This window comes from Mus caroli, unplaced genomic scaffold, assembly GCF_978045245.1.
Source record: "Mus caroli unplaced genomic scaffold, Mus_caroli_1 scaffold_2, whole genome shotgun sequence".
Classification (NCBI taxonomy): Eukaryota; Metazoa; Chordata; class Mammalia; order Rodentia; family Muridae; genus Mus; species Mus caroli.
In genome coordinates this window covers 59,818,944-60,077,108 of record NW_028227257.1, presented here as the reverse complement: position 1 = coordinate 60,077,108, position 258,165 = coordinate 59,818,944, and the positions used below count along the sequence as shown (strand labels likewise).

Genomic DNA, 258,165 nt, shown 5'->3' with positions numbered 1-258,165 from the left:
AATCCACCTGCCTCTGCCTCCCAAGTGCTGGGATTAAAGACGTGTGCCACCACGGCCCGGCTTATTATTATTATTATTATTATTATTATTATTATTATTTATTATTATAGATAGTTAATTTGGTGTGTTATGCTTCTGCATGGGCCACGGTATACATCTAGAAGTTAAAGACAACTCTTCAGGAGTCTGGCTTTCCTGCTTTCCTCCCGCCTTGCTTTGAGGCAGGGTCTCTTTCTGGTTCTGCTCCTGCCCGGCTTTGCAAGCTCCCAGCCTGTTCTCCTATTTTAGCTTCCAATTTCCCCCAGGGATCTGAGGTTGCACATGCCCAGAATCACACCCAAATGCTGACATGAGTTCTGGAGACAGGCCTCGGGTTATTGGGCTTGAACACAGGCACTTTTACCCCCAAGGCCTCACCTTAACTTCTGAGTCCTAAGGTCTCCTGGCCTCTACATACACCCCCACCCCCAAGTGTCCAAAGTATGCCATCATGTCTAGCTTTTAGGTAGGTGCTGCGTATCTTAACTCAGGTCTTCATGTTTTCATAGTAGGCACTTTATCCACTAACTCATCTCCACAGCCTCATCTACCATAAAAATTTACCCATGATAGCTTTATAGTTTTATTCTCTCTCTCTCCCTCTCCCTCTTCTCCTTCTCCCCCTCTCCCTCTCTCCCTCTCCTTTTTTCATGGCATAATTTAAAAGGCAGGATTTTCTGTTAGATTAAAAATAATCAGCTGGCAGAGGTGGTGCATGCTTTTAATTCCAGCACTCAGGAGGCACGTGCGCTCACATGCACAGACCTACATATAGACACAATAAGACAAAATAAATCTTAGAAAATAATCATTTAGGGTGCGGGGGACATTCCTGGGGAGAAAGGCATATTCTCTCTGCAGGAACAGGATTCAGAAAGAAGAGCCATAGTTAGAAAGCTCTTTAGAGTGAGCATGCTAGCTTACTCCTGTTATTTCAATACTCCAGAGGCTGAGGCAGGAGGATCATCGAGAGTTTGCAATCATTTTGAGCTACATACAGAGGTGCTGTCACAAAACAAACAAAAGAATGTCCCTAACCAAGAAACAGAGGACAACCACATAGAGAAACTTGTTGCCGATGCACAGTATCACACCATTCCTAAACAATTGTTCCGATGGAGCTTGTATTAGTAACGGTGTGATAAAATAACTGAAGCCGTCACGTTAGGAGGAGGAAGGGCTCCTTTGGGTTACAGCTTCAGAGCCTTTCTGGTTCCTCTTCATGATCTTGGGGACTGTGCTAGCACAGCACCTCATGAAAGAAGCAAGTGCTGGAAGAGGCCATGCAGCTCAGTGGTCAGGAAGCAGAGTGAGGTGTGCAGAAGCCAGGATCTCCTTCAAGATCTACCTGCAAAGGCCTAACTTCCTCCACTGGGCTTTACCCACTACAGGCACCATCACCTCCCAAGAGTGTGGTGGCCTTTAGCACAAGGGCCTTGGGGAACACTCACCATCCAACTATGGCCAGGCATAGTGGCACACTCCTGTGATCCCAACATTTGGGAATCTGAGGCAGGAGGATTAGGATGTCAATGTCAACATAGCAGTCTAGACTACATAGCAGACCCTAACTCAAAAAACAAAAACAAAAACAAAAAACAAAAAACAAAAAATAAACAGCGAGCAGTGGTGGCACACACCTGTAATCCCAGCACTTGGGAGGCAGAGGCAGGTGGATTTCTGAGTTCGAGGCCAGCCTGGTCTACAGAGTGAATTCCAGGACAGCCAGGGCTACACAGAGAAACCCTGTCTCGAAAAACCAAAAACAAAAACAAAAACAAAAAACAAAAACAAAAACAAAAAACAACCAACCAGCCAAACAAACAAAAACTTAAAGGAGATCCATCCTATCAGAATGCTTAAGCATTTCTGGACTTACCTCGTGGCCCACTGAATCGCTTAGCTGCATAGGTAGTGGTATCTTTAGATTTTGGAGGCTGAGGACTCACTATACAAGTGTTTCTTCCAGGGGTAGATGCTCCATTTTAAAACTCACAGGTATGAAAATATCTCCACAAGAGTATTGTAGTTGTTAAAATGGGCTACTGATAATAGTGTCATCCAAGAAGAGCCTCTTGTCTGGAGTCTTTGTAAGCAGCAAGACTGGGTTTGAGAAAGTACACTTGGTGAGTTATAGGGGAAAACAAAGTTTCAGGCATCTCTCAGAAGGAGCTGAGTGAGACTCTCTGAAACCGGTTTGGTTTGAAAAGGGCTGAAAGTAGCTCCCCAGGGGACAGTCGATGCTGCTGTGGTGCTGAGTACAGGCAAGCTCTGCCCAGTGCTCCAGTAGCAGGGAACAAAACTCCTTTCACTTTGTTCCTGAAAACAAGGTGGGGCTGTGTAAAGGGGCAGACCGCCTACAGTCCTCGCCGCAGTAAATGATAACAATCATTTAGTGCTCTTTCCAGGTGTATGCAAACTCTAGGGTGATGTTAGGACAGACAGAAAGCCCATCAGGACAGACCCTGTGCTTCCTGTGTGCTTCCTTAATTCCACAGGGAATGTTGACCTATCTAGCCATCCAGGAGATGGTGGGTTTGTGGGGACGAGGGCATCACAGATACCCAAATCTTTCTAAGCCTTATTTTCTGCTTCTTTTTATTTGAAAAATTATGTCTTTTGCCTGCGTGTATGCTTGTGCAGCACACATGATCTGATGCCCACAGAGGACAGAAGAGAGTGCTGGAGCCCTTGAAACTAGAGTGACAGACCATTGTGAGCCTCTGTGGGGGCTGGGTACTGGACTTGGGCTGTTGGAAGAGCAGGCAGTGCCCTTAACCACTGAGCCATCATCTTTCCAGCCCCAACATTAGTTTCCTAACTGCCCTTCTTGTGAAATGGTAATAATGCTGAGAGGAAGCAAACGCCTAGGCAATGTAGGGCATAATCGATGCCAGTTCCTTTGCTGTTCAACCTCATTGCCAAAAGCCCAGCCAGACACCACAGCTGATTCTACTGACAGCATATATGTTACCGTTCATAAAATGAGACCCTTATAGTGTCATTTGTTTTGCTGCGGTATGGTTTCACTGCTGTATCTCACGGAAGGAGAGTGTGGCACTTGTTAAAACCTATATCCTCAATTCCATGTGGGAAGTCAGGACGTTCTTGGCCTGAAATAGAATTTCTCTCATTCTAGGGAAAGAATACTGGAGGGAAGAGAAACCCAGGTGCACAGTGGCTGAAACTGTCTTATATAGAGGCCTTTGAATCAGGCACTGCAGGACACGGCTGTGATTGTGGTGTCCCCTCCCTCTAAGGACATGATGAAGTCTGTGACGCTCTCCTGGCCTCATTCTCCAAGAAGATGTTAGGAGATCATGGTTCCAACATGGCTCCCCAGACCTCCCTGCTGTGAGCATAGTGGGCAACCCCAGGGTAGCTGCCCAGAAGTGGGTCATCAGTGTCGCATAGAAAGGGTAGGTGACAGCAGGGGCCATATTTTATCTGTATTTGAACAGTGACATCATGTGATCCAGAGAACAAAACCAGACCAAGAACTAGCTACAAGTTGTGGCTGAGCGCTGTCCAGTTGCCTCTTTAATGGTCATGCTGTTAAGCCAGGCAAACATCTTGGGTAGGGGTCGGGTGTTAGAGTTATCACCTGGGGGAAAACCCAGGAAAGAAAGGATCTTTCCAAGTTAAATTGGTTGGAGACTCAGAGTGAAGGAATTTGAGAACTTAAGAGAATATCATCTCAGTTTGAACTTCATGAAAGGAAGAGTGGTACCTGGGGGGCTGGCTATCACCAAGGTCACACTGTGGAGGTGTCCTGATGGAGGAAAGCAGCCACCTTTTCCTCATCACCTTCCCATCAGAAGAGAACACTTTTCATCGTATGGTCAATGCCAGCCAGCGGCCCCACTGACTTCATGGATTAGTCAAGATTAATCTCCACTAATTGTAGGTACCAAGAGACAAACCGCAGGAGCTCAAGCACATGCAGCAATGTCTAGCTTGGGAAAGCTACATGGTGACCCAACAGAACAGAGTGAAATAGAGATTTAGTGTTGAGGAAGGCCAGAACCTGGGATGAGAGCAACAGGACTCTGTTCTGTTTACATCTGCAATTCCAGCATCAAAGAGACATTTATTAACAAGCTGTGATCATCTCCCTTGAGCAAGGTGTCTGCCCTGGGCCAATCCTAGTGCCAAGGAGATGACATACTGAGATAAGCTAGTCCTGATCACACCCTTGCCACCCAAGGCCACAGGGCAGAAGTTGTCAACAGAGGAGTATGGGAAGGAACACTTCCATGGGAGATACAAATGCTATATTATTTCAGCTCACCCTCGCAGGTCAATGCACCCAATATACCCTTCCTCCAGTCTTGAGAATTGAATGTAGGTCCTCCAAAATAGCTAGTTACATACTCTTTAGTTAACTCATTTTTCTTGTTATTTTACTTGTGTATAGGTCTGTACACAGGAGTAGGTGCTCACAGAGGCCATTAGATCCTCTAGAACTAGAATTTAACGTGGTTGTAAGGTACTCTATATGGGTGCTGGGAACCAAACTCAAATCTTCCATGTTAGAGATGGGTCTGGGGTCCCAAGAAAATGGCAATGTAATCCAAAGTATTATTGGCAAGTCAGGAAATACTACCGCTACAGATCAAGCAAGCATCTGTAGCTAGAATCCCACCGGGCTTTTATCCCTCATACAAAGGGGTCCTGTGCCTCACTTTGAGTGGTCTGAGCTGGCCTCTCAGTCTTATGCAGCTGGCTAATTGAAAGCACGGTAAGCAAAGTGCAGCTTCTGAGAGAGGACAGGATGCAGCCCGGGTGCTTACTCTCTTATTGTAGAAGAGAGCTGAGAGGGAGAGACTTTTGCCTGGTGGTCCCTTTACAGATCTCTTTAAAGATGGAACTTCCTTTGTCTCATTTAGTCCTCTGCTAGAACAGACAACCTACTTCATTTACATTTCTCACATTTTGCAAGAATAGACAACTCATGCTCTTAACCACTGACTCGTCTCTGCAACCCCTCAGTGAGCTCTTAGGCAAAGCTTGCCACAGAGAAGTGTGTAGATTCTAGGTGTGCGGCCAGATGAATGCTGATGTTTGCCATGGCTTGAGTGTTGGTTTCCCAAAGTTGAAACACTGGTACTTAATCCTCAAAGTTATAGGTAGATGGTATTAAGGGTGATGGGAATTTAAGAGGTGATTAGGTAATGAATTCTGTCCTCATGAATAGATTAACCCACCCATAGATTAGTGCGTTAATGAGTTATCTCCAGAGTGGGTCTGTTATAGAAACTAGTTTGGTTGGTTTGGATCCCTCTCACCATGCCATACCACCTTATTACAACACAATCCTCATGAGCCAAGAAGGCCCTACCAAATTCAACCCCTTAACCTTGGCTTTTCCAGCCCCCAGAAGTATAAGAAATAAATCTCTTCCCTTTAAATTACTTGATTGTGGATATTAAGTTCAAGCAACAGAAAACAGACTCAGTTAAACAGGCTTGTATAACCAGTACACTGACCAAAATATAGAATACTTACCCCAAACCAGAAACATCCCTGGGCTTCCTTCTATCCTGGCTCCTCTGGGACCCTAAGGCACAACATGCTGAGTTCCTATATCATAGTGAGTTTGATCACTTTGAGAAGTTAACCTTAAATGTAGTTTGTCGGTATTATTCTTGTAAGCCTGGTTGCTTACAATCAACATTGTGTTCATGCAATCCATCCGCATTCTGAGTGAGAGATACAGGGTTTATTTCCAGAGCTACTTAGTATCTCTTTGCACACCTACCCCTAACTCTGTTTATCTATGTTACAGTTGATGGACTTCCCAGCTGAGGAGAGCCCAATTCCAAGCACCACTTTGGTGATGTGCGGTTTCATCTAAGTATTTTATGACTTTGAATTAAGTCCTCCTTTGAATATGTATGTAAATACTGGTTACAAACTAATATATAACATTGCTCCATGAGTCTAAGGACACATTGTAGGACAGGAGAGATGGCTCAGTGATTTAAGAGTACTTGTTCTTGCACAGTACCCAAGTTCAGTTTCCAGTGCCCACATGGTGTCTTGCAACAATCTGTAACTCTGGTCCCAGGCCCCGGATAACTTTTCAGACTTCCTCAGTCACCAGGCATGCATATGGTGCACAGACATATGCAGGTGAAATACTGTTACACATAAAATAAAATAAAATATTAAAGGGGCATATTAAATGGGAAAGCTCAGAGAGTGATGGATATGTTCTGTTCTCTTGAAGCCCACTATTACCAAGGGTCTGTCAGGCAGATTCTCTAGAGTCACTTTGAAAGGACAACACAAACCCCATTTGTCTCCATTTAAGGACCAGGCCTGATTAAAAAAAAAAAAAAAAAAAAAAAGCCATAAGGTACCAGCTCCAGGAACAGACAGTAAGTCCCAGAAACTAGGCCAAAGAACAGCCTAGGGACAACCATAAAAATAGGGAAATATGTTATCCCCATCTGTGCTGGACAGCCCTATCTCATCCTATGGTTAACTGTTCATGACATAGGAATACAGAGCACTCACCTCACCAGCTGTAACCTCCAAGCACCCACCAGTGAAATTTTAGATCACCTTATCCTTCTAGAGAGTTCTCCTGGTTCCCTATAAGACCTGAGCACCTTTGTGTGGGTCTCCATTTTGGAGAGTGGTTGACTCCTGCGTGCTGGATGTTTCTGCAGAATAAATGTTCTTTGTTTTTGCATACTATCTGGATCTATACTATCTGGGGTCCTCCTTCAGGATTGTCCGACCCTTACAATTTCACAGCATAGCACACTTCACAATGTTGTAGGCCAGCTGAACTGCAATTTTTATTGCTAGCTGGGTTGAAAGTGCCCAGGTGTTGTTAACATTCCTTCCCAGGGGGAGACATAGCCAACACCTACCCCTTCTCCTAAAACTAAAACTCCCGGGGCAAACGGAGGCATGGTTCTGTCAAGATTTGCTCGGGGCTGGGGGTGGGGGTGGGGGCGGGGCTGGGGCGGGGCTGGGGGCGGGGCTGGGGGCGGGGCTGGGGTGGGGGTGGGGAATGTCGCTGTTCTGGATTACTGGGACAATCGATGGAAAAAAGAGACACTGCAGGGTGAGTTTACTGGTGAGCAGGTGGCAGGGGGTGTTCCTCTCAAGATCTGAACCTTGAACAGCCACCCAAAAGGATATTTACTAATTGTTACACAAAAGTTGTTGGGGGAGGGGTGTGTAAAACAAGTTTCTCATCCCAAAGGCCCGAATCCAATCTATATCTCCTGAAGGAAGACATCACAACCCTGCAACTCTAGTCCTCGTGCGCGTGCGTGGCCCGCAACACTCACTAATGCAAGACATTCCAGGTGTGCCCGGACTGTCTCGTGACCAAAGTCATGCAAAAGGTGTAGAGCACCTTCAGAAAAACAGCTCTACAGAAAATGAAACAAACAAACAAAAAGAAAAAAAAAATCACTATTTTCAACAGTAATTTCCTCAAGGTCAAAAGCACTTTTAGAAAACAACCATTTCATTCTAATATTCGCCCTAGATTATAATGATTCTCCTAGATTTCCTGCTACCAGGGAACCAATAGTTTGTTGGGCTTCCTCAGAGAGCACAGGTGAGGGGTTATTTACATGGGTGTGAGGCGCTCCCCTCAGAAAGCAGCGCCTGGAGAGCTGAACCCAGCAGGGCTGAGGGCTTCCTCTTAGCCACACACAGAAAGTGCTTTCTGCCCTCATTCTTCCTGGGTTTACATAACTCCAGCTGCTCCAGGAAGCCTCCTGCAAGTAAGCCTCTTCCTATTACAGCGAACAGAGGGATCCTCAGGAGAGGCTCTTGTGACTCCTCCCTCCATGAGGGGGCTTAAACAGTCAAAAGGCCCAGCTGTGATCAGCCTTTTGCAAGGGACACAGCTGATGGTGACTACTTGGCTCTGAGGACAGTTACACACAATTCCAGGATATAATCTACACCTGAAAAAATAAGCCTTTAGTTAAAAAAATGTATTTATTTATTTATTTATAGAGTTATTTATGTAGCTCTACCTAGCCTGGAGCTCACTGTGTACACCAGGCTGGCCTCAAACTCAGAGAACAGTTTGCCTCTGCCTCTCTAATGCTGGGATTAATTTAGGCGCTACCACACCTGACTATTATGTTCATGTTATGTGTATGCATGTCTGACTTGCCTGTATTGTGTGTGCCTGGTTCCTGTGGAGGCCAGAAAAATGCACCAACCCCCTAAAACTGGGGTAAAACTGTGAGCTGCCATGTGAGTGCTAGGAATTGAACACAGGTCCTCTGGAGGAATACCAAGTGGTCTAAACTCCTGGCCCTTTGCTCCAGCTTGTCAATGGGCTTATAATTCATGTGCACGAAGTTTTCCGTTTCCATAAAGCTGTATCAAAGCACTATACAAGTACTTATTTAGAATTTTAAAATAACAACTATTGGGTACAGCTCAGCATCAGATGTTTGCCTAGCATGTGTGAGGGACTGGGTTCCGTCCTCAGCCTGAAAAAAAAATTACCAAGAATCTCCTGTTGAGAGAAAGGAATTGTGCCTGATTCTTCACCTATAGTAGTCTCTGTGAGAGACCGTTGTCTCCTTTGAGAGGTCAGTAAAGTCTTAAATGTTCAATAATTCAGTCTGCGGAGATAGCTCAGCAGTTAAGAGCACTGACTGGTTTTCAAGGGGACCTGGATTTGATTCCCAGAGCACCCATATGGTGGCTCACAACCATCTTTAACTCCAGTTCCAGTGGAATCTGATGCCCTCTTCTGGCTTTCTCTGGCATTACACACACACACACACACACACACACACACACACACACACACACGGAACACAGATATACATGCAAGCAAAATACCCATACACATTTTTTAAAAGTCAATAATCATCTCAAGGTACACTCCAGGATCTTATCTCCAACCCCAGAGTTTCATCTGCTTTCTTCTCTAGTTATGGCGTTCTTGGGGTTCATCCTCATACGGCTGCCCCTTCCCCATGAAGGCTAGATTCAGTGGTGGGCTTTCATCTCCTGAGTTCTTCTGGGAGGTGAATACCTGTAGATCCCTCTTCCCCTGTCCATCCCACAGGGGCCCATGGCCTTTTTCCGGCTGATATACAGTTAATAACCTGAACACAGCAGCCATGTGTGGGTTTTCTTCACCTTTATCTGGGTAGCAGCAGGTCACCCAGTCCTCTCTCTGTCCATCAGCTCTTGCCTCAATGCTCACTACTGGGTATGAGGTAGGATGACCAACTTGTCTCTCTGTTCAGGACCTTCTCCAGACAAATTCTCTAAAATGCACATAGATTCTTTCATATTAACAACCCATTCTGTGCTGAGCAAGCTCACTCTCCCTTAACCTCAAGCAAATCGGGACCAGGTTGCACCACAGACCCAGCTGTCCTAGATTTATGAGATAATGAGAAATGTTTGAACCCTGACTCCTGGAAGATTGGCCAATCCAGTGATTGCCAGTGTTTATATCTGGGATTTAGGATTACCAGGAACTTGTCATAACTGTGGAAATGGGTTTTGGTAGCACATGGGATGACCACATATGAACTGGCAAGCAGCCTAGATTTAGATCCTGGTTCCTCCCTTGATGGCCCTGGGGCCTGGAGCCACCTGTCACCTCTGAAGATAATTCTTACCTTCCTAGGCTGTTGTGAAAACTAAATGAGAAAATGAAATTTTGTAGCATCTCACTGATTATGCTCAGTAGACGGCAACCATCACTTCAGTTGTTGCTGGTGTATGGAGCTGACAAATCGTTATTCCCAAAGACCCATGCCTCCAGCTGTTGTTATGAAGTGCTTCATAAATACAATGAAAGGTAAACTAAGGAGGAACAAAATAGTCAACTCCCGCCTGGCTTGGCTGAAAGTATTGCCCACATTTCTGAAGTTCCTCTGAGCCTCTCTCACTACAGCCTTCCCTATCAGGATAACACCTCTGGGCTGGCAAGATGGCTCAGCGGGTGAGAGCACTGACTGTTCTTCTGAAGATCCTGAGTTCAAATCCCACAACCACATGGTGGCTCTCAACCACCCGTAATGAGATCTGATGCCCTCTTCTGGTGTCTAAAGATAGCTACAGTGTACTTATAAATAAATCTTTGGGGTGAAAGAAAAATGATAACACCTCTGAAATGTATGCTTAACATTTTTTTTCACTTAAAAAATTTTACATGTATTTCTTTTGTGAGCGTGTGTAACAGGACACATGTGTAGAGGTCAGAAGACAACTTGCAGAAGTCAGTTCTCTCCTTCCATGAAGTGGGTCTGAGGCTTGTGGCAAGCACCTTCATCCACTGAGCCATCTTGCTGGCCCACTTAGGTTTTTCATATGATTCCAGGCCCTGCTCGCTCCAGCTCAAAGATTTATCAACAGGATGTGTATGTGTTGGAGTTGATCCCAGGGTGTGGCAGTCATTCTACCAACTGGGTTACACCCCCAGCCCCAGGTGTCTGCTTCTTTGTCTGTGGATGAGAGTGGTACTCTGAGGGTCAGGCTTCGGTTCCTTGCCCCACAGAAGTTAAATGAGATCCAGGAGCTGTCATATTCTGAGGCTGTCTCTTAGCAATTTTGGGGATTAGTCCCAAGTCCTCCCAAGATCCACAGATGTTCCAACCTCTTAAACAAAAGGACACAGTGTTTGTATAAAACCTACACAATCTTCCCATATAGTTTAAAGGATCTCTGGGTGATTTGTAATTCCTAATACAAGGAATATGGCATATACAGTTGCTATGCTGTGTATTTTAGCAATAATGAAGCAATAATGACAAGAAAAAATCTGTTATGTACAGATGCAATTGTTTTTCGGCACAGTTTCAGTGGGCTATGGATATACTGTGGGAGGTGGGTGAAGAGAAAGAGAGAGAGAGAGAGAGAGGAAGAGAGAGAGAGACAGAGGTAGAGTAAGAGAGAAACTGAGAAATAATTGAAATAAATAGTTTCACACCATTGAGGAGGCTCAATAAGTCCAAAATTTGGTGGAGGAGGCCAGCAGGAATTCCCAGGGAAGACTTGCTGTCTGAATCCAAAAGTGGCGTCATCAGAATTCCTGCCTGTTCAAGCCAGCCTATCAAGACCTTCGAGTGACTGGATGAGGCCCACCCACATGATGGAGAGGATTCTGTTGCATTCATATAGTAATTTCTATGTAAATCTCATTTAAAAGAGAAAGTCAGAGAAACCTCTAGAATACTGTTTGAATCCATTTCTAGGTGTGAGAGGGGCATAGAGTGAGCAAAGGCTCCATTCATTCAGAGACATTGAAAAAGTCAGAGAGAGCTGGGGTGAGGTCACAGAATACTGCACAGTTTCAATGGGCTATGGATATACTGTAGGAGGTGGGTGAAGAGAAAGAGAGAGAGAGAGAGAAAGAGGAAGAGAGAGAGAGAGACAGAGGTAGAGTAACTGAGAGAAACTGAGAAATAATTGAAATAAATAGTGAAGCAATAATGACAAGAAAAAAATCTGTTATGTACAGATGCAATTGTTTTTCTGCACAGTTTCAATGGGCTATGGATATACTGTGGGAGGCCCCACTGTGGGAGCACTGGGGCCCAACACTGACAATGTTAACCACCACAAACACCGTGTCCTATATCAGGGTATATAAATTTCCAAGTTAAGGGCTTGAGATGGTTTGAATTTGGTTGGCCCAGGGAGTGGCACTATTAGGAGGTGTGGCATTGTTAGAGGAAGTGTGTCATTGTGGGTGTGGGCAATGAGACCCTCCTCCTAACCACATGGGAGCCTGTCTTCTCCTAGCAGCCTTCAGATGAAGATGTAGAACTCCCATCTCTTCCTGCACCATGCCTGCTTGGATGCTGCCATGCTCCTGCCTTGATGATAATGGACTGAACCTCTGAACCTGTAAGCCAGCCCCAATTAAATGTTGTCCTTGCCTTGGTCATGGTGTCTGTTCACAGCAGTAAAACCCTAGCTAAGACAGGGCTTTTGATAAATTCTGAGATTGTGTGAAATTTTATCAAGAATTACTTTCTTGTTATTTTTGTTTGGTCTCTTAGTTGATACTTTTTAAAAAGTTTTCTGACACAATGCTATTCCTGATATATATATATATATATATATATATTGCTCAGGAAAAAAAAGATAATCAGTCAAGTTATTTTCGTTTGCCATTCCCATGACCACCACCTGTGCTGAACAGAAGGCAGAGCTGGGATATGCTGGGTCTTCCTGCTGGGCTTCATGTCTCTGCCTGTCTACTCTGGGCCTCCTGAGGAGCCCATGGGCTGCAAGATGAGCAATATACCTCGACATTTGTGGGTAGGGCTGACACCTGCTGCTGTCAGTCCTCACCAGATTGGGAAGGGTAACAGCAGGGGAGACAAAGGCACATGCACACTCATGTGCCAGATATGGCAGTGGTCTCAGTCTGCCTCAGGCCGAGCATTCTGTGACCTCACCCCAGCTCTCTCTGACTTTTTCAATGTCTCTGAATGGATGGAGCCTTTGCTCACTCTATGCCCCTCTCACACTCAAGAGCCTGGAAGCCTGGAGGTACCCGAACCCCAGAGCAAAGACAGCTTGCATCCTGGGACTTGAGGTCCCTGCTACAGAATGCATCTACAGCCTGAGGGAATGGCGCCCCACACTTTCCTACCTCAGTCAACTTTGGACCAGCTGGTTGCATATTTGAAGGTCCTTAGGACCACCAGATGCTGGAAGAGTCCAAACGCAGAGCTTCAGGAAAGCACTAGCTTGTCCTGGAAGTCTGAACAGTACTTCTAATCTTTAGTTCCTGCAGCCCATCAAGGCTAATGACCCCAAAACCATGGCGTTCTGGGGCTTAGAGATTCCTTCCTAGTGGTTGAAGGCAGAGACCAGACCTCACTTGGTATGAAGTTGGCTATCCACAAGTAGGATGTGTGATGCAAAACACAGGGTGTTCCCAAAGACACAGAGCTAAGTACTGCTTGAGAGTCTGAGGACCGGTGTGGAAAAGGCACGTCCTGGTTTGTCTTTCCCACTTTCAAGTTTAGTGAGTTTCTATTTGTCTGTTTCATTGGGCTTTGTTTTAGTTTAACATTCTTAAGAAGATTTTATGTGTATGAGCATTTGTCTGCGTATATATATGTGCACCATGTGAATGCCTGGTGTCTGTGGAGGCCAGAGAGAGCATTAGATCCCCTGAAACTGGAGTTAAAGATGGCTTATGAGTTACCATGTGGGTGCTGGAAATCAAACCTGGGTCCTCTGCAAGAGCAGTGCTCTGACCTGCTAAGCCCCCTCTCTGGCCCCTTAGACATTTTGTGTTCCATCCATCCATCCATCCATTCATCCATCCATCCCTCCATCCATTGTAAGTGTAAACTCATTTGCCACAGGTCAGAAGGCAACTTTAATGAAGTTGTTTCTCTCCTACCATGTGGGTCCAAGGGATTGAACTCAGGTTGTCATCTTGGCAGCAGGCACCTTTACCTGGGGAACATCTTACCAGCCTTGATTGTTTTGTTTGTTTGTTCATTTTTGGTTTGGGTTTTATTATATTGAAACAGGGCCATGCTATGTAGACTTGGCTGGCCTGGAGCTCCCTGTGTAGATCAGACGGACCTCAAACTTGGTGCTAGGATTAATGTTATGTAACACCATGCCCAGCTTCCTGGTAGTTTTTTTTGATGATGATGATGTTGTTGTTTGGTTGGTTTTTGTTTGTTTGTTTTGTTCTGTTTTTGAGGCAGGGTCTTGCTGTGTAGCCCAAGCTGGCCTGTAACTTGCAGATCTCGTGTCTCAGATTCATGAGCGCTGGGAATATAGATGTGTACCGCCATCCTTGTCTGTATTTAGTGATATTGGGAGAGTTGCTTAACCCATTGACACCTACCAGCCAGAGACCACCAGGAACCTTGCTGGTAGTTGACAAATTTCATTAGTGGTTTTACCCAAGGAGGCAGCACATGGGAAACTGGAGAGTGTCTCAATAGAGGTGAGGGTGGGGCTGAATGAAGGATTTGGGCTTGTGAGAGATGATTTTTTAAGGGGATCTTCAAGGTAGCAAAGGTTTGCCCTGGCTTGGGTGCTGTCGGGAGAGAGACAGATATACAAGTGTGTGTCTTCATAACTTTTATCTAGGAGGTAGTGAGTGAAGCAGGGATTAGAAGGCATGAGTGGTATCTTATCCACTCTTGAGCCAAGATCAGCTAACGTGAGTCAAACCTGTGACAGTCTTGACTCTTCTGTGCTCAGCCACCTTATGGAATGGTCTTCCCTTGTCTTGTTCTGTCCCTGCATGGTAACCATGGTAACTGTTGTCACTATCGCTCTGTGAGAGTGCCTAGGCCACAGGAGGGTAAGAGCCTCAGGGGCAGCTCTCTGGCACTCAGAGGCAGGAGCTGGTTTTCCTCCTCTCACTCCTGAATCTCACTACTGATAGCACAGACGTGGTGATAGCATCTGACATCACCAACCACGGTGAGAATGAAGAAGCTCAGCACGCAGCACCCACGTAAAACAAAGCACCATGCGCAGCACACTGCACGGGCACGGTGGCTGGGAAAAGCAAGTTTATGGTATTACAAGAAAGCAAATCAAAGCCAGATAGGGAAGAGGCAGCTGAGGGAGGACCCTGTGTGGGGACATCAGCTAAGGGGAAGCCCTGAGCTGAAGTCTCTCCTAAAGTTCCCACTTTGCCTCCTGCCAATGGAGCGATTGTGTGTGTGTGTAAGTGTAGGAGATAGAGAAAGATATGATAGCAATACACATGAAAAATTCTATGACATTGTCAGTGCAAGGGAGGTCAACATCCAAAAATCAGTAAATGGAGTGAGGCGCGTGGAAAGAATATAGGGAAAGACTCGCATGGTGGCTCACACTTTTAATCCCAGCACTCGCAGAGGCACAGCAGGCAGATCCTGTGAGTCTGTGGCCATTTGGGTCTATCTAACTTTGAGATCCAGGCCAGCCAGGGATGAAGAGTGAGACTATGGCCATCTATAAGGGGATGTGATGCCCTCTTCTGGCACTTGGGTGTACATGCAGACAGAGCAACTTGTATATTAAATAAATTAAAATTAAAATTAAAAAAACAAAACATAAAAATAAAAACAAGCCCACATGAGTATCCCAAGAGAGGCAAAAATTACATGACAACATTCAATACCTTTTTATGATATCAACAACAACAAAACCACTCAAAAACTAGGGACAGAACAGAATGTTTTCAATCTGACAAAACCCAAACCCACTTAAGATTGAACAGCAAAACAGTAGGAAGCCTTGATGCTGTCCTTCCATATCAGAAATAAAACCAAGGATAGATGCTCTTGCCGTGTCCGTGGATACACAATGTCCAGGATTCTAGTTAGGGCAATTCAGTCAGAACAAGAAATAAAACACATTTGAGCCAGAAAGGAGGAAGGAAGACCATTTCTTTTGTAGATCGCAAGATCCATAACTGAATACCCCCAAGAGTCCACCAAAAAGTATTCAAGCCGGTGAATTGAAGATTGCAGGATTCAGGTTCAAACTACAAAGACTAAGGAGAGTTCCATTAGCAGTGAACAGTCTGCTGCGGTCAGGTGTCTTATGTACGAGTCACAGGAGGTTTTCAACTCCTCTAGGACCAACTGGAAACACAGGGAAGGGTGAAGGGTGGGGTACAGCCCTCTGGGCAGTGAGGCCAGCTGCAGTGGCTTCCATAGGTGTGCAAGACTGTCGCTCAGCCAGGCCCTGAGGAAGCTAAGCCCCATGGAAGGGGTCCTTTTCCCTCCAGCCAGAAATACAAATGTGGATGGAGAACTGGAAGCTCCAGCCAAAGGCATGCCGCTGTGCCTAGCTGCAGGCTGAATTAAGCCCTTGGAAGTTGGAGGGTCATAGCGTGGTCTTCAGAGCCTCAGAGAGCCCCTGAGAAGCCTCACGTCTTCACTCCCAATGGCCTGGTCTCTGAAGCCCTCCGTTTCAGAACTGTCCTCAGGGCCTGCAGGATAGTGCCCTGGTTGTTCCGAACATTGTAGTCAGAGAGCTGAAGCAACCGGTCGAAATCTTCGTTCTTGTAGGTCATGTTGTACATGAAGTAGGGGGAGGCAGCCCCTGTGAGATTCACCTGTCCCGCCTTGAGCTCATCAGGGCTGCGCCTGACACCTGCCAAGGGTGAGAGGAGGGTCAGGAGCAGGGCCCAGAGGCCTCCATAGGTGTGCAAGACTGTCACTCAGCCAGGCCCTGGGGAAGCTGAGCCCCATGGAAGGGGTCCTTTTCCCTCCAGCCAGAAATACAAATGTGGATGATAAGAAACACGTTTGAGGTAAGAGGAGTTTGGTCCCCCCTACACTCCTACAACACATCCCATAGTTCAGACAGTTCGTGGGATTGCTCCACGGCTTCTTGGAGAGTCAGAAACTGAGAACCAGCAAAATTGAGATTAACGAATGGATTCTTAAAGTTCCTGGTGGGAACAAAGAGAGGACTTTCTTTGGAATTCTAAGGCCTGGCATCTGGCTACTTAGAAGACTGAGGCAGGACTGTAAATCCAAGGCCTGGTCTACAGACTGAGATCACAGACAGCCTGGACGTTTAAAACATGGGCTGGGGATGTAGCTACTGAGCTCTTGCTAATACGTGGAAGAACTTAGATTTAAGACCCAGTATAAGGAAGGAAGGAAGGAAGGAAGGAAGGAAGGAAGGAAGGGAGAAAGAAAGAAAGAAAGAAAGAAAGAAAGAAAGAAAGAAAGAAAGAAAGAAAGAAAGAAAGAAAGAAAGAAAGGAAGACATGAGACCTGGGAGGACAACTGAGCAGTAAAAGTACTGGCTCCTTTTCCTGAGGACCTGGGTCTCACTCCCAGCACCCACATGGTAGCTCACAACCATCTTTAGCTTCAGTTGCAGGGGTTCTGATACCCCTTTCTGGCCTCTTTGGGCCCCAGGGCATGCAAGTAGTGCACAGACACACATGCAGACAAAACACCCATATTTTAAAAAGAAAGAAAAGAAGAAAAAGTAGAGCCTTAATCCATGTGTGATAGTGCAGTAATCCCAGCACTCAAGAAACTGAGGCAGGAGGATTGCTACGAGGTTGAGGCCACATAGTACCATGTTGACTGGGGCTGTCCAGAAAGACCTTATATCAAAACAACCAAAAGAGAGTAAGTCTGGAAGGGCCAGAATTATGATCTCAACTAGAAAACTGAGGTGGGGGGAACGCATAAAGGCAGGCAATAGATTCCCCCACCCAAAGTAGACAAAAATCTGCCAAGCTGGTGGAAAGGGGGATGGGAAGGGATGTGAGGAGGGTTGAGATTGGGAAGTCAGGTGAGGAAAGGCTGAGTCCCTGAAAAGGGGTCCCAGGCCACATCGGGCATAAAACAGAGGGGTCACTATAAAGTTCCAGGATAGCGACAAGTCCTTGAAACCAGAGAGCTTCACAAAGGTGTGAGCATCAGCGCCCAAGGCCAGGGAGGCGTGGCCAAAGAGCCCAGAGCCCTGCCCAAAGTCTTTCCTGGAGCTGTTCCGCCCACCAGGGAACCAGAAGGGAAGATGGCCTCACCAGGGGCTGAGTGATCCCTGAAGGAGTCGTTGACCAGCGGGAAGTGCAGCACAACCGGTGCTTCCGGGCAGGTGGGGTCTGAGAAGAGGTAACATTCCTGGGGCTGGCTGTGGTCCTCTGGGCTGGGCTCCACGCGGGGGAAGGGCAGGCCCCGAGCTCTGCTGTATTTCTCAGATTGCTGCAGTCCCTAGGGGGAGCAGAGAGCGGCCCAGAGGGAGTTGTGTCATCTCAGATTCACTGTAGGTCCGTTCCAGTTCCCACTCGCTCCCTCAGCGTCAAGACAACAGCCTGGCCTTGCGCTGGCCCAGACTAAGGCCTCCAAGGGAATCCAAGGATCCCAGTAGTTAGAAGTTATAGGTGGGAATGAAGATCCAGCAGCCTCCCCCACCCCCGTACAGCATCAGTTGAATCTTAGCCCTGAAGAGCTCCAGTAGTGGACCTACATGTGATGCTGGCTGGCACTGCTGCCACCCAGCCTTCCTAGGGAAAGTTGGGAGTTGGCCATGGCAGTGCTTGGGGTCCCTTGCCAGCTCTGCTGTTGTATCCCAGAAATTCCCATTCACCTGTCTTGTGATCTCAGAGCTCAACCACCATCGCTGCCCTTCCCAATGGAAGACCCAGAAATACCCTATGGGTTACAGCTCCCTCCCTTAGTCATGGGAAGTGTGAGGCAGAGACCCTGCTGTTCATCCGTGGAGGTGAGCCTGGCCCCACAGAGGGGTTCCCGCAGAGGGGTTCCCGCAGAGTGACTAGGCACCTTAAAGGGAAGGGATTGGTTGTAGTTGAAGGAGATTATGAGGTCCACTTGGCGACCTGGGCGGAACAGGGAGGGACAGCTGCTGTTCATGAAGCAGCCAGCATCAATTAGGCAGAGCTGAGGGTCCTGTGGGGTCAGCTGATTCGGGGTGTCATCTAGGTTGCAATCTGATAGACAAGGCAATGCTGGTTAGAAGCAGCCACCCTTCCATAGGTAACGGCAACGCTCCTCTGATCCCATTCCCCTCCATGTCGCCTTATGTCCCCTCTAATGTCACTCTTTGAATTCAGACCTTCCCCTAAGCCCACAATGGGATTTCCAGACCACACCCCAGAAGAACATACATATGACCTCCTCACAAACCACTGCCAGCTATCAGCCACAGCACAACCCCAACCGGGAGTCCGGTTGTGGGGACACATGGCCATGGTCCTTACCCGCCCAGGTGGAGAAGTGTCTCTGGTTACAGTAGTCCCGGTGCAGTTGGAGGCCATGGAGGAAGTTGGGGCTACGCTGGTGGAATGGCCTGCCAGTCAGAAAGCCCTTAAGTGCCTGGGCCAGAGCTGTTCCAGACTCCAGCCATGGGGCCTCCACACCAGAGGTTCCTGCTGAGGCTGAGAACTTCTTCTCTGCAACAAGAGTTACAGACATTGCTTGTATGAGAAGCCCAAAAATACCCATTCATGACCTCTCCCACCAGCCTCCAAAGGGGAATGGTCTCAGCCTGGGCTCCCCACTTCAACACCCCTCATTTACCTGAGTTCCGGACATCCACCGGGAAATTGTTTGAGTCTTTTCCATAGGTGATGTCATACCAGATATCCATCAGGTTCACAGAGAAAAGGTTGCTCCAGATACCTGAAGGCCAAATTCCCAAGAGGGGCCAGCCCTTAGATCCCTGTACCCTGTCTTTCCCACACGGGCACCAAATGATCCCCACTCTTGGGTCCCAGTAGAACATGGGTGTGGGGAAAGAACAACTTCAGCGATACTCTTCCCACTGCCCACCTGTCCCTCACCCCGGGGTTCTGCCCAGATCTGAGCTACAGGAGTCCTGCCCAGGAAGATAGGGCTTACCTTCCAGAAAGCAAATCTGGGACTCGGGAAGCCTCTTCATCAGCCGTCCCATGAAGAACTCAGAGCCGAAGAGCTCAGAAGGGACAAAGCCTCCATATTTCAGGAACCCAACTTCATAGGGAGAGAACTCTACCCATTCTAATGGGATGGAAAAGAGAGGCAGGGATGGGAGAGCAGGGACTCACAGGTCTGTTGAGGGCCTGTGAAACTGCCCCTTGCAGGCCTTTGGCTCCCTCCTGTCTGTTACCAACCCTGCAGGTATGAGGGAAGCAGACTCCTGGGTGACCATTCACTTACCCCTGTCCACATGCACAGACAACCCCACACCCAAGGACACAGTGCTCCGAGGGAAAGCTCCCGGGCTCTGTGATACTGAATTCTCTGGGGTGTGGAGGAGTTGGAGTTTGTTAGAGGATGGGATGGGCAGGACTTTACCCTTGAAGTGGAGGGTTTCCAGATGGTTCTCTTTGACATTGAGGCTCAAGTAGAGAGGCAAAGGGTTCTGACCCCTCTCCAGTGCAGCTCTCTGTTCTGACAGTTTCTGATCTGTCACCTAGGGTCAGAAGCATGAAGACATGTCTTGGAAGCAGTAACTCCAACAGGTTTACAGCAGGGTAGGGTAGGAACATCAGAGTGTAGTGAGGAGGCTATAGCCCTGCTGAGGTCTGGGGGCTGTGAGTGGCTGTGTGCAGCCAGCTCTGAGCAGCTCCATATATAGTCTACCATATCTCCTCCCATTCTGTCTTCACAGACATCACACAGACACATACACAGAAACTCATGCACAGACACACACATGCACAGATAAACATAGACACAGAGACACATGCACACACACACACACTGAGACTCATGCACAGACACACACAGAGACACATGCACAGACACACACATGCACAGACACACACACAGAGACACATGCACAGATACACAGTCACACACAGAGACACACACAGACACATGCACAGACACACACATACACACACACAGAGATAGACTGTCACACACACACACATACACACACCTTTCCAGGAAGCACACAGCAATCTTTTTGCCCACATTCTACCAAGGGATATACTGCCCTTTTCAGGCTCACTTTAATGCAATTCAAGTCTCAGCTTCTTCCAAATGCTTTCCTGACATCCCTGATCCATCAACAAAATATTAAGGAAAAAAATGTTGAGAACTGAGGATGTAACTCAGTTGATAAAACAGTTCACTTAGCATTCACAAGACCCTGGGTTTGAGCCTTCACACTGCATAAAACAGGTATGGTGGCACATGTCTTGTAATCCAAGCACTTGAGGGATAGCAACCAGAGGATTAAGAGTTCAAGGCCAGCCTGAGCTACATGAAACTCTATTTCAAAAAAATTACTATAAATCATATATATAAACTCATGCTGATGCCATTACTAAAGGATCAAATGATAAATAATAGGTTTTTTAAATAACTGGGATCAAGCTGTAATTTTAACACCTCATAAAGTACACTGTCATAAGCTTTCCCCTCTATGTCAATTAGCTGTTGCCACCAGACAGAAACATAAAAGTAAAAGTGCAACACATCCTGAACGGAATGTGAGCTTAAACAGTATATTCAAGGGACACACAGGACACAAATACAATAAAGGCATTTCAAGCAATTACATTGGTCTGACAAATTCAATGCCGTTTTGATTAGAATCCCAATGTTAATACTGAAACGTGACTAACTGATTCTGTAATGAGGACTAGAAGGCCAAGAACTGCCAGAATAATTTGAAAGAAGAATCTGAGTAGATGCTCATTGGTCGGCAAAATTAGTACTATGAGACTAAGCCTTCTAAACACAGCAGAAACAGTGCACATAAGAACTCACAGATACTGGAGGCACGCACAGGGGATGTGCACAGGGGCTGCACCAGACAGGGCCCAGTGCCGAGAGGAGAAGTGGACAAGCTCTCTCCAAAGACAGCCTCTTGCAAGCAAAAAATTAGTTTTCTCCAACAGGATCTCACTGGAGATATAATCCATTCTTAATAAGGGCAAGCCCCACACCTAGCAGTAGATGGCTGACAAAAAAACCCTAAATCAGTGGCATCCTTGGAGGTTCATAATGCTTTGTCAGGGCATCTGTTTTAACCTTTCAGGTCACTCGTGTATATATTATAGCTGCTGGGTTTGTGTTTTTGTGGAATTCCTGTGTCTATGCACATGTGGGTCTCTGTGCCTGGTTTTCATGTGGTTTTTCTTTGGCTCTTTTCCATTTGTTCTATTCAGATTTGTCTGTTTTTCTTTTATCTTATTTTATGATCATTCTTTAGCTGCCTGTATGTTTTGTAATGAGAGAGAAGAAGGGTGTGGATCTGGATAGAAGGGGAAGATCTAGAAGCTAAGGGAGGGAAAATCAGAAGAACATCTATATTCAATAAAATAAAAATAGAAAAAAATAAAATGACTATTTTGCTGAAAGTTATCTACAGCAGATCCAATAAAATCCCCCTTTAAATTCCAATGACATTCTTCACAGAACTCAAGAGTGGGTTCCAAAATTCACATGGAAGCACACAGAAAAAAAAAAAAACAAACCCAAAAAACTCAACTAGTCAGAGATCAAAAGAGCCACACTGGAGACATAATACCTGATATCTCAAAATATGCTATAGAGCCATAGTAACAAAACAACACTAGCATGACACAGGCACAGAAAGAGAGAATAGAAGATTCAGAATAGAAGATTCAGAAATACATACATACAGCTGTAGTCTCCTGATTCCTGTAATCACACATAGAAGGACTCTAGATCCACACATAGAAGGATTCTATAGTCACACGTAGAAGCATTCTATATCCACATGTAGAAGCATTCTATATCCATATGTAGAAAGACTCTATATCCACATGTAGAAGGACTCTATATCCACATGTAGAAGGATTCTACAGTCACATGTAGAAGCATTCTATATCCACACGTAGAAGGACTCTATATCCACATGTAGAAGGATTCTATAGCCACACGTAGAAGGACTCTATATCCACACGTAGGATTCTATATCCACAAGTAGAAGCATTCTATATCCACATATAGAAGGATTCTATATCCACACGTAGAAGGACTCTATATCCACATGTAGAAGGATTCTATAGTCACATGTAGAAGGATTCTATATCCACACATAGAAGGATTCTATATCCACATGTAGAAGAATGAAACCAGTTCCCTATCTCTCATTCTGAATCCAAAATGAAGACAGTCTACAGAACAGGGGCAAAATGTCTTTGTTAGAGACTCACCTAACAGGGGAATAACATCTGGAATACATGAAGAGCTCAAAAGCCTAAGTACTCCAAACCCCAGACTCTAATCAAATTCTCAAAGAAGCACAAATGCCCAACAAATGTGATTCAGCATCCTTAGGCATAAAGGAAATGCAAGTCAAAGCTACATTGAGATGTCATCTTACTAAAGGCTCTCAGTGCATATCAAGAAAATGAACATCAATAAATTCTAACAAGGATTTGAGGGAAAAGAAACAGCGCACTGCTTCAGGGAATGTAAATTAGAGCAGCTGCTATGGAAGTGAATATTGAGGTCAAAAAACAAAAACAAACAAACAAACAAAAACCCTACCTAAAATTAGAACTTCTTTACCTGGACCACTTCTGGACATCTGCCCAAAGAACTCTAGGTCACAACATCACTGCAGCATCATATTTACTGCTACGGTGTTACTGCCAAGTTATGGAATCAGCCAAGGCTTCCATCATCAGATGAGTGGGTATAGGAAATACAAACTATACATAGTGACGTTTGCTGCAGCCATGGAGAATAAAGTGCATGCAACTGTAATTGAAGGACTTACTCAGAAAGAACGCATCCTGGCATTGAACAGATACTAACACTCACACTCTTTGTTTGTTTGTTTGTGACAGAGTCCCCTGTGTACCAGGCTCGCCTACATTTGCTATGTAGTCTCTGCTGGCCTGGAACCACTTTTCCTCAATTTCCCAGGTGCTGAGACCCAATGCAGTCTCTCAGAGCCTCTTCCACCCTCAGGAGATGCGCTTGAAGACACAGCCATGCCATGCAGCTGAGAAGGGATCCTACCTGCCCATGCAGCTTGGACTCCAGCACCAGGCCCCACAGGTCTGCTACGGTGACGGTGTAGCCCTGCTCTTCCCGAAGCTTCAGTGTCTGGCGGTAGCTTGCCAAGTGTTCGGGGAGGAATTCCTTCAGCAGGGTTTTAGCCACATGCTCCCTAGCATGACTGATGGGTTCTTCGAGGTCCCTCTGTGACCACTCTGGGTCCCTGTACAGGTGGGCCATTGTCCTGGGGGAACAAGAGGATGAACGCTGAAGCCCAATCCTGCCCTGTGTCTAATCCCTAAAGAGGGATTGTTGAGGTCCTTGATGCCAAGATAGTCTGTCTGGAGACGGATCCTGGGACTTCCTTCTAGTCCTGGTCTAGGTCTGGTATATAATATATATGTATATATATATATATATATATATATATATATATATATATATTTACACACACACATATATATACACACACACGTATACATACAGACACACATATATGTACATACATACACATATACATACATACATATATACACACATATATGTACATACATACATATATGTATATATACGCATATATGTGTGTGTATGTATATATATATTTTTTATATAGTTGTTGTGATTTAGATTTTATTCACTGGGCTGAGGCTCAACCTACAGTCTCTTACATGCTTGCAGGTGCTTCAGTGATGAGGTATTTCCGACCCATATATAATTTGGAGTTTCTCAGTAGCCACATTAGGAAATCAGCAGGAAAACAGTAAAGAAGCGTTAATAACTTATGCTGTTGAATTCAGTAACAGCAGCAGCCAACTGTGGGCCTATAAAGGACATTTTCCCATCTTCTCTCCTCTGAGGGAGCACCCACTCTGCCCCATAGACCCCTTCTCCTCAGAGCTGCCCCCGTGCTGCTGTCTGCCTGTCTATGGCATGTCTCACCCCAAAAGAACGGTCCCCCTCAGTGCTCCCCTTGAACTCCAAACCTGAAAACGTGCAGCCACGTATGGCTGATGGCTTTTATACTGGACAGCACCAGTCCCCACTCCTACCTTTACAGACCTGTCCTGAAGTTATTTAAGACTGTACTTGTCAATTGTTAAACTTCTACTCCTACTTTAGTAGGAGTCATGTGTCCATGAGGTTCGGACGAATGAATCTGTAATAGTGAATAGTCTGGTCTGTCTGTGTTCATGTTTGGAGAGGGGCTGGAAAGTGGGCATTGTTATCTTTGTATAAAGAACAGTCTCCCTCTCTCCCTCCTCCTCCCCCTCTCTTTCCCACCCCCCTTTATTGTTTAAACAAGATCTCACTTGGAACTCATAGCAATCCTCCTGCCTCAGCCTTTAACACTCTAGGATTACAGGCATGGCCTCCATGCACAGCCATGTATGAGAGAATTTTTTGTTTTGTTTTGTTTTTGTTTTTCGAGACAGGGTTTCTCTGTATAGCTCTGGCTGTCCTGGAACTCACTTTGTAGACCAGGCTGGCCTCGAACTCAGAAATCTGTCTGCCTTTGCCTCCCAAGGAGAGAATTTCTTGACCTCATTTTCCTCACCTGCACCATATAAGCAAGAAGGACAACTTCCCTCAGAACGTGGTGTAAGCATCAACTGTGGAGCCAGCTGGAAGGCCTGATGTGTGTCAACCGTAGGCCACTGCCTCCCATCAACCTATGAGTGTGTCTCTTATCACATACATTTTGGAGATAAACTGAGACTCATAGAGATTGCTCTAGGTCACCAAAGCCTACAAATGGGGTTGCCAAAAGCAAATCCAGCCCTTTCTGGGCCCTCCCTCTTCCAGCTCCTTAGCACCCAGGGAAAATCCTCTGACTTCACTGTACTCAGCAGGACTCTCGGGTTAAGTCTGTTTCTTCCTTTTGAGAAAGCTCTTTGGCCCCCATAAGATCATATTGCTCTGTCCACTACTTTGGGCTCTAATCATCTCTGCTGTTCCAGTCCCTACAACCCTTACCATGTAGAGCCTGAGATGCCACTGAAGTAGGTCACACAGTCCAGGAGGCCCAACTTCTGAAGCGCCAGTAGGTGGCCGTAGAGTGAGATCATAGCCCGCATACCTCCTCCCTCAGCGTTGATGCCCACAACAGGGACCTGGATTGCATAGAGATGCAGAGATGGGGATGAGCTGCCCTCTGCCTCACTCGAGCCTGCTCCCTGCCTCCAGGCAGGGGGCCTTGCAGTCAGGGCTGACTGAGGGTCAACCCTCAGCCCAGAACAGAACTCCCAAAGAGAACAGAAACCCTACCTCCCCAACAGTCCAATTGCATTCTTTGGAGGCTAAGAGAGCACAGACTAGTCGAGAATTTCTACACCCACATCCCTTCTGTATCCCCAAACCTCCTCTTCTTTCAAGTCTTCATCCAGTTGCAGAGCCTGCTTCAGGGCGGCAGCCACCACCTTCTTCCTCCTGCTTAGGAAGGCCTGCTCCTCGGGACAGAGCCCATAGCTCAGCCTTACAGACAGCTCTTTGGGGCTGGAATGGTGGAGGGTCCAGGAGTTAGGAGAAAACTGCATGGCTCACTCCTTGGGTGACCATAGAGCTTCTGAAAACACTCCCTGCCCAGCCCCCAAAACACGCTATGCATAGCACCCCTCCCCTACCCCATGTTCCTTTTCTTTGTTTTCACAGAGTCAATGTCTCTTACCAACAGTCTGTCTTAAGCTGCAGCTTCCCTTCTGGAGCCTGAAATTAAAGCAAGAGACTCTGAAATATCCTAGACCCTGGAGGGAGACAATGGGTATCCCTGGGGTGTGTGAGCACCTCCATTCCTTTCCTGTCTGCACTTCCCCTCCACATGAGGCCACTTACCTTCATAGCAGGAATGTCTACGGTCATCTCCTTCCCTGCGGCCAACGACATCAGGGGTACATTGAAAGGTGTCACTGAGGTATCTGAGTTCCAGCCACTGTTTCTGGGGCCCTGAAGGGAAACGTCCATTCATTCATCCATTCATTCATTCAATAAATTCTGAGTGTCTAGACTGCAAGCAGGACAGCCTGTTCTTGATAATAGTAAACTAATTATAACAATTACAGATAGCGATGGCCAAGACTGCTTGCCTTTGCAAGACACTGTTCTCACTAAATCACGTGTCAGTTTCTTAAGAAATAGGTCATGGCTGGGAGTGGTAGCATATATCTCTAGTCCCAGCACTTGGGAGGTAGAGGCAGATGGATGTCTGGGTTTGAAGCCAGCCTGATCGACAGAGCCAGTTCCAAAGCAGTCATGCTTCTAGTGAGACCCCATCTAAAAATATTACTCAAAGAAAGGAACTGATGTCAGTAATGGGGTGTTGGCGCATCATAGTGTGATTGATGGGGCAGAATGCTGGGAAGGAAGGGAGGTCTGGGGCTCTGTCTAAGAGGGGCTCCATGGAGGGCATCTCTGAAGAGGCCTTGTTTGAACTAAGATGGGGAGGGGGAGAAGCAGGAGGCAGAAGAGGACGAGGAGGTACTGGAGGCAGCCGGAAGACCTGAAAAGTACTTGACGTGTTTGAAAAGCAAAAGGAGGGAAGGATGGCCAGAGCAGCAAGAAACAGAAATGAGAGAGCAGAGGGGAGGAGGCCAGGCTGCATGGGCTGCCTGTGTGGGCATCAACAGGTTTTATTCTACCAACACTAAGTCTTCTGATGGAGGAACACGGAAAGATTGACACTGTGTGATCATCCCCAGCCCCCGCTGATGGTCCCTGAGCACAAGAGGCCTGGCCTTGGTAGGAAAAGGGCATGGAGCTAGCTAAGGGTGATGGGAGAGCAGAGACTCACCCTCAGGTACCCATTCAGTTCTGTGTCTTGGCCCCTCATGTAGTGGAAGCTGAAGGTAAAAGCTGTGTCCGGGGAAAATGTCTGTGTGTCCTCATATGACCCCTTCAGCATAAGCTCCAGCTCATGTTTGTCCTGGCCTAGGGAGGAGACCAGATGAGAAGGAAGGAACCCTGGACTCCATCTCGGATCTGGGATACTAGCAGAAGTGGCTGTTTGTAGAAGAGGAGGTGGAGGCTGGACCACAGTAAGCAGGGTTCTAAAGAGAGCCTTCCCAGCCTGCTTGCACGGCATAGCCCGGGGGGCTCCCACCTACGGCAGGGCTGTTCCCTTCTTGTGCAGGTTTCCCAGCAGCCTGTGCCCACCGTGGTCCAGGCAGAGTCCAGTTCTCACCTGCCGCCATGGCGGTGTTCCCGGCTCTGTCCAGGGAGACATCCAGGTGTGACAGTTCTCGGGCCTGGGGCAGACAACATCATAGTCAAAGAATTCCACACGGTTAGCTGAGGTCCCCTCTACCTCAATCCTGAGGCCCACTGAGCCTCAAACCACCACACACACAACACAAAGTGGGGTACAGAATGGAACTTCACCTATCTCTGACCTGCTGCAAACCGCTAAGCCTACTGTAGTCTCGTGTGGGATATCCAAGTCAGTCCACCCCTGCCTGTTCCTGTTCTTACCTTTCTCATCTTCTGGAAGCTCTAAAAGCTCCCAGCTCTCGGGCTCAGGTCTCTCTGTTATGTCTCCAGTGTTCATCTCACAGATTCTCAAGTATGTGGGACTCTCAGGCCCACAGGCGGAAGGTGACAGGAAAGCATTCAGAGCCATAGTGACCAGAACATCTCTTGATTATCCTCAGCTCCATTCAGAACTCTCCCTGTGAAGCTCGGTGGCTGAGGCTGCTCTGGCCAGCCATTCCAACAAAACTGCTTGGATCTAACTACACACTACTCATCCCCACAACTCAGGGTGTGTGTGTGGGGGGGGCAACTTCTGGAGGTGCTAACTCACTGTTTTATCTTTGACATGAGGCAGAACTGAAACTCACTATGTAGACCAGGCTGGCCTCTTGCCTCTGCCTCTCAGGTGCTGGGATTACAGACAGGTGCCGTGGTACCAGGTTACCCTACGAATTCCTTTTAAAGGTAAACTAGCCATCTGACCGGCGTGTTGCAAGCCCTGAGAGTGAGTGCCCCTGAGGTGTGTTCCAGGGGTCAGCTCCAGGTTTTATTCTGACTCCAGTTAATGAACCCCACAACCAATAGGCAGCTTTCCATGCAGCGCTCGCCACCTTGTGGCCATTACTGCCCACTGCAGTTTCATGAGATGGCCAAGAGACAGGCTTTCAAATTCTACTAGAAACACCTTCCAAACCTCAGTGACCTCGATATTAATAAATGGCCCTGGGCCTGGCATGCAGGACTCCACTGTGCTCATTACACATAACTAAACATCAGCAAAAAGCACCTACATTTTCTCAACAGTTCTCCAGCCATTCAGCTGGAAGCCAGGACGGACTCAGCATAGTCATGTGACCTCAGCTCTGGACACCCCACCCCACCCCACCCCTGCCAAGCCCTACAGGATCATCTGTTGGGAGTCTGGAGTAGTTTTACCACAAAGACATAGCCCTGTCTTGTCCCTTCCCCTCCACACCCCAGAATCCTGATCCCAACTGCCCCTCTACCCCCGAATCTCCCGAGTCCCAGGAAGGTCGTTACCACAAGAACATTGTTGGTGATGAGGTTTTCTGGAGGGTCCCACCTGAGAAAATCAAAACATCCATTCTGAACTTACGAAATCAAAAGTGTTCAAAAAAGTATTGACACCACCACCACCACCACCACCACCACCACCACCACCACCACCACATTCCTATCCACAGGGATATCCCTGGGTGATACAGGATTAGAAGAGACGCTGCTGTGTCTGGCAAGGTGAAATGAGAGCAAAGAACAGGGGAAATGCCACCCACCCTCCTCCTTGCTCCCAAGAGGAGCCCCAGACCTCCCCGGCAGATGCAGAGATGAAGGAAGGTGGCTCAGATGAACAGACCAACAAGGACCCTGGGTCAAGGCTAGTTTTCAGAGAAGAGCTAGTGTCCTCAGCCACCTTCCAGCCCTTTATTCTTACGTTCTTTCCATCAGGAGCTCCACGTCTAACTCTTCTGGTCCCTGTAATCAAAGAGGGTCGGCATGTACAGTTGACACCAATCTCTTAAAAGCATTATCCTGCTGTCTCTAGCAGTCTCCAAGGACGGTATACTATTGAGACTATTTCCAGTACAAAATTAAGGGGAAGATAAGCTAGCTATTAAAGTACCCGAAGCTAGAGGACTACAGGTTATACATCTTCCTCCTGGTTCCCCAAACCCTGATGGGACTGAAGGAGCTTGACTAAAGGTGATCTGAGGATACCCAGCTCCTATTTCTTCTTCCTGTTGAGGAGGCTTCTGGGCCCGATAATTCTACCATCCCCTCCCCCAAGTCTGTAGCAGGAAGCAGAACCAGACCTTGGTGGGGCAGGCCTGGAGTCCCTTGAGCAAGAGTGATGGGTCCACACTGCTCTCTGGTGGTTGCACTGAGCAGTGTTTTGAGGGCTATCCTTGAGGTGACTAAGGCTCTGACATGGGGAAATGCTGTCAAGAAGAGCAGCTAGACCGACCAGTCCCTTTCCTGTTCAATGAGAACCAGCTCTTGTCCTGTGGATGACTACAGCCAGCAGCATCCTGGCAGCTAGGAAATGTTGAGCAATTTCCTTAGCTTGAAGCCTTCTTACCCACCTGAGGATTCAGGCTGAAGGTTTTCTGGAGCAGCTGTCCAGGAAGGATTTCTGAGACATCATAAGAAACCTTGAAGCAGATGTCATCTTTCGTAATTACGTCTTCGTCATAGATAGTCAGTTCTAGAATGTTCTAGGGGCCAGGAACATAACATAGTATCTTTTCATTGCAACATTAGCTCATATACACAGATAAAACCAAATCCAGTGAAGTCTCTAGTTTCCCCTCCTGTGTTTTTTATAATGACTTATTTAGTATGTCTGTGTAAGGGTGTTGGATCCACTGGAACAGGAGTTGCAGACAGTTGTGAGTTACCATGTAGGTGCTGGGGATTGAACCCTGGTCTTCTGGAAGAGCACCCAGGGCTCTTAACCCCTGAGCCATCTCTCCAGCCCTCCCTTTGTGTTTTTTAATTATAGTTTTTAAAAAAGATTTGTGCATTTACTTTATGAATGTGAGTACACTGCCACTGTCTTCAGACACACCAGAAGAGGGCATCAGATCCCACCACAGATGGTTGTGGGCCACCATGTAGTTGCTGGGAACTGAACTCAGGTCCTCTGGAAGAGCAGTCAGTGCTCCCAACCGCTGAGCCATCTCTCCAACCCATAATTTTTAATTTAATAATCATACAAGAATATAAAGTCTTTGGATCTAGTCTACCCTCGCCCCCTCCACCCCTCCCTTCCAATTCCTCCTTTACCTTCTACAATTCCTTCCACCTTCATGCCTTCTCTCAGTCTCTCTGTCTCTCTCTGTCTCTCTCTCTCTGTCTCTGTCTCTCTCTCTGTCTCTGTCTCTCTCTCTCTCTCTCTCTCTCTCTCTCTCTGGCTTATTACACAGAGTCCTCTTAGTGCCGCCTGCATGTGTGTAAGTGTGGACCATCTACTTGATGGTAGCCTCTTAGAGCCCAAATCCCCGAAGAAAATGGACCAAATCCTCGAAGAAAATTGGCTCTTCTTTTCCCAGTAGCCATCAGCTGCCAATAGTTTCCCAGACAGAGGGTGGGGCTTTATGGGCCCCTCCTCCATGCGGACCAAAATCAAGGGAGACCAGGGCTTCAGGCCTGTAACCCTAGCCCTGGGGAGGTGGCTACAAGAGGACCATGTATTTGAGGCTGGTCTGAATCACACAGTAATTGACTGTCTCAAACATGTATGTATGTATGTATGTATGTATGTATGTATATATGTATCTTGAAGAATTTTCTTCCAAGGCTGGGCATAGTGGCTTATGCCTGCAATCTAGCAGTCAGGAGGCAAAGAAAGGAGGATTGCTATAAGTTCAAGGTCAAGCCTGGCTACATAGTAAGAGCCAAGCCATCTAAGCCGATGTAAAAAGAATGTACCTGAAAACAACAATACGTTACACTCCCCCAAGAAAAAGTAAGCTGGGTATGGTTGCACATCCCAAATCCAACCAATCTGAAAGCAGAGTCAGGCAGATCTCTGTGAGTTTGAGACCAGCCTGGTCTACATAGTGAGGTCTAGGACAGCCAGAACTACATAGCAAGACCTTGACTGGGAAAAAAAGAAAAGAGAGAGAAAACCAATCTTTTAAAATGTCTCCTGGGGCAGGCAAGATGGTTCAGTGTTTAAAGGCACCTGCTGGCAAGCCTGGCTAACAGACCCATTCCCCAGGACCCGCATGGTGGAGGGAGAGAACGGACTCCCCAGAGATGTCCTCTGACCTCCACATGTGTGCTGCGGTACATGCAGGCACACACACGCACACACACACACACACACACACACACACACACACACTAAATAAACATATGTAGTTTAAATATGGAAAAGGTTTTCAATTGCTCTGCTTAGCTGGTTCCCTAACACACCCAGAAGGCAAGTGCCAGGTACTTTGCGATCCCTTTCTATGTAATTTCCCCTTCAGCCCTGCAGCAGCCCCATTAAAAAGGAATGCTTTCTATCCACAGATCAGAGATGGGCTCCCCAGAAGCTTCAGCTTGCCAAATGTCAGTCCCATAGCCAGGGAGTGGCAGGGCCACATTCTTGCTCACAGCACATAGAGTCTGGAGCACAGACACCCTCCTCCCCTGAGTTCTGGGAGTACTGGAGCAATCTCACTTGACCCCAAGGTCCTCATGTGGAGGGAAGGGGGATGGACCATTCTACGAGTGAGTGGCTGGTGCGACACCCATGGGACATTTACCTTGACCTGACTCTGGATGAGGAAACTGAAGGTCTCGTTCCACACAGGATGACTGGAGTTGGTGACTGTTTGGGTCTTGAATTTCATCCCAGAAGCTGTTGGCAGCTGCACAGTCACATAGGGATCTGCCTGACTCACTGACAAAGTCAAGGGGACCAGGCATCAGAAGAGAGTAGATTCCATACATCCTTTCCAGGGATTTGGCCCAGGTTCCTTTGACAACCCCAGTATCCCCTGAGAGCAGCTAAGCCCCACCTCAAAGATCATTTGGTCCTTTCCCTTGGGATCCAGGCCCCACCCAAAGTCACTCACACAGGTCAGCCCTGGGTAGACTCCGAGCCTCCAGGATTTTCACAGTGAGCCGGCATAAGACAGAGGCCTCCTCCTGCAAAGAGACCCCAAGCCCTCAGCTGTCAGCATGCTCTCAAAACTGGAGATGCTGCGCTGCTCAGGTCCCTGACCACACACATCCACCAATCTAGTGCATGGTGATGGTGGCAGGATGCCAGGCCTTTGGGGGAACACCTTAGAGACAGATAGCCTTGGGGTTATGATTCTGGCCTTTGGCAGCCATGGGATGGCAGGTCATCTGGGGTAGTGATCTGGGGTAGTGATTGAGGGACAGAATCTCAATTACAACAGACAAGGCAAGGAGAGAACACCGTCACATCTAGACCTTCCTGAGAGGGCTGTCCTTGTTGGCACAGCCTACTCCTCGTCCCTTTGTGCCTTTCCCATGTCTCAAGGAGGGCTGAGCCAAGGTACCCAGTGGTCCATGGTATCTGCAAGTTCTAAAACGTATGTTGTGCCTGCCTATCCTGAGCCAAACCACCACCATCTTGGGGAGTTCAGCTTTGCTTACTTGCAAAAAGTATTCCAGATGGGCTTGTTTATAGCCCCTCATGGAAAGAGGGTCATGAGACCCTCACCTGAGTATCCAGAGGCTCTCTTCTTCCTGCTGCTGTATGCAGCTCTGCTTTAATGGCATGTGGCCTCGGGGAGGGGCCTGAGTATATATAGGAAGAGGAGAGACTAGGGAAGGGCATTCCTTCTGTGTGGTAATACACTGGGCATGAGTTAGGCAACTCTGGGAAGATCAGCACCAGCTCAATAAATGGTGGGTGAAAGGTCATTGTGTATTCCGATGCTCCTGAGGCACCTGAGACCTCAGATGAGCTCAGGAGAAAGCAAGCAGTGGATAGGCAGAGAACAGAGGGCAGCAGTGCCCAGCTGGCAGAGTCTTGGCAGAGCACTAGGGAAGTCGCTGATTTCACCTCAGCTGAAAACCCTAGCACTCCTGGGACCCAGGGGATCCCGTGGTTGCTCCCACCTTTGCTTCGATTTGGGTTTGGTTGCTCAGCTTGTTTAGGTAACTTACACAGACAAACCCCATGATCTGAAGTTACACACATGGGCCTGGCAGGGTTCTGGGCTGGTTCCAAAGAAGGCCATTGGCTTTGTAGCCTCTTGACAAAGTGCATGCCAAGAGGACAACATCTGCAGTGTGTGGTTCTAGCAGGAAGAGTCCACAAGGAAGGGCCCTTAGAATGGGTCTGTAGGAAGGTCATATGCATATGCATAGGCAATGTGTAGTAGTTGATCCCAATTAGAAGGGGACCATAGATGGCAGAATCCCCAAGGGACACCACTCACATGAAGGCACAGACATAATAACCCTGGAGACACATGACCCAGTAGCCCTGAGGAGAATCCACTGATGTGCCTCAAGATAAGAAAATCCCGAACTGGGGCTTCTGTCACTCAGGCACTGACACTGAATAAGAAAGAGCTTATGGGACCATCTCCTCCCAGCCCTTCTGCTCTCATCCAAGGCAGCCAGAGCTGTGTAGCGAACAGTGGGCATTACAAGCAGGGACATAGAGGCATAGTGAAACCTAAGATGGTTTCCTGTTGTGCCTCTCTTACGAGGCTCCACAGCCCGAGTGGTCAGAAAGTCCTCGAAGCCACTGAAGCTGACCTGGGTTTTTCACAGATGCTTCCTACTAGAGTCTGAGGGAACCCAGTGTTCTCTCCATAGAGAGCTGTAAAGGATGATGAACCAAAGCAGAATGGCTCAGGAGGTGGCCTGTCCTAGCATCTGCTCCTCCATGGCTCTACACTATATTATTCTGTCATTTTAGTTACACAAACACACACACACACACACACACACACACAGAGAGAGAGAGAGAGAGAGAGAGAGAGAGAGAGAGGATTAATTCTAGCAACCCCAGCCATATTTCAACCCCAAAGCCCTTAACTCCAACTCCTCCCCACCCAGGTCCTCACTGCCTGACACACAGATGCTGCCTGTGTTGATGCTGGTCTGTGAAAGGTGTGGAGTGCCAATGCTCCACTCTGAGACAGAAGACCAGCGTAAGTGGCAGGCCTGGCTAACCCACCTCTCTGGCCAGGCTAAAAGCCACAGCCTATGAAGGGACTGGGGAAATGGCTCAGATGGTAAAGTGCCTGCTGCTCAAACCTGAGTACCTGAGTTCAGGTTCCCAGTCCCCACATAAAAGTCAGGCATGGTAGTAAAGTCTCTAACCCCAGCACACAGAGGAGGAAGAAATGGGTAGATCCCAGCAGTCCATTGGCCAGCCAGTTTAGGAAAACCGATGAGCCCCAGGTTCAATGAGAGACCCTGAGATGGAAAGTGATTCAAGAAGATATCCAATGTTGACCTCTGACCTCCTTATACACATTTGTGCACACACATATAATCCTCTCACACAACAAATACATAAGTCATTAGCACTGACCCTTTCTCCCTGTATGCACTGGGACCATCTCAGCCTCAGAGAACCCCCAAAATTTGGTGAGTTATTTTGTCTAAGACCTTTGCTAAGACAGAATATTCACAGTGCTGTAACCATAACCTCAAGCGCTCTTTACCAGAGATGGAAGGCAGTCTCGAGAGCCTGGCTTTATACTTTTGGTCCTGACCGCTACTTGCTATATGACCCTGGGCCAATCACTAAAGTCCATTTTCTCATCTGGAATGAAATAACAGTAGTATTGCTCTCATACAGTATTCTCAGGAATGGGGTGGGGCTAAAATATAGAAGAATTTTTCAGAAAAAATGTAAGCATTTTCCCCCCAGAACTTCAAAAACAAACAGATTTTCTGAGGATGTAGCTTAATGGTAGACACTTGCTTAGCTCACCCAAGATCATCAGTGCCTGGGAGTCGGGGGGGGGGCGTTTCTAGATAACCACTCTCATTACTATTGATAAAGTGCCTCTGTGGGCCTAGCTACTACCTAAGCTAATCACAGTCTCATTGGTGATTCCTCACAACTTCGCCAGCAGTACTCAAATTTCTTCCATGTTTATAATGTGGGAACCGAGACTCAGAAAGATTAACGTGCCCAGGGCCAAGAGTCAGATGTCAAGGGCATATCTCAGCAACCCTATACCAATCTACCTGCCTTGCTTTTTCATATAAACACCACACATCCCCGCTGCCCTTGAGATACTTACATACTAGAATCTCTTCATTTGCTTTTGGCCAGTATGATTACTGAACCACCACAGTAGCAGCATGACTCTTTCCTAGCGCATGGGGCATCATTTTCACTGACCAAAGATGTTCACATATGAAATGGCCTCTTCATCACTGACTGGCCTCAGATGCTTCTGGCCACATTATCTGTAGTTCCGGAGACCATCTCCTGTCGAGGGTCTCAGCCACTCTCTCTCCATCCATACAGGGATGGCATACCCTCAATGATCCCCCTACCTATGGAGAGGCCCAGGGTCCACATTTTGCCAGGAAGGTTTGAGAGAGGCTCAGTGCTGGTCCCTACCCATGACAGGTGTGGACCAAGGGAGATGGGAGCCCTCCAGAGTGGGGTACACAGCATCACAATCATGGTCTCCATCTCTGTCAGATTGAGAGGATAAATCAATCCCTTCACCCTTCTGCCTGTGATAGGACCCTCGGGGAAACTTGGGAAGGCAAGGTGGATGCTATGGATAGAGATCCCTGCCCTCTGTGAGTCAGGCTGAGCTGTAAAGTCTACACAGAAGCTCTCACAGAACCAGTCTGGTACCCAACCAGCTCTGCCAATCATTCTCCTGCCACCAGGAAAAGTTCCAGTCCCCAGTCAGCAGCAAAGAGGCCCAAGAAGCAACTGCTAAAGCTCACCTGTTTTAGGAGCCACTTTACAAGTCTTAAGGGCAGGACGTTTAGTCGATCATATCAGTCAAAACCTCCCAATCCTGGAAACTCCAGTTGGGAGGACGGAGCAATAGAGCCAGGACAGGCCACCCCCCTCCACTACCTTGTCACAACAAGATATTGTCACTGATGGCTGACCTGGGTATGGGTTCTCTCAAACTCAGACTAGTACAACAAGTCTTGCCTTCCAATGGAAGTGTCCCTCTCCACTTCCCCCAGGGATCCAGCCTGGCGGTGCCCACATCCTTTCCAGCATCAGTATCCTGTAGCTGCTTGCCTCACATAGCTTAGGCTGGGTCTCAGAACCTCAGTGAGAAACCCATCAAGGTCTGCAAATGAAACACAAGGTGGTTCTTGGAGAGCCACCTTGGAAACTTAGTGTCCCTTGAGGACACTTACTGGGGCACCGGGGGCAGACAGAGGAGCTCTTCCTGTTGGCCTTGGTCTCAGTACATGATGAGAACTCTGGGCTGAGCAGTGAACAGTCTGTGGGATCCTTGGCCTGGGTACAGCCCCAGAACTCTTGGAACCAGAAAATGATTGGCATGAGGATTTGAGACACTGAGACCCACAGGGCTCCAGCTGCTTCCAGGAAGTTCGCTGGCCTATGGTGGCAGATAATGCACTATATAGGCCTGGCGGGTCTCTTCAGGGTGGAACAGCCACTGTTCTCTGGTGTGGGGCAGAGGGAGCATCCCTGAAAGAATAGCCCTTAGGATGCTCCTGTCTGCACATCATGGTGGTGAACAGAAGCCCTGCTGACTAGAATCATGGTCTCCAGGTCTCTACTTCTATGGGTGCTGCTTACCCCTGCCTACTCCATACTCCCAAACACCAACCTCCCTTCCCTCAACCACACAGAGACTCATCCCACCCCACTTGCAGCCACAGCAGACTTGTTGGGCTCAGGCTCTCCCTGATTGTTGGCCACTGGCCTGGCAGACACTGTTACCTGGTAAGGATGGCCAGGTAGTCTCTCGGGTGACAGGCTCTCCATGCCTACTCTTCTATCTCCACTCCACATCCAACTCCTGCCAAGACGCCACCTCCCTGGCTGGATGCGAAGTCCGGCTGTGACTCTGCCTATCCTGGAGGAATTGTGGTTCTATAAACAGGTAACTCCACCCCCAGGTCACTGTCACACAGCATTTCTAATCTTCCTCAGAAGGCTGGCTTAACTAGCAGCTACAGAAACCCCTGGCAAAACACCAGGCCTCCTGGGTGGAGCATCTTTCCTAGAGCTGCAGTTTCAGGAAAGAAGCACCAAGGATGACTAGGAAAGACAGACAGACAGTGGCAGAGGCAGTTCCCTGAGGCAGAGGGCAACAAAGAGTAAACCCTTGTAGGTCAACACCACCTGAGTCAGGCCAGCCCCGGGAAAGAAGCACCAGGCTCCCGAGCTAAGACAAGATGGACCCCTTAGTGCTCAGGAAGCAGGAGTTTAGGCTCTAAGGTGAAAAGCAACTGAGGTGGGGTCTGGGCACCATGCTCACAGCCCCTCACCTCCACTGCTCCTCACTCTCTGCTTAAGCAGATCCTAGGAATGTAGGGGGCATAGGGGACTGGCTTGCCTTCCTCCTCTCCTCCCTCCCTCCCTCCCTCCCTCCCTCCCTCCCTCCCTCCCTTCCTCCCTCCGCTTCCTTTCATCTTTCCTTTCTTCCTTTCACTCTTCTTTCTATCCCTCTTTCCTTCTCCCCTCTCTGTCCTTCCTTCCCTCTCTTCCTTCCTTTTTTCCTCTCTCTCCCTCCCTCCCTCCCTCCCTCCCTCCTTCCCTTCCTCCCTGCCCTTCCTTTCATCTTTCCTTTCTTCCTTTCACTCTTCTTTCTATCCCTCTTTCCTTCTCCCCTCTCTGTCCTTCCTTCCCTCTCTTCCTTCCTTTTTTCCTCTCTCTCCCTCCCTCCCTCCCTCCCTCCTTCCCTTCCTCCCTGCCCTTCCTTTCATCTTTCCTTTCTTCCTTTCACTCTTCTTTCTATCCCTCTTTCCTTCTCCCCTCTCTGTCCTTCCTTCTCTCTCTTCCTTCCTTTTTTCCTCCCTTCTCCCTCCCTCCCTCCCTCCCTCCCTCCCTCCCTCCCTCCCTCCCTTCCATCATCCTTTCTTCCTTGGTGTAGATGTGTGTGTGGTGTGCAAGCATGTGTGTATGCATGAGTGAAGGCACAGGCATGTGCACGTACATGTGGCAGCCCGAGGTTGATGTCAGGTGTTTTGATTAGTTCCACTTTATTCACTGAACACGGCATTCCTAAGATTTATTTTTATGGCCGGGCAGTGGTGGCACATGCCTTTAATCCCAGCACTTGGGAGGCAGAGGCAGGCGGATTTCTGAGTTCAAGGCCAGCCTGGTCTACAAAGTGAGTTCCAGGGAAGCCAGGGCTACACAGAGAAACCCTGTCTCAAAAAAACTGAAAAACCCTGTCTCAAAAAAACTGAAAAAAAAAAATTACTTTTAAGTGTGTGTGTGTGTGTGTGTGTTCTTGTTTGCTGTGGATATGTAGGGAACCATGTGTCTCAGAACCCCTGGTGCTAGACTTCCAGGGTAGTTGTGAGCTGTCTGATGTGAGGAGCCAGGAGCCGCATTCTGAAAGATTAGCATGCAATGTCTGAGCCATCTCTTCTGCCATGAACACAGATTTTATGTGGGTGTTGGGGACCCAAACTTTGGTACTTTGGTCATACACTTGTACCACAAATGTCTTATCCACTGGCCTATCTCTGCAAGAGGGTTTCTAGCAGAAGCAAACGGCAGACTGCATAGTCAGAAAGCTCTTTGGTCATTAACACTATAGAAGAAAGCTTCAGAAAGCCACCCGTGTGCTTAGTGTGCACGTAGCACTAAGTGCTCTCCTAAACCCGAGTGGCAGCTCATCACACACTGAAGAATAAAGGGTTAGGAGATGGCTCAGCAGGCAAAGGCTCTTGCCACCAAACCTGACGACTTGAGTTTGACAACTGGAACTCACATGGTAGAAGAATTGAATCAATATACATGAAACTTCATTAATGTTAGATCATTAAAAAAAACAGCCGGCTAGAAGGATGGCTCAGTGGTTAAGAGCACTGGCTGATCTTCATCAGGTCCTGGGTTCAATTTGCAGCACCCACACACAGGGTGGCTCACAACCATCTGTAACTGTAGTCCCGTGAGATTCAATGCCCTCCTCAGGTGTGCAAATGTACATACAATCAAATCACCCACGTACCTAAGGTACGTAAATAAATAAATCTTTGCTGGGTGGTGATGCATGCCTTTAATCCCAGCACTTGGGGAGGTAGAGGCAGACTAGCCTGGTGGTCTACAGAGTGCATTCTAGAACAGCCAAGGTTACACAGTGAGACACTGTCTTAAAAACAAACAAACAAAAAAGATCTAAAATAGATGCTTACTGAATTAGCCAAAGCAGAAAATTGAGAATGGTCTATGAACAAATGGAAGGTGATGGAGTAAGAAATATTTCTAATGTTCACAAACCATGAATAAGTCCCAGAAAGGTGAACTGGGTATGGTGGCAGCACTCAGGAAGCAGAGATAGGAGAATAGCCTTAATTTCAAGGCCAGCTTGGTCTACATAGTGAAGTCCAGACCAGCCAGGCTTACATAGTGAGACCCATCTCAAAAATCAAACAGAAAAGAAGAAAGAGAAGGAGGGAGGGAAGGAAGAGAGGGGGGCAGTCAGGCAGAAAGGGGGGAACAGAGAGACACAGAATGCATATGGCATAGAACACAACATGGGACCCAAAGCTTTCTAGCTCAAGGAACCTCCCTGACTTTAGGGTTTGGTTCACTGAACTCATGAGCCAGGCTAGTATGAGCAATTTCTGGGTGCATTCAACTTGAGGAGACACTTTGTCCTTCCTGCTGGACCAGAACTTGGGAGGAGATGAAGTTGGAGCTGTTGACCAGAGGAGGTCAAAAGAGCCAATGATAAAACCGTGTGCTTCTCCAGTGCTCACTTTACTATGCGCCTGGCTGGACAGAGGCAGCTGTTGGGGCAGTGATGTCATTTAAGCTTGTCTCCTAGCGCATCCCTCCCAAGGCCTGAGCTCTGCATTCTTGATGTCATTTGTTGTCCTAGTTTGCTCTCTGTCGCTGTGATAAAACACTGTGACCAAGCTCACAGTCTGTCATGAACAAAAGTGGGGAAGTGGGGGCAGGAACTCAGGGCAGAAACTGGAAGCAGAAACCATGGAGGAGAGCATGTGTGGCGATCAGTTTGCTTTCTTTCTTTCTTTCTTTCTTTCTTTCTTTCTTTCTTTCTTTTTTTTTTTTTTTTTTTTTTTTTTTTGGTTTTTCGAGACAGGCCTGGCTGTCCTGCAACTCACTTTGTAGACCAGGCTGGCCTCGAACTCAGAAATCCGCCTGCCTCTGCCTCCCAAGTGCTGGGATTAAAGGTGTGCGCCACCACGCCCGGTTTCAGATTGCTTTCTTATATAACTCAGGACCACCTGTGCAGGGTAGCACTCCCATGAATCATTAATCAAGAAAATGTCCCACAGAGATGTCTACTGGCCAATCTGATGGAGGCATTTTCTCAATTGAGGTTTCTTCTTCCAAGGTCAACTTGATCAAATCTAACCGGCATACATGAGTTAATAAAACTTGCCAAAGTAAGCAGTTGTATCCAGAACAGGTGGGGACCTCTGTTTTCCTACCCCTCCCCCCATCAGCTATGGGGGAGGTAGGTTTAGAACCTGGCTAAGGAGCTGTGGAACGAGCACTCCCTGATTTTGGGTTTATAGGACTATTTCATGTGGCGGGCAGTCAGCTTCACATATGCCTACCATCCACTGTGCCTGCTCATCTGGTGTCGTGACACAAGGACCCAAGGCCAGAGAGAAGTCAAAATGTGTAAATGTGTCCTTTGTTGCCAGAGACTTGGGCAGAACAAAAAACCAAAAACCTAGAAAGGTCTGAAATTCATTCAGTCAGAAAGCAGATGACTGCGAGCCTCTCCCTGGAAACAGATAATCATGTTCTGAGATTTTTTTTTTTTATTGATACCTGATTAAGACAGAAGTCCCATCCTGAAAAGGGGGTTTTTGTTTGTTTGTTTGTTTTGTTTTGTTTTGTTTTGTTTGTTTTGTTTTGTTTTGTTTATTTGTTCTGTTTTGTTGAAGGGGATGTTTTGAGACATGGCCTCAGGTATTCCTGGCTGCCCTCCAACTTGTAGCTGAAGCTGGCTTTGAACTCCGGATCCTTCGAGTGCTGACTACAAGTGTGCCCACCACACTTGGCTCTGTAGCGCTCCCTAGAAGGCAATGATTGCACCGTGTCAGTTTTTCCCCTTCTGAGATGGGAAATTCAAGAATTATAATGTAAATTGTATGTGGTGATCCACACTTGTCTGTAATTCTAGGCTAGCACTTGACAGGATGAGGCAGGAGGATAGCTGCTACTTCAAATCCTGCATGGGAAACATAGGTTCTGTCTTTTAAAAAGCTAAATACTGCTGGGCCGTGGTGGCGCACGCCTTTAATCCCAGCACTTGGGAGGCAGAGGCAGAGGCAGGTGGATTTCTGAGTTCGTAGGCCAGCCTGGTCTACAGAGTGTGTTACAGGACAGCCAGGGCTACACAGAGAAACCCTGTCTGGAAAAAACAAACAAAACAAAACAAAACAAAAGCTAAACAGTAATACCCACCATTAATAATATAATAAATAATAATGAGTTCTTTCTTTCTTTCTTTCTTTCTTTCTTTCTTTCTTTCTTTCTTTCTTTCTTTCTTTCTTTCTTTCTTTCTTTCCTGTCTGCTTTGGATAGGGGCTCACTGTACAGCTCTGGCTTTTTTGGGGGAGGGCATTTCTTATATAGATAAAGCTGGCCTTGAGCTCATTGCTGATGGCCAGAGATCCAGTGTTGGGATGAAAGGCACATACCTCCACACCCGACAGATGGTAAGTCTTACTCATCACTCGTAAACTCTTACTCAGACAGACGAGGTGAAAGATTGCTACCCATGTGGACGTGATGAACAAGGAAGGAGTCACGGTGCATATAACTAAACTGTGTGGAGAACGATGTGTGGACTCACCACGGTTAATCAGAAACTATCGTCAGGGTGTTTTAAATTAACGCTGTTTAGACGTTTTTCACCCTTAAAAGTGTTTTTATGGGGGTTTGCTGTTTCCCAAGTTCTGACTTTGAACTCATGATCTTCCTGCCTTGGTACCCTGAGTTGACAGAGGTGTGTCCCTATACCTACCTAAATCTTGCAATTTTTGTGATATTTTTTGTCATTTTAAGTGAATATTCACATTCATTCCTAACTTTGTATCAGTTTGCATGAATTTCAGGCTCTATAGAACTTACTCTTTGTGCTACACTATCAGAAGCCCTTTATATGAAAAACATTTTTATTTATCTCCCAACCTTCTAGGACAGATAACTTTATTGTCTATTTTTGGTAACTGAGAAAAACCAAGCAAAAATTGGTTGAAGAATTTCCCTCTAGGTCATCAGAATAATGTTCTTACCCACTGTCTGCAGTACAGGCGCTCCCAAAATACAGCAGGCATCGGAGTGTCCCTGCATCAAACCTTGTCTGAAGGAGACATAGTCCTAAATTTGTCATTTGAGGGATCAACTCTTCCCTGATAATTTTAATTCTAGGAAGGGACTTCCTGTACCTTTCCCCAGAAAAGCATTTAACAATAGTGTCACAGAGGCGAGGAAGCAGCTGGTGGACCGGAGAGGGCAGGTGACAGAACCATGATGTGACAGTAATTACCATGTCAAGATCACAGGAGGGTGGGTCTGTGTTCCTGCCTCATGAGGAAGTAGTTATTCATGCTGTTGACGTTTGACAGGAGAGCTTCATGTCCGGACCTTCTCAGAACAAAGCAGCAAAGACCGCACTGGTCCCTCCTGCACTCTGGGGCAACTGGAAAGGACTAGCTCCAGTCAGAGCAAAGGATGGGATTGCACACAGCCATACAGATCATTTACTTAACAAATGTCTACCATATGCTCTACCACGGGTCAGAGCAGTGGAAACAGGTCCGGTTCCCACCTCTGGGGCCTCTGCCTGGGGCACGGTCACTGTCCAGTCCCTGCTGGTGTTCAGGAATCCAGAGTGCTACCCTGCAGGCCACAGAGGGCTGGAGAGATGTTTAATCTAGATCAGAGCCTCTGGAATTTCACAGAAAAGAGCCATGGAAAAGTTCAAGCAAGCATTCCTCAGCCATTACTTTAGTTTGGACTCAGTAAAGCAGGGGTGTGAGCTTTAAGCTTATAAAGTAGGAGTGTGTCTCAGGGCCATCCCAGGTGTCTAGGCCAGTCTCCCTCCAATAGTTTGTTATGAACAAGAGCTAAAGCATTCCGGAAGAACTCAGGAACATTCTAGACTGTCACTCCACTCAAGCCCTGAAAGGAGTATCAATTTGGATGAGAAAAAAGAGAGAGAGAGAGAGAGAGAGAGAGAGAGAGAGAGAATACTCCTTTTATTTGGGGCTAATTAGGATAGGGTTGCTATCTGGGAAAACAGATTCACGCAATCCTTAGAACTGGATTCTGGGCTGGTGCGGTGGCTCAGTGGATAAAGGTGCTTGCCACTAAGCCAGAAGACCCGAGCTTACCCTGGAACCCACATGGTGAACTAAAGAAAGTCATTCTCTGATATCCACATGCGCTCAGGTGGGAAATAAAAAGCATAGAGAACAGAAGCTCATGTTTCACAACAGAGCTGTTTTTGAAATCACTCAAAAAGATGATTTGTAACTGGGTATGTAATCCCGGCACTAAGGAGGCAGAGGCAGGTGGATCTCTATGAGTTTGAGGCCAGCTTGGTCTACAAAGTGAGATCTAGAATAGCCAGGGCTACTCGGAGAAATCCTGTCTCAAAACAATCACAACACCTTGGGGAAAAAAATTATATTTGAAACCAAACAAATGAAGAAGTAGGGATGTTATTTGATGGGAAAGAATGAGGTGGGGTTTTTTGTTTGTTTTAAAAGAGTTACTTATTTTATGTATATGAATACATTGTTGCTGTCTTCAGACACACCAGAAGAGGGCATCAGATCCCAATACAGATGGCTGTGAGCCACTATGTAGTTGCTGGGAACTCAGGCCCTCTGAAGAGCAGTTAGTGCTCTTAACCACAGAGCCATCTCTCCAACCCTGAAAGAAAGCGTTTTTATGGCCCCTGAGATGCTCCCAGGAAACCCCGTGAAGTGTCTAAGGAACCAAGGAAAAGAGAGGAAAATAAAGTAGTAGAGGCTCGGGGAGGCAGAAAAAACTGATCAGATTACCCAGTGCCAGATGAAACCCAGACAAAATTGTCCCCAGCTTTATTGTGAAAGCCTTCTTAGAGTCCCAGGGGGGCACAAAGTTGGGATGTTGGGAAAAGGAACCTGGCCTGAAGCAGACCTGGCCATCTGCATTGCCTCAGCTCCCAGGGAATCCAGAGTGCAGACCCTACTTTGAGAAAAAGGAGAGTGGCCAAGGATCCTTTCTCTCAGTGCCTGCCTCAGCAGACAAAAGCCCCTCCCTTCCAACGGGAGCCGGAGTCCTGCTTGACTCCCTAAGCCTTGAAGACAATAAAGATTCTAGCTGTGCACTCTATGAGTGGTAAGTGCCAACGGTTATGAGAGTCCAATAAACACTGTCATTGACAACAGCAGGCAAGCAGTGATGACAATGGCCACAGCAGGACCTTCCAAATAAACTTCCCTTTACTGAAGCCAAGGGGTGGCCAGAGACCGGCAGCAATAGTGAGAAGAGGGGGAGGAGCCAAGCTGGTTACTGCATGTCAGTCCAAAGCAAGGTCCCTGTCTCTGCTTTACTTTCACATCCGCAGGAGGCTTGAGCCCCAGGACACACAGGACACAGGGCACAAATGGAACTTTGACTATTATACACCTCACACACACCTCACACCACCTCACAGGCGATAGAACTAGGGCCTTCTCTCCAAAGTTAAGGCAGGTGGCACTCCCAGAGAAGGGGCATCCCAACTGAAAGAGGAATTGAGCTGTAAATTTGGTCTTGGAGCACTTGTGTATACACTTGGATGTGCACATGTGTGAGCAAGGGATCCACTGAGTACAGAAACTACACAGCAACAGGTGGCTTAGCACCAGAGCACAGCTGGTCGAGGAAGATGAGGCCAAGGAGACAAATCAGAGGGAAACTACCGGGGTCCAGCCTCAACACAGCATCTGGATTCTCAACTGGAAGCAGGGATATCTGGAGGGCTCGTATGAAAACATTCAGACCACTTTTCGGTACGAGCTGACAGGCAAATTTCAAGGCCTGAGGTTGCACTCTATCTATCTATCTATCTATCTATCTATCTATCTATCTATCTATCTATCTATTTGAGGTTGCACACTTTTGCTTCCTCCTCAGGCTAGAGGGTGTGCTCTCTCTTTCACTCCCTTTCTTGCACTCCCATACTACCACACACACTTCATACCACCTCACACACACCTCACACCACCTTACACATACCTCACATGCACCTCACACCACTTCACACAGACTTCACACCACCACACATACACCTCACACCACCTTACATACACCTCACACCACCTTACATACACCTCACACCACCTCACATACACCTTATACTACTTCACACACACCTCATACCACCTCACACACACCTCACACCACTTCACACACACCTCACACCATCTCACACACATCTCACACACACCTCACACCACCTCACATACACCTCATACCACCTCACACACACCTCACATGCACCTCACACCACCTCACATACACCTCACATATACCTCACACCACCTCACATACACCTCACACCACCTCACATACACTTCACACCACCTCACATACACCTCATACCACCTCACATACACTTCACACCACCTCACATACACCTCATACCACCTCACACACACCTCACATGCACCTCACACCACCTCACATACACCTCACATATACCTCACACCACCTCACATACACCTCACACCACCTCACATACACTTCACACCACCTCACATACACCTCACACCACCTCACACACATCTCACACCACCTCACACACACCTCACACCACTTCACATACACCTCACACTACCTCACACACATCTCACACCACCTCACACACACCTCACACCACCTCACATACACTTCACACCACCTCACATACACCTCATACCACCTCACACACACCTCACATGCACCTCACACCACCTCACATACACCTCACACCACCTCACATACACTTCACACCACCTCACATACACCTCACACCACCTCACACACATCTCACACCACCTCACACACACCTCACACCACTTCACATACACCTCACACCACCTCACACACATCTCACACCACCTCACACACACCTCACACCACCTCACATACACCTCACACCACCTCACACACATTTCACACCACCTCACACACATTTCACACCACATCACATACACCTCATACCACCTTACACACACCTCACATACACCTCACACCACCTCACACACCTCACATTACCCCACACACACCTCACATGCGTTCTCTTTCACTCACTCACACACACGCACTCTCCCTCCCTTTTAACTTGTCCCAGTCTTTTATTGTTACTCCATAAAGCAGGTAGAAAAAAAGACACACACTATATAATCAATACTAAACCAAATTCAAAAGAATGACCACATCTCACAAAGAATTAAGAATTATGGTTGTTCCACAAAGTTTCAATTTTCCCCTATTCCCAGACCTGTGGACAAAATAATTGCAAACTTATCATTTAAACTTTAACTTTTGACTTATTATACTTCAGAGCTCCAAGCTCTGAGGTCAGCTACATACGGTTTCCTGTGAAGCACTAATGATAAATGACATGGGCAAAGGTGCCAGGCAGTGGCCAGAAAGAGTCAAGTTAACCCTTAACTTGGCAGTTCTGCTAGCTTCTGCTTCTGCACATTGCACACAATGACTCTCCTAAGAGTCCTAGTTTTTTAACTTAGTTCTACTAGTATAGAATTTTATGCATTCTATATCTTCTTTCAGGAGTCCAATCTTTACTTGCATATCCATGCGTATCCAAAGGAGATGAGGAACCACTCTCAAATGTATGCAAAACTCATTTCATAACTTCAATTGCTTCTCCCTTTCTGAATTAAAGTATCCTGTGTTTGTGTTTTCTTATTCCATTTATCCCATGATTGTGTCTTGTTTGTTTGTTTGTTTGTTTTCGAGACAGGGTTTCTCTGTGTAGCCCTGGCTGTCCTGGAACTCACTTTGTAGACCAGGCTGGCCTCGAACTCAGAAATCCACCTGCCTCTGCCTCCCAAGTGCTGGGATTAAAGGCGTGCGCCACCACTGCCCAGGTAGTGTGTCTCTTATACTAATGATTTTCATAGTTCCAGCAAATTCTTTCACTTTCTGGTAATGGACCCTGTATAACTCTATAGTGTGCGGCTCTACTTCATTTTCTTAATTTCTTTTTTTTTTTTTAATATATTTTCTTTTTTTTTTAAAGGTTTATTTATTATTATAAATAAGTACACTGTAGCTGTCTTCAAACACACCAGAAGAGGGAGTCAGATCTCATTATGGGTGGTTGTGAGCCACCATGTGGTTGCTGGGATTTGAACTCATGACCTTTGGAAGAGCAGTCAGTGCTCTTACCCGCTGAGCCATCTCACCAGCCCCATTTTCTTAATTTCTAAACATAATTTCTTCAAACTTTATTTGCAAATCAAGCATTAATCTGGAACCACCATTGTGCAGTTACTATATTGTTTCCAAGATGAGAGCTCACAGCATGCACCTGGGCCATTAGGACTGACTGTGCTTTGCCCCATGCCTCAGTTTTTAATTATTTAAGAATCATTACATCAAGAAACATCTAGTTTCATAGAATTCACCAGAGCAGATGGAGAAAGAAATAGGAAAGTAAAGTATAATAGAATAATTATGCACCCCAATGCCAACTACAAAGCAGTCACACAAAAGTGAAATCTATGCAGCCCTTATCCAGGGCTAAGGGTCAGAAGAAATGGGAACAACTTTTTTATAAGTAAGCTGTCACGGGCTTCTGAGATGTCTCCATCCAGGCCTGCTGTGAGCAGTTCCTTATTTCTGATGGTGGGTCCCCTGGAGGGATGTGTCTCCTGTTTCTCAGGGTCCCAGATGCCATCCATGTCATGGTATGCTGTCCCCAGCAGGAAACAGCCTGACCAGGATGGATCTCCTCTTTACAGTTTGGAATTCTACTTATTCTCAATATTTGGAAGGTCCCAAGTGGATCAGGAGAGATGGGAAAGAGAGGGATCTATGCAGATCATCAGATGCAGGAATCCAGGCTAGATCCACCCCCACTTTATTCGCTCATCCCATGTGAAGGAAAAGGTACTAACTGGCCCACCATAGATGGGAATATATATCCACGTATACAATGTATACAATTGTCCATTCACCCAGCCCCATCTAAATTACCCACTTGTCTCCTGAGAACGGGAAGACAGTGTTTGCACAGTGTGGCAGCTGTATATATGAAGCAGAAAACGTGGTTTGGGTAAAGTGATGTGCCCAGCCATCAGGATGGGTCCTCTTGGTACAAATCTCATGAGCCTTAGTAGGGAAGCCTGGTGATCTCTGAGGAGGGGCGGAGGGGCTAGGATGGAGAGAAGAACCAGTAGAACACAGGCTCAGTGACACAGGCTGGCGACCCACATAGCTGCTATTTATTCTTGACATCACTGAGTCCGGGGGATTGGAGTGGGTCAAAGCTGGCCACTCTGTGAAAGTGTGAGCAGCTGTAGTTCTGCATCAGTGTAAGGACAGCTGGTTCCTCAGCCCACAGCTCTGTGGTGAAGCTCTGAGTGCCTGGGTTCTTTCCAGAGGTCCTTCTGTGGTGGGGGTGGGGGGTGTGCCTTCTGATGAAGCTGCTGTCTGGCTCTCTCCACACCCCAATATAATATGAACTCTGTTCTCTCCTGCACAGGACCCCTAAGCACTCAGAGAGAGAGAGATACTGCCCCATCTTCTCTGGGAAGGAGAAGTGGAAAACAGAAAGTGCTTAAAGTCTTCCCTCTCCCTCAGCATACTCTGGCTTAAGGTCCTCCATCACATCTCCACCACAGTCCTCTGACTCTCATGTGATCAGCCCCCAACCCTTCCCCCAGCCTGCCACCGCCGGTCCAGAGCCAGCTGGAGGGCATGCCTGATAGTCTCCTTGTTGTTCAAGACATTGTATCGGCTCAGGGTCACCAGCCGATCAAACTCCTTGGACTCATAGGTGAAGTCCATCATGCCATAGGCAGTATCTGGCCCGTTGATGATAAAGTCCCCAAAGGCCTTCTCCTCAGCTGTTCGTCGTTCCACACCTGGGGGTGGGAAAAGCAAGACTAGGCTGTGAAACTGACTGGGGGCTAGCTGATAGCCCTGGACACTTTCCTGCACAGGTGATCTGGCTTGCTCCCTCAGAGAGGCCATCTTAACTCTCAGGCCCATTAGAAAGAGATGGCTCATTGTGGACACAGAGGTCCAAGCAGCGGAGGTTAGTCCAGGCCCTCCAGGCAATACTCTCAGACTAGTGTCCCATCTTCCCCTGGAGGCTAGAGTAGGCTTGTGACTTCCCCTTACCTGGGGCCAGGTGCGTGCGAAAGGTCCTGTTGACAAGAGGGAAATGCAGCACGATGGGCGAGCAGGGGTCCTCCGCCTCGGCAAACAGATAGCATTCACGGGGGTCTTCAAAGTCCTTGGGGTCCACCTCAATCCTTGGGAAGGGGATCCCTCGGTCCCGGCAGTACTTCTCTGTCACCTGCAGGACCTGGACAGAGAGGTAAGCTTCTGATCCCCAACTGGACTCCGGCACACTCAGGCTTCATGCTAGCTCTGTATAGCCGAGTGACTTTCTGATCCCCAACTGGACTCCGGCACACTCAGGCTTCATGCTAGCTCTGTATAGCCGAGTGACTTTCTGAGACACCTTTTAATTTGCCAAATAAAGGTGGTATGGTGGTGTGAATAAAAATGACCTTCACAGGCCCATAGGGTGTGGCACTATTAGAAGGTGTGGCCTTGTTGGAGTGGGTGTGGCCTTGTTGGAGCGGGTGTGGCCTTGTTGGAGGAAGTGTATCTCATTCTCTTCCTGCTTGTAGCCTGCAGATCTGGATATAGAATTCTCAGCTACCTCTCCAGCACTGTGTCTGCTTGCAGGCCGCTATGCTTCCTGCCATGAGGATGACAGACTAAAGCTCTAAAACTGTAAGCCAGCCCCAGTTAGATGTTTCTCTTTAGAAGAGCTGCTGTGGTCACAGTGTCTCTTCACAGCAAGACAGTTGGAAGCAAGTGTCTAGTGAGAGCACAGTGAATTAGCAATAATTAGCAAAAGCCAACCATCAAGCTAGTCTTTCATTCCTGCCCCTAATATGGCCGTCCTTTCTCCAACGCATCCTCGGTTCCCTGTTAAGGGGCTTGGTTACAAGGGCAGGGTTGGAGGAGGTTTTAATCTGTTCTCCAATCCTAGGCAGTCATCGGACAAGGGAGATGAAGAGGAAGTCAGAGAGACCACCAGACCCACATCTGATGGATGGTGTCCATCCACTGCCTACAGATTGTGAGGCACTCCCTGCAGGTGTTTCCCTTAGAGGGTTTTCAGGCTAGTGTTACCATAGCAACAAAGGACAGCAATCTCAGCCCCACCATGGAGCTGGGAATCCTACCATAATTGGACAGGCTCTAGGACAGAGTCTAGAAGACACCTGAGACCGTTTTTACACACATTTTTATAATCCCAGAATTCTCCAGCTGGGAGATCTGACTGTCAACAATGTTTTAAAAGCACCCAACCACCAGCGGTCACACTAAACCCAGCCTCTCTCTCAGCAGAGATTTCTTCTCCTCCCTCTACTTTTTTAGAAGACCCCTGCCTCCTTCCTCACCTCAAAAGGGCCTTCCAAGGAATAGTCAAAGGAAACAATGAGGTCCACAGCCCGCTGCGGCTGCAGGACCAGTGGAAATGGCGAGTTGATAGCAAAGCCTCCATCTACTAGGGACAGGAAGTCCTTCATGGGTGTGAGCTGGTTGGGACAGGCATCAGGGTATCCATCTGTAAGATATACAGGGATAAGTACAGATGTTCTTGCTGGTGACCCTCTTCTCTTTGCATTGACAGTCACAGTCTCAAGAATTTTTCTGCTTCCCAACAGCTGTGGAGTCCCTCACCCTAGCCCTCCTACCCTGCCTCTCAACTTTCAGCAGTCAGGAGGCCATGACTTCGCCTCCTCCATTACCCAGATAAAAAACAATGCTGGCCCCAGTGAGCCAGGTGTGCATATAGGAAGGATCCACTTATACCTTCCCCTTCCCAGGATGGATGGCTCAGAGGTTAAGAGCACTGACTGCTCTTCCAGAGGACCGAGGTTCAAAGCCCAAGACCCACATGGCAGCTCACAACTGTCTGTAACTCACAGTTATGTGAATGCCATGCATCTTCAGAGACCACGAAGTCCTTTCGAGCTGTGTAGTCTTTGTACATGCAGAGACCTCGGGTAAAGTTAAAGGTCTGGGCACAAGTAATACGGGAGGTGAATATGTCCAGCACAGCCTGAGAGAAGGAACTCATTGGCGTGAAGAGCCTGGTAGGCAGCCGTGTGGGGTCCTGCTTCCGTAACTTTGGCCAGTCATCTAGATGGGAGGCAATGAGAAACGGTGAGAAGAGGAACCGTCCTTTGTCCATCTCTCTCATTCTTCATCCCTCTGCCAGGGCCCTGGCAAGTTGCTGGCAAGTGGTGGTAGCCTCTGTTCTCACCTGTGACACTGACACTCCCCCTGTGCCAGTCCAGAAAGCTCAGGCTTTGGCCTCCCAGCTTCAGGAAGATCTCATACAGGCTGGCTGCAAAAGCACTTCCCCACATACCTACAGAGACAGGCAGGGTCCCAGATCAGAGCCTGGATCCAGCCCCGCCTACCTCCAAGCTTCCAAGTCTAGACTCACCCTGCAGGTAACAGATGCGGGGCTCTGGCCAGAAATGCAGCAGCCGGCCCATGAAGAACTCGGAGCCAAAGAGTTCCGTGGGAACGTAAGCCCCATACTTGGGGAAACCGACCTCGTAGGGGGTGAACTCGCACCACTCTGAGGGAGGACATAGTAACCAGGGTCCTGGTGACTGAGCAGGAATCTCGCCTTCCCCAAACCAGCAATTCCACCAATCACCAAGGTCTCTGCTTGTGAGCACCTCCCACTTGTACCTAATGGCCCCATCTCCTCCACCCTCCTACCACCACCTTCCTGCCTCCTTCCTTTGTCTCCACATCCGGGCACCTGCAAAGTCGTCCCCACTGATGTTTTTGTGGACATTAATGCTGGCATAGATGGGGTATGGGTTCTGACCCTGGCTGACCATTTCTTGCTGGTCTGACAGCTTGGCAGGGTTTTCCTGGGCAAGAGAGAAAGTAGACAGTTGGCTTGGGTGGGGGTGGGGGAGAATCCCTGTTCTCTATCCTGGGGCTTGATGTCAACACCCTGAGGGGCGTGGTGCACCCCATAAGAGGGATTTCATGTTGTTAAGAACTTTAGACTTCAGCAGAGCTAAGACTCCTGTGGGGTTTTTATAATTTCAGTGCCTCTGGGACTGCCCTCCCCATCCTTTGTCATCCCAGAAGGCATATCAGAATAGAGAAAGCTAGACCAACAGATTTAGGGAATCATTGAAAAGCCAGGCTAATTTCCTTTTTTGTTTCCTTCCTTCCTTCCTTCCTTCCTTTTTTAGATTTATTTATTTTATATATGTGAGTATTTTGTTGCTTTCTTCAAACACACCAGAAGAGGGCATCAGATCCCATTACAGATGGTTGTGAGCCACCATGTGGTTGCTGGGAATTGAACTCAGGACCTCTGGAAGAGCAGTCAGTGCTCTTAACCACTGAGCCATCTCTCCAGCCCTGAAAAGCCAGTCTAATTCCTTTACAAAGAAAACCACTAGGAGATGTTAAGTTCTTATCTTAGGAATGCAGTATCACAGGTGACACACACTTCCAAACAAGAGCTACACACCGTGGCTCAGCTGCTCTGAACCTTCTGCCTCTGACAGACTGGGCCCACAGTTTTAAGAGCAACCTCCCTGGTGGCCTGGATCAGGGATTTATTTGCCAGTGAGTGGGTGTGGCACTGTGCCTCAGAGGCAGGCAGGAACCACTTTGAGAACAAGCTTTTACTGGGCTCTAGCCCAGGAGTAAGATAGGAATTAAGGCAGAAGAAAAGTGTGAAAAGGGAGCAGGGATGGGAAGAATGGAGTCACTTCCTGTTCTCTTACCTCCTGGTTCAGGAAATACTCAATGATGAGGCCCCACAAGTCAGTGAAGGACATGCTGTGTCCTCTGCTCTCCCAGGCTCTCTTTTCCCGGGAGTAGTATTCAAACTGCTTTGGGGACAGCATCCCAATTTTACTGCTGCAGACTCGCTCTGAGGCATATTTAATGGGGCCCTGCAAAGTCTTCTGGGACCAGGATGGATCCCTGTAGAGTGTAGAGATGCACCTGAAGACAGAAGGGGAGATGCTTGGGAGTTAGAGGACAGATCTCCCCCTGGTACACCTGCCATCCTGCTCCCTCACTCAGACATGTACCTGGGACCCAGCCTCCTCTCTCCCTGACCCCATGAAGGCAGGTTTTCAGCCCCGTATCAGAGACTCCATCCGATCACCTGGACATCCTTACCCACCCATAGCTCAGTTTTGCTCTGTGCTCTACCCCACCTCACTTACCAGGAAGACCCAGAGACCCCACTCAGGTAGGTCACGGCATCCAGAACACCAAGCTCCTGCAGCCCGGCCAGGCTGCCATACAGGGAAGTCATGGCTCTGGTTCCACCCCCAGAGCCTAACACGGCTACCACAGGAACCTGAACACAGCAACAGTTTGATAGCAACAGCACTGGGCTGTATGTATTACTGCTTATCCACGGCAGGCATTGGCTTATCCACTGAATTCTCCCAGAAACCCAGTGAGCGTCCCTCCCCATGTTGTAGATGACAAAACTGATGTGTGAGGTCCCAGAACACTCTGAAGGCAGGACAAAGTGTAGGTTGACAGTTTTGTTGCTGAGTGGGTGTCCCATTCTCTCCACTTGAGGCCTTGCTTGGTTACAGAAGATGGCTGCTTCAGGCTCCATGGCCCCCATTACTAGGAGTCTTTGCTAGGGTTCTCTTAGATTCTGTGGAGTCTCCATTGGATTAGGTTCCACCTTGACCCCCCAAGTGCTCCCCCCATTCCAGTTGTTTCTCCCAGTATTTTCTCCCTCCCGACTTAATCCCTCCTGTTCCCAACCCCATCTGCTCCCTCATCCCCTATGGAATCTATTCTATTTCCCCTTCCCAGGGAGGTCCTCACATCCCCCTTAAGCCCTCCTTGTTACTTAGCTTCTCTGGGTCTTGGAGGGGTCACAGACTGGGACTCATGGGGGTTGCAAAGATCAGGAAGCCCGTGAGGGGTCTGACCTAGGTCCTCTGCGTATATGCTATGGCAGTAGCTTGATGTTCTTGTGGGAATCCTAATGCTGGGAGCAGAGGCTGACTCTGACTCTTTTCCTCCTACTGGTGGCCTCATCCAGCCTTGATATGATGGTATGTGCATGGTCTTATCGTAGCTGTTTATGTAGTGTTTGGTTGATGTCCCGGGGAGGCCTGCTCTTTTCTGAGGGGAGGCAGAGGTGGGGTGGATCTGGGAGAGAGGGAAGGTGGGTGGAAAGACTTGGGGAAGGGAAGAAAGGGAAACTATATTTGGGATATAATATATGAGAGAAGAATTTTTTCTTTTTCTTTCTTTCTTTCTTTTTTCTTTTTTTTTTTTTTTTTTTTTTTTTTGAGACATGGTTTCTCTGTATAGCCCTGGCTGTCCTGGAACTCACTCTGTAGACCAGGCTGGCCTTGAACTCAGAAATCCACCTGCCTCTGCCTCCCAAGTGCTGGGATTAAAGGCATGTGCTACCACTGCCCAGCGAGAGAAGAATTTTTTTAAAAGGAAAAATTCATTTATTGAGGCCCTACCCCTCATAGATGACTCTGTTTGCAGATAGAGCCTATAAGGAAGTAATATGGTTAGAATCAGGTACTAGGAGAGGGCCTCAACCTGCCAGGACTGGTGTCCTAATAAGAAGAGGAAGAGGGCTGGACATGGAAGGACATCCCTGAAATACCAGCACTTGGGAGACTGAGGCAGGGGATCACAAGTTCAAGACTAGTCTGAACAATGTATGAGGTCAGGCCTTTGCTACTTATCATTAATACTTATCATTAAAAAAAATTGGGAGGTAGATGTGGTGGCACTTGCCTTTAATCACTACACTTGGGAGGCAGAGGCAATTGATTCTCTGTGAGTTCGAGGCCTACCTGGTCTACAAAGCAAGTTTGAGGCCAGTTGGGACTATATAGTGAGACAGTCTCAAAAGGGAGACTGGGGGAGAAGAGAGCTTCTGCTTCTGGGTGTGCACACACACACACACACACACACACACACACACGGGTTGGGGGGATGGCCATGTGACACCACAACAAGAAAGCAGATGTCTACTAGTCAGGAAGGAAGCGCCATGAGAAGCTGAATCTCTGTTGTTTAAACCACTCAACTGTAGTATTTTGTTGTGACAGCCCAAGCCGCTAAAGCTATCCACCCACTGCCAGGATTGTGTAAGTCTTCATCCGATTCCTGATGCTGGTCGTGGCCACTGGCTCTGGTGAGCTAGCCCATTGGCTCTTTTCATCCTCTGAGCTTCCTGCCATTTAGTAACCATACAAGAGCCCTCAAGGGGATTCACTGGATTGAGTCAAGTTCATCCTTCGTCCCTTACCTGGTCACAGTGCGGAGCCTCACTCAATCCCATCACCCGCTGCAGGGCCTTGGACACCACCTGCTTCCTCTTGTCCAGAAATTCCTGCTCCCCATCACAGAGGTCAAAACCAAGGCGCAGGTCCAAATCCCCAGAGCTGCTTCAGAAGAAGTAGATGAGTATGGAGAAAACCTTGAGTCCAGTCTACATTCTGGGGAGCCTCACAGACAATACCCTAGGGGACCTCCGTGGGTGGGAGGTGGTCCCCAGTAGCCTGGACCAAATGGGCAGAAAAGCAGAACCTACTAGAGTATTTCCCACTTCCAGATAAGCCCCTTCCACCAGCAATCCCATCTCACCTCATGTCTGCCTTCATCCTAAGAGTCACCTGCTGGCCCTGAAAGAGAGAGACAGTAGTCCCCTCATCCTCAATAGAGTCACACACACACACACACACACACACACACACACACACACACACACACACCTGTGGCCCTTAGTGCTCAGGTAACTGGCCAGTGTGGGCCCGTGCCTCTCTCAGTGATCATGGGGCAGGCAGGAGTCCCCAGCATCAGGCTAAATTTTACCTCCTCCAGGTCCACAAGTTTCGTTAGCTCCTCATTGAGGGGCAGAGAGGAGAGCAGGATGCTTGCCTTGTCCGTCTGGCTGGTCTGAGCCTCCAGCTCATCACTCAGGCCACTCTGTGGAGAAGAGAGCCGAGGAGTGGGGTGGGATGGAAGCAATGCCTCCCAGGCACTCTGGAGTCTCCTCCCACACGGCTCACTCCATTATGTCGTCCTCGCCATAGCTCACTCACATGGAAGACTGGGAGCTTTTCTTGCTGCTTTATGTGCAGCTTGGGGCTCAGCACTGGGTTCACGTGGAAGGTAAAGTTCACTGGGAGGCCTGGCTCCGAGGTCGGCTGCAGAGGCTGTGGCTTTTCATAGGCCCCAGGCACTGCCAGCTGGATCTGCCTGGAGCCTTAGGGCAGAGGGGCATATGTAAGCGTGGCTCAGGACAGTTATACCCTGATGACAGCAATTCCTCCTCTGGTTGGGAAACATACAGATACTAGGGAGGGAAGGGAATGGGTCAGCCCATAGCTTATTGGGCTGACGATTTTGAAATTTTTACATTAATACCTAACATGTAACTGATTATATAAATATCCACTCATTATTGGATTTGTTACCAATTTTCAACTGTTAATATTCCCAACCTCTTGACTCCATTCATGCATCACGTTCCTTGCTTAGGGAAGGTTTGTGGCCAAGGCAGGTTGCTGTGGCCTTAGCTTCCAAAAGTAATAGATGTAGGGAAAATGTAGAGGCTTGGACAAGGAGGTAGAAGGCAGAGCGGCATTCTGGGTACAGAGGGGTATTTATTGCAGAAGAAGAAGGGTTGGAGGTCAGCTCAAGCTAGCTGAGACCCAGGCTGAGAAAAGGCTTGGCAAGGAACAGCGGGGTCTCTTCCTGCCTTGCTTCTTAGCAGCTTTGGGAGGTGGTAGATGTCTAATGTGCAGGCCAAGGCATACACACTGCAGGACAGAAAAGTCCCAAACACATCACAGAAGCAATAATGACCCAAAGGGCTGGAGGACAGCCGAGGTCCAGATGGAATCCTATCCTTGCACAAGACGAATCCAGACTTCACATGCCCTGAAGTAGGAGAGACACCCGGGAAGGTGCCATTTCACTCCCTCTAGGGTTTATGGCCCAAGATGGAGTCAGACTACAACATCATGCACTGAAGAAATGCCAGATCTTGCGGTGAGAATGGCTTTGGAGTGTGGCAGATCTGTGGTTGGTCCTGGCTCTCCCATGTATTGGTTGTGTGACCCAAAGAGGATAGTGACTGCAGCTGCTCTAGTGGCTGCCACGAGGAAGTATGATCAAATAGATGCCACATGCTCAGTGTAATGCCAGATTCTCCATGTCACCAGAGCAGCCTTTCTCCCACAGGTTCCACTAACTGCCACGCCACCAGATTCCACACCCACATCTGATGACTTCCCAATATTCTTTCTCCTTGCCATGTTGTATGTGTGTGTGTGTGTGTGTGTGTATTCTCAGTTCCTTTTTTCCTCAGGGGAATGAATTGGATCAAGAGACACATTTCAGCAGTCCATTTGTCAAAGCAAGCACTCCACAGAGAAATCACAGAGGGCTACCACAAAGCAGGAGAAGCACTGTGAGTTCTGTGTTGTGGGTTTTAAGGAGGTTCTATGAATATTTTTGTATTGGGTGACATATTCAAAGTCAGAGTAGACTTAACATCCTTTTAAGACATCCCTCCCTCCCCAGGGTCCTTCTAAGAAGCAAAGAGGGAGGGGAAAAAATCACAAGCTTGTCATTTGTGAAGACAGGGACTTTGTGCACGTTTACTATGAAGGAGCATTCTGACTGACAGGAGGCACAGCTACCATGATGCAACTGTAGTTTTCTTGGTTAGCTCGTGTCTAGCTCTTTTGAGATTGCTTAAGGTTCCATGATGTCATGACTTTTAGTCGAGACATTTTGTTATTTTTGTTTAGGTTGTGTTGTGTGACATGCTCGTGTGTATGTGTGTGCGCACGCGCAAGGGCATGCCAGGTATGTGACTACCCATGAATGTGCACGCATAAGGAGACTAGAGGATGTTACTGTCCTGCTCTGTCATGCTCCACCTTGTTCCCTTGAGATTAGGTCTCTCCTTGAATCTGGAGCCAAGCTGGCCGCCAACAAGCCCCAGCAATCCTCCTGTCTGCCCCCCATAGTGCTGGGAGGTCCTGCCCAGCTTTTGAAGTGGATACTAGGGGTTTGAACTTAGGTCCTCAAGTTTGTGTAGCAAGTACTTTATCCACTGAGCCATCCCCTCAGGCATGTTTTTGTTATTTTTCTAAGGCTGAGGTTTTACATTGAGGATAGAAGCCTCAATTTTACACAAAAATGGCAGACTACACAAACTAGAAAGGAGACACACTATCTTTTAGGACTCCCTTCTCCCAACTTCTCAGGTCTTCTACAATAACAAAATGACTTTGATTCCTCCACTAAGGAAGTAGACTATGCCACCTGCATTCCAGCTTCATATTTAACCACATGACTTGTTGGGACCAGTAACATGTTAGTGGCTAGGATGTGAGTAAAGGCTTAAAAAGCATTTGCTCAATTGAGTTTGCTCTCTTCCACCTCCACAGAAATCTTTTTTTTTTTTTTTTGCAGGGGGGTGGGGGTGCTGTGTGTGTGTTGAGACAGGGTTTCTCTGTATAGCCCTGGCTGTCCTGGAACTCACTCTGTAGACCAGGCTGGCATCAAACTCAGAAATCCTCCTGCCTCTGCCTCTCAAGTGCTAGAATTAAAGGCGTGTGCCACCACTGCCCAGCCTCCGCTGAGATCTTAAGAGTATGTCCAGGCTGGTCATAGAGGTGGTCACTCTCAGCTGAGTCCTTGCTGTCCTCTCCCTACTTTAAGCAGTGAAAATGTTAAGAGCCACCTCTTTCCCATCAGATGCAGGGAGAAGGCAAGTTCTAAGGCTGAGGACAAGACTCACCGAACTCTCCAAGGGAGGCTGACTTGTCTCCAGTGACTGTGCCCTGAATTCTCAGACAGGGGTGAGCCTGGGGAAAGCAGATGCTTTAGGAGTCAGAGAGCTCACGGGGTCTGACCAGAATGGAGGGAGGTAGGAATATCCAGGGCCAGGGCCATAGCAGCTCTTGGTCCTTATTGGCAGGGATCTTTTGTGACAACCCCCAAGGTAGTGAGTGCTATGTTCTTCCCCAGGACTCATAAGAAGTGGGCCTTGGTGGAAAGGGGGCCCTCAAAGGCTCCCTCAGCAGTCAGAGTCCCAGGGGAGCAATGGCTACATGATGCCCATACAGGGTAGAGGCAGCTTCCTGTTCTTCACTCCCCTGGTGCATCTGCCTTCTAAGGAAGGACTTCCAGAGACACGTGGGCACCATGGATTCAGCCACACTCTCCTGCTCCCCAGTCCCACACAGTCCCATACCCATCTTCCCTCCTCACCACCAGGACACCATTGGTGACAACTTCAGATGCAGGCGTCTGACTGTAAAAGATGGAGGGATCGTGATGGGCTATCGCACCCTTTACTACGGCTAGTAAAACAATATGGCCCAGAGCAGCCCGGGAAGCATAATCGGGTTGCAATAGGGAGATTTGTCACCCAACATGCAAGTAGGTGTCAAAACCAGGCTGTCCTCTCGGGAGCCAGGCCTCCAAGGCAAGTGAGAGACTTGAGGGTTGGCATTTGGAGTAAAATGGATAGATACCAGGTCTAAGTAGACTCACCTCTTTTCCAGAGTAAATTCTACTTCCAGCTCTTTTGGATCCTACACAGAGGTGACGAAGGCATCAGTTTTCAAGAAATTTCAAAAATCTCAGGAGTTGCCCCTGCCTCCCACTTCTGCTCAGCTCTAGGGCCTAGGAGCTTAGTCTGGAGTGGCATCTCATAGGCTTAGGGGGCAGTAGCATTTCCATGTAGAGCATCATTCATGCAGAAATACATGCCAGGTACTGTTCCAGACTCAGCAGTGACTAAGGCCAAACCAAGATGGCTTCCTGTCAGCGGCCCAGGGGACAGGGGATCCTCTACTGGAGATTTACTTACTGTTAGTCCCGGCAGACCTCACCTGCTGCCTGGTGAAGTTTTTTGTGCAAGGCTGGCCTAGCTGGAGAGTACTCAGGTCAAACAGAATGGAGAAGACATTGTCACTGTCCAGGACATCCTCATCATAAAGGGCAAGCTCCAGGACGTTCTGGGGATAGGACTGAAGGGTCAGCATTGTGGAGGACATCATTGGCTGCCATGCCCAGCCCCTTACTGGCCCACACCTTCACAGCGCCGTGGATCTGATAGTGAAAGGTCTCATTCCATTCTGGGTCACTGCTGTTAACCACTGTCCTTGTCTGACTGGGGCTAACAGAAGCCGTGGGCAGCCACAGTCGAACATAGCAGTCGGCTTTGGACACTGCAGGTAAGTGGGGAAGGAGACTTGGCATCAAACTCTGATTGTTGAAAAGGTTTCCTGGAGGCTGGACTCAGAAAGGAAGGAGCAAGGGGAGAGGAGGCTGTCTGCCTGTGGTGTTCCAGGCTCTACTTTAGCCAGGTAACCTCCCACTCAACTGACAGAAATCCCCACAGCAGCCACAGTTCAAAGGATCATGTGATAGCCCAGACCATTGAGTAACTCCTTGAGATTGCCTGATTCAGGCAATAGAATTCTGTACCATGTGTGGGTACTGCCAACGCTCCTGGAAAGCAGGCATTGATGTGTGGCAACGGGAGCCTAACACACTCTTCAGAAAGTCTCCTAGAGTCAGTAGGAGCCTGAAGTCTGCCCAACTCACCCCTCCAGTGTGCCTGCCTGCCTCTATACCCCACACCAAGGTACCGTCCCTCCATGATTAACACCACCCTACCACCCTACTCCAAGAGAGCACACACACACACAGAGAGAGAGAGAGAGAGAGAGAGAGAGAGAGAGAGAGAGAGAGAGAATGAGAATACCCTAGAGAGAAGGAAAAGCAAGGGTCACTCACACTTATCTGTGTGCTGGATGTTTCTGGCCCTCAGCACCTTCACTTGAAGGTCGTAGTACGGGTGGGTTTCCTGCTGAAACAACAGAACCCTAGGAACTCAGTTCCAGGAAGCTAGGGTTGGCCTGATCTCCTCTCTCAAGTGTTTTCTGGCTTGGGTCTCTACTCTGTCTTACCATAGAACTTGCCTTGACCAGGTCACTAATGCTCCTATGCCAGGAGCTCTGGGAAGCTTTTGCAAGGCGCAGAGTGTTGGGTGGTCAGGATTGGTGAGGGGCCTGGAATCTGGGGACCAGCTTAACTATTAGTGTTCCCATGAGCAGCTAAGCTAGGTACGCATTATAATGGTCAGCCTGCAGCTGCCCTCTAGATGTGGCCTGGGCACTAGGATAATGTATTTAAGAAGGTCAAATACTAAAAGAGAAAGCCAGAACCCACTGCACCCACCAGCTTCCATGCAGGGACTGAAAGACCAACCAGAGGCAGGAATGGGCAAGGTGAGGGGAAGCCAAGTCTCCTAGCTTGGTCTGGTCTGATAAGTCACTAGATTGAAGACTGAGCTCAAAAAACAAAACAAAACAAAAAATGATGATGCCAGATTGCAGCCTTCTGGGTGTTAATCTACCCCTGAAAACCCAACAAACCCCTTCTCCCTTCTCTCCACAATGGTTATTCAGCTAGACTAGCACATTCCTGGCAAACTAACCACAGGCAACGGTCACAGGCTGCCATCATTTCTTTTTGGAGGCCTTGGCCTGCCTCTAGTTTGAGCTTTTCCAGGTTGTCTGTGGTATGTTCCACCCTAAATCAAACCCCAGTGCAATGGTTGGCTTAGTCCCCACGGGGTGCCAGCCATCTCCCAGGACTCCAGCCAGCTTTTCCCAAGTGAGATCAGTACATTACCCGCCTATGCTTCCATTGTGGTTCGCTCTTTTCTGTCTTCCGTAGCAGTATGGCTCCAAGAAGGGGCAGTCCCTTGCCTGCCAGCCACTTTGGCTGGAGAGTCCAGGGCATGGCCAGCAGTAACAGCTCAGGTCCCAGTAGGGAGCTTGCCTGTTTCCCAGAGCCACCCTTTCTCTGGCTATATTCACTGTCGCTCAGGTCTGACAAGTAGCACAGGAGTGGAAAGGGTGGAGCCACTGCTAGGCTGAGGCACTGGGGCTGGAGGAGGGGTTTTGAAGTACTCCAGGAGGGGTTTGAAGTGCTCCAGGAAATGAGTGGAGCCTGTTTTCCCCAGGCAATAGGCAAGTTGCTCCCTTTCCAAGAGTCTCTTGGGGTCCTGCTTAGCTCTCTGGTCTCCAACTCAGGCCCTGCTTAGCTGAACTAGTTGTGAAAAACAGACACCACTCCCATCCCTTGCCATGCATGGGTAGGGCAAGAGCCCGGATATTCTTGTTTTCAACTAGTCTGCCATTAGCAGAAGTCAGGAGGTACTATAATCAGTGCTAACTTCATCTAGCTGCCAGAAAACCCCACACCATCCTACTTTCTCCACAGCTCTTAAGCAGAAACATAGAAATCTCTGGTTCCAGTTTTAATGGGGAATCACTGACATTTATTGTCTCTTTTGGCCTCCATCAGTTATTTCCTTAACACAAAGGTCATGGTATGTCTGTACCAAAGCCACCCACACCCTGAAAAGATTCATTTCATGACTCCCTTCCTGGGTTGGTAGAAGTGCCTGGTGCTTCAGGCATAAAGGTGGGGGCATGGCCAGGTATTGTAAATAAGGACAGAAGAGAGGCAGGCCTCTCTATCCTTAAACTGCCAGAGATAAAGGCTTTAAAGTGTCCATGACCATTTTGAGGCTCCGGCTGCAACTGCATGTCATGTCCTTTCCTGTGCACCACAGTCATCTGGGTGGTGAGGCAGGGACAGTGGCTAGCAAAGGTTCCTAGGAGAGTGAACTGTTAGGAGACTCTTTTCATCTCTTTAACCACAACCCTTTCATATAGTGAAGGGTAGTGGTACACAGAACCCCAGGACAGGCAGGAGGCTCACTTGAACTCAGCAGTGTGAGACCAGTTTAAGGTACAAGACCCCCATCTCGACCAGGTAACCTCTACTGTCTCCCCTCCCTCACACATGCACAGCTGGAGGCTGGAACGACATCCACAAAGGTGAATTAACTCCCAAACTAACAGGCCATGCTCAGACCAGAAATTCCAGAACCAGGGGTGATGTAACTGTGACGGCCTGTTTCACCTCGGATAGATTGGAAGAGATCTGACTCAGAGATGGCTAAGTCCAGCCCCCTTGCTGAACATGGATAGTTCAGCACCTGGATCCCAGTCTGAGGCCTGGGGCTTTGGGTAAGGAGGGGCAGAGTACTAGCTGGCCGGGTGCTTTTGGGCTTAAACCATATTCTCTGCTGGGAAGCCATCTCCCCACGCCTCAGCAGACATGCCTCAACTCAAGTTCTGGCAGAAGATCTTCAGGACGGCCACAGATGGCTAGGGTGAGGGTATCACAGAGGGACCAAACTGGCATTCTAGAGCCAGGAAGTGAGCCAACTTTACTCTTCAAACAGAGTCCCTCCCTCTTACCAATTCCACATCTTCACAGGAGCCTTCTGGCCATAGATAATGAGCTTCAGGAGGCACAAAGCAATGGTGTATTAGATTCTGGGATTCCCAGAGCGATGATGGGAATATTCTGTGCTTGTGAGATCAGCCATGCATCCACAGCCACAGATGCTGTGCTCGCCACACGGATGGAGGCTTTTGTGAGAGGAGTGTTACTCTTTTTTAACTTTCTGATTCTTTGTGAATTTCACATGTACTCCAATCCCATTCAACTCTTCACATCCACCCTCTGCCCTTGCGACTCCCTCCCCCTCAAAGGAAAACAAACAAGATACTGTTGTGGAAGTAGTGCATCCGTGTGTCACACAGTATACCCTTTTGTCCAGACATCTTTACTTGGAAATGTTCATTACAATGAGTCACTGGTCTAGATCTGCTACACTATCAATACTGGATTCTCAGTGGGATGCATCTTGGATATTCTGTTGTTGCCCTGGGTCATGGAGCTCCTGCAGCTTTGGATCTGCAGGACTGGCCCTTTTATGTGCTCCAGCAGTTAACAGATGGGGTAGATGTTGGGCTGGGCCAATTCAAAGCCCTGAATCTGAGCCTGGGTGGTAGCCGAGTTGGTCAGCCCACTAGCTCTCCTGCATCCACACCACCAGTGTGAGTTCTCTAGCACTGCTCTGGCTAGCTGCAACAGACAAGAAGCGGGGCCAGCTCCCCGACTCTCTTGAGAGAAGTGTTATTTTTACTGTTTTTCATAGTTACTAGCTGTCTTATCTTATCCTTCTCTCTTAGCTAAGCTACTATCCCCTTATCATTTCCATTAGTCTTCAGAAAGGGGAGAGGGAGGCTCAGGAAAACTTTGTTTTTCACTTATGTTTATTGAGAAGCAGCCTCCATCATCCTTAGGCTGGAGCTAAGCTACCCTGCTCCCCTCCCCAGCCCTCTATGAAGGGCAGGATCCTGGGAAGAAAGGATGGAGTTTAGGAAAACAGAATTAAGTATGCACACCATCCAGGAGAAAATACAGGCTTTATTCTACTGCTTCAAACACAGTTCATAAGAAGGGATGCTACAAGCCTACCAGGTAAAAGGGCAGGACTCACATGATGGCACAAGTTCTGGTCCTGTCCTATGGGGAGTGGCCTGGCATCCCAGTGCCACTCCCGAGGAAGTGCATTTTAAGATGGTGCAGATGGGTTCATGGGCAGCACTCCTTTTTTTTTTTTTTAAACTTTATTTATGGGTGTGTGGCCTGCATATATGTCTGTGCATGTGCCTGTGCCTGGTGCCTGTGCCTCCAAGGCCAGAAGTTGCTGTGTACCTCTTGCTGCTGCGTACCTCTTGCCGGCTCCCTGACGTACTCAACAGAGCCGCTCCTGCATTACTCTTTGCCATTCCTCAGTGCCCCACAAACCCGCACGCCCTCTCATCACTATTGGTTTCTGGTCAGTTGTTCCCTGTGTGCAGTGAGACATACTTTACCAAGCTATCCTAGCTCGATCCTCCAGTCTTGCAGAAGAAAGGCCAGGAACAACTATGGCCAGGAAAGCAACAGGACAGAAAGTGGCTAGAGCGGAGGAAGATGCTCAGTGCTCACCTATAAAGACTCAACAGCCTGTCCAAGCAGCTGGTGAGTGGCTGAGGCAGGCACTTCTACAGAGATCCTGCCTAGACCACACACCCTGCACAGTGCTGCCCCGGGGAGGTACCAAAGCCTACACCTACAGAAACTTGTGTTCTTCTACACATCTTAGTAGAAAAGTTCAGCTCCTGAGACCCTTCATACAATGTCCATGACAGCTGCTCATCAGGGCCTCCCATTTGCCACATTTAAGTATTAGATACTCTACCTCCCAGTCTACACAGTGAGAGGGGAAGCATGGATGGTACAAGGGAAGAGATCCAGGGGTAAAATAAATAGTGAGGAAGAAAAGGAGACTGAAAACGGAAGGGATAAGCAGGGAGACTCCTGGAGAAAACATTGGCAGTATAAACAGCCTGTGGTCAGTGGGCTGGCAAGCTCTAGTGCTAGGCTCCCATGGGACTCTCCAGGCCGCCATGCTGGGGATCTTGTGAAGCTGCGCAGTTATTGTAATAGAAACTCACAGTCAACAACCCCATGGGTACAAACACTTGAGATGAAATCTCCTTGTCCAGGTGATTGGTATACAAAGGCAAGACGGTGCATTTCCTCCTGTCCAAGCAGGGGTTAAACTCCTGGAATTGTCTGCAACATAACAGCGTAAGATATAACTAATCTCTTCTTCTAGTAAAAAGCCGGCAATGCCAGGTGACAAGTCCAGTTAATTCAGAGATGTTCCAGAGAGCAAGGTGGCCAGCATCATCCCTGGTAGCAGTCCATGGTTCTCAAGGTGGCTGCTCCTTCAACTCTCTGGGAAAGCTGAGCTGTCTACTGCTGAGTGCTTGGGCTGCCGGGCTCAGGTGTCGGCTGAGTTTACCTCTTTGGAGCAGAAGTAGTGCACAACCACCCCATTGGGGTATCTTGCAAATGCACTGTGTAGAAGAACAGCTGAGAGTGAGTGGTGTTCTACATCTCCTCCAGCACCTGCAAGAGGCATCAGCCCCAGAAGCCACCCCCAACCCTACTCCAGTACCTCTGGACCAGAGCAGGAGCTATGCACCACCCCAGTGCACACCAACAGCTTGTGGCTCCCTCAGTGCAGGGTCAGGGTGTAGGTTAGCGGGAGTTGGATCTTCAGTAGCACCAAGTAATCACTAACCAAGCAACCAGGCAACTAATCACTAACCAAGCAACCAGGCAACTAATCACTAACCAAGCAACCAGGCAAACTAATCACTAACCAAGCAACCAGGCAACTAATCACTAACCAAGCAACCAGGCAACTAATCACTAACCAAGCAACCAGGCAAACTAATCACTAACCAAGCAACCAGGCAACTAATCACTAACCAAGCAACCAGGCAACTAATCACTAACCAAGCAACCAGGCAACTAATCACTAACCAAGCAACCAGGCAAACTAATCACTAACCAAGCAACCAGGCAAACTAATCACTAACCAAGCAACCAGGCAAATGCCTGGACAAACAAAAGCCAGCGCACAACATGTGCCCTTGGCTTGGCACTGGGAATCATGTTCAGCAGAACTCGTTCCAGGATAGTCTAATGAAGTACAGCAAGTCTAGCCTCTGCTAGCTGAGCAAGAGCAGGCAGTTCATGCTCCCTGCAGGCCAGGGGACCGACTCTGGGGCAGGTCTCTACAGAATAATGCTGGCTCAGGAGGTTGCTCAAGCCATGAAAGAAGATGGAAAGATTTGGGGCTCCTCCTCTCCATCTGGCCCGGTGGAGCAGGCCTGTAATACCTGTAAACCCCAGGTAGCGGGGCTGGTGAGATGGCTCAGCAGGTAAGAGCACCCGACTGCTCTTCCAAAGGTCCTTAGTTCAAATCCCAGCAACCACATGGTGGCTCACAACCATCGGTAACAAGATCTGACTCCCTCTTCTGGAGTGTCTGAAGACAGCTACAGTGTACTTACATATAATAAATAAATAAATCTTTAAAAAAAAAAAAAACAAAAACCCAGGTAGCACTGGGGTGTGGCTGAGGTAGGAGGGTTCATTCAGAGTTCCAAATCAGCCGGAGCTACACAGCCAGCCCACATCTCAAGAAGGCTCTCTGTATGTCTTGCATCCTCTTACTGGTTTTCTACTTCCATTGCTAATTTTAGTTGTCAGAGAATTAGAGCTTTCTGGGGAAGAGTTCAACAGCTCCTCAAATTATTGAAGCTCTTTCCCCACAGATATGGCTTGCTCTGTTAAAGCTCAAGAACTCAATGAAACAAAAAGGCTACTCTCCAGGGGTGAGGTCAGCACTGTCGTCATGGGACAGAATCTCAAACCACCGGGGGCTGGGCTTCCGGATGTGCCTGGGGGGTTTCTTGATTCTGTTACCTGATGTGGGGAGATAAATCCTCCCACCCAACTCCCGGCACCTCCAGGTTTTCCAAGACAAGGGTTTCTCTGTGGAGCCCTGGCTATCCTGGAGCTTTCTTGTAGTCCAGGCTGGCTTCGAACTCATAGAGGTCAGCCTGCCTCTGCCTTTCAAGGGCTGGGACTACAGGCACACACCACCACAGCCCAGCAGAAAAGACCAGTCTTGACTGTAGGTAGGACTATTCCCTTGGTAGGAACTGCAGAATGGGGAAACCCAGCTGGAAGTAGGGAGCAGCCACTGCTCTCACTTTCTTGACTGGAATGCAATGTGACCCCTGCCTCAAGCTCCTGCTCTCTCTGCTGCTTTGTCGAGTATTTTATCACAGCAGCAGGATAAGACACTAAAGGCAGAAATCTCCCCTGTCTGCTTCCACTCTCAGGGAACCACATCTGCACCCAGATGCTGCTCAGGTGGGGCTCACCTGTTCCCAATCTTCTTCTTGCACACCATGCACACCTTCTCCTCAGTGATGATGCACTTCACCTGCTGGTGTAAAATTCGCTCTTCCTGAACCTGGAAGAGATTGAGAGTTCCACGTCTGGAACACCATGCTGACTGCTGGACCATGCTGACTGCTGGACCGCCTGAGCTAAGTGCTGCCTTGATGACTACAGGTTTGTGAAAACTCTCAATTAAAAACCAAAGGCCTTCCTGCTGGAGGTGGGCTCTATAAGTTCCCTCTCCATACTGTCGGGCATTTCATCAAAAGTCCCTTCCTTATGAGTCCTGGGAGTCTCTTACCTCCCAGGTCTCTGGTGCATTCTGGGGGGTCCCTCCAACCTCCTATTTCCTGAGGTTGCCTGTTTACATTTTTTTCTGCTGGCCCTCAGGGCTTCAGTCCTTCTCCCTCACTAACACCAGGTCAGGTTCCCCTCTACCCCCCCACTGCCCCTCCACCCAGTCCACTTTCCCTCGAGGGAGGGGGTTGCCATCCCACAGTCACACCTCTGAGCCATAATTGTTTCTGTCTGAATTACAGGGATGGAAATGGAGAGGAGCCTGAGGAAAAGAAGGTCCAGCTACAGGCCCAAAGTGGGATCCAGCTCAAGGGGAGGCCCCAAGGCCTGACACTATTACTGAGGCTATGGAGAGCTCACATAAAGGGACCTAGCATGACTGCCCTCCGAAAGACCCAAGAAGCAACTGAAAGAGTCAGATACAGTTATTTGCACCCAACCAATGGACAGAAGCAGCTGACCCCTGTTGCTGAATTAGGGAAGGCAGAAAGAAGCTGAGGAGATTCTGTAGGAGGACCGGCAGTCTTAATTAATCTGGACCCCCCAAGATGTTTCTAACACTGGACCACCAAACAGACAGCATACATCAGCTGATATGAGGCCCCCAACACACATACAGTAGAGGACTTCCAGGTCTATGTTCATTCAGAGATGATGCACCTACCCAGGGAGTTTAGAGGTCAGGTGGGGTGGGGGCGGGAGGTGGGAGCATCCACATGGAGACAGGGTGGGGCAGGGAGGAGGGTGGATGGGGAGGGGCGGGGAGTGGAATATGGAGTATAAAAAATGAATTAAAAATAAAATTAAATAAAAAAACCACAACAACCCCCCACCCCCAAAGGCCACCCGCCCCTCTGCAAGTGGGGAAGGCCATACCCTGAGGAACTCCGCATGGAGAAGATTCTTAAGCACTTGATTGAACCTTTTCTTTTGTGCATTTTCTTCTAAGACCTTTTCTAGAAAGATGCGTATGTCATTGATCTGAGTGTTTGCTGGCAGAAGGTTGATTGCCTAGGGCAGAGACAGGATAGGGAGATCAGGATGAGACCAAGAAAGCTCTTGCCTGCCCCCTCCCCCCGCCAGCCCTGTCCCCTCTCCCAGCCCTCCTGACCTTGGTGGTGTCTAATTTGCTGTAGTGCAGCTCTAGGACTTGCAGGGCAGCCTGGAGGTTGGCCTGTGGCTCCAGGAGCTCTAGTTTGATTGGCCCCAGGCAGTGAATGCTTGGAGGTGACAGGTACATCCGAAGCAGGGACAGATACACCTGTTACACAGACAGAAACACGCATTCCAGGCCTGCAGCCACCCTCCCAGGAACCCCCAGCACTGAGTCCCCCTGGTGACTAGAGGGCTGGTCCATAGCAACTGTCTCCCTGGTAACTAGAGGGCTGGTCCATAGCAACTGTCTCCCTGGTGATTAGAAGGCTGGTCTATAGCAACCATCTCCCTGGTGATTAGAGGGCTGGTCCATAGCAACCACTGGCATGGAACACTCCAAACTCATCACTTTCCCCTGAATTTTTTGGCAAAATCAAGCAGCCAAATAAGGACGCCAATACTGCTCTTTCTCTGAATGTCTTGTGTCTGTTTAATGTTATACCATGCACAGAAAGTTAACACAGCAAATAACCTAAAGATTTCTCATTTTTTAATGCTCTGAAGGCTGAGAAACTGGCTATATTTCTAGTGCCACAGGATCACCTCATCCTAGGGACACTGTGGGTAAGAACAGATGAGTAAGCCAGAAGCAAACCCGGGCAGATGGTCACTCAGATTCTTTCCTAGGAGACATATGCAAACAATCATATACCATGTCTCACTTAGTGGTTAAGTGCCACTTTGGCCACACTGGACGGGTGGGGTCTGCTATAGTGACAGGAAGGGCACATGCTCCCCTGGTCACAGCTGCCTACTTACATCTTTGTTGCCTTCTTTGTTTTGGTCGTAGTGTTTGTGGCAGTACCTGCAAAGGAGGAAGTGGTGAGAGCAGGCAACATGGACTGCATGGCCGGTGTCCACGAGGCTGCCAAGAGTACCGGAACCAGACTGGCAGGGGGAGGTGAAATGCCCTCTGCAGCTAGGCATAGGGGTGGCCTCGTGGATGCTCATCTCTGTGAGGACTGTCTTGAGACTCCTTTGGAGGTGGGAGAGCAGGGCTGACTTACTCCTTAGCCATCTTTGTGTCCTTCAAGACGTGGACATAGATGAAGAGAGCTTGTTCGTGCTTCCCCATGCGCCCCAACAGGAGAGCTCGCTCTTCTAAGAGGCCTAGGAGGGGAAAGAACTCCAAGTAGCTGCCACTGCCATTACATAAATATAAGAAAGGACTTGGAGAAGCCCATGATAGCTCAGTAATAGCACTTGCTGCCAAGTCTGATGATCTGAGTTCCTCAGACAAAGAACCCTTTATCCACTAGACACACATCATGGCACATACATACATACATACATACATAGTAAACAGAATAAAAACATTTCAAGAATAATACATGGACGGAGATTAAAACCACGAAGCCAATCCTTCAAAAACAAAGAAAAAAGAACAAAAAACCCCCCCAAAAAACCATAAAACAAAAACAAAATAAGGGGTTGGGGCACAGCTCAGAGCACAGCACATTCTCAGCACACGTGATGGCTCAATCCCGAGCCCCACCATACTAAAAATATAGTGAAGTAAAATAGTAAATATTATTACCTTTCTTTAAGGGAGAAAATTATGAAAGGAATTTTTAAAGGAGAAGGAAGCTAATTTAGGAGGTTCTATCCCCATTCTCCATCCTCCCGTCGGTTCTGTAAACAGGGTCTCTCTACATAGCCTTGGCTGTCCTGAAACTATGTAGACCAGGCTGGCTTTGAACTCACAGAGATTGGATTGGCCTGCCTCCTCCTCTCAAGCTCTGGGAAAAATGGCATGCACCACCATGGCTATGGCTGGCCGTGTTTCACCCTTTTAACAATCTATAAACTGAGCAAGAATACTTATCAAACAACCACGTTCATACAGAATAGGAACCCCAGAGAACGTGAGGCAAAGACTGGGTGTTCGCTGAGCTGATGCCAGACAGATTGATCATTTTCTCGATGAATCATGCCAGATTACAAGGAGTAAGTACTCAATAACGAGTTCATCAAGAATTACTTTGAAGCAAGAGATTACAATCTACAAATCAGCATATGCTTCACACCCAGAGTCTTTTCTCAGCCTCAGCAAAAGAGGGATGTGGAGGAACAGGAGTGATGGCCTGGAAGCCTGGCCCTCACACACACACCTTTGAGGAGGGCTGAAGAACAGCAATAAAGAGAGATGAGACTCCTCTATGCTTTGCTGAAACAGCTCTGGCTCTAAGCTAGACACTCACCATCAAAGGGAAAATCACAGATGAGCCGGCCTGGATCATAGTGGCTGGAAATCTCCAAGAACATGAGCAGCTTCTGTCGGTATTCTCCCAGTTCACCCCCTTCCTCTCCAGCAGGGACTGGACTTTTACCTTTAAGGGAAACCATGCTCCATATGAAAGGACGCTGTTAAGCAATAATGTGGGGTCCTATGAGGGAAATGGGGCTCAGAGATGTCACCCTGTTATCAAGGAAGGGCCTCCAAGGAGTTTCCCAGGGGAGTTCTTTTACTCCATGATCTCACTGGTTCTAAAACACGCGTGGGACATTAAGGAAGCCTGTGAGCAGACAAACGTGTTGGCCAGCATGTCTCTTAGCAACACAGCTGTCATTCTGCAGACAGATTGGTTCCTTCTGTCTTACCTGAGGGAGTCACTCAGTGTCTCTGACTCCTCTAAAGGACTTCCTGTCTACCTGGAGAACAACAGGGCCTGTTTCCCCAAACCACACACAGGCATCGGGCTCTGTCTGCTAAGGCCTGGGGCCACCTGATTTGGATGGGCACTGATACCTGTGGGCAGCGACAGGAGGTAGTCTTTCATCAGACTCTGCACTTTCTCACAGTACAGCTGGATCAGGCAATTGTGGAACTGTGAGCCTGTCTCCTCCCACACGTGGATGATGTGTTCCTGAGGTGGAATGTCAGTCAGTCTGGTTAGTACTCGTGTCTATCTCCTAGCCTCCCTCGCAGGTCACATCCCCATTTTTCCTTAACTAAGCTATAAAGATCACCAAGGGGCAGCTCTTCCAAAAACTATGCTAAAACCCAGTGATGTCAGGGACGGTTTCTTCTATCTACACTGAAACCTACTCTGTAGACTAAGCTGGCCTTGACCCCACAGACGTCTGCCAACCTCTGCCTCCCAAGTGCTAAGATTAAAGGCCATCATTCTTCATTCCCTTGGTTCTCTATTAGACCAAGACACTCTGCTAAGAGGAGTGTTCCCAGCTTGGTTCCATGGGATTACGTTTTTTCAGAGGAAGCTGAAATAACTACTGTTCTCTTATTTTCACTAAGACCCAATTGAGTTGACCGTACCTGGAATCTGAACTGCCTAAGTGATTCATATGCCCCATGATATGAAGCTTAAAGTCTTGTGGACTAACCCAACTGTACCTTACCAGATAAGGAATGGCCAGAGCCTTGAAATTCTCTATCAAGAAGTTGAGCACTCGATCTCGTGGCAGAGACTCTACCTCTGGGAGGTCTTCAGTGAATATCTGTCAAAACAAACCTGAGTTCTACAAGCAGAACCTCTGACTTAGGCCATAAACACACAGGCCTACAAGGGTTAAGGCTGCTGCCGCTTTGAGAGGAAGGGTAGACAAGGTACCAGTTGCTGGCTGGTTTATGGGGGTTGAGGCTAGAGCCTAGCAGCTTTAGAACAGGCTCCTTCTATATACATATGCAGTCTTGTCCACATGCCCACTTTAGTCTGTGACTCCAAAGGAATGGTGTAATCTAGCCTCTTCCTGTGTCTGTGGCTCTCTCACCAAATATAATCAGGATCAACTGTGGCACCAGACAAGCCCAGGGCCTATGACCTACCTTCAGGCCATCTTCTGGGAAGTCTCTCAGCACCCAGACTGAGTAGGAAAAAATCAGATGAAGGTTTTCTGTGCCTTCAAAGAAAAAAGTAAGACTTGTTAGCAGTTGACAAAAGTCAGGCCTGTCCAATAAGATTGGAGGGTAGGTGTGCAGGTATAGATGTGACCTTAGAATTCATTTTGTGGACAAGACAGATCCAAGCACCAGCCTCAGATCTGCTCGTTTCTTATGGTCTGGCCACATACTAAAAAAAGGATTTCACTGTTCAACCATGGAGGGTCTGATGCCAGGCAGAGGAACAGAACTGATGGACCACGAGGAAAGAGACTGACCTGACTCAGGAATGGCGGAAGACCAGGCCTATACAAGCCGGAGCCTCCTCCACAGCTTTTAAATGTGGGTGTGGAAGCACATGCCTTCAGTCCCGCACTCAGGAGGCAGAGGCAGTGAACCTCGAAGTTTGAGGCCAGCCTTGTCTACAGAGTGAGTTCCAGGACAGCCAGCATTCCACAGTGATATCTTGTCTCAAAACCTACCACCACAACAGGCTTACCTAAATGCTGCAGATACTGCACCGTCCTCTCGTGGCCTTTCAAAGGTGAGTTTGCTTTCTTGGACTGGTCCACTAGCACCTGCAGAGCTGGCCACAAAGCCCAAGAATAAACCCATGAGCCTCTCCCTCATGTGAGGTCCACTAGATTCTGCTAATATCAAACGCCTCTCTCCCAGACTCTGGACGGTCCCTCGGGTCACCTTTCTCATGGAGCCCCTTCTTCTCATACAGGATGATCAGCTCGCTGTACTTGTGAGCCTTCTTCAGTACATGCTCACTCTCCTCGATGTGACAGTGGTTGTTCTCCAGGCGCAGCAAGGGAGCCACCAGGGCCACATTTGTCTGTGGGGAGATAGGATGCTGATGTGGGGTCACGTGGGACAGCAGCAGAAGCTCCTTCCTGGGAACCCCACCCTTCATTTGCCCAAGTCTGCTCCAGGCTCAAGGGCCAGGGACATAACAAGCATAAGACAGCAAACAATCCTCGCTGCAGGATGACAGGAAGTGGCCTTTAGAGAATTGACATCTTCAGCACACGTGTCTCACTGTTCTGGGGGAAACAAACAGGTTACTCTCCTTGAGGAACTACTGTCCCTGTTTAGTCTGTGGCACTAACCTCAATTGTACTGGCAAAGGACCTCCAAATAAATATCTTGACTTATCCTCTTCATCAAAGGAAACACAAAGATATCAGGCAAAGGCTAGGAGGTTTCCATCATCTAAGATCTTACTCTTAGTAGTACTGGTCTCCTACAGAGCTCCCCGGAACATCCCTAGAGTCTGAGAGTAAGGGGCTGGCATGCTACAGCCACTCACATGGAGGTAGCACTTGAGCAGAGTGGTGTCAATGATCTGAAGTAACTTCTTCTTGGACTTGATGGTGGGAGTGCCCTCCATGAGCGGGGAGGTGCTGGACTGGTGATCCGAGTCATTCAGCTTCTTTACCAACTGGCTCCGTTTCTGAAAAGTGCAAAAATGTGGGGTCAGGGCCAGGACGAGGTCTTCCTTCATCACCCACATTTAACTCTGAATGCCCCCAAACCAGCTCTTGTCCACACCCTGGACAAGACATCTAATAGCAGCATTCATGTTTTGCTAGAGATCAAAAGACATGACTATCACATTGCCACAGACCCAGTGACAACAGAGATGTCCGCCTGCTTTGTTTCTGCAGTGCTAGAGATCCAACCCAAGGCCTTGCATAAGCTGGGCAAGCACTTTACCATGAAGCTCCATCCCAACGCCCACCCCCAGCCCTCCACCTCAAACACACGAACACTTGTTCCTTAGGTTGGCTCTAGACTATTCTGAAACCTCACCTGGCTGGGCATGGAAACACAGGCCAGTGATCCCAGCTACTCAAAAGGCAGAGTGAGGAAGATCATAAATTCAAACTCAGCTTAGGCAATATAGTGAGACCCATTTCCACACAAAGAAATCAATAAAAGCATAATCTTCATGCACTTCTCTTTGTCCACCGAAGCCCATCGTCTCATTTGGCCAAACACTGGTGCTGCTTAATGCTATGCAACCCGAAGGTCACTGGAGACCAGGGAAGAAAGTGTGCTGTTTCCTAAAGCTGGGATGGCAGAAGCAAAAGGCACAGGCCTCTATTCTATCCCGGGAATTGTCTTTACTTGCCCCAGGACTCCAGAGTGTGAACAAGGAGACAAGCCTGTGCAGGCTGCCAGTCATAGCCTGGCACCTGGAGCTCAAAATCAAGGGCACACCAGGCTGAGACATCTGGTCAGGCCAGCTGACTTTCAATGACCCTGAAGCAGCAGTGAAGTGCAGCATTACAGTTTTCCCAGGGATGCTTTTCAGAGCCTACAGGTAGGTATACCTGGAACAACAGCTATAAAGTCTCTGACATGAGTGTGGCCACAGGAAATAACAGAAACATTTGTAACAGATTGTGAGTTAAGAAGCTTTAAGGAGGGCCACTCAGCCACTCCCCAGCATCACATACACTGGGGGTAGAGGTGTACACCTGTCCATTTCTCAGCACTTAGGAAATGGTTAGAAGTTAAAGGTCACCCTTAGTTACATAGGGAGTTCAAGGTCAGTCTGGCCTATATAAGATTCTATTTCAGAAAACTGAAGCTTTATAGACAGGTAAGTTGTAGTGCTGACTTTAAACTTTCATATTATCTGTCCATAAGAGTAAACTGAAAAAAAAATCAGGCCATAAACATACAGAAAACGAACTATTGACAAGGAGGGGCTTTCCCAATGTATGACTAAATTTCAAGCTGCAAACTGTAAAACAGAAAATATACTTTGATTTTAATTTGTAATAAAGGAATTAATAAAAAAAAAAAAAAACTAAACAGGCTAGAGAGATGGTTCAGTGGTAAGAGCACTGGCTCTCCTTCAGAGGACCTGGATTCAATTCCCAGCACTCACATGGCAGCTCCCAACTGCCTGTAACTCCAGAGGATGCTATGCTCTTGTTTCCTCTGCTAAAGGAAGCAAACATGTGCTATGCTACACTGACACACGTCATCAAATCCACCGTACACATAACATAAATCCTAACTCAGAAGCTAGCGCATGAAGACACATAGGAAACTAAACAGAGCTAAAGTGCTGGCGGCTTCTCTGGCTTATACTTTCTGTTTGTTTGTTTTAGAGACAGGGTTTCAGTGTGTAGCTCTGATTCCAGAGCTCACTATGTAGATCAGGCTGGTCTTGAACTCACAGAGATCTGCCTGCCTCTGCCTCCCAACTGTTGGGATTAAAGGTTTGTGCCGCTGTGGCCCTTTGGGTTTATATTTTCTATGTTTCCTAAACTATAGGCATTTCCCTCACAATTATGTGTGGTATGAAAAAGTTCTTAACAATTAAAATTTACCCCTTTTAGGTTATATAACTTCCTGTGAATATGCTTACTAATATGAAGATTTAGTTTAAACAAAACAAAACAGCCCCCACCTAAGCTTAACCAAGGAGCTATGGATAGCAGGTGGTTTCTAAAGGAGTGTGTGTGTCAGTTAAAGATTTCTTAAAGGTGTGGCCCCAGAGGATGGTCCCACACCTAGAAGTATATAGAGAGCAAAAATTGGAGTTTTGGGGTTTTGTTGTTGTTGTTGTTGTTTTTGTTTTTTGGAGTTAAGAATTCTTTACTAGGTATTAGTTCAGGCAGATGCCCTGGTTCTGCGATCCCCTCTCCCTAGAGGTCACAGTGAGCGGGTCTCTTCAGAAGAGCCTGGGGCTGAGAGTGCTGAGCCCCAGGGTCAGAAGCAGAACTGGAAAGCCTCCAATACATGCTGCTTCCATGTTTCCAGGCTGGGCAGCAGGGAGGAGAGGCCCATGACGTGCCAGGGTTTGGTAGGACAGCAGCTGTACATCCGCCTCTGCCAGGAGGCTGATCATAGTGGGCAGCATCACAGGGTTGGAGGGCTGAGCCCAGAATATGAGCAGGGGTTGGCCCCTGCGAAGTGGCACCTCTGGTCTGAAGACAGCTCCGTTGAGCATCTGCAGCATTGGTATTGTGCCCTGGACCAAGCCCACAGCTTGGTAGGGGGCACCTGCCAAGGCCACAGTCAGGAGGCATTCCCCGCTGCTCTGCTCCCCTGGAACCCCAGGGCTGTGGGAGGTGGTGACGTTGAGGCCAGCCTCTTTCACCAGTAGCTTAGCGTTCACCAAGTTCACGTCTGCCTGCTTAGATGCTTCTCTCAGAAGGCCGACAATGACTGCAGGGCTCAGGCAGATCCCAGCATTCTTCAGAGATGTACCTTGTGTAACCACCTGGATGGTCCCTTTAGGGGAGCCAGCCCAGGCATGCATCAGCATGCCCAATGCTTCTGCTAGACCAATCCAAGGCTTGGTGTGTGGAGAGAAGGCACTAGTGAGGGCCTGGGCGTTCACGACGCCTGTTAGAGATTTCCCCTTCACCATGTCCACAAACTGGACTGCGATTTCCTCCCCACAGCGGCTCTGGGCTTCCTTGGTGCTGGCACCCAGGTGGGGACAGCTGATGATGTTCTCATGGTCTACTAAGGCTGGGTCCCATGGTGGCTCTTCTGTAAACACATCCAGTGCAGCCCCAGAACACTGACCAGACTGCAGGGCACGCACCAGGGCACCTTCATCCACAATGCCTCCTTGAGCACAGTTCACCAATCACACACCTTTCTTGCACTGAGCAAAGATGATGTCATTCAGCAAGCCTCTGGTGGAGGGCAGGAGTGGGGTATGGACAGTTATAAAGTCACAGAGAGACCAGATCTCCTCCAGCGGCAGCTGCTGAACACCAAAGGAGGCCGAGACTTCAGGAGAGATGATGGGGTCATAGCCTATAGTCTTCATTCCAAAGGACTGCATTCGGGTGGCCACCTCTCTTCCGATTCTGCCTAGGCCAAGAATTCCCAATGTCTTCCCATTCAGTTCTGTCCCCATGAACTTCTTCCGGTCCCATTTGCCATCTTTCATCGAAGCCGTCACCTGGGGAATCTGCCTGGCCCGGCACATGATCATCCCTCAGGCAAGCTCCGCAGCACTGAGGCTGTTCCCATTGGGGGTGTTCATGACTAGGATGCCCTTCCTCGTGGCAGCCTCCAGATCCACATTGTCCACGCCTGTGCCAGCCCTGCCCACCATCTGGAGCTTCTCTGCTGCATTGATGACATCAGCAGTGACCTTAGTAGCTGACCGGACAATGAGGCCTTCACAGTCCTGGAGTTCAGCTATCAGCTCCTCCTTGCTCAAGTTCTGCTTCTCCACCACCTGCAGCCCTCCATCTTGCAGGATCTTCCGGCAGCAGGGGTCCAGGCTGTCACTGTACTTTGCGCAGATTTGCGAAGGCCATTGCTAGAGTCAGGCCTTAGAATCAGTTGCTCTGGGTGGGCAGAAGCACTTAGTTCAGGAAACTGCAGGCAGGGCTGGCTCCGGTGACTGGGCAGCATTGTTGTTGTTTTGTTTTGTTTTGAGGACACAAAATTAGAAGGAGGTTTGGAAAGAATTTAAGGTAAAAATGATCAAAATACATTATATGAAACTCTCAAGGAATTCACACAAATAACAAAGTCAACGGTACTATTAAGTGGGAGGCAGTAGAATGTGGCCCACCCCGACTTCCACGGCCTTCACTTAAGGACCTCCTACGGCCCTATTGCTGCCACAGTGAAGCAGCAGTGCTGGAACTCTGAGGCAGAGGTTCCTGTGTCCTGTGTGCTAGACCTACCTGTGTCAGGTAGTCAATGAGAGCTAAGTGAGCCTTCTCCAGTTCAGCACCAGAGAGTGTGGGCAGCGGGTTGGGGTACTGCAGTTGCTTCCTGTAGTCCGTGGGCAGTAGGTCGGGGTACAAGCCCATCACGTGGGTGGGATCTGTAAGAAAGGAACGCACATGTCCTTAGGAAAAGAAGCCAGAACTGTAGGGGCAAAACACAACATGGTATTTTATATCGTGTATGATAGCAAAGTCAATCCCAGACTGATGGCTGTTATTTCTTGTTTGATTGTTTGTTTGTGTGTTTAAGACAGGGTATGTGCAACCCTGGCTGGTCTGGGCCTTATTACATAAACCAGGCTGGCCTCAGATTTGTGGCAATCCTCCTCTCCTCCCAAATGCTACAACTATAGGTAAACATAAGCATGCCTGGATTACCCCTCACCCTAGGAAATGAATCTAAGTTCAGAAAAACCTAATAAGTCACCTAGTAATGATCTGAACACTTTACATAAATTTCATTAAAATGTCACAAAAATGGCATCACTCACAGACACACAGGATTAGGACTACTTAACAACCATCTAAAAGAAGTAGACTTTTCAAAATTTGTATGGAAAACTGATATTTAAGTGAAAAAGACCAGTAAGCTTGTGCACGAACACACACACACAGAGTAATTTTTTAAAGTGATAAATATTTAATGTAATGAAATATATTAACAGTCAACACAATTAATAAAAATCCAACATTAAGGAAGTTTTTTCTTAGCCAGGCAGTGGTGGCACATGCCTTTAATCACAGCACTCGGGAGGCAGAGGCAGGCGGATTTCTGAGTTCGAGGCCAGCCTGGTCTACAGAGTGAGTGCCAGGACAGCCAGGGCTACACAGAGAAACCCTGTCTCGAAAAAACCAAAACAAACAAACAAACAAACAAAACAAAACAAAAAAATGGAAAGATCTCCCATGCTCATGGATTGGCAGGATCAATATAGTAAAAATGGCTATCTTGCCAAAAGCAATCTACAGATTCAATGCAATCCCCATCAAAATTCCAACTCAATTCTTTAACGAATTAGAAAGAGCAATCTCCAAATTCATGTGGAATAACAAAAAACCTAGGATAGCAAAAACTCTTCTCAAGGATAAAAGAACCTCTGGTAGAATCACCATGCCTGACCTAAAGCTTTACTACAGAGCAATTGTGATAAAAACTTCATGGTACTGGTATAGTGACAGACAAGTAGACCAATGGAATAGAATTGAAGACCTGGAAATGAACCCACTCACCTATGGTCACTTGATCTTTGACAAGGGAGCTAAAACCACCCAGTGGAAAAAAGACAGCATTTTCAACAAATGGTGTTGGCACAACTGGCGGTTATCATGTAGAAGAATGCGAATTGATCCATTCCTATCTCCTTTTACTAAGGTCAAATCTAAGTGGATTAAGGAACTCCACATAAAACCAGAGACACTGAAACTTACAGAGGAGAAAGTGGGGAAAAGCCTTGAAGATATGGGCACAGGGGAAAATTCCTGAATAGAACAGCAATGGCTTGTGCTGTAAGATCAAGAATCGACAAATGGGACCTCATAAAATTGCAAAGCTTCTGTAAGGCAAAAGACACCATCAATAAGACAAAAAGGCCACCAACAGATTGGGAAAGGATCTTTACCTATCCTAAATCATATAGGGGACTAATATCCAATATATAAAAAGAACTAGAAGGTGGACTCCAGAAAATCAAATAACCCCATTAAAAAATGGGGTTCAGAGCTAAACAAAGAATTCTCACCTGAGGAATACCGAATGGCAGAGAAGCACCTGAAAAAATGTTCAACATCCTTAATCATCAGGGAAATGCAAATTTAAACAACCCTGAGATTCCACCTCACACCAGTCAGAATGGCTAAGATCAAAAATTCAGGTGACAGCAGATGCTGGCGAGGATGTAGAGAAAGAGGAACACTCCTCCATTGTTGGTGGGATTGCAAGCTTGTAAAACCACTCTGGAAATCAGTCTGGCGGTTCCTCAAAAAATTGGACATAGTACTACCAGAGGATCCTGCAATACCTCTCCTGGGCATATATTCAGAAGATATTCCAACCGGTAAGAAGGACACATACTCCACTATGTTCATAGCAGCCTTATTTATAATAGCCAGAAGCTGGAAAGAACCCAGATGCCCCTCAACAGAGGAATGGATACAGAAAATGTGGTACATTTACACAATGGAGTACTACTCAGCTATTAAAAATAATGAATTTGGGCCGGGCGTGGTGGCGCACACCTTTAATCACAGCACTCGGGAGGCAGAGGCAGGCGGATTTCTAAGTTCGAGGCCAGCCTGGTCTACAAAGTGAGTTCCAGGACAGCCAGGGCTATACAGAGAAACCCTGTCTCGAAAAAACCAAAAAAAAAAAAAAGAAAAAAGAATGAATTTATGAAATCCCTAGGCAAATGGATGGACCTAGAGGGCATCATCCTGAGTGAGGTAACTCAATCACAAAAGAACTCACATGATATGTACTCACTGTTAAGTGGATATTAGCCCAGAAACTTAAGATATACTATAAGATATAAGAATACTCAAGATATAAGATACAATTTGCGAAACACATGAAGCTCGGGAAGAACGAAGACCAAAGTGTAGATACTTTGCCTCTTCATGGAATTGGGAGCAAGGCACCCATGGAAGGAGCTACAGAGACAGAGTTTGGAGCTGAGACCAAAGGATGGACCATCTAGAGGCTGCCATACCCAGGGACCCATCCCATAATCAGCCTCCAAACACTGACACCATTGCATACACTAGCAAGATTTTGCTGAAAGGACCCTGATATAGCTGTCTCTTGTGAGACTATGCTGGGGCCTAGCAAACACAGAAGTGGATGCTCACAGTCAGCTATTGGATGGATCACAGGGCCCCCAATGGAGGAGCTGGAGGAAGTACCCAGGGAGCTGGGGGGATCTGCAACCCTATAGGTGGAACAACAATATGAACTAACCATTACCCCCCCACACACACACATACACCAGAGCTCATGTCTCTATCTGCATATGTATCAGAAGATGGCCTGGTCAGCCATCAGTGGAAAGAGAGGCCCATTGGTCGTGCAGACTTTATATGCCTCAGTACAGGGAAACGCCAGGGCCAAGAGTTGGGAATGGGTGTGGGGGGGAGTGGGTGTGGGAGGGTGTGGGGGACTTTTGGGATAGCATTGGAAATGTAAATGAAATAAATACCCAATAATAAAAAAAATTAAAAAAGAAATGTAAATGAAGTAAATATCTAATGAAAAATTGGAAAAAAAAAGTTTTTTTCCTTTTACCCTTTAGTATATAGCCACAGTGTATATGAAATAGGCACATTGTTTATAACTTCAATTTTGGAAACAATGTGTAAGTTCTTCAACAGCAGAATAAAGTATGTTTACTTCAGCTGATGAGAGTGTTATGATGTAACGCACACTGTAGTTATAAAGTATGTGACATTATGATCACAATTCTGTTAAAGATGTGTACATGTGGAAAACATCTGTATGAAGAGGGATAAAATGAGTGATAAACTTGGATCAAGATTTCTTAAAAGATATTCCTCACATTCTTAAAACATTTGTGCCAACAATCTATGCTTTGTTTTCCTATAGAAAATGTCAGCTTAGGAGGCAGAGGAAGGCAGACTTCAGTGAGTGTGAGGCTAGCCTGGTCTACCGAGTGAAATCCAGGACAGCCAGGGCTACACAGAGAAGCCCTGTCTTGAAAAACCAAACCAAACCAAACAAAAAGGAAAGAAGAGAAGTGGAGGGGAGGGGAGAGGAGAAGGGAGAAGGGAGAAGGGAGAAGGGAGAAGGGAGAAGGGAGAAGGGAGAAGGGAGAAGGGAGAAGGGAGAAGGGAGAAGGTTGAAGGGAGAAGGGAGAAGGGAGAAGGGAGAAGGGAGAAGAGAAGAAAAAAGAAAAGATGTCAGAGTGGGGAAGGCCAGTTCCCCCGTAATGGACACAAGTCTTCGGTGAGGCCCCCAGAACCCAGTTGACCCCATGTCACAGTATCTGACCCATCTAAGAAGACCCTGCTCCTTAGGATCAGGAATCTGGCAGAGCACTGACAAGAATGTGCAACTGAACAGAGCAGCTGGCAGAGCTGCACGGAGCCCCTCCAAAGCAGCTGTGAGGAAATGCAAGTGAGCACGTGGCCTCCATCTGTCTGTCTCCTGCACCTACCTACAGCCACCGCCCACTGACATTCTTCTCAACACCTGTGATAGGAGGCTGCCCGTGATGGGGGGCAGCTCAGGGATTCAAGTCCCAGGTTCCAATTCTACCAGTGCAAAACCAAAAGGTCTTGCAATGTCACCTTTTGTCTATGAAATGTCAAGCTCCTTTGTGACCTTCAAGGTTCTTTGAAATCTAGCTTCAACATATCTTTCTGGCATGATCTACCACACACTACCATATGGTTCACTGGGCTCACAGGAAAGTGGACACAGGTTGGGACTGTGTCTCCATGGTTCCTTCACATTCCAGTTTCCTTCTCACTCTTCAGGGCCCAGTCCACCTCTTCTTTCTTACGTTTGTTTGGTTGTTGAGATAGGCTCTCAAATTATGTGTTAGACTTGCTTAGAATTCACTATGTAGCCCAAGATGGCTTTGTACACTCCTACTATCTAAACATTCCAGGTGCCAAGACAACACACAGGTTGAATCACCATGTCTGACCTCCCTTCATCTTCCTGCTCCTGGAGAACTCTATCACCATGCACCTACCCCCAAGTGTTTAACTGAGTGGCTTCACATGCAAGTACTTTGTGTACCTGTGGTACAATGTATTATCCTAGACACCCCAGCACTGAGGGCAGAGCTGGCACTGCCAACACTTAGGAGAGGGTTCTGAGTCCAGGGTTATGCCTGACATAAAACACTACATACACAAAACTAAGGACTCAGACACAGGAGAAGAAGGATATGATATTCCTCATTCAGAGAAAGGGTGCCAGGCAGCTTACCCACGCTGCTAGCTGGCCAGTTCCTGAATTCCCAGGCACTCTTTCCACTTCATGTACATGTACTGGCTGCTCCCTCAGCCTAGAGTGTTGTTCTCTGGACCCTGGCATTGCTCATGGAGCCACCCTCTGTCAGGTGGTAACTAAAATGCCCCCTCTGTAGAGATGCCTAACTATTTCATATTCAAATGCAATCAGAGCCCTCAGGACATGGGACTGTGGGAGAGAGTGGCAGGGAGCAAGCACAGACATTTGCGGCACTGGGGGCAGGGGGTCCTGAGGTTGTAGACAAGGTACTTAAGCCATGTGAGACTGTTGCCTGCCAGGGGTCTTCCTCCAGCTCACATGCCGCTTTATGGCTTCCTCACCAGTGCTGTGCCGCCGTCTCTGGCATGGCATTCCAGACTCATCTGAGTTTGCATACTGTGAATTAGCTTATGTGTAGGCAACAGCCACACTGGTCTGTGGGTATTGTCTCCCAGACCACTAATGTTTCCAAATTACGGAGAGCAAGCTGGCTCACAACTACAAATGAACACTTTAACCACACCAGGCCTGAAAGAAACAGAAAATCCCACACAAATGCCACTTTAATGCAAATAGCAGCTGGTTAGCAGCTTCCAGGACACATTTTCTCCTAAGTTAAGCCACCTGGGGAAGCTGCTAGTACAGATGCAGTCTTACCAAACACACAAGGCATCCGTCTCCATGCCTCAGCACTGGGATCACAACCAATCGTAGACCACTGCCCTTGGCCTCTTTGGGCTCATCTCAGGTCCTCATGTTTGTCATGGCCATCTCCTGAAACCTGACTGAGCCATTTCTCTAGCCCCACCTCCCTTCTCAACAGCAACCTGCTTCTGCTCGGTGAGTTCCTTCCTGCAAACTATATTTGTGGCTCGAGGACTACCTTAGCCTTCAGATTCAGAGGGCCAACCCTCCTTCCCTACACTAACAAGGCTGGGAATGGGGCCATGACCTGGTGATCAGAGCCCTAGACCCTGAGACAGTGCAGGAGGAGGCTGAGGGTCAGTATGGTGCATGTCCATCCCACACAGTCCTTGTACATATCCCTTTCTCAAGAGGAGTCTGCTTTCCCTTGTCTTACACCTGTAATGACCCTTGTAAATCAACAGAATACAGGAGGCATTGTAGTTACAAAAGGTATCCCAGATCACACCCTCTGGGAAAAGCCAGCTGTTGTGCATGGTACTTGATCAGCTCCGTGAAGACTCACTTGGGAGAACTGAGGACCCAGGACTCAGACAGAACCAACTTGTCAGCCATGACAGTCAGCCGCCTTGGCAAAGGACTGTATAACTGAAGCGCTTTGGTGCTAGCAACTGGCAAGTTGGCAGGGAGTGGCTTTTACAGGGGATGAAGTACCATGGAGATGGGAGGGGCAACAGCTAAGGAAGCGGCTATGTTAAAGTAAGGTCACCTAGTCTGTTGTGGCTAGAAACTAATTTCTGTCCGCCTTCCTGCTTTGAAGGCCTCCAGACTTCCCTTTGGTACCATAAAAGATTGATCCAAAGATGGGTTGGGTGGTGGCAATGGTTGCACACATCTTTAATCCCAGCACTAGAGGCAGAAACAGAGACAGAGGTATAGGCAGGGGGAATCTCAGTGAGTTTGAGGCAAGCATGGTCTAAAGAGCAAGTTCCAGGATAATCAGGGCTACACAGAAAAACTAATGGGGCTGTCTTAAAAAAAAAAACAAAAGTTGACCTATCAATTTTATGGGACCCTATATGATTCACTTAACCCTGTTCAATTGATCAGACTCTAGTAAATTACTCAGAACTCATATCCACTATTCATAACCAAGAACCCAAGTTACTGGCCAAGGACAATTATGGGGAGAAGGTAAGAGAAGGAAGGAGAGGACAACAAAAGGGTGTGGAAGAAAGCCAAACGAATGTAGTAACAGTAGCAGACACACAGTGTGGGTGGCACTCTGTGCTGTTCAGTCGCCTCACCTAACCTTCACAGGATCCTCTAGGGGAGCACTATCATTACAGCTCTTTTGGGAGCATGATCTGTAGAGGAGAGAATGGAAGCTCAGAGCTTTGCATGAGCTCTGGCAGGCTGGACTAGTGACCCTCCTAATGCCATCACATAACCAAGGCAACATATAAGAGGGACTTGTCTGGCTTCTGATTTCAGAGGGATAAGTCTGTCGTGGCTGGGGAAGTGCAGCAACAAAGAGCAGACATGGTCACTGGAGCAGAAGCTGAGGTCTCATATCTTGAAGCCCAAAGCCACACCTGCTTGTTACCTGTGCCAAGTTTAGCAAAGACCTGCATGGACTCATCAAAGCGCTTCTGGCAGAAGAGGTTGAAGGCATACAAGTTCTTAATGTGATGGATCTGCTGCTGCTTTTCACTGTCTGAGTCATCTTTCATCTCCTAAGAAAAGACAGAAGAAAGAAAAGCTCATTCACTCTCAAGTATGTGCTTTGCCCAGATCATGCTTTTTTTTTGTTTGTTTTATTGTTTTGTTTTTCAAGACAGGGTTTCTCTGTATAGCCCTGGCTGTCCTGGAACTCACTTTGTAGACCAGGTTGGCCTCGAACTCAGAAATCTGCCTGCCTCTGCCTCCCGAGTGCTGGGTTTAAAGGCGTGAGGCACCATGCCCGGCTGCTTTGCCCATTCTGAGTGGTAAACCACCCTAGAAAGCACGGGGGCAGGTGCTACAACATTCAAGGGTAGCATCCACCCGTGCAGACTGCCTGACAATCTTCTCCTAAAAACTTTTACTTCTTCAAACAACTACACTAAGACGTGGTTACATAACTAAAATAACATTTAATTTTAGGTGTTTTGCCTGCAGTGCCCATGAAAACCAGAAGAGAGCATCAGGTTACCCTGGAACTGGAGTTACAGATAGTTGTGAGCTGTCATGTGACCTAGTAATCCAGCTTAGGTCCTCTGCAAGCGCAGCCAATGCTCTTAACCTACGAGTCATCTCTCCAGTCCCTTACTTACATAATTTTAAAAATTTATTTTTATTTTATGAGTGTATATCACACACAGGCCTGGTGCCTGGCAATCTTCTCCTTACACTGTTAAGTAGCTATGCAACAAAAACTCACTAGAGCTTCTACAAAGTGCCTAACTAGTGCCCTGAAACCTATTAAGGCCATGACAAGGCCTTAATACAGCCTAGAGGATATATGCTAATTAAATGAACGTGAGTGCCATATTTGATCCTGGTTCCCACATGAAATGGCATTAATGAAAAGCTGGCCAAATCTCATCACACCTAAGGTTAACATTTAAAAGAAAACCTGTTGGGCAGTGGTGACAGACCCCTTTAGTCCCAGCACTTGGGTGGCAGAAGCAATGGGATCTTTGTGAGTTCAAGGCCAACCTGGTCTACATAGTCTGTAAGAAGGAACCAAACTGAAGCCATTTTGAATAAAGCTTTCATTTTGAATAGGGGTCAAATAAACTAAGTTCCCAAGACCTCTCTAGGTAACTGGCATCCTGGTTGGAAAGTTGAGACAAGAATGCTAGGCCATTTCCCCTGCTGCAGTTGAACACCCTGATCAATGAGAACAGGGTGAGTGTAGCACACAGGGAAATGCAGCACACAGGAAAGCCTCCACCCCTGGATCCTGATGGATGGGAAAACGTAACTGTAACTTGGTCCAGATGTTTAAGCTTTTCAGGCTTAAAAGCTCGGTAGCACTCTGGCTCAGGGTCAGTTCAGCTCCCGAGTCTGCCTCCCAGATCAATCAGCAGCAGCTTAATTACAATCAACTTTTCTTGTCTGCATTGACTTAGTGTTTGAACTGTGTTGGGTCTGAGTGGACCCCATAACAGAGAATTCTAGGACAGCAAGACTACACTGAAAAAATCTGTCTCAAAAGAAAAGAGAAAAGAAGAGAAGGAAAGGAAAGACCTGCACATGTGTGCCCTAACACCCACCCACCCACACATATGTATATACACACAACACATTTTTAATTAGGTTAATACATAAATGAAATTCTTCTCAGTTTCTTTCTTCCTCTCTCACCTCTCTTCCCATCCCTTCTACCATCACCCTAGTCCTCAACTGTCAGCACACAGCTGCACCTCGCTGTGCGTGAAGGCTTTCTACACCTGGCTCTGTCCTCTTTTCAAGCTTACTCTCAGAGATTACGACACACCTTCTTCTCTAGTCAGTGTAACTCCAAACATCCTAGAGATCGTTTTCACTTTTCTTTCTTTTCCCATATTTATGTGTGTGTGAGTGTGTGCACGTGCGTGCGCGTGTGCATGTGAGCTACAAGGCTGAAGCAGGGAATCATCTTCAATCCGTCTTCCACCTTACTCCACCAGTCAGGGTCTCTCAGTGAAACCCAGAGCTGGCTGACAGGGACAGTCACTCCAGCCAGTTGGCTCTAGGGATGACCTGTCTCCACTTTCCAAGGCCGAAATTATAGGCAGGCCATCCCATCATATCCACTTTGGGCAACTGTCACACATGTGGTATACAGACAGATATGTAGGCAAAACACCCAGATACATAACAACATAAATGGTTCTAAAAAAAAATTAAAAAAAAAAAGACAAAACATTGGGTTGGAGAGATGGTTCAGTTTAAGTACTAAGATGTCCTTAAGATGGCTCCAGTATTTAAGGACCTGAATTCAGAGTCCCAACACCCCAATAGGACTCTGACCAGGTATACAACTAGAACCCTGTGTTGAGAAGAGCATCCAAAGGCCAGGCAGTTTAGCCAAATTGGTTATCTCCATGCTCAAAAACTAAGGTAGAAAGTGACTGAGGATGCCACCTAACATCACCTTCTGTCACATGCTCATGCATGTACACACACACACACACACACACACACACACACAAGATGAATAGAGAATGCCGATAAAAATATGAAGAAATGCGGAATCTCACTAGCTGCCAGAGGAATGCAAATTAAAACTACATCAAGATTCCAGCCTAGTCCGAATGGTAGTCAGAATGCAAATGAGCATCAAGAGGCACAGGCGAGGGTGAGGACAAGAGGGAGACTATGCACTGCTGGTAGGAACGCCCACAAGTACAGTGCTATGGAGAGCAGTGTGGAGAATGCAAAGAAGCTTAGCACGCATCTTCCATATGACCCGGTCCAGCACTCGGGCACGAGAAGAGCGTCAGGTCCACACAGCCTAGGGACACTTGCAGTCCAGGGTTGACCGCAGCACTGTTCACAACAACTACTTCACGGAGCCAACCTGGATGTCTGGCACAAAGGAAGGGAAAAGGAAAAGTGCCACGTGTATATGCTGGGATGTTAGTTTCAGCCTCAGAAAGACAAATACACCTTTCTACCTCATTTGTGGTTCCTAGATTTTTATTATTATTATTATTTACTAATTTTACATATGTGAGTACATTGCATCTGTCTTTAAACACACCAGGAGAGGGCATCAGATCTCATTACAGATGGTTGTAAGCCACCATGTGGTTGCTGGGAATTGAACTACGGACCTCTGGAAGAACAGTCAGTGCTCTTAACCACTGAGCCATCTCTCTAGTCCCTAGTTCCTAGATTTTTTTACAGATACATAAAATCTACTCCCACCCCTCTTGGTTTGTGTGTGTGTATATATGCGTAAAACTGTCTGGAGGAAAAAAGGGACCAGTGGAAGGGAAGGGAGAGAAAAGGCAGGACAGAGAGAAGAGGCAATATATTTAACATACAATATGTACATGTAAGAGGCTTGAAAAAATTAGCATTTTAAAGTGGGACTTCTAATTTAATTATAAAATTTACACATGCAAAATAAAAGTTGCATTTAAAACAGCCTGCATGGGTTGGAGAAATAACTCAGTCATAAAGTGCTTGATCTTTAAGTCATAAAGAGTTTGACCCCTGAAACCCATGTAAAAAGCATAGCAGAGTGGTACTGAGTGCAATCTCAGCGCTGAGGAGGCGGAGAGAGGAGGCTCCCTAGGGCTCGATGGCTAGCCAGCTTAGCCTAACTGATGAGCCCCAGGTCCCATTGAGACACTCTGGAGGGGTGTGGTGGGGAGAGGATGAGATGGGACAAGGTGGATAACTGTCCAGAGGCACAACACCTGAGCCTGGCCTCTATCCTCCAGATGTGTACACTCCAGCGATGCCCACCAGTACACACACATGTACACACATACAAAAGCAGTTGCCATAAGTAATTAAAGGTGATTGCTGCTTTTCCTTTAGAGACAGTTTGCAGGAATCAAGCTTACTATTATCATCATCAAGACCTCTTTGGATTAGCACCAACCCAGGTTAGGCTCGGAGACTAAGTCCACTCTCTGCAGACACTAAAAAATACCACATAAAGCACACGTGTCAGCCAGCATGTGCTGTAATCCAGCCTTGGAGGGTGAGGCAGGAAAACCGCCATAAGCTTGAGACTGGCACAGGCTACTGAGCCTTGTCTCAAAAACTACACAGGGGGAAACTCACTGGCGATGGGAGGGAAAGTGGAACAAGATGCCCTGCTGCTTTGCTGGGAACAATCCACAGGAACACAAAGGAGAGCGGCTGCAAAGACCTGAATGTGGTTTGTGTCTCCCAGTGGATTCCAGGGTTGGGGATTTGTTTTCTAGGTGGCAATACTGAGAAGTAGGGTGGCCTTCAAGAAGTGGGGCATATGGGGCATACATCACTAGGGACAAAGGGAAAGGGCTGTTATGACCGGAGCCCTGGCCCCTCGTGTCTGTTCATGGTGGGCCTAATTGCATGCCCATGTATTCCTACTCATTCTGAGTGGTATCAAAGCCAAGAGTGGCCCTTGTCATTTGGACTTTGGATCCTGGAAAATGTAAACAAACATTCCTTTTCCTAAGCTGTCTGTTGTGACAGTAAACAGCTGACTGTCCCAGTGGCCACAGTAAACAGAAGGCTGCAGTTCAATGTAAGGTTCAACGTAACAAGAGAGGCAGTCCCAGAGATTGAAGAAGGCTAACACATGCCATCAGAATTCACTGATGAAAGAACTGAGGGCCCTCTAGTGGCTACATTCAATTAGACAGTATTATGACATTTGTTAATGTATGCATTGTCTTTAATTGTCCCAAACAAACCATTTTATTATTTTATTCTTTCATTACTTTCTAGAAGACACCATTATAACTGACATCCACTCTACACTTGAACAGGTCAACAAGGTAAATCACTTACTTTCACTGATACTTGAAGGTGGACTAAAACCCTGCATCAATCCCTCCTGGCTTATTCTTCATTTATATAAACAGATCTAAATACAGTCCAAATACCAATCGCTATGTGAGTTCAGCTGCTTTAAAAAATGATGAGGAAAGCAGACTGCTTCCCAAATCTAAGGAACAAGACTTACAGCGAGCTGCAGAGCCAATTCAAACTGCTTGTCCTGGAGAAGCTGTTGGATTTGGGTTGCCATGGGGACAGGAATGAGTCTCCAAACAAAATGATTGCTGGCCACATAGATAATGTTTGATCTGGAGAAGGAAGAATATTGGTAAGTGGGCATTGGATTGTTTTTAGGGACCTGGGAACAATGCAGCAGCCACAGTGAAGAGAGAAATTCCTTACCCCCCTGATGTAATGAAGCGAGGCCTTTGCAACTCGATGCTTTGGACCAGAAGCCTTGGTTCCAGTGTTCGGATCTCCACGTATCTTGGCAACACTGCAACAATGTATGGAGGCTGGTGCTCTGCAAGAGAGGACATGCCGAGCTGGAGTGCTGGCTGAGGGTTTTGGGTTAAGGATGGGTTTGGATTTAGTTGCTTGTACAAAAGTGATGTAAATGGATCTCAAAAAAAAAAAAAAACTCCTAAGTCAAAAATCCTCAAACAGGAGGATTCTTCACTGTAATTCCCCACTGAAGACTATTGTTTGCTTGAGTGATATCAAAAGACATCTCTTGTATAGCAGAGCTATGCTGTGCTTTGCTAACATAGCAGGACCAGCTAAAAGTTAGCCAAGTAGTGCTGGTACACACCTTTAATCTCAGCACTCAGGAAACAGAGGCAAGCAGATCTCTGGGTTCAAGGCCAGCTTGGTTTACAGAGTACAGCTACGGCCACGCAGAGAAACAAAAAAAGGTGGGGGATGCTGGGTGTGAGTAGAGGAAGGTAGGCAGAGTCTACCTATCTGCTAGGATCATGACAGAACTAATTCTGCAGGGATGACACACACCCCACCCAAACGACAAGGCAACAGCTCCTGTTGGCCTTACCCATGGCCACTGGGATGTCTGTCCAGTTCAGGGCGCATTTCTGCGTGCAGATGCCTTCCTCGTTAAGCACCACAGTCAGATCATCCTGACCCACAGCTACTTTTCCATCTGCCAGAGGGGCAACTAAGGGCTCCAGCTGCTTGCCTGTTGGGAAGAGCTCTTTGATGGACCCCTTTCCATCCACCTGCAGGAAGAAACGGGGGTCACCCAGCACTTCCCAGACAGAGCTCTTTGATGGACCCCTTCCCATCCACCTGCAGGAAGAAACGGGGGTCACCCAGCACTTCCCAGACAGAGGCACGAACGCAGCCTGGGAAAACCCACACAAAACCCAAACCAGAGAAGCCAGTAATGGTCCTTGTTTGACGTGACCATGGTATTTGTTATGACAATCTTTACCACAGTGTAATATGTGTTTTCAAAAAATGGAGACAAGGATCTGCCTGGCACCTACCAATGCTAGGTGCTATGACATAGAACATCGCTGCTGGTAGAAATGCAAAGTGACACAGATAGTTTACATGCTAGCTTGTTATAAAGCTAACACAACATGGGAGCCAGCAACACCACTCCCAGTTATTGTCCAGGGAAATAAAATGTACATTTATACAAACCACTAAATAAAAATGTTTATAGCACCTTTATTCAGAACTGCTAAAAACGGGGAACAACTGTATCTATCAGCTGACAGGTGAATAAGCAAACTCCAGCCCATTCACGTCACAAGCCCCACTCATCTGTGAAAAACAGCAATCACTGATAATGAACACAGATGAATCTCAAATGTCCTGTGCTAAGTAGACATCTCCACTTGATACAACTGTTTATATGACACTCTACAAAAAAACAAAACTTAGGAGACAAAAAACACATCTTGGTAGTGGAAGCCTGGGAGTGGGATGGGAGGCTGTTGGGAGGAATGTATGAGGTGACAGTTGCTTTGAATTGTTACCGTGGAATTAGTTACATAACCCTAGATAGCTGTCAAAGTCCAGATTATACAACAAAAAGAACAGAATTTAATGTATGCCAGGGTCTTAAAGCAAGATTTGCAACCCTCAGAAAATGAATGCTTAAGACAGAGAAGCGGGCTGATGATGTAGCTCAGTAGTGGTGATGTTGTATGACAGATGCAGCCACAGGAGCCACAGTGCCAGCCAGACCCCTGCTCTAGCCTAGGAGCCACGGGGCCAGTCCCCTGCACTGTTAGTATCTTGTCAGCTGAGAACAGTGACTCCTTCAGGACTTTGACCCTGAATACTAGCAATAGTAAAATATTCCCAAACTAAACACATGGCGTGAAATAGCAAAGAACTAAACGATGAAGAGCTAACACAATGGGGAGCAAGAAGGAAGGCTCCTAGAACTGCCAAATCTGGATTAGTAGACTAGGGTGAAGCCAGGAGATTTAGATTACTCTACGAAGTAAGGAACATTCTGTCTTTTCTACTTACAGTATGCAAATGAGAGGGGAAAGGACAATGTTGTGCTATTCACCACTCTGTATTAGAAAAAACAATGATAAAAACAATTTGCACAGCAAGATAGGTTTTTTTTTTTTAATGTGTATGGATGTTTTGCTTGCATCTGTGAACCATAAGGGGTGCCTGGTGTCCATGGAGGCCAGAAGAAGGCATCAGATTCCCTGGAGCCAGAGTTCTAGCTAGTGTTTGGTCACCATGTGGGTGCTGGGAACTGAACCTGGGTCCCCTAGAAGAGAAGTCAGTGCTCTCAACCATCTGAGCCATCTCCAGCCTCCAGCAAGGTATTATTTTTTAAAAAGCAAGGTAGACACCCATATACTAAAAGGCAAGGAATTAGTGTTTTCTCTTCTCTTCTTTCCTTTCTGAGGTGCTGGGGAATCCAACAGAAGCTTCCACCCTTCACCTGCACAGACTGTTTCTGATTTGGGTGGGGCAGCTGTACTTCCTCTATTTCCTTAATGATATTTCCTATGGCATACCTATTCAACTTCTGAAATTGGTGGAAAGACTGAAAACAAATACAGGCAGAGATTTTGAACTCGAAAGCTAAGAGTAGAACTCATGTGTAATTCCTGAGCAGCCTGATCTGTAACACATAGGGAAAAGAGCATGATATTCAGGCAGATGGACTAACAGCAGCCCTAAAGACCTGCCCCAGTCACCAGATACTGTGGGTAATAATGCAGAGAACTGAGAGTTGATTCTGTTTGACTTCAGTTACATGAACACCTGGCTTGTGGAAATGCACGCACACACAGACACACAGATACACAAGACACACCCACACACCCACACAGAGAGTTATGCAAACAAACAGGAGCCCTGTTATACCCAAAGCTCTACTTAAGGAAGTCTCCAGGCCTATGGTTCAGAAGCAATGACCATCTGCCAAGGTAAAGTCATGGTCACTTGCCCAAGGCAAGCTGATGAGAGCAGCAAGAACAGAAGGCTTACCCTGATCAGGTAATAGTCTCTCTTGAAACCAACGCAGATAGAATTTTCACACCATGCCATGGACTTGGGCACATCTGGCACACTAAAGTCTCCCTGGATAAAGAGAATATGAGTTCAACTGAGAAGATGTTAAAACAGGGTGGGATGAGATTCATGTTTTCTGTTATATTACCTCCATTCTGCAAAATACCCTCTATCCATACCTGAGCACAATTCTTTTTTTTTAAAATTTTTTTATTAGATATTTTCTTCATTTACATTTCAAATGCTATCCCAAAAGTCCCCTATACCCTCTTCCACCCTGCTCCTCTACCCACTCACTCCCACCTCTTGGCCTTGGTGTTCCCCTGTACTGGGGCATATTAAGTATGCTAGACCAAGGGGCCTCTCTTCCCAATGATGGCTGACTAGGCCATCTTCTGCTACATATGCAGCTAGAGACACGAGCTCTGGGGGTACTGGTTAGTTCATATTGTTATTCCACCTATAGGGTTGCAGACCCCTTCAGCTCTTGGTTGCTTTCTCTAGCTCCTACACTGGGGGCCCTCTGTTCCATCCTATAGATGACGGTGAGCATCCACTTCTGTATTTGCCAGGCACTGGCAAAGCCTCACAGGAGACAGCTATATCAGGGTCCTTTCAGCAAAATTCTGCTGGCATATGCAATAGTGTCTGCCGTCAGTGCTGCGCACAATTCTTGAAGAACTATATAAATAAAATACAAATAAGGTCTGGACTTAGTTCTAGCACTTGGGAGGCAAAGGCAGGCAGATTTCTGTGAGTTCAAGGCCAGCCTGGTCTACATTATCAAGTTCCAAGGAATCCAGAGATACCTGGAGATCCTGTCTCAAAACAATAACAAAAGAAAACCAACCAACCAATAAACAATATGAGTCACCCTAATAAAAATATAAATCACCCAGGAACTGGAAAAAGTGCAGGAAAGGCTCCCTTAGAAGAGACAAGATAAAGCAGTGTGCAGGAATGCTGTGGAATTGTGGGCACGAATAAGCAAGCCCAGGACTCTACATCAGTGTCTGCCTGGGGAGAACCTCAAGCTGGGATTAACTAGATCTAACCAAGAGGCTCGAGGCTAGCTACAGTGCCAGCTCCCACCCTGCCTGCACAGCAGGCACAGTGGACGTTACCTGCAGTTCGTGGAATTCTCTGTCCTTCCAGAAGTACAGCTGCAGCTTCTTCCTCACTGCCACACACATCCGCAACACCTCCTCACCCGTCTCAGTGTGCTGAGGAGAGACACCCGAGCCAGTGAGGATTTGATGACTCCATAGCACAGCGGCAAACAGACTGGCGAGTCCCTACCTCAACTTGAATGCAAATCTGCAAATCCCCTGCACCTTAAAGCCCCACTGCCACAGCTGGGCGGAGGAACACCACTCAGTCAAATGCTTAGACACATCTGGTTCAGGATGACTTCTCCACACGAGAATTCCCAATTCAGAAACAAAACCCAGAGTAGACTTCCCATCCGACAACTGCTCTCTCCCCAACTGCCTTTCCTTAAATGTTTCTTGCCCATGGCTGTCATGAGTTGGTGACAACAGACTTGCTTATAATTCTTAGGAAGAATTGGGAAGAGAAAACCCCCAGGCAGAGAGCAATAAAGAGTGGAAGTGGGCTGCCAAAGCTAACAGTGATCCCAGCTGAGAAGAAGATGATGAACTGGCAGAAACAAGATCTTTTTTGAACAATGAAAACTCCCTAATGACAAAGACCATGGCAAACCTGCTTAGAACAAGTCAATTTAATATCTTGAACAAGTTCATGATATTATGTAAAGTCTTGCTTTCCTACTAATGTTTGTCTGACAACCGCCTTTCCTCTGGCTAGTCCCCTGTGACACACAAATACCTGGCATGTTAATTAGCACATGGGGAATGCAAATCTTGCATCTCGTACCTCATCTAACAAGATCCAAAGCAAAGTACTCTCTCTGAAGGTTTTGGGTTTGGATGTCAGAGTCGTCCTTCCATGGAGTGGTAGGAACGTGGTGATGCTGGAGTCACAAAGCCAAGGTCCCCCTCAAGCACACTCACCTGGAGGTCACAGGTGAACAGTGATGCACCCTTGGCCTTTGAGACTGTAGTGATTTGTTGAAATGTCAGTAAGTCATGGACATAAATGTTGTTTTCTGTTTGGGAGGAAGTACAACATCACTATGCCAGTCTCTAATATAGTCTCTAAGATAAAACCAAAAGAAGTAACTGTAACATCTACAAGAAGAGAGCTGTAGCCCTGGGTGAGATGTACCTCCAGTCTCACTAACGACAACCACTCCGGACGCTCACAGTACACCTTCTGACCCGGTGCTCTGTCCCTCACGACTCTGCATGGGCTCACTTCAGCCCTACTGTATGTGTCCTTTTCATGGGTGGAAACATGTCAGCAGCTTTACCCAGGAAATAACTTTCTGAGCTGCGTATGCTAAGAAGTTCCAATTAGAAAAAAGAAATTCTCTCTAGATTTTGTATAAACCATGGCAAGGATTTCTGCTTAAGCAAGACTAACAAAGCAATGCAGTGGTCTCCCATGAACCACTCACTTCTGAGACACCAGCCAGTGCCCAAATCAGGAGAGCGCCAGACTCTGTATTAATCTCGTACTCATATAACCTTTGATAAAGCTTAACTTGGCATAGTAAGAGATTAAAAATAACTAACAATACAACAATTATAACCCAACAGCACCAGCATGTGAGTGCAGTCTCTCAGACTATCTTACTGCCAGCCAGCTCTCTTTCCTTTACAGCTGACCACAGGTAAGGAAAATTGGGCAGGAAGACTACCGGGACATCTGAACTAGAGCAGCTTCCTGCGGTGAGGACTTAGTGCGTAATCTCACTGTAGACCCAGGGACTAAGTCTAAAGTGATTCTGCTATTTAAGCCTCTGGCTAAACAGCACAGGGCCTGAGATAAGTTTCTACTCTTCAGCCTCGGGCTGCTTTGCAAGCCTGGGCTCTAACAATTCTGGCCCCCATCTGTCTCTTGCTTAATAGCGGGCCACTCTTCACCACCACATGTCCTAAGTCAGGCCACAAGGAACACCTGCTGCCACATGATGGCCTTGCTTAAGTTATTCCTTGATGGGCTGGAGAGATGGCTCAGCGGTTAAGAGCACTGACTGCTCCTCCAAAGGGCCTGAATTCAAGTCCCAGCAACCACATGGTGACTCATAACCATTCATAATAAGATCTGACACCCTCTTCTGATGAATCTGAAGACAGCTACAGTGTACTTAGATAATAAATAAATCTTAAAAAAAAAGTTGTTCCTTCTGCCTCCTCCTCTCTTCCTGTGAAGTGTGTCTGCCTCCCCTCTCCTCGGACCCCACAGCGCTGCCACCATATGCATTACCACTCACTTTCTGAATTTCGGCATGATGATCACTGAACAGAGAATTTGAAGAACAGAGTTCAAGTTCATGGCAAATATTGCCTTTATTACCCATATGCCCTGATGTATCTGGTTAGAAGACACCAGCTCATTGTAAACCACTGTTGAATTAACACACGAAACACAAATGTAGCCCTTCTTCTTACCTAACAAGCTGACCAGAATCTTAAACTGGGAAACCACATGGATCTGGAAAACAGAAAATCATTCGACTCAATTAAACATTTCCGGTAATCTGTAACAAACGTTCACTTAACAAGAAGGCTAAATTAGACTAAAGGGTCTGTACTGGTTACAGACACTTGAATCATGATTATGTGTAACCATGGTTTCTGCTTGTGACAGAAGATTCGGGCACTTGACCATGGGCAGAGATTCCCTATATAAAGGGGGTAGAGAGAACATTATCAAGTTCTAGCTTTGGATAGGACTTCAGTGTATCCCCTAATAGCTGATGCATTTGTTGGGAGCCTGGTCCCACTGTTGATTTTAGGAGTAAGGCCTGGTGGGAAATCTGTAAGTCACTGGGGATATGTAATTAACCAAGTGAGTTAGTGCTCATGGCATTCTTCAGTTAGTTCTCAAGAGAGGTAAGGTTGTTAGAACAGGTCGAGTCTCTTTCAGAATCATCTTTGGCTTCCTGCCTGACAATGTGTTTGTTGCACGTGTCGTGTTATAAGCCTTCACCATGGCTGAGATGCTGGAAGCACCATAGTCTTGAACTTCTAGAATTATGAACTCAGTCAATCTCTTCTTCCTAAAGTAGCTGCTTCAGTTATTGCATTACAGTCCTGAAAACAGACTAACACAGCAGGGTCTCACAGAAGCCAAAAGTTCTTATAGCAGTGTGCACAGCCACTTACCTGCTGGATCTTTTTGGAAAAGTTCTTATTGGACTTCTCTAGTGTTACCTCAAACCTGTTACAACCTATGGAAAACAAACAAACCTCTGTAGTCCCAAACACAGAGATACACCTAACACAAGAAAGCTGCAGCATCATATGCACTCCTAAGAAATCTCTAAAAACACCTAAAAGTCAGAGGTCTAAACAGACAGCTGTCTTTACTGCACACTGCAGGTGGCTTTCAACTCCAGTGTTACAGCAGAGGGTCTCAAGCACTTTTGGCATCAGCAGAAAAGATCACACAATGTTTCCCAAAGCAGCGAGGTACCTGGAGTCTGAAGATCTTACCCTACGAAATACCTTGGCCAAGTGCTTCACAGGAAGAGGGTAAAGCATGGTAGTCAAACATGAGAGCCCAAGCCCTGAGACCCAGAACAAAGTCTGCTTGCACCTAGAACTAGCCCCAGCAGCGACCCATCCTGCACCACGAGGGCAGAGCAAACACTACCATCTCCAAGCTAGAGCAGGGGGATGCATCTACACTTACTGCCGCTTTCAGGTGAGGCTACATCTGCTGGCACTGTTACAAAAAAGTGGAAGACAGTCAACACCATAAAAACACGAGAGCCCAGTCTTGCTGGGGATACATACTTAGCTGTAGAAGTTACTGATCAAAATGAGAGCAATAATAATAATAATAATAATAATAACAACAACAACAATAGCTACTACGAGGTCGAGACTAGACACAAAATGCTGGGTTGATTTAATCTGTATTGTGTATCACCTCACAACTAATTCCAAAGAGCTGGTGTCATTAGTCCCATATTTTCTAAGAAAAGGCCTTACTCTGTAGCCTGGGGAGTGGGGGGCATAGATTCTACTACATTGCCTAGGCTGCCCTTGAATTCACTGCAATCTTCCTGCCTCAGCTTCCTGAATGTGGGAATTATAGCACGAACTACCACATGAGTTTTCAGTTTTTCTTAGTATTATTTTATTACTGGGGGCAGGAACACACATCATGGCAAAGGACAACTTGTGGAGTCAGTTCTCTCCTTCTCTCCTTACACAGGTTCTGGGGAGTAAATCTGGGTCATCAGCCAAGCACTTCACGCACTGGACCATCTTGCTGGCCCTCCTTGGTTGGTTGGTCTGTGAGACAGTCTCACTGGGTCTGTGGAACAGGACCTCATTATACAGTCTAGGACGGTCTGCAGCTCTTGCCCGGGCTTCAGGTGTTGGGATTACAAGTATGTAGCACCATGGCATGTTCCAACATCATATTTGAGGTGTCTAACGGAACAGCCAGTGTTTGACAAACATCTGTTCTTACATGTATACAGCTGAAAAGAGCAATATTCTGTTTTTTCAAGTAATTGTATCTTCATTGTTGATAATATACCAAAACTTGATGAAGGGTGTTTCTGTGAATGGGAACTCAACCTCAGACACACCAGTGAGCTTTTTACTCAGTTACACTAAGAGCCCCGATCTGTCTGGCATACTGGATGGCCCTTTTACTCATATATACTTTGAAACACTAACATCTGGAAAAATAGCTTCACCAAGTCACAAATTTTCCAAATAATAGCATATTCGACTAGAATATTAAACATCACACTCATTACTGTCACCCTGACCTCAGTGGAAAAATCTTAAAGGATAAGACCTCAGGGTCTCCAGAGCTTGGTCAGGCCTGATTCTTGTGCTTCAGAGAGGCTGTGACCCTGAGCCATGTGCTCATTGTCCATTCTAGTTGTGTACTGTGGAGTCTGAGGCTACTCTGTGTCGGGAGGATGCTAGAAGATGAGTTCCCTATGTGTCTGGACACCTGTGGAGAGGGACCCTCAGGTTCTTTCAAATGATAGTTGATGGGAAGTTGGTTCACTCTAAGAAGAGGGGTGCCCGGAGCAGGTTTAGAAGCTGGTGATGGCCGTTAAAGCAACTCTGGCTCAGTGCTGCAGAGCCTGAAAGCAGAAGCCTGACATCTCCTGGCCAGCCCTCTTGACAACTGCCTTGTGACAGGAAGAAGTGAGCTGTCTCCCTGACACGTGTTTCCTGGATGTTCCTGCGGCTGCCTGTGGTCACGTCTCCTCCAAGGCACGTGTGCCTGGAATCACCTTGCACCCACCTCCTGCTTCCCCCTTCCTCTTCCCAAACGCCCTATGTGGCCTTCTGCCTCCTGCTTCAGTTTTCCGTCTCAAGTGGGAGCTGCAAGCACACAGCACGGGAAAACCTCTGTAACAGCACCTGCTATGGTTTCTCGTCAGAAAAATGCTGGGCGAGTTAAAAAATAATTAAAGGTCTAAGAAGGCAGCAAGCTTGTGGGGGAGGCATTGACTGGCTACAACTCTTATTTTCTGTTGGCCAATCCTGCCAGACTGCCAGCTGTGTTCCTTTGAAATGACTTCATTAAAACAAAACAAAACAAAACAAAACAAAACCCCACACACAGCCAGGCATAGTGGCACACACCTTTACTCCCAGCACTTGAGAGGCAGAGGCAGATGTATCTTTGCAAGTTTGAGGCCAACCTGGTCTACAAAGTGAGCCCAGGACAGCAAGGGTTACATAGCAAGACCCTGCCTCAAAAACAAATAAACAAAACCAAAAACAAAAAAAAGCAAAGCAAAATACAGGAAAAATTTACTCACTATCCCAAGGGGTCTGAAAATCTAGTCTTTCGGGCAAAACTTAATATGCCATGAAAAAAAAAGCAGCCAGTGCATCTCACACCACAACAACACACATACATTTTCCTGAGATAGTCATGGGCCTGCATACCTGAAACTAATTATGTAGTCCAGGCTAGTCTTGAACTTGCAACAATCCTCCTGCCTCAGCTTTCTACATGCTGCAATTAGAGGCATGAAGTCACCACACCTGGCTGGAAAGACTGTTTTACTCTTAACCTAAGTCACTAAGGAAATCGAGAGTAAACCTAAAAACGATGCACTTGCTGGGGCTGGAGAGACGGCTCGTGGTCAGGAGCACGTGCTGCTCTTGCAGAGGGCTGGAGTTTACCTCTCAGCATTCATGTCTGCCAGCTGACAACCACCTATAACTCCAACCCTAGGGGATCAGGTACGTATGTATGGATACATAATCACGTTCACACATGAAGACACCACACACACACACACACACACACACCACACACACACACACTGACAAGGCTGCATGACACATGCTGCAGTCAGGTGCTCTCCAGCCTCCCGAATATCTAGCTTCCATAAGGAAAAGTACAGATGTAAATCCAGAAGAGGGGGGTAGTCTTTAACAGAATGGATTTCAAATTCTTTAGTTGTTATTTTACATTATTACTGACAAAGTCACCATAAGAACTTGCATTTTCAAAGGCTTTTCAAGCCGACTATTGCTTTATGCGCTTCCAACAACTTTGTCATAGTTTACAAATGACAATGCTAGTATCAGAAAGGTCTCACCAGTCATATAACCACGAAGTAAAACTGGGCATGAACCCAGATCCGCTCGTCCTAGCCTATCCTCATAAGCAAGTGCAATCCCCATCAATGGCTACTGTTCTTTTTGCCTACCACTATGTAGCATTTATACAGGATTCTATTCCATCAGAAACATTTCTTATTAGGTAGTGAATGACCTCTATAAGAAGGAGGCTGGTATTCTGCTCTACCTACCAGAGGAGGCTAGGAAACCACTTATTAAACAAATCCCAGGAGATTCTCATGTTTCTCCCTATTTCCCCACAGCCCCTGAGCCTAGTCACCCCTTTATGGCCAGGAATCTGTTTTTACACCCGTACACTAGCTAACTGGTAAAGCTGACTAGTTAGAGCTTTCGATCCCATCACAAGCCATCGGTCTGACACTCACCAACATCCTTCCGAATCCTGTAGAGAAGAAGATGCCCTTGCTTGGTTCCAACAAGAAGCCATTCCTCTAAAAAGAGCCCAAAGAAAGATAATTAGCTTTTGTTTAACCCTATTTCTTTAGCGTGGATGTCTGAGGAGGATGGAACTATGGCTCAGTAGGAGAGCATCTCCTAGTGTGAGACATATAAACCCTGGGTTAAATCCCCAGAGTGTGTGTGGGGTGGGGAGCACAGGGGCCAAGGAGGAGGAGTGGGAGAGGAGGAAAGATGTCAGACAATGAAACAATCTGAAAACACTATTTTGCCAGACATGGTAGTTTGTGCCTATAAGCCCAACACTGGGACCACTAAGGCAGGAGGACTTCACTGAGTTTAAACCAGCCTAGGCTGCCAAGCAAGAGATACTGACAGATAAGCAACATCCTTGGCTCCATTGTCTAATAGGAAGTTTAGGGGCCAGGGGGTGTAGCTTGTCTTTTACTACTTGGTGGGTTCTTCTCTCTTCCACCTTTTTCTACCCTTTCTTCCACTCTTTCAACCCACTAACACTAGATAGGAGAGATAAAGGATTGAAAGGAAAGGAGGTGACATTCTTGACAGACTACTACATCCTGTTGATTGGGGCAAGTTCGATCTTTGCCTTCAAGATACCTAATTTCTTCTTTCTTTGCTTGCAGCTACTACTTAACAAACCAAGACAGAAAAGAGTCAACCACCAAACAACAATCCTCTCGGGGCCCTAGCATTCATGTCCCTCTGAAAGTCCCCAGAATTCCAAAGGTCACACAATTGCAGAACCAAAGGCAAAATCACACCCCATGCATAAGGCAAATCATGGTCAGCTGCAGTGGACAGTCTGAAGCAGCCCCATACTACAAACCTGGGATTAAATCAGAAACATATTCTCATAATATTTCTGCACTTTTTAACATTTTTAAAAAGACATCAAAACCCCAAAATTGTCTTGTTAGGGCCATGCTATTAGACATCCCAGTGCCAAAAAGGCAGCTGGATTCTATAACTGGAGTTCAGGGATACCTTCAATGTCCTCATTTCTGTTGCCCACAAGAGAGACAGATTATGCCAGTCTTCCAGCTTAAATTTTGTCTGGGTCTTCATGTTCTGATTGCTAGATGAACTTTCCAGGTAAGAGACCAACATACACAAAAGGGGCAGTGACTAGAAGTAGCAATAATTGCTAGTGCTAAAGCAGCAATAGTTATTATCTAAAGCCTGAAAGTGAACAGCCTTCCTGTACTCCAGCAGCGACCTTAGTAACCGAGGGGACCGGGCATTTCTCCTGTTTGGTGTGGGGTCCAAGCAGGACAAAAGCCACTTATCATTCCCAAGCTGGTCTTGAGAAGCTGAGCTAAGATGAGCTTTACTCTAACAATGTGAAGTCAATGAGTCTCTCTCAGAGGAGCAGAGTCAATGACTGTGACACGCTAAGGCAAGTGTGTGGCAGGCAGTTGCACTCATCTTGCTTGGATGTTATGCCTTAGACTGAACTGAATACCTGCCCTGCGTGTTGAAATAGGTAGCACATACTTCTGGTATCATCTATCCGGTGTCATAACCTGCCCTCATGCTTTTGTGCCCCAAAGTGTTCTGGGTACACAGACTATTTCTCATTCATCCTTGTATTCCTGTCCATGGTGGAGAGAACGGTACAGGTGGGTATCCAATACATATTTAATGAAACAAAAGAGAAATGAATCCCTCCATGTATTATTTTCTATGAGGGCACTTTCCTCCAGGAAATGAGGTTTTCTTGAGATGGCTGTAGGAAATTGGGTTCTATTCTCTCCCTAATTCAAAGGACTACATCAGTTTACATTGGAGGTACTATTTTACAGAGGCTAGGGGCTGCTCAAAGAAGAGCACAGAGTAAAAAAAAAAGATGTGAATCCCTCTAAGGAGTCCACAAAGAACCTGCAAGAATGCCTGGGAAGCGCTAGCAACAGATGCTCATCACACTGGTCACCATCAACATTTTCTTGTGGTCCATCGTGGTGCCTTTCTCAGCGTAAACTCTATGTAAAGATTCTGAACTTTACTTTTGTATGAGCCCTTGATATTTAGGGCATGGACATTAACAGAAAACACTGAATTATTTTTACGTAGCCTGTTATGGGCAATAACGACGCATAGAAAAGCACTCAATGTAGCCTGAGAGCCAAGATTTATCTTCTTGAACTCCAGAACACACGAAGGATGCTGACCTTGCTTTCTGCATTGGTCAATCCCAAGAAAAAGTATACAAGGTCGCATGGGTCAGGTTTCACAGCAATCTGTTATGATGCTCTTCCACTTCAGTCAGGTAACTTGGGCACCTCACGACATAAGGTAGTCAAGGAGTATGTGAGCTATCTACTAAAAGGAAAAATAAACTAAGGAACACTAAATGTTCTGAAGCATACGGTGCTAACATTGTCTGTCACCTAGAAAACACCGCAATCATTTAACAAGATGAAGCCCCTGGCAGGCTTTGCCCTTTTCACTCAAGACTTCTTGGGAACCGAAATGGGCCCCAACAGAGCACATTAATAATGTGAGCTCAGCCTCCAACTGCATAGCGCACAAGAGAGAGCGCGGAGCGTCCACAAATGGACTGTCCTTCCTTAACAATCACCCAAGCTGCCCGAGGTCCAGTCACGTCCGCCCTCTCTGACAGCCTGCGTCCACAGCCCACCCACAGGTCAGACGCCTTGCCTCTCTATAGCTTGGCGTGAGGGGCCGCCGCCTCCCTGACCCGAGGCCCCGCGGCTCACCCCAGGCAGCCAGGCAGTCGATCTGCAGGGGAAGCTTTTCCAGGATCGGCACCGGCTCGAAAGCGTCATGCATGGCTGCGGGAGCTTCGCCGCCACCGTCCCGCCCCTGCTGCTGGGAGGAGTCTGCCGTCCAAAAACAGGGAAGACTCGGATCCCACCAGGGACCCCCGCTACAGGGCCTTCAGCAACAACTCCATCCTCGCCGCCGGACTTCCTGTTGCCTTAAGCCCGCCCCTTCCGCCGCAGAAGCTCCGCCCCCAACCCGAGTTCACATCCATACCAGCTGCTCAGAGTTCCTTGGTGTTTGTGGTGGTAGGAGAGAAACTGATCTTTTTTTTTTTTAAAGATTTATTTATTTGTTTTATTTACATGAGTGCACTATAGCTGTCTTCAGACACACCAGAAGAGGGCATCAGATCCCATTACAGATGGTTGTGAGCCACCATGTGGTTGCTGGGAATTGAACTCAGGACTTCTGGAAGAGCAGTCAGTGCTCCTAACTACTGAGGCATCTCGCCAGCCCGAGAATCGTCGTCCTAGGCAGACAACGTAGTGAAGACCTCTCGACGAGGAATTGAGCTCACTGGGCTGGGTGTCAGGAGAGGTGGCACCCAGACATCCCAGCACGCAGGAGGTCCAGTTATCTTCAGTTTGAAGCCAGCCTAGGATACATGAGGCCCTGTCTCAAAATCCCGCCCACCCAACCACCGAGGAAAAAGGAACTTCTGCCTTGGCGTCAGTCTTGGCTTGGAGATATACCACTTAGGAAATTTGGCTTTTCGTTTTCTTCGGAAATAGATTGTTGCAGGCCTTACTTTCGTACTCTGCAAAACCTTCTTCAGAGTAAGACCGATTAGAATCGTGAACATCTGTCAAGTCTGACACACTCTAGCCAGTCAGTAGATTGCTTCAGTACCATCATTACATTTCAGCTAATTCTTAGGTGTACCTTAGGTTTACATTGTTAAAGCTGTAGACCAGTGATTCTCTCCTAGTGCCTAGTCAAGCAACTTTTGAAAAATTCAGGCTCAGACCTCATTCCAACTTTACTCAAACTTTGGAGAATAGTATGAACTCAAAGTGAGTTCATACCCTTGAACACGAAAGCCATTATAGGCTAATGTTACTTAGCCCCGGCATAATCCCTTAGGGATTGCATACAGGACTGTGTTGTGTATGCACTGGAGGATGTTTGGAAGCAACCTCAGAATCTACCTGCAAGAGATTCTAGAGCAGCCTGCCCAAAGGTCAGATACATGAATGAAGATGTAATTTGGTAAACACTTCTGGCGAGCCACTGTTACTGACCAATGTTTCAGGCCAGAGGTCAGATAGATGTCTTCCTCAGCTGGTTTCCATGTTATGAGAAATGGCCTGTGTTTTTGTTTGCTCGTTTCTGAGACACATCTACCCCTTTTACAGTTAGCCAGTCTAGCTCACCGGCAAGCCAGTAAGCTCCTGGGACCCACCTGTCTTTAGTCTCAGTGTATGGGCACTAGCTTTGTCACATGGATAACTCGAATCCAAACAAACCCGGATCCTCATGCTGTGTGGCAAACACTTTACAGAGTCATTGTCCTGGCCTCCAGGCCATTGCACCTGGAGACATTGCTAAAACGTCCGTTTGACTCAATCAATCCAGAATGGGATCAACTGATCAAATGTTTCTTATAAGACTTGCCTTGGTCATGGTGTCTGTTCACAACAGTAAAACCCTAAGACAATACCTTATTTCCTATTATTGTTCTTTAAGAGTTCTACCAGCCGGGCATGGTGGCGCAGGCCTTTAATTTTAATCCCAGCACTTGGGAGGCAGAGGCAGGCAGATTTCTGAGTTCGAGGCCAGCCTGGTCTACAGAGTGAGTTCCAGGACAGCCAGGGCTATACAGACAAACCCTGTCTCAAAAAAAAAAAAAAAAAAAGAGTTCTACCTAAGGTGGATTTCAAAAAAGCCACCATAGCAAAAAGCTGTAGAGAAATGTTCCCTAAATGCTATTAACATTTTACTATGATGTGCTGGTTAGCTTTTTGTCAACATGATATAAGCTAAGAGTTACTTAGGAAATTCATTTAAAAGGAATGTCTCTATCAGATTAGCCTGTAGGCAATTCTGTGGGGGCATTTTCTTGATTAATAATTGATATGGGAAAGCCCAGCCTACTGGCACTCCTGGGCAGGTTGCTCTGGGTTGTATTTAAAAAAAAAAAAAAAAAAAAAAAAAAAAGGGCTGGAGAGATGGCTCAGAGGTTAAGAGCACTGACTGATCTTCCAGAGGTCCTAAGTTCAATTCCCAGCAACCATATGGTGGCTCACAGCCATCTATGATGAGATCTGGTGCCCTCCTCTGGTGTGTCATATGTTTCAACAGAAAATAAGAGAATCTGTAGTAAAAGTCATGGAAAGAAAGTCTCTACTAGGGTCTGAAAGAAGGGTGTGAAGGGAAAATTTGAAATAAATGAGAGAGACACTAGTTTTGTTAAAATTTTTATATTAAAAAGTGGCATGAACTTTTCATGTAGAACAAAAATTTAGGGAAGGCAAAACGGGATCAAACGATCAAAACTGAAATACAGTGCTTCAAGTGAATCCCATCACCTGGTGATGTTATAAGCAGTCTCTAAGCCAACATCAGAAACTAGAACCATCAATCTTTAAAAAGAAAAAAAAGCAGCAGCAGTCTAGGGCCTCCATACCACTTCATGCAAGAATACCTGCTTATAAAGCAACGGGACCTGTTCCCTCTCTGTAAGCTCCCCCTTCTGAAGCATGATAATCCCTCTTGCAGGGCGAACAATCACAGCACGGAAACAGAGTGCCTCTTGGCATCTGGTGCAATCCCAAAGAACGGCATGAAGGGAAATCAAGCATCGCCTGTGACTGCAATGCTGCCCTTGAGGCTGACTAAATGGTAGTTAAAAGTTTTGGAGTGTGCACCACATTGCCAGCAATGGGATGTGTCATAATATCAGATGTCAGAAGAGTTAGTATTTCTCTTTAAAGCACATCTGAAATAGAAAAATCTTTAATATACACCATTTGTAAACAAAATTGCACTTGATTTTGAATCACATGTAAGTTTCTCTCGCTTCCCGCCCCCCCCCCCTTCCCTTTTGGTCACTGATAGATCTATAGTTCCTTAACTCAAAAGGGCCTATTCCCCACAAACTACTTCTGCAAGATGTAATCTTGACTTCCCAGGAAACTCAAAAATAAATGATAATTTCTCCCATTACCAACTTCCTAAATAAATAAAATCACAGGCAGTTGCTCCTAGAGATGACAAACTATGGTGTAAATGACACAGTCCTTTCATAAACTTTAAACTTCCTAGTCTGACAGATTAAACAATGGAATAGAAAGTTCAGGGACAACATGTAGCTTGCAAAAACAGCCATGATGGGGTTGGGAGGGAAAGGGTGTCGATGATGTAAAGAAGCTGGTAGGTTTTTCTCATCCCATGGATATGTTTCAGTAAGCTGCTCTCCTTGGCTGACACCTCTCCCCAGCTCCCATGCACAGAGATCAAGAAACAGAGGAAGATGTCATTGCCTCCTTTAATCCCATGGAGCAGTGCAGAAGACTGACACACAAGCTGTCTCTTCCCCAATACAAGCCATCTTCTATGGCAGTTTTCCATTGTTTACTCCATCTTTGACCTTTCAAAGTGTGTGATCATTCGTTCCTAAGGAGGAAAAGATTTATTCTAAGTACATAACTTAAAAAGGTCTAAATTCTAAAAAAGTTCTATATAAATGGCTCAAACAATATTTTTTCACAAATACCTTTCTAGGTTAATTGTTTATAGTAGTATATCTATGGTAATTCTAAAACATTACAGGCCCCATCTGAGGTTAAATGACTCAACTACATCTCAGAAGGAAATTCAACATGCTTTACAGGCTTTTAGTGTGCAATACAATACTGTTACATGCAAGCACAGTGCTGTACCGTAGATCTGTGAAAATCTTATTTTAACTGAACTCTGGTGTATGAGTCTGTCTGTGTACCTTCTGGCTTCAGGTACCAGTCATAAACATGATGTACTTACATATGTGCAGAAAAATGCTTATACATATAGACTAATACAAAAATAAAAAGGTGCAATAGTAATAAACTCAGGGGCATACTACCCAGCCAGTCAGAAATATCATGCTGCAATGAGATTCAATGAGAAAAATTGTTTAAAAATTATGGTAGACACACAGAGGAAGACAACAAAATAGATCCGCTGGCCTCTATACACACACACACACACACACTGCACACTAAAAAAAAATAAAATAAGAGCTGGGCGTGGTGGCACACGACTTTAATCCCAGCACTCAGGAGGCAGAGGCAGGCAGATTTCTGAGTTCGAGGCCAGCCTGGTCTACAAAGTGAGTTCCAGGATAGCTGAGGCTACACAGAGAAACCCTGTCTTGAAAAAGAAAAACAAAAACCGTAAGGATGCTAAATTTTGTGTTTCTTACCACATAAAGAGCACTGTGGTAGCCATTATGTTTACTTGCAGTATTTCCACACAGGCAAATGTTGAAGGGTGAAACCAATGTCCCAAAGCACTGCAGTAACCACGAATGCCATATGTGGTAGCCCATGGAACACAGTGCAGCTAGAGAGCTGAGGCCTAGGGAGGCCACCAATGGGAAACACAAAGCAGAGGAAGACCTCAAGAGAGACCCAGGTATCTTAAGAATGGAACCCAGCCAGAGATTGCCCCACCTGGGGATCCATTCCATAAACAGCCACCAAAACCAGACACTATTGTGGATGACAACAAGAGCTTGCTAACAGGAGCCTGATATAGCTGTCTACTGAGCAGCTCTGCCAGTACCTGACAAATATAGAAGTGGATGTTCAGAGTCATCCACTGGACTGAGCACAAGGTCCCCAATGGAGGAGCTAGAGAAAGTATCCAAGGAGCTGAGCTGAAGGGGTCTGCAACCCTATAAGAGGAACAACAATATGAACTAACCAGTACTCCCAGAGCTTCCTGGGACTAAACCACCAATCAAAGAAAACACTCGGTAGGACTGGTGGCTCTAGCTGCATATGCAGCAGAGGATGGCCTAGTCGATCATCAATGGGAGGAGAGGCCCCTGGTCCTGTGCAGGTTGTGCCCTTGGTCCCCAGTATAGGGGAATGCCAGGGCTAGGAAATGAGAGTGGTAGATGGGTTGGGAAGCAGCGGGAGGAGGGAGGGGACAGGGGATTTTCGGAGGGGAAACTAGGAAAGGAGGTAAGATTTGAAAGGTAAATAAAGAAAATATCTAATAAAAAAAGGTATAATAAAAATTTTTTTTAATTAAAAAAAAAAAAAGAATAGAACCCAGAAATCAAAGTGTGGGGTGGAGCAATTCAGATTGGAAAGGTACAGTTTTCACTGTTTCAATGGATAGAACAGCTAAAGGATTTGACATTTTTTATAGTGCCATAAAGCAGGCCAGTGAGAAATCAACAAAGAGTCAGAATCTGGTAAAATGTTCCTAAAACACTTTGTTACAATGATCAGAACACCCTAACATTCAAAAGATGTTATAGTCAGTTCCATAAGCCTAGGCCACAATAAGACACCATGTGAATGCTTCTCAATAGACTATATAGAGCCACAGTAAGACTAAAAACTTAGTCAAAAGGTTCAGCAGCAAGAGAACTGGCAGCTCTTTCAGAAGACCTGATTCAGTGCCCAGCCCCCATGTACTGATTAACAACCACTTCTAACTCCAGTTCTAGGGGATCCAATATCTTCTTCTGGATTCTGAGGGCACCACATATACAAGTGGTGCAGACACACATGCAGGCAAAACACCCACACACATGGGGTAAAATTTAAAAACCAAAATTTAAAGGGGTAAAAACAGATTTAAATCATCATAAATATTAGAGATACTAATTATAATATCATTTTATAGAACAGAAGCACAGAAGTGTTGAATTTAGTAACAGATAACTTGCAATAACTTTGTTCTGATTTACTGTAGTCCTTTCTCAACCCTATTCCTAGCTTTCCAAGATTAGAGTAGGATACAGCTGAATTTCTTAAAGACAAAATAACTGCAAAGTACAGAGTTCAGTGTCTGTTTCCCAACTTTTTTTGTTTGTTTTTTTCAAGACAAGGTTTCTCTGTGTAGCCCTGGCTGTCTTAGACTCACTCTGTAGACCAGGCTGGCCTCAAACTCAGAGATCTGTCTGCCTCTGGGATTAAAGGCATGTATCACCACACCTAGTTTGTTACTAACTTCTAATTCATAAGTCTGACCATGTAACTCTGAAAAAGGGACTATGTACACAAAGATATACAGAAAGGAATTTTTGTATGCCCATTCCTGTCTTTTTCAGCCAAACCAGTCCACACGTGAGTAGGCAGTCAAGATTCTTCGTCAATGGAGAACTCATGAGTGGCTATTTAGTTACCAGATCAAATGAGATAAAGTCCATGATTTGATCACTAACCTCATCTGAGTCCAGCAAGGCCGGAAGTGCTCTGCAGAGAAACATGATATTAAATAAGGTCACAAACTGTTCATGAAGGACAATAGACAAGGAGCAAAATTTAAACCTTTTTTACAACTTAGCTAAGATCTGTATCTCTTTTAAGATACAAACAAATTAAAAAATAATCAGAATTATTCAAGTTATAAAGAAAGAATTAAACATACCCTACAGAGTGGCTGGGTCTATGTCTCATTAACATTAAAGCTCCAGGAAGGAATTCAGAAATTTAAAAAGAACTAGCCAACGGACTTTAGACTGACCTAGGGCTAAATCATTATAAACAGAAATAGCATGCAAATGAGCAGTCCTAATTATTTTTGGTTTTATGTTGCTCCTAATATTTTAACCATTCCTTGATACTTCATATTCTCACTAGACTTCTCCTCAGTTTCCCTCTGAAAACAATAATAAAGTAATACTAACATCGAAACGGGATTCTTAAGGTAAAAATTCAAAAACTTACACATCAGTCACAGAAGAAGGGACATTTTCTTCTACCCATTTCAAATCATCTTCCTGCTGGGAACACATACATATCAGCTATTACTAAAACATACCAATAAATAATTTGTCTCAAGAATAGATCTGAACTCCTAAGACCTTTATTCTTTTAGCAGCCTTTCATTATCCTCCATAGCACACATACATAACAAATGAGGCTGACAGAAAATTCTATTCAACTCTCTTCAAATACCTTTGACTAACAATTCCCTAGTATCCCATTAGTGTTAATTTATAAATGTTACAGTGTTCTCTTAACCTGGCTAGTTCCCAAATAATGGAGACTGGACTGTTTTATTCATTTAACAGCTCTAAGGCCCAACAGCTGACCAGTATTAATCTATCTGAATCTTCTAGGCAAATCTGGCTATCTTCCAGCCATAATTCCTGAGATATTTGCATTCTATAGCTTTCTCTGCTCCACTTGTTTTCTCATGATGTCTCCTGGACCATCTCCCTTCCTGTCCACTCCCCTGGCTGGGAGGAAATCCAGCCATTTCTTTTCCCTGATCAGTCATTGGCTGCTCAGCTCTTATTGACCAATCACAGGGAATAATTGGAGAGCAATGTTTACACAACATTGAGACAGGAGATTCTCAGAACAAGGACTGCAAGCAGACACAGGGACACAGAACTCAATGTTTGGATAACACACAGATGATCTCTACACAGTGCACAGTAACATTATGCCTACAAGCCTCCATCCTAACTACCACTTAGGCTTTTCCTGTGACTTCAACATTACTACAGTTCACAAATAAGACATCATGCAGCAATTGTTTTTCTGGGCTTGGCATATTTAAGAAACTGTCTCCTAGTTTACCAGTTCCTAAAAATGTCAGGATTTTAAACACAGGGTTTCTCTGAGTAACCCTGGCTAGCTGGCCTTTAACTGAAAGATCTGCCTGCCTCTGACTCCTGTGTGCTGGAATTAAAGGCTCAATCATACCCAGGTCATGGAGTAAAATTTAACTGAAGTATCTTTGCTATTGAGGCTGCAACAATTGGCCTGGAAATGCAGGCATCTTTTCCACACACAGACTTGCATGCCCAGTATCAGGATTACGAGGTTACGGAGTAAGCAGCTTCACTTTTTCTCAGGAACTCTCCGCACTAACCCATACTGAGCAGAGTACAGAGGGGACCGCTCATGGTGGGTTTATTTTGCATTTCTTGATTATCTGTGGTGAGCATCTTTAAAATATATTACATTTGTAATGACGTCCTGTGAGGATTTCTATTGAAGGCCTCTTTTGAGTCAGCATGCTTTTCTGCTACTGACTTATTTTGAGTTCCTTATACATATTAGCCATGTTTTTTTCTCATGAGGTGGTTGTCTTCTCACTCCTGTTGACTGCTCTGCCATACAGCACCTTTTTGGTTTGAGGCAACTCTGTATGATGACTCTTATTTTTGACTGAGGCCTGGACTGCTTGATACAAATTTAAAAACTCTATGTAGAACAGTATGATGCAGTGTCTCTCTGGTTTTCTTCTCTGAGTTTTACAGTTTCAGGCCTTACATTTAAGACCTTAATCAGCAACCCCTACAATCACCCCACTTACAGTACTAGGGATTGAATCTAGGGCCTCATTCATATGAGGCTGGTATTCTACAACTGAACTATAGTCCTACAGCCTCCAACTCATTTTGAATAGAAATCCAGTTTCTTCAACACACTACTGACTGGAAAACAAAAAACTTTCCTTTCCCTATTATGTGTCCTTAGTATCTCTGTCAAAATTCAGGTGACCAGAAGTATGTAAGCTTACCCTTTGGGCTCTCTACTATGTCCAACTGGCTCACAGTTGATTACAATGGCTCTATAGGTTGGTTTTAGTTATGCTGTGATTTATACCTGAGACTCATACATGTTGACCATCCTCTACTGTGAACTGTGGCTCTAGCTCCCTGTGGAATACTTTGTGTACATGTAAGTATCTATGTGTTCATGTACATGCAGGTATGTATGAATATATGTGCACTCAGGCCAGATATAAGCATTTGCCTTTCTCAATCATTCTTCACCTTTTTAAAAAAATGTATTTATTCATTTATAGTTGTGTGAAAAATCTGGGGGAGCCAGTTCTCTACTGAAACTCAGGCCGTCAGGCTTGGCAGCACAAGCGTTTAATCACTGAGCCATCTCACACCCACCTTACTTTCTGAGACAAGTTTTCTCACTGACTCTGGAGTACTCTTATTATCTAGATGGGCTGACCAGCAAACACTAAGGATGTTCCTTTCTCTACCTCCCAAATCTTGGTTACACATGGTACCTGGGAAATTTGATGCCGGGCCTGGGTATCTGTACGCAGGCCCTTATGCTTACACAGAGAAGCTTTACCCACAGAGGAAAGCTGCCTCCTCACTCCCACTGTGCCACATTTTGAAGCCAAATTAGTGTGGTGTCTTCTGCTTTGTTCTTTTTCTCAACAACACTTCAACTACTTAGGTGTTTTACTTTTACTTTTGTGGGTTCTTACAAATACTGCAGTTGCTTTTTTTTTTTTTTTTTTTTTTTAGATGTATTTATTTATTATATGTAAGTACACTGTAGCTGTCTTCAGACACTCCAGAAGAGGGCGCCAGATCTTGTTACAGATGGTTGTGAGCCACCATGTGGTTGCTGGGATTTGAACTCTGGACCTTTGGAAGAGCAGTCGGGTGCTCTTACCGACTGAGCCATCTCACCAGCCCCTGCAGTTGCTTTTTAAAAAGATTGGGAAAAGTGTCATTAGAGTCTTGCTAGTGATTGCAGTAACTGCTTTGGATAAGTACGGGTGTGGTAAAGGTAAATGCAGGGCAGCAAGGGGGCTGCTGCCAAGCTGGAAGATCTGGATTCATTCACTAGAACTCACACGGTGGCAAGCGAGAGTCAACTCTTGAAAGTTGTCGCCTGACCTGCACACAGGCACAGCTCATAGCCTACTCCACTCACACCCATGTGCAGGAACACAGAAATGTAGTATGTACTAAAATCATCATCCAGGCCTAATTCACTGCCATGCTAGGTTCCACCGTGGGCCGCAGCCCAGGCCAAGATCAGGAAGGAAGGGAAGCGCCCACTTACTGCTTTGTTTACTTTACTAGTCCCATTTGGTTCCTGCTTGGTACTTCTCATTTTCATTCCTTCTGCAAAAGGAAAGAAAAAACAACAAACCCCTCATAGATTGGTGAACTCTCCTCACACTGGCAACAAAAGCAAAAACATATTCAGAGATTTAAGCTTACTGTCTGAATTTTTTTTTTTTTTTTTTTGGTTTTCAAGACAGGGTTTCTCTGTATAGCCCTGGCTGTCCTGGAACTCACTTTGTAGACCAGGCTGGCCTCAAACTCAGAAATCCACCTGACTCTGCCTGCCAAGTGCTAGGATTAAAGGCATTTTAAAGGATCAAACTGCCCAGCTATGGTTCACCTTTAAACCTTGCTATTCTCTCTTTATCCTAACTTTACCAAACAGATAAACTCATGGTTTTTGGTTTTTTTTTTTCCTTTTAGAATTTTTTTCTTTGAAAAAAAAAATACTAAGAGCACAAATCAGAACAGTGAGTTTCTTTCAAAGCTCACCAAAGCTTTCCTTCAGCATCGGCTCCTTCTGCTCATCCTCCTCATCTTCCTCTGACAACGGCGAGAAGGCAAACCTGACAAAACAGGAACAGGAGGAGTCCACAAGGGAGCAGTCTCTCTTGGAACATCACAGAACTTCTGTTGAAAGTGCAACTGCAATGCTTCCTCCCCTTCACAAAGTCCTTAAATGCCTGTATCATCAGCTGAGTAGCAGGATAGCATGGGCCACGCACTACTATGACTTTAGACAAGTTACTTATTGTCCTCACGTACAAATGGAGACAAGAGAACAACAGTCAGAACACTCAGTAGTAGTTTCCAAGAAGTATAGTCAAGCAGGGTGAGCAGCCCAGTTGTGATCCAGCAAGAGGGAGGAGGAGGCAGAGGCGGAGGCTGAATACAAGTTCAAAGCCAGTCTAGTCTGGATGACACAGTGAGACCCCGTCTTTTATTAAACAAAAAAAAAAACCTCCACAAAATCAACTCACTATGAAGTACTTAAAACCATACCTGATATATTTCAAAGACAAATATCACACAAAAGAAAATAACTCTAATTTAAAACTGTGGCCTTCAAGTGGAGTTAAAAAAAACAAAAAACAAAAAACAACCAAACAACAACAACAACAACAAAACCCCCAAAAACCAAGGCCTAACTTTAAATGCTGCAGGTATTTTAAAATCTCAGTCTGCACGTGAGATGGCTAAGGCCTAGTCAACCACCCAGTGGATACCTTCCCCTTAGTACTGCCGAGGGACTTGGCTGCCCTAGAAGGCTTGACCTCACTCTGCACTTCACACTTTGTTATCTACACTAACATTTTCATTTGTTTTAAATCTCTCGTGGCTAACTTAACTGGTAAAGATCACAGCTGGTGTTTGAAAAGCATCTGAAGTCAGAGTAAGACAGAGGTCTCCTCTCACAGCCGCTACTTAATGTTAACAAATAAGGTCAAGCCCACATAACAATGTAAGAATGAAAAGTAAAGCAGAGATTATCGCCAAGGAAGACTACATAAGGCTCTAGGTTCAACCCGTAGTACTACCACCTAAAAAAGGAGAGCAACTACCTTAAATCTAGCATAACCATAGTTTAATACAAGATACTACAAAATCTAATTATAACATACATTTTGATAACCAATGCAACTAGAGGGTGAGTTAAAGAATCCTTAAGGTGTAACAATTATGCCAAAAGGCTGCCTAAGGAAGAAATGGGTTTACTAGTAGCCACAATATTTTTATACTACAGGATATGCACAATTATCTTTTAATTATCCAGTCTCATAAATTAAAGGGTTAAATGAGTTACAGCATCAAAAACTATGAAAACATTATATAATGGTTTTTCATTCATTTGTGTGTATGTATGTATGTGTGTGTGTGTGTGCAGGTAAAGTAACACATGAAGGTCAGAGGACAAAGTGCAGGCGGGAGTCACGTCTCATGAATCGAGGGAACTGAGCTCAGGTCGTCAGGCACAGTGGTAACAGGCGTCTTTACTAATGAGTCCTCTCCATGGACCTGGGACTGCAATGGTTTTAGAAGACAGATTAGTTTCTTATTTAAAGATATCCCTACCACAACCTGGTTGTTATATGTTAGGTATATTCATGGTACTTCTGTGTCTGTCATCTCCATGCCTTCAGAAGGCCCTTAATTTTGTTGTTTTGTCCTTTTCGAAACAAGGTTTGTCTGTATAGCCCTGGCTATTACTGGAACTCACGCTGTAGACCAGGCTGACCTCGAACTCAGAGATCTGCATGTCCCTGCCTCTTGAGTACTGGTTTTAAAGGTATGTTTCCTAGGCTCTAAAGAGTGTGGTCTGTAAAAGTGGGTTGCAGGCCATGTCATATGAGAATTAATATCCATGTTACTTCTGACCTATCTAGGAAATTGACCACCAGGAAGGATGTTAAGTGTAAGGTCAGCCACACAGCTGTATGTAATTGAATCCCAACAGAAACTCAGGGTTCAGGTTTCCGAAGCTGGCAAGACTTGGCAGTGATGTATTTGACCAAAGGAAAGCAGCACTGCCGGGGACATTGCAGACACAACTAGAAGCTTTGGTGTGGTTCCCTCCAGACTCACACTGACTCTCTTTTCTTGGCTTATGATAGCTTTTATTCTTTTTTTGAAATAAACAGCAAACAAGAGCCTACTATCTGCAGTGACCTTTGTTTGTCTATCTAGTAAATTACTAAACCTGTGAAAGATGGCAGGCTTGCAATAAGCAGTAAGTTTGCAGTGAGCAGGAGACTGGCCCAGTCTTTTCTGGGCTCTTCTTCCACACTCTGGAGCTTGACTTTCTCTGGTAAAAGTAGAAGAGTTCTTTGCTAGTGCAGGGTCATATTTGGGTGTTTGTTTGGGGTATGGAATGATAGAGCAGATATTAACTAATAAATGAATAAAATACATATGATTTAGAAAACTGGAATGAAGGAAACAGTGTGCGGGGTGTTGTTTAATAGTTTCCTCAAAGAGTGAAACATTCTATTCTGTAGGGAAGTTCCTTAAACAGGAAGGCAAACAATGCAAAATAGCTTCTACAAGTTCCTGAAACCAATCAGATTCACTAAAACCCTTCCTACCAAAGTAAGCAATAAAACCTTAGAGTCCCTCTCAGATATTGAAAGCTGAGCTGCAAAAAAGATTCAGCCAAGCTACAAAAGAAGACTCTCAGACAAGGTAAGGGACAAAGATTCTGAGACCAGACCAGCTGCCTAGAAGAAGAAAAACCATCCATGCTACCTGGAAGAGGGTTAGAGCAACTGAACCACATGGAAAGGACACTCTTCAACCTGTAGAGCTACCTGCAGGCTGTGCAGTGCTCCAGGTCCCCAGCTTTGTGAGCTAACACCCATGCTGGGTGGCTTTGGTGATGCAGCTGTCTTTGAATCATTTCTGCTTCTGTAAGTAACCCTTCACTCAGATTCTTGTAAATAAATAACCCCAATAAAACTCATTGGTTCACCAAAGTGGTTTTGTAGCATCTGTACATTGGTCTGTTGCTTCCTATCTGGGGTGGGTAGATGTGTTTTCCAAGGAAATATTCTGTCACACAACAGGGTGGGGAGGAACAGGACAAGGGGATATTGGAGTACATCATCAATATACAGGGCATTATTATACCCTATCTTAGGTTTAATTCTTCTTATATTTAACACCATTAGCATAACTAAGCAATTAACATGAAGTTATAAAGAATGCAGGCAATGTTGGGAAAAGAAAGCAAGACAGTAATGCGGAAACCTTTAAAGAAAAAGGAAAGGAACCTTTAAACCTAATTAGAGCTAAAGAGTAACAAACTAAGGACAGATACTAGAGGCCCCCAAAGCTATACATTCCTCCCTACCAGTACTGTTTCAGCTTCCTTTTATTTTCTCTATTACTTCACTTTTTTTCTGAGTGAACACAGTAAGAGTGTACTTTAAAAACACAGCAAAGCTACTTTCACTTGTTTTCTTTCCCAGTTTTTATTTGCATATCTGATTATTAAGTTCTTACTCTCCCCCTTTTGGATTATGTGGTTTAACATGAGCTCTTAATCATCTAAATATGAGAGGGGGGAAAAAGAACAGGAACAAAGGTGTGGGTGCTGAGATGGGGCAGCTCCTAGCCAGGATTTGCCTGCACTAAACAAATACCATTAAATGATGACCTGAACTCCAGAGTTAGTAACAGACTTTCATCTCACCCCATCATCACCATAAGCTAGACAAGGCCTACAGAAAGATTCTCAACTATTTTCTCTTGTATTTACCTAAACCAATCATTTGTAGTCTAAGATGCTGTCAGAGTTGAAACAGACCTAAGCAACTATAAAACAGGAAACTAAGGCTCACAGACATAAGAGAGACAGGATGCCAGACCTGAAGAGCTCTAGTAGGCCAGAGCATGACAAACATGGCTCTGGCCAGCCTTCCCTCTTCCTTAATTACAGTGTTAGACTGCATTCCTACCGCTGGTAACCAAGTTCTAGTCCCTTATTTAGCTACTTCCTCCTCCTGAAGCTAACTACCAAGGTCTGGCTATCAAAGTACTGAAGTCCAGCAATCAAAAGCCCCCTTGTGACTACCCTAATTAATCTGTCCAATCAAAACAAATAACAAAAACAAAAACATCCTAACATGGGGTTTCCTCTTTGACCTTTATATACTACTATTTTCCTAGGAGCCACACCTGTCTCTTCTCTATACAGGTGCAGTCATCCAGGAAAAATATCCTTGTTCCTTCTCCTTTGTTCCCTTATCCTTCTCTGCCCCCAACCCCCACCCCCCCACCTCTATCTCCTGTCTTTGTCTCTTATCCCCTGCCCTGTGTCCCTCTGGAGCAAATAAATCTCCTTTGTTCTGAGAACTTAGTCTTGGGATGTCTTGTGCCTACTGCTCCTTTCAAGAACTACAAAGCAAGGTAAAAGAAGACGTGAAGAAGTGTGTCTACCCATCTCCACTATGCAACACAGTCCTCACAGCTTCCCTCATAGGCCACCCCTCTCTGACAGTGCTCATTCTGGCAGCAGGATAAATAAAGAGAGTCCAAGTACCTCTGGTTATTTGCTGATGGCCGCCAGAGAATCATGATGACAAAGAGGATCATGGAAAACAGCAATCTCCAAATGGCATCATCTACCCACAGCTCCCGCCAGTCCTGCAGAAGAGGGAAATGTACACCACTGTATGTAGACTATCACTGTTCACAACCCCTCGGTAGAGAACAAAAATCCCTTATTTATACACTGAAGCTGTGTTTACCAAAGGCTACTGTGCTAGACACCAGGCAAGTACCAGGACTATCAACTTGGGGAAAAAGTAGTTTCTTTCTTTGTCATACTTACTGTGGCTAGAGCAAAGGTGCCAGCACACTGCAGAGTTCCTGTCAAGGTGCACAGCTCCCAGAATCCTCAGGGAAAGCAACATTTGGATGCTAATTTTTAAATTATAATATGTATGAGGAACCAGGCTGGCCTCTAACTCAGATTTCTGCCTGTCTCTGAATCCTAAGTGCTGAAAATAAAGGTATGCACCATGACACCCAGTTTAAGCTAAATTTCTAATCCCCCTGCTAGGATTAAAAGTGTATGCCATCATGCCTGGTCCTACTGCCAATTTTATAATTGTCTTTTGTCGTTTATCAGTGTAACCAAAAGAGGGCACTGCCTATGTCCACAGAAATCCTACAGCCCGCAGTGTCTGTCTGATCACAGCTTTACTCCGATTTGCATCATTCTCACATGGTGCTCAGCACTGCCTGAGAGTATGAATTAAGGCAAGCTTGCAATATGACAGGCTGTTGGTACCATCCACAAATTCTCTTCTATGATAAGCATGATCATATAAAACATATCAATAGAGGTTGGGGGTATGGCTTAGTGGCAAAGCTCCTGCCTAGAATACAAAAGGGCCTGGGTTCAATCCCTAGGACCAATAAATAAACAAACACACAAACAAACAGTCCTAGCACAGACTATGTAGGAGTAGAATCCAAGCCCTAAACTCTTACACCTTCTAAGAATCATGGACTATAATATCATCAACATGATCATATTCACTATTGGATGTATTTATAACTTACCGATTGGCAAGTCACTATTCTGAACTTCATGGTCGTCCAGATGATGAACACAATAGACGCTAGCAGGAAATGAAAAACCTGGTCAGAACATGAATGGCAGTTTATACCCCAATTATATTCACTGATCTTGGATAAAACAATTCCATATTCCCGACCACAAAACACTACAATCACTTAGTTATTTTCAATATAAATTTATTAAACACCTACCATCAGCAAGGCCCATAATACATACTATTGCTAACATTGTCTGTAAATACAGTTTTGCAATCATTATGTCTTTATCATCTGGCTACTTCAGAAACCCTAGGAATTAGAACAATAGCTAATAGAATACATGGCTTTTATCAACATTATCAAAATAATTTTTTCCTCCTCTAACTTACTGTTTGAGGAAGTATCTCTCACTGAAATTGGATAGCCTCATAGATAACCAATTAGAGAAGACTAACTGAGCAACGGGCTCCGGAAACTCTCCTGTTTCCACTTTCCTAGCATTAGGATTGCCACCATGCCTGGCTCTTTACATGGGTCCGGGGATCTGAGCTAAGGTCTTCATGTTTGTATGGCAGTACTTTATCTACTAAGCCACCTCCCTAACCCCACACCTGCCTTCTGCATATGAGGACCAAATCTGTCCTTACACTTACACAGAAAGCATTTGGCAGAGCCATCTCTCCCACTCTTAATCTTTTTTTTAAAAAAGATCATAAATATTTTAAAGTACCAGAACTATGACTGCTTTCCTTGAATGGAAAACAAGACTTTCTCTAACAACCAATGGACTGCTCAGGCTAAGAATTTCTGTTGTGGCTTAGCAGTTAAGAGCATTGACTGCTTTTTCAGAGAACCCAGGTTCAGTTGCTAGCACCCACATGGAGGTTCTCAACTGTCCATAACTTCAATTACCGGGGATTCCATACCCTCTCCTGGCTCTGCATCAGGTACAGATGTGGTGCACAGACACGCGCAGACAAAATACCATACAAATAACAAATAAAAATAATTTCTGTTCTAAAAGAAACCACAGGATCATGATGTGACATTTAAAACATTCCAAACTTACCTGCCACTGCCAAGATAAGCGTATTGGTGAAATGTCGGTACAAAGAGAGCTTTACAATGTTCCTCCGAAGTTTTAATAGCTTCATGGTTTGAGTTAAGCTAATGAATATGTGTTTGCAAGTCAAGGAATTGAACATTCAAAATGGTAAGTACATTAATCCTCTGGTTTAGGATCTAGGAGCATACTTGTAAAGTTACAGACCTAGAGACTTACAAGCTCTTATTTTCACTTATTCTCACAAATACTACAACCTCACCATGCTTAATAAGAAAATAATTATTTCAGTAAGACAGAAAAAATTACAGAATGAGGATGAGAATGAAGAAATAAGAGGAAAAATACATGGAAACAAGGAAAAATATAGGCTTGCTAGAGAAACTGTAAACGATGAAAGCCACCATGGAGATGATAAAGTGAGTAACATGCACAGGGCAGGTCAACACCATTGGTTTAAGTGGGTATTCCTGTCCTCCTCGGACCCAGCTAATCCACGGTAGCTAATCATGATCACACTTGTGCCCACAGCTTTCCAGAGTCCTATACTCAGTCCTCAAGTAGCACCACCAGCTGCCCACACTACTGTGAGCTACGTAAGAGGACCCAACAACTGTCTGAGGATCCCAGGAGAGGCTTCATTTTAAGAACTTTAGTCCCAAGTAGGAGCTCCTACGGGAAGAAGACAAAAGATGAGTACCACAGATGACGCTGCTCTCATGCCTAAGTATCAGAGGTGCAATCAGAAAAATGAAGGCACTGGGGCTGAGAAAGCTCAGCCGTAGAGATGCTTGCCACCCAGCAATCCAGCCTGAAAAGCTGAGTTCCATCCCCAGAAGTCATATAAGGTGAGGTGAAGACAGAACTTCCTAGGAAGACATCCTCTGGCCTTCATATGTGCACTATAGCATGCATTCCCCACCTCAACAAATAAAATTTTAAAAATAAATTACAAAGGGCCTGGAGAGCTGGCTCAGCAGTTAGGATTACATAGTGCTCTAGCAGACAACCAGGGCTAGGATTCCCAGCTCTCACATCAGGCAGCTCACAACAGCTGGCAACTCCAGATCAAGGGGATCTAGCATCCCTTTTCTGGCCTCTGCAGGCAATGTACTCATGTGCAAAATGCATACATATACTCGCAATTAAAATTTAAATCTTTTTTTGTTTGTTTGTTTTTTTCAAGGCAGGGTTTCTCTGTGTGCCCTGACTGTCCTGAAACTCACTCTGTAGACCAGGCTGGCCTCAAACTCAGAAATCCACTTGCCTCTGCCTTCCAAGTGCTGGGATTAAAGGCATGCGCCACCACTGCCCGGCTAGACTAAAATCTTGAAGAAAAAAAAAAAAGTAAGAAAAATGAAGGGAGCTGGAGCTCACTGTGCCTGTCAGAGCTCTCCCAGATTCTAAGCCCACCTTATTCTCCGGCTCCCAGAACTCAGGGATCACGGTACTTAGCAGATACTGATCTGGACCCAGACACCTGAGGTTTCAGTCTTTTTTGCTCTATGGCAATCTACTAAAATTTGCAAAATTATAATTTTATTCTTATTATCCTTTTTTTTTTTCCCTTTGAGACAGGATTTCTCCGTGTAGCCCTGGCTGTCCTGGAGCTCATTCTGTAGACTAGGCTGGCCTTGAACTCAGAGATCTGCCTGCCTTTGCCTCCCCAGTGCTGGGATTAGAAATGTGCAACCACCATCACCCCACTCCTATTATGCTTTTTACAACCATTACAACCTATCAGAACGAAAATGTTGCACGATTGCACATATATGCTCATACATATAAAGACAAACCAAATTTAAAATACTGTATAAGATAAATTCCAAAAACCTGAACCCAAGAGGTCAACTCCCTACAACACAAATGTTTAAGGAACAGGAATAGAAACCTGTTTATCTGCTGTCACTTTGTGACTGAATCAACATTTGTTCTGAAGAGTGAGAGGCAGGTAAAAGAACAAACTCACCCTTCAGGGGCTGAAACCTGCCTTCCTAGTTATGAGACAGGGAGGACCAACCCCCTTAAACAGTTCCTAAGCACATCTTAGGAATCAAATTCTTTTCACGGGTGTCAAAGAATTTCCTAATTGCTAGAGACTAGAAGAAAGAGCAAGATCTGAGCAGCCAATGATTCTAACACAAAGAACAAACCCAAAATCAAGGTCCATTTTAAAAAGAGAGGGCATTTTTATCTTGTGCTTAGCAACCAAATTCTGTGATTTTAAGAACGACAATACAAAAACAAACGGAACTGCTTACCTGAGCCCTCAGGCCATTCTCATATAAAATAAACCATTTCCCAGACCAAGGAGAAATCAACAGAAAGATTAATGGAAGCCCATCTCCAAGGGGAGAAAATGGCCACCAAACAAGCCAATGAGAAGGATATCCACCAGCACAGGGCAGTGTCTAGGAAAGCCAAGGGTATAAAGGCCAAGGAAGCAAGATCAGTCTGGGCCTGCAGACAAAGAAAAAGAGGATGAAAAAAGATGAACAGAACAGGAGGAGAGACCAGCACATGGTTCTGCATTTATACAGTAAGCAGGAATCGGTCTACACGTGAACCCAAGCAAAGCACAAGGGCTAGCTCCTAGCAAACACTTCTCCCTTCTTCTACACCTGCAGAGAGCATGCAGCTATAAACGATTCATACAAATTGTCAATTATTCTCAACTCACCAAAACTGCTGAGAATTCTACCACAGAGTTTCCATGTGAGGACACCATAAAAAACCCTTGTGTTTATTAGACTAAAATCTTAAAAAGGTATCTCTCACATTTTAAATAATTATTGCATCATTAACATACTAAGAATTATTGATTCTCAGAATAACATAGCAAAATGTTACTAATAATAGTTTAAAATATAAGTAATGATCTTTCCACAAAACAGCATTCTTAGTTTCTATAAATTTGTATCTAAGATGTTTTGTATATAATTCTAACAACCCAATCACCAGAGAATTATTAAAGGATATCCATAAAATAATACAGGCATCAATTGCAGAGAGGGCCAGGCTTACTATCAGAGCCAATGAGTAAGAAAAATACTATAGTAATGGTAAAGGAGAGAAAGTGAAATTGACAGAGGGTTAGAACTGCTCAATGTCTAAAGAGACTGTACTCAGAGGCCAGGGCACGGGACAGTGTGGTTTGAAAAACAAGTTACAATTATGAAGGACTGTATGGAAAGGGAACTGTCGCAAAACTAAATGCACTCAGTTTTACTAAGGGCAAAGCCAAGTGTACAGAGCCTAGCACTTGAATCTAATGGGTTATAAAAAAACTGATTTTTTTTAAACCAAATAAAATAACTGAAATGGCCCAGGAAGCCTACTTCTTCCCTGGCAATGGACTGTGTAAAACTTAATTGCATTTAAGTTTTCAAATCTTAAGTTCTGGGTAAACAGAGAACACTGTTGTTTTTGATTAGATGAGTTAGTAAATTGGGGAAAAAAATAATTACCAATCTGAAGGTAGGTGGAAAGAAGATAATCACACCTCATATACTAAATTTATCAAGCTCTAATGTATGAGATCAGAAAATCTGCATTATACAAGATGAGCATCCCTAATTCAAAACCCCAAGCCCACAACAATGCAGAAAGTTTATAGATTTTAAATTTTAGGATGTTGAATTTTTAGATTAAAGGATGCTCAACCAAAAGGAGCTATGCAAACATTCTACAATCAAAAAACTCTGAAATGTGAAACACTTCTGCTCCCTTCACACTTCACTCAAGAAAAGGATGCCCAACCTCAATCTGTCTATTGGAAGTCAGAGCCCATGGGCAACAAGAGCAGCCCACTATCACCCACTCACTGACTCAAGTTAGAAATAGGACACTAATCGACCACAAAAACTCAGACAAGAAAAAAATAAGTAAGTAATTCATTCTAAACAATACTGACCCCCGTAACTCTGAGGACTCCTTCCATGCCAGAGAATAAAAGATAAAGTGCCCCTGCCACCACAACCTTGTGAAGAGTGACTCCAAGGCGAGGCCTAAAAAGGAAGCAAAGAGACAGCCGACTGATTACAGAAGCAGCAAGACCAGTAACATACGAAGTAACAGCTCCGGAGGCAAATAGGACAGAGCACCGATCGGGAATAACATGCTCCTGAAAGGAAAAAAAAAAACTACTCCTGACTGGTTATAAATGATGACAAGAAATACTAGAACAAGATCTGGTCCCTTGTTACACACACCCTCACAAACATTCACACTTACACATACACACACACACTCACTGACACACACACAATACACACATACACACACACACTCACTGACACACACATACACATATACACACACAATACACACATACACACACACTCACTGACACACACACATACACATATACACACAATACACACATATATATACACACACACTCACTGACACACACACATACATACACATATACACACAGATATGAGAAATTTGAAACATTCAACAATATAAAAAAGCCCGTCATCCAGTCTTAACAACAACCAGTCTATGGCTAGTTCCACTCCATGCACATATCACTCATTTTCCATCCTTTCACACTAGCTAGTAAAAAATATAAACAATGTAACTATTTGTATTTGTTTTTTATAAGACAAAGACGTTAAAAACAAACAAACAAAAAAAAAAAACCATGCAACTAGCAAGATGGCTCAGCAGATAAATGAACTCGTGGCCAAGGCTGCTAATTTGAGTTTAATCCCCAGAATCCACATGGATGAAGGAGAAAACCAAAACAGATTGCCCTCCATACATGCTCTTGTAAGTTCAACATTCAAGAAATCTTTATCACACATAGAAGGCATTTAAATATTTAAACAAAACTTTAGCCATTAAACTCTTATTCTAAAGTGTCTTTGAACTATCCCTCTCCTAGTCTCTAACTCAAGAGATAGCTTCTGTCACTACTACTTCCCCCAAATTGTCCTTGCTATGGTCATTAACACTCTTCATTAATTAAACCAATAGTTGATTCTCAGTCCTCTTACCCCACCTCTCTGATCATCTGATTCCACTAAGAACGCTTCCTTGGAACACTGTCTTCAGTTTGCCTCTTGCCTTCAACCATTACTCAGTTTCCTCTGCTACTCTTCTCCATGGCATTGACAGTTGAATAACAGAATATACCCAAACCCCCAGTCTCTGACCCTCTCTCCAGACTCACTTCCTTAGTAACCATGTACAGTGTCATGACTTAAGTAATACTTACATCTCGATGACTATCAAACTTCTACCTTGGCCCTGGCCTCACTCCACTAGCCAACCTCCTAACCTTGCCATTGTGCCAAGCCAATTCCTTGATCTTCCTTGACTTAAGGAAATGGCGATTCTTTCCTGCCCTGGGAGCAGACCAGAAGTTGGCCTCATCTCCAGTTTCTCTTCTCTTTCACATCCCACAGGTGACTATCATGAAACTCCACTGTTCCACCTTCCAAGCACGCACGGGATCCAATCACACCTCAGAATCTTTCTCTAGGTGGACTGACAGCCCCCCTGCTTTACTCAGAACTTGGCTTGGGTGCCACTAAGTGCAGCTCTCCTGGGCCTCCAAGATCCAACTCCTGCCTGGCATTCCTCACGCCCTTTCCTGTGAACTACAGTACCTTTCACTGTGTATTAGATATTTAACTCATTTATTTCAATTTTGTTTGTGTTCTCTTCCTCCACAACTGTAAACCCCAAATTTTCCACTTGTATAGCAGGGGCTACAACAGTGAGGGCCAGGTATATGGCGGTGATAAGTACACCACAAGGAGCACTGCACATTGCAGTAATTTTCGTTGTTTGCTTTTTGTTTTTTTTTCAGACAGGGTCAAAGGTTTTTTGGTTTTTTTTTTTTTAACTAAAAAAAATTTTTAAATTTTAAACAATTATAGTAAGAGTATTCTTTCCACAGAAAAATCTTGTTTGTGGGATGGAGAGATGTTCAATAGTTTAGAGCACTTGTAATCCTGCAGAACCCTGAGTCTGATTCCCAGCATTTTCATGGTGGCTCACAATCATATGAAACTCCAGTTCCAGGTATCCTCACACAAAGACAGACAGACACACACACACACACACCACCCATAAACATAAAATAAATATTTTTATAAATTTAATTTGCAAAAACTTCACATGGTCACCGACTGAATTCACTGTAAAAGTTTGGTTTTCTACATTATTTGCTCCACTGCAATCTTTCTGCAGATGCACTGTGAGTTTTTAGGAAGATAAAAAGTAGCATTTCTAACACTTAAACTGCTACAAAACTTCAGACATGTTTTCCTAGATCACTACTTCTTTCATCAACCTTCTCAGAACCAGCACTGTCTAGTCAGCATGTTTCAGCCGAATCAGCGTTTCATTCAGAAGCAGATACTCACTTGACTATGCCGTATCCCAGACTGACTATGATGACCAGGGTTCTAGCCAGTGAGCGCTTTACTGCTGAGAGCAGCTCTGCAAGGACCAAGGCATCCTGGACTATGAAAGAAAGAGAGACAGCACTATACTCCAGTTTCAACCAAATGCATAATCCAAGTACTAGAATGTAGGTCTCTACTACTTTTCAGAATGAACACAGTACCAGACCTACTACAGAGAGAACATCTCTTGTACAATTTCTATAAGCATATGGCTAATGTCACTAACGACCTCAGGTATATGCACAACAGTCTAGGTGTGCTAAATTCATCAACTCATCCAACTTCCCTAAAACCTTAGCCGACTCTCTTACCCTGTACAGAAAGTTTGTAGTATCAAGGGAAATTTCTCTGCCTTTTTTTTTTCCTTCCAAACTGAACTATGGCTATACACAGAAAAGCACACACATATATCCTAGTGTATGTGCATAGTTTTCAACTTTACATCTGTTTTCAAGTCTCTTCAAAGACCCAGGGAACACCTTATTAGCATATCTTGCAACAATGATTAGTAACAGTCAGAGAGGAAATTAAAACTATTTTAATAAACTACCATACCAAATATTTTTATAATTACCAATCAACCTTACTAAACCCTAAGAACCTCCCCATTTTCTTGTATTACTGTATTTTACCAGGTCTTAGATGCACCCTTGAACACCCTGGTGCAAATATCTACGTGTCTTGAAATCAGTGGCATCTTACAATTAAATTGGCCATGTTTTCTTTCAACCACAACTGAGTTTTAAGAAATATGATAATCGTTCCCTAAAGGGCCACTTTTCTGTGTTTCAATACAATTATTTTTGCATCATACAAAAATTTTGTACTCCTGAAATCCAAGATTAAAAGGAAACGTCACAATGGCAATGACTCTGCTTTGGTCATTGTAAAAGTAACTGAAAGGCAGACCTATGTAACCACTACTGACTTGAGAGAAGCTGGTATGCATCGCATCCAGCATCAAAAAAGGGCGAATTTGGGGCTGGAGAGATGCATGATTCAGCAGTTACGAGTTTGTAGTGCTCTTGCAAAGGACTTGAGTTTGTTGTCCAACACCTACACCTGGGTGACCCAAAACTGCCACTCTGGTTCCCTGGGGATCTGATCCCTCTGGCTCCATAGGAACCTGCACTTATGTGCATGTAATGCATGTAACATACCATCCACCCACCCACATATAGATCATTTAAAAATATAAAACTTAAAGGAGGGGGGGAAATTTGGGTCTGGTAAGATGGTTCAGTAGATAAAGGTCCCTAATGTCAAACCTGACAACCTGAGTTCAATCCCCAGGACACACATGGTGAAAAGAGACCTGATTCCCACATGTTGGTCTCTGACCTCCACAGGCATGCCATGCACAGGGACCCACACATGTACACAAAATAAACAAAAATTTTAAAATGGCACCTTTTAAAACATACCAGATTCTCCTTTGTATCGGATATTCTGAAATTCTGCATAAAACACAGCTTTCTCAAACATTCCAAGAAAGATGACAGCACCAATCCAAAATTGAATTCTCAGGAGATCTCTCCAGTAGCAAGCAGACCATGCCAGCCAGAGAACACCAAACAGTACGTACACAATACACATCACCATGAAAAACTGTTATCCAATTGGGAATGAAATAAAAAGCAGAATTAGAGCCAAGAACAAAATATTCAGATTTAAAATCAGCATACAATAACTATAAAAACCTCACACAGTCTCTACCTTCTCTTCGAAAAATAACTGTCTCTCTAGCATGTAACACTAATAAATAAGAAAGAATGATCTAGTCTAGATCTAGAATGATGTAGTCTAGAGGCAGACTACAGAAATGACTGTCCTCAAAAGTGCCTGCTCCTTGCACTGACTGGGCCTTTTTAGCTCAGAATTCAGTGATAAAGTGAAGACAGCAGTGAAGATAGCAGAGACCTGACAAGCTGGGGTGCAGAGTCATGACTCAAGAAACACAACTGAAGAGGAAAACTACTAAAGGCAAGGAAGAGAGCGGAATCATGAACACAAGTCTGCAAACAGACAAGGTCCTCAGCACAGGCTTATGCAGTCTGCATGCTCACTGTGAATGGGCCCACAGCTGGGTATACACTGTTCTAGAGCCCAAATGTAAGCTGTGAGGGGGCTACTGAGATTCTCCAGGCCACAAGTCATGACATTTTCATCCTACAGATAAAGGGGTCCCACAGGACTACACACACTCTCTCAAGGTCACTATCTAGTAAGAAGTTAGGGGCTGGAGAGGTGTCTCAGTGGTTAGGAACAACTGCTGCTCTTGCAGAGGACCTGGACTGAGTTCCCAGCATGCACATAGGGGCTCACAATAGCCTTAACTGTAGTTCAAGGGGATATCCCCAATGACTTTGTCTAATCTCTGCTGGCACGAGGTTCTCATATAGTACACAATCGGAACAGGCAAAACACTTACACCCCTAATGTCAAATAAGAAAATCTAATTTAAAAAGTTAACACCAAAACCTCAAGTAGCATTTTCTGAATGGCACTGGGAAAATCCTTGATACTGCTACAAAACAGACAATTTCATATTAATTTACTGACAAGGTTAAAAAGACATGTTGACTTACAATCATCAGTGGGTAGTCTTCAAGAGTAAGGTATTCATAGGGACCCTTTACTTCAACAGTCACTGGCAAAACACAGATCTCAATTAATTTGATAGATTCAGTAATCAAATAAAACCCAATTAGTGTTTATTTTATGAAACTAGTAAAAGTTTCATCACTCACTTTTAAGTACTTCAATCATAGAGACTGACCTCCTCAGTTCCACATTCACAGCCTTTAAAGACTACACTGACTGGCACTGCTTCACAAAGCCATCCCTGAGAGCTATTCATCCATCGAGAGCTATTTCACCTTCTTTAAATTCAAACACTCTTGGTATACTACTTCTTACAGTGCATTCCTAATATTCTTGTCTTCTGCCCATCATTACGATTCCCTAATACTTTTTTACTTATTTTTTTATAATCTTGCAAGATGGATGTCACTTTCAAATGAGAATATTTTTTTAAATTTCATAATGATCTATATAAGTAATACACCCTTCCTAGTAAAATAAGATGTAAAAATAATCTGGCAGTTTAATTATATAAGCAGGATCCTTACTCAAGAATGAAAACCAAAGCAAACCCAAGAAGAACACACACAAGTCCTGACAAAGCTCAGCTCCATTTATAAACATAACTGACCTTTCCCAAAACTTGGTACCATTTTGCAAAAACCTGACTAAGTAAATAAATACTATTTAAGGAACCAAAAAAATGTGTTATCTACAAAATGAGTCAGAGAAATCTGCCTCCTTGAAGCAACTCTACTGATTATAAGATTAACTGTTTTGAGCCAGTCCTGGTGGTATGGGTGTGTAGTCCCAGTATCTGGTGGGAGAGGCGGGAGGATCCAGAGCTCTGGGGTAGCTCAGCTATATATAGCCAGTCTGAGCCAATCTTTCACATTACAATAAAAGGTTGATGGTTGCCAGGTGGTGGAGGAGCACATCTTTAATTCCAGCATTTGAGAGGCAGAAGTAGGTGGGTCTCTGAGTGCAAGGCCAGCCTGGTCTACAGAACAAGTTCCAGGACAGCCAGGATTACACAGAGAAATCCTGTCTTGAAAAACAAAAAAACAAAACAAAAAGATTGATGGTTTAAAAGCTGTCACTAAAAGAGCTGAAAAAATTCTAGAAATAGTTGCTAAGTCGAACTCTGACTTGGCTGGGTTTGGTGCATGACATTAATCCTAGCCTTGGATGCCAGGCTCCATCCATCAAAGGTTCTAGTGAGAAGATGAAAGAAGTCACTGTGGTGACACAGAATTATATTCTCCCCATTTGAGAGCCTGAGGCAGGAGGATTTGTTGCAAATTTGAGGCTAACCTAGACTATACAGCTAGACAAAACAAGACATCTGAGCTGGGTACAACACTTGCATAGCATATGTGGGCTCTGGGTCTAATCCCAGCACTGGGAAAAAAAAAAAATGAAAGAAGAGAACTTTCAGAGATAATTCTAGACTTCCAGGTGGTACTGTTAATCAAACCATGCCTTAATGTGCTTCCTCCAACAAATGTGTAAAAAACAAAAAAGGAGAAAAAGAAAAAAAAAAAAAAAGGACATTAAATGTGAAAACAAGACAAATATTTCCAGGAATCAAAATGGAATGGAGACAGAACAGTGAAGAAGGTTGAAGCACAGTCATGCTGGACTCCGGTCATGAAAACAAGGTATGCCCGTTTACATGCAGTTCCTTTGTGAGCACTAAAACAAGTAAGAGTCAAACAGGAGAAAGGACCAGGGTCAGGTTTGAGCATGAAGTGGGCCTCTCTCGTCCCTCTCTCTGAGACAACTGAAAATAAAGGCCAGCAACTGCTCTTCTCTGCCTGTTTGTTACCTGTCAGAAAAGTGTGAAGCCAGAGCAGCAGTTCGCAACCTGTGGGTCGCACTCCCCTTTGGGGTCAAATGACTCCCACAGGGGTCAAATATCAGATATCTTGCATATCAGATATTTACATTATGATTCATAACAGTAGCAAAATTATAGTTAAGAAGCAGCAATGAGCCGGGTGTGGTGGCGCACGCCTTTAATCCCAGCACTCGGGAGGCAGAAGCAGGCGGATTTCTGAGTTCGAGGCCAGCCTGGTCTACAAAGTGAGTGCCAGGACAGCCAGAGCTACACAGAGAAACCCTGTCTCAAAAAACCAAAAAAAAAAAAAAAAAAAAGAAGCAGCAATGAAAATAGTTTTATAGTTGAGGTCACCACAACATGAGGAGCTGTATTAAAGGGTTGCAGCATTAGGAAGGTTGAGAATTATACATTCTGAGTTCCAGAAATTACAGCAGGTCACTACCTGGTCCACCTGGATCAGCTATACCTCCATATCACTACAGGGCAAAGTAAAGCCCATTTCGAATTGGGAGTTAAAGACTCAACACAAGGATCACAAAAATCTAAAAGAAAGTCAAGTAAGAAAGGTCAATGAGCTAGGTGTGGTAGCATAAGTCTTTAGTATCAGCATTCAGGAGGCTGAGACAGGAGGATCTACATGAGTACAAGGCCAACGTGGTCTATAAAGCGAGTTCCAGGTCAGCCAGAACTACAAAGAGAAACCCTGTCTCAAAGAAACAAAATAAAAAAACAAACAAACAAAGGTCAATGAAATATGTAAAATGGTCTGGGAAATTAACAAAGCCAAAAACAAAACAAAATTCCATGGAGATTTAACTAACTATAAAAGACAAAGGCAGCCGGGCGTGGTGGCGCACGCCTTTAATCCCAGCACTCGGGAGGCAGAGGCAGGAGGATTTCTGAGTTCGAGGCCAGCCTGGTCTACAAAGTGAGTGCCAGGACAGCCAGGGCTACACAGAGAAACCCTGTCTCGAAAAACCAAAAAAAAAAAAAAAAAAAAAGACAAAGGCAATATGAAAAATGTTATTATTTATGTAATTCTTGGTTTTCTGTATGATATACATACATGTTTTGTGTAAGCATGCACACATGTGTGGAGGACAGAGGCTGGTGTCAGGCAGCTTCCTCAGTTACTTTCCATCTTATTTTTTGAAAAAGATCTGGCTCTCACCAGCTATGCTGGTTGGCCAGCAAGTTCCAGGGATCTGACTCTACCTCTCCTGTGCTGGGATTACAGAGGTTTACCACTGTGGCCTGCTTGTCAGCTGCGAGTTAAGAATCCAAACTCAGAACCTCTGCTAGAGCGACAAGTACTTTACTGACCAAGCCATCACCCAAAACCATCATTTCTAGGGTTCTGTAACAGGGTCTCAAAGACTCCAAGCTGGCCCCAAATTCACTATGTAGCCAAGCATGGTCTTGAACCCCTTGATCCTCCTGCCTCAAACCTCCTGATTGCTGGGATTATGTAGATCCACTTTGCCTAGCAATATTAAAGACTGTAAAAGAAAAAAATAGAGATACTTGCAAAGAAATATGACTAAAAAAAGACTTGTCAATAAATTTGAAGTTGTAAAAGCAATCAAGAATTTCTCAAAACACATACACCTCTGATTCGAGGGGAAGAGAAGGACAAGAATAAAATACTTCTCATAGAGAAAGTCTACTCATATAAAGGCTGACAGTCTATATATCAGATGGCAACAGTAGTACAGGAAAGCTCTCACAGAAAAAAAAAAAGGTGAATTTACTCTTTAAAAGTGTTTCATAGTCTATGAAAGTAGGGACATTCTCCAATTCACATGAGGTTATCATAATCTGCATGCCGAATCAGTGATAAAAAGAAAATAAAATTACAGGAAAACTCATCTTGAACACAAACAATAAACAAAAGGAGCCCAACAATGTATATGAATGGAAAGAAACAATGTATATGAATGGAAAGATACAGGTGTGTTTGTGTGTGTTAAGACAAAGCAAAACTTAAAGAATGGTTTCAATCTAGGAACCTGTTAATACAACACAGCTCAGCATCACCAAGGAGGAAGCCTATGTGATCCTTCCTTTAAAAAAAAACAACAACAAAAAAAACCCAAACAACAACAAAAATACAGGGCCTCACTGTTTAGCCTGCTAGGGTTCCTGGATTGGGTCTTGAATTTATAATCCTCTTGCCTTAGGCTCTAAAGAGCTGGGTTACATAGGTAAAAGCAAGCATGCCTACTCTATGATAATTTTAATCCATATACAATTGAGCCTTTGATTAAACTGAGCCTTCCTCCTTAGTATTAAAAAGAAGAAAATAGTAAAGTTGGAAAACAAGGGCATCTTTATCTAATTAAGTGATAATCTGGGGGGGGGGGGATCTATAGTAAACATTGTATTTAGTAATAAAATGTACCAATATTGCCAATAAATTCAGAAGTAAGTAAGGATACTCTACTGAGAAAGCAAGGCTAGGGAAGGAAACTACACAGTACAAATGAAAACCAAAAATGGAAACCACAGCGAAACTACAACTAGTTACTGCAAAATTCCAGGTGAAAGGTAAAGACTGCCAGCTGTGTAGTTACAAAGAAGGAAGGAAGATCAAACATGCTTGAGGAACTGGAAAGATTGCTCAGCAGGTCAGAGTACAAACCCCTCTTCCAGAGGACCCAAGTTCAGATCTTAGCACCCATGCTAGGAGGCTTACCACAACTTGTAACCCCAGTATAGGAACCTTGACTCACATGGATATAATTAATTGCACATGAACACATAATTTTTAAAAGTACAATAAATCTCTAAAAAAGAGAAAAACTCTTGATATTAAGAAATTGTCAGGCTGGAGAGATGGCTCAGAGGTTAAGAGCACTGACTGCTTTTTCAGAGGTCCTGAGTTCAATTCCCAGCAACCAATGGTGGCTCACAACCATCTGTAATGGGATCCAATGCCGCCTTCTGGTGTGTCTGAAGACAGCGACAATGTACTCATATAAATAAAATAAATAATTCTTAAAGAAAGAAAGAAAGAAAGAAAGAAAGAAAGAAAGAAAGAAAGAAAGAAAGGAAGAAAGGAAGGAAGAAAGAAGTTGTCAATGATAATTCAAAATTCCCAAGTTTTAACATAGAGATTCGAGTTTTGAAAAATTTACTTCAAAATACTAAAGAATACTAATTGAAAATACTCATAGCAGGCTCCTTCTCTAGAAGCATGTCTGCCTGTATGTCAATATGCTTTCTGCCATGATGATAATGGACTACTTCTGAAACTGTAAGCCAGCCCCAATTAAATGTTTCCCTTTATAAGAAAAAAAAATTCACAGCAAGAAAGCCAAACTAGAACCAAGTATCTGTGATTCATGGAATGTATTTGGGATTGTGCCTACACATTCAAAAATATTGCTAATTTTCCCATTTCATATTGATCATGTGTGAAACAAATAGAAAATAACAAATATTTTTAAAAGACAAGAATTGAACTTACTGGTAAAAAGATTACTTAGTGCATTTTCTTTTGGTGATTCCTTTGAGGACGAGATGCCAACATGCACGATAAAAATGTATGGTGCATCTTGCCAAGTCTGCAATGGTTCATGCATTGCCTAGGGAGAAAAAGGGGGCATCAAAACTTCAAGTCTCAAGAATCTAGAGCACAAGTTAGTAATACATTATGGAATATCACTTCAGGATACAGCCCAGAAAGTCCTCAGCTTTCAATAACAGAAATGGTCATCACAAGCAAGACAAGCTTATACACCACACAGCAAAGTAGGCAAGATCATGAACTGATACAACATAGTCCCTTGCATTCTTGCTATACAAGGTCTAAATTTAATGTATTTATCTTTTACAAAGAAAAACTGTAATTAAAAATCACTGAGTTTAACTCATGCTAGAATAATTATTTACATCACATAAAAATTCTTGATATAAATACAGGAAAGAATACATACATGAGTGTATACACACACACACACACACGCACACACACACACACACACACACACACACACTCCTGAATCAAATTCCCTTCCCCAAACTACCAGAACCTATACTGGCATGGTCTCACATTTAAATAAAAGCTCTCTCCTAAACCTAGTCTAGGTGTGTGGGAAGGCAGTGCCTCTTAGAGTCAGGCAGTTAATAGCTCTTGACTCTAAGAAACAGTGGCCACTGATTTTCTCACTCAGGAGTTTTTACAAACAAGATTAAACTATAAAGAAAAAGGAGACTTGGAGATGCAGGGAATCATGGAGTTGACCTGGTCTAGCTACTTTCAGAGGTATGCATCATAGGTGTTTCAGGCTTAAGCTCATGTCTCCTTGGGCACTGTGTGCCTTTCAGTTCCTGAGAAACCAAGGCATCCCCTTAAGTAGGGAGGCATTCAGATTACTTGTGTATCTTTGTAATCTCTAGAAGTCAGCAAAGCATATACAGGTTTGACAGAATAATCATTCTTAGACATTAATTCTGCATATCCTACATAACTTGCAAACATCATTGAAACCTGGCAACTACAATTGTATTCTTACTGGCAATCGCCATCATATTGTTTCTGATGAGGGTATAAAAAGTCTAATGCTTGCAATCGCCAGGTTTTCAGCCTCAATCTTGCTGAGACTCTTCCAACCTGACCTAGTTTTAATTTCTACCAACATTTTGGGAGACTATGGCTTGTTAAGTAAGCACTGGTGCCTACCATGGAGGAAAGCCACTGGTCTTTTCTCCATCCGTGAAGAGGCACAACTACGTAGACTTGCAGCTTGTTACAGTGATCTTTTTTTTTTAAGATTTATTTATTTATTTTGTATATATGAGTACACTGTAGTTGTCCTCAGACACACCAGAAGAGGGCATCAGATCATATTATAGATAGTTGTGAGACACCATGTGGTTGCTGGGAATTGAACTCGGGACCTCTGGAAGAGCAGTCAGTGCTCTTAACCAGTGAGCCATCTCTCCAGCCCCAGTTACTATGAACTTAAAAGTAGGTTTTACCCAGAGGTCTCTAAGTAAACATTACTAATCTATGAAACCCAGCTTTTACACATTTATACATTTTAGCCCTATGAAATTACAGGTTTTCTCTAATAACCAAAATGTCCTACAACCCAAGAGGAAACATAGAATGCAACAGATTTTATGACACACAACTTCAAGTCCAAACAAGCAGACACATCCTTCAACTCTATATTCACTGGTTATTTCAGTAACAACTACGTCATGCTGAAACCCTACTTTGATTTCTTCCAATCTTTCTTCAAGGAGGATGCTGAGAAATGTGTAACTTCAAAGTCGTAAGAATCCTATGTTCTATTCCTCACAGTTACTGAACCTTCCCTGAACTTAGTCATTAACCAATTTGTATAACTAACCATTCTGCTATTAACTCTTACATCTTAAAACTACTCTTATAAATTTCAAAATGTATTAATTTTCATAGTATAGGGTTTGATAAGTGTAGTACCTTCAGTTCTCAGTCTAGAGATTTGAAGCTTGCAAAAGCAGCATGTATGTGCCCAGCACTCACTCTGTTAGGCATGTAACATTTGCTACTTGTTCAGTCTTAACAAACCTATCAGATAAGTAGTTACTGTTGTTTGATTTTATTTAATTGAGGTAAATTTTACATACGTCATAATTTTAACAATGTTACTGAGCATAATTCAATGGACTTGGACACCAAAACTTATTTTGAGATACTGTCTCTCAGGCTGATCTTTAACCTGTACTTAAGAGATTTGTCCTAAGTAGCTGGGACTAGACAAGTGCCCTAGTGCTAACCTTCTAAAAGTAGACCCTTGTTTATTGGGCAATAAAACTCCCTCTCTCCTTCCCGCCACCATTTGAAACAACTTAACCTACTTCCTGCTTCCAGAGATTTGTTGTCTGCCGTGGACAATTCACATCAATGGCTGAATTAAACCATATTTGTCCTTTAACATCTGACTGGTCTCACAGTTTTCAAATTTATCTATGTTGTGGCACATATTAGTACTTCATTTTTGTGAATGAATTACATTACAACTTACGGGCACAAAATCTTGTCCATTCATTCCTACTTGGAGTCTTGAACCCTTTGAGTATCCCAATCCTAGAAATTCATTAAATTTCGAAAGCTTTTAGCTATTGTTTATTCTTTTATACCTCTTTTCTCCTCAGACTTCCATTATATGCACACTGGTCCACATGATAGATGCATAGGTCTCCAAGGCTTTGTTCATTTGTTTTCATTCCTTGCTCTCTAGTCCTCTGAACAGGTAACTTCAACTGACCATCTCTGGATGGGTTCTTCTACCTGCTCAAATGGTGACAGCCCTCATCAGTTTCTTTCTTTAGCCAATGCTCTTTTCAGCTTCATGGTTTCCAGTTTTGTTGTTGTTTTGTGACAGGGTGCCACCATGTATCCCAGGCTGATCTCAATCTTATTGAAACCCTCCTGTTTCAGCCTCCCAAGTGCTGGCTTACAGCATCTACAGGAATAAGTCACTATATGTATCTCAACTTCGTGATTTCTGCTTATTCCTTTTTATAACTTTTATCAGTTTCTTCCTAATTTCCCTTAGTGTTTTGTCCATAATTTCCTTTCATTCTTTTGAGCACATATTAAAAAGTTCAAAGTCTTTCTTACATCTAATGTGTGAATGTCTTGAGAGGCTTTTTAGAAACTGCATTTAAATTTGACACTTTCTTTGCATAACTCACAGTAGTTTACAGAAAACAGCACATTCTAGATGATAGAAGATTCTGTTCGTCACTGAAGGCAGGAGGGAGGGGTGTTCTGAAGGCTTGTTGCTTAGTTTCTTTTCTAAACTATTTTTGTAAATTGCAAATACTGTCCTATGTGGCTCCCAGCATCTATCTGTGCTTGTTCATTTGCCTGCCTGTCTCTTGCCTTCCTTTCACTGTTTTCAGTTCTGAGGTTGAATCTAAGACGGCGTGCTCACAAAGTGAGCATTCTACTACTGAGCTATAGTCCCAGCCAAGTCTCAGTGCTTGCGGCTGAGTGCCTACTATTTTAGTAAGATTTCCTAAAACATCAGGAGCTAAAAAGATAAAGAGAAAAGATCCATTCCTAGTCCTTGCAAATTGAGGCAAGGCTTTATTCGGTGTGTGTAGTTAGAAGGCCAGCCAGCATGAAAACTAGCTACAGTCTCTTTAAAGCATGTATCTGTCCTGGAATACACACCAGCTTTGCAAAGCTCCTTTCCTTCCAAATATCTCCCTCTGCCCTTGTACTTTACAGGTTTTGTGCTCTTACCTACTGCTTGCCCACTTTCTCTATGCTGCTGCAGCCCAGAATGTTTGTCTCTAAATATACTTAGCACAAACAACCAAGATGCCGCTTGGCCTTGGGATTGCTGAGTCAAGCAGAACACAGGCAGGTCCTTAGCTGGATTCTTTAGGGAGCTGTCAGCCCAGACAAAACCACAGCCACAATCCTCAAGTTAAATTCTATGTTTATATATACCTGGCACCAACAATTTATCCAGGACTAAAAGTTGACATTACCCTGCCTGATCTGGGAAGCAATAGGTGGTGAGTGATTTAAAACAGCACAGCATGCTACCACAGCAATGCAGCAGCTAATTTCTCCAGTGAGGTGGTTCAACCAGTGAAGACGCTTGTTTGCAGAATCCTAGTGACCTGCTTTTGATTCCCTAGAACCCATATAAATGTGGAAAGAGAGACCCAGCTCTCAAAAATGTCCTCTGACCTCCACTTGTGCACCATGACATGTATGCACCTCCCCCATCTAACAGATCATGAACATTGCATGTGGTAATCTAAACACAGATGTTTTACAGAGTAATTCTGTCTCTGATACATTCTATTTCCAATGAAGTAATAAGCTGTGAGAATTATCACAAAACTTAGCATGCAGTTACCATACAGTCATCAATCACTCTCCTTGGCACTTGCCAAAATGAACTGAAAGTCTACATCCACACAACAACCTCACAAAACGTTCATAGCTAACACTTAAAAGCAATCAAAATGTCCAAAACAGGTGAGTAAATACCAAACAATGATATAACCAGACAGTGAACTATTACACAGATCTAAAGAGTAATGAGCTATCTAACCACCAGAAAATATTTAAAAACTTCAAATGTATGTTATGGAGAAGTCAATCTGAAAAAGCTATATAGTCATCTGACTACAATCAGGTGATATTCCAAAAAATGTAGAACTGAATAAACAGTAAAAAGATCAGCAATTTGTCAATTATTAGGAAGGATGGAGAGATGAAAAGCAAAGAACAGAGAATTGTTAAAGCCCTGAAGCTACCCTGTATAACAGTATCATGGTGGGAATGTCATTATACAGTTGTCAAAACCAACAGGATACATAACACAAACAGTGAATATTATGTTAACTAGGCTGGCCTAGAACTCACAGGGATCTACCTGCCTCTGAATGCTGGGATTAAAGGTAGTATGTCAACATGCCCTGTCCTATTAATGTTTTCAAGTTCTGACCAACTATATGCCAGCCACAAGAAAAGGTAAAACAGGCTTAGAGGTCCCCCAAAAGCCATTCATTTGAGCTGACTGGCAAGTTGCTAAAATCCTCTATTCTAAGGGAAAAGCTTTCTCTGACCTGACACAGAACCACTCATTGTTACAACATACGACACTTGACAAAACCATTCAATATCAACTGTTAACAATCATAGCTGCCTGATATGACATTAGCAGCTGTACTTATCAAGAAGCTGAACAAATTGTTAAAAGAAAAAGAAAGTTATAAAATGGAGAGTCTCTGTGGAGTTTGAACTCTAAACTATTCCTGGAAATCTAGATAGCCACACACATGTGCAGGGCTACATAGGCACAGGCCCTCATCACTCATCCCTGATAGCTCTTAGTGCTTTAAGCAGACATGAAGAAAGGTTAAGGCCAAAGTGTTAAACTGGGAAAGAAGCCACACACAAGATCATGTACTATGCGATTAGTAGCTGAGGACAGAGGCTGTGGGGAAGGGGGCAGTGTGGACTGACAGTGGGTACAGACTTTCAGAGCCAAGAATTCTGAAGCTCACCACTAGTGGTTCTGTAAACTGTGAAACACTAAAGCCCACCAAGTTTTACACTTTAAAAGGATGACTGTGTGATATATAGTATGCTTAATAAAACTGTTACACAGCTAGAGACACAAGGTAGGAATGTAGCCCAGGCCTGCAATCCCAGAACTTAGGAAGCTTGCCTGGTCTATAAAGTCAGTTAGATTTGTGAAATGAAGAAAGCCCAAAATCTAAAAAATAAAAAGTTAAAATTTAAAACTTTAATAGATTTGTGAAAAAAGATGATCTAAAACAATTACTATATACTTCCTCTATATTTTAGACTGGAAATGTTTTTGAGGAATTAGCAATATGTTCTTTTTATAAAAAAATCATATGCATATGTATGTATGTGAGTACCCATAGCAGCCAGAAAGAGGCATCTGGAGCTAGTTACATGTAACTGTGAGCCTGCTGAGATTGCTGGGAACCAAAGAGAATGTGGGTCCTCTGGAAGAGCAGCAAGTACTCTTTAACGGCAGAGTTGATTTTCTGGCCCCCAGAAAATACGTATAAATGAGCCTCCACACAACTGTATTGATAAAAACAACTAATTTACCATCTAGTGATTGTCATATCCAGGGATCCATCCCATAATCAGCTTCCAAACGCTGACACCATTGCATACACTAGCAAGATTTTGCTGAAAGGACCGAGATATAGCTGTCTCTTGTGAGACTATGCCGGGGCCTAGCAAACACAGAAGTGGATGCTCACAGTCAGCTACTGGATGGATCACAGGGCCCCCAATGGAGGAGCTAGAGAAAGTACCCAAGGAGCTAAAGGAAACTGAAACCCTATAGGTGGAACAACAATATGAACTAACCAGTACCCTGGAGCTCTTGTCTCTAGCTGCATATGTATCAAAAGATGGCCTAGTCGGCCATCACTGGAAAGAGAGGCCCACTGGACATGCAAACTTTATATGCCCCAGTACAGGGGAACGCCAGGGCCAAAAAGGGGGAGTGGGTGGGTAGGGGAGTGGGGGTGGGTGGGTATGGGGGACTTTTAGGATAGCATTGGAAATGTAAATGAGGAAAATACCTAATAAAAAATTAAAAAAAAAAAATAACTAATTTGGGCCTTATTTCAATTTTCTAAAGATTCTTTCAATTATATTCTAACACAGATAATTTCAGACTAAGTTTAAATTTTTTAACTGTTTTTTTTCTTGTTTACACATAAATATTGACAGAGGGGAAGGATTCCCAAGGTAATATGGATTTTTTTGATGGTTTGTTTTAAAAAAAAAATCTAGAAAATACAAAGAAGAAAAAAAAAACACTCATAGTGTCTCCTAGAAACAGCCATTACCGTGTACAGTTTTGGTGTTCAATTTCTAGTCTTACTTTCCTTCTTAAATATTACAACAGTGAAAGAAAACTATTCAAACATCAAACATATCCACGACTGCTCCAATGCGGGATTACTTACAATTTTGTCTCCGGTAAAGGTAACATTTGTTGCATTCTCCTTAGCCTTTAGACATTAAAACAGAAAAGAAAATTAAGAAAGTTAATTCCCAGTTTTTACATTGCTCTCAGAAATATGGACAGAAAAACAATTACCTCCTGTTTTTCTCCTAAAAGAGGAAGTCGATGCGTAAGATCCCCAGAAAAGCTCTATAAAAAAATTAAAGATGTATAAATAACAAATGTATAGCTCAAAATATGTAGAAATGGTTAAAGCAAAACACATACCATTGCAGTAAAAAACAACAGTATCAGCAGATAAAAAAATTTCCAATGAACTAGAAACAAGTGGAGAAAACCCTGCTGAGCATGGCCTGGCCCACAGAACAGAGCTGTCTCTGAGTCTCTCCAGAAGGGGGCAACTGTGAATGTCAAAGCCTTAGAGAGTCAAGTGTGTTGGGTGTGGGGTGAGGAGGTGGGCAGAAGGTATTTTGCTTCCTCAGCAACTGGATTGTACAATTCAATGCTTACATTAGACTAGAAGGCAGGAACTCTTACCAACAGAAGTGTATCCTATGACTGTAAAAACCTACAGCAGACCTGAGAGTAACTGGATGCAGCAAGCAGCTTTCTATAATCACATCCAACCAACCCTTCTAGCTGAAGAAATGAATTTAAAGAACACAAGAGAAGAAATTATTCAATGTTACAGTTTATTATGTTTGCTATCAACTTGTGATACCATTTTACAATTTTTCTACTTTCCGTAAGGTCTAAGCTATGATAAGACCTTCAAAATTAATTATCAATTACTTCATTCACTCGTCAATTGTTAAATCTTCAATCCATTACTTGTAAACACTGAATAGAGAACCTACCTTCCGGTGCACTGCATGCTACTTTGCAGCATTTGCTAAGTGAATCCAAGCAAATGAAATAAAGACAAAGTGAAGCTGCTGTTAGCAAGAACTCTTCAATACTCAAACCTTCCCTCACTCTAAAAATCCTCATCCAAAAATTGGTGTTATCGCCCATTTCTAAAATAAAAGAAAAAACTTTGAATTTCAGGTCTGGGCAATGGCTCAGAGGGAAAAATGCTTCATCTTGGAGGCCCAGCAACCACATACAAAGCCAAGCACGGTGGTGTGAGTGTGCAACCCCAGGATGAGAGAAGCAGAGGCAAGCAGATCCCATCCCAGGAGTTCACTTGCCACCCCATCTACCCAAAGCAGCAAGTGCTAGGTACCATGAGCAACACTGTCTCAACAAATAAAGTAAAATACATGAAATAAGGTAGACGTGAATGGGAAGACAGTGTATGTCAAACTCTGGCTTTCACTTGGACAAGAGCACCAGCATAAACACCATAGGCTTGTGTACGTATACACACACACACACACACACACACACACACACACCTCACAAACTTTGAAAAGCTAGAATTTCAAATAAAAAATAGCATTTATGTGATTATATTTATGTAAGCATTGTAAATGTATAGTCATCTGTGTTATTCACCTCTCTATATATTACTCACTCTCCTTTTCACACAAACAAGGTGTAGAATTCAACCCTTTTGATTTCAGATGTATAATAATAAAATCTAAAACCTAATTATCAGAAGACATATCAACTAAAAAATTGCTTTGTTAAATAACTATCAACAGATGAACAGATAAATAAAATGTGTTATATAAAATAACAGAATTCAGCCCTAAAAGGGGATCAAATTTGGGCACATGCTGCAACACAGGTATGTGATCGTAGAAAACATAGTCCACACCAAAAAGAACAAAACTCAAATTCCTCTCTGAAGTATCCAGAATTGTCAAATACATAGGCACAAAAATAGCCTAGAGGGGAGCACTGTGTAGACAGGCTGAATGACTGTTGGACAGTACAGACTCCACTCAGTTCAGCAGGATCAAAGTCTGCAATGGACAGTGGTGATGACTGACAACGTGAATGAACTCAGAGCGCCCAGGCTACCCTTCAGAAATGTTTATAAGAGTCTGCTATAGCACAGAGGAAAGGGCAGCTTTCCTTCATAGTGTTGAGACCTCTTCTACAAGACAGAACTAGCAGACAACAATGGACACGGGAGAGAGAGAGACTCAGACATGACTTTTTTTCTTCACCTTTTCTCTTTCCTTCTAACCACTGTCAAGAACTTACCTGTGCTTTATAGAGTTCACTACAGTTCTGAAATAATCTTGATGATGTTTGGTATCTCCCAGACAAGCCTTTTTTTCCCTTGAGATTTTCCAAGTATGACTCTATTTCATCTGTCTAGAAAAAACAGAGAAGATGCAAAATTTTAGCTCACCTGTTGCAAATCAAGGACAAATTTTAGCTCACCTGTTGCAAATCAAGGACTTGAAGGACAAAGAGTCAATCTGTAGTCCATATATAACTTTGCCATTTTTAAAACCAACAGGAGAAGCCTGGGGACATTGTTCGGTTGCTCAAGTGTTTGTTGTCAAGGTACAAACACTTGAGGTTGAGCCCCAAAACCTATGTAAAACAATCTGGGTGCGGCGAGGAGTCCTTGCAATCCTAGTGCATAACAGGTGGAAACAGGCTGGGCCTGGGACTCACTGGCTGACCAGTCAGCATAGCCTGCTTGATGAGAGCTGGCCAATGAGAGACCTTGTTTTGAAAACACAAGGGCATCTGAACAACACCAGAGGCTGTCTTCTGGCCTGCACACACACACACACACACACACACACACCTTTAAAATAACTACAGGATTATCGTCTTTGCTCACAAAACTTCTCTAACAATTCTGGAAAGACTAGTAAATTTTCAGATACAAAGAGTTTTTATCACATGAAAATACATTTGTTACTTGACCAAATCAACAAAATCTACAACATTCATGTTCATAAGCTTGGGATGTAAAACTGTTGCTGCCAAGCATAGCCCATTTCTGATAGTTACAAAAGAAAATATCATTTATCAGTTGTGATTTTTCTCCCATACCAAAATCACATTCAAATATCATATCTACAACATCATCTCCATACTTTAAAACAAATATGTGTACACATGTGTGTAAATTTATGTGATTATGTACACACATGCTGTCAGAAGCCTTGGATCCCCTGAAGCTGCAGTCACAAGGAGCTTGGCTATGAGCAGGGTGGTTACTGGAAACTGAACTCACTCAGGTCATCTGTAAGAGCAGTACATACCAACTACTGAGCCATCTCTCCAATCCCATCTCCACACTTGTATCCTGTAGCAATCCAAAATAACTTTTGTAATGTCTTATGAAAACAGGACCTAAATTCCTGACTAGATCACATGAAGTTTCAAATGTAAAAACCTTCTAGCATTAGTTTAATTTGTGATTAAGAGAAAACGGTCAATATTTTAAACCAAATTCTAGAACCATCATTTCTCTAAATTCTTCAGTTTTTTCCAAACATATATATGTAAATGTATTATAACACACAAACACAGACACACACACACTCACACACATATGTATATATCCGTAATCTTATGTAAAACAGGGAGTACCCATGGAAGCTACAGGTTTTTAGCTGGAGTTACAGGAAGTTTTTTTTGTTTGTTTGTTTCTTTTTTTGGCTTTTTCAAGACAGGGTTTCTCTGTGTAGCCCTGGCTGTCCTGGAACTCACTCTGTAGACCAGGCTGGCCTCGAACTCAGAAATCCGCCTGCCTCTGCCTCCCGAGTGCTGGGATTAAAATTAAAGGTGTGTGTCACCACGCCCGGCTACAGGCAGTTTTGAGCTGTTCAATTGGGTGCTCAAAACAAAACTCCTGTCCTCTGCTCTTAACACTGAGCTCCATCCCAACTTTATATAATGAAAGCAAAAGCAATCACCAACCCTCCTGTAAAACTTCAATACAGAAGCTGGGGATGTAGCATAGTTGGCCCTGTTTGCTTAGCATGAATGAAGCCCTGGTTTATATTCCCACTGCATAAAATCAGGCACAGCTCAGCACTTAAGAGTACCGGCTGCTCTTCTGGGGGAGCCCAGGTTCAATTCCAAACACCCACATGCAAGGTCATAGCTATCTGTAACTCTACTTCCAGAGATTCTGACACTCTCTTCTGGTCTTCAAGAGTACTACACACATGTAGTATACAGTCACATAAAATACAGAAACATGAAAAATAAAGTCTTTAAAAGTACAATACACACCTGGGAACATTATAATATGTATATTGGCTTATCCATTAATTTTTTTAAAATTTATATTCATTAAAAGTGTTACTTATACCAGGTGGTGTTAGCACATGCCTTTAATACCAGCACTTGGGAGGCAGAGGAAGGTGGATCTGTGAGTTCGAAGTCAGCCTGCTCTATAGAGTGAGCTCCAGGATAGCCAAGGCTACACAGAGAAACCCTGTCTTAAAAAAACAAACAAAAAATGTTACTTAAATGAATACATAATGAGCTTATTATTGCTACTTTAAAACAATGAATATCTCATTTTTTTAAATTTTAATAAAAATAATCTATTTAAAAATGATTTTATTATATTATGTGTATGGGTGTTTTTGCTATGTGTATGTCTGTAAACCAAGTATATGCCTGGTGCCTGCAGAGACCAGAAGTCAGATCTGGAACTGAAGCTGTGGAAAGTTGTGAGCTAGCATGTGAGTCCTGGGAACTGAACTCAGGTTCTCTGGAAGGGCAGCCAGTGCTCTCAACCACTAAGCCATCTCTTTAGCCCTGTTTTAATTTCTAAAAGAGGAAACCAAACAAACAAACAAAAGCCTTGTGGAGGACCAGAAAAATTGCTCAGCAAGTAAAGGAACCTGCTGCCAAGTCTGGTGACCTGAGTTAAGTCCCTAGAACCTACACAAGTGTCTTCTGACATTCGTACTCATGTCATGGCTTATGTGTGCACCAATACCACAATAAACTCAAATGTTTAAAACACAGTTTTTAAAAAAGGTTTTTTAAGCCCACATTTTTTTTTTAAAGGCTATGAATTCCGAGACTGAAAGTCTGAGAACTGCTGACACAAGCCTACAGACTGAGACTCCTAGGCTACGGTTTTAGCTCTGATGGGCCATAAGTACCACTACTCTTTCTGTGTAAAGTTAGGAGGCTGGGACCAGATAACCATTACGTCACAGGAAAAGTCTGTAGTTTCATGTTCTTTACCTTGAAATTGTAGATTTCATTGTAGCAATCAGCACTTTTCAGAAACCAGGTTATATTTAAAGACTGGTCACAAGGCTCTCCATCAACTATGAAAGAAGAAATCACTGTAAACATGAGAGGATTCCAAATGAAGCATTCTTTCAGCATCTCTCTATTAACTTATATTCTTTTTATTTTCCACCCTAGCTTAGATACTCAATATCTTTGAACATAAGGAATTCGGGTCACACAAAGAACTCTTTGTTCCTTTTTCTTATGCTTGTTTTGAGGCAGGATTTGAGGCCATCCGTCCGTTGCGGCCTCCAAGTGTTGAGATTACAGCAGGAGTGAGCTACATTCCCGGATTCCTAGTAGCCTTTAGATAATGACATCACTGCTGCCTCAGAAATAATAGCTAGGCAAGTTTTCTTTCTTTAACCTCTTTGGACTGTAGATCTATTTCTATGCCCCAGAACCTCAAATGTCTAGTCTTATATACTATTCAAGTATTTACCAGGCAGAACACACACATACAAACGTTCAATATTTGAGTGTTAGATTAAGAGGGGAACGGGGAAAAACAAATGTTCAAAGATCATTTAAAGGTCCACAATTTTACTGGAGAAATACAGAAAAACAGTATATAGTAATAGAGTAATAGAGAGGGATAGTGTAATACTTATGATTGTTAAGCGGTTTTCAAACAGACCCACTGAGAGGAAAATTCATGGCTTGGACTTTGAAAATTGGCAAGAATGCACAAAGGGGCCTAGAGGAATGGCCCAGCAGTAAGAGCACTGGCTGCTCCTCCAGAAGACCGAGGTTCAGCTTCTTTCTTTCTTTTTTTTTTTTTTACCCACTTGGGAGTCCATGGCTGCTTGTTATTCCTGTCCTGAGGATCTGACCTGACACCCCCTATCTACCCTTATTGATACCACCAACTTAGCTCAGGTTCAGCGAGAGACCCTGTTTCAAGTCAATAAAGTGGAGACAGACAGATATACATTTGACATCCTTCTCTGACCTGCAGAGGCTCACACACACAAACACCTATACATACATACATACATACACCATATTATGTATACATACAACAAAACCCCACATAGTTTGGAACCTAGAACTTGATACTCTAAAGAACCAAAGCACCACTCTGCAGATGTGAGAAGGTAAATCCAACTGTCCTGAGAGGCAGGGCAAGATACCAGAGACTCCTCTGTGTAGACATGCCAAAAATAAACATGATGGCAGGACTGGGTATTGCTTGCCTGTAATCCTAGCACTTAGCAGGTGGAAACAGGAGGATCAGGAGTTCAGGGCCAACTTCAGCTACATGAGACTATCTCCAAAAGCAAAACAAAAACAAAACAAAACAAAAAGAAACAAACAAAAAACACATGACTGCATTTAAAATTTAACTTTTGGCTCACAACAAAACAAACATCTAATCAAAACTTCCTCTTTGATTCCAGCTTTGGATGAAACAAAACACTAAAGACTCCTTAATTTTTCAAGTGTAACAAAAAATCAGTATGACTACATTTAGGAATCTTCTTTTTTATTTATTTACTTACTTTATATGTATGAATATTCTACTTACATGTATGTCTGTATCATGTGTATCCTAGAATTAGAGTTATGTACAGTTGTGAATCACCATTTGGAGTACTGGGAATTGAACTTGGGTCTTCTGCAAGAACAAGTGCTCTTAACCACCAATCCATCTTTTTAGCCCCAGTAATCTACTTTAATTCATTACAAAAGATGCAACCAGAAAGCTATAACCCATATCTTGAATCCTAGCACTTGGGAGACAGAGGCAAGCAGATCTCTGTGAGCTCCAAGCCTGCCTGGTCTACATAGTGAGTTCTAGGATACCCAGGACTACATAGAGAGACTCTCTTAAAAACCAAAAATTAATTAATTAGTTAATTAATTAATGTTAATATAATAAAAATAAGCAAATAAAAGGTTTCTAGCTTTGTTTTTAATGGTTTTTCTCAAATAACCTTTAAAAAAGTTTTTTTACTTATTATTTTATGTATACGGTTGTTTTGCCTGTTTTGTCTATGTACCATTTATGAGTCTGATGCTCAGAAAGGACAGAAGAGGGTGTCAGATCCCTGGAACTTGAGTTACAAATGATTACAAACTGATGTGTGGGTGCTGGAATCAAACCTGGGTCCTCTGAAAGGGTAGCTAGAGCCATCTTTCCAGCCCCTAAACTAATTTTTAAATATCTAGCACAGTTTTTGCAGAGCTCTACTAAAATATGCAAAATTCTGACCATCTGATAACTTATGGAAAAGATATCAAGGAAATTATAATTTGGCTAGTAACGGGAGAACATAAAAAGATAGGGATTAGCCAGGCGGTGGTGACACACGCCTTTAATCCCAGCACTTGAGAGGCAGAGGCAGGTGGATTTCTGAGTTTGAGGCCAGCCTAGTCTACAAAGTGAGTGCCAGGACAGCCAGGGCTATACAAAGAAACCAAAAAAAAAAAAAGATAGGGATTGCTAGTTTAAAGTCCAAAAACAGGGCCAGCAAAATGGGTCAGGGAATAAGTCTAAAGAGCTAAGTTTTATCCCAGGATGCACACGGTAGAAGACAACAGACTCTAGCAAGTGGCCTCTGACTTCCACACATACACCATGCAATGCCTTCATTCACAAGGTTACAGAAAGTAAGTGGAATGATAGATAGATAGATAGATAGATAGATAGATAGATGGATTTTTTTAGGTCCTTACAAAAAGATATGCTGGGGGCTGGCAAGATGGCTCAGTGGGTAAGAGCACTGAGTGCTCCTCCAAAGGTTGAGTTCAAATCCCAGCAACCACATGGTGGCTAACAACCACCCATTAATGAGATCTGACGCCCTCTTCTGGTGTGTCTGAAGTCAGCTACAGTGTACTTATATATAATAGTAAATAAATCTTTAAAATAACAACAAAAAGAGATATGCTGGGAATTTTGTTTCAAACATAAAGTAAGGTAAGTATTAAAGGACAGATAAGACAATATTTAGAACTTTGAACAATAAGCCTTGAGAGACAAAGAACATGGTCCTACCTAAGCTATGGAAGGCATACACCATAATCATAAAGTATAAAATCAAAGAAACTATGGAGATAACAAAGAAAAACTAAAAACAAGATTTAAGGAGCCTTGGATCTTTCAAAAAAAACCCCAAAATGTAGACATTTTAAAATATGCAGATTGTTAAACTTGGTGAAATACCATGAGGTCAAAAACAAACTAGAAAAAGACAAACTAGAAAAGACATAGAGGAGTACAACACAAATCTTCAAGCTGTGCTAAGCAACTCCATCCTTCCACTCCTCACAGCTATGAGTAACAGCCAGAAAACCAACCTCACAAGACAAGAGTAAACTGGTTCAAATCAACTTAAGTCATTAGGAGACATTTTCACAGATGTGGTATTGTCCCAAGTGTTTTTCTGTGGCTGGACAAAACATCCTGACAAAAAATAACTGGGGGAAGAAAGGGTTTTAGTATAAAGTAATTGGAGTGAAGTCAAGGCAGCAGGAAATCGAGGCAGCTAATCACATCACATCCACACCCAAAATCACGGAGGGAGAATTAATGCATGCATTCATGCTGTTCAACTCAGATTTCTCCTACACAATTCAGGACCCAAACCCTGCTTACATTTCGATTGGAACTTCCCCCACTGATTAACATAATCAACACAATCCCACACACACGCCCACTGACCAACCAGATCTAGACAACCCCTCATTCAGATTCTTTTCCCAAGTTACTCTGAGTTGTGCTGATGACAATTAAAACTAAGGATCACGAATTTATTCTTCACAGGAATTTTACCTGCTCCTTTCACTCCCACTCGAGTGAAAGCCCAGTGACAGAAGAGAGTTTTTCTACCACTTCTCTGGTACCTATGAGTACTCAGCACACAAAGGTTATTTTACAACCACTTATTAAACAAAAGAATATAATCACCCAATTTAATTGCATTTTCAAGGAGAAAGGCATGCTCAAAAAAAAAAAAACAAAAAACAAAACAAAACACATGAACCAAGATTTAGTAGTTCATGTCTAATAATCCTAGCACTTGAGAAACTGAACCTAAGGCTGGCCTTGGGCTACATAGTAAGAACCTATTTCAAAAAACAGAGAAGCCTGGTAGGCCGTGGTGGTGCACCACCTTTAATCCCTGCACTTGGGGGGGGGGGGGGCAAAGATAGATGGATCTCGGTGAGTTCCAGGCCAGCCTGACGTACAGAGTGAATTCCAAGACAGTCACAAAGCTACAGAGAAAAACTCTGTCTCCAAACAAACAAACAAAGTCACATGACAGTGATGATCTAGAATACTATCCCCATCTCAAAAACAGAGCTACCCATGATCATGTACTTCCTAAAATTAAAAAAAAAAAAAAACCCTTTCAGAACTAAGAGGAGTTTTTAGTACACCCAGGACAGGTTAGCTTCAGATCTTTTGTTTCTCTCACTAGAAAAACTGGCTTTCGTCTATACAGTCCCTATTTCCTGGTAATATCCTTGAACTCAATGTTCCTTGAAGTGTTAAACACTCCCTTGGTAAACATACTGAGTATCTTAGTCAATGGTCTCACAATCTTGGGCCATGTTTTCAGTAAACAGCTAACAAGCACACAAGCACAAAATCTTGTCCTGACTCAGAACAGATTTAAAAATGATGTAAGCACTCTACAAACAAAATTAAATATAATTCAACTGAAATATGATTAAAAAATAATTTATGTACATAAATATACATACACACTGTATAACGTACAGCCCATATGAATTCAATAAAGTATACATTAAGTATGTAATACAAATATATAAGCTATATATAATAGTGTATCTATACATAACATAGCAAACTGAAAAACAAGAGAATAAGACAATAAAAATTCATATAAGTACTCAGAATATTACTCACAGATAGGACTTATAAATTAAATATTTTTATCTAAACAGTGCCAGGTTATTAAAGTTCTGGACTTAAAAATACATTAAGGGGCTAGGGAGATGGCTTTGTTGGTAAGATGCTTGCCTGTCACAGCAAGCATCAGTACCTGAGTTCAAATTCCTAGCATCCATGTAAAAATCCATGCCTGTAATTCCAGTGCCAAAGAAACAGGCAGGAAGATCCCTGAGGCTGGCTGGTCAGCCAGTCTAGCCAAACCTCAAGCTCCAAGTTCAAGGAGAGAGTCCTTGTCTCAAAAAACAGGACTGACAGCAACTGAGGAAGACACAAGTAACTGACCTCTGACCTTCACACACATGCATACATGTTCCTACATGCACACAAATGCACGCACACACAGAAGCAAACTAGGGTAGAGAATAATTTTCTAAGTTTAAAAGGTCCGAATAACTCAATGAAGTTTAGAAACTCACATTTCAGTAAGATGGTAGTATTTCTGAAAAGAATCTTTCCAAAATTAAAATAACCTTTCCCCTGAAAAGATAAAGGGAAGATAATTAACATCAGAGCATTTCGATTTTCAAGGCAGAATATGAATACCTACATTTATAAAATATTCAAATTAATTTTCTTAATCAAAAAGACAGTAACAACATTTCTTTTAGTGAAAGTCAATCATATCCTAACTAATGGCTCTAGCGGCTCCCCACAGGCCACAGAGCAGGGACTCTGAGTGGGAGCTGCTACAAATTTCAACCTAACTTCAAAGTGGCTTGAGCTGGACAGTTCCTTTTTTACTCACGAATCATCCCTCAGAACAACCGACTTTTGAATAACCTTTCAGCAGTTTTACTTTTACATGTAAAAGGACTTAACTATTAATCATTTCAGTAACAAACAGAAAACTACTACTCAAAGTTACCAACGTGAATACAACCTGTAATATTTGCCATATAAATGTACAGTGAACAGGACAAAAAAAAAAAAAAAGAAGCAAAAAAGGTCAACGAAATGGCTAATGGTTTTTAAAGCAGTTCTCACCAAAATCTGGTTTTTGTGGTTCAAAGTACTGTAATTAGTCAAACGAGATTCTAAAATGGGTCGACTTATCAGTTAACTATCCAAACAAAAGACTATCCTTACCACACAACATTTTAGAATTGTTTCCTTTTGGCTATTCCCATGTTAAAATGCATTTTTGAATGTCCAAGTCCCCTAATCACAAAAAACGTTTCCAAGTTTAAACCAAATCAAAACCCTTCATCAGTAGGACTATTTTTACAAACACACACACACAGAATTAAAAATAAAGACTTCTATTCACATCTCCCTTTCATCCAACCCTAGCTTACTGGATTTTGTAACATTCTAGCTGAAAGAGAAACTACTATCTCTACCTGTGTATTAAGTTTCTCTCCTGTTCCATGCTTAAAGTTCTGTTAGTTTCCCGGTAAGAACTCGCTTGGCCCCTGACACTCCTCGCCTACAGCAAATAGCTCAGCTCTGAGCTCAGGGCAGGTGGGATCCAGTCGGCAGCTACACGGACGCTCTGGGTATTCCACTCACATTGGGAACCCGACTTTCCAGAAATCTTCCTGGACCCCTTGGGCCACCGTAGCCCCACCTCTTACCCCACTCCAGGCTCAGTAGCGACCCCAACACTCACCGACGGCATCGGAATGTGCCACTTGGATCTATCTGCAGCAAACACGGGTGCTGGACCTGCACCAAGAAACGACAATGGGAACGGCTGCGCCCCTAAAAGAAGAAAAATAACAGGAGACACCTGAAGCCACGCAGCCACCGCCATCTTCACAGCCATGAAGCGCCTACCCAAAGTATTGAGCCTCCTTCCGGCTAGGTAGTTCCGCCTTCTTCCGGCTCGTCCCACCCTCTTCCGGCGCTACTTTGTGGGCGGGATTATCCGGGTCCTTGGAACTGTGCTTCTTCCCACAGACGCTCAGAGCGCCCCAGAAACTTTGAGCCTACTGTGCAGGCGTCCTCCTGTTTCCCAGTGATCGTGGCCTGGAGGTGAACTAACAGAGTTTTGAGGTCTAGTGCTTCCCTCTGTTCTTCCAGTCCTTAAAGGAACTCAGTGCAGCGGTCAAGCCTTTGCTTTTCCTGCTTCTTCCCGCCCCTCATCCTTTCCAAGTCAAGGTCAGGCGCCGGCCAGACGTCTGTGGAAGCGCGCACACTGGATGCATGATTGACATCCAGTACCGATCAGTTCTCTGGCTGTCGAGCTGTGGCAACAGAGCCTGGAATGTGGCGGGGCTGGAGTAGAAACAATTCATGCGCTCCAAAGTCCCTTTTGACCCTGAAAGACTGTGGGGCAGCTGCAGCATAGTTTGACAGGAGACATCAGCGTCCAGCAGTGATCCAGACTGTACTCCCCATTCGAAACTAAAAGTGAGGAGAGATCAGGTCAGCTTTCGGTATTGTAGAGTGACAGCCACTGAGACTGACCCTTATCGGTGGTGCTTCCTGTTTCTCACACTCTAGATTTTAACCTCTAGGGCAGCGAGCACATCTCCGCCAATAAAAGCAAAGTTCATCAGCTACTCTCAACCTAGAAATATTTACCAAGTACTTTATCCCTGTAAATACGCTGGTTTACGCTTGAGATAATACCAGATGAAAAAAAAATAAGATTGGCTTCTGCCCGAAGGGGACTTTTGACTGTGATGAAGTACGGGTTATAATTTAGCAAGCCTGCTTGTCACCGGTTTTTTAAAGATCGCCTGAGACTGGCCTGAGAGTTAGGAGCCAGGCAGAGTTAACATCCCTGTGCCATGGAAGCAGCTGAGAAAGAGGAAATCAGGTAAAGGGCAATTGCTCTCCCCCCCAAGAACTGACTCCAAAAACAACCTTTTAGCTTTGATGGCTTCACTTATGTTTTAAAGCACTTCCTTGAATGCTTGCTTTTTGCTTCGTCGTTCTTTATTGGTTCTGCAGGGATTTGGGTAATGTTAATAGCTAACCTCTCATAAAGTACTTTCAGGAGGATTAGATAAGTTTAACAGTGGAAAGGTTGCCTTCCAAACTCTTAAGACATGGATTTTAAGCGGGCTGCCCCTCCCCAAGGCTCATTCTTCGAAACTGGAAACGGAAGACAGCAAGGTCTCCTCATGTTTGCACACTGGATTAAAATAAACGGTGCCAAAACCGGAGTTTAATGAGGGTATTTCTTTCTTTCTTTTTTTCTTTTTTCACTATAAAAGTTTCTTGGCATGACTAGGTGTGTTCTATCTCTCCCGACCTGTTTTTATAGTTTAGCTTTTTTCAAAATCATGGACTCACTAACTGCAGGTGCAGAAAGCCACACCTCTTCACCAAAGCGAGTGCTCCCCACCCTCCAATCCCCTTATAGCTTATAGTTGTTTTAACCAGAGAAAGGCTAATCGAAATACATATAAATAGTAGTAATGTATATCTTATTACATTTTATTCCAGATACAGTTCTGGAAACTTGATGTTAAGGAATATTAACCTATAGATTGTTGGAATCCTCTTAGCAATTTTTCCTTTTTCTGTATTTGTTTCTATTCTGACTCTTGCACCTACACATATCTTTTTTTTTTTAGAGGATTCAAAGCCTTATCTTGCAGTTGTATGTTAGATTTTAATAGAACATTTAGGTACACTGTGTCTTCAGGTCTAAACTCTCTGGAAGTATATGTCCTGAAAATATTTTGCTCTTTAAAAAGGAGAGTAAGTTGCTTGTTTGGCTTGGTTTAGATTTCAGGTTGTGGCTATTATCTTAAAAGTGCCTTCCTCATAAGAGTCAATGCTCCTTTCCCGTAGCTTTCAGACTACGCCTATGAAACTATTTTGTTATTCATTTTGGTAGTTTTACAAAAGGGTATTGTTCTGCAGCTCACATTCTGTCACCCCATGAAGTCTTATATTACAGCAGTGACACAGTTTTGGGTACAGAATAAGTTCCAAACGTTTGTACCATCATTAGGGAAGGTACAGAAATTGAGCTCACAATTCTTATGTAAAATATATTTCTTTAAAATGTCTTCTGATTTAGTGTTGAAGATGAAGCAGTGGATAAAACTATTTTCAAAGACTGTGGCAAGATTGCATTCTACAGGTAAGTAAATATTTCACCCAGAAGGAAATTCTCCACGGAATTCCCAAATTATTCCCACTAGGCTTTTGAGAACTGAGGGGATAAGGTCATACTCTTTAGGAAATCTAATATTTACTATTCAATTATTTAAATTGTGTTTTATTTTAAAAGCCAAAGTACTTTTAAATAATTTTTAAATGTGTGTCCTCCCAAAGATAATTAACTTAGTTGGTTTGAAACTCACATAGAAAGAAATAGATTAAAAGTACTACTCCTACCTCTACTTTCTCATCCTCGTTCTCTTCTCCCTTTAAATGCACATATTTATTCATTTCTTATGTATTCTTCCAGTGTTCTTTGTAACTACATATATTCTTATAGCACCTCTTTGTTTATACCTACAAATAAATTCATATATACATTGTTCTGTGCCCCCTCTCTGTCTGCTTTGTATCTTAGTCTGGAAAGCTTCTGCTTCAGGACTTGGAGATTTCCCTCTCTGCTCACAGTATCCCACTGGGTAGACGCACTATAATTTATTGGGTTCCAGTTCCACTTGTTACAGTCTTGGGCTGTTGTTTCTTCTTAATCTTTTGCTATGAGAGTTCCACCATATGAAGAGCTGTGCATGTCATTTCCTATACACATGAATGATTTGTAATATAGTTTTCTAGGAGTGGAACTGGAGATGTGGTTCAGCCATAGAGCACTTCCTTATGTGCAAGGCTCTGGGCCTGATCCTTAGCACTGAAGAAAAACAAGAGGAAAACAACAACAGAAGCAGGATTTCTAAGAATTCAACTATTGAATTGAAGAGTAAATAACCTTGAAATGTGTTGACTATTGATAGATTTGCCTCTGTAGGGGTCTTTTATACTTACTTTAACATTCTATGAGGCTATTTGAGACTAAAAAACAATGTGGAGGTCCTTGATCCACTTGGACTTGAGCCTTGTACAGGGAGATAAGAATGGATCTATTCAAATTCTTCTACATGATAATTGCCAGTTGTGCTAGCACCATTTGTTGAAGATGCTGTTTTTTTCCCACTGGATGGTTTTCGCTCCTTTGTCAAAGATCAAGTGATCATTGGTGTGTGGGTTCATTTCTGGGTCTTCAGTTCTATTCCATTGATCTACCTGCCTGTCACTGTACCAATACCATGCAGTTTTTATCATTATTGCTCTGTAGTACAGCTTGAGGTCAGGGATGGTGATTCCCTCAGAAGTTCTTTTATTGATGAGAATAGTTTTCCCTATCCTGGGTTTTTTTAGTATTGCAGATGAATTTGAGAATTGCTTTCTAACTCTATGAGGAATTGAGTTGGAATTTTGATGGGGTTTGCATTGAATCTGTTGATGGCTTTCAGCAAGATGGCCATTTTTACTATATTAGTTCTGCCAATCCACGAGCATGGGAAATCTTTCCATCTTCTGAGTTCTTCTTCGATTTTCTTCTTCAGAGACTTGAAGTTCTTATCATATAGATCTTTCACTTGTTTGATTAGAGTCACACCAAGATATTTTATATTGTTTGTGACTATTGTGAAGGGTGTCATTTCCCTAATTTTTTTCTCAGCCCGTTTATCCTTTGAGTATAGGAAAGCTACTGACTTGTTTGAGTTAATTATCCGGCCACCTTGCTGAAGCTGTTTATCAGGTTTAGGAGTTCTCTGGTGGAATTTTTGGGGTCACTTAAGTATACTATCATATTATCTGCAAATAGTGATATTTTGACTTCTGCCTTTCTAATTTGTAGTCCTTTGACCTCCTTTTGTTGTCTAATTGCTCTAGCTAGAACTTCAAGTACTATATTGAATAGATAGGGAGAGAGAGAGAGCAGCACTGTCTAGCCCCTGATTTTAGTGGGATTGCTTCAAGTTTCTCTCCATTTAGTTTGATGTTGGCTACTGATTTGCGGTATATTGCTTTTACTATGCTTAGGAATGGGCCTTGAATTCCTGATCTTTCCAAGACTCTAACATGAAGGGATGCTGAATTTTGTCAAATGCTTTTTCAGCATCTAATGAAATGATCATGTGTTTTTTTTTTCAGTTTGTTTATATTAGTGGATTACATTGATGGATTTCTGTATATTGAACCATCCCTGCACCCCTGGGATGAAGCCTACTTGATCATGGTGAATGATCATTTTAATGTGTCCTTGGATTTAGTTTGTGAGAATTTTGTTGAGTATTTTTGCATTGATATTCATAAGGGAAATTGGTGAAGTTCTCTTTCTTTGTTGGGCCTTTGTGTGGTTTTGGTATCAGTCTAACTCTGGCTTCACAGAACAAATTGGGTAGTGTTCCGTTCTATTTTGTGGAATAGTTTGAAGAGTGTTGGTATTAGGTCTTCTTTGAAGGTCTGATAGAATTCTACATTAGACCCAGCTGGTCCTGGGCTTTTTTTCATTGGGAGATTTTTAATGACTGCTTCTATTTCTTTAGGGGTTATGGGACTATTTGGATGGTTAATCTGATCCTGATTTAACTTTGGTATGTGGTATCTGTCTAGAAACTTGTCCATTTCATCCAGATTTTCCAGTTTTGTTGAATACAGACTTTTGTAGTAGGATCTGATGATTTTTTTAATTTCCCCTGTTTCTGTTGTTATATCTCCTTTTCTTTTCTTTCTTTTCTTCTTCTTTTTTTTTTTTTTTTTTTTTTTGGCTTTTTGGCTTTTTGGAGACAGGGTTTCTCTGTATAGTTCTGGCTGTTCTCGAACTCACTCCTTTTCATTTCTGATTTTGTTAATTTGGATACTGTCTCTGTGCCCTCTGGTTAGTCTGGCTAAGGGTTTATCTATCTTGTTGATTTTCTCAAAGAACCATCTCCTGGTTTCGTTGATTCTTTGTATAGTTCTTTTTGTTTCTACTTGGTTGGTTTCAGCCTTGGTTTGATTATTTCCCGCTGTCTACACCTCTTGGGTGAATTTGCTTCTTTTTGTTCTAGGAATTTCAGGTGTGCTGTCAAGCTGCTATGCTCTCTCCAGTTTCTTTATGGAGGCACTCAGAGCTATGAGTTTTCCTCTTAGCACTGCTTTCATTGTGTCCATAAGTTTGGGTATGTTGTGCCTTCATTTCATTAAGGTCTAATTTCTTTATTTCTTCCTTAACCAACTTTTCATTGAGTAGGGCATTGTTCAGCTTCCATGTGTATTTGGGCTTTCTGTTGTTTTTATTGCTATTGAAGACCAGTGTTAGTCTGATAGGATGCATGGGATTTTTTCAGTCTTGATGTATCTGTTGAGGCCTGTTTTGTGACTGATTATATGGCCAATTTTGGAGAAGGTACCATGAAGTGCTGAGAAGAAGTATATTCTTTTGTTTTAGGATGAAATTTTCTATAGATATCTGTTAAATCCATTTGGTCCATATCTTCTGTTAGTTTCAATGTGTCTCTATTTAGTTTGTGTTTTCATGATCTGTCCCTTGATGGAAGGAGAGTGTTGAAGTCTCCCACTACTATTGTGTGAGGTGCAATGTGTGCTTTGAGCTTTAGTAAAGTTTCTTTTATGAATGTGGGTGCCCTTGGATTTGGAGCATAGATGTTCAGAATTGAGAGTTCTTCTTGGTAGATTTTTCCTTTGATGAGTATGAAGTGTTTTTGATAACTTTTGGTTGAAAGTCAATCTTATTTGATATTTGAATGGCTACTCCAGCTTGTTTTTTGGGACCATTTTCTTGAAAAATTGTTTTCCAGCCCTTTACTCTGAGATAGTGTCTGTCATTGACAGTTGTTGTGTCCGGCTAGCAGATCACAGCCTGGGTTTTAGCCTGGAAAGGCATTTTGGAAACCTGGAAGAGAAGAGGGGCTAGGCGGCGAGAAAAAGAAATGTAGCTAAGACAGGCATTTTGATTAAAGCTCAATTTTATTTGTTTCGACACTCAGTTATGAAGGAAGGGGGAGGGGACCCAACTCCCGCCAAATAATCTCGGGGTCCAGTAGCAGGGTGAGCACGTGTGTGGCTCCAAACAGCAAAGTGGCACGGTCCAGCAGTGGGCATGGCAGAACGAATGAGCAGGAAGCTCCACCCCTGAGCAAGCAGGTTTCAGGCTGGGGGAGGGGATGTTTCCTGTATGCAGCAAAATGCTAGGTACTGTTTATGTATCCAATTTGTTAGTCTGTGTCTTTTTATTGGGGAATTGAGTCCATTGATGTTAAGAGATTTTAAGGAATAGTGATTGTTGCATCCTGTTATTTTTTATGTTATTTTTATGTTTGTGTGGCTATCTTCTTGTGGGTTTGTTGAATGAAGATTACTTTCTTGCTTTTTCTGGGGTGTAGTTTCCCTCCTTGTATTGGCATTTTCCATCTATTATCCTTAGTAGGGCTGGATTTGTGGAAAGATAGTGTGTAAATTTGGTTTTGTCATTAAAATCACTTTTTAAATAGTCTACTTTGGAGAACTTCTTGGTTTAGTTGGTTCAAGAGCCTGATTTATATCTACTTTTTGGTGATGCTGAAACAGAAATCATCAAAAAAATCATCAAAATTAATTTTTTGTTTTTTGTTTTGATTGATTTGAGGTTTTTGTTTTACTCTTTATTTTGTTTGTTATTTGAGACAATGTCTCATTATGTAGATAACAATTACTTGCCTGCTTCTACCTTCTGAGTGCTGGGATTAAAGGTGCTCTACCACCATATCCAGCAAAAATTGTTTCACATATTTTTAAGTTTCTGTTTTAGCCACTGTCTCTTCTAGATAAAGAAAGGATGCCATTGTTAACTCAAAACAGTTACCTTGGGGGACTACATAATGAATGTTATTCACCTTGTTAAATTAATAGCCTATATCGAATTTCCACTAGACTCTATTGAATTATTACTAAAGGTCCATTTCCTGAAAAGGAGGAGGAAATTTAAGTTCATAAAAGTTTTTTGGGGGGGCTGGAAAGATGGCTCGGTGGTTAAGAGCACTGACTGCTCTTCCAGAGGTCTTGAATTCAAATCCCAGCAACTACATGGTGGCTCACTATCCATAATGAGATGTGATGCCCTCGTCTAGGGTGTCTGAAGACAGCTACAGTGTACTTACATATAATAAATAAATAAATCTTTTTAAAAGTTATTTTTCAAATGTAGGCTGGGGAAATGGCATAGGTGGTAAAGTACTTGCAAGAAGGCATGGGTTTTTATCCCTAGAACCTATTGGAAAGCTATTTTACCAGTCATAGGTACTTGCAATCTCCAGCACTGGGGGGGCAAAGACAAGGAGATCTCTAGGTCTTGCTGGCCAGCCAGCCTAGCGTACTTGGCCAGCCCTAGACTAGTAAGAGACACTGACTTAAAAATAAAAAGATGAGGCCGGGCGTGGTGGTGCACGCCTTTAATCCCAGCACTCGGGAGGCAGAGGCAGGCAGATTTCTGAGTTCGAGGCCAGCCTGGTCTACAAATTGAGTTCCAGGACAGCCAGGGCTATACAGAGAAACCCTGTCTCGAAAAACCAAAAAAAAAAAAAAAAAAAAAAAAAAAGAACAGTCCCTAAGGAATGTATCATTCCTGGGTTTGTTTGGTTTTTTTTTCTGTTCTCTCTCTCTCTCTCTCTCTCTCTCTTTCTCTCTCTCTCTCTCACACACACACACACAAAAGAAAGAAAGAAAGAAAGAAAGAAAGAAAGAAAGAAAGAAAGAAAGAAAGAAAGGAAGGAAGGAAGGAAGGAAGGAAGGAAGTTGCCCCACTTTCTCAGTAAAGAAGACAGGATGCCATTCTTCAAAAATATCATGTTGAAATTAGTATTATTTTAGCAATAATTTTTACTAGAATTCTAGTAGTATTGTATTCTTGGTACTTTATAGGCATACCAATGCTGTATATTGCCAGCCACTTACTGTGACAGTGACTTTACTGGTACTTACATGGTACAGTCTATTAGATGCAGATAGTCACAAGTAGTTCTCATAGATCTGTATACTTGTCTCATTTTGCTTTCTGTTCCTGGGATAAAGACCATAACCAAAATCAACCTGAAGAGGGAAGGTTTTATTTTATCTTATAAACTCCCAGTTACAGTCCATCATTGAGAGAAGTCAGAGCAGGAACTCAATGCAGGAACCTGGAGGCGGGACTGAAGCAGCATCTGTGGAGGAGTGCTGCTTTCTGACTTGCTCATACACCACCTGCAGCATCACCCACAATGGACTGGTCCCTCCCACATCAATAAGTTAATCAAGAAGAAGCCCTTACAGGCCAGTGATGAAGGCATATTCTAACGTTCTCTCCTTTCAAATGTCTCTACTTTGTGCCAAATTGATAAAACTTATCACACAATACTCTCTATATCTGTAGGCGGCAGAAACAGCAGCTCACCAAAAATACCACCTACCAGGCTTTGCTAGGCTCAGTCGACACAGAACAGGACAGCGCCAGGTTCCAAATCATCAGTGAAGCAACTAAGGTGAGATCGGAGAATAATTTGCTTTTGTGTTAATTGGGATTGAATTATATGCATTTCTATGACTGCTAATTTAAACTATGCCTCAGTGGAACTTTGCTAGAGAAGAACTATGATCTTTTTTCATATGTATATGTATATATACATATATACATATATGTGTACATATATATTGATTCTACATTTATTCATTAATTTTTGAGGTGGGGTTACATGTGACTGAGCTGACTTCTAACTTGCCATTTAACTGAGGTTTCCCTTGACTCCGATCCTCCTTCCTCTGCCTCCCAAGTACAGCGTTCACATGCATCTGCCACTATGCTCATTGGTTCTACTTTCACAGTGATGCAGATATCGATAGAGTTTGCCTGGGTGCCACACGTTTTTCTAGATGTTTTAAGTGTGTTATTTCCTCTTAACTTGTTTTTATAAAGCACCTAAGACATACAGTGTACTGTCCTCGATTATTAAGTAAGGAAAACAAAATCTAGAAAGACATTTGCCCAGTGTCACATAGGTGTATTTTTTCTGTCTTTCAAAGATCCATATATGCTCCAGAACTTTAATATAGAATACAGTTTCTCATGAAGCCTAAACAAGGGGCAGATTCAGCAAATGTCCAAATTTAGGCTAGGAAACAGGTAAGAGTGTTATGTAGTGGGAAACCCAAGACATGAGTCTTCTGTGTCCGAGCGGTTTCACTAGTATGTCACCATGGTTACTACAAACTAAAAGAATTCCCATAGGGCATCTTGAAAACTCTCAATTACCTTTCTTTTTTTTTTTTTTTTTTCCAGAGCTGAGGACCGAACCCAGGGCCTTGCAATTGCTAGGCAAGCGCTCTACCACTGAGCTAAATCCCTGACCCTTTGATTACCTTTCAGTTTACCACACTATGATGTGTCATAAAGATGGGTCAAGTGTTTTGAGCTGGACCAGAAAGCTCAAGCCACCTGATGCTTTACTCTAAGCCTTACTTTTTAGTACTACCACCTCCTCAAAGCATCCTGAGCTTCCAGAACCTCTCAGCCCAGTCTGAATTAACTGCTAATTTTTGAGACGGGAACCTAGTTCACTAAGACTGGTCAGGGTCCACTAACAGCTTACATACTGACTCCACCATCTCACCATTTCCCCTTCTCAGACATCAACTTTCAACTGAAAGTTATGTGAAATCCTCATGACTGCTGCCACTCCTGTCTTATAATGCTTTAATATGGAAACTCGTCAGAAAACAAAATAAAAATTATCGCACAACGTGGGCAGAAGGATCTATAAGACCTTAATTTAGAAACTATTAGTGTTAGCCAGGCGTGGTGGCACATGCCTTTAATCCCAACACTTAGGAGGCAGAGGCAGGCGGATTTCTGAGTTCGAGGCCAGCCTGGTCTACAAAGTGAGTTCCAGGACAGCCAGGGCTATACAGAGAAACCCTGTCTCGAAAAACCAAAAAAAAAAAAAAGAAAGAAAAAGAAAGAAAGAAAGAAAGAAAGAAAGATAAACAATTAGAACAATTAGTGTTTAGCAAACTTGACTCCCAATAATCAGAGAGCCTACAAGAGGCTTTCCAGGACTCTTTGCGCTTCCTACCAGATGTCAGGAACTTTCTTGTCTTGTTTGTTGTTGTTGTTTTCTGATAATTTTCTCATGTTCCTTCTTCTCTTCGTTGTGTCTGAAACAAGTTGTAATGACCATAATCTGGAAATAAAAATCTTGATCCTTCCTTGCGGAGGCTTAGTGTATAGAACTTCTTGAATAATCTACTATTATAAAGACATTGCAGCAAAGAAAATGAGGCAGAATTATTTCAAATACCAGTGATAAACCAAAATAAAATTCTCACCACCAATGCTGTGAGTGCCAGACTCCTGCATGTGCCTTCTCATGTCAGAGTAGATCATTCTTTCTCTTTGGATTCTGAACATTGAGAGGCAGACATAGACTAGTATATGGGTTGATATAAGTTATAAGTTAATGAGGGAACAGACCTAGCTTATGGCCTAGGCATTTATTCAGAAAAATAAGCCTCTGAGTGATTAATTGGGACTGGGCGCAAGTAAAAAGCCCACAGTGTAAGAGCCCAACAGACCTGGTTGTCCTCCAAAAAGAAGGCTTTTCAGTGCAGAGGGCTCCAGAGGATGAAGCTCAAGGGAAGCAGAAAGTCCATCAAGAAAGAACAAAGTATCTGAAATGCCAGCCACAAAGCCCCCAAGACTGAGAACTTTGTAAACACTTAAAACCTGCTCCATCTCAGGTACAGGAAAATACCAAAGCTGTATAGGAATCTCTTTACTCTCAGGAAAATATACATTTTAAATAATCTGAGAAATTGTCTGTACTCTGTGGCCATCTCATTGCCTAGGAACAGGACCAAAGGTTATTTCTAGGCTAAGACAAAAGTATTAAGAAGATTGCACATCAGGTACTAGTGTAGTCCAGAGATTTAAAACAAGCTGCATATGTGTTCCTAATAAGAACAATAGCTTTTTTTTTTTCCCCTTTCAGGTTCAGAGAAACAGTTCAGAATCTAAGAGGATCATATTCAGCTCACAGCCACAGTTCTCAAATTGCACCGAAGAGGCAGATTTTAACAAACCCAGAACTCCTGGTGCCTGCCTGCCCAGCTGCCTGCCCCAACACTTGCTTAGCCTTAAGTGATTAACTTCTGAGTATGACTACTTATCATGCTTGAAATACAAATTCACTCCTAATAAGCAATTATGAAACAATCAAGTTTTAGCAGTATTGTTTTAGTTTACTTTGGCTGTATAACAAAATACCATAGATCAAGTGACTTAAACAACAGATTCATTCCCTAATAGCCAAGGTGCTAGCACATCCTCTGTTCTCCTGGTTTACAGATAGCCACCTTGTATCCCCACATGATTGAAAGACACAAACAAAGCAAATTCTCGTCTTTTCTTATAAAAGAAGTAGTTCCATCTTGAGGACTCCCCACGAGCTCTTAGAAGCCTAACATCACATAGAGTTAAAAAAAAAAAAAAAGTACATGTCTGTAAATATACCAGTAAGTGTTCAATAAAGAAGCTGTTAGAAGAAAGCCCCTTAAAGGAAAATGTCCCCCATTAAATACTGTTTCCCTCCTACTGTTAGCAGCTTTCTGCCTTGAATGGAAAGGTGCTGTGTGTTGAGAAGCAGAGATCTGGTCTTTTGGCATCGATGCAGGGAAATGTATGCTGCCTTCTGTGGCTCTAACAAGGCTGCCAGGACTAACCCTTTATCTTTAATGCACTTTATATTGCTAATTTTGGTGTTTTCTTCTGATTTGGATAAATCTTTGTAAGCATTTTTACTTTCTTTGGCAGCCTGTTAGCATGGTTTTACCAGAGATACTTCTAGCAGCTTCTTTGAGGATCCAAGTATATCTCTAAGCATCTACATGAAGTTACTCCTTGCTTCTTCATCTAAGTGAAATTAAAATGAGACTTTCCCAACTAGCCACCTCCTCAGCAGATGGGACACAGCTACACTTTAGCAAGCACTGTTCATTCTGAGTGGCCAACAAGCAGTTAATTGGAAAATTGTCAAACAAAGCCATACCTGGGCAGGCTAATTGCCCTTGGAAAGTGGGCTAAAAACTAGCACACGGTCACCATTCTTCTCCATAGAGAATCCATGCTTATAGAGATCCCAAACAGCTGGCTGGGGGCTCTGTCATTCTCTCTGAACAGGCAAAGGGCAGCTGCCTTAGCCTTGATAACCCTGCGTGCCAGAGTTGTAAGATGGGTTTCCAAATTCAGTGGTTTATGGCTCTCAGCTTTGAGATCTGAAGCTATGGTTCCAAGCCTCCGAAGCTGGTATACTAAGCAGAGACTCACTATCACTGGTTTTTGAGTTCTAACACTAATTAAAGTTATACCTCCTGAGCTGAGTGTCAGGATCTTTGACTAACTCTTGGCTGTCCTCTCTAACCCTTCTATCCTCAACACTTGTCTTCAGGTCCCCATAGCCTCTCATCTCTGCAGCCCCACCTCTTACAGAATCTTCTGCTAGCCACTCTTGGACCCTTGTCCTGCCTTTACAGTTACAGTTGAAAGCTTCAGGCACTGGAGCCATTAATTGGCAGTGGCTCTCAGCCCGATCTGGGTTTTACACCTCCAGCCTTAGATATCACAAGTCTTAGAGCTTCTTTAGAGCCTCAACTCCCAGTGTTGCAGCTCTGAGCTTTGAATATCAGAACTCTAAAGGCTCCTGACTTTGGAACTTTTCAGCCACATCTCTGTTGTCACCGCTGATACTAGAGCTTGAAGTCCTAGGTTTTCTTTTAGTTTGGTTTTGGTTTGTTTTTGAAAATAGCATCCCTAATTCAAGCCTGCCCTTGAACTAGTTAAATAGTTATGGATGACTTTGAATTTCTTGATCCTCATGCCTCTATGTGCCAAATTCTTGGATTATTGGTGTACACTACCACTGATCTTAAATTTTCAGACAGTCTTTGTAGAAACCAACCTGGTTTCACACTTATTGTGTAACCTGAGGAGAACTTATGGTCCTCCTGTCTCTTAAGTGTTGGGATTACAAATATGAATTGAGCTTTTTATGCAACCAGCTAAGCTTGTTCTACCTCTGAGAAGGGCCACAAAATAAACATAATATTCTGGAAACTGCTTTACTAGAGCCTATGGTTGCAACACAAGAGTGTGGGGTGAGTCTGAGAGAAGCCTCTCAGATTAACGAAAAAGAGGGCACACTCCTGCATTCCTGGCACTCAGAAGGTGAAGGAACAAGGAAGAGTTCAAGTTTATCCTTAGCTACATAGCAAATCTGACACCAGCCTGGGCTACATGAAACTATCTAAGAAACAGGAAAATAATGAACACACTGTAATATGCAAACAAATAAACTGGAAAACAGCTTAATGTACATCTAGAAAAGGAACCTGGTGTGCTTGGGCTCAGGTTGTAATTCCATTAATAGCAGTTTCCATTCCTACCAATGAAAGGTGTTGTATGAGCACAGCCCAGAGTTTTTTTGCTGAGTTACTAGGGGAGATACTCCTCCTCCTGACCTAATTGAGGACTGCTATTATAAGATCTTGTAATAGCAGCCCTCCAGAGAAGCTGTAGGCAAGCTCATCTGGTGGCCATCAAGGCTTGTCAAAGCTCAAGTGAAGGGCTCCACACTGGAGCAAGGCCTCCAGAGGCAGAAGTATGTGGGGTCAGCAGCATCTTGGTTGTGGCATTCTCTGCAGCTGGGATATGGTTCTCACGAAGCCTTTCACGAATTGTTCAGGACAGCTGATGTGCCATGGTAACAGCTGCCAAAGGAAGAAATGTCCAGCTTATGTTTACGGGCCATTAGGTACAAGGGAAAGATTAGACAGTTGTCAAAGAAAAGTTCAAAATTGGATTACCCAGCAACTCACTTAGCGTATTTAAAGAAAAAACAAAGCCAGAAGAGGGTGCTACACTAAAGTCCCACTGTTTTGTTCTGTTTACATTCTTAACATTATTTGACAATATTTAACTCAGACAGAAAGCATTAAGAAGAATCGGATCCCAGGGTCATCTGGGGAGAAAGAGCTTCAGTTGAAACACTGTATCCATCAGATTAGCCTGCGTTATGAGGCATTTTCTTAATCAATGATTTATGTAGGAGAATTCAGCTATTTGTGGGTGATGCTATCCCTGGCCAGGTGGTCTTGAACTATATAAAAAAGGTAGCCGAGCAAGCCATGAAGAGCAAGCCAGTAAGCAACACTCCTCCATGTCATCTGCATCAGCTCCTCCCTCGAGTTCCTCCTCTGACCTCCTTCAGGGTAGACTGTAAGATACAATGTGAAATGAACTCTGTTCTTCCCAAGTTGCTTTGAGTGATAGTGCTTATCACAGCAATAAAATCTTATTCTCCCACCAATTCCTGGAGGCCCTGCTTAGGTTCCTCCCCCCCCCCCCATGAGAGATTTCCCAGAGCCTTCCCCTGGCACACATTGGTATTCCCCTTCCTATTTTTCCACCAATTCTGTATTTGTACTTTTAATCTCAGCTTTATGTAAATTGTGTGTTGGTTTCATTTTCAGCGATCACAATATTAAATGTAAATTAAATGTTAGTTGAATTTAAAAGAACCATGAAAATATATGTCTAGCTTGGGAGAGAATAGGTAATCAGTTTCAGCTCTGTTTTTATCTGGGCATTTTCAAGTGATGGGATTCTGATGGCATAGTCAAGAGAACTCCAATCTGTGAAAAAGTAAGCACATGTGCAGTGCTTATAGTCAGTTCTCTAACAGCCTTCCTGAGAGTGGCTACGACTGCACCTGCAGTCACAGCACTACCTGCTTGCTCTTCACAGTGGTCCTGAAACTATGCCCTGACTGCTGTCTGTAGTCCTAGATGCAAGGTTCCTATCTTCTGCTTCCCCCACATCCTGCCATTTACACTACATCACACGGCATTTCCAGTTGAGCCTATGCCATAGCAGACGTAATAACCATGTGGGTGCCCATGTGTAACCAGTGCTCAGCAGTGTGCTTCACAGTAACCTGGCAGTACAGCAGTGTAACATGGTACACTGCCTAGAAACCCATCTTAAAGTTATCCTCCAATCTAGATGCTTCACTTGGTGACTCAAACCCAGCCATTTCTGTTCTCGTGGGGTTCAAGTTTTGGTTTTCATGTTTTCTCTCTTCATACTTCTACACTATTTCCATCCCTCCTGTAGGACATTTTTACCTAAATTTCCCAGCCCCTCGAGAAAGTTCCCTAGAAGCCTATTGTTATTCCTGGCTGTAAAAAGCCTGTTGATAGTTCAATAAGCCTCATTTCATCTACTGTTAAGAACAGCAAAGATGAGCTGGCAAGATGGCTCAGCGGGCAAGAGCACTGACTGCTCTTCTGAAAGTCCTGAGTTCAAATCCCAGCAACTACATAGCAACTCACGACTACCCATAATGAGATCTGATACCCTCTTCTGGTGTGTCTAAAGACAGCTACAGTGTACTTTTTATAACAATAAATAGATCTTTGGGCCGGAGTGAGCAGGGACCAAGCTAGTGGGATTGACTGGAGCAAGCAGAGGTCCTAAATTCAGTTCCCAACAACCACATGAAGGCTCACAACCATCTGTACAGCTACAGTGTACTGATATTTATAAAATAAATAAATCTTTTAAAAAATGGCAAAGATCAATAATCTTCTCAGTTCTTTTCTTGGGCCTGTTTCTTTCATCTTTCATTCAGCTGGAGCCTAGTTACACTGAATCTAACACTCACATTCTTAGCACATCTGCACCTGGTTGTATGTCTCAATCTTTTCAAGTCATTGCAGTTTATGCAATTATTCAGTTTGATTATTAGTAAAGGCCCCATTTACTCTAAAGATCCTGGTTTGGACAACCATATATTTACCTAGCCACAGACACACAGAAGAGATTTCTTGTTCTACAGCTATAACCAAGCAAGAACAGGCATATATTCAGGATGTGTTCATTTTATTGTCCACGTTCACCAATTTGCTTGGCCTCTAATAATTTAAACAAATGCTTTCTAGTTGTTGTCATTTGATTGTTAGAATAGGTTATCACTGAGGTAACATGTTAAAGCTGATCTCACATCTCTATTCCCAGATTCCTCTCGTGGCTGAAGTTTATGGTATAGAGAAAGACATTTTCAGACTTAAGATCAATGAAGAGACTCCACTGAAACCAAGGTATGAAGTTCCTGATGTCATCAACAGCAAGCTAGGAACTGTCAGGTGAGCCTCCGAGCAGGGTCTGTTACTCACAGCCTTGGCATGTTCTTTTCATTCTTTTGGATGGATTCCTTATGCACCCCTATTTTGTCCTTATGCACCCCTATTTTGTCTTTTCAAAGTTATAATCAGTTACTGGGTGTAGTCAATCATTTGGAGATAAGTTTATAAATTTTCTATATTATCGATTCTGCTTTCTTTAACTCCCATTCCAGCACTGTTTTGTACCTCCAAGTAAGAAGAGACAGAACTTTGAGTCTGCTCTATTTTTCACAACAACCATAGTTTATTCGGCAGAGTTTAGAACTAAGTAGAAGAAAAGCTATTTAATTTGCTCCCGTGGATTAGTACCGTGACTCAAGAGACCCAATACACTAGCTCTCAGAGTAATTTACACAGTCAGACAGACTCACTTTAATTAAGGATAGTCTCAGAAGCCTAACATGTAATTTTATTTAGAGCCAGAGATTAATTAATTATCAATGTTTAGCTAAAAAAAAAGAAATCTCTCAGGACTAAAGCATTTTCAAGTACTTGTAAGATTTGCACCCATTCTCCCCAGGCATTCGGGTAAAACACCAGCTGCATTGCCTGGCGATTTCTGTTAGTTTGTCCCTGAAAGAGTATAAGGTTAAGACAGATGCTTTAGTTTTCTCCATATCCCTACCATGATGTTATTGACCATGAAATCATATGGTCAATAGACAGTAAAGATCATATAAACATTATGTGGGAAATATCGCTGTTAGTTCTGCTTCAGTCTACTTTCTAGGGGACCTTCAGCTACGTAAATAACTGAAATGCCAAAAGCAGCCTTCTGTCCTTTCCCAGACTCCTTTATAGCCAGAGTTCTGATACCTTAATAGAGATGTATCAAAGTGAGAATTAAATGAAAGTGAGAACATGCTAGTGGGCCTTGATAAACCATGACTGCTATCCCTATGAGGAAACGGTGACAACACATCCACAGGAACACTTACAATGACAAGCAACCATCTGCAGGTCTTATAAGAAGCCAACCAGCTAATACCTCAGATTTCCAGAACTGTGAGAAAATAAGCTGCTATTTCAACGCCTGTGATCTTTTGTTATGATAACCCAGCAAGTGGGTACAACTAGGTATGAACCAGGGCATTCTGTGCTCCTGGTTAAGTTACTCTTGGTCATCAACTGAAATAAAAGGCTTACCAAGCAAACCAAGTGGTGGAGATACTGTCACGCAGAATTCAAAACTCAGAGGTGGCCTGGCTGCCAGCAGCCTCTCTGAAGCCTGTAATGACATAAAACAACAGTCTCAGGGTTTGAAATGCTGAACTCACAACGTTGCTAGAAAGCTAATTAGTCTCTGACTATCTCATATCTTGTATAGCTTCAGAGTCCCTGCGGCTACAAATACAGACTCAGAGTTTGATACTGCAGGTTGCTGAATTAGATCATAAGCTGAGTTCACAGTCCCCTCAGATCTGCCATCTGGGGCATCCGCTGAAAAAAGTTATAGATGCCTGCATGTGAGAAGATTTGGATAATGCTAAATCCCCAAACTTGTCAATGCCAATGCGCCCCAGCCCCCCTCGCCCTGCTCCTGCTGGGAGTGGTTTTCCCTAGGTGCGCTTGCAGTACACTATGTGGTTGCCTGAGGAGGACAGAAAAGGGCATCAGATCTCCTAGAGCTGGAGTTACAGGCAGATGTGAGTCCCCTGCAGGAGCAGCACTCACTCCTAACCACCGAGCCACCTCTCTGTCACCTTCCTACTCCTGATAGAGTTGGCCCTGCCTTGCCTGAGCACACCGAATAGACCTCCGCTGAGACAGACTTTGCAAAGGGATTTCCGTGTCCCTTGTGCCTTCACTGCCTCCAAACCTCTTGTCAGACCCTCACTAGTCCAGAAAGCCTTTTACAGCCAAGCTCCCGAGAAGACTTGCCTGCCTAAAGAAATATAGGATTTTCACAGTGTCAGTGAGAATGGTCATCAAAAAAGTTGCTGCCTCTAAGTCTGTGCCATACAGACCCCTACACATACACACATATGACACATAAAATAAAATTTTAAGATGCAATTTTAAAATTAAAAGTAAATAAGAATATTCAGATTCTGTGTGCTCCAGTGTTACTAGACATTATAGACAGAATTGATGATGATGACGATGACGACCATTTATTTGTGTGTCTAACCTGTACCAGTTGCTTCACATGCATGATTTCACTTAAATTTCCCCTAAAACTCTATTAGCTTTTAATTTTATTATTTGAACTTTATAGCTAAAAATGTGGCCTAGAAGGGTTGAAATACTTTGTTACCTGTCATTATGAAGTATAGAGTATAGAGTATGAAGTTCCGTGTAAGCCCTCTCTTCACTGTCCATGATGGCTCCTTACTGTAGGTCTAACCAGTTCTCTGTCATAGGAAGATTGCTTGCCGATTGATTGATACTCTAAATCACATAGACTCATGTAAACCTGTAGCACTTGATTTTTCTCTTCCCGTTTTATTTTGCAGGCTGGTCTGCTCAGGGGACACAGGCAGCCTAATACTGACAGATAGAAAAGGAGATCTGAAATGTCACATCTCAGCAAACCCATTCAAGATCGATTTGGTGTCGAAGAACGAGGCTGTGATAAGCATCAACTCCCTGGGCCAGTTATACTTTGAGCACCTACAGGTTCCTCACAAGCAGAGGTATTTGTATACATTACTTGGCCCGTAAGACCTACCTTAACAGAGCCTGTCTGGAATACCAGCTGCCCTGGACCCAGGTCTTCACGCTTGCACAGCAGATGCCTTACTGCCTGAGCTTTCTCCCCTTCCCCCCAACAAGACTTTAAGGGTGGCTGAAGAACTTATGCACTAACATATTTGTTGTGCTATTTTTACTGTTTCTCCATTAAAAAAAAAAAAAACCAACAGCTGAAGAATGTGATGGTTGGAATAAGATGTCCACATGGTCTAGGCATTCGGATGCTTGGTCCCCAGTGGGTACTGCTGTTTGGGGACACTTAGGAGGTGTGGCCTTGATGGAAGAAGTATATCTCTGGAACCAGGCTTTGAGAGATGGACACCTTTCCCCAGTTTACTTCCTGCTTCCTGCTTTTGGTTCCAAATGTAGCCCTCGGCTTCTGTTCTAGCCACCATCTCTGCCGCCTGCCTCCACCACTCCACCATCATGGACTCTTAGCCCTCTGGAATCCTAAACCCAAACAAACTTTCTTTGCTGTGAGTTGCCTTGGTCATTGTGTTTTGTCACAGCAACAGGAAAGTAACAGATAGGAAGAATATTAATAAGATAAAGACAGAGTAGATTGGGATTTTTGGTATTTAAAATTTTCTTCTTTTTATTACTTTTTAATTTTCTCACTATGAGTATATATTACTTTTATGATAATTAGTAAGATTTTCCAATGCTAACATTTCAAAAATAAAAATAAGTAGCTCTGGGCGTGGTGGCGCACGCCTTTAATCCCAACACTCGGGAGGCAGAGGCAGGCGGATTTCTGAGTTCGAGGCCAGCCTGGTCTACAAAGTGAGTTCCAGGACAGCCAGAGCTATACAGAGAAACCCTGTCTCGAAAAACCAAAAAAAAAAAAAAAAAAAGTAGCAACTTAAAAAAATCATTATGTGGAAATAAATAATGCAAATTTATTTTCCCTTATTCTGATGATAGAAATAGCAAGTGCAGGCTGCGAGGTTTTCAAACAACCCTTGGTGATAATGGAGAAGCATCTCTTCAGACCACCGCAGTCTTAGCAGCAAGCCTCTTTACCCACTGAGCCATCTCACTGCTGCTACTTGCCTTTCTTTCTTTTTTTATTGAGACAGAGCCTTGAAGTTACTTTGCAGGCAGCAGTAACCTTGAATTTTTCCTTTCTTTCTTTCTTTCTTTCTTTCTTTCTTTCTTTCTTTCTTTCTTTCTTTCTTTCTTTCAGAGATTTATTTATTTTATTTTATGAGAACACTATAGCTATCTTCAGAGGGCATCAGATCCCATTACAGATGGTTGTGAGCCACCATGTGGTTATGGGAATTGAACTCAGGACCTCTGGAAGAGCAGACAGTGCTCTTAAACATTGAGCCATCTCTCTAGCCCAACCTTGAATTTCTGATGTCCTGCCTTAGCCCTCTAAATCCTTGGATTACAGTCATGTGTTACCATGCCTGGTCTATAATGATGTCATATTTAATTAATTAAAGGATAGGATTTATAAAGATTTGGAAATGAAACATCTTTTTCACTGCATTAAATACTGCCAGTCTTCCCATTGAGTAAAACAATGTTATCTATGTTTAAAACAGAGCTACCAAAGGAAATGGGCAAAATACACCAGCTGCCACCTCTCAGGTAATGAGATCTAGCCATTTCCTTTTGATCTTCTTTAACACTCCAGTCTGTAAGCAAGTAGTGGTTTCTATTCAGCTCTTCTGCAGAAGGGTGCTTGGTAAGTGTGCTATCGTATATAAAGGGGCCACATGTCCTTGTCTTTCACTTATCTTAGCATCTTAGTTCTTGTAAGTGTGTGTGCATGTCAGATGTGGAAGCCAGAAATAAATATCAGGTGTCTTCCCCAGTTATTCTCTAACTTAGTTTTTATTACATTTCGTGTGTGTGTGTGTGTGTGTGTGTGTGTGTGTGTGTGTGCTGTATCCATATGTTTCTTTTATGAGGAGGAAGGGACACAAAGTGAAAGGAGTTGGGTAAAATGTTAAAGAACTAGGCAGGCTGTTCCTTGGAAAGACTAGCAATGTTCTTTTACTTAACAAAGTCTGTTGAACACCATTTCCTGGCAGGCAGGCATCACTGAAGGAATTGGTAGTTCAACCTTAAATAGATCTACGTTCCCTATCCGTCACAGAGTGTACCTTCCTTTAAGAAATGTTTACATCTTTGAGTTAACCCTAAGAACAAAGAAGGCTTTAAACACAGAGACACATGGTCTCACTTCTGCTTGTGAAGGATTACTTTGTCTGAGTTATAAAAAAAATAGATAAGCTATAAGTCTTTTGTGTGTCTCTGTATGTGGGTATGGCATGCACATATCTGTGCACATGTGTGACTTGGTCTACAGGCATGTGTATGTGCAGGCCAGAAGTTGACACCAGGTGACGTTTTCAGTCACTCTCCACCTCGTGTTTTGAGGCAGTCTCTTGTCTGACGTCTGATCCAGCTGGTCTGCTAGGCAGCCTGTCTGGGGATCGCCTGTCTGTTCCCCATGTGTCGCCCGCTATGTCTACCTGACATTTATGTGGACGCCGAGGATTGAACACCAGTCCTCACACTTGAGCAGCAAGCACTCTACCACTGAATTGTCTCCCCAGGACTCTGCAGCACAGGCTGGCCTCTAACTTACAGCCATCCTCCTGCCTCAGCCTCCTGAGTGCTGAGGTTCTGTGTATACACCACCACACCTGACTAGAAATCTTTCTTCATTCATAGCCACTAGCTCCTCACAGAGTCTTGACAGCAGCTGTAGCCTTTTGCAGGGATGAAAGTATTTCTGGTGCCCCGCAGGCTAAGTTTTCTTTTTCTTAAGACTCATCTATATGGAAGGATATGAGAAGATAACCACATGATTATAAACAGGATTGTGATGACACGTCAAGTTCACTTTGGGGAGATAGCTCATTAGATTGCTTGAGTAGCAGTTTTGAGACACAGATCTTGTCTCAAAAAGCTTATTAATGTTACAAACCATATCTATTGGAAAAATTTCAACTGTTTGAGAGATTCCACAGCCTCTAAAGCCCATGTCTGGCCCCGGGGTTAGCATAGTCTCTACCTGGGTCATACAGATGTGACTTCAGGAGGCACAGGATTGCTTTACAGAAGCCAGAAGTGGACAAATAACTCATTTTCAAACAAAATTTCTTTCACACATAGTTTATTTATTTGTTCTCCTTCTTAGGTAAAATTGAGAAAGTTATAGCAATAGAGAGAGGCAAGACCTGAGAAATCACTGTCATCCATTTCATCTAACATCTCAAACCAGCACAGACAGACATCTGACTGAAGAGGGGAAGCTCAGCAAAGCCAGGCTCTGCTTGTAAACTCACCTGAGCTGGGAAGGCAGGTGGCTCTGGCTGCTGCTGACATCAGGGCCTGAGTTTAATCCTTAGAACCCTCATGGTAGAAGAAGAGAGCTAACTTCTGTGGGGTGTCCTTTGGCCTCTACATGTGAACTGTGGCATATGTGCATATGTTGCCCTCCAAATAAATAAGTAAATAAATAAATAAATGCAAAAATTAAAGCTGGAACCGGGCGTGGTGGCGCACGCCTTTAATCCCAGCACTTGGGAGGCAGAGGCAGGCGGATTTCTGAGTTCGAGGCCAGCCTGGTCTACAAAGTGAGTTCCAGGACAGCCAGGGCTATACAGAGAAACCCTGTCTCGAAAAACCAAAATAAATAAATAAATAAATAAATAAAGCTGACCTAAGTTATTAGATTCTCAGTGTTTTACTTCATATGTTTACATGAAAGTTTTCCCTTTTGCTGGGTGGTGGTAGTAGCACATGACATTTTTTTAAAGATTTATTTATTTATTGTATCTATGTGGATACACTATTGCTGTACAGATGGTTATAAGCCTTCATGTGGTTGTTGGGATTGAAGTTTTAGGACCTCTGCTCATTCCAGTCAACCCTGCTCACTCTAATCAGCCCCTCTCACTCAGTCTGTGCTTGCTACAACCCAAAGATTTATTTATTATTATACTTAAGTGCACTGTAGTTGATTTCAGATGCACCAGAAAAGGGCATCAGATCTCATTATAGGTGGTCTTGAGCCACCATGTGGTTGCTGAGATTTGAACTCAAGACCTTCAGAAGAGTAGTCGGTGCTCTTACCTGCTGAGCCATCTCACCAGCCCCTAGAACATAACTTTAATCCCAGCATTTAGGAGATAGGGGCAAGTGGATCTCTATGAGTTCCAGGACAGCCAAGGTCACATAGAGAAACCCTATCATGAAAAGAAAGAGAGAAAGAAAGAAAGAAAGAAAGAAAGAAAGAAAGAAAGAAAGAAAGAAAGAAAGGAAGGAAGGAAGGAAGGAAGGAAGGAAGGAAGAAAGAAAGAAAGAAAGAAAGAAAGAAAGAAAGAAAGAAAGAAAGAAAGAAAGAAAGAAAGAAAGAAAAAGAGGAGGGAAGGAAGGAAGGGAAGGAAGGAGGGGAAGGAAAGAGAAACAAAGGGAAAGGAAAGAAAAGACTTGTTCTACATGCAAAGGCTGCATTTTTCCCCCCAAAACACTGCTTATTTTAGTCCATATAAAGACACTCATGTCAAATGATATACCAGTTCCTCAAAAACTTAAACTTGGAATTGCAGTAGAACCCAATAGTCCTGCTGCTGTATGTCCCTAAAAGTGAGACCATTGCAGCATCTCTCACAGTAACAGAAGCAGGAAGAAACACATGACCCAACCAAACTGTGGTCTGTTCATGCAATCGAATAGTATTTGGTCTTAGAAAAGACAGTTCTAATGTGGGCTCCGAAGTAAGACCTGAGACAGCCTGTGAAGTAAGCCAGTCCCAAAAGAGCAAATACCCTAAGAGTCCACTTTATGCCATGACTAAAGTCACACTCGCAGAATGGAGAATAGGATGGTTTGGCAGGGGTGCAGAGAGGGAGAAATGGAGAGTTGGTATTTAGTAGGGAGGCCCAGTTTGGGCAGATGAAAACTGTGGAGCTGGGTGGTCGATGACAGGCAACACCATGCCACTGAGCAAATGGACTTGGCGACACTGGGCTGTGTACTTGGAAATGTTAAGAGATAAGGTGTTATGTATTGTAACACAGTAAAAAAGGTTCATGAGTATTGACTTTTTATAGAAAACATTTATTTGATTTATTAAATATACATCATAAGCCAATCTTCAAAAATGTGGACTCATATTCTGTCTTCTTTTCTTTTTCTTTTATTTCTTTTACTTTTTGGAGGTGGGGCAGAGTCTCAGCATATAGACTGAGACTGACTTACTAAATAGGTTAGGCTAGCTCCTAATATATAGAGCTTTACCTGCCTCTGCCTCACAAGAACTAGATAAAGGCATGTGCTAACACATCCTGCATTTTCTCAGTTTTAAAATTTCTTTTGTTAGTAGTTAATAGAATGAGTGTGTATGATGTATGTATGTGTGTAGGGCATAGCGTGCGTGTGGAGGCCAGGGGACAACGTTGTGGGGGTATTTCTTGTCTTCTACTCTTATGTGGGTTCCGGGAATTAAACCTGAGTTGCCAATCTTGCATTATTAGGAGGCAAGGCCTTTACCTGCAAGGCCATCTTGCCAGTGCCTCAATCTTAATAATCCAAAAAAGATATTCTGCTATGGTAACCACATTTGTTGCCGATTATAAACTGATTTTTTTATCTCCTTTTTATATGGATAGGAAAATCAAGAGGACCTGGGCCTGTGGGAAGAAAAATTTGGAAAATTTGTGGATGTCAAAGCTAATGGTAAATTGACAAAATTAAGGTATAATATTAAAATAGATCATTCCAAAACAGCCAAACATGTATGTCTAAGGATCATTTGAGGCCTGGGGATATGGATCTGTAATGGAGTGCTTGGCTAATGTGGGGGTGCCCTGAGTTCAATCCCCAGTGGCATAGATAGATAGATAGATAGATAGATAGATTCCTTGAGCTTTGGCACCTAAAACAAGTAGCTTTCATAAGGTGAACAGAAATTCCCAGTTGGGTTCCCTATACTTCAGTAATAACAGAAAAGTAATTATATATACCTTATGGAGGAATGAAAGAGATACATGGGCCATGTACAGCTTATGAACTTAGGACAGGACTTGGGCCAGCACACTGCTTGGTGTTTTGAGTCAGTCAGACGACTATAATTCCACACTCTGTTTTCATGAGACCCACATCATGCAGCTCATCCACTCTAACATTTTTAGGTCTCCTCATCATTGTCACAGGCGCTGCATGTCCACCTATGACATTTCTCACAGGCTTAGCAGTACGTGATGGGCTCACACATCACATATCACAGCCATGGGAAGTCATACAAAAAGGATGTAAGGTTGTAAGGCCTTCACACTGCTCTCAACACAGTGGCTCTTGTAGAAAACCACAGGCAAGGAAAGTTACCAAGCAGAAGATAAACATGAACTCATTCAGCCAAGATAAAAGTGCTCAGTATCAAGGGCAAAGGGAGCTTCAGCACACAGCCCAGGCAGCATAACAAGTGACTGTGTACTTTTACATACACATAATGTATGTTCACCAGTCCCCAAACATCGGAGTGTCTTACTATCAAAATCAGTATATAGCTTTGCTTGGTTGAGGCAAGTTCAGATCTCTCTTCCCAGCTAGTCGTTTTGTTAGTTAAATGAACTGAATCTTTTAGATTGATCTATTAGAAGCAAAACTTAGCTATGGTTCTGGTCTTGGCAGGCCCTTCCTCTGTTGGTTTGGATTTCTCTCTTCATGGATTTGAACATCTCTATGGTATTCCTCAACATGCAGAGTCACATCAACTTAAAAATACCAGGTAAGTGACAGTAAGAATTCTTGTCATAGTTTGGTTTTTATTTCTGTGAAGAGACACCATGACCAAAGTAATTCCTATAAAGGACAACATTTAATTGGAGCTGGCTTATAGTTTTAGAGGTTCAGTCCATTATCACCATGGTGAGAAGCATGGCATCATACAGGCAGATTTGGTGCTGGAGAAGCTAAGACTTCTACATCTTGATCGGAAGGCAGCCAGGAGGCGACCCCCTTCCACACTGGGCGGAGCTTGAGCACTAGGAGCCCTCAAAGCCCACCTACACAATGACATAATTCCTCCAACAGGGCCACACCGCATAATAGTGCTGCTTCCCATGGACCAAGCATATTCAAGCCGCCACAATTATTAACTAGTCTGTGGCTTAATATTACTTACAGAGTTTGAGAAACCTTCCTAGTATTCTTGAGTCCTGAACAGTATAAGAGAACTGAAAGCTTAGTAAGAACAAGCAAGCGAGGTTCTGTATATTTATTCTGTCTCTGCTCTTGACTGAGTGTCTGCAATAGTGGACTGTACCCTGTAAGTACAAATCAGTCCTTGCCCCTAGGTTGCTTTTGTGAGTATCTGTCACAGCAACGGAAATGAAACTAGGACAGGACATAAAGGTGGAAAGAACGAACCAGCTCCACAGAGCTGTCTCTCACTTTCACAGGCATGCACACACATTCACATTAATTAAAAAAAAACTGTAATATTAAACCCCCAAAATACAGGAATAAAAGAAAGGAATAATTGGAATTAAAATGGAGGTTTGCTTTTACTATGTAGAATAGTTTAGGGGAACCCTGGGAGAATTACATATATATATATATATATATATATATATATATATATATATATATATATATACATATATATATATATATTAATTATTCAATCAATATACACACACATATATATATTGATCTAGAAAAAGGCTTTCACTCTAAAGAGGAGAATGAGCCAGAGAATGTGGCATCTTCAATTACCTATGATTGCCTTGGAGAGACATATGAGACTGACACTACTGACAAATGGATCCCAGAGGCATCTGCCAAAGAGGAGCCAAAACCAAAGAGAAGCAGAGACTGATAAAGCTGTCGGGTTTGGAGACTGCTTATTTCATAGGTAGGCAGAGTGACTCATCTCACTGCCCCAGCCTGTCCTGTCCCAGATCTTTCCCAGCTCAGCTCTCTGGAGACATGTTAGGATGCACTTCTTTTGCCTTAGTTTCAGAGAAGTCTTTACACAGGGCATCAGTGGAGGAGGCTTAGCATGTCTGCTATTCACAGTGAACATTTAGAAAATGTAGACCAGGATCTAAGCCTAAGATATCCAAGGAAACCAGCGGAGACAAAGGAGGAGGATCACATGCAGCAGGTTGGCTAGGAAGCCTCCAGGCAAGTGGTAGGAGATGAATCTTTGTAGGGGAGTGGTTTTACGTGGGGTCTTGTTACATGCCCAGGCTGGCCTAGAACTTGCTGTAGCCTAGGATGGCCTCTAACTCACAGTTCTCCTATCTCTACCTTCCAAGTTCAAGGATTATAAGTATGTGACTTTATGCGTGGCAGGAGGTAAAAGGTTGTTAACAGAGAGGATGAAGCTGTTCTATTCATTAACGGTGATAAGCCTTTGTGTTTCAGAGATGGAGATGCATACCGTCTTTATAATCTGGACGTCTATGGATACCAAGTGCATGACAAAATAGGCATATATGGTTCAGTGCCTTATCTCCTGGCCCACAAACAGGGCAGGACTATAGGCATTTTCTGGCTGAATGCTTCAGAAACACTCGTGGAAATCAACACAGAGCCAGCAGTTGAGGTGAGCTGTGGAATGTGGCTGCATGCAGGACTTTCCACACTGTAGTCTAAGCCCTTTCCTTTGCAGCAGCATTTTCCTGTACCAAGAGCTTTACAATGTAAGCAACAAATGTCAGTAGGAGCTACTAAACATAGACCGAATCACTTAAAACTGGGTGCTATGGGTTGCAGTGATATTTCTCAGATTTTCATTACACCCTCTCCAGTACACACTGACCCAGATGGGCCCAGCAGCTGCCAAACAAAAGGTCAGGTGCCGAACTGATGTGCACTGGATGTCAGAGAGTGGGATCATTGACGTTTTTCTGCTGACAGGACCTACGCCTGCTGACGTCTTCAAACAGTACTCGTATATCACAGGTACAAGCATCATCTCTCTGTTAGCTCTCCTAGGTATCGTCGCTGAAATTAATATCTGTTTTACATTATGTAGAAATTATAAACAGTGTCTCTAAGCATTTTAAGTTGCAACCATTTTTTTTCTATCCTCATTACATCCAGACAAGGTAAATAGGGCTCTAGAGGAGTTCTCAACCTGTGGGTCTCAACCCCTCGGGGGGAGGTCACATGTCAGATATCCTGCATATCAAATATTTACATTAAAATTTATAACAGCAGCAAAATTACAGTTATGATATAGCAACAAAATAGTTTTATGATTGAGTCACCACATCATGAGAACTGTATTAAAGTGTCGTAGCGTGAGGATGGTTGAGAACTACTGCACTAGACTGTTCCTTCTCTAATCCCTAGGCCTTGTCATATGCTTGTTTGAAGCTTTAATAATAATAATAATTCCCTGTAGCTAAGGAGTATTCTGTCCTGAACTTTTGAATGGTTCTTCTCTGTTAAAATATACTACTGCCTCTAACAATAAAATACTTGTTCTTTAAGAGACCAAAGGCCAGTAAAATGGCTCAGTGGGTAAAGGCACTTGCCACCAAGCCTGAAGTCCTGAGTTTGATCACAGGAACCCACATGGTAGAAATAGAAAACTAACTCCTACCAGTTGTTTCCATATGTGCATGTATACACACGCATACACACATGTACACACATGCACGCACACACACACACGTACACACACATACATACACACATGCACAGGCAAAATAAATGCAAATGCATATGCTTTACTCCTTGTAGAGATAAGCCATCTTTCTCCTACCTTCACCTAGGCTGGTAATTGGGTCAGCTAAATTTCCTCAGAATTCAAAGGCCTTTCTCTCTTGTCCCCTGTCTTCTTGCTCTAAAACCACTTGTGTTCCTTTGCACGTGATTTCTCTTTTCCCACTGAACCATTCTCCTTATCACTAATATTCTGAAATTTTAGAACAAGTTCGCTTGATGGATTCCTGTCCTGAGGGTGGACACGTTCAATCTGAGTGTCCGTCAGTCTGGCAGACTCTACTGTAACTTCCGTAATTTCCCATCTTTATTTTTCTTCCCTTTTTCTTTTTGACTTGTGTCTGAGAAGTTTTCTTCCTCTTATCTCCCAGGCCGTCCGTTATTGACATGTTGCTAATGTTGCGGATGTTCCTACCTCTGACTTTCCCTGTGCTCTTTGTTCTTTGAAGTCCTAGTCTAGTTTTATGTTGTCCTGCTCTACTGTGTGATTCTTTTAGCTTTTTGTACTTCTAGAGATACTGATGATAATGTTTATTTTTATTTTAAAATTATGTATATATGTATGAGATAAAGTGCCAGCAGGGTCCAGAAGAAGGTGTCTGAGCCCCTGGAGCTAGAGTTACAAGTTGTTATAAGTCACTTGACATGTGGCTTTTCATGGAAGCCCTTTGCTCCTGGATGAGACTGGTATCCTAGCAGGTGAAGAGCATGTGCCTGTCTTCGAGGTTTCTAAAGCAGTGACACGCTCCTCTCCTGTGTACCATCCTCTCGCACTCTTTGTGGGTCAGCAGACACTACCCCTCCCTTATGTCTCACCCTCTAGATCTTTGTTGAACCTACTTCCCTTTGGTTTGCTCTTTTGTTTTGAAGCTGCTTCGTTGTAGTAATTTTCATGCGATAGTTCTCTCCTTCCACCAGGTGGGACCCAGGAACTGAACTCAGGTCATCAGGCTTGGTGGCAAAGGCCTTTACCCACTGAGCCATCTCACTGGTCTCATCTTTTTAAAAAAAAACAAGCTCTCATATATCTCAGGCTGGTCTTGAACTTTCTATGTAGACAAGGGTGGCTTTGAACTTCTGATTCCTCTGCTCTACCTCTCCCAAGTGCTGGGATTACAGGCATGCCTCACTTCCAGTTTTATAGGGTGCTGTGAATTTTGAACCCAGAGTTTTGTGCATACTAGGCAAGTGCTCTACCACCTGAGCTGCATCCACAACCTGATCTGCCATTTGATGTTTTCTTGTATAAAATACATCTTCTGTATTTGATGTTTTCTTGCATAAAAAATATGGGAAGAATTCTGAGCTTGACATACAGGGCTCTTTATAAATTAAGCCTTTCCAGTTTCAGCTTCTCTTGGCCTCTCACACTGTCATGTCTACACTATTTATTTTCTCTAAGACTACATGTACTTCTTTGCCTATCTCTGTTCTCTAAGCTCTACCTTGTTTCCCTGCCTGGCATCCTCCTACTTATTATTCAAGGTATCTACTCTTCTCACCTGCCTTGGGAAATGTCTAAAGATGTAACATTACTCTGGAAGCACTAGACTGATACCTTTATCATAACAGATAGATATAGATATGTAGATATATATCTCAGGTCGGAATTTATTTATATACCTGCCCTGTCACCCTAATTACTACATTCTTCTATTAATATTCTATATAGTAGTGTCAAGTTCAGTGCCAATAGCCTGCAGAGATTGGGGAGATGGCCACTGATTGAGTAACATTAGTGGTCTCCATTGTCATCTCTTTTAGGCACACAAGCCATGCCCCCTCTTTTTTCCTTGGGGTACCACCAGTGTCGCTGGAACTATGAAGATGAACAGGATGTGAAGGCAGTAGATGCAGGGTTTGATGAGCATGACATTCCATATGATGTCATGTGGCTGGACATAGAGCACACGGAGGACAAGAAGTACTTCACCTGGGACAAAAAGAGATTCGCAAACCCCAAAAGGATGCAAGAATTGCTCAGGAGCAAAAAACGCAAGGTGATGTCACCCTGATGTCTAGAGCTTTTTAATCCCAAAATTTAAAGAAGGGAAAAAGATATCTGATCCTCTGGGACTGGAGCTACAGATTGTTATGAGCTGCCATGTGGGTGCTAAGGATTGAACCCAGGTTTCTTTAAGAGCAGCCAGTGATCTTAACAGCAAAGCTGTTCTCCATCCCCCATTTCCTGAGACCTTTCCATGTTCAAGATGTTGTGCTAGTGTTGAAGAGGTCTTTGAGTGGTGGGAAAAAGCAAGCATATGCAACTGTAATAATACAAGACAGAGACATAAACAGAAGTGTATGACAGAATATTAACAAGCTCTGTAACTCAGCAACTACAAAACTTCCAACACTTAAAGAACTAGCACAGGATTTGAACAGATAAATAGTCCACCAAAGAAGATATTCAAGTAAAGATAGCCAAGAAGCACATGAAAAGATGCTCTTTCTACCTATTGGAACTTGGATTCCAGGGATCAAACTCAGATCTTCTTGGTTGGTTCCTGAACCATCCATCAGCCTTGTTTAGATGGTGTTATTGTTTTGATGTTTTGGCTTGGTTTTGCCATGTCATTTCCTTGGTTTCTGTAGTTTGGAAGGAGTTGAGGCGGGGAATGGGTACGCACATATTCCTATAGAAGCCAGAGGACAGCCTTGTGTCATTTCCTAGATGCTACCTACTTTTCCTTTTTCTTTCTTGTGAGACATGGTCTCTCACTGACATAATGGCCATAGAACCCCAAAGACCATATACCTGCCTCCATCTTCCCAGTGCTGGGATTACAAACACGTGCCACCAAGCCTGGCTTCTTTATATGGGTTCTGGGCTCAAACTTAGGTCCTCATGTTTGTAAGGACCTGACTTGACTAAGTTACCTCCCTGGCCTCTTTGTGACTTCTTTTCATCAGTGTCCTCTTTGTCCTGAATACTTAGGGAGTTAGGACTTTGCCCAGTTAATCCTTTCCTATGGCACCTGGCACCACAGATAGATGAAAGCTTAGCAAATATCATCTTAAAGACATGCATGGCTGCTGAAAAGGCTCAGTGGGTAAAGGCACTTTGCCACCAAGTCTGAGGACCTGAGTGAGTTCAAGCCCCAGAACATACCTGATGGCAGGAGAGAACCAACTTCAGACATATCCACACACAGACACACACAATTAAGAAATTAATTAATGTAAAATATAATAATAAAATGATAAATTATGATAATTATAACAGGATTCACCAGATTTAATAACAGTTTTCTGAATGAAATGTTACAAGGATTTACAAATGTCCAAAATTTTCAATGAGTGGTAGTTTCTGAGTAAAATTCAACCCTCCTAAACTATGGCTAAAACACCTAAATGAACATAAGTCTCATAAAACTGACATGCTCTTAAAATGTGTCCTGACAGCTTGTGGTTATCAGTGACCCCCACATCAAGGTGGATCCTGACTACACCATCTACGCTCAAGCCAAAGAACAGGGCTTCTTTGTGAAGAATCCAGAGGGTGGCGACTTCGAAGGAGTATGTTGGCCTGGTATGGTATCATTTATTTCCACTTCTTCAGTCTCAACTAATGAAACATCTATGGCCGACATTTTCATTCTTTATGGGCATCTCTTTCTCTTCCAGCCACATCTGTAGTACCTTTAAGGGAGCCACTATTGCCTTCTTTGGTATCTTTTCTAACACCTCATGCAGTGAGCTCTGAGTGCACTTATCAGTCAGTGATCAGATAGATGAGAGCATGAAAAATAAGCAAACAAGCTCATGCCCATGTGTAGTGTGATTTATTTTGTGTGTCTGACACTTTAAAGGATCCCAGATACTAGTGATGAAGTGAATGTCTATAGCCATAGTTAGCTAAGGTTTGTTGTCTATACTGCTCTGTTTTCTAATCTTCTAATCAATGATGCTCAGAGGGAAGACCCTATAAAGGTCACCCACTTTAATAGAACTATTGACCCTATGACTTTCAGTGTCAGTTGCCTCTTGGATTTCTTGGAACGGGAGAGATATAAAAAGCCAACAGAGGCTGAGAGAAAGAGTAGGGTCAGTCGCAGAAGGGTAGAGTCAGAGAGTAGAGTTAGAGAAGACGGTTGGTGCAGGAAGGGAGAAGATTGGGTAGGATAAAGAAGACAGTTGGTGCAGAAAAGAGATTAAACAGAGTGAAAATAGGAGACCATTGAGCCAGGAAAAGCTGAGCTAAGCCAGAGAAGATATTGTTGAAAGTGAATTGGGCTAGCAGAGAGAGAAGAGGAGAGAAGAGGAGAGGAGAGGAGAGGAGAGGAGAGGAGAGGAGAGGAGGGGAGGGGAGGGGAGGGGAGGGGAGGGGAGAGGGGAGAGGGGAGAGGGGAGAGGGGAGAGGGGAGGAGAGGGGAGAGGAGGGGAGGAGGGGAGAGGAGGGGGAGGGGGAGGGGGAGGGGGAGGGGGAGGGGGAGGGGGAGGGAGAGGGAGAGGGAGAGGGAGAGGGAGAGGGAGAGGGAGAGGGAGAGGGAGAGGGAGAGGGAGAGGGAGAGGGAGAGGGAGAGGGAGAGGGAGAGGGAGAGGGAGAGGGAGAGGGAGAGGGAGGAGAGGGAGAGGGAGAGGGAGAGGGAGAAGAGAAGAGAAGAGAAGAGAAGAGAAGAGAAGAGAAGAGAAGAGAAGAGAAGAGAAGAGAGAGTTGAGCCAGGAGAAGCCAGGCTAAGCAGATAGGCTAGAACAGTTGGGAGAAATGTTTGAAGGGGCTGGGAGGAATGGCTGGGAGAAACCTTTGAAAGGGCCTGGGCTGGTAACTGGGAGTTAAGAGAACTGGTTACTGCTTGTAAGAAAAGGAAACTTTAAAGAAACATTTAAAAAAATCAAAATAAAAACAACACACACATTTTACACCCTGAGCCTCTGTGTTAAAAGTTTTAAATTTTGTCACTTTAAAGATTACCTTCACTCCCTTGTAGACCGTGCCTCTCTCAGTTGTCCTTTGTATTTGACATAAGGTGTCCATTGATGATCTGACTCTCACATCGCAGATCTTCCTTACCACACATCTTACTGTAAACACCACTGTTCTTGACAGACTGCCCACTGTTGTGCCTCTGCAGGTCTCTCGTCTTATCTGGATTTCACCAACCCCAAGGTCAGAGAGTGGTATTCCAGCCTTTTTGCTTTTCCTGTTTATCAGGTTGGTTTTTATTCTTTTACTGTTTCCTAGTTAACCTGTGTCTTAGTCAGGGTTTCTATTCCCTCACAAACATTATAACCAAGAAGCAAGTTGGAGAGGAAAGGGTTTATTAAGCTTACATTTCCACATTGATGTTCATCACCAAAGGAAGTCAGGACTGGAACTCAAGCAGGTCAGGAAGCAGGAGCTGATGCAGAGGCTATGGAGAGATGTTCTTTACTGGCTTGCTTCCCCTGGCTTGCTCAGCCTGCTCTTATAGAACCCAGGACTACCAGCCCAGGGTAGGCACCACCCACAATGGGCCCTCCCTCCTTGATCACTAGTTGAGAAAATGCCTTACAGCTGGATCTCATGGAGGCATTTCCTCAAGGGAGGCTCCTTTCTCTGTGATAACTCCAGCTTGGGTCAAGTTGACACTCAAAACCAGCCAGTACAACCTGAAATAATGAAAGGAAAAGGTAGTTGCTTAGTTGGTTATTATGTAGCTTTTATATATATTGACACAGCAATTAAGTGGATATTACCAGTTGTTCTCAACCCCTTTGGGGTTGTTGAACAACCCTTTCACAGGGTTTACATACCAGATACCTGCATATCAGATATTTACATTACAATTCATAATAATAGCAAAATTGCAGTTAAAAGCTAGCAACAAGAAATAATTTTATGTTTGAGGGTCACTACAACATGAGGAACTTTACTAAAAGGTCACAGCATTAGGAATGTTGAAAAGAACTGTTATAAGCCATAATGTATTGTTCAAGTAAAATATAATAATTAAAATCTTAATAGAACCACAAAAGAACTGGAGAAGTCACATTAGAGACTCGTGTTCCACCATTATGGTGATGGCAGCAGTCATGGTAATGCCTAACCCCAGACCAACTGCTGTTTTAAGCATTTGTTGTGCATTACCCCATTTCCTCTTTATAAAACACTCTGAATTAAATCTTAACCTCACACATAATAAAATTGAGGTGTGAAGAGTTTTAAAAACCCATAAAGTCACCCATTACTAAGGGATGAGCCCAAGGTTTGATTCAAGTCTATTTGTCTCCCAAGCTCAGCTCTTAAGCACAAGACATTTGCTTTTGTGCATCATTGATTAGGAGATTTGAAAACAGAGCAGTATAGACAACAGTCCTTAGCTAAATATGCCTATAGTCATTCACTTCATTGTGTGTGGCTGCTTTCACAATACTGTGCCAGAGTAGAGTATTAATGAGGTTTTATAATACACAAAGATAGACATGTACATTATCTATATCTTTACATGAAGAAGAAAAGGGAGGAGGAGGAGAGGGGAGGAGGAGGAGGACAAGAAGAAGAGGAAAAAGAACAACAACAAGAAAAAGAAGAATTGGAAAGACAATGAGAAGGAGAAGAAGAGAGCTTGCTGATATTTGCCTTAGAAGTGCTAAAGAAGACTGCAGGCAAATGTTGGAAAACTAGACAGCTTTACTCTTAGAAGTGCATTTACTTAGAAGCTAAGCATGGTGGTGGACATCTTTAATCCTAGAACTCGGGAGGCAGAGGTAGATGGATCTCTGTAAATTCAAGGCTAGCCTGGTATACATAGTGAGTTCCAGGACAGCCAGAACTACATAATAGAGAGACTCTACATTCTCTCTCCTCTTCTCCCTCTCCCCTCTCCCTCTCCCTCGCTTACACACACACACACACACACACACACACAGTGCATATGCTTAGAAATAGTTGAAGGTAAAGAATCATAAAGAAATACATAGGCCACTCCCAAGCATTGGAAGGATCATCTACCATGTGGGTAAGGTCTCTGCGGTGTCCTGGAAGGAAGCTGGGACTTAGTAGGTCACCGTGTGAAAGACAGGGCATTAGGAAACAACAGAATGAGCTGGCTGATGTTCCCTGTAATGGAAGGCAAATGCTGAGACCAGGAATTTTATAAAAAGAATTTCAGTACCATGTTCACTAGAACACAAACTATGTAAGATGTTAACAAACAGATAACTCAGAGTATTAGAGGAAAAAAAAAACAATTCATGTATAGTAATAATTGCTTTCAGTTAAGAATTGTAGCAGAGATTTCTTCTCAGCTCTTTGGATAACATCAAGTGAAGATTTATAGTAGATAGTGGACGATGTAGAGCCTAATGGTGAATGCGCACACTTTTTCTGGCATGTATTCTCTCAAGATGTCTTGGAGAGAACTTGCAGGGCAGTGTGTATTTTGTAGACAATAAAGTGCAACATTCTATCAACAAATATTTATTGATAGCTTTCTTTGGGTTAGATACTGTTCTCGGTTCATGGGATTTTTATTGAACAAAACAGACAAAATTCACAGCATAAAAAATAAATAAGAAAGAAAGGAAAGAAGATCAGGGATACTATCCTATTAACGTCATCCTGGGGGAGGATTCTCATGACCCCGATTCACTTCCTAGGGATCTACGGACATCCTTTTCCTATGGAATGACATGAATGAGCCCTCAGTCTTCAGAGGGCCTGAGCTAACCATGCACAAGAGTGCTGTTCATTATGGCAACTGGGAACACAGAGAACTTCACAACATCTACGGATTTTATCAGGTAAGACGTCTAAATAGAAGTCAAATAGATTCATGTGGCCTGCTTTTAAACAGGAAGTCAGTTGTATAATTAAGTGTGCTATGCATGTTTGTTGTGTGTCTTTGTTGTAAACTGCAGAGAGTCTTAGATTACAGCCAATTTATTTTTCCTCTCTGTGATTCCTTTTCCTTCCACAATAAACCTGATAAAATTTTAAATATTGTGAACTACTAAAGGATGTTTATTGACACAGGCAATCTACAAATGTGTTAATGAATGTAATTAAAGCAAGGTTTTAAAATTTCATAAGTATCCATCTGTTGCTAGTTTAGCTGAGTTTGGTGGCATACATGTGCAATCCTAGTATCTACCTATAGTACGAAGGGACTGTGAATTCAAGGCCTACCTGGCCTACATAATGAGTTCCAGGCCTGCCTAGACCATACAACAAGACTCTGTCACAAAAGTAAAAGGCAGACAGTGGCTAGAGTGATGGTTAAGATCAGTGCTTAGGAGGGCTTCCTGCTCTTCCAGCCAGCCTGAGTTTGTTCCCAACACCTAAGTCAGGCAGCTCACAAAGCCTGTGACTCCAGCTCCAGGGCATCTAACACTTTCCTCAGAAGCACCCACACAGGGAGTATACACTCACTTATACATACATTTTTAAATATTTTTTAAAGGGCTAGAGAAATGGTTCAGTGGTTCAGTTCTCAGTACCTATTTGGTGGCTAGCAACCATCAGTAATTCCAGTTCCAGGGGATCTAAAACCTTCTTCTAGTATCCATGGGCAGGGCATGCGCATAATACATGCAAGCAAAACACTCACACATAAAAGGAAAAAAATCTTCTAAAAAAGTGAACAAATGTGTGTTTGTGTGTATTTTAATAAATATATAGCTTAGGTTCTATTACAATGAAAAGACACCATGGCCAAGGTACCTTGTTTGTTTGTTTGTTTGTTTGTTTGTTTGTTTGTTTGTTTGTTTCAAGACAGGGCTTTTCTTTGTAGCCCTAGCTCTCCTGGAACTCACTTTGTAGACAAGGCTTCAAAAGAACTTATAAAATAAAGCATTTAATTTACATTGGGTGTTCACAAGATTAGAGACCATGATGGCACAGTTAAGGAACAGTGAAAGTTCATATCCTGATCTACAGTCATAGGCTTTAAGAGAGAGGCACACTGGGAATGGCATAAATCTTTTGAAACCTCAAAGCCTACCCCTGGTGACATACCACCTCTAACAAGGTCACACTTCTAATCCTTACCAAACAGTTCCACCAACTGAAGGCGAGTATTTAAATATATGGGGGCTGTTCTCATTCAGACCATCACTCCATACTTTTTAAATGTGCAAGCTCTCCTAGAGTGCTCAGCCTTCTCAGAAAAGATGGTATAATTGTTGTCTATTTGTTAATCATATCCAAAGATTGAGAGTCACTTACTCTAATTTATACCTATGAGTCTTTGTTATTTTTGGAATGTGGTTGCATGGCTATAGGTCTCCCATAGTCACTATTTTCTAATGGGAGCTGCTGGCTGGATATAACCTTTTTCAGATACTATAATGCTTTTCTAAAAGCTTTTTGCTTTAATTGTCGGTTACTTGAGGAATTTCTTAGGTAGGCTAAAGCAGACACTTAACATCTCTGAATTTATTTTTTACCAATGAAAACTATCTGACTCACAGATTATTGTGCAGATCATATGGGAATATATTGTAAAATGCCTACCAATTGTACCACTAAATAAATGGTAGGCTGGTGCTTTGTTTTGTTGTGTGATGTTTGTTTACTTTCTGCCGTGCTGAGCCTCAGGCATGCTGGGTAGCCACTCTTCTCATCTGCACCCCTGTTTCTGTTTACTATTACTTCATTGATATTCCGAATCTAATAAATGTTTCCATCTTCACCAGATAAATTAATGTCATTCATTGTATCATCAAAAAGACTTGGTGGGTTTATTATTTCCCATTTCATAGTCCCTCCGACTGTTTACCTTGCTCGTGTCAGTAGTCTATTGAGCATGTTGGCATGATATCCTCATCCTGTCTCCTCTTTCCATTCTTTCTCCATTGACTGACTTACAGCAAATGGCTACTGCAGAAGGATTGATACAGCGATCTAAGGGGAAGGAGAGGCCCTTTGTTCTTTCACGTTCCTTCTTTGCCGGATCACAAAAGTATGGTAAGAAATAGCTCACATTATAAAATACAATGTAGCTACCCATCCTTTTCCTTTGTATACCATTTATGATACATGCTGACACTATGTTCCTCTTCAATAGTCCTATAACTTACAGTATAAAAAATTATGTGTTCTGACATGTATATTTTAACTATGAGTAAAAAGACGTAGAATTGATAAAAAGGCTACCTAGTAGGCAAAGAGGCCCTGGGTTTAAGGCTCAGCATCATATAAACCCAGTCAAGGTGGTGCATGTTTGTAATCCTAGCACTCCAGAGATGGAGGCAGAAAAAACAGAAGTTCATGGTCATCCTCCAAGACTATCTTGGATTTCATGAGACCCTGTCTCCCTCCTACATCCCAAAAACAGTAAAAAAAAAAAAAAAAAATCATCAATGTCTTAGTTAGGATTTCTATGGCTGTAAAGAGACACAATGACCACAGCAATGCTTATAAAGAAAAAATTTAATTGGGGCTGGCATACAGTTTCAGAGGTTTAGTCCACTATCATCATGGTGAGAAATACAGTGACATGAAGGCAGATGTGGTGCTGGAGAAGGGCTGAGAGTCACTCTACACCTGGCTTGAATGTCTGAGACCTCAAAGCCCACCCCTAGTGACACAACAAAGCCACACCTCCTAGTATCCTACCTCCTGTAACAAAGCCACACCTACTCCAACAAGGCCACACCTCCTAATAGTGTCTCTCCCTGTGGGCCTATAGGGCCATTTTATTCAAACTACCACAATCAAGTTTACTTCTTTTTTTCATACTAAAGAAATGGTCCTTACTTGTTGGAAAAGTGACTTGAGAGCATTCATTTTTCTGGCATGGTCATCTCTAATCCTATTTTTGACTTGTAAAAACCAGGGAAATACACCTTTAACTGCTTTAACCACCTGTTCCACTTAGCAGTATGGTTTAAAATAGGTCTGGCTGTTGTTTCTTGCCAGGGTCATTTGTGACTGGATCTGGTTTACAGATCTGGTTCAATTTAACCACTCTGTAGCAGGAAGGCTATTTTAAGGCCCTGGGTCTTAAAATCAAAGCTATTTTAAGAGCTTAGGTGCTGATGTAAAGAATTAGTGGGGGTGGGCTTTGAAGCTCTATCCAGTGCAGAAGAGTCAGCTTTCCCCTGCTACAGTCAGATGAAGATGCAGAGCTCTCAGCTCCTCTTGCCCCACGCCTGCTTGGATGCTGCTGTGCTTCTGCCTTCGTGATAATGAACTGAACCTCTGAACCTATAAGCCAGATCCAATTAAATGTTGTTTCTTATAGGAGTTACCTTGCTCGTGTGTCTCTTCACAGCAGTAGAAACCCTAAGATAGTTTTGGGTTTGGGGATTTTTTTATTTGTTTTTGTGTTGAGATAGGGTTTCTCTCTATAGCCTTGGCTGTCCTGGATATTGCTCTGTAGACCAGGCTGGCATCAAAATCACAGAGATCTGCCTGCCTCTACTCCCTGAGTGCTGTGATTAAAGGCATGTGCCACCACTACCCAGTGTTTTATGGATCTTAATATCTTTTTCACATTAGAAAATTGATACCTTTTGCAGAAATATCAGAATTTGTTTAAGGTGAGAAATCTGTTTCCCCTTTTGTTATTTTTGTATTTTACAAATATGGAGTCTAAATGAAATAGAATGCATTGGAAGACTTGTATGTATTTCAGTGCCTCATTATGGGTGATCTAGGTGCAGTGTGGACGGGAGACAACACAGCAGAATGGAGCTATCTGAAAATCTCCATCCCGATGTTACTCACCCTCAGTGTCTCGGGAATCTCCTTCTGTGGAGGTAAGCTGGCTGCTGGCCTGAGGCGTCGAGCAGGAGGGACTGAGAGATGGGGTTCCTCAGTGCTCACTAGCCTGTTGGGGCAAGGATGAATGCAGGGAAGAAAACAGGAGGAGAGCAGAAGTGCCATTTTAAAACCTACTGCACAGTCTGGTGGTGCACACCTTTAATCCAGCCTTCTAAAGGCAGAGATAAGAGCATCTCTACAAATTTGGGGCCAGCCTGGTCTACATAGCAAGCTGCAGGACAGCTGGGTCTACATAGCAAGATTCTGTTTACTTGGGTTGTTTGTTTGTTTAAATCTTATACATATCTTGTCTGAGCTGAGGGCATAAAGTCAGGTGGAGGATGTTTCGTTCCCTCAGCACTGCCTCCAGAGACACAGTAACTGAGTGTTCCAGAAACATGAGAGCACTGCAACCAACTTGGAAAACCAAAGCCAACCTAGCTCAGTAGAGTGCTAGCCTAGCATGCTCAAGGCCTGGGGTGTGACAGGCAGCAGGGTAGCCAAGGGAATAAGAGAATCAGCCTTACAGATATTTTGTGCTCAGTAGATGTAAGATTCTGTAGCATGATTTAACTTTTTTTTTTTCTTTAAGATGTGCTCAGTTGACCTAGTCAGCCATCACTGGGAAGAGAGGCCCCTTGGTATTGCAAACTTTATATGCCCCAAAACAGGGGAATGCCAGGGCCAAGATGCGGGAGTGGGTGGGTAGGGGAGCAGGGCGGGTGGGAGGGTATAGGGAACTTTCCGGATAGCATTTGAAATGTAAATAAAGAAAATATCTAATTAAAAAAAAAAAGATGTGCTCAGTTGCTCTAAGGCTTACCTAGCTCACAAGAAGCCCTCAATGTGATCCCCAGCCCCACATAAAAACACACATGATTGCACATACCTATGATCCAGACCGGGATGTGGAAATAGATCATAGGTTTCAAGATTTTCTTGAGCTACTACATCCTCTGAGGTCTGGCTAGACTCTGTCTAAAACAGACGGACTATGGAGATGGCTCAGTCAGTAAAGTGCTTGCTACACAAACATGAGGACCTCAGTTATGAACCCCAGCACCCATGTAAAAGAGCCAGATGCAATGGCACATGCCTGTGATCCCAGAGCTGAGGAGGACGAGACAGAAGGATTCCTGTTGCTTGCTAACAAGCCAGTCTAGACAATCAATACACTTCAGGTTCAATGAGACAACTTGTCTCAAAAGATAAAATAGAGAGTGACTGAGGAAGACATTGAAGTCTTGTGGCCTCCTCACACATGAACACACACACACACACGCATATACACACACAAAAGATGTGCTCTTAGAAAAGATGTAGTTAAAATGCATGTCTGGTGGCTTGCCTTCCCTCGTCCTGAGAATTCAATGCTAATAGCTGTTACCAACATGAAGGTGCTCAGAATATACTGCCTCCAGTATATTCTAGATGCAGGTCTGATTGATTTTTTATCTTCTACAAGAATAAAAACAAATTAATAACACTTTTTTGGATATACGTGTCTTCATAACATTGGTCCACAGGCAAGAAATACATGTCCTGCACACGGGGTGAGCAGAAAATTCTACCTAAGCCCCCAAAGCTGCTCTGTGGTTGATATTATTTTAGCTTTTCTTTTCCAAAGAAATACATTACCAGCCACCTTTCCTTCGGTACACAGAAACACTCCTAACCAGGGAGACTGTAATTTCTGAGTAATGGAAGATCCAGAACACATAGGACAACTGCTCTTAATGAAAAGCCTGTGACCTTTTGACAAAAAAGAAAGAAGGAAAGAAGAAATCACAGAGCATTCTTTGAGATCACTGGCTGGTGTTCAGGGCTCAGACTCCCCTATTTGAGGCCATAGGTTTGCCTGTCGAGTTTAGTATGCACATAGTGTCTCCTCTCTTTTTCGAGGCCTTATTTTACCTTAGCACATTATTGGTTACAAGTGTGGTTTCTTTATCTGGTCTTTGTCTGTGTAACCAGCTGATGTGGGTGGCTTCATTGGCAATCCTGAGGCAGAGCTGCTTGTGCGTTGGTACCAGGCTGGAGCTTACCAGCCCTTCTTCCGAGGCCATGCCACCATGAACACCAAGCGACGAGAACCCTGGCTGTTTGGGGAAGAATACACTCAGCTGATCCGGGAAGCCATCAGGCAGCGCTACACCCTCCTGCCCTATCTATATTCTCTGTTCTACCACGCGCACATGTCTTCTCAGCCCGTCATGAGGTAACAGAGCACCCTTATTAGGAGCTCCAGCAGCCAAGCCACAGATCCCCTCGGTAATGAGGGGCTGGGAAAGGAGAACAAAAGCTGTATGTTTAGTCAGGTTTCAGTCAGCTTCATTTCCTGTTGTGGTGCTGCCTGTGGTGCTGCCTCTGACTAGATTCCTACTTCTCATGATTAAAGTACTCGTATATGCCGAGAGATGGAAACATTATGTGTCGGCAGTTCCTAAACTTATTTGAGACCAGGAGTCTCCTGGTAATTCTAGTCATCATCCAGGGTTAGAGACACTTTGTTACCATTTGTTACCAGGGTTAGAGACACCTGCTTTCTTACCGGTCTGTAGAAACAGAATATAGTGTTGCAAAGGCTGGTAAATACACATTTCATTTATTAAAAAATATTGGGCTGGAGAGTTGGCTCAGCTGGTAAGCACTTGTTGCTCTTTCAGAGAACCTGAGTTCAATTCCCAGCACTCACATGGTGCCTCAAACTACATTTGACTCCAGTTCTGGGGGAATCCAATGCCCTCTTCTGACATCCACAGGTACCAGTCATGCACGTGTTCACATACATACATGCATGCAAAACACTCATACACATAAAATAATTTTAAAAGTCTAAAAAAAAAAAATTTTCAAATTAAAAAAAATAAATAAATAAAGCCGGGCGTGGTGGCGCACGCCTTTAATCCCAGCACTCGGGAGGCAGAGGCAGGCGGATTTCTGAGTTCAAGGCCAGCCTGGTCTACAAAGTGAGTTCCAGGACAGCCAGGGCTACACAGAGAAACCCTGTCTCGAAAAACAAAAATAAATAAATAAATAAATAAATAAATAAATAAATAAAATAAAATAAAAATAAATTTCAAGCTGGGCGTGGTGGCGCATGCCTTTAATCCCAGCACATGGGAGGCAGAGGCAGGCGGATTTCTGAGTTCAAGGCCAGCCTGGTCTACAAAGTGAGTTCCAGGACAGCCAGGGCTATACAGAGAAACCCTGTCTTGAAAAAAAAAAAAAAAAGAAAGAAACATTACACATTTAGACTTGCCTTAGTTTCTGCCTGCAGCAGTGGTAGGTAGTTACTCAATAGTCAGACAGGAGTGTGACACACAAGAGATGTCTCAATATTCCACTAGGACATTCAAGTTGATAGAAAGCTCTTTCACATAATAAATGTAAAGTAACCATAGCAACTGCTCATAAACTCTCTGGTCATAGGAGAAAGAATCTTGGCTCTTTGTATTTTCCAATTCCTTTTGGGGAGGTATAATACTAAAAAACATTAAAAATTCTAGTAAAACATTTAACACCAAAAATAATAAAACAATATTTTAAATGCAAGTTCTGTTTCCTTTTCCTAGGCCTCTGTGGGTTGAATTTCCTGATGACTTAGAGACTTTTGCTGTGGAAGATGAATACATGCTGGGTAAGTATTTATAGATCAGTTATACTTGTGATAAATTCTGTAACTATGTTGTTACTATATTTTCTAGTGAGAATCTCCTAGACCCAAGAAAGACAACTAATAAAAATAAAAGAGATTCCATCACCATTTTTTTTTCTTGAGTCAGGGTCTTATTTAGCCCAGGCTAGCCTGGAGCTTACTCTGTATCTAAGGATGAGGTTGATTTCTGATCCCAGGTGCTGCGATCACAAATATGCCTCGCCACATCTGATGCTGGGGATAGAACCCTGAGCAGCATGCATGCTAGACAATCACTACAACAGCTAAGCTCCACCCTGCCACCCTTCACCAAAGTTTTAATGTAATAATGAAACTGTAGCTCTATTCTGTTGTAATGTAGCCCTCACCATATTATTCTTATTAATACCAAATAAACCCATCATATTGATGAATATGATCTGAGAGTTTTGTTTAGGACCCACTCCTCTAAAGCCTGGCGAGACTACTACAGGGAAGGTAAGTATAAGAAAGTAGACCAGCCGGGCATGGTGGCGCACGCCTTTAATCCCAGCACTCGGGAGGCAGAGGCAGGCGGATTTCTGAGTTCAAGGCCAGCCTGGTCTACAAAGTGAGTTCCAGGACAGCCAGGGCTATACAGAGAAACCCTATCTCAAAAAACAACAACAACAACAAAAACAAAAAAAAAAGTAGACCAGATGGTTATAGTAAAACATGGAATTGCAGTAGTAGACCTTGTTTTAGTTTGCTTTTTTTTTTTTTTTCACCTAAGACAAGGCTTTGTAGCCCAGGTTATCCTTGGACTTGTAATCCCCTTCATCAAGGTCCAAATTTCTGAAACTTCATGCATGTACTATATAATACCTAGCTGGGCTTCTTTAATGAGGATCAACCATGCAATCTAAAGCGTGGAAGTTTATTGTGTTAGGAATCAAGCTCAAGAAGCAAGGCTAGAAATTGGGGCCCAAAGAATCAATTCCATTCTAAATAGTGGAACCCTCCAAATGTAAATAATGATAATGATGATAATAAGAATATCAGGAACAAGAACCCTTGGAGATATAGTTGAGGGTGTGTTCTTGTATAACATGCACAAGGTTCTGTGTTCAAGCCCTGGCACATCTGGCTTCAGCTTAGTCGTCACTGCCTTGGAGAAGCATCTTTGGTTAATCCTTGCTTCCAATTCTATACCCCCCACTCAAAGTCAGTCCTGTCCATTCAAAGCCTGCCCTACTTCTTAGGTAATTTTCACTTTGCTTTGTACTTTTACCTTTTTTTCCGCTTTAACTCTGACTCACTTGTAATTACTTTTTAATATCTGTCTTCTTCACTTACCACAAACTCCATGAAGATAGGAGCTTAGTTTTATTTATTCATGTAAATGTCCCTGGAAACTAGCATGGTACCTGGAACTCAATCTTTATTGACTAGAAGAAACAATCTGAGATAGACATAGCAGTTCATGCCTATAATTCAATGCTCACAAGTTCAAGGTGCCTGTTATGTAGTGAGACCCTGGAAACCTTTAAAACAAACTCATAAATAAATGCGCTTGACACATGTATGATGCCAATAGGAAAGCAAGAGTAACATTCCAGGCTCTCCTTAAGAGAGGTCCAGACTGCAACGGTAAAGGCCTGAGGAGCTGCACAGCCCAGACTTCTCCATCACTTCGCAGTTCACTCTAACCTGAGGCATGCCTGGCAAACCATGAAGCACGTGAGAGGATGCGGTGCTTCCTGATGGTGGGCATCCCAGAACTTACGCAGAAAATGAAACTGTGGAGCTGAGTGTTGTGGCTCAAGCGTTCAAAAGGGTAAGGCAGAAGGATCTTCCCAAAGCCACCCCAGGATGCAGAGCGAGTTCCAGGTATCTCTTGGCTACGTAGCAAGACCTTGTCTCAAACAAAAAACAAAAAACAAAAACAAAAAACAAAAACAAATAAATGCAGGAGACTGTGATATACAGGGCCCCTGCCCCACAATCCTAAAGGCCACAAGTGGGTTTGATCCATTAGCTCGTTGAGCCTGTGCCCTTGATCTACCAGTGCTTCTGTCTGGTGAATTATTTGTTCAGCTCACCATTGTCTCCGCCTTACAGAAGATCACAGTCTGGTGATCTTAAGGGCACAGTGGAGTTCAACAAAGGGAAAGGAGCCTTTCCAACTTCCTATAATGATACTCAGCTTTACCTCCCCTTCATTTTTTAGGAAGTGCTTTATTGGTTCATCCAGTTACAGACCCACAGACCGCCATGATTGACGTGTTCCTGCCAGGGTCAGATGAGGTAAGAGCAGTTAACAGACATGTGTCTGGTGTCTTCCAGCTCTCCTGCTTGCTTCCGTCTTGGGAAAGAAATTGCTTCAGCATGCAGTTATGAATTTGCCTCAGACACTGTTTTCCACAGTCATGAAACTGTACTCAGACAAACTTAACATAGGGAAGGTGGAGAAGAGGAATGGGTGACAGCCTGAGGGATGTTTTTTACTTTCACACTTTGTCATGTGTGAGTCCTCATGGAGATGGGGTGCTTTAAGGTAGAGGATTTCTCACACCTAGTTACTTTGTGGGATGCCTTTCGGTAATTCACCAACTAACCTTTGCTAGGGCTCCCAGATAAGAGTTTGCACCCTGTCTCCAATTCTCATAATCACCCCCAAATACAATGCTGTAGGAATGAGTAATCCCGCTTCTGTGCGTTTCCTCCAGTCTGTTTCTTCTCTGATGCTTTTTCTCCTGTCTGTAGTGATTGATTTGCTTGTTATGTGCTGTCCTGTGTTTTGTTGTGTTTTCAATTTTTTGTCTTACTTATGGTTACAAGCGTTAAGTCAGTTTATTTATAGCGTGTGTGTGATGGAAAAGTCTCACGTACCACAGCATGCATGTAGAGGTCAGAGAACAATTATGTGGAGTCAGTCTCTCCTTCCACCTTTCTGAAGGTTCTGGAGAACAAAGACAGGTATCTAGTCTTTACCATTGCTTGTTGAGGCATCTCATCAGCTCAAGCATGAAGCTTTTGCAAGTCAGTAGACTGTGAGAACCACGAAGGCATGTTCTCATCTTCCACTCCCGGACAGCTCGTAACTGCATACGTGTCTAGCACCTAGCACAAGAGTACATTGCTCAGCAATTAACTTTTGAATATGTCGATAAACAAGGAATGGTCTTTAGTTCATCAGTTATACCCCTTTGGTAACCTCCTCCTCTTCTCCTTCCGTCCTTCTTTCCTTCCTTTCTACCTTCCTTCCTTCCTTCTTTCCTTCCTTCCTTCCTTTCTTCCTTCCTTCCTTCTCCTCCTCCTCCTTCTCCTTCTCCTTCTCCTCCTCCTCCTCTTCCTCCTCCTCCTCTTCCTCCTCCTCCTCTCCCTTCTCTTCTTTTTGAGATAGGCTCTCATGTGTCTTGGGCTAGCCTTTAAGCTTACGATGAACTTGAACTTCTAATCCTCCCACCTAGGATTACAAGCATATAATACCATGCCCAGTTTATTATATGCTGAGGACCCAACACCAGGCTTTATGCATGCTTTGGGATTTTCTTAAAGGAATAATATGTGGGACCTGCTGGTATGGGCCCATAATTCCAGCAGAAAGATTTCAAGTTCAAGGTTTACCTGGGCTATATAGTGAGTTCAAGGACAGCCTGGATAACTTAGTAGGACTCCATGTCAAATAAAAGAGGGGAGGAGATACACTTCAGTGGTAAAGCACTTCCTTAGGATGTGAGAGTGCTTAGGTTCTATTCCCAGTAAAACACACACACACACACACACACGGGGCATGGGGTATGTTTTTCCCATCTTGTCCCACAAATTTTAATCATATCTACTTAAACTTCTTTTTATTCTTTCCTTCCAGGGGTTGCAGCTTATTAAAGGGCAAAAGGAGATAGTGGGTGGGTGCGGGCTTCACAGACGAGAGATTGCCCTCTTTCAGTATAGTTGGTTTCTTTTCAGGTCTGGTACGACTCTAAGACATTTGCATATTGGAAAGGAGGGTGTACTGTGAAGATTCCAGTAACCTTGGCTACTGTAAGTTATTTCCAGAGTATTATTTTCCCCTATTTAGCTGTGTTAGTCTGTTCAGAGTACAGCCTGGCAGGCTTAGACAACAGACACAACAGACCTTTATCTTTCCATACTTCAAAGTGCCGGCTGACTCATATCCTTCTGAAATATTTCTTCTTGGCATGTAGGAGCTGATGGAATGGAGAGAGTAAGGGAACAGCATTCTTGTAAATGGGGATGAAGAGTTTGCTCCATGGTTCAAAGCACTGTTGCTCTTGCAGAGAACATAAGTTTGGTTCCTAGCACCCATATGGTAGCTGCAACCATCTGCAGGTGACTCAGCATTTTGTATCTGATCCCCACAGGCACCAGGCACACATTTGGTGCACATACCTACATATACGCAAAACACATACATAAAATAAGATAAATTTAAGATAAGAAAGTGCTCGTAGCCGGGCGTGGTGGCGCACGCCTTTAATCCCAGCACTCAGGAGGCAGAGGCAGGCAGATTTCTGAGTTCGAGGCCAGCCTGGTCTACAAAGTGAGTTCCAGGACAGCCAGAGCTACACAGAGAAACCCTGTCTCGAAAAAAACCACAAAAAAAAATAAATAAAATAAAGAAAGTGCTCTTGTATGGATACTATTCCTATCATATCAAGAGTAATCTTTATGAGCCTGTCTCCAGATAATAGTCACTTCAGTGGTTGGGGCTTCGACATATGAATGGAGAGACACAAACATTCCGTTTATAATGTATTTCTGTAAAAAGTGAACCAAGAGTGTAAGTGTTTGATGTAATAACTCATACTGTGCATATAGAGAAAATACATTATAATAGTACTTGCCTTGGGCTGTGCTTGGGAGAAGATGCAGGAAGCCATGGAGAGAGTCTGGAGGTGTTGAGAGGGCTTTAAAATTGATTGTGGCAATAGTTACTTACATACCTTAATATACTGAAGTGGCTTGATTATATGCTCTAATTATAAATTTTGAAGAATATGAATATATCAATAAAGCCATTAAGATATGTGAAGAGTTTAAAAATACATATAGTCTGACTCTTTTTTTTTTAAGATTTATTTATTTATTTATTATATGTAAGTACACTGTAGCTGTCTTCAGACACTCCAGAAGAGGGCGCCAGATCTCGTTACGGATGGTTGTGAGTCACCATGTGGTTGCTGGGATTTGAACTCTGGACCTTCAGAAGAGCAGTCGGGTGCTCTTACCCACTGAGCCATCTCACCAGCCCCTAGTCTGACTCTTGGCATGAAATATTGAGGATAAACAATTCTCTCCTGTATATCTACACTTGTATCTAAGAACAGAAACACTGAAAAGAGAAAGAGTGGGCACCACAATGCTGAATAAATTGTCAAAAAATTCAAAGGTGTGTCTCTGGGTCTCTGGGCAAGAGAATGTGTCAGTTATAAAATTAGAATCAAGCCGGGCGTGGTGGCGCACGCCTTTAATCCCAGCACGCGGGAGGCAGAGGCAGGCGGATTTCTGAGTTCGAGGCCAGCCTGGTCTACAGAGTGAGTTCCAGGACAGCCAAGGCTACACAGAAAAACCCTGTCTCGAAAAACAAAATAAATAAATAAATAAATAAATAAATAAATAAATAAATAAATAAATAAAATTAGAATCAAGGTGTCCATCCTGGCTGAGTCACAAGCGTGACCATAGACCCTATAGAATGAAGATTAATAGAATAGTGGTGTTTTTTTTACAAATTGTCACCAGTGGTTTCATTATAAAGAATCTGGTTTCACATGAACTTTCAGACCCGACAGAGATCTTAGCAATCTTCTACCCTAATCCCTTTGTTTTAGTCACTGCTCTGTTGTTGTAACCAAGGCAACTCTTACAAAAGAAAATATTTCATTGGGGGCTGGCTGACAGTTTCAGAGACTTAGTCCATTATCATCAAGGCAGAGAGCATGGCAACATGCAGGTGTGGTGCTGGAGAAGGAGCTGAGAGCTACATCCTGGTCTGCAAGCAAAGAGAGGCATTGGGCCTGGTTGGGGCTTTTGAAACCTCATAGCCCACATATTTCCAGTGACATATTTCCTCCAACAAGGCCACACCCCGATCCTTCTAATCCTTTCAAATAGTGCCACTCCCTGGGGACCAGACATCCAAATATGAGTCTATGGGGGCTGTTCTTATCCATTTACACATGAAGAAACCGACAGAGATGTTAAATTTTTTTTTGTCCAGAATTACCACTGGGTTGTGACAGAACTATGACAAATCCCTCCCACCTCCTGTAAGTTTTCTGAACTCTGAGTCTGCATCCCATTCCACTGTAACTTACCATGTTGTTCTAAGGAAGGAAGGAAGGAAGGAAGGAAGGGAAAACAAAGAGAGAGCTAGCTTTCTTTTTTGCTGCCTGTGAATGAGGGGTGGGGAAGCATATCTGGACCACTCCACTCTCTCTTCCAAAACCACACCTGTTCTCACCCTCTTCTCCTTACTAACACTTTACTCAGAGAAAAGCACACTTACGTGATCTGGGTAGCTCCTTACCAGAGGTAAGAAACCTACCTACCAGGCTCTCCTGCCGAGAGCCATTCCAAAAGACTGATAGATATGAACCATGGCCAGAGCCTCCTTGAAGTTCCCTTGATGCTTTCTGAGCCACAGAATTGGGTCTGTTATCCAGCTGACTCATACAAGCAGAGAAACAAAAGTGTGCAGACACTGGGAGAAACCAACAGAAGTCATCTCCACAGACAGACAAACACTTTGTTCCACAAGTCCCATTACACCTACCTACATAAACAGAAAAATCCACTCTTTAGCAAGTCTCTAGAGTAACATGCTTGCTACTTTATTGACAAGGGTGTTAAAGGTCTAAAATGGAATGCCCTTTCTGGTTAAGTTGAAAAAATAAGTCTTTAGAGGTAAGTTGGGCCTCTAACAAGATGAGTTAGAATAAAATTCATGTGTCAGTGAAAAAGTAGCAAGGCCCATGTGCTGATTAGTTTGTCAACTTGGCATAAACTAGAGTCAGCTGAGGGTGTGCCTCCATCAGAGCTGCCTGTGGGCATTTCTGTGTGGCATTTCCTTGGTTGTTGGTTGATGCAGGGGGCCCAGGTCACTGTGGGCAGTGCCACCCCAGAGCAGGCGGTGCTGGGAGGCATAAGGACTGCAGCTGGAGTGAACCTGGAAGCAAGCCAATTAGCAGGCTTTCTCAGTGGTCTCTGCTTCAGGACTTGTTTCCGAGTTCCTGTGTTAACTCGAACTGTAAGATGTAAGATGATATAAGCCTTTTTTCTCCCCCAAATTGCTTCCAGTCAATGTTTTTTTTTTTTTTTTTTTCCCGAGACAGGGTTTTTCTGTATAGCTCTGGCTGTCCTGGAACTCATTCTGTAGACCAGGCTGGCCTCGAACTCAGAAATCCGCCCGCCTCTGCCTCCCGAGTGCTGGGATTAAGGGCATGCGCCACCACGCCCAGCTCCAGTCAATGTTTTATCACAGCAACAGAACCCAAGGCAGACAGGTAGAGATAATAAATTGGGGGGTGGAGGTAATTGCCCCAATATTTTTAAATATGGATGATTTGGGGGCCTGTGAGTTAGCTCAGTGCTTATCATGCAAGCTTGCCAAGCTCAGTTCGATTCTCAGAACCCACATAGAGTAGAACAAGAAACTGACTTCACAAAGTTGTCTTCTGAGCATCATACACATGCTATGACATGCATGTGCCTCATACCCACAAAACGATTACAAAAATGCAAAATGAGTATAAATAACAGTTAGTAAACACTTACCGGAGGGCAAACTTAAAGAGAGCTTTATTAAATGTTAAGTACTGACCAAGAGATGGACTTTGGTCAGGACCATTCTCTGGAATTTCCAAGCTGAAATGTCCAAATAAATAATTTTTAATGGACCATTTTTCAGTTGATCCATTTTCTTTTCATCTCACAGTCCCCATGCTTTGCCACTTCTCTTCCCACAGATATTCTTTGCTTGAGTTTATATACTGAGTAAAGAGTATGGGTCTCATATAGTGAAATACTTAAACGTCCTACTTGGAGAGTTGTCTGTAGTCTGTATAGTATGTCATTCCTGAGAGTGCTGCTGTGTTACAGATCCCAGTGTTTCAACGAGGTGGAAGTGTGCTACCAGTAAAGACCATTGTGGGAAAGTCCACTGGCTGGATGGCTGACTCCCCTTATGGGCTCCGGGTTGCCCTAAGCACTCAGGTATTTGGAAAGCCAGTCCCTTTTTTCCTATTGTATCTCTTTACAATGGTAGGCTTTTGAGGATAAGAAAAAGTAATAAATCTCATATGAAACAATGTTTCTGATATTTATCTGGAAATCAGGGGCTGTCACTTGTGAATTACTGTGAAATTTGCCCTTCCTGGCATTGTTCTTAGGAACTCTGAGATCCAGGAATGATGCAAATAAGTTTCTGGGGGAAGCAATGCCCACCTCTCAGGTTGGCATGGTTTGCTACTGGAAAACAACTATTATGCAGTCCACCCCATAGACTAGTCCTGAAACTCAGTCTCCTCCCGAAGAGGGCCATTGAAAATGTGTCTTAACTATTTGGGGCCTACCCAAACCCATTCAGTAACTTCTACTCTCATCGGGCAGCTCAAATATCTAAAGTCCCCCTGAGTATGGCTTGGGAGTGTTGCGAGTGTCTTCTGAACCAAGCGAAGCTTGTGGTTACACACCTCTAGTTATACTTAGTTATGTTAATATTGTGAACTAAGTAAACTATATCTTCTTTTCCATGTATTTTTATTGAAGCTTGTCTTCTTCAGGCAAACTATGCTCTAGGATCCATGTGGGATCCCAGAATGACTGCGGAAGTCAAGAGACCCAGCCTCCAGCCACCAGCGTCAGTAACTAACCTGCTGTGCAGAGGGCTGGAGTGTTTGACTGCAAAAGAGTACGAGGGCATCTAGAGACAGTTGACTCCATCTATTATATTGTGATATTTTTCCAACTTCAATTCTGTTCTGTAAACGTTCTTGACCCGTTCTGCGATAGCATTATCACAGAAGTCATTACTGACTATGCTTCATATTTCAGTGTCCTTCAACAAAGCCTTACTCTGTGTGGCCCTCTTTTTTTTTTTAATATTTATTCATTTATTTATTTATTATATGTAAGTACACTGTAGCTGTCTTCAGACACTCCAGAAGAGGGCATCAGATATCATTACGGATGGTTGTGAGCCACCAAGTGGTTGCTGGGATTTGAACTCAGGACCTTTAGCAGAGCAGTCCGCGCTCTTAACCGCTGAGCTATCTCACCAGCCCCTGTGTGGCCCTCTTATGTAACCACCCTGTTCATGTCTACTCCGGAGTGATTGGACATTGACTATGTCAGGAACGTATGTGTAACTTTGTGCAGTTCAAATGCTCAGCTCTTCAGATTTTTTTCAGAGATTTTCAGCTGCTACTCTTTCCCTTTGGAAGATGACATTTCTTTTCTATAAAACTATTGCCAGTAGCAGATCCTCTGTAATTCACTCCACAGGGTTCTGCTGTGGGAGAGCTGTATCTTGATGACGGCCATTCATTCCAGTACCTCCACCAGGACCAGTTCTTACACCGCAAGTTCTTATTTTGCTCCAGTGTTCTGACCAACAGGTGAGGGCAGCTATGAGCTGTGATTCCTTTTAGACTATGCTCACCTCTTGGCATCTTCAAGTAAATGAATGATAGCTCAAGTTTTCAGTCTAGGGGCTTGAGAAACGGCCTTGGTTTAAAGAACCCTGGTTGCTCTTGAAGAGGACCCAGGTTTAGTCCCCAGCATCCATCTGGTCTGTAACTCAGCTGCAGGAGATCTGCACCTCCTCTTCTGGCCTCCAAGGGCATGTGGTACACTTACATACACACAGCCAATTTTATATTCCTAAAATAAAAGTAATAAAAAGTATTTAAGACATTATTTAAATAAATGAATGGTGAAGGCCATTTGTATTTTTAAATCACTGACCATTAAAGCTCCTTTTTTACCTTTATCTTTTTTGCCCCCAAAATAAAACTATTCAGTTTAAGTACTCCTTAATACCTTCATTCCTCCATGTACCAATGAATCAAATATCTGGTTTCTTGTAGCTTGATTGTAACATCCAAACCACACTCTATCTTTTGTGCAGTTTAGGGAGATTGAGCTGGCCCTGACTACCTAGTGCTTGTCACAGGGAATCATTTGTTTTCGATCTCTTTGTCCTACTGAAAATGGCCCCTACATGGACCATGACTCCATAGGAACAAGAACTCTCAGGGTAGAGATACTGACCTGGAGACCAACTAAAGCCCCATCCCTCTCTTTTTCCTAATACCATCTGTATCCTTCCAGGTGTGCCGATGAGAAGGGTCATTACCCCAGCAAGTGCATCGTGGAGCAGATCATGGTCTTAGGCCTTAAGAAGAAGCCATCTTCTGTGACTACCCACTTGTCTGGTAAGCAAACATCTTCTTACTGCAGCGTTTGTGCTATAAGCACAGAAATATCTGCAGTTAAGAGATAGTTTGTTAGCCGGGTGGTGGCACACGCCTTTAATCCTAGCACTCGGGAGGCAGAGGCAGGCGGATTTTTGAGTTTGAGACCAGCCTGGTCTACAAAGTGAGTTGCAGGACAGCCAGGGCTATACAGAGAAACTCTGTCTTGAAAAACAAAAAAACAAAAAACAACAACAACAAAAAAAGAGATGGTTTGTTCCCAAACTGTCACACTGTATGAAACTCAGGCCATCTCTGTCCTTCTGAGTAATCGAGTCTCTAGAGCAACAGTTCTCCACCTGTGGGGCACAAATTTTCTTTCACAGGGGTTGCATATCAGATGTTTACATTAGGATTCATAACAGTAGCAAAATTACAGTTATGAATAGCAACAAAGCTGGGCCTGGTGGCACATGCCTTTAATCCCAGCACTCGGTAGGCAGAGGCAGGCAGATTTCTGAGTTTGAGGCCAGCCTGGTCTACAAAGTGAGTTCCAGGACAGCCAGGGCTATACAGAGAAACCCTGTCTCGACCCTCCCCCCCAAAAAAAGAAGTAGCAACAAAATAATCTCATAGTTGGGGACACTACAACATGAGGAATTAGCGAGGCTGGGAATCGCTGCTCTAGATTTAGCAGACTGCCCTGCCTCTCATCCTGAGTGGCTCTTTCTCCCACAGCTAATGTGTACTCAGAGAAACCAGTGGAAGCCTATAATAGTATTGTAGTGTTTCCTTTTTAAAATATCTATTTATTTTATTTATATGAGTACACTGCAGCTGTCTTCAGTCACACCAGAGGGTATTGGATCCCATTGGTTGTGAGCCACCATGTGGTTGCTGGGAATTGAACTCAGGACCTCTGAAAGAGCCGTCAGTGCTCTTAACCACTGAGCCATCTCTTCAACCCTCTGGTGTTTCTTAGTGTGTAATAGGTTACAGCCTGTCTGAGTCAGGGTTTCTATTCCTGCACAAACATCATGACCAAGAAGCAAGTTGGGGAAGAAAGGATTTATTCAGCTTACACTTCCACACTGCTATTCATCACCAAAGAAAGTCAGAACTGGAACTCAAGTAGGTCAGGAAGCAGGAGCTGATGCAGAGGCCATGGAGAGATGTTCCTTACTGGCTTGCTTAGGCTGCCTTGCTCAGCCTGCTCTCTTATAGAACCTAAGACTACCAGCCCAGGGATGGCACCACCCACAAGGGGCCCTCCCACCTTGATCACTAATTGAGAAAATGCCTTACAGCTGGATCTCATGGAGTCATTTCCTCAACTGAAGCTCCTTTCTCTGTGATAACTCCAGCCTGTGTCAAGTTGACATAAAACCAGCCAGTACACAGCCATCTTCAGCCCTAGGAGCAGAATAAAATTCTACTGTGAAGAATTTCACCTACTGCTTTTCTTAGATAAATCACTTTGCTCCTGTTAGTGTCTCTCCAACCAGGAATATATTCAAAACAATGAGACTTTTCATGTTTTAAAGCATTCACAGAGTTCATGAATAAACGTGCTTCCAGGTTTTCCTAAGTGATGTTCATTTGAGAACATCAGATAACGTGTCAGATTTGAAGAAAAAACAAGATTTCTTTTTCTCCTGGTTTCTCACAAACCATCTTTTTATCTTCTTGCTGTTTAGATGGTAGAGCTCAGCCTGCAGCTTTTACATACTGTGCCGAAACATCTGCCCTGCGTCTGGAGAAGCTGTCTCTGCGCGTTGGTGAGGACTGGGAAGTCCATGTGGGCTGATGAGCAGGTGCTCTGGTGGAGTAAGGGGAGCCACCTGACCGCTCTACCTTCTTGGCCTTCTGTGGATCTGCGCTGCCATCTGATTTGCTTCCCTGGGGAAAATGACATTTCACTTATCTCTAGTGTACTGATGACCTGTCAATTTCAGGTTTTACGATTTTAGCCGGGTGCCATGGCCCACTCCTGTCATCCCAGTGTGAAGGAAGCTGAAGCAGAAGAATTGTAGACTAGCTTAAGCTATATTGTGAAACCTTGTCTCAAAAAAAATAATCAAAAATAAGATTTCAGATTATACATTTAAAGATGTATTGTTGACACACTCTGCGAAAACACTGCCCTTCCCACAGACCCTGAAAGAGCTCAGGGAGTGGCCTGACTTGGAGCAGGGCTACTCAGAGGCCCATGTGTGGGGCCTGCCTCAGGCTATGTAGCAAGCTCACTCCGACTGTAGCAGCAGCAGAGTTGCCCAACTCAATTCCCGAGTGGATGGCAGTGCCTGGCACTCTCAGGGTTACCTTCTGTCAGCAACAGTGTGGGTATGGCTGCCTCTGCTGCAGACACTCCATGGGCAAGGGCTGTGGAAAGTTCTTCTCCCCTGAGAGTGACTCCAGAGCACAAGGATAAGATCCTCTTTCACGCTTCTTAGATTCAAAAGTACCAAATCAGTTTTCAAAGTCAAATTTACTCCTTTTAGTTGTATTTTATTAAAAACCATCTACTAACCAAAGAATATTTATAAAGTGAATATAATAAGCTATAATTAGTGAAAATGGAATAAATACCCACATCCCACAGGTGAACTTTAAAAATAGAGCACAGGGCTGGGACTAGAATAGCACAGGAATTGGCACTTGTCTTAGGCACGACCAATAACCAAAAGGAATAGTATTCCAATACACTGTCTTTAAAAATCAAAATGAATGCCAAAAAACAAAAAACAAACAAACAAAAAAACCCTTACAGGTTTAACAAAAGGTTCTAAATAAAGACACCTCAGTATTACTGCCTCTTCCTTTCGCATTAGGCTCCAGTATGGCAGCTAGGCATGGGCTAGAATGGCTCTGGAGACTCTGGAGACTCCCGGCTGTCTGCTGCTGCTGTTGTTGGGGTGGTCTCAGTTCCTCAGCATCAGAGCCTCTCACTACACTTACTACCTACTTGCAACTGCCACCGTTCTGCCTTCTCTTTCCTTAGCCTCAATACTGTCCCTTGCCTCCACCCATACAGATCTTACCATCCTTCCAGACCCAACCCAAGCCCTACTTTTCCATGGAAAGTTCTAACCTGACACCTCCAACCTCCCAGTACCCACTGGCAGTGATTTTGCCTTTTTCTGAAAGGCTGCCCCACAAATAATTGTACCCTACTTTGCATCCTCAGGGATGTGCCTTGGTATTTCAAGCAGGACTGTGTATTTCCCTACTAGAGTGTATCCTCCTTAAGATCATGTGACATTCCTCTCACACCTGTCATACCACTGTGGCAGTGTGAATGAAAATGCCTGCCCCCCATAGGCTCATCTGTTTGAACAGAAGGTCCCCAGTTGGTGGCACCGTGAGGGGAGGTTATGAAACTTTTAGGGGGTACATCTTTGCTAGAGGAAGTATGTCATCGGTAGCAGGCTTTGGGTGATAGCCTCACTTGGGTTTTCTATTTGCTTGCTCTGCTTCCTGTGTGCTGTTGAGATGTGATCTCTCTTGGCCTCCCACTTCAGCACATGCCACGATGTCTTCCTTGCTGTCATGGACTCTCCCTGTGCAACATAAGTCAAAATAAACTCTTCTACAAGCTGCTTTTGGTCATGGTCTTTGCTTTTCCTCTTTGTTTGCTTCCTGGTCATGGAGTAGATGCTTTTGCTTTGCCACAAGATTCTCCCATGATGCTCTGCCTCTTTGCAGGCTCAGAAGAATGGAGCTAATGTATAAGGGCTAAAGACTCTAAAACTGTGAGCCAAAATGCCCTTTTGTCTATATAAGTTGTTTATGTCATTCACTTTGCTATAGTGATAGCTGACTGACACTGTAAGAATGGTCATTCAACCCAACCTAACCCTAAAGGAATATTAAATTCAGTCTTCTTTCTAACCTCTTGCTGAGTGCTTAGGACACCCTAACAGCATTTTAAATGCATCACATGAGTTTACTTGTTTAATCCTTACACCAACCCAACAACAGAATGAATATCATACCCAGTTGACACGAGAGAAGACTGGCTCAGAGGAAGAAAGTTAACGAGGCTAAAGCTACACAGTCACAGCCAGCAGACATCAACCTAGACTTTGACCCTGGACAGTCAACCTTCAGAGACTGCTCAACTCTGTTCTTCTTCAGGAGTAGAGATACCTTGAGCGTTTTCTTGGACGGACAGGAAGATAAACTGGTGATTCCAATAGCTGAGACATAGGGTTCCTTCAAGTTACACTGCCAAGAATTATGAGCCCATGCTCTCTTTCATTGTGTGCATGTGTGTGTGTGTGTGTGTGTGTGAGAGAGAGAGAGAGAGAGACGTGTATATATATGTGTACATGTTTGTGTGTGTGAGTATGGGCATCCACATGATCATGTGTGCCATGCCACACAGAGGAGGACATCCTGGGGTGTTGGTCCTTGCCTTCCACCATATTTGAGACATGGTGAAACACGGTCTTTTTGTTGTTTTCTGCTGCATAGGCTGACAACCTGCCCATGCCTCTACAGCTTTTCCTGCCTGTGCCTCCCATCTCACTGCGGATGCCCTGGAATGGCAAACATTCTATTGCACCTAGTTTTAAGTGGGAGCTCAAATCCCCACACTTAACATGGCAAGTGCTTTACCACTGAACCATCTTTCCTGCCCTATGCCCCCATTTCAGCTGTCATCTCCCACCCTTTCCTGTCTTCTAAACTTGGATCTATAGGGATGGTCACTTAGGAACAGGCACAGCTGCAAGCTGGGTCAAGCCTCTACTCTGCCAGATATCAGATATAGCCATTTCATTATGACCCAGAGAGCAACTACCATGGTAAAACAAAAACAAAACAAACAAACAAGCAAACAAAAACAGAAGCCAGGCAATCAGCTCCCTCCCCCAGGCCACTTTGGTTCCCATTTAAAAGCCCTGAAGCTGAGTCTTCACTAGACATGACATCTAAGGACTTGACACTAACCTGGCTCTATTTCCAGTTCTGTCTGGATGCTGATGTGGAGTAGCTAAATGATCTTGTCAACAATCTACTAGAATACACATTATGTAGTCAACTTGATCTCAGTGTATCCAGTGGGCATGAAGAGAGGAATTTCCTTGACTGGAAATTCTGCTGAGTGGCATTTTCTACCCAATTGGACTGAAAGCCGACTCCAGAATATTCTAGAAAAGATACTGACTCTAAAATACTGTTTTCCATGTATCCAGCGGCTGCTGCTTCAGTAGCCTGCATGACTGCCTAGTCCTTTACACACTTTGCTGATTTCTGGTGTTCAGCTGTCTCAGACACTCTCACTTCTTGACAAGCCAAGTTCTTAATGTCAATGCAGAAATATCTCCAGCTAGGTCCTTCGAGACCACTCAGACTAGCCACGCACCGGTCTGTGGCTTTCATGATCACAACCTCACTTCATGTCTATTTTTAGTTTTCCTGACTTAAGCTTCTGCGAGTCACTGAAACACAACCCTCACTCTCTTCTTCTCCCTCTGGCAAGCGCGCTGCTGAAGGCCCCCAGGTAGAAACTGCGTCTAAATCCTTTATTGCCTCTTCCTCAGGAAAACCTATCGCCCTAGGGTCATAGTTCACTATTTTAGCTGGTCAGAAGCCAGTCAGTTTTCTGATAGGATTTAAACTTTGAAGAGACTGTGGCCATTTTTTTTCCTCAGATGACAGAATCACTTCAACTTCACCTTTTGTAATCGCTTCCTTTCCTTGAAGGTAGCCGAATCTCATTTTCTTTAAAAAGTCTTCCTTCCAAAGTTGCCTGCCATGCCAACTGTTATTAGTCCAACTGTGGCCCCAAGGACGGGGGCTGAGCCCAGGTCCCCAGGGCCAGTTCCTCACCCAGCTCAAGGCAAGACCACCGAGGCTGGAGGTGGACACCAAAGTGGCATCTATTCAGCCATCATTAGCCGCAATTTTCCGATCATCGGTGTGAAAGAGAAGACATTTGAGCAGCTCCGCAAGAAGTGCCTAGAGAAGAAAGTTCTTTATCTAGACCCCGAGTTCCCACCGGATGAGACCTCTCTCTTTTACAGTCAGAAGTTCCCCATCCAGTTCGTCTGGAAGAGACCTCCGGTGAGTAGCTTACTGGTTTTGTAGCTGGCTGGAGTTTGCCTCAGAGAAGTCCTCCCACTCAGCACCTCCCCAAGCACAGCTGGGCACATGGACACGGGGGAAGGATCTGGCAGGGGCCTGGGCTCTGGCTGCAAGTGCAAAAAGGAGAGGACAGGGTCAAGTCTAAGAAAGTCTAAGAGGACAAGGTCAGGGCTGCTTCTCTCTCACTTTCTCACTTTCTGCTGTTCATGAAAGTAATTAGATCCCAAATTTATCTTTAAAATGGCCATCCTTTCCCCAGCCAGAATCAGTGCCACGGTGCCCAGAACTATACTCTCTGCCTTACTATATTGAGACGTCTTCCATTTCTCAGGCTAAAATCATGAGATGCTGTTCTTTTTGTTTTGGACATTTGCCAGGGACCGTGGATTTCTGAAACACAGAAGCCAGGGAAAGAGGAGAGAGGCAAAGACTACTTTTTATAACATAACATTGAGACTAGAAGAATTTTTGCCTTTATACCTCACTGCATAAATTAGGATGCCAAAACCCAGCAATAGACTGAGCATATGACAGAACCTGAATGAAACCCTGCTTGCTAGCCTCAGGGATCCACCAGAAGGGAAATTATGTTTCCCTGGCTTCCTTCTCTCATAGTGCCTCCAATGTGACTCTTGTTTTTGAAACAAGAAACATTTTAGTCACAAAACAATCTGGGGCTAGGAGTAATGCTTAGTGGTAGAGTTCTACTTAGCATGTCAGAGGCCCCTTGTGCAATCTCTGGCACTGCTAACCGATCAATAAATAAACATAAAAAGGGGAAGAGAGAAAAAATAATCACAGAAAAGAGGGAGAAATAGTTGTTGCAGGTCCACTAGCCTCACATACTGGGCAAGTTACTAGGAGGAGTGTTGTGAACAAGAGACCACAACTTACACTGTTGCGAAGTCTAGAGTCTCGAGGAGAATGTGCACATTTAGGTCCAGTGGTCACCAGGACTCTGTCATCACAGAGTGGATGGGATCAAAGAGAGCAGGCCAGGTCAGGGGCAAGAAACCTTTCACAAAGAAGTGATGCTGGGCTCCTCACAGGATTCATTGGCCATGTTTTTCTCTATTTACTAACTAGAGCTATCTCCTGTCCCCTTCTGCTGTCCTTTGGTAAGTCCCATCCTTGGCTGTCATGAATGTCCTCAGCTTAGAAGAGCATGCTGCAGTAGGCTGGGTGTAGCTCAGCACACACCTAACATGTGTGAGGTCCCAAGCCAAGATGGACAACCCAAGCAATGCGCTTAGACACACTGTGCCCCCCACCCCCGCTCAGCCCCCACTACCTACAGCATAAGTTCAAGCTGCCTCAGTGAGCACAGCCCTTCTCAAGCAGACCCGTGCCTGACCTCTCACCTTCACTCTCTTCTCTAAACTTAATGCTGCAGTGGAACATCTGGCTGCAGTGGAACATCTGGCTGCAGTGCTCTACTAGGGTTTGGTTGATTGGCTCTGCCTTGCATTCTCTACATGTCTACTTCAGTGTCACTTCCCTCAACTTCTCTCACCTCTCCTGGTGCTGAGAGCAAGGTCTGTTTGTGGTCATTCGTAGACCCTGTACATATTCTGAACATAATAGTCTACAGATGATGGTAGCAAATGAATACCCACATCTAAGGGTCTGACCCAGGACAGCCCTGCCTTCCAAAGTAGGGAACCCCTAGAAGCTTTGTCTAATTGTACTCAAAGGGCAAAGGGACCAAAACCTACAAACACTATTTTTACTAAAATCACTGGTGGCTTTGAACCTTGAAAGCTAGATTTGCAAATCTGCAATGTTCTGTGGCAGTGACTGGTCTATGAGCTCATATGGACCAGTATGCTCCAAGAGACTGGCTGTTTGATATTCTTCCCCTCTCACCATCATCAACAACAAAGATCCTGAATTTTCAAACCATCTCGGTTAAAATGCAATTTGTCCTTCCATGGTTAAGATCAGTGGGTTGGAGAGATGATTCAGTGATTAAGAGCACTTCCTGCTCTTGGTGAGGGCTTGTGTTTGGTTCCCAGCACCTACATGTGGTAGCTCACAGCTGTGAAACTCCAATTCCCAGGGATCCAGTGCCTCTTGTGATCTCTGCAGGCACCAGCACACATGTGGCACACATTCATGCACTCAGGCACACATACATATGTACATATAAAATTAAAGGTCAGGACATACTTGTATTAACATTCTAAAATGGGTTTAGAGGTGGGCAGAGTTGGAACGGGTCATGGAACCCTTTGCTTTACATGATTATGATCCAGAAAGTACAAAGAACTTATGTATATTGAAATGGCTCCAGAACTTTCTAATATATAACCCTTCTTGGAAACATTTGTTCTCCCAAACATTTCCTTGGATATAGTAACCTCTGTCAGGCCTTAGAGTATGAAGAAACATGTCCTATGAGGAAAAGGAGGAGATGAGGGCTTCATTTTGCTGGCATATCTACTCCCTGCTGCCTGCTGTTAGTGTTTTAAGCCCACATCCAGCTAAATTTGCTTTGCCCAGCTGTCTAACCTTCACTCCCTCACCTCGATAGTTCCCTAGCTGCTGACACCTGTGCCTCCAGTCAGACAGAAGCCCCTCAGTCCTCCATTCAGGAGACCTACTGCTTATTACCATAACTGGACATTTCTTGAATTAGGCTCCAAAGGTGACGTTTAAATGAGTTTCCTAAGCTGCCACTAATCAACAACCATGTGTTACTGAGTTGAGGTGTTCATCCTAGCATTGCTTGATCTCCAAGTCCATAGCGGGTAATGGCCATCCCCTCACCCCACAAAGCACTTTGGAAGGAAGCCTGGTGGTGTAAGATCAACTGTGGCTTCAGCACTGTGGGGGGAAATATGAGGGAAGTGCTGCAGTGGGTGGGGAAAGAGTCTAATGAGACTCTTGCCCACCAGCGTGAATTCAGCCACCTTGGCTAGATTCTGCTGCTCTCTGTGTGACCTGCAGGCTTCCTGCCATCCTTATGCCCCTTCCAGGATCTTCACTATCTGGGCTGAAGTAACTCATCCCCAGCCCCAAGGCAGTTATTACAGGAATACAAACAACAGCTAAATACACTCTGGGTATCAGGAGTCTTGTTCCTGATAGAGAATTAGTCTGATTGTTTGCATGTCTTTAGCAGATGTACTTTCTCTCTGAATCCTTACCATAGCAGAAATTTTCTGTCAAGAGGAAACACGAATGGGAGAATGAGAGAGAGGGAGAAAGAGAGAGGGAGAGAGAGAGGGGAGAGAGAGAGAGAGAGAGGGAGAGAGAGAGAGAGAGAGAGAGTGTGTGTGTGTGTATGTGTAATCCCATAACTATAGGTTCATGCAGAGTCCAGAAGAAGGCAGCTGAAGATGGACTCACTGGCTGTTGTAAGCTGCCTGATAACTGAACGCACATCCTTTGCAAAAGTAATCTGTCTCTTTAACCTATGAGCCATCTCTCCAACCTGCATTATAATTATAAGTATTATAATTATAAGCATTATAATCTAAGTATTATAAGAATACTTGAGCCAGGCTCGTGGGTACCTGCCTACTACTACTGTGGGGGCTTCTTAGCTAACTGAGGAAGCTGAGACAGGAGGGCTGCTGACACTCTCAAGTTTGAGGTCAGCCTGGGCAATATAGGATCTTGTCACTTAAATACAAACAAAAAACAAGTTAACAACAACAAAATACATAGTGCTTTTCTTTTCTTTTCTTTTCTTTTCTTTTTTTTTTTTTTTTTTTTTTGATTTGGTTTGGTTTTTTCGAGACAAGGTTTCTCTGTGTAGCTCTGGCTGTCCTGGAACTCATTCTGCAGACCAGGCTGGCCTCGAACTCAGAAATTCGCCTGCCTCTGCCTCCCAAGTGCTGGAATTAAAGGCATGTGCTACCACACCCAGCCTCAGGGTGCTTTTCTTATAGGAGGCAAGCATGATTGTTTTCTAAAGGGAAAAAGGAAAGAAAAGGATCAGCTGGTTGATATATAACAAGAGTGAAAGGTAGACCGCACTGGAACTGGACTAGGAAAAGCCTGAGGCGCATGCACACACACACACACACACACACACACACACACACTGCTCCTGCCATTCTCTGTGGCCTAACAGTCACTGAAGCTGTGAAATACTTGAGACAAGTAACCTTTTGGAAAAGGGCAGACTTGTGCTGCATCTTGTCTTGAAGTGGCAGTGCTGAGCCAGCATGCCAGTGTAGAAAGCTCTGGAGTGGAGAAAAACAAAATGAGAGAAAATGCCCAGGTCTCACTGAGCTCTGGAGTGAGGGAGATAGAGGAGGAGACCCTGCAGCTCAGAGGCTGTGGGTTGAAGACCTGCATGAGTCTCCAAGGTTGGATGCCCCAGGACCTCTCTCATCTGGGAAGCATCCTGGACACTCCACAGTGCCACTCAGTACAGCATGAAAACTGCTATTAAACACTCCACGTAAGTCCAGGAGCAAAATGTTGAAGAACGACTGTCAACAGTCTGAGGTAGTCGGCTTTCCTCCTGACATGAAGAATCAGAAGGGCAAAGGAGTTCTCCTTCCACACACACATGCTGTAATTTCCACTTTGGAAAGCTTTTCGTATCTAGCTGGAAGTCATCTGGCTACAACCCAGACAACAGTAAAGGTATCCAGTGGTGTCCTCTGTCCCTCAGTTGTCACCCTACCTCTGGTTGCTTTATCAGATAGTCACAAAACTCTTGGGAAGGGGCTTATCCAGCTCAGGGCATTAGAGCCCTCAACTGCATAGCCAAGCCTCATTATCTAGATTCTATACTTGTTATTCTCCTACTTAAATTCATGGGTAACTTCCAAATCAATGCTGTGCTTCTGTGGATACTTGTGGACTTGCTCAGGACTCTGAAAGCCTCGAGTCATCAGACATACTGGTTCCCAGTTGGGATCAAACAGTAGCCAACACATCTGCATCCTTAAGGAAGGGCTTTCTCCTGATTCCAGGAGGCCTCTGGGAATTGTGGGCTCTTCTGGGGCTCCACAGCCTCTAAAGTGAAGTCTATAATCGAGGTGTCTTCCCAGCCTGGGGTTACTTAGCCAGTACTACTCAATTCTGAAATGAAGAAACACTAGGCTATATCAAAACAACAATTGCCCCCATATCATTGTGAGCAGATTTAGAGACATCCGGACTCCAGGAGAACCTAGTCTACATAAAGGGACACCCAGCCCCAGACTACAACCTGGCTTAACCACATAGCTTATTTCCCAGTGAAATTACCTTCCCAATGAAAGTGGGTTGGCAGGAGGTCTCTGCTTCCGATCTGTTATAGAATGTCTGCTGCCTTCTGTCAGACAGTTGAAGGGGAAGTTGGGTACCGCACTAGCCACAAGAAGGAAGAACTAGGCCACAGTACACAGTAGTTTGAGACAGGATTTGAACAAGCAGACCTGGTGGGAAGCCTGGTCTGCTGCTAGCAGCAAGTCAGGAAAATGATCCAAGTTTCACTTTGCTTTTCCATAAAGGAGCTAAATGTACTCTCTGCTTAGCACGATACTGTGTGATGTCCCTAAAGTCCTAGCTCAGTGGTTCTCCACCTTCCTAATACTTTGACCCAGTTCCTCATGTTGTGATGACCCCCAACCATACAATTATTCCCATTGCTACTCCATAACTGTAATTTTGCTACTGTTATGGATCATAATGTAAATATGATATTTCCGATGGTTTAGGTGATCCCAAAGGGGTCTCACCCCACAAACTGAGAACCATTGTCTTAGATGCCCACAGTAAGGCAGTAATAGCCATTAACAAGAAAGTCCAGGACACAGGTTTTGAAACAAGGGGAACCAGAACTGTGCCCACCACTAAACCATGTGACTGACTACTCCTGGGTCTCGGCTTCCTCATCTGTAAAAAGCAAATGAAAACGCCAGCTTTCACCGAGTTGCTGGAAGGATAAAACAGGATACGGCATCCAACATATACACACGTGCACACACACACATGTAGCACAGTCAGTAAGTGGTGCTGGTGGTAAGTGAAAAGCTAATACTAACTTAGATGCTTGTTCTGGCTGCAGAGAATCACAGTAGCGCCAAACCACCAACCCAGGACAGCAGAGGGTAGGGGAGGCTGCAACTGTTTTGGTGAAAGTGAAGGTTCTAGAAATAACAGTTAGGATTGCCTCAGCTCCTCCTGAGGGTCATGACAGGGACAGGGCTCCAGGGACCACAGTGAATACGTTGACATGACTTGGCAGGATAATGTAGGAAACGAGAAAGGCAGGGACAGAAATGACCAAGAAACCACGAAAAGATGCATTTGCCTTATAAAAAAAGCCACAAATGCTTTCTGCACATTTGTATCGTTCTTTTTTTTTTTTTTACTTTAAAACTTTCCTTTTTTAAGAATATTTTTATCATTTACATTTCCAATGCTATCCCAAAAGTCCCCCATACCCTCCTCCCCACTCCCCTACCCACCCACTCCCACTTTTTGGCCCTGGCGTTCCCCTGTACTGGGGCATATAAAGTTTGCAAGTCCAATGGGCCTCTCTTTCCAGTGATGGCCGACTAGGCCATCTTTTGATACATATGCAGCTAGAGTCAAGAGCTGTATCGTTCTTTTTTAAATTACTATTTTATCCCTCCTCCTCCTCCTCCTCCTCCTCCTTTTTCTCCTCCTTCTCCTCCTTCTCCCGACTTTGAGATAGGCTGGCCTGGAACACACAGGTTTGCCTGCTTCTGCTTTCTGAGTGCTGGGGTTAAAGGTGTGAACTACCAGGTCTTCTTTTACTTATTATTATTTAGTGTGCATCTGTATATGAATCACATGTGAGCTCCTCAATCCGTGTGTGTCAGAGGACCACTCTGTGGAGTTGGTTCTCTCCATCCACGCCTACATGGGTCCCAGGGTTTGAACTCAGGTCAGGATATAGCAAATGCCTGTACCCACTGAGCTGTCTCACCGGCCCCACTCATGTCGTTCTAAACACTGCTGATCTCTTTTGCTCTTATAACATGTCTTACTTCTGATTTTTAAATTTATTTCTTGATTTATGTATTAACTTATTTAGTTATGTGTGGGTGTGCACATGCATGTGCCCTTGCAATGCATCCAGACATCAATGTCAGAGGATAACTACCAGGAGTCAGTTCTCTTCCTCTACCACGTGGGTCCCAGGAACCAAACTCAAATCATCAGACTTGGCAGCAGGTGCCTCCCCCTGCTGAGCCATCTGTCTGGCCCATTTATTTTTCTCATTTGTTTTCTTAAGTATGTTATTTTAGTTGGGATTTCTACTGCTGTGAAGAGACACCACAACCACACCAACTCTTATAAAGGAAAACATTTCATTAGGGCTGGCTTACCGTTTTAGAGGCTTAGTCCATCGTTGTCGTGGTGGGAACATGGTGACACGGTGCTGGAGAAGCTGAGTCCTACATTTGGATCTGTGGGCAGCAGAAGGAGACTCTGCCTGGCCGACCAGACTTGAGTTTAAAGACCTCAGATCCCCGCCTCCACAGTAATGCACTTCCTCGAGACCACACCTCCTAACAGCACCTTTGCACCACAGATACCAATCAGCCTGCATTCATGCTCATTAAGGCAAGCTTGTCATGTCCTTTCCTGATACACCAGCTTCACTAACTGGTTACGGGACCTTCTTCCATTCTCTGAGATTGTATAAGATCTCACTATTAATTATTATTAATTCTTCAGTCAGGGAAGCATTCCATGAACTCCTCCCTGTGAGCTCCCAAGCCAGATAAGAAGAGGTAGAGCATTGCAGTACCCAGACAGCTCTCAGAAAGCACAGCGGGAGTGGAACCGATCCCTACTCAAATCAGGCTTGGGCCTACTCTGTTCCATAGAGACAAAGACCACGTCAGGATACAGCTACTTAGGCCGCTGTTCCCCTCATCAGAAAACTAGAGCCTCAGAAGTCACGTGATCAGCGGTTACTAATCTGGCTGAAGCACTTTTTCCTTTGTCCTTTTTCCTTCCCTCCCACCATGATTCAAGCCATATAAGCCAGCCCCAAAGAAGCTGTCCTCTGAAACAGTACTCACAGCCTTCCGCATGTTCCCCAGCTTCCCCCCACACACACACCACCAACCCTGAGACTGCTGTGGGCAATGGCCAATTAGGGCCAGGGGATCCACTTCTCCTTAATCCATGCAGACATTTTTGGCTGGTTTGATCATCTGCAGGTCTTGGGTTTGCAATCATATTCACTGTTTGCATTTGTAAGCATACTGTCATATCTGCCAAATACTGTTTGACTAAGGACACCCACTGCGGCTGGCTGTTAGAGTCTTTTTTACTTCCTCTTCTGTAAGGTCTCTGAGCCTTAAGACAAGGGGCTATGATACAGATGTTCCCTTTAGAGTTAAGCACTCCATGGTCTTACTCTCTGAACACTGACTAGTTGTGGGTCTCTGTATTGGCTGTTGTCTACTGCACAAAGAGGCTTCTCTGATAAGGTTGAGAGATAAACTCATCTATGGGTATAAAGACAAGGACATAGAGGACAATTTAATACTACATTTAGCAAAATAATAGCATTAGGGTCTCCACTAGGTACTATGGCCTAATCAGTCGTGGGATTTTGGCTCAGTTAACAATACCAGACATGAGTTCCATCATGTGGACTGGATTTTAAATCAAATCAGAAAGTGGTTGGTGCCGGGCGTGGTGGCGCACGCCTTTAATCCCAGCACTCGGGAGGCAGAGGCCAGCCTGGTCTACAAAGTGAGTGCCAGGACAGCCAGGGCTACACAGAGAAACCCTGTCTCGAAAAACAAAAAAACACAAAAACAAAAAAATAACAACAACAAAAAAAGAAAGTGGTTGGTTACTCCCATAACATTTATGCCACTATCGCATGAGTGGGAACATTTTACCAAGATAGTCATTGTAGTTCATAGAGTTCATGGCTAGATAAAAGTGCTTAATACCTTTCTCCCCGAGTAGAATAAGTAGAATTTGGCACTATAAAAATCTATCCAGTAGAAATGAAGCTTTCTGGTTACTACCAGCTTGAGTCTTTACATTCTGTGACTGGTGTGTGGTGGGTTCAGGGACTAGGTCTTACTATCAAGCTCTAGCAAGCGTGAGAGCAAGAGCCCTAGCCTGTAATGTTTAGAGGAATCCATGGTCCACAATAACCAACAATATGAAAAGAGATAACCCATACCTGGCATTGGTCCTTTTATTTGATAGCCTACAGTACCTGGGGAGGCATGGCCCTCTATTATAGGGTTAATTTAATTTAAACTCTCTTTTATATGTATATATTTTAGGAAGTTTTATACAATAGTAGGTTTCCATGAGGCATTTCCAATGGTCTTTAGTGTTAGTCATCCCTCCTCATATGCCCCCCTATCCTACCCTCTCATACCCCAGCCCATTTAAGAAAACACACTTTTTAGTTAAGAATCATTTTCGGCTACTACAGAATCCTGGTTATAGAAATGATTCAAACTTTAGTGGAACTAAGTGTCTCCTGATTAATGTCTAAAATGATTTAGAGTGCAGCGACTGGATCTGGGGAAACAGCTCAGTAGGAAAAGTGGTATAAATCATGCGAGCCCAAGTTTTGCCCCCAGGACCCATGGTTTTTAAAAAGCCAGGTGTGACAGAATGTATTCCTGTGATCCCTACACTAGAGACAGAGAGACAGATGCATTCATGAGGTTCACTGGCCAACCATCCTAGGCTAATCAGTGGACTCCAGGTTCAGTGAGAGACCCTGTTACCAGTGGTCAGCATCTGAGCTGGGTGTTTCCAGGGTCTTGACCTCCTACCCAAAGAATTGAAAATAAGGGTACACATAGATTCACAAAAGAAGCAAGATAATTAAATTGTAAGGGAAGCGGTAAAGCAGATTGTAGGGAGGTATAATGTCAAGATGGACGGCGGGGCCGTGTGAGTGCTCATGGACCTAACTCATGTGTGGAACTTTCTTTTATGATATGGGAGAGAAGGAGGAGTTGATTACCAAGGGTATAGTTTGGGCAATTTATTTTGATTGATAGATTAGGCCATACATTCATTTTCCCTACTGTGCCTGTTCCTTCCCACAATGCGTCTGATTTTGGTCACACACTTATATACAAACACACACATACACATACACACTCTCACATACACACTCAAATAATACATTCACATTCAGAGAGAGAGAGAGAGAGAGAGAGAGAAAGAGAGAGAGAGAGAGAATAAATAATATACACAGAGAGGATAATAAATAAATAAATAAATAAATAAATAAATAAATAAATGCAGAAGCCAGCCCATACCTCAACTTGGGGATATTTGAATCCTGAGATTAGGCCACAAAAACTTGGATTTTTATTTGTTTGTTTGTTTGTTAAATTTTGGTTTGCTTTTGCTTATTTGTTTTGGTTTTGTTACAGTCTTCCTCTATAATTAATGGTGGCTTAGGACTCTCCACAATGGCCAGGCTGGCCTATAACTCAAAGAAATCCTCCTGCCTCAACTTCTCAAGTGCTGGAATTGTAGGTCTGTACCATCACACCCACTGGAAAGCTGCATTTCACACTGCTGTAGCATTTAAAGTGGATGCCGGAAGTTCTGACTACGCTTTAAGTTTCACGGAGTAGAGGCAGGCAGAGGTCAGTGAACTGGTGGGGACTGGACAGCCTAGCATGCAGCCTGCCAGTCTCACCCTCCCGGTGTCTTCAGTTCTCTCTGTAAACGTAATGACAGTGTGGGGAAGCCACACACTCTTAGCAATAGTACCCCAGCACACACAGGCTGGGATGCAACTCAGTAGGGAAAGAGCTGGCTTAGTATGCGTGAGGTCCTGGGTTTGATCCCAAGCACCACCCAGCCAGATGCAATAGTCCATGCCTGTGCTCTCAGCACTAGGGAGGTGGAGACAGGAGGATGAAAAGTTCAAGGTCATCTTGAGCTACTTAGTAAGTTTGAGGCCAGCCCAGGCTACCTGAGACCCCTGTCTCACAATCAAAGTGAAACATAAAACACAAACAACAGAAAGCGCTCCAACCCACATTTACCTGCTGCTCCCAACTCACACATTTCCTACCCAGGGATGCTAATCGTAACGCAATAGATGTTTGCATTCGCTCTGGAGTCAACTGTAATAGGGATGCTTGCCCTCTGCATCCTCATAGATCTGAGCCCCTAAGGTCTGCAGGGGGTGGGGCAGGAACATCGGGAGAAGGAGGCTTCATTACCCCCAGACAAAGGCTTGCAGCAGATTCCTCCTATGCATTCAGCAGCCTGTATAGGATTAGTGTATACAGCATGTTTAGAAGGCCCCATGCTATATCCCATTGACGGCCAGTGTCAAAGGCATGAATGCCTTTTGCTGAAGCAAGGGGAGCTCTCTGAAACTATATTTTCTCTTTTTAAAGCAAGAATCCCAGCAAGGCTGTTGGAGGTGCCCTAAAGGTCCACAAGGCATTGTTATCTGTCCCCCGAGCCATCTCTGGCTGGCTCGCCCCCCTCCCTCTCTCCCTTCTGACTTGCCTGTGTTGCCCCTAGACCATGGGCTCAGGGGCCTCTGGTCAAAGCTGCTGACTCTGACCACAGCCTTTCTCTGGACCGTGTTCATTTGCATCAAGCTGCTGAGGGTGGAGGAGCTATATAGGCTCCGGGCCATTCACCAGAGGATTAGGCCTGGGCTGAGGGTGCAGCTGGAGAGGCCGCAGGGAAGGCCGGGTTCCGCTGTTGGTCATCATGCCCTACCTGCTGCCGGGATTCTTCTGTGACAGGGTGATCCGAGAAAGGGACAGGAGAAATGGAGAGGGCACTGTCTCACATCCTCTCAAGTTTGAGGGGCAGGATTTTGTCGTTCTCAAACAACGTTGTCTGGCTCAGAAGTGCCTCTTTGAAGACCGTGTCTTCCCAGCAGGTGTGCAGGCCCTTGGCTCGCACGAGCTGAGCCAGAAAGCCAAGATGAAGGCCATCACTTGGAAGAGGCCAAAGGTAGGGATAAAGGGGGCATGGAATCTGTAGACAGATGTTGGGGAACCGGGAGTAAAGTGGTCAGTGGTCAGAGCCTGGGGCTGTGGATTCACCCCAACTCTGAGCAACTAGCTTATTAATGTCCCCCTTACCCATAAGCCACAGCCCCAAATACCTAACTTCTTACGCTAGAAGCTAAGGATGTTGTTTTCTATTCCTGAACTGCGTGGTGAGGGTTGGGATAACCTTTAGATCCCTGAGATTATATTTAAGAGTGCCAATGCATTGATTTAAATTCCCGTAAGACTCGTTGGTAGAATCAGCTCGGTTCTTCCCGTGACCAGGAGTTTGGGGAGGGAAGAGTGGAGTGGTGAAGAGAACAGAGGCTTGAAGTTTCAGGTCCACAGAAGGGATGAACAGTGAATCAACAGGAGGCTGGAGGCGAGCCTTAGCCTTCTGGACAAAGCTGGTTCATTAGCATGGTGTCAAGTCTGCTTAAACAGAAAAGCCCCCACTGACCAGCTGGACCGTTGATCCAGGCTGCCCTATCAAGGGGCATCCTAGGAGCCCCAGCATGGCAGCAGGAGGACGTCAAAGCCCTTCTTCCTGCAAGGCAATGCCTATAGCTGCAAGGGAGCCTGCTATATTTAGAGCTGGCAAGGAATGTGTGTGTGTGTGTGTGTGTGTGAGTGAAAACCCAGAACATCTGCAAGGCACATTCTTTAGTGTATATGCAATTTTTAATTAGTTAAATTTCTTTTTTAAATTTTAATTAAATTTTAAATTAATTTTACAATTACAGGATGACATAAAAACTGTAAAGATAGTGCTGGGCTCCCATGTGTAGTCCCTCTTACCTGTGCTTTTCACTCTCTGCAGTGTTTGCTGACCTGTAGTCAACTGGGGTGCTAAAATACTAAATGGGAAATTCTTGAAATATTTCAGAAGTTTAAAATAACCTCCACTATTGTACATTGTTTTAATTATTCTATTTTATTGTAGTATTAGTCATCTCTTATTGATTTATGAGTTAAACTATTGGTGTGTGTATAGGAAGGAGTCTAATGATCTATATGGGCATTGGTCATAACCACAGCTTCAGATTTCTGGGGGTCTTGGGATATACCCCACAAGTAAGGAGACTGCTACCTTCAGTCCTGTACCTTGGCTATCAGTAAGATCGATATGTTATTGAAAACAAAGTCCACACTTTATTTCCTTAGGGTTCTTCCTCTGTCTTTTTATGTTCCAAGACTCCTCCCTTGTATTCACTTATGTGTCTTGTGTCCTTGGCCTCCCCTCTCAAGTTTTCCTGGTTTCCAATGAGCTGTGCATTTTCACAGAGCACTAGTCAGGTATTTTGTAAAACACCTCTCATGGCATCTCTCTCGAATTTTCTTCTGAGTAGGCTGAACTTATGGATTTGTTTGGTTTTTTATATATATAATTTTTAATTTTTATTTTAAGTAGCTGAGTATTTAAGTACGTGTATACCATATGCAGTACTCATGGCGGCCACTAGATGGCACTGGAGCCCTTATAACTGGAGCTACAGACCATTGGAAGGCAGGCGCTCAACAAAGGCTGAGCCATCTCTCCAGCCCTGGGCTTATTATGTGCTTTGAGGAGGCTGACCGCAGAGGTCAGGCACAGACTGTAAACATGCCTCCTCACTGCTCACATTGACTACTTTGATATGTTCCACTGCCTTGGGTGCAGAAAGTCTTATAATTCTGCATGAGAGGTCTGTGTACTTTGTGTGTGTCTCTGTGTAGCCCTTTATACCAATCCTGACTCATGCCTATTCATTGCCAGGAGAGCTATGGTATGATATGGATGTGCCTTTCTATGTAGTAGGATGGAGACAACCCTGAGTGTGGGGGCAGAGCTCAGCTCACTTGGGGAGAATTGTGTAGTTGTGAGAAAGGAGAGACACAGTGAGACAGAAAGACAGAGAACATGTCTAATTAGGGTTTCTATTGCTGTGATGAAACACCATGACCAAGACACTTGGGCAGCAAAGTGTTTATTTCAGGTCACACTTCCAGGTAACGGACGGCCCATCACTGAGGGAATTCAGGGCAGAAACTCAAACAGAGCAGGAACCTGGAGGCAGGAGATGATGCAGAGGCCATGGAGAGGTGCTGCTTACTGGCTTGCTCTTCATGGCTTGCTCAGCCAGCTTTCTTACAGAACCCAGTATCATCAGCCCAGTGATGGCCCCACCCAGGATGGTCTGGGCCCTCCCTCCATCAATCAATAATTTAGAAAATGCCCTACAACCACATCTTATGGAGGCATTTTTCTCAGTTGAGGCTCCCTCCTTTCAGATAACTTTACTGTGTCAAGCTGACATAAAACTAGCTAGCACGGAACACGTCACAGGAATAACAAGGTTTCTTGAAGCTGTGAAGAACAACATTAAAAATCAAAACACTGAACCTTTAATGAGTTTAAAAGTTAAAAAAAAAAAATGCCGGGTGTGGTGGCACATGCCTCCTTTAATCCCAGCACTCGGGCAGGGCAGGCGGATTTCTGAGTTCAAGGCCAGCCTGGTCTACAAAGTGAGTTCCAGGACAGTCAGGGCTACACAGAGAAACCCTGTCTCGAAAAACAAACAAACAAACAAACAAAACAAAACAAAAACAAAAAAAATTAAAACGAAGCAGACACTGAATGAAATCAAGAGTGCCGTCTGTTGGCTGCTGATGGGCGTGACTTAGTCCATGGGTTTGGAAACTGCAGCTGCTACTATTGCTGTTGTGGGTGTGTTTGCCCCTTCCAACAAACTGGGGAGTGGGGCTCACTTGGGATTTACTGTCTGCTTCCCCAACTGCCAAGGCCTGTGTCCAGAATTCTAAAAAGGGAAAATTGTTCTCTTCCTCCTCCTCCTCCTCTTCCATCTTTTGCCCCGGTTTAGAGAAAACAAAGCCATAAGTTCTGCAGTCTCTTGCCCGTCCCCCCTCTCAAGGTACATGCTACCCAGTACATGGTATGGAAAGAAGAGGGGACAGCTCCTGCCTCAGCTCCTCCAGTGCTGGGATTACAGCTGTGCACCAATACACCAACTTCTGAGCTTCAGCTTTCTGGTTTTAAAAGAAGAGCGCTGGCTCTCCACTTGGACGGCTGTGGAGGCCGGGGAGGGGGACAGTGAGTGTAAATCATTGATGGCAGTAGGCCATCAGCTCAGCCAGGACTCCTACAATGGTTGTTTCTGTTTTGTTTTCACAGGAAATTTGTGAGAATCCCCGGTTTATCATTGGTGGAGCCAACAGGACTGACATCTGCCAAGGAGATCTAGGTAGGAAAACTCCCTCCACCATGTCCTGCCAGGTGACCCAGGGTTAGTTAACCTGAGAGATCTCTATTCAGAATGGGAAGGGATAAATTCTGGTTTCTCTTTTAGTGCATCTCCTAATATTTTAAAATAATATTTATTTATTTATTTATTTATTTATTTAATGAGTGTGTCTGTCTGTCTGTCTGTCTGTGTGCATCTGTGTGCACATGCCATGGCCTATACCTGTGAAGGTCAAAGGACACCTTGAGGGGGTCAGGTTTTTCCTTCTTCCGTGTGGCATCTGGAGGTGCCTCAGGAGTCTCAGGTCCTCAGATCAGGCATCTCCACACTAAAGGAAGTCTTTTGGCAGAGGTGGCATCTGCCATGTAGAGGAGAGGACAAGGTTCTGTCACCTTGTCGTCTGGACTGTTCTGAGTCCCTTCCTCTCCTCCATCTTTTGTTCTGGAAGCCTCCTCCCTAGGTAGACTGTAGGCAAGCTCTGTGAAGAGAAACTGGAGAGAACATTAAAGGACTTGACCCAAAAAAAGCAGGAACAACTGAAAAATACCTATCACTTTGTTCCAGAAAGGGAGGCTGAGAACACCTCAGGTACAGTGGCTTCTGGCACCTGAGGAACACTGCCTGGAGGGTGTGGGCAAACTAATCCCTGAGCCCTCAAACCAATACACTGCTTCTGAGCTGAGTAAGGGCCGGGAGATGGGGGTCTGGGTGGTTGTGAGTCCCTCTTCCCACCAGCAGTGTGGCAGCTAGCCTGTGCCCCCAGTAGAGCTATGGAATTGTCTGGGTACCAGGCATGTCCCTTTGGCAGCCTTAGTGACCTGTGTAGAATGGTTCTGTGGTAGCTAGCTGCCCAACAGCCCTGCTTTCTGACACACGTCTGCTTAGCTGATGGTTCTCTAATACCGTTTTCCTTGATGCCAGAAGGGGAAATGGGCTCACCCTACAAAGACAGAGGACAGCCATAATTACCACTGTTGTCTCTACTGAGACCATAGAAGGAAGTGATTTATTTATTTATGATGTAAAAAGCAAGAGGAATTTATTGTTCCAACATGTCATGGTTGCCCTGCACATGGAGAGAGAGAATGACCAGGAAGTGTTTTATTAAAGGAGGAATCCATTGCCTAACTTAGGAAAGCCTGTCCTGAGAGAATGAGTTACCCTGTCCTCGTGCTGCTCGTGCCATTGAGGAGTTCCTATCCCTGACAGTCTCCTTGCCTGGGCTCACACCTAGTTGAGGGCAGGCAGGAAGCAGGGCAGTGGGCATCCCGAGTCATTAGCTATGGGGAGCTTCTGGCTGGGGCTGGCAGGGCTCTTCCCAGAGGGGAAGTCCCCATCTGACTACCTGGGTCTGTATTTGCTTGCAGGGGACTGCTGGTTTCTTGCAGCCATCGCCTGCCTGACCCTGAATGAGCGGCTGCTTTTCCGAGTTATACCCCATGATCAAAGTTTCACTGAAAACTACGCAGGGATCTTCCACTTCCAGGTGAGGAAATGGGGGTGTGGTTGAGACAGCAGCCATACTCAGTTAAAGATAACCTCAGAGAAGGCACCAAAATGTTCCATGCTGTAGTAAGGAGGTGACCTTCTCTTGTCTGTAGTCTGTCTGTTGTCTGTGTGTGTGTGTGACCCATCTGTCCTTGTTGCCTGTGTATCTAATGAATGTATGTGTTTGCTGTCATGTCTGTGTCTGTTCTCATCTGTGCCTGTGTCATATGTCTGTTGCCTAGTTGTATGTGTGTGAGTGTGTGTGTGTCTGTCTGTCTGTCTGAATTTGTGCCTAACAGAGGGCTTTGGTTTGTATTCATTGAACAGCACAGAAACTCTTTGCAGAAATCTTGAACAGATTTTTACAAGAAATCACTTTATTGACCTCAGGTCACCCAGAGAATCACTCAAAAGCACAAACCCACAGACATATTATCAACTTACATCCACGTGTGGCTTCCAACATGGGGTAGTTGTTGCGTACCGTTGCTTCCAACCTCTTGGCTGTTTTCAGGAAATTATTACCACAGCGTGTATAATCTTAGGTCATGGTCATGGTAGAGTACATAACTTGAGATTAAAGCTGTGCGTTTAGCTTAGCTTGTAAAGGCTGATTACATGGGAAATCGAAAGCATAGTGAGGTTGGCTGCACTGTTCTCTGAAAGGCCCATTAAACTTCCACAGGCTGAGTGCAGAGAGGCCAGCAGGCTAAGTACATAGTCCTAAATGATCTCAAGGCATATTATTAACTTGGCTGCAAGGTCCCGGAAACGTTCAGTCTCTTCTGAGTCAAGAGATATTTTCAGACAAGTATAGCACCACCCAGTCAGAGTCTGCCCACCCTGGGTCTCCTGGCCTTGACTTCCCAGCTGGCTCAGGAAAGGTTCCGCGCACCTACCTGTGGGCAATGACCCACTTACAGCTACAAGCTTGCAAAGAAGCAGGTGCCCTCCAACTTACATACTTTCCACTGTGCCCCAGAAAGGGGGAGAGAAAGTCATCCAGCCTGCTGGCTTGAGTACCTATTTTTGTCCTCCAGCTGGCTGGCTGCTATGTTATTGCCTGAAGCCCCCTCAAATAGGTTCTTAAGATGCTCAGCCTGAAAGTGTTGGGTTTTTTTTTTTTTTTTTCTGTGATCCCTGGCTCATGACCCTGTACCCTTGAAATAGGAGTCTATTTACCTTCCTACTGCTATCACTTCCCTTTCTAGGTCTTGCCAGAAAATTCTGGTCTTCTGGGCATTTAGTGGCTGGTTTGACCCAGCCCTGAAAGTGTTGGTTCTAGAATTAATTTATCCATTAGAATTTTTCTGGGCACTGATCATCTTGATGCAGAGACAAATTCTGGGCTGGACCAGAACAGATCTGAGACATGCATGTGGGGCTCTGGAACTTTCTGTGGTTCTGAGCAGCGTGCCTCTGGCCCTGAAACTTCCTAGTGTCAAGAATGACTCAAACTGATCAGCTGACATCCCACTCCTATGGTACCTCAGCATATCCAGTGCACTCCCCTTTTCCATTTTAGTCATCATCAATCAATAAATAAATCAGTTGGGCGTGGTGGCACAGACCTATAATACCAGCACTCAGGAGGCAGAGACAGGAAGATCATGATAAGTTCAAGGCTAGCATGGGTACCTAGTAAAAACAAGTTGTTTATCTGTGCCCCCGACTTTTCATCCTTGACGCTATGCCATGGGAAGGGAGGGAGGAAGGGATACTGCCTGCTGACCTGTGTGTCTCAAACACAATAGAAAGGAAAGGAGGAGGGGAGGGGAGGAAAGAAGAAAATGGGATAAAGAGAAATACTTTAGTTAGCCCTACAGCTTTTCTTAATCATGAGTTCTCAATCCTGGGTGTGCACTGGAATCATTTGGGATACACGAATGTACTTAAACCAGGTCTGTCCCAGACCTGTGGGCAAGGGAGAAAAGTCTCAAGCCCTAAGATATTCAGAGGACCTACTATGTCCAGAACTGGGCTGGGCTTTTGGCAGATACTAAGGGATATGCAGTTTCCTGTTTTGCAGAAGTTCATGGCCTAGTTAGAGATAGATTTACACACTCAAAAGCCAGACTAGAATGAACAAGTTCAGGATGCAAAGCCCAGGAAATGGTAGGGTTTTGGCTCAGAGTCCTATAGGATGTGGGATCGGGTAAGGTAGTGCACAGGGGTGACTGGGCTTCTTTCTTCTTGCAGTTCTGGCGCTATGGAGACTGGGTAGATGTGGTCATTGACGACTGTCTGCCAACATACAACAATCAGCTGGTTTTCACCAAATCCAACCACCGCAATGAGTTCTGGAGTGCTCTCCTGGAGAAGGCTTATGCCAAGTAAGGCAACATTTAGGATGGGAAACAGGACTACAGGGGTGGGGGATATGGATTTCAAGATTCAGCCAAAGTCTCCTTCACATTGGGCTAGGCATGTGAATGCATGCTCATGTGGATTGTGGGAGTCCAGTAAAGAGCCTGAGTCAGCTTGAGATCAGGTCTGGGCAGTAGGAACCCTATCTGAAAAACATAAAAGCAAAAAGATATAAAGATGTGTGCAGTAAGTCTTCAGCTTCCTACAGCCAGCATTTTGATCCTGCCTTCCTCATGGTGTTTCAAGTCTTCTTCATCAGCTCGTTGCTTCTCTGGAGTTCAGCTCCTAGGATCTTACTTGCTTAAAACCATATACTTGTAGCACATTCATAAGGCCAGGTTGTCTCTTACCTTAGGCCTCCACCTCCGCCACTAGATTTAGCAGATAGTGGAAGAGGGCTGTGGGAAATGGGGACCGTCATGACAATGCTTCTGGCCCTCTCTGGCCTCGAGTTAACTCAGCTTGTCATACTTCCTGGAACTCCTAGACTCCAGACTGCCTTTTGTCTTCTCTCCAAGGCTCCATGGCTCCTACGAAGCTCTGAAAGGTGGGAACACCACAGAAGCCATGGAGGACTTCACAGGAGGGGTGACAGAGTTTTTTGAGATCAAGGATGCTCCGAGTGACATGTACAAGATTATGAGGAAAGCTATCGAGAGAGGTTCCCTCATGGGCTGCTCCATTGACGTAAGTGTGATTCCAGGGCGGCCCTTCACTCAGCTACCAACAACACACAGCTTCCTCCTGAGATGGGGTGGATGCTGTAAAGGCAAGAGCCACATCGGTGAGATGGCTCACTGGTAAAGACACTTGTTACTAAACCTGAGGACCTAAGTTTGATCTTTGCAATCCACATGGTAGAAAGACAATGGACTCCCGAAACCTGTTGTCTGACTTCTGCATGCACTTCTTCCCCACACTAAATAAACAATTTTTTTTTAAAAAGAAACTAGCAGTAATTCCAGCAATTTAAAAGTTGAATCCAACCTGATTTGCATAGTGAGGTCCTGCTTTTAAAAACAAAGAACATGGATGATGGTTAACTTTAAAATTGACAGTTTTTCAGTGGGAATGTGTCCCTGAGGGTGGGGTGCTTCCCAAGAAAAAGAATGAGCCATGACACTCCAAACCCTAGAATTCTGGTAGCAATAGACCAGAGGCCCCGCTGATAGGCCTCTCTTGTCCGGACTGCTCAGCGCAAGCATGCCCCACAAGCCAACCACATCGCTGGCTGTGGATCTTTGCCCTTAGAAAGCTCCATAGTTGCTGAGTTTTGACATCACCTCAGTCCTTGGGCTCTGTGCTGCAGTCTGGATGATCTCTCTGACCCTCTCTCAGGGTCCCAAGATGATATGAACTGAGACAGGAACAAGGAGAGGACCCACCATGGCCTGGTTTCCTCAAGAGCTGCTTTGGGAATAGTGGTCTGGGGCGGGGCAAGCCGCCTCCTGCCTCTTTCTCTCCCAGCACTTTCTCTCCCTGTGGGTAGGAAGGCTTGGTTGTTACCGCATGGGAGAACTCTCCTGTCCTGTTATTGTCTTGTATCTGTTCTGCATTTACGCTCTGTTGATGTCTTTCTCCTCTTTTGCTTTGCGTGTCGCTCCCCCTTTCCGTCCCCTTCCCTTCCCGCCCTCCCTTGTTTGCTCTCTTTCTCTTTCCTGGGTTCTCTACTTTCCTTCCCATCGGGCCTCAGGATGGCACGAACATGACTTACGGAACCTCTCCTTCTGGTCTGAACATGGGGGAGTTGATTGCACGGATGGTGAGAAATATGGATAACTCGCTGCTCAGAGACTCAGACCTGGACCCCAGGGGCTCAGATGACAGACCGTCACGGGTGTGTACATCTCCAAATGTTGAGACTGACTAGTGCCCCAGATCTGCATGGCCCATCCTTCTGAAGTCAGGGCCAACAGAATAGACTCCCTTCCTTTTGGTAACTCTCCTCTAAGGAACACAGGGCTTCAGTGCTATATAGTGTTTGCGTCCTCCTGCTTGGACGGCACATGTGCTTCCTGAAGGACTGAGCCAGACAGAAAAGCACAGAGGAAAAGTTAGCCTATATTTTCTCATCTAAAGATAACTGCCCAGGGTTTGGTATATAGTCCTTCTGGGCACAAGCTTAAACTATATATATTTTAAAATTGTATCTTGCCGGGGGGCCTAGCAAACACAGAAGTGGATGCTCACAGTCAGCTATTGGATGGGTCACACGGCCCCCAATGGAGGAGCTAGAGAAAGTACCCAAGGAGCTAAAGGGATCTGCAACCCTATAGGTGGAACAACAATATGAACTAACCAGTACCCCGGAGCTCTTGTCTCTAGCTGCATATGTATCAAAAGATGGCCTAGTTTGCCATCACTGGAAAGAGAGGCCCTTTGGACTTGCAAACTTTATATGCCCCAGTACAGGGGAACGCCAGGGCCAAAAAGGGGGAGTGGGTGGGTAGGGGATTGGGGGGTGGGTATGGGGGACTTTTGGGATAGCATTGGAAATGTAAACTAGGAAAATACCTAATTAAAAAAAATTGTATCTTAATATATGTTACATCTTTGCAGCCTCTTTTCTGTTGTTGTTGAGTATTTTGGTTCCTCCCCCACCCCCCACCCCCAAGACAGGGTTTTTCTGTGTAGCCCTGGCTGTCCTGGAACTCACTCTGTAGACCAGGCTGGCCTCGAACTCAGAAATTCGCCTGCCTCTGCCTCCCAAGTGCTGGGATTAAAGGTGTGTGCCACCACTGCCCAGCAAGGTTCATATTTTTAAAATGCAACTAAGTATTCTTTTTATATCATTTTAGAAGCTGTACAATATTCTGATGTGCAAATATATTATAATTTACTTACTAACACTCTATTGAAGAGTTAGAGGGTTTTTTAAAGTCTGTTTTTCAAAAGTGCTGTAATAAGCATAAAGACAGTTTTGTATACACACATAATGGTTTCTATAGGAGAGTCTCAAGAAGAAAACTGCTGGTCAAAATGATAGGCCGTGTAGCGCCAAAAGCTATCTCAGGTGGCCTCTGAGCTATAGCTGAGCAGATCAGTGAATGCCCTGCCCTAATCTGAGTCAGATGAATGAAATCGAAGACACTAAGATGAAAAAAGTTCCAGACTCACCTACACCTGTCACCCTGAAGAAGGCTTCAGGAATTCACTCCCATGTGGCTCCCAGAAGCTTCCCCAAAGCTGTTGTTACTGGGCCAGCTGATGCTGGGATGCCTGTCGAGAGCTTGGTGGTCTATCTACCCTTGTGCCGAGGAACCCTCAAGAACTAGAACTTGAACATCTTTGCCCCTGAATTCAGGCATAGTCCTGTCACAGCAGGGAACCACCCCATATGTATTGCCAGCATTGGGAGTAGGGACTGAATTGTCTTGACTTCCATGTTCTAGTAAGTGTGAGGGAGGCAAGGTGACAGCAAGAGAACTCTCTTTCTCAAATCCTTCTTTGGGGAATAGTCAACTCTAGATGGGCTCAGAGGAAGGCACAGACCCACGATGTCCCCCTCTCCTCTGCTGAGGGAGTCTAGAATGAAGGGGAAATTCTTTTACTTACCTCCTATTCCAGGACTCACCTTGATCTCTGGCCATCAGGGCAGCAAGATCAGCTAGGAGGACTAGGGCAGCATCTTCCTGTTGCTCTTGAAAAACCAGCGAGGGTCTGATCCTGGCCATGAGGCATAAGGTGAAGGAAGAGAGTCATCTTTAGTCTGAGATAACTCAGAAAAGAACCAGTATGAGCCCTTGTCTCCACTCAACAGAACTTCTGCCCTCTTTCACCCCAGCTCCTGATAGGCTGTCTGGTTATTTCTCTACAGACAATTGTTCCGGTGCAGTATGAAACAAGAATGGCCTGTGGGCTGGTGAAAGGGCATGCCTATTCAGTCACTGGGCTGGAGGAGGTGAGTCTGTTGGAGCTTGGTGGGGCCTGGAAACCCCTGAGTTGACCTGCTAAAGTCAGGACTTAACTTTCTGTGCCTCTCTCACCACCCAGAGAACTTGCCAGTCAGGTCCAAGCTGGGTTTCTGAGGGCAGAAGGGACCTATGGGACTGACTTGAGGTAGACCTGGCCGCTAATCTTCTGGGTTCAGCTGTGTGTCTAGTGAATGTACACACTTATGCATGTGTGCCTGTGGAGGCAAGGGGTCAGTATTGGGTGTTCCTTGGTGATTCATCTTATTTTGAGATGGTGCCTCTCACTGAGCCTGGACCTTACCAATTGGTTAGATTGGTTGGTTAATGAGCTCCAGGGATCCGCCCTCCCTGTGCTGGGGTTCCATATATACTTTGCTGTGGCATCATTTTTACATGGGTGCTGGGGATCCAAACTTGGGTCTCTATTCTTGACCAGCAGGTATTTCATCAGCTGAGTGGTTCCCTGGCCCTTCCCTTTGCTTTTAACGCTGAAGACTGGGATTTGTCTAGTTGTTTCCAAGGAACGACTAGAAACACAGCTTTTGGCCTACAAAGTTGAGCTTGTGTACTGCCTTGTTTCCTGTCCTCTGGTGTCCATTTTGCTTCCTGTGGGGTTTCTGAAGTGTCCTGGGTCATTTCCCAAGCAGGATCATTGTGAGGCTGTAGCATGCAGTTGGACAGGTTATGTCCTGAAAAAAAAATGGCCTAAGAGAGGCTGTGTCTGCATCCCCCACTGCACGTGATTGGAGAATGGGGCATCTTTTTCTAATTGGTCTGTTGAGGGGAGGCATCTGTCTGTAGTTTATCTATCAGGGGCCTGCTTTAAATCACCCTCAGAAAGGGGTAGTGAAGGGTCTCGGTAGAAGCACTTACTACGCAAGTATGAAGACTCAAGTCCAAACCTGGGACCCAGAGCAGAAGGAGAGGACTGACTCCAGGAAGTTGTCCTCTACTGTGCACATGTGCACTGAGACACATGCACACCCACCCTCACATCACACACATACATACATGTGCACACACGCATGTGCACACACGCATGCGCGCGCGCACACACACACACACTGAATAAAAATAAGGGCAGGAGAGGTGGCTCTGCAGTTAAGAGCATTTCTTGTTCTTCCAGAGGACCTGGGTTTGGGTCCCAGCACCATCAGGTAACTCTAGTTCCAGGAGCTCTGAGAACCTCTGGCCTGCTTGCTCGGGCACTTGCAGGCATATGGTGCACATAAACTCACATGGGCAGACATACATCCACATAAGTAAAAAGAATAAAGCCTAACAAAATACTTAATATGTTTCTAAAGCCTCATCATAAATGTTTATCCCCCTCCACCAGTACATACCATGGCCAGACGCCTCACCCTGTCAGCAAGCTTCTGGTTTGTCCACCTGGCCAGGGCCAGGCAGGCAGCCTTTATACTGGATTCTCACAACTTCTTCCCAGCCCTCATAGCAAGTCAGATGCCCCATCTTTCCAAACTTGCTTGAGCTTCCAAGTTGTGTCTCTTTGCCTCAGGCCCTGTTCAAAGGTGAGAAGGTGAAGTTGGTGCGGCTGCGGAACCCCTGGGGCCAGGTGGAGTGGAACGGCTCTTGGAGTGATGGGTGAGGCAGTCCACGGGCAACAGAGCTTGGGGCCACACTGGGGTGGGTACCAAACCATGAGAGTACTGTTGATACTGGTGGAAGATCATTCTCAAACCAGTGACCTACAGAGAAGGACACTTCTGTGGGTTCCCCAAAAGGGCAGGAGGTGAAGGCAGGGGAGCCAGGGACTCAGTGAACATGATGGTACTTATATTCTTGAGAGGAAAGGTTCTAGAAGCCTCCACCAGAGTTCTGGACTAAACAGGCGATTCCCTTCTTAGTGTCTATCCCCTTTACCTCACCTACAAAATGGAAGCAGTACCTACAGTGTCCAGGTGACTCTTATGAGGGGTAAAGGTGACAGCTGGGGAAAGCTCTTAACTGAGACCAAAAGAGCCTCTCCTTCGGAAAAAAAGAAAGAAAGAAAGAAAGAAAGAAAGAAAGAAAGAAAGAAAGAAAGAAAGAAGAAAGAGAGGAAGGAAGAAAGAGGGAAGAAGAAAGAAAGAAAGAAAGAAAGAAAGAAAGAAAGAAAGAAAGAAAGAAAGAAGAAAGAGAGGAAGGAAGAAAGAGGGAGGAAGAAAGAAAGAAAGAAAGAAAGAAAGAAAGAAAGAAAGAAAGAAAGAAAGAAAGAAAGAAAGAAAGAAAGAAAGAAAGAAAGGAAGGAAGGAAGGAAGGAAGGAAGGAAGGAAGGAAGGAAGGAAGGAAGAAGCTGGGCGTGGTGGCGCATGCCTTTAATCCTAGCACTCAGGAGGCAGAGGCAGGTGGATTTCTGAGTTGGAGGCCAGCCTGGTCTACAAAGTGAGTTCCAAGACAGCCAGGGCTATACAGAGAGACCCTGTCTCGAAAAACCAAAAAAAAAAAAAAAAAAAAAAAAAAAAAAACAGGGAAGGAAGGAAGGAAGGAAGAGTGCCTGGCTGTTTTCCTGTTACATGATCTTTTCTTAGCACTCCGTGGGCAGCAAGCTAATAGTTTCGAAGAAGTTCATGAAGTCCTCATAGCTCCTAGGCAGATGATATAGTCGGTTCCCTTCTGCAGCTGAGGAAGTCGAAGCTGACAGGTCAAGTGACATGTCTAAGGATATACAGCTATCTGATGCAGATTCAAGCTCTTAATGAGGAGGCTAGAAGATTCAGGCAGAGACAGTCAAGCCCTTGTGAACCCACTCGAGGGGATTGGAACTTTCTTAATTTCCCCATTTTCCTACCAGTTGGAAGGACTGGAGCTTTGTAGACAAAGACGAGAAGGCCCGTCTACAGCACCAGGTCACCGAGGATGGGGAGTTCTGGTAAGTTCATGGCCCAGGCGGGTAGGTGAGATCTCAGGTTCCAATCAGAAGCCACTGGGTTGCATCTTTGGCATATCTGGGCCCTGTTTTCCTATGGGTACTCAAGGCCCAGCAAAGGTGAGGTTCTGAAAAGAGAGTGCCAGTCATGGCAGTGACTGAGCTCAGACCCAGGCCCTCCCATGGCAGCTCTCATTCCAGAAGCTACCCTTGCGCACTGGCCCTGATGTGGCTCTCTTCTGGGGCTTTTCTTACCTGATATCCAGTGCCAGCCTTATTCTGATCATGTCAGCCTTCTGAGTCTCAGCTGACAATAGTGTCTCCTATGACGCCTTTGGTTCCCTCAGGACCCAGAGGCATTTATCTATGATGTTACTGGCCTTAAAACTATCTTTTTCCAAGTGACATCTCTTTTTTCCATGCTGAAAATGTGCCTGGCAATAGTGAAACATACAGTGAGTAACATTTTCGAGAACTAATTTCCGGCACACTCTTTTCAAAGACAAATGAGGAGTCATGAGCATAAGACATGGTGATAGTTTGGGGTAGCTAGGTCAGAAGTGACAGTGCCAGGCACACACCTGTAAGTCCATCATTTGGGAGACAGAGGCAGAAGGGTAGAAAGGTCAAGGCCAACCAAGACCACAGGATGAAATCCTGTCTCTCAAAAGCAATTGAACAAGCCAAGTGACATCAGGGTCTTCTGGGGGACTTTACTGTGCTGTATTAGCCCTGAACCTTCCCTTCCTCGGCCTGTGTGAGTGTCTCCTCTCTCGACCTCTCAGGATGTCATATGATGACTTTGTCTACCATTTCACGAAGCTGGAGATCTGCAACCTCACAGCTGACGCCCTGGAGTCCGATAAGCTTCAGACCTGGACAGTGTCTGTAAACGAGGGCCGCTGGGTGAGGGGCTGTTCTGCTGGAGGCTGCCGAAACTTCCCAGGTGGGAGAGCCTCTGGATGGGGGAAGGTCTAGGCAGAACTCATTCCAGGCAGAATAATATTATCTATCACTTATCGAGCCTGTCCTAAATTCGGGATGCACTGTCTTATGAAAGCCTCCTCAGTTAAGGAAGGAAACATGCCAAGGGACCTCCGACAGGGAGCTTGTAGCAACTTGAGCTTGAAGCAGGAAACTGTCAGAACGCCATGCCAATCCTGTTGAAGGTGTATTTGAGGACCTGGTCACCACTGCATTAGCCCACGGCAGAGATGCTGAATGCATGTCCAAGGCAGTGGCCTCAGAGATGGGGCAGCAGAGAGAATTCAGATTTAGGGAAGGAATAATGAGTGATACCAAGGGTCCCAGTACAATGACCTGGGCAGGTGAGTCAATATTGTAATATTAATTACACAGAACCAAAGTTGGCGTGCTGTTTTTATGTGGTTGGTTGTGGAGTCACAGTAAGAGGAGTTTAGTTTATGACATGAAAAGTTTGAGGTACATATTGACTCCCATGGTAAAGATTTGTAGTAGAGAACTGAAGTCATCTGCATTTTAGAGCAGACTTGGTTATATGATAAAAATTCAATGAAGATGACAGAGAGATGGTTCAGCCTATAAAGAACTTTCCGGATAAACTGAGTCTGGATCCTCAAACCCCCACAAAAGTCATGTGTACTAAGTTGTGTGTCCAAGACCCCAGTGATGGGAAATGGAGACAGGAGAATCCCAGAAGCTCAGGGGCCAGTTAGCCCAGCATACATATCAGTAGACAACAGAGACTCCCAAGCAAAGTGGAAGGAGAGGACTGACATTGCCCTTTGACCTCCATGCACATGCCATGCCGTGCATACATCTGCTTTCACAAACACACACACACACACACACACACACACACACACACACCATATACACACAAAACTCAGTATTTTATGATGAAAAAAAAAAAAAACGAGTAAATAGATGAGAAGAAAAGGGTGGTAGAGAGTGGGAAGCCAGATAGGAAACTGAGCCTAGACATGTACCTCAGGTGTCATTGGAATGTAGGGGTCTATTAGAAAGTAGAGGTCACACAAGGCTATGGTGGTGTACTCCTTTAATCCCAGCACATGGAAGGCAGAGACAGGCAGATCTCTGTTTGAAGCCAGCCTGATCTTCAGAGTTTAGGACAGCCAGGGCTACACAGAGAAACTCTGTCTCTGGAAAAAAGAAAAGAAAGAAGACACTAACACCACACACACACACACACCACCACCACCACCACCACCACCACCACCACACACACCACACACCACACACCACACACACACCACACACACACACACACACACACACATATACACATAACATACACACACACACACATCACAGTGGAGAGGGTCAGATGCCTAGGGAAACAGCATAGGTGAAACCAGAGGAGAAACATAAAGCCTCATTCACTTGAGAACAGTGACACTTGAGGAGTAGGCTAAAAGTTAAACAGCTGTCATGTGTCAAAGACAATGAACGTTCAGAAAGGAGGAGACATGACAGCATTGCACATCCAGACCGTGCAATGCCAGAAGCACTGGTTTAGTTTTCTACTGCTGTGGTGAAATACCAAGACCAAAACAACTTGGGGAGGAAAGGGTTTATTTGGCATCACTGTTCATCAGAGGAGGAATTCAGGAACTCAAACGGGCAGGAACCTGGAAGCAGATGCTGAGGCAGAGACCATGGAGGGGTGCTGTTTACCGGCTTGCTTTTCATGGCTTGCTCAGCCTGATTTTTTTATAGAACCCAGGACCACAGGTTGTCTGCTTATAGTACAATCTTAGGGAGACATTTTATCAGTGGCAGAGAGAAGGAGATTCCCTCTTTTCTGATGACTCTAACTTGTATCAAGTTGATATAAAACTAGCCAGCATAAGGGTAGGGGGTCTCACTCACCAATAATTACACAAATGCTTAGATCATGCTTTCCATAAATAACTGCATCTTACAGTTGTCCGGAATGGGAAGCAGGCCTCTTAAAACTTTTTTACATCGTATATAACTTCTTTTCAATGAGGAATTTTTACATAACCCTGTGTATAGGTGTATAAAATAGGTATGCAAATCAGACTGATAAAACATTAAGACATTTACTTGGGAGACTGGGGTGTAACATAGTTAATAGTTTGCTTGCGTAGCATGCATGAAGTCACACTCTCACACACATACACACAGAGAATAAAACATGTATGGTTGCACATGCTTCTAATCCCAGCATGAAGGATGTAGTCAGGAGAATTGTCACAAAAAAATGAAAAGAAAACAAATTTATTTTATTTTAAAACAGTTCATGGTGCACATGTAAATTTGCCATTTATTTTATGTTAATGAGATAGATGCACTTGTTCGCTTTTGCTCAAAAATTTAAATCTTGTGGAATATTAGATCCCGTAGGACACAGAGCATCTTCTTTTTGGAATTGATGGATATTTTGATGTTATAACTGTCAATCTTGAGGATCCCATTTCTTGAGGATCCCATTTATATAAATAAGTAGTAGGAATCGGCAGCAGTTCTTAGGGCCATTTCAGAAATTTCTGGGAATTCTTCCCTAATTCTAAGTCAAAATCCATTTAACTGGCGAGATGGCTCAGTGGTAAAGAGCTCTTACTGCTCTTGCAGAGGACCTCAGTTCGGTTCCCAGCAACCACATGGTGGCCCTCTTCTGATCTCCATGGGCACCAGACATGCATGCGGTACACAGACATAGGCAAACCACCCATACACATATAAATCAAAACCTTAACGTTACCCCTCATAAGGAACAGAGGAGAACGGATCTCTGTCCTGCTTCCCTTCCTGCCATTTCTCTTAGAGGCGCATCTGAACACGCATTTCCTTTCTTGGGTCACAGACACTTTCTGGACCAACCCGCAGTACCGTCTCAAGCTTCTGGAGGAAGACGATGACCCTGAGGACTCTGAGGTGATCTGCAGCTTCCTCGTGGCTCTGATGCAGAAGAACCGGCGCAAGGACCGGAAGCTGGGGGCCAACCTCTTCACTATTGGCTTCGCCATCTACGAGGTATGAGCGCCCCGGCTCCATTACGGGAAACACCTTTCCAACGGGGAGAACTTGAGAGTTTCCAACAGGGTCCTCTGGTTTTTCATGTCCCCAGTGACCAACAGGGCTCCTGCTCTCAGGCCCACACATGTCTGTCACCAGTGTAAATGCCACAGGTGCAGTAGGCGGGACGGAGCTGGCCGGGTGGTAGCAGGAGTTAGAGCCTACAGTCACTCTAATATGTCTGGCATTCCCTTCTGCCGACTCTGTACCCTCATTCACATCAGAGGTGTTCTTTTTCTATTTCGCTTCCAGGTTCCCAAAGAGGTATAGCAGTGGCAGCGGCCAGCCGTGGTGTGCAGCATTCCTTGGGGGCTCTAAGTCTGTCTGTGGCTCCCTAAGAAGCTTCCTGGTAGGGTGGTGAGCGAGGCTGATAAGAGGGTACCACGCCCATAATGCACGTTTTCTCCCTCCCACCAGGACACCCTGCCCATCAAACACGCAAACCTTCCCACACTTACTCTTTCATATTCATGCAACTATACACTCTCAGAGGTGCGTTTGAAGGAGGCTGCCTCCTAGAATAGGAGAATCGCCTTCTTCAGAGCCCAGAGTCCTTCCCCATCTTTGGGGCACTTGTGAGCTTGAGGGATTTGGATTTGGGGATCATCAGTTCTGGTGAGTGGCCCTGCCAAGGGAAAAACATAGACCTGATCTTTATTTTTGAATCCTGCCCCCGCCACCCCCCTCCCCCAAAAAAAGGAAGAGGAGGAAGTGAGCTACAGAATTTCTGTGATGTTCAGCAATTTGAGGCCTTAGGAACTGGAAGTAGGTAGGTAAGGACGGTGAAACGAATGACCAAAGAGTCAGGGCCCTTGGAGGGGACTATGAGCAGGTCCACACAACCTTCCCAAGGGGCTCAGTTCTTTTGGGTTCTTGCCCCCAGATGCACGGGAATAAGCAACACCTGCAGAAGGACTTCTTCTTGTACAACGCCTCCAAGGCCAGAAGCAAAACCTACATCAACATGCGGGAGGTGTCCCAGCGCTTCCGCCTGCCACCCAGCGAGTATGTCATCGTACCCTCCACCTACGAGCCCCACCAGGAGGGGGAATTCATCCTCCGAGTCTTCTCTGAAAAGAGGAATCTCTCTGAGTGAGTGCCAGCCTGGCTCCCCCCCCCCCCCCCCACCGCTAAGAGGTCACTCATGTGGCCCGTCTATAGCCAGGAGGCAGCTGGACCAATTTCCTTCAGGTCTTTTGGGACACACCCACAGGCTTTTGCCATTCTGTACTCTGGGACCTTTACTCAAGTTCCTTCAGTCCTTTCTTTGATTGCTTTTTACAGCACCGGAGTGCAATCCTGGGGAGCCACAGGTTTAACTAAATTTCCCAGGCTGGCCTTGAACTCACTCAGATTGGCCTCGAACCTTTGATCCTCCTACCCCAGCCTCCAGAGGAGTTGCAAGTATAGCCCTGTGGCACTAGAGCATCTCACAAATATTCATTCCATTCATCCTGCAGATATGTTTTGAGCAGCCATTCTACCCCAGGACTCTTCCAGGCACTGGGTATCATGAAGTAAACAGGATCACAGAAACAGAAACAGAAGGGGCTCAGTGCCTTTATGAAGGTTAACACTCAAGGGACAAGGGACGAGGAAACACACATTGCTTTATAGACACATTAGATTTATAGAAATGATAAGTGAGTGAGTGTAGTTGGAATGCACGGGAAGCCAGCCAGGCTTCATCTCAGCAGATGTACTGACAGACCCTGCCTCTCTGAGTTCTGTCCCTGGAAGAGGTGCTAGGCCTGTTGCTAGGTAGCTGGGCCATGCTTTGAGGGAGCTCTGGGCAACACCAAGGAGTAGCTGTGCACCTGGGCTTTTTTGGGAATGGCGTCTACACGAGGCTGGCTCCTGGGGTGGGTGTTTAGTCCCAGGCTCTTTTAGATTTAATCTCAAATCTTGGACCACAAAGAAGCCATGTGACCTGGACAAATTTGTGGGGGTGACTCCTGTTTGTTCCAGGGGATATTGAGATACCCTTTGTTTGTGTTTTTCACAGGGAAGCTGAAAATACAATATCTGTGGATCGGCCAGTGGTAAGTGGTTAGGCTCTTAACTATGAGAAGATATGGGGTCACATTCCAGCCCAGGCAGGGGCAGTCAAGTGTGCATGGCAGAAGGAATGATGTTTCTGTTGTAGAACCATTTTGCTGGTCAGAAGCGGGAGTGTGGAAGAGGAGAAAGTATTTTATCAATTAGAGGAAGGCAGCTGGGTTTAGGAAGTGATGGCAAGGAAGGCTAATATTGGCTTAAGAGTTTGGATCGCGTCTGATTTCTCACACAGAGAAAAGGGACTAGGTTCAGGACCCAGGGTCAGAACCTGGGTCATTCACCTTCCACCTGGGTGACTTGGTCATGCTTACAGAATCCCTCTGACTCCGCTTTCTACTCTGCAAAATGGGGATACTCATAATCCCCTGGCCATGCTGGTGGAGTTTAGATCTATAAGCTCACACGTGTGAAATGTCTGCTGTAGCATGTGCATCACAAGGGCATTTCTAGATATCCTTCAGGACTGTGGCTTACATCATTTCTTCAGACGTTCGGAGAAGTGCATGAGATGGATGAGGTTGTCATCCTAGCTTTTCACTCGAGAAGGTGGTGGCTCAGTGGGGTTAAATGGCTTCCTTGCACTCCTGGAGGCAGGACGTGGTAGGTAGGGCAGTGGAGAAGTTTAGATTCTCGTGTATGTGTGTGTGTGTGTGTGTGTGTGTGTTTCAGGAGAGAGGGGTCGGTGTAATGGAGGAGACTCAGGTCTGCCATGGATCTTGGGGCTGTTCTCAGAGTGACTTGACCCAGGACAAACGCCCCACTGAGCGTCTTTCAGGTAGTGACTCCCATGATCACAATGCTGGTTCCGGCACATCTTACACATCTGCACATCTTATTTTAGGGTTGGGTGTGTCTTGCTCTTCCTCATCCTTTGAGTGCTGGAACAGCATAGAATATGTTTCAGGAGTTGCTCACTCAAAGATTTCATGGACTGGGAGCGTAGCTGAGTGTAGAATGCTTGCCTGGTATTGACAAGGCTCTGGATTCAATTCTAGCGCTGCTTAAGGGGGAGGAGGGAGGCTCATGGGAACGGGCATGTCATGAGTACTGCAGGTCAGTGGAGGGGGTCTAGTGTCCTTACATAGCTATGTTTGTCAACAGCTTTCAAATAACACATGGTGGGCCAGGTGTGGTGGCACAAGTGGATCTCTGGTTTCAAGGCCTACAGAGAGAGTTCCAGGACAGCTAGGGCTACACAGAGAAACCCTGGTTTTTTGTTTGTTTGTTTTTGGGATTTTTTTGTGTGTTTTGTTTTGTTGTTGTTTTATTTATTTTTTATTTATTTATTTATTTATTTTTAAAGATTTATTTATTTATTATATATAAGTACACTGCAGCTGTCTTCAGACACTCCAGAAGAGGGCGCCAGATCTCGTTACGGATGGTTGTGAGCCACCATGTGGTTGCTGGGATTTGAACTCCGAACCTTCGGAAGAGCAGTTGGGTGCTCTTACCCACTGAGCCATCTCACCAGCCCCTGTTGTTGTTTTTAAAGACTCTGGGTAGGGTCTCAGCTGACTTGCCACAGGACATTGCTGGCCCAGTGTAATTGCCAAACCTTCCGATTTTACATAAAAAGCCCCAACCTGGAAACACATATGAATCTCCCTGTTACATGTTTGCCTAAATATTAAAACAAAATCTCCTTTTAAAAAAAAACTTCACTTTCACACAGGTTTGAATGAGCCACATTTTGGCGACCAATTTTATTTTTAAGGACTGGCAAGGTCCTTTCCCTCCCTAGCATCAGATTAGCAGAACAAAGCATAGCAGCTGAACAAAGCATAGCAGCTGTCAGTCTTGAGATGTGGCAGAAGGACACTTTTCCTCCTTTGCACTCTGTGTTCTTTAAAAAAATTGTATTTTATTAATTTATTCATTCATTCATGTATGTGCATGTCCCAAGCACACATGTGGGGGTCAGAGGACAACTTGTGGCAGTCAGTTCTTTTGTTTTGCTTTGTGGTTCCCAGGGGTCATTTGGGTTGTCAGTCTTGGTGGCAAGTGCCTTTACCCCCTGAGCTCCAATTGATTACAATATCTGGACCCCAGAGCCTTGAGCCACTGGCCACCCTAGAAACTTGATTTTCACCCATTCCTCACTTACTGTCCCCTTTCCATGCAGAAAAAGAAAAAAAACAAGGTGAGTGGGCCAGGCACTGTGCTTATGTGTGCACATGCATGCATGTGTGTGTGCATATGTGTAATATGTGGCACGGGTATGTATACTTGTGTATATGCATGCATATGCATATACTTGTGTAACATGTGGCATGTGTATACTTGTGTATACGCATGCATATGTATACACACGTGTAACATATGACATGTGTGTGTATACTCATGCATATGTATACACACGTGTAACATATGGCATGTGTGTGTACACTGTGGCATGTGTAAGACGCACTTCTTCCTCTTCTCCTTGGAGCCTCTGCTGAGTTGGGTGCCCTTGCAAGTGCTTCAGCTCAGCCTCACAGTGATCCTCCTGGTCTGTGGTTCCATTATCAGTCCTGTGTTTAGAGGGCGAAAAGGCAGACCAGACAAACCAGTCTCCCTGAGACCACACTTAGCCAGGGAGTTCCCCAGAGTCTGTGCTCTGAAATACCACAGCCGTCAGACAAGGTTTGGTGTGGGTGCTTATGGTGGTCCTGAGGAATCTATCTCAGAGGTTCTCCTGGCACGAGTGCTGGTCCAGCCCAGAGGGAACATATACCATGTGGAGTGCTTATAGCAAGCCCCTACCCCACTATATAATAGTATCTATAAGGTAGACACTGTTTATGCTTTTTATAAGTGAGAGTTTCACATTCAGAAAAGCAAAGTGATTTGCCCACACAGTTAGCAACTGGGGACATTGGAACCACAGTCCCACATATGTCTACTCTGAGACCAGTCTCCTGCCTCACCTCCCCAGGGCTCCCTACACTTCAAGGCTTGTGTTGTCAAGACTGCATGTGAGTCTATAAGCGCATGGCTGGTAGAGATGCCCCATGGCTACACCCTGGCTACACCCTGCCCACTAGTCTGCTCAGACCGTCACCTTCGCTTGTTCTGAAATCCCTACTAGTTTCATTTGCTTTGGCAAGAGCCGCTGTTTATAAAAGCGAGCTGCGGTCTAAGGAGCTAAACCCGGCTCTCTCCGGTGCTCCCCCGGGTGAGCTGCACAGGAACAGAGTGGGGCCTCCCTGACCAGGCTGCTTTTTTTAGCTGAGGCTGCTAAGATTGTCTGCACTTTGGCCCCAAGCCCTGCTGTTTCCCACCACACCAACACAGGCAGGATGTGGCGGCCACTCTGTAGCTCTTCTGTGGCCTCTGCACTTACATGAATATGGCCTTAAGGTAGCCCCCCTGCTTCTGTAGTACCTTCGGGGTTTGCACAATAAGTACAGTTTTACCTTCACTACATCTGGCTTCCGCAGAGGCCCTATCAGAAGGGAAAGTGAGGTTTTACCAGGTGCAGTAGCAGATGAGTGTGAACAGCCACTGAAGGTAGTTCTTACATGAGGGGAGGAGGGCTGGGCAGAGCAGACATGCCACAAGCAACAGGATATGAGAGGTTCCTGGGGAACCACGGGGCCAGAGCTCTGTTTTCTACTAGGATGGCCTTGAATTTGTGGTCATTCCCTCTGCTAGGGTTACAGTTGTGTGCCACCACGACCAGCCCGAAAGCCTCATTTTTAATGGGTTTGACACTGAATTTCTGGGAGACTTCAGTGTTTTGCCACTTGAAAAATAAATCCACAAAAGTACTTGATAGTCACCGATCACATCATCTGTGCTCAGCATTCTTCGCGCTTTTGCGTGTTACTTAGGAACGCACAAGGAGAAATGGGAGGTGGGTACAATAGTGGACCATCCAACTTATAGAACATATTAGCTGTTTTTAAAAATATGAATAAAACTGAGAACTGAGGTTCAAGCCACACATGGTGGTATACACAGGGGCTAGACTGAGCTACAGTGGGATTCAGTCCCAAACAAAACAAAACACAGAGAGGGAGGGAGGGACAAACAGACAGACAGAAACGGAGAGAGACAGACAGGGACAGAGAGTGTACTCTTCAAGGTCCAGAAAGGTTTGGCATGTCTCCTAGCCACACGGCTTGTGAGTTCAGAAATGGGACTCAGGCTTCTGAGTGACCATTTCCTCCTCAGTGGACAAAGCTGCTTCAGGGGTCGTCTGCCTCTTGTGTCCCTCAGTCTGTAATACTTGCTTCCCTCCTGCCCGCCCCTTTCCCTCCCCTCCTCTCCCCAGCCCATCATCTTCGTTTCTGACAGAGCAAACAGCAACAAGGAGCTGGGTGTGGACCAGGAGGCAGAGGAGGGCAAAGACAAAGCAGGGCCCGAGAAACGAGGGGAAACCCCACAGGTTTCTGAGCATGCGGCATGGATGGGGAGTTTAGCTCATAGTGGGGGCTCTGCTATGCTCTTGGGGTTCATAGGGGTTATGGTGGCTCTCAGGGGAGGGTCTTTTCAACACTGAGGGGTTTGGAATTGTCTGCTGACTTTTCCTCCCGGCAAGTTCCTCTGGGTAAGTGTCTTTTTTTTTTTTTTTTTTTTTTTGGTTTTTCGAGACAGGGTTTCTCTGTGTAGCCTTGGCTGTCCTGGCACTCACTTTGTAGACCAGGCTGGCCTCGAACTCAGAAATCCGCCTGCCTCTGCCTCCCAAGTGCTGGGATTAAAGGTGTGCGCCACCACGCCCAGCTTGGGTAAGTGTCTTTTAAGGTTGCTGCCACACCAAACCAGTCCTAGGGTGGGAAGGATAGGCCAAGCACCGCCCACTGAAGCCTCTCCAGCCAGGACAATGGAGCATGGGGAGACAAAGGCTGAGTGAGGCAAGCCAGCTGCAAAGAATGAAGCTGAACTCTGTCTTTATTCAGAGTTGTTGCAAAGGGAGGAAAAAGGGATGGTAGCAGAAAGTGGGGTCTGACAGCAGCCCTGCAGCACTCCAGGGCCACGCCCTCCATCCAAGAGAACCTATCAGGTGGGGAGGGAGGGTTCCTTTGAGGACTTAGCTACAGAGACAGTAGTGGTTGGAGGACCTGGCCTCTGGTCAGGCTCAAAAGAGCAGAGAAAGTTCTATGTGGAAGAGAGTCAAGAGAGGCAAGGATGCTGTCTGCATGTTAGCATGGCAAGTTTATCCTTTGGCCCGAGGTTCCAGGACTGCAGAGCCTCTAGAATCCTCACTCTGAGTTTGCAGGTAGACTGAAAACATGAACCTTGTGCGACCTGCTGCTGCTTTATGGGGCTGTTTGGGATACTGACGCCTGGGTTCCCATAAACCAGTTTCCTTTGTGTCCCTATAGCCAAGGCCTGGCCACACAGACCAGGAAAGTGATGAGCAGCAGCAATTCCGGAACATCTTCAGGCAGATCGCAGGCGACGTATGTATCTCTATCCTAGCCCAGGGACCCACCTCCTCAACGACTCATCGTCTACCAGGGGTCATTTGATGTGGGAGAACCAGAGAATGTGTGATGCATCAAAGAAACCTGTGCTTTTGGGTTCAACCACTGACTGGGTGGCTCAGAGCCTTCTGGCTGTGAGCTGCTTGCTGCACTGGCTGCTCTGCCCCTTACAATTCTCTTCTCTCCCTCAGGACATGGAGATCTGTGCAGATGAACTCAAGAATGTCCTCAACACAGTGGTGAACAAACGTGAGCGACCCACGCCGGATGTGGGGGATGGGCAGGGGCCCCAGCTGTCTGAAAGCAGCTCCTCACCCTTCTCCATCCCCCCAGACAAGGACCTGAAGACACAAGGGTTCACGCTGGAGTCCTGCAGAAGCATGATAGCTCTCATGGATGTATCCTTCTATCTGCCCAGAGGATCAGGGGAACAGTTAAGGGTGTCCATGCCCAGGGAAAAGCTTAAGGGAATCCTAACACAGATACTCCTGGATGTCTGGCAGAGGTTAGGAATGGATACTGGGTAGTGGCTGGTCATCACCTCTGGCTCTTACCTCAGACTTGAAACCCTGCTTGGCATGCTGCCCAAACTTCCTAGCGGGCAGGCTCTGTGAGCTGTAAAGATGGCAGGAACTCTGGTCAAGAAGGGAGAAGGATAGAACCTGGCAGAGTCAGGGGCCCTGGTAAAGGTGGTTTAATCACCTTCCCTGCATAGTGCCCTAGACACCCTCACCCAGTTCAGAGGCATTTTACTATGTGCCTGTGGTCCTTACATCTATCCTCTAGACAGATGGCTCTGGAAGACTGAATCTTCAAGAGTTCCATCACCTCTGGAAAAAGATCAAGGCCTGGCAGGTGCGATGAGAGACAGATGTGGGAATGATGGACAGGGTTAACTTGGGATTAAGTGTGTGATTGCTGTCTTTGAACTTTGTATTTTCAGAAAATCTTCAAGCACTATGACACAGACCATTCCGGTACCATCAATAGCTATGAGATGCGAAATGCAGTCAATGATGCAGGTGCTGGGGTGCAGGGGATGCTGGGGGGAGAGAGGGTGACAACATGTAGACCTGAGAGCCAGGGGAAGCAGGAGGGGATGGGAAAGGAGACTGCAAGCCTGAGAACTTCATCCTTCCCTCTCCCTGCCCCTCCAAGGCTTCCATCTCAACAGCCAACTCTATGACATCATCACCATGCGCTATGCAGACAAACACATGAACATCGACTTTGACAGCTTCATCTGCTGCTTCGTCAGGCTGGAAGGGATGTTCAGTAAGTGAGGGGCTACTCCCCAGACTTCTCAAGCCCTCTGGGCTCCTTCCCCATAGTACAGTCACAACAATAAGAGCTCAGCCTGACAGTTGCCCACTCTTCCACTGAGGCTGCATGTCAGCCGTTACTCTCTGAAGGCCAAGAGAAGGATGGCAAAGGGAGACGAAAGAGGCAAGGGAGAGATGGATACTGGTTACCTCCTGCATGGATCTGTGTGGAAGGATAGCACTCAGCACAGAGGCTTCTTAAATTACAGATCTGAGCACTCAGATGATGCTCACGTGTGATCTCAGCAGTTAGGTAGGAGAGATAGGAGGATTATGAATTCAAGGCCAGTCTGGGCTACTTGGAGAGACCTTGTTTCAATAATAAAACAAGGGCTGGCAAGATGGCTCAGCTGCGTGGGTCTGGTGGTCTGAGTTTAATGGCTGAAATCCATGAGGTGGAAGGAGAAAACCAATCTCAGAGTTGCCCCTCTGACCTCTACATATGTTCTGTGCCCACATGCATACAATAATAAATTCTTCAAGAAGCAAACACAAGTAAACTAGGTCCAAACCCTAAGAAAAGGAATGGGAGGTGACAAATGAGAGTCTGTGACTAGCATTTACTTTATGCTTTCACACAGGAGCTTTTAACGCATTTGACAAGGATGGCGATGGTATCATCAAACTGAATGTACTTGAGGTAAGCACAGCAAACACAGCACATCCCCTGCACAGAACCCACGGGGGAGGGGGGGGGATGAAGGACAGGCAGAACCCAGCCTGCTTCTCACTCTCAGGACTGGAACTTGGTGAAGATTGTGATTCCTGGGGTGGGTGTACAACAGAGCCTAGCCCCACCTCTTGAGTTGCATCCCTGTGGAAGATACTTTCCTAGGGAAGACCCAGGGAAGGCAAGCTGCTCCTTTAAGACTCCTCCCTTTCTCTGTCCCAGGACAAGCAATTCCTAGGGATGATGGGAATCTCCTTGTTTGCTCTTGTACTGATCTCAGGGTTTCTTCTTCCAGTGGCTGCAGCTTACCATGTATGCCTGAAAAAGACTGACTTCATGTAAGAGCAACTAGGAATTCATCTCAACACAACACAGCTAGAGCCATTTACCACAAAAGACCCACTAGGTGCATCTCCACCAAACCTACGGGGCTCCTGGTCATGTTCCTTCTCCATTTTGCACCAACTCTTGGTGCACAGCCTGATGCCACCTGAAGTGTCTGGCTTGCTGAGAGGTCTGTAGATTCTGAAACTGTCTACTTAGCTTGTACTGGGTTGTCCACAGCACCTGTAGATGGCTCTCACTCACGAAGGAGCCCAGTCACCATCTGCACTCAGTTCTGCCAGTTTTAGGGTGGGTCTATTCTGGGGTCAATAGGGCGTGGATATTTGACAAAAATGTGGCTACATTCTGAAAGAAGCTATCTAAATAAAGGCACACACATGGCTGGTTCCACTATTCTCCTTATTAGCATTTCTCAGCCACAGGAGGACTGAGTGTCTTCCAGTCATATTTCATGTATCACCTCCACAAAGATCTCATTTGGGGATAGGGAGATGGTTGATACAGGTCTACACAACCATGAGGAGCCCAGTGGTAGCTTACACCTGTAACTACAGTAATGGAGAACAATGACAAGGGGAATTCTGCAGGCCCACTGGCCAGTCAAGCCAAAAGGATGAGGTTTGGTACGAGAGAGCCTGGATATGGTGGAGGGACTGGGGAGCAATGGCTTACGGGGTAGAATTGCTGAGTTTGGATCCCCAGAGCTCACACAAATGTAAATACCTGTTGGGAGTCATCACCCGCCTGTACTTCCATCCCAAGGCGGCCAGAGAAAGATTACTGACAAAAAGCCAATTAGCTAGACTAGCTGACCTGGCAAGCTCTGGGTTCAATGGAGAGATCTGGGCCTCAGTGTGGAAGGCAGAAGGGAACATCAACCTGACCTCCACAAGCATGCACACAAACATAAAGGAAATATCCAAGTCTATCTGACCTCCGCTCCTGCACACATCACAAAGAAAACCCTTTTGGCCTATGCACATACCTGGTCCCGTCAGGTATTGGAAGGGTTCGGTCTGGTTAGTGTTGGCATATTTCTTCTTTAATTTTTTGGGTTTCTATATCTCTCCCTCCCATCCAACTCTTATTCCACCCTTGTTCCTTCCAATCCACCAACATTAGATAGGAGATAAAGGTTAGAGGGGAAAGAGGACATAGACCTCTTTAGACTAGTTCCTGCTGATTAGGGGTGGTGGGTTCCTTGGGGAAAGTCCAATCTTCATCAACAGTATATTTTCTGTCTCTTTGTTCATGACTTGACAAACCACAAGAACCAGGAACAGCAAGGGGAAGCTGCAGCTTCCACGGTCCCTTTCAGGTCTGTTCCACTTATACCCTCTCCAGAATTAAACTATCTACAGCTGGCAAAGCCAC

At 44.6% G+C, this 258,165-nt stretch overlaps 6 protein-coding genes and 1 pseudogene across 20 annotated transcripts; 2 read left to right on the top strand and 5 right to left on the bottom strand.

The window, feature by feature from the left end:
* Positions 1 to 15,907: 15,907 nt before the first annotated feature.
* On the bottom strand, positions 15,908 to 37,377 carry Pla2g4d (phospholipase A2 group IVD). Its single transcript, XM_021155861.2, has 20 exons — positions 37,306 to 37,377; positions 32,483 to 32,555; positions 32,171 to 32,307; positions 29,999 to 30,130; positions 29,350 to 29,390; positions 28,938 to 28,980; positions 27,610 to 27,673; positions 27,220 to 27,356; positions 26,265 to 26,375; positions 26,101 to 26,138; positions 25,793 to 25,928; positions 25,410 to 25,546; positions 23,457 to 23,679; positions 19,803 to 19,920; positions 19,368 to 19,505; positions 19,047 to 19,148; positions 18,728 to 18,919; positions 18,291 to 18,457; positions 17,534 to 17,720; positions 15,908 to 16,134 (listed from the first exon to the last, which is right to left on the bottom strand). The coding sequence occupies exons 1-20, from the start codon at positions 37,375 to 37,377 to the stop codon at positions 15,908 to 15,910; spliced, it is 2,475 nt and encodes an 824-aa protein (XP_021011520.1).
* Positions 37,378 to 49,434: 12,057 nt separating this feature from the next.
* On the bottom strand, positions 49,435 to 62,733 carry Pla2g4f (phospholipase A2 group IVF). Of its 4 annotated transcripts, none has more exons than XM_021155536.2 (20): positions 62,542 to 62,733; positions 61,642 to 61,714; positions 60,934 to 61,070; positions 60,732 to 60,857; positions 60,391 to 60,431; positions 60,106 to 60,148; positions 59,633 to 59,699; positions 56,919 to 57,082; positions 56,689 to 56,802; positions 56,461 to 56,498; positions 56,123 to 56,261; positions 54,042 to 54,178; positions 53,592 to 53,814; positions 52,601 to 52,715; positions 52,274 to 52,411; positions 52,088 to 52,195; positions 51,748 to 51,963; positions 51,219 to 51,385; positions 49,918 to 50,104; positions 49,435 to 49,658 (listed from the first exon to the last, which is right to left on the bottom strand). In XM_021155536.2, the coding sequence occupies exons 1-20, from the start codon at positions 62,650 to 62,652 to the stop codon at positions 49,435 to 49,437; spliced, it is 2,568 nt and encodes an 855-aa protein (XP_021011195.1). In that variant the 5' UTR covers positions 62,653 to 62,733. The 4 variants fall into 4 exon arrangements, with proteins under 4 accessions (XP_021011195.1, XP_021011197.1, XP_021011198.1 ...); XM_021155538.3 differs by having other exon boundaries at positions 56,123 to 56,258; XM_021155539.3 differs by having other exon boundaries at positions 61,642 to 61,711.
* A 2,449-nt stretch (positions 62,734 to 65,182) lies between these two features.
* Positions 65,183 to 106,283, bottom strand: Vps39 (VPS39 subunit of HOPS complex). 4 transcript variants are annotated; one of them, XM_021183453.3, is made up of 26 exons: positions 106,074 to 106,283; positions 103,305 to 103,370; positions 99,995 to 100,027; positions 99,466 to 99,530; positions 98,749 to 98,791; positions 97,246 to 97,340; positions 96,337 to 96,435; positions 95,189 to 95,281; positions 92,751 to 92,934; positions 92,105 to 92,225; positions 91,890 to 92,010; positions 86,835 to 86,964; positions 79,567 to 79,709; positions 75,198 to 75,341; positions 74,582 to 74,723; positions 74,382 to 74,468; positions 73,829 to 73,902; positions 73,402 to 73,500; positions 72,791 to 72,908; positions 72,243 to 72,371; positions 71,049 to 71,151; positions 70,801 to 70,846; positions 69,998 to 70,147; positions 69,763 to 69,897; positions 68,571 to 68,662; positions 65,183 to 66,686 (listed from the first exon to the last, which is right to left on the bottom strand). In XM_021183453.3, the coding sequence occupies exons 1-26, from the start codon at positions 106,144 to 106,146 to the stop codon at positions 66,611 to 66,613; spliced, it is 2,661 nt and encodes an 886-aa protein (XP_021039112.1). In that variant the 5' UTR covers positions 106,147 to 106,283; the 3' UTR covers positions 65,183 to 66,610. The 4 variants fall into 4 exon arrangements, with proteins under 4 accessions (XP_021039112.1, XP_021039106.1, XP_085690670.1 ...); XM_021183447.3 differs by lacking the exon at positions 99,995 to 100,027; XM_085834544.1 differs by lacking the exons at positions 99,995 to 100,027; positions 106,074 to 106,283 and adding an exon at positions 102,235 to 102,304 and having other exon boundaries at positions 103,305 to 103,366.
* LOC147005834 (D-3-phosphoglycerate dehydrogenase pseudogene) lies at positions 77,264 to 79,560 on the bottom strand (annotated as a pseudogene).
* A 2,261-nt stretch (positions 106,284 to 108,544) lies between the features above and the next one.
* Positions 108,545 to 156,587, bottom strand: Tmem87a (transmembrane protein 87A). 4 transcript variants are annotated; one of them, XM_021182509.3, is made up of 20 exons: positions 156,313 to 156,587; positions 155,120 to 155,180; positions 149,729 to 149,814; positions 146,756 to 146,869; positions 144,737 to 144,790; positions 144,603 to 144,647; positions 137,587 to 137,704; positions 132,280 to 132,341; positions 131,116 to 131,299; positions 129,650 to 129,749; positions 127,183 to 127,276; positions 126,249 to 126,320; positions 123,276 to 123,384; positions 122,210 to 122,268; positions 121,182 to 121,285; positions 116,636 to 116,709; positions 116,139 to 116,200; positions 113,028 to 113,083; positions 112,523 to 112,553; positions 108,545 to 109,755 (listed from the first exon to the last, which is right to left on the bottom strand). In XM_021182509.3, exons 1-20 carry the CDS (start codon positions 156,466 to 156,468, stop codon positions 109,714 to 109,716), a joined length of 1,683 nt encoding a protein of 560 aa, XP_021038168.1. In that variant the 5' UTR covers positions 156,469 to 156,587; the 3' UTR covers positions 108,545 to 109,713. The 4 variants fall into 4 exon arrangements, with proteins under 4 accessions (XP_021038168.1, XP_085690668.1, XP_021038153.1 ...); XM_085834542.1 differs by having other exon boundaries at positions 113,028 to 113,080; XM_021182494.3 differs by lacking the exon at positions 126,249 to 126,320 and adding an exon at positions 125,661 to 125,729.
* A 22-nt stretch (positions 156,588 to 156,609) lies between these two features.
* Ganc (glucosidase alpha, neutral C) lies at positions 156,610 to 214,619 on the top strand. Of its 2 annotated transcripts, none has more exons than XM_085834541.1 (24): positions 156,610 to 157,467; positions 158,683 to 158,745; positions 165,016 to 165,124; positions 172,708 to 172,790; positions 175,331 to 175,510; positions 177,122 to 177,167; positions 181,205 to 181,271; positions 182,226 to 182,322; positions 183,966 to 184,146; positions 184,352 to 184,505; positions 187,038 to 187,273; positions 188,679 to 188,805; positions 190,349 to 190,428; positions 192,855 to 192,998; positions 195,066 to 195,162; positions 196,857 to 196,958; positions 198,937 to 199,180; positions 200,538 to 200,602; positions 202,809 to 202,885; positions 204,551 to 204,625; positions 208,706 to 208,819; positions 210,110 to 210,222; positions 210,938 to 211,041; positions 212,718 to 214,619. In XM_085834541.1, the coding sequence occupies exons 1-24, from the start codon at positions 157,439 to 157,441 to the stop codon at positions 212,825 to 212,827; spliced, it is 2,697 nt and encodes an 898-aa protein (XP_085690667.1). In that variant the 5' UTR covers positions 156,610 to 157,438; the 3' UTR covers positions 212,828 to 214,619. The 2 variants fall into 2 exon arrangements, with proteins under 2 accessions (XP_085690667.1, XP_029340340.1); XM_029484480.2 differs by having other exon boundaries at positions 172,708 to 172,835.
* A 2,106-nt stretch (positions 214,620 to 216,725) lies between these two features.
* On the top strand, positions 216,726 to 257,150 carry Capn3 (calpain 3). Of its 5 annotated transcripts, XM_021182442.3 has the most exons (24): positions 216,726 to 217,089; positions 232,234 to 232,303; positions 233,671 to 233,789; positions 235,991 to 236,124; positions 236,677 to 236,845; positions 237,852 to 237,995; positions 239,976 to 240,059; positions 241,592 to 241,677; positions 242,867 to 242,944; positions 243,727 to 243,887; positions 246,774 to 246,943; positions 247,238 to 247,249; positions 247,869 to 248,077; positions 248,991 to 249,027; positions 251,169 to 251,186; positions 253,302 to 253,415; positions 254,353 to 254,430; positions 254,646 to 254,703; positions 254,788 to 254,852; positions 255,241 to 255,309; positions 255,398 to 255,476; positions 255,613 to 255,729; positions 256,358 to 256,416; positions 256,742 to 257,150. In XM_021182442.3, the coding sequence occupies exons 1-24, from the start codon at positions 216,781 to 216,783 to the stop codon at positions 256,766 to 256,768; spliced, it is 2,466 nt and encodes an 821-aa protein (XP_021038101.1). In that variant the 5' UTR covers positions 216,726 to 216,780; the 3' UTR covers positions 256,769 to 257,150. The 5 variants fall into 5 exon arrangements, with proteins under 5 accessions (XP_021038101.1, XP_021038107.1, XP_021038130.1 ...); XM_021182448.3 differs by lacking the exon at positions 251,169 to 251,186; XM_021182458.3 differs by lacking the exons at positions 216,726 to 217,089; positions 251,169 to 251,186; positions 253,302 to 253,415 and adding an exon at positions 228,775 to 229,023.
* The last annotated feature ends 1,015 nt before the right edge of the window (positions 257,151 to 258,165 follow it).

Excerpts from the sequence above, each read along its gene's own strand:
- Tmem87a (XM_021182509.3), bottom strand. The coding sequence starts at position 156,468 with ATGGCTGTGAAGATGGCGGTGGCTGCGTGGCTTCAGGTGTCTCCTGTT. Across the intron at positions 146,870-149,728 it reads ATGAAATCTACAATTTCAAG|ACAGATGAAATAGAGTCATA; the intron begins GTAAAGAACATG and ends TGTTTTTTCTAG. Across the intron at positions 129,750-131,115 it reads CCGATACAAAGGAGAATCTG|TCCAGGATGCCTTGGTCCTT; the intron begins GTATGTTTTAAA and ends TTTCTTTCATAG.
- Pla2g4f (XM_021155536.2), bottom strand. The coding sequence starts at position 62,652 with ATGCCCTGGACTCTCCAGCCAAAGTGGCTGGCAGGCAAGGGACTGCCC. Across the intron at positions 52,716-53,591 it reads AGTATTTCCTGAACCAGGAG|GAAAACCCTGCCAAGCTGTC; the intron begins GTAAGAGAACAG and ends TCTCTTGCCCAG. Across the intron at positions 50,105-51,218 it reads CCTTGGAAGGCCCTTTTGAG|GTCCTGCAGGTGACAGAGAA; the intron begins GTGAGGAAGGAG and ends CTCTCTGTCCAG.
- Pla2g4d (XM_021155861.2), bottom strand. The coding sequence starts at position 37,377 with ATGTGGAGTGGAGATAGAAGAGTAGGCATGGAGAGCCTGTCACCCGAG. Across the intron at positions 26,139-26,264 it reads TAGACATTCCTGCTATGAAG|GCTCCAGAAGGGAAGCTGCA; the intron begins GTAAGTGGCCTC and ends CTTTAATTTCAG. Across the intron at positions 18,920-19,046 it reads GGTGGATGTCCGGAACTCAG|AGAAGAAGTTCTCAGCCTCA; the intron begins GTAAATGAGGGG and ends CTCTTGTTGCAG.
- Ganc (XM_029484480.2), top strand. The coding sequence starts at position 157,439 with ATGGAAGCAGCTGAGAAAGAGGAAATCAG. Across the intron at positions 165,125-172,707 it reads TCATCAGTGAAGCAACTAAG|ATTCCTCTCGTGGCTGAAGT; the intron begins GTGAGATCGGAG and ends CTCTATTCCCAG. Across the intron at positions 172,836-175,330 it reads AGCAAGCTAGGAACTGTCAG|GCTGGTCTGCTCAGGGGACA; the intron begins GTGAGCCTCCGA and ends TTTATTTTGCAG.
- Vps39 (XM_021183453.3), bottom strand. The coding sequence starts at position 106,146 with ATGCATGACGCTTTCGAGCCGGTGCCGATCCTGGAAAAGCTTCCCCTG. Across the intron at positions 70,847-71,048 it reads GACACAAAGATGGCTAAGGA|GTACTGCCACAAACACTACG; the intron begins GTAAGTCAGCCC and ends CCTCCTTTGCAG. Across the intron at positions 66,687-68,570 it reads AAGAAGAAGATTGGGAACAG|TGCATTTGCAAGATACCCCA; the intron begins GTGAGCCCCACC and ends TCTTCTACACAG.
- Capn3 (XM_021182442.3), top strand. The coding sequence starts at position 216,781 with ATGCCAACTGTTATTAGTCCAACTGTGGCCCCAAGGACGGGGGCTGAG. Across the intron at positions 233,790-235,990 it reads CAGGGATCTTCCACTTCCAG|TTCTGGCGCTATGGAGACTG; the intron begins GTGAGGAAATGG and ends TTCTTCTTGCAG. Across the intron at positions 240,060-241,591 it reads CAGTCACTGGGCTGGAGGAG|GCCCTGTTCAAAGGTGAGAA; the intron begins GTGAGTCTGTTG and ends TCTTTGCCTCAG.